At 40.3% G+C, this 263400-nt stretch overlaps 1 protein-coding gene and 2 long non-coding RNA genes across 5 annotated transcripts; all 3 read right to left on the bottom strand.

The window, feature by feature from the left end:
- Window positions 1–51183: 51183 nt before the first annotated feature.
- On the bottom strand, window positions 51184–86248 carry LOC132077710 (uncharacterized). The gene is made up of 4 exons (XR_009419100.1): window positions 86176–86248; window positions 85968–86057; window positions 61274–61400; window positions 51184–52021 (listed from the first exon to the last, which is right to left on the bottom strand). It is a non-coding gene; the product is annotated as an uncharacterized LOC132077710 (long non-coding RNA).
- A 20912-nt stretch (window positions 86249–107160) lies between these two features.
- NYAP2 (neuronal tyrosine-phosphorylated phosphoinositide-3-kinase adaptor 2) lies at window positions 107161–243021 on the bottom strand. The gene is made up of 8 exons (XM_059479577.1): window positions 242924–243021; window positions 242329–242824; window positions 235578–235820; window positions 181519–181817; window positions 160371–161468; window positions 142372–142581; window positions 134425–134528; window positions 107161–111116 (listed from the first exon to the last, which is right to left on the bottom strand). Exons 3-8 carry the CDS (start codon window positions 235781–235783, stop codon window positions 110889–110891), a joined length of 2145 nt encoding a protein of 714 aa, XP_059335560.1. The 5' UTR covers window positions 235784–235820; window positions 242329–242824; window positions 242924–243021; the 3' UTR covers window positions 107161–110888.
- Window positions 185772–233617, bottom strand: LOC132077729 (uncharacterized). Of its 3 annotated transcripts, none has more exons than XR_009419106.1 (4): window positions 233560–233617; window positions 231938–232131; window positions 231276–231517; window positions 185772–186920 (listed from the first exon to the last, which is right to left on the bottom strand). It is a non-coding gene; the product is annotated as an uncharacterized LOC132077729 (long non-coding RNA). The 3 variants fall into 3 exon arrangements; XR_009419105.1 differs by lacking the exon at window positions 185772–186920 and adding an exon at window positions 215793–217962; XR_009419107.1 differs by lacking the exon at window positions 185772–186920 and adding an exon at window positions 230204–230815.
- Window positions 243022–263400: the final 20379 nt, after the last annotated feature.

Below are 263400 nucleotides of genomic sequence, written 5' to 3' on the forward strand. Positions count from 1 at the left end.
TTGAAAGGTTTGTACTACAGCCTTGTTTAATAATATAATCCAGAGCTGGATGCTGGACATAGGTGTGAAACTGATGGCAGCAGCCACTGCCCAGGGAAGCGCCACAGTTCAGCAGAATCCTTAAGGAGCTGGGGATTGTCCCAACAGGAAAACCACCTCCTCCTATAGGGCAGAGCATTACAGAATGCCAGTTCTTGCATGAATTTCTGGATTAGCGGCACAGTGAAGCACTTTCTGCGTTCTAGAAAACTTAACATGCTGAGGATGTAAAAGGTCATTTAAGGACTGCCCCAGCATAGGCCCAGCCATATCTGCTTCATTTCAGATTGATGTTAGTCCAGTCTGCTGTTAAACCCTGGTGACAGAGCACCTCCATAGCTTCACAAAGGGCAAAGGGCTGGTTCTCAGCATTACAAAGATTTTCCTAATAATGTCCAGTACAATTCTTTCCCACTGCCAGTTATGCTGTTTTCACTTCTTTTCTGCCAAGCTAATGCCTTCATTTTATACCAGTCTTTACTGTATATGCAGACTGTTATCCCAAGTATCCCTTCTTCACACTAATTATCTCTAATTATTTAATCTTACCTTTTAAACTGTGTTTTCTAGATTATTGGTACTTCTCAGAGCTCCATCTAATAGCAATCTGTCCTGTCATTTAACAACTTTCTGGAATTCATGTGCTTAACCTGGACCGTGGTACTTTAGATGAGGTCTTACTCTGCTTATGGGCCACTGATGGTTCTTTCAGTCCCTCTTGCAGGGCTGCTTTCACCAGACATGCCAATGACTGCTTTCAACATTTAATTGTAAGTAGCTGAGGCTACTTATAATTAAATGAATTACTTGATATAATTAAATTAATTACTTGAGGCTGAACTGATGCTAAGAAAAGCCAGACACTCATCTGGCATAAAATTGATGCAGTGTCTCGATGCGTCTAAATAATACTGACTGACATGATGTGAGCACAGTGAGCAGGTTTACAAATGCCCTGGCATGACAACACCTGAGTCTCCTGAGCTGTTTCACTACAGGTGCTGCTTCTGCCAACTGCATCTGTGTCTCAATCTGAAGCTGCTTCACTGCTGTGATGGACATAAACCCCCAGTGCATGAATGATGCATGTTTGCATAATTAATACCAATTGTTTAACCAGAAGCATTTGCTGCATAAAGTGTTAAAATTATATTGCATCCACATACTGCTGTGTTTTTCTGGTTTATGGATGCTAGTGTTTAAAATGCTAATCAAAATATTATAATTAACTATATAAATTCTGTTAAAATGTACAAGCAGTGTGTTATATTCAAAATGCCATCAGCTCTGATCAACTCCAAAATTGAGAAACATGTTTGGCTGATTTAAGGCATCACAAAATGATCATAATGTTCTTGCAATTAACAATGTAATTAAGATTTACAGGTTGCATAATTCATTTCACATGTATAACAATTGAAGTTTAATTAATAAAACTTAAGTGTGCTAATTTTACCAGTATTTTCAGAATCAAAAATGTTTCAACAATGAAATTTGGATAATATCTTTTTCCTTTCTTACCATTCTTTGCTGGATTGTTATTCTGCTTCCACATTTTCAGATTTCCAGGTCTTCTTTTTGGTTGTACTTTACTGTAGGGGAAAAGAATGAAGTTTTTAAAAATTGCAGATCTTTTGCTGATAAACCATATTGTTCCATTTTAAATTGTTCCTCTTTTACCCACAGTGGCCATTGTATTTTCTGCTGCATGTTCTTATCTACACCTTGGTCGTATATTAATTTAAGTCATTGTATAGTAGAAAGAGCATGTTATATGCATGGATTTGTAAGATTGAACAGTTTTGGAGACTGCTGTAGTCTCATTTATGACTGTGTAACTTAGCTGGAGGCTCAGCTCAAGCTTTTCAAAATGGAATGGATCAGGCAATAATTCTTACTAGAGTATGTTTTACTAAAATCAGACAACACCCTTTTCTGTTACTATTACTGAACACATAGCAATAACATGAAGCAGTTGAGCTCCATTGTTTTAATGATTTTCCAGTCTTATTTAAGTGTATTGGTAGGTTCCCTACCTTGATGTTGTGATGAAAGAAGACAGCTTTGATAGATACTTACAAAGGAGATTAAAGGGCTTAAAATTTGGTCCCTGTCTGATAGGTGACAGGGTAGATCCTTCTATGTAATCAAAACAGATAAGAGATGCCAGTGATTATTGTAACTGCTCCATGGTCTCTCCTACTGCTGTGCCCAAAGTCCTTTAGTAGAATCACTCTTCTGAGCACTGTTACTGCTTTGCCCTGGCTTTGTTGCTAATACCCAATGCAAGAAAACAACACTGCAGGTGTCTTTCAATGTTGACATTTACTCATTGTCATGGAACTTCTGCAGGTCACGCCTCACTGTGTGAGTGGTCTGAGGAACTGCTGGAAAAATAGGTCTTTTTAGTTTCTTGTTGAAGGTGTCCTTAATGCATAAAAGGACACAGCTTACAGGACTGGGCTGTCAGACAGCAGCTCATGACTTGCATTATGTTATATTGACAATGTCTTGGCAAATAAGACGCTGACAAATTGTTTTGCAATGAAAGCATAAACTATACAGAATATTGTGCAAGGCAGACAATATAAGGAGACACCCTCCAGTCTCCAAGGACTTGCATTTTTTTTATTGCTTACCATATTTTTTCTAATATCTGTGCTGATGCAGTGTCTCATTTGGGAAGTGGGATTTTTTTTCCCTTTTGCCTCATGCAAAGCACCCATCAAGACTCTGAGCCCAACACCACTTGTGTTTGTCAGGTGATGCAAAGGGAGCCCAGACTGCTGTGTTACAGAGGCCAGGAGCTTTTGTGTGGGCTAACATCAGAGACTGAAACATTCTAGGTGTCCAAAGACGTAATGTCAAGGAAGATTCAGGTTAGACTTTAGGTCTCCAGAAGTGCAGGTGGATACATTTTGTCTGGATGTTATGGAATACCCATCCTGGTCTTAACAAAAACCTAAAATTAAGAATAATAAATAAAATAAAATATCCTACAAAACCCCAACCATCATTAAGTTAAAAGCAAAGGTAAAATGCAAATTTGATTCACTGCTGAGAATACAGATTGTCTCCTGCGGGCCCTTCCACTGCTGCTTTTGGGGTCAGATCTTGAACTGGTGCTGAAATCCCCACTTTCGGGTGGGCTCAGCATGATATTGATTTGTGTTTGCCTCCCTTTGGTAGGAGGGGGGATCTAACTACTTGACAGTCCTGATACTCAACAATGCTCTGTCAATCTTGTGTTTATCAAAATTTCCGACAAAATGATGTTTTCAAAATATGCTTAGAGATAGATTAAAATACTAATTATTAGATATGGCTGAGTTTCAGAGTTCAGCCATTCTGGAAAGATGTTTCTAAAGAGATTAGTTATGTGGCACCAGTTTACTGCATAGAGAAAGATGAATTTTTTGATTTCTGTCTTTCAAAAACAAGCAGAAAATGAGGAAAATATATTTTCTTTAGCTTGTTGAAATCTGTAATTAAATAAGCTTTCCACTAAGATGACATATGGAAAACAGTGATTCCAAAGAAAAAAATAAATCTAGAAAGGCCTGAATTAGTGAAAAGGGAGATAAAGATGAAAGTAGCCTATAAATAAATGTTATAATAGGAATCACAATAACATAACACTGTCCTTTCTGTCATATTTTTGTGCTCTAATGAAGCTCTATTACATATTTCTGTGGCCCCCTCTTTGATGAGCTCTTCAATATTTCCTGCTGCAATAAGCAGTCATCTGAAATACCTGTGGGACTGGTCTCTCCCAAGACACACAGTGTGGATTGTTCCCTAACTACTGATTTCTACCATTTCAATGGCACAAAGGATTCTGTGTTTTGACAGGGAAATCCTTATAACTCTAAAAATGAATTAAGTATTCAGCCAATCATAAAATGACATCATGAAAGCAGCTCTTTCGCTGATGTGGTGACTATAGAGTTGCTTGACATTATTCTGCTAACACAGTTTGACTGCATATATGTTTTGACATCCAAACAACAGAGACACTGATGGAACCTGATGGACTCAATGTCAAAAGAAGAAAAGCTGGCTGCAGGAGGACACCCAGAAAATTAATAGGTGGATTGCAAAAACCCCTTTCTTAAAGAGTAAAGTCAATAAAGAGAGGACTGAATAAACCCCCCCCAAAACTGAAAGAAAAGGCACAGACAAACCAATTACAATAAAAATAGCAAAGACATACAGAGGGGTGTTTTGGAGCTCAGTAGGTGCTGGCTGAGAAATAGTTAATTTTAACCTGAGAAGTTGACATTCAATTTTCATATTTTTGTTTCTGCCACAGCCTTCAAAAATAACTGTGTTGATACTGTAGAGAACCACCTTATTAAGCAACCTTTATCTTGTTCACACTTTTTGTCTTTTCCCTAATTTCCATCATAAATATGTTCCAGAATACTGTGAAAAAAATGCCATCCACAGGAGAACTAGCAATTTTAAACATTTTTTGGGGGACATTTCAATTTAGAAGCCAAGATCTTTTCTTCCATCAAGAGCCTTTGCAAGCAGCTCTGCTAGCACATTTATAAAGTGTATTTATATATAATATTCAAAATCTCCAAGATTAAAAAAAATCCAGTTTTGGAATCAGCCAGAAACATACTCCTTCACATATTTTGCCCATTCTGAACTGAGTATTTGTATCTATCATAGATTGGTCCCTTTTCCCTGTCATTGAGTGGCATATGTTATAGGTAAAGGACTTGTGACAGGGCTCAAGGCAGAACTGTGTTAAATAATGCAGTGCTAAAAATCCAGTATTTGCACAGTCAACAAACTCCTCTTCTCCAAGAAAATGATAACATTTACATTTTTGCCACCTGATGACATCATGTCTTCCTTGGCCCTGACTCCAGTATCAGACTATTTCTAAAGTCAGAAAGATTTTATTATTCTGACTTTTTTGAGTAGTCTTTGAAGTCTGTGACCAGCAGATTTTGGAAACTGTGAGATTGGTATACCTATTATATTTATATATTTACTGTTGTCTTAAACTCTTCTGTAGGTCTCCAGTGATGGCCACTGTTTGATACAGGACACACATTTGCAAAATGGACCTTTGACTTGCTCCAGAATGGCCATTCCTATTGTTCTGTGCAAAAAACCAAACCAAAACAACCCTACAAAGAAGGTTCAATCAAACAGTCATCCAAAATACTAAATAACAAGAAACAATTCTATTACCAAAATATGATTCTCAGATCAAAATACTGAAAATCAATAAAAAGGAAAAAATAAGTTTTGTGAGAGCGACTTGGCTTCATTTTCTGTAGTTCTTGGCTAGAACATCTCCATTGATAGAGTTGCTAAGTGCATTCTATTTACAAATATAAACACTTGATTTTGATCAGCAAAAATGCATCAGCACACTTGAACAGTGTCAATGATGACATAATTACACTCACAATTTCCTCTCTGTAATGATTTTTAAATGTCAGCAGTCATTTTTTGTCTAATTGTAGCCTGCATGTCAGCACTTCCTCTTAAAACAGCATGTTCCTCTCTGCTGGAATTTCACACCTCTCCACTCACTCACTCACTTCACCAGTGAAGATAATGAAGATGATAAAGGGCTCCAGGGTATTTTCACTCTTGTGCTGCTTTACCATTTAATATAAAGCAGGCAGAATGAGGACCTTTTTTTTTTTTTTTTAAAGTGGAGAGTTTGATCAGTTAAACTATAAATAATTATTTGATTTTAATGAAGAAATCAAAAAGCAGTTTTCATTTTTCAGACCCCCTGCTGGTGCTTTGCTAATGATCTGTTAAAAAGCCAGGGTTTGTGATAAAAACATTCTCACACATGGAGACCTGAACTTACTCACTGGAGCTGACCCTGCAGTGCCAGTCCTTGATCAGAGTTTAACACAGTGCAATGCAGGTGAGCTTGCTCTTCAAAGGCAGCCTGGTTAGAGATGTCATCACAACCATCTCTTGCTATAACCTAGAAAGTGACATTTCAAATGCTATTTTGCACGGCTCCAGGCCCCAGAGCCCATAGCATAACAAATAGGTGCTCCTCACAGCTCTCTTCCTCCTCCCACAGACCACATCAAGTGTATGGAAGTGGATCTCTTGTGCAATGAACTGGAAGCTCTGCACTGGGGTTAGCAGCAAACATTTTCCACTCATCTGAACATACCCTGGAATTGGAAACAGGGGCCAGGGAGGCCTCCTTCAGTCCAATTTGCTTACAACTCATCTTCAACTCTCTGATGATGCTTAACTCTAGGGTTAAGGAAATTAGGTTTATCATTTACTGGCCCATTTAGTATCAGAACAGGTGAAAAGCCAGAAAGAATTCACACTGTGAAATCAAATAAAGAAAAAAGGTTGAGATGTCTGATAAAAAAATAAAACGATTGTATATCTCTAATAACAAATACACTCATATAATGACATATCAGCTAGTTATTTGTCTGAATAGCTCCCTGAAAGCTAGAAGAATGAAAAATGAATAAATTGAATAAACACAGGTGAGGGTGGGAGTGTGTTTTCTACAGCCCATGATAACATTCATTATGTCCCTCTGTGGCATTGCCATCACATGTGACTCTTACATACCCAAATGTCTGTGTACACACAGGTGTGTGGGGACCAGGCACAGACATTTGTACAACACAAGTGCAGACCTGGGTCTCGTTGTGGTTTGTGCTGCATTTTGTGCCCTACACGTTGAACATTTTTTAGCTAAATTGGTGCCTCAGAAATCTTCTGGAGCTCTTGGAAAGGGCAGAGCTTTTTAACCTCCTGTGCACTTGTGAGATGTGTGAATGCATAGAGACAATCTGAAAAGAGATGGTTCCACACCCTACTGCAGAGGGATGTCCCCAAGGAAACAAAGCAAACCAAAGACACCAATAGCCAAGCAATCAAGAGCAAAAGAAACCAGTCTTTGAGTACTCCTAGCACTCTATGAGTGCTCAAGAGAGAGGAAAACCTGCCATGGGGAACACAGTGTGTGCAGCTAGCTTGCCTGTGCCCACTCCTGAGAGAGCAGGAGTCAAAATCTAAAAATACTAAAAGCTGAAAGACTATGTATAAGATGAACCTAGAACACAAAGGCACTAGAACTCTGCTCTAGAACTTTTTCTCCCCTGCCCCTTTCTTTCCCAATTTTATACCAAAGAGAAAAGTAGACAATATTGAAATTAGTTTTAAATTTGGTATAATATCTTGTAGGCAAGTCAGCTATACTGGAGTGTTACCACAAAGCTCCCTATGAGCAGGCTCCACTTCTGTGCACCACAGAAATGATCAACATGTCCTTGCCAGGTTGTTCAGCTAAAGGTAAATTGAGAAAAAAGTAAGAGCCATTTCTGGATTCTTCTGCAAATCCAGGTGGCAGGCTGTGAAAAGTCTTTTCTTAAAGCTAATAAGGTAAAATGGCTACTTTGAAGAGCAGGTTCTTCTGTTTCCATAGAAAAGCAAAAAACTACCTATACCAGTCAGTTTGCCTCTTTGGGATTTCCTGCAGAAGACAATCAAACCCCACAGAGCTGAGATGATGCTCAATTACCCTGGCCATGAGGTGGTTTTTTGTTTGTTTTGGGTTTGTTTGGTTTGGGTTTGTTTGGTTTGTTTATTTATTTTTGTTTGGGGGTTTGTTTGTTTTATTTTTTAGGTTGGGTTTTTTTTTTTTTTTTAGTTTATTGCTGAGTCTCTCTCTCAGCTGTAGCTGAAACTCCAGCTTTTTAATGAACTACCAAAGGCAAATTGCATATTACACCCTTCCACCCCCAACACTTGAACATGAGGAAATTTGCAAAGGGAAAGGGGAAATGGAGTTTTCTGTTTCAATGGACCAAAGGTATTGGGATATTGATGTTACACATGGGAATTGAGCTTATGTTTTACATTACAGTTAAGCATTCCTGTAGCTTCAGACAAATAAATAAAGGCTGCTGAGAGAATGACACACTGTTCAGTTAGTGTCTAACAGTGGTAGGTTCAGCCTGTAGCAGCACAGAAACATTCCCCATACCACCTGAAGCAGGTTTATAGCCTTGGAAAAGAACACTGTCATGGATTGTGCAGCTTGGCAGATTATTCATGACTCAGTCACTGCATACAGAGCATTGGCTTCTGCTGCATCTGAGGGTGCTTGACATCTCTGAAAGTCATGCCAAAAGTATTGCAAGTTGGCCTCTCAGAAAACAAGGCACATTAAGTTAGAGACCATGTCTGAAAACTTCAGTTGATTTGCTTCACATGAACTTGAATTGAACCTCAACCTTACAAAACAAGGCATATTAAAACATAAAGACAGCTGAATGGTAACCATGACAACACGACTTCCAAAAAACCCATAGGTATAGCCAACATTTATATATATATACTGCAAGGGATAATGCATTCTTTTGTACACTTATTAATACCAGTTCATGCTGTGTGCATGGCTTTTCCTCAGCAAAACTCTAAGTTACACAGGAATTTCCAGATATTAATTTACCTTTGATGTTCTTAGCTACTCTGATAAGGCCCATGCAAAATGAAATTAGTTAAAATGTTCCAAGTTTTAGGCTTGGGTGCAATATGGTCTCAAAATATTGCCTCGATTTTAAAAGTCTATCTTGTGGCAAAATCTGTGCTGTTACTATGTGTGGCATTCCACTGAGCCATAATACTAGTTATAACATTTTAATTTCTTTTATTTTTTAATTGTGACAAAAAGAGTGACTTTTTTCATTGCTGTATTTTAGGAAGATGAATACCAATTTTTGGAATAGATTATTATGTTAAATGAACCTTTATTCCATCTAGATGTCTGATATTTTTCAGTCTTTGAACTAAAGGATGATTCTTTAATTTGGGCTTTGTCAGCACTGATGTAAAGTGTTTTATGTCTCATTTTTATAACCCATTTCATCCCAAATGGTGTGCATTTTTAATCCCCTTTTCTCTGACTAAATAGAAGAATACAGCCCTTTCCATCAGTTTGGAGAGGAATATGTTTAGTTTATTTTGAAATACCCTGCCAAGAGACATTTTCCTAAATGAGTATTTTCTAATCTGTAATTAGTATCACAAATACTTTTGCTGCCTGCACATTCTTCCAGTGAAAGGTTGTATAGAGCAGTCACTGCATTCTGCACGTCCTGTGGGACTGTGTGAGGAGCTACACACTCCCCTTTCACACAGTGAACAAAAGCTAAATTCTTGCCTTCTTTTATTTCTTTCTTTTCCTTAGGTCTGAAATGCTAAAACTATAAGTGCAGTCCTGAGGGCTGAATACTGATGCTCAGACCTTCTTGGGTGGTATCAGGGTAAGACTTGATGCAGGTCTGTGATTCATCTGCCATCTCTTCTTTTGCAATTACATTGCTTTTCTGACCTGTTATATACTTACTTCATAGCATAGATACACTGTTTACTACTTCTTTGGGGACATAGTGAATTGTAAACACAATGTCCTTTCCCCCAGCAAGACAACAGCATAAATAGTTCAGTTGCTATCAATCAGGAGCACTACACATATGTAATCCTTGATTCATTTTTATATGTGTATGTATTTTTATAGATATAAAAGCTGTAGAACATTGACCACGTCCTAACTTAGCCCATTAACATGTTGGGCACATGTCTTTGGCATCAGCCACTTCTATTATACAGCACACAGAAGCAATAGCAAAGGCAGCCTTAGAGTGCAGAAGTCTTGTCTATTAATGCATGTCATTCTTAGCTCATCTGTGACAAGCTATGTTAAAGTTTTACTAACGAGAACTGCAACCATACCTTTTAATCCACTCTGTGCTTTGGAAATGAGACCTGGCTTGCATCTAGGCTGTCCTCAATAGCTGCACCTGCAGTCTCAGACAGTGGTTTCAGTGAGGTTTATCCATCCTGCAGGGAGAAACCTTAAATATAACCCAGTGTTTAATTTGTCTTGACTTTCCCTGTTGGCTTCTCCCAGGCTAAAGCCAGAGTGTAAGCTGACACATAAGGAGTATGGATAAAATGGGTGCCAGGATTTGACTGTAAACTGCTGCCCAAATTAGCACAATGGTATAGTTACTATTAAAACAAATTGCCCAGTGTTGTAAAGAGACCTCCAAAAGTTGAATTTGTAAAGCTCTAATGGTCTTAAGCACAGGGATCTACTTCTTGCTTTTTCAAAATACAGAGCTTGAAAATGAAAATGTTCATTGCCCTTTCCACTTGATTATTCCAGGGTTCATTTAGTTTAGATTTAATTAATTCTCAGATAAAAGGTCTGGTATTTAAGACCACTTATGAGTGACATCTGCAGTGATTGTGGCATCCACCTCCTATTGAGATTTTTTGGTCTAAACTTTCCTTAGTGTGTGGAACCTTGTTCTCCTCTAGGGGCAGCAGGAATATGTAATCCAAAACATCCCATCTCCATCTGAATGTTCCCCTCCTTTCTTCATCCAGCTCTTATTGCATGAATGCTACTGTAAATTCATGAGACAGTGCTAAGGGCACAAATGCAGCTCATTAATTGTTCTAGGAATGAGAAATGAAGGAGCAGTGACACCCTGGAAGCATTAAGGACAGAAGAATCATGGCATGAGCAACAAAATCTGTCAATCCTCTTGATGCAACCCTCCTCTGGCTTTTCATTCATCCTGGGTGCTGCTCTCAGGACATGAGCTCCCACCATGGCAGCAGCCCATGCCCACTGCTGGCACCATGGCCCCTGCCATCAGCTTCTGTGACCAATGGCCACTCAGGCTGCTGGGCAGGTAGAAGTTCAGCCTGGAATCAGCCATAGCACTGCTGCATCTTTGGGTGTCACCTGCACTAAATATAACAGTGAGCAAGGCCCCTTTCATAGCTATCCTGTGCCATCCTTTCTTCTTTAGTGCAGTTGGCCCAAGAAAACTTGACATTGAGAGCAAGGTTAGCTGGGACTGATGTTGCTGTGATGCTGTAAAAGCTTTAGTGAAATGGGGTTTGTAGCTGCTAATACTCACTCTCTCCTCCCAGGCAAGACAGCACCACCCACTGCAGAACTTGTGCTGAGGTACCAGTCCAGCTGTGTGGGGCACTGCCATGCAAGGCTCTGTGCTGGGCTGTGCTGCTCACAGTGCCGCACCAACCTGTCTGGGACTTGCTCTAGCTGGGCTTGTGCAAAAATCACAGCTCCCTGCAGTAAGATTTAAATTCTGATTTGTAGAGAATATGGAGGAATGTTCTGTCTCACAGTCTGCTGTGAAAAATTACTGCTTCCCCAAACGATTCAGGTCTTTAGAAGACAATCAACAAACTGACTTATTTCTCCTGTAAACAGGAAAAACACATCCTTTACTGCTGCAGAGGTTCCTAAATGAGGCACAGCTGGATGGCTGCCAGTAAAGCCTTAGTATAGTAGTTGGCTGAGGAACAAGGATGCCCTGGCAACCACATGTTTGTTAGTGAGGATGCTGCATAACTTTTAACAAATGGTTTGTGAGCTAAGGCTGGGGGTGGGGGTGTGGTGAGGAGGGAGGTCTGCTTCCCAGAGATTTACACAGGAGCTGCTGCAGAGAAGGTAAGCACTCTCCATGGAAAGCAGTGCTGGAACAATGGAACCTTAGATGTTTAAGGCTAAAGAGCCTTCATTTTGCAGGTGTATTTAACTCTTTCTTCTGTCTGCTTGAAGCTACAAATGTGACAAGGTGCTTCATCATCGCAGGACAGATCCAAGGGAAGATTACACAGGCTCCTTTTGAAAAAAACAAAAATTAAAGCTTGCAGAGAGAAAGGATGAAAAAGCTGGGTCATGGACTGTGACTGGTTTGGGCTGCACTAACATATCCTTGATCCCTGATTTACTTTTGTAGCTTCAATCTCTTCCCTTGTGCAAGTGCATCAGTACACTACTAGTTAAGGAATAGTTATAATTTTAACATAGGTACTGATGTTTTTTCTTGCTCTCCTAAAAAGCTAGGTCAGATCCCTTCTTGTATACTGAGAAAGGTAAGTTCTTTTCAGACAATTGCTACATATCATTTGTTGATCTCAGCCTGTGGCAAAGGTCTGCAGGGTAAAGGTTTTAATGCTTTCATAAATCTAAACTTCTGAGGAAGACAATGTGCAGAGACAAGTCTCTTAAAGAAATCTGCAGAGTACCATAACAGTTGCAGCTTTTAACTGAGGCCTTGCAAGTATTATCATTAATTCTGTCTACTAATGACAGCACAAAGTCTACAGCAGCTCTTTGTGAGGGCAGGTGAGTTCTGGTGACCTTGCACAACTATTCAGCAGGTGGTTTCTCTTCCAAACCTTTGGACAAGAGGAATAGTCACTGCTAAGGAGCAGATGTGTTTAATATCACAGAAAACTCCACTTCATTGAGCTAGGGAACAAACTCAGGGGCATATCTCATGTATTTCACAAAAATGGTGTAAATCTTATTATTTGATAGTATTGGGTAATATTTACAAAGTATTTTAAATTCCCAGAGAAATAATTATGAAGTTGTTGTAGACATTATTATTCCTATTAGTGTCAGGAACAATATTGAGTTTTATAATCTACACAAATGCTAATATTGTTTTGTTTCTTAAGAGTACTTATGTGCTTTATAGAATGTTGTGTATTGTTCTCTGTGTCCTCTGCTCCACGGTAACTTCGTAATGATATGAAACATTGACATTTGGGGATTGGTTTTTACTGGCTTTTTTTCATACAGACTTCCATGGAGGATTTGCTAATGGTATATGCGTGTGTTTGAATTAAACCCTTTAATGCTAGGGGAGGAGATCAGTTTGACATGGAATTCAACAGCTGTTGTTTCTTTAAAGAGAAAAGGCCTGCTGGATTTAAGTGTGTTTGAGTATATCTGGTTGACTGAACAGTTTCCTCAAGGAAGTATTCATTCAGTCAATGTCCTGAAGGGTTAAGAAAACAGAAACCCATAGTGTTACTGAGTTGTTGTTATGTACGTTGCCAAGGGAACTGTAGCTGGAATGTTTAAATGTGTTGTTTCTCCCCAAACCCACAGGAGTGGAGCTTGAGTGTCTTGGTGTGCCCTAATCCTCACAATTCGTTCCTGTGTGGTTCGGGGGGGGCTTATGGGGCTGATCACACTAAATACTTGTAGTGACACTGGGTAACAGTCCCACCATGCTGGACAGAGTGACTCTAACATCATACTCATCACTTAGGAGAATCACAACCAAATGCAGAAAAAAGGGGCATATTAAAAGTCTCCCTTTTTGCTTCTCCCTGAACCCTGTGGATTTCTTTTATGCATATTATAGAAATTAATGATCTCCATGGAGATCTCCTTAAGACTTTGGTAAGAGAAATCATGACATTGATTGATCTTGACTCAGATCTTTAGTATTGGTATTGTTTTGTCCCACATGGCATTTAATTTGCTTCACCAGTGTAAAGCAGGAGGAGTCTTTGTTGCAAATGACCATTTCAACAGAAGAGCCCAATTTTAACCTTGTTTCCATGTACAGGCCAGGCTCTTGCACTGCAACACATCAGTCTTCAGAAAGTCTATTCAAGTCCTTCTTATTGCCAGATAATTGCTGTTATAAAAATACCTAAATGTATCTGTAGAGATTAGCTGTGCCATAGATATTTCAAGAACCTGGAAACAACCCTTCCAAAGCCTTCCACTGGGCCACCACTCCCAAATGTTTAGCCTATTCTACCACCATGGCTTTTTCATAGCTGGTTGGCAGCACTCTATTGAGTCAAAAGTAGGTGAGCAGCATGCCATCTCTTGTTGAGTCAAACATTTTGCCAAGCACAAAGTGACCCACACTTTGGCTGATTTATGTATTTCTTCTGGTATGTGGCAGCATTTACATTTAAGGAAATATTTTCACTTTTTGCTTGTACCCCCTCCTACTCAACACAAGGTTTTTAATATGGTCCTAGATAATTCTGTCTTAATATTCTTTGAACCAAATCTAGTTGCAATACATGTGGAAAACACAGATTACCTTCTCCTTGCAGCTGCCCCTCAAGTGCAAAAGCTCAAGGCACATTTTCTGAACATCTGATAATTCTTATTGCCTCTTAAGCAGGACCTACATCCTGAGGTGCAGACATCCTGAGACAGAGGAAGGTCTCCAGCTGGTCACTGTTGGGGCAGATTACACACCTTTTATCCACAAAAGTCTTGTATACATATCTTGTTGTGATGGTTTTTTTTTTTTTGTTGTTCTTTTCTCAATATGAAACCACTGATCTACAGGCCAAGGGGCCTTTCTTTCTGCATCCAGATAAAACAGTGAGCTTAGGCTTTGTCATGTCCTGGGGCCCTCATCCTCCAGTTGTCCACACTAGGAGTCACCTGAACTGCAAAACATTGAGGAAGACTGGTTCACAATCAGGTCTTCTACCAGTTGGTTTCAAAACTTCTTTCAAGATCTTAGATTTATAAAAGTTAGGAAAATGGACACAGTGATAGTAGAATCCTGGGGAGTTAATTCTTTCCTCAGTGCTCAGAGGCCAAGTGTCCTGTTTCCACTAGGATTAGAATGAGAGAACAGTGCTAAAGCTTGGGAATGCTGACACCGCACATTTCCCAGCTGGGATGAAATCTTATGATTTAAAATAAAAGAACGAAGAAATAAAAGCCAAAGCTTGATAACTGATTTCTGTGTCTCTTTAACTCCACGACTTCTGATATTGTGATGCTAAGAGGGACAACTCACAAGCTTTTTTTTTTTTTTTTTGTTTATTCTACTATCTATTTTTTGCTTTCTGAACCTCCTGCACAGTTCTGAAACTTTTATGTAGGGCAGCACTGAGGTGCATTGGCAGGAGCTGAATGTGGTTTGCCTACAATCTTGTTGGCTCAGGTTTGTACTTCATCACCCAGATATGACTATGTTTTTATTTAAAATAGTCTCTTAGAAGTCTCTTTAGGTATTCTCAGGTCTTGTAAACTGAATGCAAAACAGAAGCTACGAGATGAGCTGAGTTCACTATGTAAAAGACAAAGAACCTTATTAAAGCCCTATAAAAAGCAATGTAACCAAAGCCCTGCACTCCTCAGAAGAGTTAATCCTGCAATGGGTGCTAAACTCCAGAGCTCTAATGATGGGGCACTCCTTACCTCTCTTCCTTTGCCATTTGCAACCACAAGGTGAGGATGAGCAAAAATCTGACTTTTCCCTTTTATTAGGTGCAGGAAACTTTTGTTTTGGCAGTGCTTCTTTTTGTCATTCATAGAGTTTGTTTTTTCTCTTGATTTTTTGGGCACTTTTTATTTCCTGTCAGAGTGTGGAGCTGTTTTAGTCTGTAAGTTATGCACCCCTTACCGTGCCCCTTAGTTACACAGCACCAGGAAAAGAGAAACAGAATCCATGGCACCATGCAGAAATGCTGCACTATATAGTTTGCCCTGGTTAAACATTTCCAGAAAGGGAATAACACAACGCTGTGGAGCTCCTGAATGTCTTCTGGCCCTTGTGCTGCAGAGGTGAAGGCATTTAGGGTTAAACTGAAATGGTGCTGGATTCTGGGCAAATTACTTTTCAGATCTGAGCTGCACAGATCAGAATTATTTCCTTTTCATATTACCATAATATTATCTCCTCCATACCTGAAATAAGTGGCAAATGGAGCCTTGAAAAGCAATACGCAACAGCTGTGTGAGAATTTGATATGGACACATGCCCCCATCTTCGGCCACCTTTTTTGATCTTTCTTCAAACAACTTATAATATCTACAAAATAATGCTGAAAGTCTTGTATGTAAAGATTTTTTTGGTAGTATATAAGTCTGTAACTTTTTGTCTTGTCTTCACCACATGCAGGGAGATGGCAAACTGGAAAAGAAAGAATGGTTATTTACATTTTTCAAAGCCTGCAAAAGGGAAGAGTTGCATTTTTGGATTACATTTGGGATGGTCTCACTTTCTCTTCAGCACTTATCTTGTAATTCACTTTATCTTGCTCTAAAATGTTTTGGTGAGGGAATGTGAGCACTGAATCTAATCAGCTCCTTAGAGCTGCTGGGGTTTTCTGAATTCTCCCTCAGTGCATTCATGGCACTGGTGCCTAATGACAGAATGGATCAAACCATTAGTCTTAAAAAGCAGCTTATATGAAATTTGAATATGCACCCGTAATTTGTGAATCTCGTGTCAGCTGCTTCTTCTTTGCTGCTAATATTTCAACCTTGCACATTCCCACATTCCTATGCATATGTTTTAAAGATGCAAGACCAAACCCTTTATCTGTTTATACTTATGCTTGTCCTTAAAGCATGTAGACTTTAAAGCTGCAAGGACCGCTCAAAGCTAACTTTGTCTATCAGAGGCTGAGTCCATGCAAAATGCTGGATGGTAGAGCAGGTTCTGGTTGTGCTCAAAATCAACTGCAAGTGGGAGACAACAGGATTTTAACAATGTAAACAAGAAAAAAAGAGTCTATCCATTAAAAGGGTACATTGGAATTACATGGTAGCTGAGAATAAGTTTCCACAGCAAATGTACTTTTAACAAACAGAAAAGCTCTTGCTGATTTGTAAATAATACTATTGTAAACTCTGAATTACGGCTCATCTGTTGTTCTACCTATTAATAATTTTCTATTATGTTCAATTAATTAGTTATTGGAAAAACACCGAGGCCAGCAGTTGTACAATGAATCAAACCTTTCAGCACAGTCAGATGCTGGGGACGCTGGCACACATCTGCCTTTTCTGCCAACAGAACAACAACAACCCCAGCAGAACCATTGTCTTTGGTTAGCCCCTGCATTTTTACACTAGGATTTGTTCAGTTGATATAAAATGGTAACTCAGGCAGTCCAAGTCAACACTACAGGGGGCCTCTATAAGGGAAAACACAGCCCCTAAACAGACTTCCAGTGTCCCCACCCTCAGGTTCCAAGAATGCAGTTTTAACCATCCCTAAGACAAACCCCCCACCAACTTTTACAGAGGCCACCCTCTGCTCACAAAACCTAGTCCCTTCCCTGAAGGCATTCAGGATCCTTTGAAATGGAAAATTTATGCTGTACTGAAATAGTTCATACTATAATAAACAACTAGTGCCATCATTCTGCTGGTATTCAGAGAGCAATTAAACCTGAACCTCATGTGAGGACTCCATTTGGGGTGGAAGGTAGTGCTGTGGGGAGGACAGGCTGATCACCCCAAGAGTCTTTACTACTGCAGCAGGTTTTACTGCTTGTCCTCCCCGCCCCTGCAGTGAACAGGCCCCTTCTCCCTCCCCACATTTACACGAGGCATGACGGCTTGTGGGGGATTATATAACTTACAGGTCAATTTGTTGTTTGGGCAGAAGAATGTGGTATGTTGGCTGAAGCTGTTTGTTTGCCTAAGTTCTCAGAGTTCAATGAGGTCATTTTCTCATCTTCCCTGTGTTTTCTGTATTTTCCACAGACCTGCCAGCCTCAAACAACACCCTCTTTCTTCGCATTAGAAATGGAAACACGTCCTCTGCAGGAATTTTCCACTTAATAGCTCCTGCTTTCCTACCGGGGGCCTCAGTGCACCACCACTGCAATGCTGTATTTCTTTCCACTGCAGTTTGACATTTTGCAGCCAGAACAACGAACGGCATTCACTCCATCCTGATTTTTGAAAAACATATCTCTATAGGCCCACAGAACACACCCAGTGCAGCAATCACCAGGGGAAAATGGCAAAGGTATTTAAACATCATTACATGTCACTGAGACTATGACATTGTCTGGTAAAAATGCTCTTTTATACAGTTGCTTTTCCTTACTCCCCATTCCTCCCCCCTCCAACCCTTTATAGACACACACACACACACAGACAGCAAACCTCTGCCCTGCTCTCCCACCCCCAGCCACTCTCTTGTTTTACACTCGGTTGTAATTGTTTGCCTTTGAGAATTATTTCCTTACATAATATTTGCAAACTGTGTATCAGGTCCTGACACTGTGAGGAGCAGAAAAGCACATTGCAGATAATCTGAGCAGTAAACGAGGAGCCTGCTTTAAAATGTGCCGAGCAACCTGTCTGAAGGCAGCAATATTTGCAGATTGTTTACTGCTGAGATGCAGTGATGTTGCTGAAATGCAGCAGCTTGAAGACTGGAGCAAAATGGGATCTCAGACACTCGGTCAAGCACAACCTGATATTTTTTTATTTATTGTTTGTCTTCTGCTTTTTTTAAAGTTAGAGCTGTATTACAAATTCTTAAAAGCTATTTTCAAAAAATCCCTTTGCTGTGTCTATGAAATAAAAAATATTTCCTTTACAGGGGGAGAAATGAATGGAAGTAAACATGTTTATTGCTAGAAGGAAGGTTTCCCCTGTCTGCGCAGTGGTAGAGTCTCAGACAGCAAGGTCCCAGTAGGTCAGACTGGCACATTGAATTGCGTATCAAATGAAACTGGTATTCTGGAAAAAGGGTGGAAAGAGGAAGAGGTGTTAGTGAGGAGGTTGCTCAGGCCAGGAGGGTGGGCCACTGAAAAACAACAAGTTAAAAAATAGGATTGATGATTTGCAGGACACCTAGGGTATTTCTTTCAGGGGGTATTACTTCCACTTTTAACCAGGAACAAGAGCTAGAAGAAAAAAAAGCGGCAGGAGCTGACAGCTTTGTGCTGATCAAAGGGACAGAGCATTGAATGCCTTCTTTTGCTAGCTATTTATTAGAGAGAGAGAAGGGCTCCTTTGCCATTCTACTTAGGAGAGAAGGGATTAAAGATCAAAAAAAAAAAGGAGGGGGACCGGCATGAGCTCTTTGTTCAGAAAATATTTCCCTTTTTCTTTTTATTTATGGTGTGCCATGCTGTCCGCTACAAGACAAAAACACCATTTCTTTTTATAGCACTACTCCCTTTCTTTTCTCACTGACCAAAATTTCTAGTGATAAACAATTCCAGTAGCTTTTTTTTTTTTTTTAATGTAAAGAAGGCCCCCTTTGGGAAACTTAGTTAACTGTCTTTTAGCTTGATTAACCTAGGAAATAAAGTTTAAATGCACTGCTGGGATTCTATTAGGATCATCAGTTCATACAGATAACAGCAAAAGGTGTTAAAATGCACTTCACTGGTGCAAGTGATCTCATGTTGTAAAAATGATTATCCCCAGCAGAAAAGGGAAGGATTAAGGGGCCATGTCTACATCTGGGAAACTCCATAAGTGTTTTATTAGCATTAGTACATGTATTAATCACACAGACACACAAAAAAGGCCCATCAGGATGGTGGCAAATGGCAGAGTGCATTAAACCTTCTCTCTTAAGTCAGTGGAATGTGAGCATCTTTATTCCTAGAATTGATATAAAGCTGTTAAGTAGCATGAATGAAGTTGGAGAAAGTCTGCTTGTATGACTGTGGATCATTGTGAATTATCTAAAAAGAGAGACTGCTTCTGAAGTAAGGCACTCCCATTGCAGAGCCTTTGAAGAAATGCGGGGTAAATTTGGTGTTCCAGCCTCTAATCAGTTGAACTACACTGTGGATATTTGATCACAGTGACCTAACTCCTCATTTATATTCTGATTTCTGTTACATAGATCAAAAAGGAAAAGTCTATCCATGTCCCATGCTTCTGCTCCATCCTCTGCTCCTTAGTTCAGGTTGCTGCTTCCCAGCATGAGTGAAAGTCAGGCTAAATGGCCGTGCAAGCAAGGCTGAGGTAACACCGATAAAAACAAATGCCGTTGACCAGACATGTGAATAATTCAGCAGATGATCACCACAGGGTTTGAGATGAGCAGCATTTTCCACACTTTCATTCCATTTCTATTTGCAGCCCCTAAATTTTGTTTCTTCTTGATAACAACCACAAATAAAAAATGAAGCATTGCCAAATAAGTGGTGATTTTACAGCCAGCTTTTTATAAGGCCTATTGCCAGCATTAGGTTAGCAAAACAGATACATGGTGATGATATTTAGGGTTCTCTTTGATCTCAAACCTTCACCACCATGAAAACAAATGTAAGTCCTTTAGTGGAGATTAGGAATGCAAGTATTTGAGAAAAAAAAGGGCTCATGGTTTTGCTGTAGTCTCCTTTCAGCTATACTATGTTGACTATCACCATACTAGAGCAGCATCTAGGGAAGTCTTGATAAAAACTACTTTAGTACCATGATGGATGTGATAGTGAGACATATTATTGACTTCATTGCTAAAAATATTATAGTTATACATGTTGAAATCTTGTCAAGAAGTTGCCTCTTTCATTCCAATATTAAACACTTCTCTTTCAGGGGATATTTGGAATATTGTATATGTCTGTCAGCACAGCAGTGACATTTGTTATTTTGTTCATCAAAATGTCACCTGCCTATCAAGACAGTTAAGATGAGTAGGACTGGGAAACTTTGTCGAATCATCATACACAGGCTTTTTTTCTGCCAGCAGATGTATTACATGAGACACTTACATTGACGTGGAATAGCAACAGAAGTCAGCTGCCTTCTCTGCAAAGTTAAAGAAATTATCATTTGCCTTACAATATATATTTTAGAAATTCCTTCACAGCATTAAGGGGACAGATGGATAATAAAACCAGTCAGACCCTGATAGTACAGAGTTCTTAGAGTACATAGAGTTACAAGGAACTTTGAGGAAGAAGGGGACTCTGTGAATATTAAGCATTTTAAGTGCCATAGTATTTTGAGCATGCTTAGCTAGCTTACTTGACTGCCCTCAAAACCTGAAAAAAAACTTAACTGAGGGCCTAGTAAGTAGCCAGGTGAAAAAAGAGACAGGAAATAGGATGCTAGAAAAGTGGAAATCAATTTCTAAACAGGGAAACAAAGAAGAAATTAAAAACCAAGCCCATAAAAACACAGAGAGTGTTTTAGAAGTGACACCACTCTGACAGAAGATCAACACTGTTTCAAATATACTGTATTTCTCCACCCACCCCTGAGTAGATCTTAAGTACCCTTCACTGCCTTGGAGTCAGATTTCAAGCCAAAATGTCTGTGTTACTAGTTTTGCAAGTGCTACCACTAATTGAAACCACATAATATTGCAGATCTGAAATAAGGCAGGCAGGGCATCCCTGCTGAAAAGCTACCCAGCAGGACAACCCCTTTGTTCTCTTTTAAAATAAACTAATTCAAGGGAAATGTTGTCTAAATCATTGCTTCTAAATGTATACAGAATTTCTTCCCTGCTCCTCCCCCCACCCCCCCTCCTTTTTCCTGATGAGCTATCAAAGTTTGCTATTATTGTAAACTGCAAAAATTGTTTTAATATGCACTTTTGTCATTTCTAGGTGTATAAATTTTTCCTTTGCAGGGATTTTACATGGCACATATTGTGATCACCTGTGGTTAGGGTAGTTAATTAGCAGTCCAGGTCCTATTTCATTTAATTTATACTGGAGCAATCTAAACTAGCAGAATGATTACAGCCACACTCAGTAATTTAACTCCCTCCTTTCAAAGCTGTTTTAGTAATTATACTTGGGTTGTAAGTTTTCAGAAAGCTTTTAAAGTACTTGTTTTCTGGCCATGTAAGCTCCCTCCCTTCTCAGCTCCCCTCAATCCTGGCTTTTGTCCTTCTGGGTACTGTTGGCTGCATTCCATTAAGAAATTAGAAAGGATGCAGCTGTCATTATTTTGTCAATCGTAAAATCTAAGACATGGAAAAAGTCTTAGGAAGGCAGGGGAGTCATGTAACTTCTATTGAGAAAACAGATTATTCCTCAATACTTCCAACAGTACTTTCACTTGACCTAAAATGAAAACTTTTATGTAGTGAACTTTTATGATCCAGGCTTGGATTTCCCAGTGGATCACTGAGATATGTGTACATAAACATCACTTTATACTTGGTTTAGAAATTCTCAAAAGCCACCCTCAGCACTCTTGGAGAAGAACTCATTTAATAATTCCATTTTGAGCCAATCATCATTAAAAGTTTTGGATCTATAGCAATAATTTATCTACCTATATTGACACCCATGGCATAGACAATATGCCTGCAGCCCAGACCAAACCAAAGCATGTTTCTTGTCACAGTGATTGGAAAAACAATAGCATGTAACTGGTAATGTGGATCTAAGCTTTTCACTTGCAGCTTGGCAGTGGAGGTCTTGCTCCCTGTGTGCCCTTTTAAAATTGATCCTATTTTACAGTGACCTTGAGATTTAGCAAGACTTTCGGGGATGGAAAGACTTTAAAAAATCCTGCTTTTGGTTTTCTCTCTGAATTGATAGAAGAAAAATAATTTCACTGTAATGTCAAGATTCCAGAAAAAAATTGCAGTTTTGTCATTGGAATTTTGATTGCAAAGTAGCAGACTAATAGGTTAGTGCTCTCAGTACTGTAAGAGAGCTGGCCTTTACAGATGCTGCTAGTATTGCCAGTTAACCATATTCTCATCAGACATGCATCCCAATTTGAAATGAAGTAATTTCATAAATTCCTATGAGTTTCTGTATGTCTGCTACAGATTACACACCAAAGATCAAACTTTTAACATCTCTTCATGCTGGAAAATATTTTTGTGTGTGTGTTTTCTTGGCTAAAAATTATTATTTAAGTATATCAAATAATTTGGTACTTATGAAAAATTCCTTCCTGACCAGTGTTCATCTTGTTTGTGTGTATGGAAGCACAAATCTCAACAGTTACATCACTTTTAACTTAAACAGCTGGTGGCAGTGCAATTATTTATTTTCTTGAGCCCATGGCCTTTGGAGACACAGATTTCCAGTCACTGGTTAGTTTCCAAGTAGTGGGAAACCTTTTGTAAAATATGGCACTTCAAGAGAAGGAGGGAGGGCTTTTCTTTAGAATTAGAAAAGTGTCTGTGGATTGTGTTTGAAGAGACAATGTATGATTAATGATTCTCTATTCACTGGAAAACAGCAACTCTTATTAAGTGAAATGAGAGTGCATCAGAGTAAAATGCAGCCTGACTGAAAAAAAAAGAACTGAGCCTAGGAAATCCAAGCATCAACCTATTTTTCTGTGCAGTGAAAAACAAAGTGCGGATGTATTAGGCTCATATTTTCAGTGAAGAAGCCAGATATATTTTGTTGCTTTCTCTCTACCTTATGGATTGGTCCTGAACTCTGCCAAGGGTTCCATGTTACTTGTCTGGGCTAATGAGTAAGTTATCAAAATATGAGATTTATGACAGCAGTCAAGGAATTAATGAGCAGAGTTCTGAGGGCTGAGGAAGCCTTTGCAAATCCCCAAAATAGAGAGAAATCTCTGCTTGAATCATCTTCTGTTGTGAGTTGGTATGGCATCTGCTGCTCCAAGTCTAAAAGCGGAATGAATAGACAAAGAGTTTCAGATGTACAAGCTATGCTTAATCACCAAATAATAACAAATAGGAACTCCCAACAGCCCTCTGTGAGATCACATTCAAATTAGCTACACATTCAAGTTTTAGAGCAACAATTTCCTCACTTCTATTCATGGGAAAACTGTAGTATATATACCAGCCACAGAACTTCAGTATGACATGACATGGATGATTTCCTAATTGACTCACTCTCTATATTGCTTCATGCATGGTCTTTTAGGAGCTTTTTTTCAATGAAGCTCACTGTAGAGCTCTTCTCAAGAGCACCTCCTGGCCATCTTTTAGATGCGAAGAACAAAAACATTTCAAGGTGCCTAAGAGAAATGTTTTGTCTGTGAGCCTTTGTACATTAGTCCCAGCTATATCTATTTGCTTCCTGTGTTTTCATGTCAAACTGTGTCAGATGATGCAGAGTAGAGTTTGATTTCTACATAGTGTTTTTCATACTGGAGTTATCCCACTAGACATAGGCAAGTTACGAGTATTATCAGAGGCTGTTAAGTCTGCTTAGTGGCTAAGCTGAATAGGGAAGTCAAGTTGTGGTTAATAATAATTCACACAAAACCCAGACAATGAGAACTCTTGTTTGAGTGGGAGAGTACAGAAATCTTGGCCATAGACTCAGAGTATATCACTGTATCCCTGATTTTTTTTCCTTTCATTCTTTCCTCCCTCACCAAAACTCCCTCTTGGTGTTTAAAACTCAGAGAGTAGCAATCCAAAGTTTACTTTTCATCTGCTCCTTAATGTGCCCTTTTCTCATTCTGGCAGCCATAAAATACTGCACTTTGATACTGCACTTTGCTGCATAAAGGATGAAGTGTTTTAGGAGTATATTTCAAAGGTATTAGACACCTCAACAATGCAGTTAGGATCACAGCAGGATTTTTCCAAGGTAAAAGCAGAAGTGGGAATTATGTGCCCTTTTGCTTTTTTAGCTGCCCAAAAAGTTAAAAAGAAGAAAAACAAACAAACAAAAAATCCTGCATTATTTCCTCTTGAGGGTCACTGGTCCAAGATCCACTTAGAGAGAAGCAGGGCTGAGTCATTAAGTTAAGAGGAAGCTAGAACAGCAATTGGAAATAGCAGAATTTTTAATATTGCAGAAATATTGGGCCCATTAGAGTTTGTGTGGTGTTCTAAAGAACAAGATGTGTCTGTCCCTTGTGATAGAACCTCCTCCAGCACATTTCCACAAGATTGTATCTTAGGCCCTCAGGTTGCATCCTGCTCATGACACACATTTACATTCTGGGTACTAATGAAAATAAAGCAACGCTCAAAAAAAACCTCACACCAGCATTTGAATCTATTAATTCAAATAATGTTATGTGAGTTGCTGTCTGAACTATCTCTGCCAGATGGTTTAACCCCATTCTATGGGTCTCTCTTGATGACACCAATCTATTTTGGATGAAGCTCTGCTTAATCAATGACATAAAAAGCATTTGCACATTTACCCAATGTGTAGAGCAACTGGGTGCCTTGCTGCTTATCACCTTCAAAGCTGGTGTGTAGTCAGGTATTGAATACAGAGCCCTGGCCAGAGACCCTGCCACCCAGAATCACCCATAATCTGATGTTAAAAGTTTCTCAAAAAGTAGAAGGCTTAAAGAGAGTTCTCTTACAACATGGGAAAGTGGTGTGGATGTTCCTGTTTTTTTCATTGCTGAAAAGAAGAAATTTTTTCCAGTTTCTTGCATGTATAAATCATGCCTTTGCATTTCTACTACTTGGCTTTAAACGAACACAAAAATAATACAAATTGATGCCTGAAAGGGAAAGAATATGCTTTTTAGAAGACTGAGTGAAAACAAATGTCAGTTTTGGGTCGACTGAAACATTTAATTCCACCCAAAACCAATTGGTCACACAAGGATAAATAAAAGGTGCTAGAACCAAGCTATAAAAGCTGTTGCCAGAAGCAGAGCTGAATGTGAGTTACTCAGTGCTCTGAGGCTGTCTGTCTAGCTGTGGTTCAGTCACTAGAGAAGAAATACATATATTTTCAATTGACAGATAGTAAAAACTTCCTTCCTTCCCCACCTTCACTGCAGGTGGCTTCTTCATCATACACTGTCCCACCCTCTCTCCCTGCTTTGAGCCACAATTAGCACATATTTTCAAAATAAAAATAAGCCTCTCCCCTCTGTCCTCCCAGCTGTGCTTCCCACCCAGATTTCCATTATGAATCAAGACAAGTACATGTGTTTAAAATAACAAAAAAATGTGTCTTTCTTCTCTCTCCAGGCTTGCTGTCTTTTTCTACCCATCATCTCAGCTTCACTGAACTGGAGGGCTCCACAGTTTCGGCTGAGCTGAAGGTACCTCAATGATCTGATTTCTCCTTCAGTGTTTTTAGAGCACCACACGACAACCATTGCCCAGCAAGACTGGGCAATAAGTCTCTGTCACACTTGTTTAAGACAGTCAGGCACCAAGGGACAAGGCAAACTGGATGGAGGCTCAAAGACCAGAGGGGTGAAAGCTCTACTTATCTCTGTGATTCCCCAGGGGTTCCACTGCAAAGTTAAGCTCACTGAGAAACAGGCCCTGCAGAAGCACTCTCAGTTTGAACATTAGCTGGGGTGCAGAGCATGGATCTACAGAGGGGTGGGAGAATACCTTTGCTGGGCAGATTCACATAGATTCTGCTAGATGGATTAAAAAATAGGTGCCAAGGAAACTTACCCATGCAGGAGTCCCCTTACTATTCTGGCAGAAAATAACAGGCTTTCCATAGGTTGACATGACACGTCCAGCAACCCTTCTCTAAGATGGAAGCATGTAGGTTGGTTGGAAAGATCATATTTTGACCATGATGAGGATAGTTATGTTCAACAGCCTTCTCCATGCGTCAGTTTTCCTCTGAAACACAATTGTATAAACACCTATTAAATACCTTAAAACACCCCAGAACAAGCTTATTTGTATTTAAAGGTTGTCAGTAAAAATACTCTACATATTTGAATAATGTATATTTTCTCAGAGAAGTTTTTATTCTGTTTTTGTTCAGTGTTGCATGTTTTCCACGCCAAACACTTGGTACCACCTCTTGAAATCCAATCCATATTTTTCCAAACCAAATCCTGCTTCATGATTCTCAGCCTCCAACATTTGAGCTTCCATTCAGTCTTCAGCTTACTGTTTCATGCAACCAACAAACTGAGTTTCTATCCTTAGGTCCCTCGTGTTCTAGTGGCACCCTTAGGTTCCTGTGTTCTAGTGTAACTCGGCTACAGATGAATAATGTTTGAGACAAGTTTGTTCCAAAGTCCAAAGCTGGCATTGCTCAGACACCTCCCTGTAAAATTTCCCCACAATGAAAACCACTGAGGATGTTCTCATTTCAAGCGACTTGCAAGAAGCTGCAAGGACCCTGGTTGCTTTAAATAAGCTTGGCAGACTAATGCAGAAAAAGTTATTTTTTGCCCTAGGATTGCATTCATAAGCAAGGGGCCATGGATGTTGGCTCAGTTTGCTACTGGTTGAAAGGGCATATTTTGTACAAAATGGCTAGAATTTCACATTCTACAGTTGTCTTATCCCAGTATCTTACATCCATACACAGAATTTCAGGCCTGGCTGATGAACATTCCAAAATGTCAAGTATGAGCCCTGTTGGCAGAGCAGAGCAGGTCCTGAACCCTGCCAATCTCTCTGAGCCCTCAGGGTGAGTGGCCAAAGCAAGGGCCAGCTAACAGCCACCATGCACATGCCAAAATCAGACCCTTAGCCCATGGGATGGGCACGTGCCTGGCTTGCTCTGCCCAAGTCGAGCACATGTACTCCAGGCAGGTGCATCAGCTTTTTCTTTTCCAGAAAACACAGCCTAACTCAAATACAAACATTCATAAAGGCATTATCCAGCAAGCAAGAGGGGACATTTAAATGGCAACTCCTAGTATGTATATCACAATTGCATTACTACTGCTCTGGAGTAATTTATTTATTCAGGCTTCTAAAGGCTGAAGAGGCCAGAACAATAAGCTAGCCATAGGTAGGCACCACCTCTGTATGCTGAACAATTTATGACTTGTTTCCCAGTTTTCCATTAAGGGATCTCGCATTCAGTGTACCAGATTTGATGCCTCCACATATACCAAAGAGTTCATAAGGAAGAGGACAGTTTTGGTCCTCAAAAAAAAGGACAATGGATGATTCTGCTACAGAACATTTCTTGCCTATGCTGATTCAGTATCCAGGGGAGTTAATTTGAGAATGTAGTTGTTCCCTTGAGGGCTTAGCCTCCTTCTCCAGCAGTCTTTGATGGAGAACAGCACACAGGTGTCTCCCCTGGCAGAGCTCTGCCTGGCACAGGCCATGGCCAGTTTCAGAGCCAAGCACTATGGATGAAATGCAGCCTCTTATCTTCTCATTAGCAGAGATCAGAACAGGTCTTCAACCCACAGCACGGTTGTAGTTTATCTTCATTGCCAATATGAGTTAAAACACATTTTTACTCTTCCCAAAGCAGCCTGGCTCCCCATGAGTGTCCCATCCTGGAGGATGAGCTGTCTCTATGGGGGTTGCCCCCCTTTCTGCTCTGGCTGCTGCCTGCCCTGGCCCTGCACATCGGCAGCTTGGAGACAGCTCTCAGCAGCAAACAGCAGCTGCTGCAGAGGGCAGCTTGACAAGGGACACGTGGCCAGTGCATGGGAGGCAAGATGGGCTTGGATGCAGAGGGGGAAGGGGTTTTGGCTGCCTGTGGCAGTACAGGTACCATATGCTCAGGGTCAAGCCTGAGCAGCCTGGGTGGTTTGGAGTGAGGCAGTTAATAGATCCTTGATTGCAGCCAGAATTCTGTACTATTTGTACCAGAGTCAAACAGGCCTTGATCTCCCACAGCTCCTTTGGAAGGAAACTCTGTCCTGACCCTCCTAGGTAAGCTACAAGGTGATGCCCTAAAAGTAGAATAAGTGTCTGCCCAAACTATCTTCACCCTGATCTTGATGCTGTGAAGAACCTTTGGTGGTAGGAGTGACCCATGACAGGGCAGGAGGAAGGATTGGTTGGGAGCAGGGAACCGAAAGTACTGCTGCCTTTCCTCTGGCTATCAGGCATGTCAGAATGCAAAGACTGCAGTAAATGCTTTGATAGTCCTGTAGACATGAGGCATGAACTGCACCAAAGGAACACAAGGAAAACCACACCTTGTTTATGCCATATTTATGCCCGGTGAAAACATCTGTCAAAGAAAACACTTTTCCCCCCCTTTTTTTTTGCTTAAGAGTAGGGTTTGCATGCATTAAAATAATTTTAGGCAGAGATTGTACCTTAGGAAGATAGAGTTTGGAGTAATAGATTTTTTTTAATGCTTGGTTTTAATTTATTGCGTGAGCAATGCTCAAAACATTTTAAATGCTGCACAAGCATGCCCAGGGGGAAAAAAAGTAAATTGAATCATTTACAGAGAACAGGATGGTGCAGACTTTCTGTTGGGGTAATCGGGCAGGGGAGAAAATATTAATATCTTTGCATTATTAAGTTTTGATGTGCTTGTCATAACCTTCCACTAGCTTTTGCATTCACTGACTAAAACCTGGCTACCAGATGGCATTATTTGGCTTTGCCTGTACTTCTGAGACACCCTAGTATCATCCTGTATTCTATCCAGAACCCCTTGGTGTGTTGTTATACAGTAAGAGTGAGTCTGGCACCTTTCATTAGCAAACCATGCAATAAATAGTATGAGATCCCCAGGAACAAGCTGGCGGCGCTGTTTTAATGCTCATTTAAGTCTAGTGTTTTTCTGGCCAGTCTTCTCTGGATTTTAATTTATATCATAATTTCATACTTCTATTTTTGTTTCTGAAAGCATCAGGAAAAGGAGGCATAAAAGCTTCAATCAATTAATTCCTCTGCCATTAGTTTTCTGTCTTTATAATTCTAATATCAGTATTGATTGGAGTTAACCCCTAAATTTACTGCTATGAATAAAAAGAAAATTGCCCCAAATATATTTCTCATCATCTTCCAAGTATTTATTTTCTACAGCAATTTTTGTTTCTCTGCCTCACTCCAGTGATGCCTATCAGTATTTTTGGCTTTTAACACACATTTTATGAAATTCTTCATTTCTTAAAATGAATTTTTCCCCCTATTAAAACTCTATGAAGATACTTATGAGGTTAAGGAGTTATGACATTTCATAATCAGTTGAGTAATCATCCTCACATATTACTGATAGCTAAATTTTAGTTCTATTAATATTTTTCTTATGGTTTCTATTCTCTGAAGTTTGGGGCAACCCTTTGTAGCATTGAGTGGTGCTGTGAGCTGTGTCTTTCATCTCCCAACTTGCTCAAGTGCTTGTGGTGGCTACCTCCAGCCTTAGGCACTGCAGAACTGTGTTTCATAGTTTATAGAGGCTTTGGGTCTTGTTTTTTTTCTTTTTTTCAAATCAGTTTAGAGAACAATCACATTAAAAGTTTCAAAGCTCTTTTAAAACAGGTGGTTAGCAAGCCCTTAACTATGAAGCTTTATCTGTCAATACTGAGACAAAAATCCCTACTTGCAAAAAGATGTTTGGCCCTTCAACCTCAGTTCTCTTAGGGAAACCATTACAGATCTTGCAAGATATGTGCCTCAGTATGGATTAACTGAAGGATTCCTTTAGACCTGATGTTCTCCTGAGCTGCTTCTGGCTGTGGCCATGTAGATAAACCTGGGCCCTGTGACCTCTCCTGTTTCTCCACACAAAACTAATTCCTTTGAAGTCAGACTGTGACCTTTCTGAACATTGGCTGCAATGACAAAGTGTGTGCATGGGGCATGGACTCTGAATTAGGAGAACCCCTCAGTAGGATTCAGTTAAGATTACATCACAACTGCTTGTTAGTATCCAATTTTAAAGGTGTAGAAGGAAAATTCATGGTCATTTACCCATATAAGTGATGAAGGAGAAGCCTGACATCCTGCTGCAATTAGGTAAGTTGTGTAGTACAGCTCTTCTGATAGGGCCTGGTGCAAACTGCAGAGTCACTGCCCTTGCATACACATCTGCCTCTGAGCTGAATTCTGTTTTCTGTAGCTAAAGCTCAAGGACCTCCAGGTACATTTACAAAATTTTAGGACTCCACGGTTCCCTTTGCCAATGCCTCCAAGTAATGGCTTTTGTTCTGTCAAGCTTGAAATGTCTTGCAGTTAAATTGCACATCGAAATCTGAAGACAAAGCATTGAATATAGTGAGTATCCACAACCATTCATTCACTGTATTTCCATAATGGAATTGCTTGCCCATGTGGTTAAATAACATATCTAAGCAAAATGCAACTCTTCAGGAATAATAATCTGCATATTAAAATAATATTTGTCACCTACTGATGGATTCCTCTAGTGATATTACAGTGAAGTGATATGAAGAATAGGAATAAACATTTTTAATTTGGTGACATGTTCTCAGCATTTCTATAGAACTGGGTCCTAACACAAAGACATCACCTGTGTTTGAACATTTGCTTCTTTTTCTCTTTTTGTAACCCAAAGTGGTACATAGGACAAAGGTAAATATTCTTCTGAGTACAGTATGAAGCTATTTCTTGTAAGAGGGAATCACAAATGCTGTCTACTTTTTTTCTTCTAACCAGATAGTTTAATACAACATTTTCTTTTGTTTAGAATCAGAATTGTCAAGGTTGGAAGAGACCTTTAAGATCACTAAAAACAACTATCAACTCAGCATTGTAACTGTAACCCCCCAAACCACATCACCCAGTATTGGACACCTCCTAAATGCTTCTGGGGATGGCAGCTCCGGATGGCAACAGCGGGGCCTGGTGGGACAGCCAGCATCCACCATGGAAATTAGCAGACGCATCTTCATGGAGGTCAACAAGGCCAAGTGCAGGACCCTGCACAAAGTCCTGCACATGGGTTGGAGCAATCCCAAGCACAAATACAGGCTGGGAGGTGAATGGGTTGGGAGCAGCACTGAGGAGAAGGACTTTGGGGTGCTGGTTGACAAGAAGCTTGTCATGAGCCAGCAATGAGCACTCACATCCCAGAGAGCTAAAAGTGTCCTGGGCTGCATCCCAAGGGGTGTGGGCAGCAGGTTAAGGGAGGGGATTCTGCCCCTCTGCTCTACACTGGTCAGATCCACCTGGATTCCTGCATGCAGCTCTGGAGCCTTCAGTATAACAAGGACATGGACCTGCTGGAGTGATCCCAGAGGAGAATCACCAGGATGATCAGGTGGCTGGAGCTCCTCTCCTATGAAGACAGGCTGAGAGAACTGGGGATGCTCAGCATGGAGAAGAAAAAGCTCTGGGGAGACCCTATAGCACCTAAAGGGGCCTACAAAAAAGCTGGAGAGGGACTTTCCATAAGAGTATGCAGGAATTGGACAAGGAGGAAGGGCTTTAAACTGAAAGAAGGTAGATTTAGATTAGCGGTAATGAAGAGATTCTTTAGTGTGTTGGGTGGTGAGGCACTGAAACAGGTTGTACAGAGTTGTGGAAGTGTTCAAGGGTTGGATATGCCCCTGAGCAACCTGGTCTAGTAGAAGGTGTCCTTAGCCATGGAGGGGGGTTGGAAGAAGATTATCTTTAAGGTTTCTTCTAACCCAAACCGTTCTATGAGTCTATTTCTTGTGTCTGAAGACCTTGCATTGGAGAAGAGGCTTCTGGTTGACCTATTCTCCATGCAAGAGAGGACAGGTTTGCATTCGTTTATAGGGTTTGTGAATTATTATCAATCAATATATCTGCCATCTAGGATCCCTCAGGAAATCATCAGAGTTGCATTAACTGCATTCTCCAAAAGCAGCGACCTTAGTAAAGACCTGATGAGACACTCCTACTATTGGTGAATGTTAATAACAAAAGCAGAGAGAAAGCTGTGTGGTCAGGCCCTAGGCTGGAGCCCATATGTGCTAAAATCTTCAGTGCAACAGTCCTCACACTTTGCTTCTCTTTAGAGGTCCCTGTGCCATCGCCTTTTAGTCCCCTTACTTAATTTACAGTGGGCAGTGTCTCTCATCATGCTGTCTTTGCAACACAGCTCTCCTTAGAGATGCAAAAGCCTGCTTTGCTGAAGACACTTATACAAACCCCTCATTTAGAGCTGAGGGCTAAGAACATTTTCTTTTGGTGAACTTAATGGAGGCTTTACCACTGATGTCAGTGAGGCGAGGTTCCCACCTCTTTTTCAAGCAAGACTAACACAAAGAGGCCAGGTGACTGGTAGGAATTATGCAAGAATTATAACTCCCAGGACAGAAAAACAGGAGGGTGTCATGTAAATCTTTGGTGTAACAGGATCAATGAGCATCAATGCAGTTTTATGAGTATACATTTATTTATATGTGTCAGTCTTTTGAGGCAGAGCTTACGTGTCCTTGGGAAGTGCTGCAAAGCTCCCACACCTCGTTATATAGGTGTATGTAAATATGTCATGCATAGTAAATACACTCATAAAGTTTTATTTTTGAAGCTGCCTTTTCAACCTCTACTAATGTTAGCTCTGAGCAAACAGGCAAACAAAAGCCTCACAACCACACAGGGAGAAACAAGTTGTGAATAGCATTTAAGCCACCTGTCTGGGAAATTGCTTTGGGCCCATGAGATGTGCCAGCAATTGAAAGGTCTGAATGAAGATGCTGGCAAATAGGAACAGAGGGTCTATCCTAGCACAGGGTACAGCTGTGTTCATATATTGACCATTTTACTGAGTCCTGAGACTGCTGCTTGTGTTGGAAATGGCAGAGAGCAGCTGTGCAGGTCCTTTCAGCAAGCTGACCTGGGGATGAGGGCCTGAGCAGCCATTTGTGCTACAGGGAGTCTGTAATGAACCTCTGATGAAGTGGCAGGAGCAAGGTGTGCTCAGCTTTTGGAGCAGAAAATGTGATGGCAGATGAAGCTGGAGGAGGACACTCATTCCAACAGCTCTGGTGGTCTCACAAAGCCACCCAGATGCACTTGGAGAGAGCACTGACTCCACACAGTGCCAGGAATCTGCACAAACAAGACAATCAAGTATGTGGCCAGGAGAGCCCACATTCAGGCAGCAAACAGGAGAGAAACCCAGGAATGTTCTGAGAAAGCTCTGATCTCATTTCTCATCTGGTGAGGAGTGGCATGTTCTAGCATATACCAGGATGAATGAATGGGTTAAGGTTTCCAGATAATTTCTAGAGAAAGGCTCCTCCTGAAGAATCCTGGACTGCCTTAAGTGGGAGGATGACATAACCATCCACGGCATGATACCTTTGCAGTAAAAATTTATGAATAAATCAGAGAGAGAACACACTAAGCAAGCAGATCACCAAAGATTAGAAGTCCTTCCCAATAAACAGACTATCCCCAGTGCTGAAGTAAAAGAAAAGGCCAAAAATTTTTGACTAAGTGCATTTCCTTAGATCAGTCTCCACTAAGAAAGCATAAAAATTTATGAAGCAGTACAAATTCAACAAGTTTATAATGTGAATATTCCTGTGGTGCAGATCCCTTCCAAACAGAGAGACAAAAGGGAAAAAAACAGACTCTAAAAAAATGTGATCTCCTCCCTCCTTCTCCAATATTTATTATAGACAAAACCAGAACTTCTGTTTTGTGATATTTTCCGAAGATCATATTTTGTGTGTTCTGGGGTGGAACAAAATGAATTTGAGACCTCTAAAGTTATCATAGAGTGGAATTGTTGTTCTAGGGCAAATTATTTAAGCAGACTTGAACTTATAAGAAATACCCTTAGAAATGAGAGATGCAAAGAAAAGGGCATAAGAGCTGAGAAATCTGACTCTACATTTAATTCAGGGAAAAATGGTAATTTCTTAGATTCCAAGGACAGTAGCATCTTAAGGACAAAACCTAAGATCTTTGGAACAGAATAATGTAGAACAAGTGAGGACACACCCAGAAAATATCTAATAATATCATAACAGAGAGATAGGGTAATTTTTTTAAAGTTGCCTTTATCTCTCTCCAAATAGCCTTGGAGATGCATAACCCAACCCAGGAACTTTGCAAATATTAACACTTGTAAATAGCTGATAAATTCTGCAAAAGCCAATGTCTCTCCTAGCCTTGCAATAAATAGAGGTCAGAATTTTTCAGATTAATAGTTAGAGTTTGGCTATGTAATGTTGAAAGCCAAAGATAAAAGAGTAAGATGGTCCCTTTCAAACATTTTTGTATTTCTGAAGAGAACTTGCATGTTGTTTCTGCACCTCATGAAATCATTATTTCTGGAGGAGCTATCATCACCTAGCTCACCAGCTGGCCAGCCTTTCAGTACTGGCTTCCCTTTAAAACAAGACATCAAAATCAGTGAAGAAAGTTGCAATGATTGTTGCTAGAATTTCCCAGCATAAAAACAAAGAATTAATCAGAATGCAGAGTTCTACAAAACAGAGTAGGACAGAAGACAGGCTGGCTGCCTTTCTTTCAATGCTTATCCTGAAGCCTCTATATCAGCTAGAGAAGCTGCAAACCCTTTGGGAGCCAGGCTGTCTCTTGCTAATGTCGGTAAAGTCCTTGTCACATTTTCAGCTCTGTGTTACTATTAAAGCCAAGTTGTAGATTCTAGTGTTGTACAGAAAATGAAATGTGTATTAAAAGGAAGCTCAAGCACAGTGCCTTATCTGCGTCATCCCATTGAGACAGCATGTCCTTGTGCCTTGTTTGTACAGTGTGGAAAAACCCTGATCTGCAGGTGAACAGCCCTTGCAAGTGCCCACATTGCAAAGGAAAGCATTTAGTGAACATTCTTTAGAGGAAACAAACAGGGAGGCCCTAAATACATGTTGTACTCTATTGAGAGATAGACGAAGATATGCAGTATGAATTTATTTTTGTTAACAGTCAGAGAAATAATGCTAGTTATTTTAACTCGCCCTTGGAGCTACTGCTCTGAAGGAATGTGCTAAATGCTATGCATTTCTCATGTGTCTATTTGAATATGAAGATTCAACAGCATGAGGCTACATCTGTTCTAAAAAAAAAGATCAGTGCTTGGCATCTTGGTGTGCGCTGTGTACAATTAATTTGATTCCTTGCAATGCAGCTAAGATCTACATTTTTAATATTGGCTAGCAGTGCCTCCAGTTTAGGGTTGTTAGCCTAAATTGCCTTGCAGATGTTGGATGTTCTGGGACTGAGTACTCTGTGCTGCTTTGAAAAGCCTTAAATGAAAAATCCAATATTATTTTGGGAGGCACTCAAGAATTATCAATTGCCTAAATACATGAATATTTCAAGTGCTCCTGAAGATAATAGTGCTTGAAAACCTCATGCAATAATACTCTGAGATGCTGTAGAGCTTACTTCTCATTATATCTCTTTGATCATTGATTAAATATTATTCACCACTCCTTCTACAATTCATGAGAGGCTCTACTAGACTTTAAAATATCTTGAATTTGGAGTTGCTTAGTCAGGTCAGAAGCCCTGTTGCTCCATTTGAATATTTATCAAGTTCAGATTTTTTCAAAGGCAAAAAAGCAACACAATGTTTTTTTTCCATGGCCTCAAATTTTGCAAGTCATTCCAATGCTTTTAGGTTATGATACTGAAATAGTGTAAACAAGCGCCTTAAGCAGTGCTTAGTATCACATAGAATTAGAGTGTACGCAGAAATAACTCAATTTGAACCTGAAAACATCACTTAATAAACAAACAAAAAAATCAAATTTCCTAAGAGATCCAATTTAACACAGAAAGAACCCAAACAAATAGAGCAACAAATACGGACAACTGTATCCATGTCAAGCTATAATTTTCATAACTAGCTTAATTTTTAGGCTGCAAGAGATGCAATAACCAACTAGTGCAACATCTGAGACTTTCACTGTTCAGCTACATTCAATTTCACCCAGTTTAAGTTATCCAAAAATGGCGTGTCTAAGCTGGGTATCTACACTGCCTCCCTAGTCACTGCAATGAGAGACTGATATATCCAGAGATGTCTGAGGGGGGATGCAATGAATAGGCATTTGGAGGTACTACAGCTGGAGATAAATGTCTCCCTAGATTTGCTTGCTAAAAAAATGGGATATAATTCAACTTTTAAAGACAAGCAGCCACTTGGGACGATCTGCATTTCTATCACAGTCTTACTGTTTCATTAGGTTGGTTCTGCAGGTGAACATTTCCATCTGGTAGAATCTGTGCTGCTGAACTGACCCCAACACGCACAATTCTTGACTTTTAGAAGTCATTTGTGTTCAACTGTTTATAAAACAGGAGTTTCAAAGCTGTATCACAGAGAATTTGTGGAAATAAGATTTTATCCAGCACATGTGAGGAGGAATTGCTTCATAAATGCTTGAATATGTAAAAAGGACTGTGTGACTTTTCTGATGAACAACAACTCAACAGCACAGCTTGACTTTCAAATATTCATAATCAATTCATTAAATAAAGAATGAATGGAAGAAAATTATGATCACAGATATTCCACAAACAAAAAAGAAAGTGAAATGACAGTTCTTATGTGTCCTCTGAATATTTTCATGAGGAAACTATATTAATATTTAATGCATGTATTACCTTTTTCAGCCAGCTCTAATTTAAGTGAATTTCATTCTCTGTGAAATGTCTGCTAATAGAATACTAATACCACTAATAGTTGCTTGCCATACTTGGCGAGGCGGGAGTTAATATTACCGACGTCTGTCTCTAAAGATGTTATTCTTAACACTGAATTAGAGAATGTTGTAACCATGTAAATTTATAAACTAGCACAATAGAAATGGAAGCAGTGTGTGAGAGAGCTATTTAATCTATCTACATAAATACATAACCTCACAGATGGCAAACAACCCCAGATTTGAGAAACAGACTGTGAGCAGTACTGATACTAGAAGAAAAGCATGTCTCTCAAATGGCAAAAGCTGGGGTGTCTAACAGCAAAATCAATACACCATGTTTCTAATTAGCCTGAATTGCCAAAGGCCTGCCTTGAACAGCCAGCTTCTCTTCCCAGGTCTGTGATCCTCTCTGTGGTGGAAGGTGCCCTTCCCTCCCTTGGGACACTCCAGGCTGTGTTCTCCATGGCTCCTGAGCAACACTGCCAAGGGTTTCCAGGCTATTGAGCAGAGCAGGGGAACCTTCCTCAGTGTGGGCTGTTCCTGAGGACACCCAGCTCTCCTCTTTTTCAGGGCTGGCACTCCTGAGGCCTTGCTTACTCACAGGTTTCCAGGATTGATGGTAGAACGTGACCCTAGAGGCTTCAGTGCTATCAACCATGTGCAACTCCCTCAGCATACAGCAGTGAGTCTCTCCTAGCTTCAACTGGCTTTCTGCTGGTAGGTTCAGTCCTTGAACTGGCAAGCAAAATCACAGTATGGCTGACCAACACCACAAAGTTGCCAGAATCTGCTCTAAAGCACAGAAAGGGGGTTTGGCAGTTGACATGATCTACCATTCTCCCAAACTTGTACATTTCAGGGGGGTGTATGGAGTCAGGCCGATGCTACATTTGGATTCCTTCATGTGGAAGAATATCCTAGGAAAGCAATAAACCCATCTCAGGAGCAATCATAAATGTTGCCTACACTGGAATACTGGAGGATATCAGAATTTTCTTAACTTTTTACCTCACTCTAATGCTATTCAAGCATGAGAATGTAAGAAGTCAATGCAGTGAGGGTTAATTCTGGTGCCTGAATATCAGATGGAATAACAGTACTAAACTTTCCTTTTACTGCTACGGACAATTGATCCTAAATCTGAAGAGGAACTGAATTGGATACCAAACCACTTTTGTTTACATCAGGTTAGATTTACAGAAGGCACCTGTACGAATTCTACAGAGCATCAGGAGATTCTCAAGGTGTTTCTTCTGTTCCTCAGTCTAAACACTAGAAAACTGCTTTAGAATTGAGAGGTGTATTTTTAGTGTTGTCCTGTTTAGCACACCCACTTCTGTTTTTCCAACTTCCCTATGGCAGGAACTTTCTGTGCATGGGCCAGTTCCTGCATCAGAGCACAACCACTCTGCCACGTAATAGGAAAGGTGGGACTGGAGTATCTCTCCAAAGATACAAGAGCTGGGACTGTTCAGCCTGAGAAGAGGAGGCTCAGATGATCTTCTGCATATCTGTAGGTATCTGAAGGGATGGTGCAAAGAAGGAAGAGCTGGGCTTTTTCAATGTCAACCACTGTCCATCTGGCCCAGGGTGGCCCTTCTTCGTCAGGGACTTGGACCGGATGATCTCTAGAGATCCCTGCTAACGCTAACTGCTCTGTGAGTATGTGGTGCTGGCACAACAACCAGCAGAACTGGGATTGCCTGAAAGGGGCCTGAGCAAATGCAGAAATATGAATCCCACTGCCAGACAGGGTTTCCATCACAGGGTTTGTCTCTGCAGCTTGGGAAGCTCCCAGCATTGGGGATGAGCTGCTGTCCACACCTGCCTGTCACCTTGGTAGGCCTTGCTTCCCCTGAGAAGACCCAAGTATTGGTGTTAAGATTATGGGGATCCATGTCTGACCCAGCAAGGGCAACTGAGCACAGGGTGAGCCTGCTCAGCACAACCATCGCCTCCCTGTGCCTTCTGCCTTTTAGACAGATGCAAAGATGGAAATCTCATGGGGATTTAGATGTGGAAATGCTGGCAAGTGGGAAATGGTTCTTTGGTACTTTCCAAATGCTTCCACTGAGCAGCATTCTCTCATCAGAGGTCTCAGGCTACACCAGGCATCAGGGTGGCCCTTTCTCTCTTCCCCAGCACTCTAGGGAAGCAGATGGCAGGATGTTCGCAAGCAGCTTGCTGGTACCTAGAGGAAGATCCAACCCTCACAGGACTTTTGGCAAAATCCTTCCTCGGCACAGCATCTGGCAAAGCTCTGACCCTCACCTGACATGCCAGCAATGAGATGGGAGTGGGCTCTTGTGAGATTCAGATTATTTGAGCCACGTGGTGCTTGTGGAACTGGGAGCCATTTCTGTGTTTTGTCCTATATCCCCCCCCAATATCACCTGTGCTGCTGGCACAGCATGACCCAGGCTGATGCTGCAGCTGTACTGCAGGGCAGTGTCAGCTCTTTCCCTATGAGTGCTGAGTAGCAGCCCATGCCTGGGTCAGAGGGGTATTTAGAGCCTGAATCAGTAATGGATCCTCACTGCAAAATTGGTGTTTAATGGCTTTGATCTCCTGCTTCTTGATTTTATCCCAGCTCCTTGCTGGAATCTCTCACGTGTAAGTGAGCCTTACTAATCCATCCTGTCCATACCCAGTGGGTGCTGGTGAGGGAAGGAGCACAAACGTGGATGGATAGCAGTGACAGATGTCCAGGCAGCGGTGTGGGCAGCTGGCTGCTTGTGAGGGATTAATGGGAATGGCTGCAAGGAGATCTGAGGGCTTGTCATACTCATAGCTGTAGGAAAGGCGAGGCTTTCTGCACAATGCTTTGGTGGATGACACAGAGCACTTCACAGTGTTAGGGCATTGCCCATAAGAGCTGAGCCTTTCTCTCCCCTCTTCTGGAGCACATGAAGTGCTCTGCTGTGAGCAGGAAAACAAATTAGGTCATTGACCTTTCCCATGACCTTGACACAAATTCCAGTTTCCATTGACCAGCAGAGTGCCTACTTGAATGGGACCTGTCCCATCCACTTTCTCACCATGCCTCACCCATTTCAAAGCAGCAGAAACAGAATAGAAAATCAAAGTTCAGATATAAAGAAAGATTTTTTAATAGCAGAACCCTCTTGGGGCTTCTCTGTCTTCCTAATTTAAGGAAACCAAGTTATTTCATTCTAATTCTGATATTTAGCAATGTTGACAGCTCTAATACATTGTAAATGTTTCAGATCATATTGTTAAACTGGCTCACTTTTACAATTTTATCTGAAAAAAGACAGATGCCATAAATTGTGAGGCTGATAGGTAATGACAATTGTGGCTGCATTTAAATGCAAAGTGCATTTCAATCCTTCTTCTGCTGCACTCTAGTAAGAGAGCACTCAAACATTTTCACAGCAAGGATTGTATCTTAACAGTTTGTTTTATGGGCCACCTCTTGTGTCATGGGAGACCAACACAGATAATTTCTCCTCCCTGTTGGTTAAATAGCAGCAGTACAACAGCTACAGTTGTTTATATTAAGTTCTTTATAACAAAAAAATGCATTTAAGTATACCTTCTAAAGTTTATGGCTGTGCATGTAAACAAGCATTCAAGTATGGCCACAGCTTTATAATAATTTAGACTGGGCCTGCAAGATCCAGAGCATAGGCAGCTGTGCAGGCAGAAGCTTTTTGGAAGCTGTAAGTCTTCTGCAACTAAGACATCTTCTGCTCCCCAACTAGCTCTAGTTCTAGGCTGGGAGTAGATAAATGTTTAGAGGGTTTTTCCCAGAAGCAGGTATAAAGCCAGTGCTAATGAGGGGATAAAACCCCTTTAGTTCCACTCCTTCCCCAATGAATCCATACTTTTGTAGGTTTCCCCAGACATCACACCAGTGATTGCTCCCTCACCAGGAAGAGAGCATGAAAGAAACTGGAAGTGTGGTGTAAAACCATTAATTGCTGGAAAAAAAAAAAAAAACGTAGCTAATCATGACAAAGTTTAATCAATGGAGGTGTATGGTCCAACCCCATGTGCACAGCCACAGTTTCAACACACTTTAGGCTACTAGTTGGTTTTGGATCACGATTTAAACGTGTGTGACAACCAAGAAAAGGTGTTTGCCAAAGCATTCATCATAAGCCTAATTTGGCCTCCTGTAAGTCAATAATGAATTCTTGAATTTCTGTCAAATGAAGCAAAGTTAAGCCAGTGCTAAACAGTTTTTAAAAACTCACCCAAAAATCTTACCTAGCGATTCAATTCCTGTTAAGGATCTGCTTGCATAAATTCACAAGTGATGCAGATACACAGTCTTAACATGGGACTGCTCTCTCCACACAAACAGGATGAAGTGGTTTATGAGCAGTTAGCAAAACTGACACATCCTTCATCCTTTTACAATTGGGTATTCAAGTGTGAACTCAAGTGAGTGCTCAGCACAGGTATAAGCCATTACCCACATATTTTTTGCAGAGGGAAAGCGGGTTAGAATAAACATTTTTTGTTGTTAGGTGACTTTTCTTGTTTATGAAGATGTCTTTCTCCTTCAGCTATACAACCTTAAAGACAAAAAATGGTTCTAGTTCACAGAAAAGCTATGTGCTTTGTTTAAGATTATTCTGAAAGTTACTCAGTGTTTTGTTGTTCTAAATAATTATGCCAGCTGCAAGCTATTAAGATTAAATATGTGATCCTATCCTAAGAGGAAGGCTAGTCTCCCACAAAGGGAGATGTGCCAAAGTCTACATCAGCTGAAATAGGGATTTTAGTTTTGCTCCTCAATTTTATAAGGGAAGTGTTCATGTACACTCCTGGCAGAAAGACAGACGGGTGAGGAAGGTTGATACATGCATGATCTGTCATGGGAATTTTGGATGAACTGCATGATTTCTCTTTTTTTTAAGTAACAGGAAAGAAAAAACTTGATTAGGAGGATGTTGGAAATCAGACAAGGAACTTTTTACAGAAAGGTTGAAGACTTTTCTAAATTACTTCAGTAGAAATCATCATAGCTATTAATAATCAATACCTAAGTGAGAGATCTTTAGCAATAAATAGAGAAAACAGAAGGAGGTACTTGTGTATTTAAAGCAGAAATTACTCACCTGTCTGTAAGGTGTCCCTGGGGACCTGTGCACTACTCCTGGGTGACCAACGTTTCATTTTCTTATCTGTGAATTTACCCTGACATTTTCACACCAAAGGAGAGCTGCATTTCTTGCTCAGTGTTTGAGCGCCTCCTCCCTCCTCGGCCCCAGGCTGGAGCTGCTTGTCAGGAGAGCACTGTGAGCTGGCTCTGCCTCACTGGCTCTCCACACATATCAGAAGTAGGGCTTTGGTTTTCAGTTCCCAGCCATTTTCAATAAGCAGCAGAAGTCTGCTGCCATTCAGCAAGAGTGCTTCCCTCAGCCTTCCCCTCTGCCACCACTGTGCCATGCATGCTCGTAACCATTTTCAATCATCATAGCTATAAAAAAGCAAAGCTTTATAGTAACAAAATACTTATTTGTCTCCTTAAGTGCTTGTCTGTAATTCAGTTTAATGATGCTGCACTTTCTTTTGGTCTTTCATTGCCTAGAGGGTACTTTGTATTGATTAAGTCATTGTGTAGGTCTCAGTAAAAAAACAACCACATAAAATGCAGACTGGAAGAGAAAAAACCTTCTTCAGGTGGAAAACCTAATATATCAGTATAATGAAACTTTTGATTTGGAGAAGCATTTAGAAAAACTATGAAAAGAAAGAAATGTAGAAAATAGAAACCTTCATGAAGAGGATAGGGAAATACACAATCAGTCTGAGGTTCTCTATCCTTTCTTAAACTGATCATTCCCATCACAGACCATGAAATACTTCTCTCTATGCACTGTGTTAGGTTCCAGTGAGAGACACAATTGTACTGGGTTTGCATGGCCAGGTTTTTGCAGCTTCCGCGAGAAGCGCTGGAAGCTTCCCCTGTGTCCAGCAGAGCCTTGGCAGCCAGCTCCAGGATGGACCTGCTGCTGGCCAAGGCCAAGCCAATCAGGAGTGATGGTGACACCTCTGTGATAGCACATTAGATATAATTGTGGACAGTGAAGATCAGAGTGATAGTATGTGAGAGAAACAACTCTGCAGACCTCAAGGTCTGTGCAGAAGGAGGGGCAGGAGATGCCCTGGTTTTGTTAGTAATAAATTCAGTTAATATCCCCAATTTTGGTATGTTTTGCCCTTGATGGTATTTGGTGAGTGATCTCTTCCAGCCCTTAACTCATGAACATTTGTCTCCCCTGTGATAAAGGGCAGTGATAAAGTGTCTTTGGTGGATGTCTGGCATCCAGACACAAGTCAACCCACTATAACAACACACATACACTTATCCAAATCCCAAAACAATGGGGTTTGCCCAGTTGTAGTTCTTAAAGAATTTTTTTTTCCAGAGAAAGTAAGTTATGCATGACCAAACCCCAACTGTTATGTGATATACGCCAAAAAGCAATCCAACTACTATTCTTATACATTTAATCAATGATCTGACAAATAGGATCTACCACTGATATTGCTATGGCTCAAAGTAAAATATTTAAGATCTCTGAATACTTCAGATTGGTAAGAGACAAGAAATTTCTTTTTCATTTATAATGAAAACTCAAGCCATTAGAATTTTTTCCCAGGGAACACATTTTCTAATGAGTTTAAATCTGCCATATAACAAAAAAGTAAAGAAGAAAATATGTAAAAAGTCTCATCAAAATGTGCAGGAACCATCACCAAAGAGCCCTTCAGGTTCCTTCCTCTCCACAGGGAGCATACCCCATGCCTGACTTCTGGGATCCCCACAGTGAGTGTGGGAGCTCAGGCAACTCCAGTGGGATTGGGATGCAGGATGCCTAGCAGGGAGCTGCCTTCACAGCCAGAAAGAAGAAACATAAGCAAAGAGACTGGGGAAAATTTGTGTTAAACTGCCTTTCAAGTCCTTTATAGGACAATGATCTCCAGTAAAAATCAGTGGCAACTTCAGCTTTCCCTTTTTTGATGGTGATTTCTTGAAACAAGCTGTGACAGACAAATAAAAATATTCTTTAGACCATGTTGTTCTCTTCTTATATCACTGTCAACCCATAACTTTCCAATTTTTGCAAGTTAGTGTAAAACATCAGCTTCTAGCAGTCTGTTTTTTTCCTTTCTGAAGCAGAAATTGTTTTGGAAGACACCACGCCCTATGTAGAAACTCAGGAACCGCTGAATTGTTTGTCTAAGAACTTCATCCTGCATAATGGCATCATGTGGGTCTTAAACCTGGGCTTTGGGGTCTCTACATTGAAATACCAATAAAAAGCTTCTCCCTGTCGCAGACATTTCTCCACAGAAATCCTTTTCTTTCATATTTCTGTGTCTTCGGGAGCCAGAGGCCCCCGAAGAGAAGGTAAACAATTATTATCAGCTGCTGTGGAATGCAATAGGATTCACCTTGATTGGCTCATTTTCTATGTTTATAATTAAGGGCCAATCATCAGTGCAAGCCAGGGGACTGAGTCCCTGGACACAACTTTGTTGTGGATTCTTTTCTATCTATTCTTAGCTTAGCTAGCAGCTCTGCAAACCTCTCTCTATATTCTTTTTAGTATAATTATAATGTATTATATCATATATTAATAAATTCAGCCTTCTGATCAAGATACAAGATTCACCGTCTCTCTCTCACCAGCAGCGACCCACTCAGGCCGCTGTAATATCTGGTGACCCCTCGTGTCAGAGCAAAAATTAATCTGATAAGACCAGAGGAGCAAAATTGCTGCACTGGGTAAAAATCCTGTATGTGTGGCATTTGAGGGTTGCTTTGAAGTGACCTCAGAAAGTGGATTCAAGCCAGGAGCTGAAGAACCGAAGATCCTGATTTGGACAGAGTTCACAGCCAAGGCTGACCACAAAGAGAATCTTTCTTCTGGAAAACCATCAGGAAAGATGATGGAAAAGAGCAGCAGACCTGTGGAGCTGGCCAGAGCAAGCTGGACTCTTTCAAAAGGTACTGTTCACTTTTCTATCCCTGATGAACCAGCCCTTCGTAGCTTGTGGCTGTTTGTATGGCAGACCCATGCCTTGCCAGAAGAGATTCAATTCTCCCATTCAGAGGAGAAAATAATAGCCCTCTGGAAACATTGGTGCAGGGAAGACGGTTTCCTTTTGTCAAAAACAGATATCTATGAATTCTTTCGATGGGCAAAGCTTTTTGGGTTCTTTACTGATATTCTGTATGCTTTGGATGTTTTTGTCTGGGAGTGCATGGACTCGATTATCCAGTGCGTCTACCTGGAGGGATGCGTGTTGCCTTCCATCTACTCAGCATTTATAAAGCTTTTCCCAGTCCTGAAGCGCAGAGCAGCTTGTTTTCAATGGATTTCTAACTGTTATGGCCAAGCTCCGTTTCCACCACCTTTGGCAGAATACGCGGTGGGGGAGGACATTTTTCTTCCCAGCCCCCCCTGCTTCACGGCGGGGGGGGGCGAAACTTCGCGGCGCGAAGAAGTTTTTTTTACTCTTGCTCCGGAGCATGCTCAGATGGAGTTTTCTCCTTCCCCCCCTTCTCTCTCTCCGGGGGGATGGGAGCGGCCGCTCAAGCCAGCGCCGGCCTCTCAGACTCCGCCTTCAGAAACAGGGGCGGCACCGGTCTCCGAGGTTTCCTCCACGGCCCTGCTAGAGCCGTCACTCCAGGAGATCCCGTCTCCGCCTCTCCAGGAGGTCCCGCCCGCGGTGGCACCGGTCTCCCTGCCCCCGCCAGAGCCTGTGTCGGAGAAGGCCGAAGAGACAGCACTTCCGCCGATTGACCTGTTGCTAAGCAACAGCGACGCTTCGCCGCTCCTCCCAGCTCCGCTGGTGCCCGTGCCGTGCCCGCCGCCGTTTTCAGAGCCCAAGGACGCAGCACCAGCGTGTTCCCGCATGTCCCCGCCGCCTCCACAGCAGACCCCAGAGTCAGCAGCAGAAAACGGAGTTGAGCCCGCGGGACCCTCGGAGCAGCCCGCGGCGGATCCCACGCTCAGCGCGGTTCCCCCCCCGGTTCCGGCTCCCTCCCCGATGCTTCCACCGGACGTCCCAGCAGTCGCTCCGGCGGGGGGTCTCTCCTTCCGTGGAGCTGGGGCTGCCCGCCAGCTCACTGTTGTGGCAGTCCGGCTGCCGGCTTTCAAGCTCGGCGGTTTGGGGGGTGGTTTTTCGGGGATTGTCCCATGGAGGCCGCCGCCTCTCTTGTGCCCTAGCGGCGAGGGGGAGGGGGCTCCCGAAAGTTTTGCATTTGGTCCCCAGCCCAGTGGGGGTGGTGCCGTGATGCTGTGGGAAACAAACATTCCCAGACCCGAGATCAAGATTCTCGGGGCAGCTTCTATTTCCCTGCTGCTGGCATGCCTCAGTGGTTTAGGGGAAAGGAAGCGTCTCACTGCCCGTGCTGCCATTGTGCTGGCAGAAAGGTTCAGGCCTGCAGCAGGAATGCAGAGCCTTCCTTATGGGTTTGGCCTGGGATGCTGGGCTCAGGAAATTCCTGGGCTGGGCCCGCTGCGAGGCCTCTTGATGTTTCTAGGGGTTCTGGTTTGTCCTACCGGTCCGGGTCCCCCTGTGTGAGCCAGTTTTGGGGTTCCTGGTCCAGTATGGGCCAGGGCCCCCAGGGCCTTTCCTTCTCTGGCATTGCTCTGCTCGGCTGCTGCTCTTTTGCTTTTCGATAAAAAAAAAAAAAAAAAAAAAAAAAAAAAAAAAAAAAAAAAAAAAATTAAAAATTAAATAAAAAAGATTGAAAATAGGCGGGCAGCAGCTCTGAAGTGCTGAAGCACTGAAGGGCCAGAAAAGGACATTCTAAAAATTGTTCAAATTGTTTCAAATTGTTTAAAATTGTGTTATGCTGTTTCAGGACCAAAAAGGACTCTCAGATGTCCAAAAGAAACAACTTCAGCTGATGGACTGTTCCTGAAACTCAGCTGCATGGACTTGAATTCTCTTTGCATTGTTTCTTGCAATTTTCTTATACTGTAGGATTGTTTTAGTGAATTATTAGTATTCTATATTTTATAGGTGAAGGAATTTCCTGTTCATTCCACATCAGCATTTTTCTTTTATTTTTATACAATTTAGAAAGGTGAGATGTCGCAGACATTTCTCCACAGAAATCCTTTTCTTTCATATTTCTGTGTCTTCGGGAGCCAGAGGCCCCCGAAGAGAAGGTAAACAATTATTATCAGCTGCTGTGGAATGCAATAGGATTCACCTTGATTGGCTCATTTTCTATGTTTATAATTAAGGGCCAATCATCAGTGCAAGCCAGGGGACTGAGTCCCTGGACACAACTTTGTTGTGGATTCTTTTCTATCTATTCTTAGCTTAGCTAGCAGCTCTGCAAACCTCTCTCTATATTCTTTTTAGTATAATTATAATGTATTATATCATATATTAATAAATTCAGCCTTCTGATCAAGATACAAGATTCACCGTCTCTCTCTCACCAGCAGCGACCCACTCAGGCCGCTGTAATATCTCCCCAAGTGAGTGCTGGTTCTCAAGTGAGAGCTAAAGCCTCCCTTTTCAATTCCATCTCTCTTCAATTTCCCTGTGTTTACACATTCTCGTGAGCAGTCTCAAAACAGTAATAACCAAGGGACTTCCTAAGTATTTCTCACTAGAAGATGGCATTTTCTGCTGTTTTACAGCTTTCATGCTATTAACCACCTGATTGGCACAAACTGAAAAATGGCATTTAGGGTTGCTTTTGGACAATGCCTAAGTTACTGATTCCTTAGGCACTAATGAGATGTATGTGCTTTTTGTGCAGCACACAGCTACAGACAAGCAAAGCTAATTTTTATGGCCATGCCATTTTATAACCAACATCCGTGTGCAACACTTATCATATGGTAATATTCATGAAGGACCAGAAAACGAGCAAAATAAGACCTACAATTTGAATGATGTTGGAAATAACTCCATAGATGGTTTCCCCAGAACAGCCATCTAGCACTAATTGCCTCAGCCATACAAGAGGAAATATAGTCTTGATTGGAGGCCTGGAATTCTCTTTTTCAGAAGATGCATAGGCCTGGAAACATATTTGTGTTCCTAACTGTAAGCATGAGAATAATCCCATTAGAGAGATTTTGTGACTGGTTTTATGCTTGAAGTTAGAATTGCAGTAAGTGTTTAGAGGATCTGTGCCTAAGGCAGACGTCAATATTGAAAGAAAAAAAAAGTGGTTAATACACATCAGCTTTTCTATTTTCTTTTTTCCCTAAGAATGATATAATTTTTTTACCTTATCTTTTGCTGCAAATTGAAGGAATGGAAAACTCAGTTTTGTTATTAATAAATAAATCATGATTCTTCTGATGTTTTATACTCTTTTTTATACTTTTTTTTTCCTATGAAATTGCTAGAACTGGGAATTTCTCCCCATGTATTTTTTGTCATTTTCACAGAGGCTTGATGAGGAGGAATAAGTGCTGTAAAAAAATTGTTGAAGGCTGTTATATAAAAAAAAATAGCAGACTTTGCTTCTTTGTCAGCCATTTACAGACATCTAAGTCAAACCTATTTATAGCACACAACTTAATCAATTAAATAGATTCCTTAAATAAAAATTACATTTGTTAGCGTTCTAGAATTTTTGACTTTTGTTTTTGAGAAGCATTGCTTGTATTCAAGCAACTAGAAATAAACATAATATTCATATAAAAATATCTCATGGAACATTAATACTACAGCACTGGTAATAGTGCTTGAAATAATTTATGGCAAATAAACAGCACTTCAAGCATTTTCTTTGGCAGTCTTTAATAAACCATGAACTCCAGGTTTACTACAAGTCCTCACAGCTGATGTATAATACTACATGGTGGTGTAGCTCATCCAGAAGAGAATAAAAAGGTTTCCCCACTCCAGTCTCTTGAGCTGAATCACTGACTCTGACCTACAGGGCTGCTCTCTGGTGTAGGTTTACTGAGGAATCAACAGCCATATAACCAAACAGTGTGTTTTCCAGGTTTTAAGAGTGTAACCCTCTGTAATTTCAAGCTAAGAATCACAACCAAGATTAACATTTCACTCCAAAGGAGACAGCATGGGTACATAAATTGACAAAAGAATTCAAATAATCTCACGTAACCTATGTAGACCATAGGTTAGAGACAGTAGACATAACTTCTCCGGTGACATTTTCTGTTCACACATAGGACTTGGATCCTGTGCAGTACAAGAAATGCCAGTTTCTTCACAGTGTCTGCCTCCTGTGCAGGATTCACAGACTAAGTAATTACATTTTGCTGCCTGCTGCACTGCCTGGTGGTGGTGGCTGCTGAAAACAGCACGTTATACTAAAAATATATCAGCCTGAGAGAGTAGCTACAGGATGTTTCCTAAAGCCTAGAGCAGAAATGTATCTACAAGTAGAGTCATTTGGAAGATTTTCTTCATTCAAGTCTTCCAAAGGAGATAATCACAGTGTAGCAGATGGAAACACAATGTTGCAGGAGTAAAAGGAGGGTAATAACTTAGGTAACTTGGTAGTTTCAACAACCCTAGAAAGAGAAGCAGCAATCCTATTACAAAAGAACAAAAGAGAAGCTGAAAATTTGCATGTCTGTCATGCAAATCCATGACAATCCTGGTTTCTAGTCCTAAGTAATCAAGCTTTTATTGCAAACAACAATTTCTCTTACCTACACTTCAAATAAATCCAGCCTCTAGGAACAAGTGATAAAGAAACACTGAGAACAACATAATCAGTTGGCCCAGAGTGATTATGTTAGATGGTATTGTCTGTCTACATTACAAACCCTTACTTTCTGTAAATCCTACCAGGAATCTGTTAAATACTCAGACCCCTCCCTTACATTCACAGGCACTGTGAAATCTGGAACTCAAACTATTCACAGAAATTAGTCTCTTCAGTCATTGAAAAATTATTTTGAAACCTTACACCACTTGCTGTATTGTCATCTGGGAATGCCAGGGCCCTCATCTTCAACCTACATGCTACAGGCTCTGCTCTTAAAGCAAGTCCACCTGAAGTGGCTGTAACTTGCACAGGCTGGGGTTGTAGTGGGTCACAGCAGCACTGGGCTCACAGCCCAGTTAATGATGTTTCCACTGTAAGATGTCTTACTTTTAATCGACAGGATTAACTGTGCTTTTTCCTGCCAAGAGTAAGCAAAATGTGGATTTCTGACACCAAGGAGCCATGGCTACTGCAGATGTATCCTTGACCTTGAAGGACAATCAGTGCTTCATCTGTGTGTCCCAGTCTACCCACACCCATGGTGCCCGATGATTCCAGCTTGTCTTTGACTTCAGTGAAAGCTGTCAAGAGAAGACGACCTAAAGCTGAAGACAGCTGATCCAAAGGGATTCCAAACCCTGTATGAAAAATTAGTATCTGCCTAAGTAATCTTCATTATAATGTTCCAGAAGAGTAGAGGAATCCATGATCCTTGACATGCCTTCTGTGATAGTGACAGGTCACACCTTTGCCTGCTCAGAACACCAAAGCAAGTTCTTCACACAGTGTGCAATAGAACACAGGTGAAGTTGACAAGGATTCCAGTATGAGAATAATCCACCATGGGCCATAAAATTAATTGGTGCTGCTGTGGCTCACGAAGTTCCCAGTCTGTTTCTGGAGGCTGGCAGAATGCATCATTGAAGCGTGCCTGCCTTGCTCTTAGTGTAGTTGTTGACCACTGTCAGAAACAGCAAATGAGCTAGGAGACACCTTTTGTCTGATTCAGTACAGTTATTCTGATGCTCTTGTTATAAAAAAGCCAATTTGAGTATGGTTTTAGAAGCAAAAATCATCAAAACTGTGTCTAAAATCAGTGGCAATCTGGGTGTTCATATCAACAAAAAAACCAAGCTCTAAGTACTTTATTTATTGAGACTAACAACCAATTTTGAAATTGGCAACCATTGTGAATATTAACACCGTATATGGCACAGCATTCTCCTGGCAAAGTTCTACTTTCCAGGAGCACCTTAGGAATATCCCATAATTTGTGTTCATAGGAAAGCTAAGTAAATGCAGGCTTAAGTAGCACCAGCAGCTCTTGTGATGTTATCACAAATCTGACAGTATTTCATGTTCTCTTCAATGTCTAAAATCCTAGACTTATTATGAGAATTACAGATTAGATGTTTGAAAAGGCAAGCTTCTGGTTCTGTCTGCAGAGAAAGCTTGAAAATCTGAATTTTAAACTCCATAATCACAAGACAGCCACTTCTGAAATCTTTCAAAAAAAAAAAATAAAAGGAAAAAACCCCTGCTATATACTGTTTGGGAACCTGATTCAGAAAGTGAATGCTTTGGTTGGGAATTAATGCTTAACTTCAGCTTTGCAAAACAGTCATGTTAATATCTAAATCTTGAAGTTTACCATATGAAATTGGCAGGCTTACACATAGTTTAGGAGCTTTAATTTCATGACTGATCAAAATGAGTTTGCAGAGGCCATAAACACAATTCTTTCCTCACACACTTTTTCTGGATTATGCCCCAGTTGTTGGATTTCCACATCTGAAGTGAAGGAGACAAACATTTCTATTTAGAGCACATTCATATTCAGAGCATGCTGAAACTGATGGGCCTCTATCAGCATTGCTGGACTTTTGTATCAGCACTGCATTGAGAGCTCTGGCATTGGGTCCAGAGCAACCTGCATCTGCAGCTTCTCTAACTGAGAAGGAAAGGTTTGGTTTCTTCCAGACTGAAATAAACTGTGGTTGACCCTTGCTGGCAGAAATGAGAAAAATGGATTTAGAAGGGAGAATAGAGAGATATAAACCTTGCTGAGTAGTTGCTATCTCAGGTTTTACTGCAGCTGCCCTGATGTTTGCTTTCAGCTTTCACTCCGTGGCTCCTTCTCAGCTAGCTATGGACAAGTGGCGAAGTTGTCCCAGGTCATGCACCTTCCTGACAGGTCCCTGGCATTGAATAACATCAGGAGCCTCTGTCCCAAGCCAGGCTTGCCTGATCTCCTGGGTTGGATTGATTCATAGTCCTCCTCAAGTCTGCATTCCTTGGCAGGATTGGCTGGTGGAGAGAGACAAGTACTGCAGGGTCTGCCCAGTAGTCACCACTGAGTTCAGAGTACAGACAGAAGTTTGTGGCTCACTTTTTGATGCTCTGCTAAGAGTTTCTTCTGCCTCCCCATCTGCAGAACTCCTGCAGAAACTTGATTTCCCTGGAGCTCCCCACCTTGCCCTGCCTTCCAGAGGCTGTGATGTTTAGTATTTGTGTTGCTGGGAGAGAAAGAGAAAAATTCCATGACCTGCTTTCTTGAGGTAAGAAGTAAGTATAACCAAGCACTTTTTCTTTGACACTGGCTTAAAGCTACAGCAGAAGGGATGACATGAATATATGATCCTCTGAGGACAGGAAAGGAGAGTGGAGCCTGGTGACCCTCAGGTATCTCATTTACCTGAAAAATTGTCTCTGGAAACAATGCTGTATGTTGTTTTCTCTGTCTGTTGAAAGCAGATGGCTTGCAAGGCTCTGTCACAGGGGATTTGGTTGTAGAGTTTAAGCAGCTACATCCATACTTTTTGCAGGTAACAGAAATACAGCCTCCAAAGAGTGAATAATAAAGAAGACTGAAAGTAAACCTGAGTGTTGTGTTTTACAGCTTGAGCTGTGACCAGAAAGAGTCACCCATGCTTGGTGCCTCTCTTGGAAGTGAGCAACAAGAGGCAGTTCCTGATCACTGCATGCCACCAGCTCCAGCTCTGAGCCACCACAACCCCTGGAAGCTGGCCAGGCAGGGCAGGGACTGTGCTGCCCTTCCCCACCTGCCCACGGGAGCACCACCATGGCCACAACTCTCAAACTTGCATATTCTTCATCCCAAACACAGATTCTTTAATAGACACAATCCAAAATTATTCTCACACCAGCATGCAAGTCTTTTTCCGACCTCCCCCATACACACAGAAATATTTCAATAGATACTAATGACATTTTGTCAGATTAAGAAAAGAGAAAGAAATGGCAGCATACTGTTGACACTCATCTCCAGCATGACTGAATGGTAGAATATTTAACTTTTGGTAACTGCTTATTAGTACATAAAAAGTGGCTTTCATCCAAAATATAGCCCTGTTTTATCCCCAGCAGAAAACTAATAGCCCATCTAATATTCACTTTTTTTTTTTCATGGAGAAAATGAAAAATCTGCACTAAACTTTTCTGTTTTAGGGAGACTGTAAAGCAGGACAGTGCAGTCTGCAGAAATAGTTTTGGTGTTTTGTCACCAAAAATTTGAGGGGTGGAGGAGAAGGAAAAGGGTGGAGGAGCCTCCTGATCCTCAAGCATTCCTAGATACCAGAAGTTCCTGACAAACCCTAAATGGAGCTTAGTAGGGAAGAACACAAAAAAGCCTCTGTAAATAAGTGTAATTCATATTTAAAAAAAAGAAAAATAAGAAACCTAGTAACTTCAATGTCATGCTTTCTGAGATGCACAATACATAGTGACCAAAAAATTGTATGTTTATCTGCACCCCAGCTAGCTAAAATTGGAATGAAGTGGGTTTGAAAAGAAAGGTTATGTAATAAAATAATTGAGAAATACCATTATAAGCAACATGCGGTATTTGCATGCACAAAAGAACCTTTGCTTTACCAGTCCCAGCCCCAACCACACTTCACACCAGCCCTTTCTTGTACATGAGGTTTACTTGCCTTTGGGGCTAGGGGAGAAATCTCCCAGCCTTACAGATAACTTCATCAAAACTCTGCAACAGGCCCATTGCTATGAACCAGTTAAGAAGGTAATTCTAGAAGCCCAAGTTTGTTTCCGTAGCTACATAACATTGCACAAACATTTTGGTTACAATTTTGTGGCAATGGTTTCACAGTTATTTGATTAAACTGCAGGGCTGTTCTGCTTGGAGCCTGGGAGTGTCTGATATCAGTGAAAGCTCTTTAGAAGTGCTACAATTTAAAATTATAGCTTACCCTGTTTGAAGGGATATTTTTAGTCTATTTATTCAGAGTACAAATATAGTTCTGTACATCACTGGTTTAATGTCTCTCTTGCACTGGTCAGAAAGACACTTTACCCAGCACCAGACAAAGGTCAACAAATGGGTATCTTTTTTTCACCCTTCCTTTCTTTTTTTGTAAAGCTGCATTAAGGGCTTTAGAAAGCAAAGCATCTTGTAAGCAGAAGCTGCACATCTAACCCCTTTACTGCAGTGACCTACTTATAGGAAATACTCCTATTGAAAGGGGCTTTTTCCAAGATCTAGCATTTCAAACAAAAACATACCTACAATTAGCTGGAAAGAGTTTAAGGGATCCCTGAGCAAAAATAATCGAAAGAATAAAAGGCGAGAGAAGGGAAATGGTGATGAATCACCACACAGTCAGGAGCAGTGATGTAGTGCATATTTCTATGAATGGCCATTCTCTGGCTTTATTATCTACAGCTCCACGAGTTTTTTATTTCTGATTATTTGTTTGGGTGTCAGGGGGACTTTTGTGCCTGAAAACCCCTGGAAACCAAAGTTTTATGTACATACAAAAGGCACAGTAGTGACAGTGCAGGCAGTCACATCTCTGCTCAGCTGCTGCCCTTGCCCTTGACCTAAAGGGACCCTCCTTTCCACACAACCACCCAGCAGCACATATTTGGTTTCTGTGTTAATGTAGCTCTGGGGTTTTCTTGAGCTGGGCTTGCCCATTGTGCTGAACTGTGACAAATTCTTCACAGAGCAGTAGGGTTGGGTTGATTTCAGGCTTGATGTGTGCTGGGGAAATGGGGGAAGAAGTAGAATTTCTTCTAATAATGGCCTCTCCTAAACATGTTGTCCTTCCAGCTAGAGTGTACCTATTACTGTAATTTACAGAACTGGGCACACAGAAAAGACCACAAAAGTAGACTATGAAGTTCACATCTCAGTGGAGTTCCCAGCAGAAAAAATCCACAAGAGCAGAATCACTTTTGTGTGGTGTTTCTCAGCATCTCATTTGGGTGGCACAAATTCTCAGCCTCTTTCATATCATGTGTGCAGGGGGCAATGCATGTAATGCCCTTTTGTGGAGTCAAGGAAGATAGTTAAGTTTTTTTGAGGTGAATACCAAGGAGCAAATGAGCTTGGCTGTGCAGGATCCAAGAAAAGGCAGTGAGATTTCTGCATATGTGGAAAAAGGCTTGGGACCAGGAGGCACGACAGAGGCACACAGATGTACACTGTCCTGAGAAACTTGTGTTGTTTCTAAGGACACATTTATCAAAGTACATAATAGCTATTTGGCCACAACCTATTTTTAACATCTTCTCAAGATGTAATTTTTGAGATAATTGATTTGTTGCTTACAAAAAGTAAGCGATTTGTCTGAGATGGAGCAATGTTTCAGTGAGGAATATTGTTCTCATGTTTCTTTCCAGTTTTCACCATATATTAGGAAGCTTTTCCCCAAAAATCATGCTCCAGAGAGGCAGGAGACTTTGGAAGACATTTCAGTCCTGTTCAGTAAGTCTGGGCATATGTTATGATCCTTGTATGTCTCGTGTTATTCACGAGAAGCATCTGCTGAATCTCCCAGTCTCATCTCTACAATCTGAGATTACACTCTTACAGATTACACTCTTAATCTACCACACAGACAGTAGTGTGACTAAACAGCACAACTACAAAAAAAAAAGTAATTAATTTAATCCTCACTTCATTACCTGACCTTTATTTTTTCTTCCTTTCTTTACTCTCACCATTTCAGAAAATGGAGATTTCAACTTTCTCGGGACGATTAAAATGCAAGGAAGGATGTGGAGCAGTGCTCTCCTCCCCAGGCTGCAGCGCAGGGCTGCGCTCAGCAGCCCCGCACTCGCCTGCTGTGTGGAATACATATCCACGCCAAGGGGAGCTCCTCCTGCAGAACAAAGGTGGAATGCGCAGGCGGGAGCGGCCGGGGCACCGCCGAAAAACGGGGGCTGCTCCTGTGCGGCAGATGAAAGATAGATCCAGTCTCCATTGCAGGCAGAAGAATGGAGTGGCGTAAGTGGTTTTCCTGCTGATTTTCATCCTACCCCAAAGAAACCTTTGGAAAAAATCCCCAAATGCTCAGCATACAGAATAAAGGTATTGGGGAATTTGCTTGAGACTCCAGTGAGGTACACTAGAGCCCCAGAACAGCCCAGTAACTTGTGTTGGGTGTGTGGTCTCTATCTCCTGAGCACTGTAGATACAATTTGCAGTGTCTGCAGGCTGGGACGGGACTCCCCCGAACACTGCAGGTCTCACTACACAAAACCTGCAAGCTTCAATGTGCAAACAGCCCTTTCTGAATTCTGCTCATGAAAGCTGGGTGGGTTTCACTGTAATCTCAGCCACCAGCTATCCTTTTCCATTTCTTTGTGAATTATTATGGACAAAATAACAAATATCTACTTTAATCTGGATTTTGACAAGTCTTTATGATCTACATTGTTTAGTTAGAGAAGTAAAACTTGTTAGCTCCTTCCCCAAGTTAATTTATATTTTTAATTGCTGCTAAATTAAACACAAATTATCCATGATTATTTTATATGCTTTGGAGTTTTAGGACTACATACAGTAATCATAGCCTACTGCCTCTAGAAAAATGCCATTTTCTATTCACGGGGCAGAAATACAATAGACAGACAGCAATGTGATTGCTGCATAACACATCACCTACCCCACAGCCATGACTGCACCTGGAAAATGTTTATTATAGCCAGAAAGACAGCCCTCCCTGTAGATATTTTAGATGTGAGTCATGATAATGACTAATAGAAAGTTACTTTACTCATAAATCTGCCTTGTCCTTAATCCATCTGTTATTCTTGTTCTTACAAAAGACAAAACAATTTAGCAGAATGTTTTTACACAGATATAATACATTTGCATGATTGACTCTCCATTGCTGCTGGAAAAGCAAGCCATTATATCATGAGAGTACAGTGTAGGAATTCCTTTCTGGATAACATTTTTGCAATGGCAGCTCCAGGTGAGCCATCTAGAGGCAAAACCAAGATTTTCTTAGGAATTCTCCAGACTAGCAGTGTAATGAATTCCTCTCAAATAAATATCCTCAAAAGCTTGAAGCATCACATGTACCAAGGGCTAAGATTGCCATCTGTTAAATTCATAAACCTCTTACATGCTTTAATTTCCTGCATGCTCATACCATGAGTTTAACAGTTTCCTGTGCTTTTAAAAATAATTTGTGAGAGTGGTTTGGATTGCTTTATGCTAATGTAGTATCAAGAAAAGCCTATTAATTATAATAAATAATATAGCAATTAAAGGAGGGATTGTAGAGTTCAAATAACTTGAAAACTCTTCTTGCTCTTGACTCAGTGTGACACTGGAAAATGCTCTTAACTGGAGTCAGTTTTACCACCCATAATGTACGGCTCATGATTTTACCAGCTTTGTAAAGCACTTTATCATCTTTGACTGAAATACTAAAACACTACAATAGAGATACATGCACAGTAAATACAATGCATGGCCACATTCTGCCTTTACTTCCCTCTTGCTTAATCCTATTAAAACCAGAACTGCATGGTGCATAAATCAGAGCAGAGCAAGCAGCCTTCTTTGCACTTAGCAGTAGCAGCATCACAACACAGCTTATGAAACAGGGATAAAAGTCACCAATCTAAAACACAGCTGGGCTTATCTTAGAATAGGGGTGCACCTGGTGCACCCTGTGGGAGAGTTTAGAGTGGGTAGTAATCAAAGGCTGATTTACTATTAAAATTGCTAAATTATTTTGAAAACGTTTCAATTCACAGAAATGTTCCCAGTACCATCTAACTCAACTAAAATATGAGATGTTTTTGACAACATTCTGGCCAAAGCAGTGCAGCCAAGAGCCTGACCTCCACCACAGGACCAGCACTGAAGCTGATTACAGGGTGCAGGCTCAGCAGGGCTGGCCAGACTATTGAGTGGGAGGTGCAGCTTCAGCCCCAGGGACTCAGAGTCCCAAATCAAACTGAAATTACCCTGATTTAGAAATTGCTGGTGTCCAGTGCAGCCACTACTACACCAGGTACTAAAAGTAGACACGCGTGCTCTGCCTTTGTACAGCAATTGCAATGGGAAGCAGAAGTAAAAAACCTCACTTAGCGGCTTTATTCCAAGCCCACATATGGGTATCTCCACTACCCAGAGTCACCCTTGGGGTCTGGAAGAGTCCTCTTTGGGCTACCAACAAGGCCTCAATGACTGTGTTAAAAAATCTGTATGAAGCCTGGGATGTAATCTGTCTATCATTGAACTTTTCCTGGTAGTACAAAACATGAAACCTACAGTATATGTCAGACTGGACACACTGCCTTGAGTGCTGCTGTGTGAGACTGGTCTCCCAAGGGTACAGGTTATCGCGGCTAGGAGCTTTGGGAAGCAAGGAAGGATGAGAATAAGGAACAGGCTGGTGATCTCTTCCTTCCCCAAGTTCTCAGGGCACAGTGGGATAGCTACTCCAGGAACACACTGTGTTCTTGTCAAAACAATAAACAAAGCAGATAGAGGCAAGGAGCCAGAGTAACGACTCCCACTGGGAGCTAGAATGAATCAGACAATGTCCTATACCCTGGAAACACAAGCTTTTCACGTGGCATGACACTAGGCATGGAAGGGAATGGTGAGGATGCATAGACAAAGGTGAAAGTCATTTTGTGAGAGCACATGGACTTCTGCCTGATTTTTTTCCTGCAAGAGCTGGTGTTTTACAGGGCCCTCTAGAGACAGAACTGACCAAGTTCACAACCTCAGTATCTTGGCTATTGGGGTGTGATTTGGATGAGGAGATTGACCCCATGCCTGAGCTTCTCTGTACCTCTGGATTTGGTGAGCTGTGGGCAGCCCATGCCCTGGTTCACACCATGCTCCGTGTGTGTGCTGCTCTCTTTTATGCAAGGGTTGGACTCCAGTCCACATTTGCTGCAGACAGCTGTGGTCTCCTGGGGCTTTCCTCTCTGACCCAACACCATAATTGAACAGTTCTTTCACCTCTCTCTTTCGGGAATTACAGAGGATTTTGTTAACCATTTAAATAGTGACAATAATTGCCTGTTATCAGCTTCATAATAATAAAAGAATTCACTGATTTTCCACAGGTATAAACAGGATAAGCCTCATGTATATATCACAAACACTTATTCAGACAGAATAAATAAATTCCATCCTACAGCTGTTTCCTAGGTAACTGAACCAGAACTACAGATACAGACTGTGCGCAGCTTAGAGTTGAAAAAACAAAATGCAGCATTTCTTTCTGTCTCCAAACTTTTGATTTTGTGGGACTGCAAATACAATGTAAATGTTTCAAAAATGAAATATGTAACTGGAAAATACGCACCTACTCTCATATAGCCAAAACATGCAATTCTGAGAGTCCTGCAATATATCACTTCTCTAAACCAGCCAGAACAATCTTATCTATCATTGGATTTCTGCCAGTGCCCAAAACCCCAGAAATGTTGTGGTTGTGTTTTTCAAACCTGAAATCCCATCATCTTAGGCAAATAGGTTTAATATGCAAGCTGAGAGGAAGTCAGCCCTGCACAAGGGACTGCTGAAATTTCTGGTGTCTTCCAGCAATCTAAGGGCTCCCTACCATTAACAAGGCAGAAAGTCCCAGTGGATAGTACCACCTTGCAAAGGTGTGAGCATCACACAGCAAAATGTGAGTAAAATTGCTCCTTAGAGAAACTGCATACCACAGATATGCTGCAGGAAAATGCAATCAGATCCTCTGAAGGCCTGTTCTGCCTTATTTTGTCCATGAGTTAGAAGGGTAAAAAAACCCCAACAAAACTAAACACCCACACTGTTTGTCAGGGAGAGCGGCAGGTGCAACTTTGCAGAGGTATTTCCCTTTTTACACAAAGCTATGGAACAGTATTTTTGCATTATGAATTAGCACATTTTTGTGGATGAGAATTACTCAAAATATCACTCTAATGACAACAGTCTGAACTGAACTGTTTTGTTGTCTCTAGGATCACAGAAGAGCAAATATATTTGATAATCATTAGAACTGAGGTGATCTAGTTTTCATCTCTTAAGGGAGTATGAAATACTCTGAAAAATCAACAAATGTAGTAATTTTAGTGTAAAAAATAAAATAAAAATAACTCCCTCTGTTCTATTAAATATTTTTTTTTAAAAGATGCAAAATGTGCATGCCAGTTTGGGGAAGGAAACTCTTTAAGGAGCAACACCAAGAAAAACTCCAATTCCTCTGTAAAAGGATCAGAAAATAATAAATACCAGTGGGCAAAAGCAAAGTCTTCTGTTTTCATGATGAGTTAAACGCAATTTTTGGAAAAGGGGTTAGACCATGTGCCTATCCACCTCACCCAGAAACTTGAGTTCATAGACTGGACTTCAGGAAACATGTTTTTTTGCTGAATTACATTTGTGGGGTCCTAATGAAGGCAGTGGGGCTATATGAGGTCAAAGTCCATACAAAAATGGACTCAGCCAGTCCCTCTAGGGGTGTATAGAACCCATAGGGCCAGAGTTTATCTCTTCAGCAGTGATTTGAATGTGTTATATTAAAGTCTATTGACTTCAGGGGATGAGCTGTTAATGTATGCCTATGTAAGTGTAGCTGGAGTTAGATCACCCACAGCTCTATCCATCCCTGCAGCTGTGAAGCAGAGTCAAATCCTGATGATATGGGTTCAGTGGTTCTGGTCCATTTCACTTCCACATGCAAATTCTTAATCTGCAGGGAAACAAATTCCCATCTTCTTTGCTTCCCATTTCAGCTCAACAACTCTAAAAATTGCTTAATCTGCCCTTTTGCTGTTCACTAGCAAAGAGGACTTGCGATAGTAACTGTTCATGTACAGCTCCCAGTAAACCAAAGAAAACAATTTTTCACCTGTACTTCAAACAGAACACCCTTAGATGACTGGAAAAAAGCTTACTTTTACTGTTAGTTGGCTGGTCAGAAGAATTAAAACTGAACAGCAAGCACACTTTATCATCAAAATTCAGAGATTCTGTTTCAAAGCCACACACATTTGTCAAGCAAGAAGGCATTTAGCTGCTGTAGTCCCTTGCCTGAACGTACCTATTTTAAAATTTGATCACCTACATAAAACTAAGAATAGGATCATATCATTTCATTGGCTGCAAGTCATAACCTTTCCAGCTTCTGTGAATACATCAGGCAGTAAAACCCTGATGTTCCCATATATCACCTAGCTAGACACAACAGTCTCCTGGGGTGAAGCTCTTTAGTAAGCATAGCAGGTCCAGGATTTTGCAGCCCAGCCAGTTCAGTTTTCCCCTGGGTAACAGGGAAGTGCTTGAGGGCCAGGCTAGGCACACAAATCACAGGAGTTTGGTGCTTTCTCTTTTGACATAGCTGGCCAGGCACCAGGACACAGCCTGCTGCTACCTGTTGCCCTGGCACTGCAGATGCAAGGGTGCTAGAGTTACTCTGACTGGTTAAAAGGCTAGGGATGCCTCTCCTGAATAGAATGTCATTTGCCATAGAGAATACCTGATGTGAACAGAAAGCTGCAGCCTGCCAGGATAGTGCAGATGATCTCCACATGGACATCTGCCTCTGACTTCAGTTTTGCTTCTTCCTGCTGGACAGTCTTACTTACAAAGAGCTCAAAAGCAACCTGCAGAATTAATACATCAGTGAATTACTAAATCTAGATAGTCTGAATGTGCAAATACAAAAGGGAATGTAAAAACAGACAAGAGAGCCCTGAGGAGTCAGAGTCAGTGCCATGCTGATAATGAACTCCAAGAGCAGAATCTATTAATACTGCCTGATGAGCTTGCTCATCCACTTTATTGGAACACACTGCTAAATGTATGAGAAAGCTGTACCAGAGCTAAGCTTTAGAACAGAGATAAGGCCACGATCACAAGTAGAGCTACATATACCCACCAAATTTTGTAATGCAAACTGCATACAGCTTACAGGGTACAAAATGAAGCATATCCATGACTTGGTGTTTATTTTCCACTTAACCTTATTTCTCGCACAGCTGTAATTAATGTTACACTGCAGCACAACCGTCTCCAACTTCTACCAGACTGCTCCTATCTCAGGATTCATACTGGGAGCAACCCTTGTTTGAAGAAATCCAAACCAAAGAAGCTCACTACTATCCAAAAGAGCTGTTGGAAGGATCAAAGGCAGCTTAACCCAACCTCTCCCTTTAACTAATACACACCCCTTGCAGAGGAAGATGTTTCCCATATTGTATACACTCTACTGTCTTTAGTACATCAGGATGTATTATAACATCAAGCTCAATGCAGAGTCAAAAAGCATATAAGGAATTAAGGTTCATTCATACTCTCTATCAGATCTGTGAACCTGACAGGATTTTTGTCCTCTTGCTTTTTGTTGCTTGTTAATTTGTTTCCATCATTCTCTCCTGGCTCTGTTCTAATCTAGCAGAATTTTTTCTATGCAGTCTGACAGTGAATTGAAAATATAAATCAGAAGGAAGGAGTTTAGCTTTGTTAAGTTCATAAGCTGCACCTTTTATGCACATAGAGAGCACAAAATGTACACCATATGAAAGGAAGCAAGCCCCAAGTAATTAACCTCAAATACTGTAATTATCAGTGTTGTTTTCTTTTTAATTTAGACTCTTAAGAAATCATTTCAATTACTGTTTTGTTATTATGGAAGCCACTTAATACAAAACACCTCAGGTTAGAAATGTTAATAGCAGATGAGCTTATGTGATCACAAAGTCTTGCAGTGATGGATCAATAGAGGGGTGGTGCAACTGGCAGGCAGCCATCAGCTCAGTTGTTCCTTCGTTATTTTAGAGCTATTTCTTGTAGAATATTCATATAAAACTAAATGAAAGATGGTTTCCTTAGGTTTACTCACTGAAGTTTTTCCTGACTGATATAAGACTGGTCACAAATACGGATAAGCTCAATTACCCACTGCATAGCTAAACCAAAATGTGCCCTTATTTCTCACTTCACCCTTTAACTTTGCAGGAATGACAGGCAGTTGGCACTACTTTAAGGTGACTGTGCTTCTCTTCTACTCCTTTCCTCATGATCTACTGCAAAGCCCACTATTAAGAAAAATTATACTTTAATGACCAGTGGTATTACCCAAACAGCCCTTACTTTGTTGAGAGTTCACTGAGCCAGGCTTTCACATCTCTCAAGGAAAATAGTGGGATTTAGATGCTTCAAGCTCAATATCAATATTTCTCATAAGAAAAGAATAGACACTGTTCTCTGGCTCCATGTTCACAGAGACATCAAGCCTTTTTGGCATGGATAGCTCAATACAATGAGCTATCTGTGCTTCTAGGACCACCTCAGAGCAGGTACTCTGCTGGACTTGCTGGTGTGTAGGCTTTTTAATTCAGTTATAACTGAAATATGAAATGAAAAATAATAGATAAACATTGGAGTCTGCTATAAGTACAGTTTGCTGGTAATACAGAACATTATACAGGCAGAACATGGTTGTTACACTCACATGAACCATAGTGTCCTAATTTTAACTCTGAAGTGTGAAAATAAGAAAAAAACACTCCATGTTTGCTTCAAAATGGCAAATCACACTTTGGCAGGACATGAATTACTTTTTCCTAGGCCAAATTTTTATTTTTTATGATACTCACAAGTATCTTCATGTTCTTATGGAGCTGAGCAAACATCCCATGCACTCTGTAATGTTGCCAAAACCTATTACTCCCTTTTACTGTTTGAAGATAGATGAGAATATATTCACACTATCTTGGCAAAGGAGGGAGTCTTCAGCAACCTCTCCATCCCTAGACACACGTGCCCCAGGACTAGAAATACCTTTTCCCCCTTACATTATATAATCATTAATAGCAATCATTTAATTGATTTATTATAATGACAAGCAACCCTGACATCCAACCCATCAGGGAACTGCACAAGCAATTAAAAATACAATCCTGCAGAAAGCATCGTGAAACTGATACCATAAAATGAAATAAGTTATTAAACTTCCACTTACAATTCTTATGAACCTATAAATATATAGTGAAGTACATTAAGTTTTTTCTCCCAAATGCAGATTCCTAGCACAGAAACATGTTGAAAAATAAGGTATATAGTGAGAAACAAGGGACACAGGCTTCACTTCAGAGGTCTGAATAACCCATTGCAAAATAAATTATGCAAAAATATCTCACATGCTAACAATAAATTCTTTGCTCTTAGGGATGAAAAAATCCCCGAGATTTAGGATGCGTGTTCTCACTTTAATTTTTTTTCAGAACCAGAGAGAATTGTATGGTAATTACTGATTCTGCAATATTGTTAACTGACTTTCCCCTCCCAGTTTCAGTTGGTAATACTGTAGTTTTTCCACCTCCAGGATTATATTACCTGCCAACACAACCCCAAATGGCTTGGAAAAGAAGGGAATTTTATTGCACTGCTTTAGGCCATGTCTACATTGGGTAGTTGTACCACTTTAACCATGGTTAGCTTACATTAAGGTAGCTGGTGTGTACATCAGACTGGTTTTCAAAGTGATTTAGTACCTCAGGCTACACTAAGCAGCCCTCCTTAGAGCAGACATTAATCCATTTTGCAGGAAGCCTGTTCCCTGTGGAGTTCATATGGCCCTAGCTGCTCTGCTGCCACAAGTCCTTTAATAACCCTGGGCTAAGATGCCTTGATATTTCTGTGTCATCAGTGTGTTGATGCTGCCTTTGCAAGATGCATTTTCTGTTTAATTATCAGTAGCCCTGCAGACATCAAAATATCAAGCTTATCTATTTGCTCTGGGACACACACACCCCTCTGGGTCCCTTCATGGATCTGTGCTTAGTTCTCAGACCTGAGTGCTCTTGCCAAAGACACTTAGCCTCACCACAGGAAGATATCCTGCAGTAGAGAGGTTTTCAGGGATTTGCTAGAGCAGAAAGGCAAAAGGCTGACCAAAGCTTCACTCAAGGCTGAGTTAAAGTACAGGACTCTGGTAAAAGTGCTGTAAACTAAAGGTCATCCATTCTCTTTCTCTCCATTTGGGACAAACAGGCCAAGTTTACATGGGATTTCTTGCACTCATAACTCAAGTAAAGCACTACCATCATTTCTACAGATGATAAGTCTGCTGACAGTCAGCAGCTATGCCCAGGAGGAACTGCTTCTATTTTCCCTAAAATTGACTACAGAATGTCTTCTGCAAGTCCCTGTGTAAAGCCAGCGAATGAGGGGACCCTGCAAGCCTGCCACACTGCAGTCTTGGGGGAAGCCACTTTTGCTGAGGTGAATGCAGGACCAGGAGCCACTATTTATGTTTTTATGGCTGAGAAACACAACAGACTTTGAGTTTAAACAGGGAAATAGCCTGCAAAGACAGGTGAGCTATCAATAGCCCTTATTAAAACTCTTGAATTCAGACTGCTTCAGTATTCAAATTTCAGAAACAGAGAAGGGCTCTTGCTTCTCACTTCAAATTCTATTTCAAGAGAAAAAACTCTTTTCCTTTCCAAATACAACAAAAGATAGTAAATTTTATTTGTTCCTACCTTTTGTATGAATAAAGGAGGGCTATGATTTCTAAATGAAAATAATATATCACTAGGTTGCCTTTGTACTCCTCTTTTATGTTCCAAGTTCTTTCCTTTACTCTTGAATTGGCTATGAGCAAAGGGAGTGAGGAGAGCTGCAAATATAATCTTGAGACCTCTGTATACAAAAGTATGAATCATGAGTGGTTCCTGGCTTATTTGCCTGTCTACAAGCATCTGATGCCAGCCACCTATGCAGAGTAGCCTGCTGGGCTCCACACAACTATTCCTGAAAGCTGCAGCTCTGTCTGAGGTCCTTCACTACACCTTCTCTATGATCCCCATCCTTAACACTCAAATGTTTCAAACTGCACTTGGTGTTTTCCTTTGTTCAAGAGACCTAAATCAAGCCTCTTGCTGACTTCCAATATTTTTAATTTCCAAGCCACAGTATAGGTAAATATGCAACACAGACTCATATTTAACATTGTACACGTGAAAAACTTGTTCTGAACCGTCACAAAGTACATCTAAACCCAGGTCACCTTAGTCCAAGAGGTTCTCACTTGTGCTGTACATTGTGGTCCACATTGTGAGACAGGAGTAAAAAAAAAAAAATCAGGGTCTGACTGCACATCATTAATACTGTCTTTGTGGGTATAAGAAAAGGAAAACCACTGATTTCACATAAGAACTCAATTAAGCATTGAGCCAGCTTGTGTCATGTTATTAAATGTGTTCCACATCTATCAATTCCACAGCACAGTACTGCTCCGACTAGGTATAAACTTCTGCAACCAAACATGGATCCCACTGAAATCAAGTGAGAAGACTGCCACTAGACTGCAGCAAGCCAGGGCCTTGCTTTAGAGGGATTGTTAGGACTGCAGTTTTTTTATTTTGTTTTCCTATGAGAATGAACTTTATGCAATCTTGTTTTGTGTATAAAGCATATCAGTCTACCCCAGTAACTTTGTACCTACTGGAAAATTTCAAGAGACAGTCCAAAGACATCAAGTTTCTATGAATTCAATGAGAATAAGAAAATGGGTGGCAGAGAAAGACCCTCTCAGTGCTCAGGAAAGGCCATGTGACAAAACAGCTCACAAATCTTTCCATCTCAGATAAGATAATTCACACAGAAGGCAAATATAGAACACCGGACTTTAGTCCTGCAACCCCTGGAGCAGCTCAATTTTGTTGCTTTTTTGAGAGTCTAAGCTCAAGATTCAGGATTAAGGTAATTCCAGGTTGGAGTTCTTTTTGTGTGGTTTTTATTTCATCAGAAGATAGAGAATGCCAGTGGCTGCACAATGAGCAGAGGTAACAAGAGTAAGCAGTGATCAAACACCATTCCTTCCATGACACCACCAGACTCTCAAATATCCTACCTGCAGAAATAAGAGGAAAGTGATTTGAAAGAACACCTTGATGAGCAGGGTACTGCAAAAGCTGAATGATCCTGCCTTTATCTCCTCTCTGATTCTTGTGTAGTCACAATCCATTACATTAAATCATTCTCATATTTGCATCTCAGGGATTTTCCATGATAAGTCAAGAAGAATTTCTTTCTTAAATACTGTCTTATGGATATTTTTTAGATAAACACAGCAGCCAGCTTCAGCTGTATTCCAGTGATAAAGACATATTCCTAGGGGAAGACTTGCCAGATTATAGCCATGACTGTAGGTTTTCTGCAGTTTTCTTTTAGGCTGAGATAACTACGGGGCTTCTTTTTGTCTCCTTGGGCCAAACTCACCATGGTTAAAAATCCCATGTAACTTAGGAATTCAGTACCAAGGAAAATTTAAATCTATTATTTTTTTGATAGACTAGAATTGTGTAAGACCCAGATGAATTATGACTACCCTAAAGCAGAAAGGTCTGTGACTTTTACTTTATTTTCTGCTGTGCATCACTCACACTCTAAGAGTCCATAATCTGTGTTCATGCAAATGGCCTCTTCTGGGCTATACTTGTGATTTTATTAGAAAAAGAGTATTCTAAAAGTGTTCATTTAAATTCATAGATACTAATAAATCACTAAAAAGCCTATTTTACACTGAAAAATTATGCCACACACATTTTTCTGAATAAAGGAGATGGTATTTTTTAGACAAATGGATAATTTATTCTGGATTGTACATGTGATAGGAGTGTTTTCAGAGTAATTTCTTTATGTCAGAATTGGTGGGTTTTTTCAGGCTATACTATAGTTTTAGGACACTTGCATATTGAGAATGAATCTTTGTTAGTGTGCCTAATCCAATAAATATAAGAAATATCTCTGAATGAGTGAGCCCAGATAAAACAATTAAATTCTTCAGTAACATTAAAAAATTCTGATTGTTTTGTACTATGACACAGTTTCTTGAAGATACTTCCTCATGTTGACAACTTCCACTGACTTCAGGTAAATTTATACGTAAATCAACGTACATGCACATATGTATTTGAGTGTGCACACCTGCACATATACAGCTTTGAAGTCTTTACTGCATTACAGTCTGAAGATTTTTGTTTTATCTCCAGTTGCTTCGAGATGTCTTTCCTCTTTAAGGATTCACTTTTAAATCTAAAGGCAGTTTTCCCTTATTTCTTCTACGATCCAGTGCTCTACTTCTGACAAACATTAAGCAGTTGCTAGTCTCAAGCAGAGTTATATCCTTAATATCTATAAAGGTGTCTTCTATTATTGTGAAGCAAGCAGTTTTCTTACTGGATTGTATAAAGTAATCCAGTATTTGAGAACAATATTACTTTCAAAAATGGAACAGCTATTTCCTGCCAGATGCCAGAAGAAGCAAGAAAAAAGGATATAGAAAATATATTATGAGCAGAGTTTGTCATTAAAGACTTGAAGCTAGATTTTAATCTTACTCTGGGAAGAAAAATTGTGATTACAACATATATATATATATAGAGTAATTTAAGCCATGTAATTCTAATAATCTTAAGTGAGAAGTTGCTGATATCACAACATGATCAACCAGGGTTATTAGGGAAAGTTCTGTAACAAGTTAAAATGCTACCAACAGAGCATCACTGTTTCTCAGCCTTCCAGAGACAATTTATATTGATTGCAACTGCCAGTCCTAAACACTCTCCATGTTCACTGTGAGGAAGGATAACAGTGAAACAGAAAAGATCTGGGTCATATGACAGATGTAGCAAGACACAAGATTCCCACAAGAAGGATTTTCAACCTTGTAGCTGAAATATTTTAACAGCACAGCAATAGCTGATCAAGGAGGCTTGCAGTGCTCATGGGTTCAGAGGGGATACTCAGGGTCCCTTATCATAATACACCAACAAGGATTCACAAGTACACTGTAGCCAACTTGGAGTTTAAATGAATTCCAGATCTTAAATTAGTACAACAACCAAGATTCTTACATTATTTAACTTTTTTCCCTTATACCCTGATAGTTCTTCATGCCTACTTGTTATGAAGAATGTGATTATATACTTTTTAAATTATAGTAAGTAGTTATAAACCACATAAGCATAGAGTACAATTATTATAAAATACTTGGCTTTGTGTGTATATAGAGTTTTGTATCATATAGAAATTATTGATAGTTGTAAGAAAGCATAAGAAAACGTTCAGCTCTCTTGAACAATGTCTCGGCACCCAAATTTCCAGGTGGATGGTCCAAGCATAGCAAGACAGCTTGATCAGTTGCTTCCAAACCCTTGTCCTCAGTAAAAGTATTTAACAGTCAAGGGCTCCAAACTAAGGTTATAAAAATACAACTTGATTTTTTTCTACTGGAAAAAAAAATTCTACAGGGAAATTATTGCAGGAACCATTACATAGATGATGCGACCATGTAGATCCCACACATGACACTGGAAGATTAAAGTTTCAAAGAACTGAGAGTCTTCTATGTCTGACTTTTATTGTGTTTCTTAACACAATACAGAGCTGAAAAAGCTCTTCCTTTCTAAAGGCTGGGGCTGTTAGGTTATTTCTAAAGATTTCAGCAGGGCCAGAGTTCCACACCACCTCTTACTCTAAAATAAACATGCAGCCTCCACCACAGGCAAGAGCAGTTGCAGTGATTTCTGTGATGTTGTGTCATGCTGTATGTCAGAGGCTACTCTAGACGGCCAGAGTGGACCCTTGTGGCCTTATGCAACAATCAGGATTCATATGCCAAAAACATCATCTGAACAAGACAAGACCTTTGCAAAATCAAATCTCCTGGATTTATGCACATACCTGAATACTCTGCAAAGTCCAGCTATTTTGCACTCTTATTTTAATATCAGATTGCCGTTGTCTGGAGTGCTTAGTAATTGTGCTGGTTGCTTGCTTTGTTACAAGAGTACGTGACAGCAATCAGGAACGCCATTTGAAGAATTCACTGTGCCCATTAGAAAAAACCAGTGTCATTAAAAACTTTGCACAAGGTTTTAGTGGAGCACTCCAGGGCCGTAGATTGGGAAGAGCAGCTCTCCCTAAAAAACGCTTACTCTTTTTCTTTTTACTCTCTTGCCTGGTTTAATATTACCACAGACCACGCCCTGCCCCAGGGGAGCATAACGAGCTGACAGGAGGTGTGGCACAAAACAAAGCTGGATTTTGCTCCACCACCCAAGACAAAGTGACACTGCGGTTACACAGCCCTGGGCTACCTCTGTGAAACTGTGGTGTTGGAGATGCTTGTGTAGGAAAAAGGCTTATTCTAAAAATCAGCTCAAGATAGGCTCTGAACAGTTCATATTCATTGACCAAGAACAATTTTTTCCCTTTGTCACTCAGCCATGAAGTAGGACTTTGCAGGAAGGAGGTGACAGTATATTTCTGGAACTGCTCCAGTACCTCCCCCTGTCCCACACTCAGAGGCCAGGTATCAGTGTGGTCTTAGCTCTGCCCTGCTTCTTGCATGAACCATAGGACTTGTGTGCTGTAACTACAGCTCCTTGCTCACAACTGGAGCTCTCTGTCCTTGGCAGGATCAAGAGCTCTGTTCTCACATGTATAAATGTGTGATGTATGACAATATGTTTAAGACTCAAAGGTAAAGTTGGCCCTAGAACTGCATTGCACACTGTTAACTGTTTGTGAACACAGAAGGCTCTAAGCTCCCCTCAATGATTTCACATGTAATTTTTGCATCATGCGCACAGGGACAATTTGGCAATGTATAAATTGTGGTTGCAAGATGCCTTTTTACTTTATTCACATGAGTGTTTTTTTTTTTTAATTAGTTTTCAGACCTTTGCCACAGAAGCATTTTACATAGAAACACAGCCATAATTCTGGGGCTTTGAATTTGCATTACTCCAATTAAAAATATGAAAACCAAAACCCCAACAAAACAATGAATAAAAAACCTCTTGCTTTGGGCTTCAATCATGGTAGGTCTAGGCTGTCTTCACTGAAGAACACAAAACCGAGCTCTGCTTTTCCTGTTGAAGCACATGGGATTTGTTCTTGCACAACTAATAGTGATTAACTGGTTGGCTTGCACAAGTGGGCACAAAATCTTTTGCATCACTCCAGACTATATTTTTGTTTTACTGGCACATAGCAGAATGTTTTACTGGCACATAGCAGAACAGGTAAAATGAATTTGTAAATTCTAGATAGAATAACAGTTATTTTACTTATGAAACTCTACTTCCACTCATGTTTGGGGTGTGCCCCCAGAAAATTTGAGGGATTTTAGTAGAAAATGCATCTTCAATCAGGCAACTGTTTCTAAGTTAAAGAGCCAAATATCATCCAGGAAAACCAAAATATGTGTAAGAGTGCAATCCAGACTGAAATAAAATCTTTCACTTGTCAGAAGGGAAAAAACTAAACAGTGCTAAATACAGCCATTATAAAGACGGTTAACATTTTACCAGCGTATATTTTCTGCTCAGGTACTCTAGGGCAGCTTGTTCACTCTCTTAGCCTTGTACTATTTCCTGTGGGGGCTGCCCTGAGAGCTTGTAACATTTAAGAGCAGACCTAGCAGACAGTTTTCATATGCCAAGTGCTACTTTCAAAGCAATCATTGCTGCTTTTAACTTGTAAATGCTGTCTACAAAGAGCTAGAGACTTCATTTGGAAAAGCAGGGGAGTAACGTTATGGATATATAAACAATGAAGGAGTATGAAGGAGTATCTTACACCTCTGTGCATGTAAGCAATTTCTGTTTGAATGGCAGTGTTCACCTTCAGCATGGCCATTCATCTTCCTATACTCTTCCTGATTAATTGGTTCTACTAAACCTTAGAAATTAGACCGTTAGCTTAAGAACTAAAATAAAACATTATTCAGCTCAAATATTTATTACATAGAGTATATATTAAGCACTGATTTATAAGTCTCAAGAAGACAATGCTCCAAAATATTTTCCCCAAAATAGAATGGCTTTAGAAGTTATAACTCTGCTGACAGAGGTTAATTTTTCTATTTAAAGGGAGTGTTTTCATCTTAGCACCAAAATTCACTTCAGTCTTGCCTGATTTACAAGCAGCTGCTGACAGAGTTATAAGTAAGCATGGGCTGAAACTGGAACTAATTTTTAAACCTAGATTGCTTGATAGTTAAATGGCTGTAACATGGCCCAAACAAAATGGACTATGCAACTGAAAATTTTGGTGCTGATGAGGTATTAGTTCAGGGGTTTTCCAAAATACCTTTTCAAGTTATTTGTAAAACATGTTTGATTAAAAAAATCCAGAGTGTACTTTGTTGTAATGTAGTTATTTAAAAATCTTCATAGTAAGGACCTCTTTGGTTTTCTCAGCATCTCAGACAGGAACTTTCACTTACATAAAACAACACCAAAAGAGGAAAATGCACAATTGTCTCAGCTGCACAAGTATAAAGCAAGAGTAGGGATGCTGACTGCAGTACATGAAGATAGGCATTTTCAAGTACATTAGAGGAAATGTTATGCCTGATAAGCTTAGACTTTACCTTTGAATTCATTAAGGGACCAAGTATGGCTCATAGAGGCTTAAGTGGTCAAAAGAGAGGCAGGGGGGGACTGCCAGAAGGGAAGTGTCTTATTCCTGCAAAGAGCATGCTTTCCCTTGGGACCCTGAGAGGGGCCAGCCAGGAAAATGCTTTCTCTACACTTGCTATCATAGGAGAGATTACTTTAATCCTTTAGAGTTGGAGAATGGAAGGAGAAGAGAAGGGCTGTGTGCCTTCTTTCCAGTTGAATGCTCAATAATAGACCTCAGCTGAGATTAAAAAAGTTTGAGTTGGCTTTATTGAAAATCATTTAGTTCCCAAGTACCAACACATCAACTTTACAAGGCAGGCTTCAGCTGGTATCTTATATGTTGAAGACATCATACTGTCTTTTAACTATTAAAGCTAATCACATCTTTTAATGAATCCTTCCATTATTTTCATCTCTTCTAGGGAGATTTTTTAATGTACTTGTTTAGGGACTCTTTTATGTACTTTGTATTTTATAGCGCCTGTTCCGGAATACTCCAGACCTGTGAAGTGAGCAGCATCACTAGTACCAGGCAACAAGAGCTACTGCAAACATTCCTCACTAACATTTGCAAAGCTGCACAGATAAGAGTAAATCTAGTCCTGGTTACTAGGCTAAGTATCTTGCTGAAGGACCTGGTCCACTGAGGCTGCAGAAAAATCCACGTTACAGACAGCATCAGTTTCCATTTAGAGATGGACTATCAAAGTTAACACAAAGAAACTGGTGTTTTTCAGCTTTTATGAAAGGATGAATCAACCATGTCTGTGTTTCTTAAGCAAGTCAGAATCACTTCTCAAGAAGAGCTGTATGCATGTCACAGCTCTGCTCTTCAATAAGCATTCTTGTTCTTAACCTAAAGTCACTTGCAGCCATTTTGATGGCCAAATTCAAGTAGATCAACTTACATCCTTAAAGCAACATACAAAAAGTCTCCTGGCTCATAAACATTCCTTCCAACAGGATTAAATTAGCAGGAAAATACAGAGCAGCTATAGATATTTTTATTTGCTTAATCAGATGTAATAAAACTTAACCAAGAGTCCACTCTATCATGGACATTGATTAGGCATTCAGTACTATGACTTTTGCTTTTTACAGTGCACAGATCATCCTGAGAGGAGAGAATTCAGCTGGGGTAGAGGCATATCCCAAACCCAGAGCTGGGTTCTTTCACATCATTCCATGCTCTGCACAAACTTTCATAAGGAGAGCAGCACATGCCAGGGCACTGTCCTGGCTCAGTCCTTTGGCAAAGCTGCTTGCTGCATCACACCTTGCTAGTGGTCAGGGGACTGTGTGCCACCAGCCTCTGACCTGCTGCCAAGTGCTTGTGGATCAGAAAAGAGCGCAACAAGGAAAGGAAGGGTGTTTTTGGGCCACAAATGCCAGCAGTTGGTGTCTGCACCCAGCCCTGCAGCAATGCTGTGCAGCCTGGCAGCAAAGAGCCATCACCCACTCGCAAATGCAACTATTTTCCCTCGAGTTCAATTGCATTGACTACAGCTTTGTTAGGGAGGCATCTTCCCCTGCCTAAAGCCACAGCTCAAATAAAGTTTTTCCCATTGCAAAATCTAGGATTAAAAGCAGATACTGCTATGTTTTCACCTTCACAAATCAAGACGATTAGCCGTTAGATTTCTTGTTTCACTACTAAATAAGATAAGATAGTTACAAGAAAACATTAACATGGGTAAGACTTTGATTACTTGCCAATTAATTTAACTGCTTAAGCTGTGTGCAGAAACCATGGAAAACTGACAGTGGGTAATACAATGCAGATGTATATGCTGGCAGACAAAGTAAAGATATTAGACCTTGATAAAGGTGATAACTTTCTAATTTCAGTCTTCATGGAGGTAAGAAACAAACAGAGCTCCATCTGCTGCAAATTCACTTCCTAGGAGCAAAATCACAAATTCCAAGTGATCACAGTGGAAATATTATTTTGCTGCTGGACATTTAACACTTAAAATGCCATGATCATTTTAGCAAGCCTTTTTACAGTGCTTTGACACAACATCTGAGTTTGCCTGTTAGACTTCAACATTAGCAAACTTATGCCATGAAAGAAATAAAGCAGAGCTATCTCTTAGCAAGCCAAAGGAAGAGTTACTTAAGGGTGAAGTTGAACATGTTGAATGGGAAACTGCTAAAAAATCCAAGGAAAAGAGAAACTGTTCCTAACAGTAACAAAAAACCTATCATATAATTTTTTAGTTCTATATGTAAGAAACTGTAATTACACATGCTGTCAAAGCATGACAACTCATATTCAGGAGATTAATAGAAACAATCATTCCTATACAAATAGAGTCATCACTAGACTCCATGTTCCTTCCTTCTAGTTGCCACTCTGAACATCAAGGCCTGCTGATGCACTGCTTGTCCCTTTGTCTGCACAGGGTATTGGTTCTCAGACAGACAATGTTCTCCTGTGTGGCTTGGGTAAGAGGTGTTTTTAAAGTGCTCCCCCTCACCTTAAACAAGAGTTAGTGTGCCAAAGCTGTAGCAAAGCCCACAGCTGAAGAGGGGGGGGGCAACAAAAGTTAGGTAAGAAAGATGGAAGTCCTCAAGACTCTTAGTTATGTTGTAAAACACAGAAGGGTAGATTCCTTTTTGCTGAATTACTGAGGCAAGATTTAATGTTTAAGTAGCATCAATGATATGACACCAACCTGTTTTTCCTCACCTGTTACCTAAATCCACACTACAGCCAAAACAAGTAGTAGGACATCAGTTTTCATGAATGTTCCAAAAAGGACCCAGAAATATTTAGAACAGGAGATTTAATCTTTGTTACATGTCCAAGTGGTTGAAACAACAATAAGGAACAAAATTAGTTTACATACTAATGTCATGTGCAAGAGTTGAGGGTGTTTTTTAAAGGGGTTATTACACTGCTCAAGTCTAAGAGTCACTGAGAGATCAAGGCCTCATCTAATGGTATTCTTGAAACTGCAAGAAGCATTAAGGGCTCTAAAAGAAACAGCTGCTAGAGGATCTATGCAAAATCCTCTCAGAAACTGAAATATTCAAGAGTAAGGAAAGTTACATAATAAAAGTGGAGGTATCAAACTGACTGAGAAATGTATACAATTTCATTATATCACATAAGCAAGAAAGCAGTAAGAAAAATTCAAAGTAGGATTGTATATGCAAGGAAAATAACCCTAATTCATTGTTGCTTAATTAGATATAACATGAAAAATACATTGGATTCTATATAAATAGTTATGTGGAAAGTGCATCTTGATGCTCAGCAGCACTCATGAAGGCAAAAAGATGTGAAAGCACAATGAGAAGTGTAATGAACCTAAACAGAAAATGCCATTGCATTGCTCTGTTAATCTATGTCCCCTTCATTAAGGAATAGAGAGAACAACCAAAACATAACTGATCAAAACACTGATTTTCACAGGGGTTTTGAATACAAGGAATCCAATCAAGAGTAACACTGTCTGATTTTGTCCTGAAGTCCTGACTGCTACATCCTCCATGAAAGTGACTGAAAGTATATTATTTATGTAGCTTCATTGATTAACAAAAATAGGCTATCTTCTCAATATTTTTCACTTCTGGGCTCTTCATTTTTTAATGATTTCAGAATAATTGACCTCTCCTGCAATCATTGTCAGCTGACCAATCTTTTTCATCCTACCCTCAAGTTTTATAACAATTTGTAAGAATGCTACTGTTTTTTATAGTTTTTGCTGCTAAGCAACAAATGCCTTCTATTATAGTAAGTCACCTGTACAAGCAATTTACATATCAGACTTTTGCTTTCCATTTCCAGTTTCTTCTCAACTGCTTCCTCTCCTGTGGGCCTATTCTCACAGTGTACTTTATGAGCTGGAAGCCTGATATTTGAACCAGCTATACTGATGTAGATGAATTGGAACATGACATCACCCTCCTTCTCAAAGTGTTTAATGGTATTTAATTTTTCCCCTGTGTTCAAATTTCCTTTAAAAGCAGACTCAAAAAATGAATGCAAGAATTAAGGTTTTTTTCTTTAAGTGTATTGTCTTTAAATTAATTTTCAATCTGTTTTACAGAATATGTTTGCCAGCTGTTCTTTTATTGTTTTCATACCTCTCTATATCCAACTTTCTAGTTAAATACTTACAGTTTGGCCCAAATTCTGCTCCCTAATGTGCATGATCGGAAGTCACAAGCATATCCAAGAGCTGGAATTGGCTCTAGCTATTCACCCACAGCCTATCATATTTTCAGTATTTTTTTACTATAACTGTTTCATTTTTCTTAAATGATCTAAGCCATTTTACTGAGGCTTAGATTTTAACAGACAAGTGTGTATAACTAACAGCACCTTCACTGAATTTTAAATTACCCAGATATTGTGTTTTAAAAATTAGTATGAAGCAGGTTATTTTAACACACTACTCCTGACAGTTGAACAGAATCCAGTTCTACTCACAAATTGGTGCAATCTTAAATATCACTTCAATTAGGAAGCCAGATCACATGAGCTATAGATTAAATTGGTTAGAAACCTTATCTGATACAATACTTATTTGACAAGTATTATAGCATATAGATGGTATTATTAAATTCCCCTCCTCTCACAGCTTTGTAATATATTTCCAGGCATTTCTAGCACCTCTATATAAACAAAAGATGGAAATCTTTTAGGCAAGCATGGAGTTGGCTTGCCTGTATATAACATAAGATACAGCTGCTATTTAATGAAACACAGAATTTTGAATCTTAATAGGAAAGTATTTTTACTTTAACATGAGAGGCAACTTTGCCATTGTTTTACCATTTATTTTAGAAGTTGACAATAATTAATTCAGAAAACAGAGTATTTTAAGTTTTCACACACTAAACCAGAGGTTAAGGGAGAATATAGTCTTAAAGAAACATTTCTTAGTTCAGATGATTTATATATGCAATTAAAAACTTACAGTAGGCTTTCAGCAAAGCCTACCATGTTCTACCAGCACCAAGCTTTTGCTTAGGCTTTGTTCCACACCTAGTTATAGCAAGCACCTGCTGCTTCAGAGCAAGGTTGAATCTCAGAGCCTGTAAGTTCAGGCCCTTGCAGTAAGTTTTAGACATGAAGTGGCTGTAAGGACCTGAGAATGAGTCAGTCACAGTGAGTTACTGCTGCTGTCACAACCATCCATCACTGTGTCTAAAGATTCCCATAGTTGGCTGTGAAACTTGTAGATACCTTGTAACATGAATGCTATTGCAGCTGTACTCACTTATATCAACAGATGTTTTAGCAGAGACAGGATGCTGAAAGAAAATATCCCAGATGGCTTAACTTCAACATGCAGAAAAATACTTGGACTCCTTAGAAATACTTAGATGATAACATGACATTTGACACGTCCACAATGGACGTTACAATGTAACAGAAGGGAATGGGTTGATTTGACATTATTTCTTTCAGATAACAGGTGCTGTGGGCAGAGGAGAAGCAGTAGATGTCATGCCCTGACTTTAGTAAGGATTTTGAAATGGTTTGAAAATCATATCCAGAGAGCAGCTGTCAGCTGCTCTCTGTCAGGAGAGAAGGGTGTCTCAAAGAAGAATTCTGCACTAGATCTGATACCACTCACTATGGATGTTGGGTGGTCAAAGTTAACTTGAATTCTAGACAAGAAAAAAAAAGTAAACCCATAGATACAAGTCAGTAGGTAAAGAGTATTTTTCTTCCAAAAAAAAAAAAAGATTTAACAGTATAGGATTGTGCACGTAGCTTATCCATAAAGCAGGATCAGGGAATTGCAGCCAATTGCAAGCACAAATTCCATAAAATAGTCACTTTGCTCTATTGATCTTTTATGTGTCACAGGGTAAGGGTTACCTCCTCTGTGGCCACCAGATTATAAGAATGATCAGCTGGAGTGGGGGAAAGAAATGGTTCTTGGTTTTCAGACAATATTTACATCCCATCCCAAAGAGTCAAAAGTTTACCCCTTCACCTTTTCAGAATTTTCAATGACAATTTTTTTCAGTTCATAGTGTATACCTGTTCAACTCTCAATTCATCTAAAGAACTGTGTTATTATAATTATATTTTTAAAGTGACAGCTTAAAACTTCATCTAATTCTCACCAAATTTCTACATAATAATAAAACCCCCTATCCTTCTCTGTCAAAAACCAGCTGCCTCATTCTCCTTCTGCAGAGATAAAACTAACATGCTGCCCTTGGCTTCAGTGACTGCAAGGCTGTGTTTCTAGAAATTGTTTCTTCAACTAGAAGGATTGCCTTTCTTTTCACTTCAATCCTCATTTTGTCAGATGCTAAAATAACCCATGAATTAGGTCTTTTAAGATGCTAAGCAAACTCATGAATTTAGATTTTTTTCTTTAAAGTGGGCACTGATCCCCATTATAACAGAATGATGACAGTAACAAAAGGTAATATAATTATCTGCTTGACAGCCATGTGGGAAGAGGAAAATCTAACTGTTCCTCTCCCCCCATCTCTCCAGAAAGCAGGTAAGGAAGTGACTGTGAACAGACTTATGGCACCAATAGGATCATATACCCACTAAGCACAATTTCTTCTTTAATAACTAATCATCATTAGTTATTTCTGATGTTATTTTTTCTTTAATAATGCTTTGCACCTTCATTCACTCTAACATTGCAAACCTGCCCTGTATGGCTGCACTGGATGTTGTAGAAACTCACTGCACGGAGTCATTTGTCCTCCAAATGTGTAATGCAACAATCAGCATTATTAAACACACTTGGGATAGAATATCTTCTGAGAACTATTGTACATTACACACAGATTTTTTTTCCATCTATAAGAATGAGTTTAATAAAAAAGTTATTAGAAAAAAAAAGCTGAATAATTGCTTGGTCTAGAAAGAGCACACTTATTCCAAATGTTCTATTTCCATCAAATTCCACAGCAATGCTTTGTTTGCCTCAGTCTGGTTTGTGTTTCTGAGCACTTGCCACTATGTGCAGGTAACTACTTTGGTTACGTGAAATAATATCAAACCCACATTAGCCAGCTTTTCAAACACAATTTCAATCCTTTGAGTTGTTAAAATTTTTGCAATGCTTTACCAGGATTTAAAAAGGAAGTAGGAGAGAAACTGCACTATTAAAGATGTTGTCAATGAAAACTTTAAGGGTGCCATGAGAGTATTTTAAGAGCACACAGCCACCTGGACATTGTTCTGACTTACTGATAATTTCCTTCCTAGGACAAAGGAGCTCATCCACAGTAAAATTACTTTTCTGACTGTCCCTATAGGCAATTTTAGCAAGTCAAACTACACCTTAGAATGCTGCCACAAGCCATGACTTGTAGCCTAGTGTAGGGTTTAGTAAAAGAGCTAATTAGGAAATCTGTCTTTTGCAACTCTGGTTTCCATTCTCAAAAGGCCACTTTCCATCATGGAATAAATGAGCCAACTGCAGCCCAGTCCAGGAATATTCTATGCTTTTCAATAAAAATGCCCTGGCCAACATTCTAACACTGCTGCAGGAACTGATCCCCATTCCTAAGCATTTCAAGAACATTTGAACACCATCTTTCAATGCAGTTATTGCTTCTAAATTAGTTACAGAAACTCCCACAATGGTTCTTAAAGGAAGTGAAAGAAAACTGTAGTAGGAATGCACTGAGAATTGGCTTTGAATAGATGTAAATTGTTCTCAGCTTTGAATGATATGAGCTTCAGAATACAGATTATCCTGAGGATTCATTTAGAAGTAAATTTTTACCCTTTTTTATAAAACCAAGTCAAGTAAGAAAGGGAACCATATTAGAGGCTACTTACACCTACAACAGTCAAGACAAGAGCAGTTCAAACACACCCTTGGGCTCTCACAGCCACAATGTACTGGTCAAAAACTACCACACACAACCACACCTTCCCACCCATGGTATTGGTGCTGCCCTTCTGGGTTTGTCCAGGATAGGATAAAGCTTTCCCCGCTCAGCAGTGCAAGCTGAGCACAATGCAGGCATTGGCAGGGACTCATCCAGCCCGTGCAGAGCTCCAGCAGCAAGGAAAGTCCTTGAGCCATCAAAAAAAGCCCTGCCTCACTCCTAACTTTATTTGTTCCCAGCCACGGCCCAAGGTACCAAGGCCTGTCCCTACTTGGGGACAGAAGGACTGTCAGAAGGACTGCAGAAGGACTCACAGCCAGCCCTCAGGACTGGGGCAAGCAGGGAGAACAGCAGTCACAAGTGGGCCTGGCAACCCCATTCCTGCCTCCTTTACTGCCCAGCCCTGGGCTCCGCCTTGCAGACACCACAGAAAAAAAGGAGCAAACCCTGACAGGGTCCAGGGCACTCACTAATATCACCCAGCTGAGAAGGGACAGCTGGCCCCACACCAGCTTTCCAGAAAAGTCAGTTCAAATCTACCTTTACAAAAACATGAACTGAGGCTGTTCTGTGTGACCGTCCTACAGATAGCTATTAAATACACAGCTAAGGTAGTCACAAATTAAACCAGAGCATATGACTCCTGCCAGGTAGGCTACAATAATTTTAGTGAAATACATATATATTTTCAGTGGAAGTTGGCAACAAGGATGTGTTGAATTACTAGGATTTAATGGATTTTCATAAGAATCTAGTCAGTTTTGAAATATGTTCTCAGATTTTACCATAGAGACAGTTCAACCTTGACAGATCCCAAGATAATAATCTTTTAAGGGCAATATGTACTTAGCTGACATAAATAGCATATTTTAATTACAGTTAATAAGAGTCAGATTTTGTTTTGAATTCCATGATGTCAAACCTGGCATGCTCCTATAGGGAGTCTGTACAAAGAGCACAATAGTTTTTTTTCCTGTAACTCATCTAGACTTTTGTTGCTCATGTCAGTTTGACCTTGAAGAGAACATGGTGTCCTTTGAGGTCCTTTTTTAAGGAAAAAGTCACACTCAGGGCCAACAATTCTTTCCCTAAAGAGACCTCTGTATCTTTAGCTGGTGAAAGCTGCTGGTCTACCACCAAGAGGCAGTACCCCTTGTCCTCTTTGTTTACAAAAAAATACAGCTACAACCGAGCTCTGATTCCAGAAGTGTTCACCATCAGTACAGGGACCTTTGTGCCAGCATTAAGAGTCTGCTGAGATAGGGTGTTAAATATACAGCAGACCTGTACAAGCTTATATAAGGTCTGATCTCTTACTTATTTAGGCAGGATAAGAAACAAGGCTTCTGCAAGTAACTAGACAATGTGAATAACCCAATTGATTGCAGTAAGCATATTTATATATCAACCATTATTAAAGTGTCTGTGAATTTGGGCTATTACTCCATCAATTGTAACTATGTCAGTAAATTTATTACATTTGCCTGCCTGTAACATCTGGTGTTTTCTACTGCTATCACAAGCTGTCCTTCAGATTCCATCAGCCTGTAATAGTTTTGCAGCTAGCTGTAAATATGCCAGCAGCCTTACTAGGATTTCACTAGATAGTTCAGTGGAATTAAGCAAACAAGGCTGATAACAGAGATTTTCCTACCATTACTGTTCTAATGGATTGGGATTGACTACAAGGAGGCATCTAGAAAATCCACAACACTAAGTTTTTCCTACTCACAGTGCCAGTCAAGTGCTTGTGGACAATAATTTCTTTGCCTGATCCATAAAGTGTGCTTACAAAACTCACCAAGCTCAATAGGGATGTACACTTAAGATGGATTTATACCTCCTAATAATCCTGCTGGCAGCTACTTTGTCAAAAAGTGTAAGGCAAAAAAGTACTGTTAAGAAACACAGTCTGGTCTCCTGCATAACACAGGCCAGTGAACCTCACCCAATAATTTATGCTTCAAGACCATAATTTGCTTTTGAGTTATAGCATCTCTTAAAGATGTTCATTCATACACTAAATGGAGGTGAAATTATTACATGTCTAGGTAAGCTGTTCCAGTGACGAATAACCCTTACTGATAAGAGACTGCCTTATCTCTGGTCTGAATTTACATAGCTTCACTTTTCACTATTAGATTCCTCTGTCTTTAACAGCCGAATAAAAGAGTGCTCTATAATTTCTCCCTACAAAGACACTTGACCACTGTTAAGTAGCATCTTAACCTTTACTTGGAGAAGTTAATGAACCAAGTAGACATCTTTCAATACACAGCATGTCCTTATAGCCTAATTAATTTTGTAGTTCTCTGCATTTACTCTCATTTTTAATGCATCCTTTCTGAAACTTCATACCGAAAGGGGCCATATAACTTTTACAACACCAAGATTCTTTCTTACTTTTGTATTTAGCGAGCAAACCCTCAGAACCCTGCATCCTCATGAAACCATTAAGAATTACTTATAGAGAAGTTTCATAACAGAGTAATTGAAAACACATAGGCAATTTAAGATGACTATAGAAATCTTAGAACATAATTCCCACTGACAAGATGAAAATACCTGATGCAATATAAATTTAATAGTGGATGTGACTCAGAATTCAGTTTGTTATCAAACAAAAATTTCTTGTAACAACCATTAAGTTAAAAGGAGCAAGACCGTCTTCAAGTATTTTTAGAACATCCAATTTTATCTAAACTTCATATTTGGGTGTGTCATTTTTAGCTTAATTCTGCCTTTTAGGCCTGAGAACATTAGAAAAAGCCCCTTAAAAACAAAACCATGAACTTTTGTAATTTTTTTAATCCACTCTTACAAAGTCAGTTTTGAGAGGAAAGAAGTTGTTTGCCAGTAAAGTCTGTATTGTTGGAAAATAAATAAATATAAACAAGTAATTAGTTCTACTTGATGCTGTTTAGAAGTGGCATACAGTTAAATAAGCCCTAAAACTTGTGAAAGCTTATGCGTGGGAACAAGCACTCCAAAGAGCACCCACTAACCCATTCCTTTGCTGGAGCCAGGGTTTCTTCTGTTTCTATGTCAAATTGTCTCCCAGGAAACTGAAGAAAGCAGTCCCTTCTCAACTCCCCACAGATTTGTGTACCCTATTTTTTCTTCTCTCTGGTTCTGTGGGGGAGCTCAGTGATTTCTCTTCAGCTGTTTATACAGTGTGTGCTATACTTGCAGTTATTTATATACACACATATATGTGGATGTATTCCAGCTGAGCTGGCTTTTGCTGTTTTAAATGGAGAGGATTGGCTATGCACAAAGTTTTCCTCTGGCCTGTGCATCCGTTCACTGCCTAGGCCAAGGCAGTTATTACACACAGCAACACTGCACGAGGCTCAGGGACCATTGAAAATTAGTTGCATGCATAAATCATTTCAGAGAAGTAGGGAGACAAATCAACTCAAATTTTATAAAATATTTATTCTGACTGATTAATAACTATTTGAGACTTAGCTCTTTTTCACAGTATGTAACGTAGACTTCAGGATCCAAGGTGACTGCATTGCATTTGAGAAAAAGACCAAAACAACTAGCACTAGAGGATCACTGAAGACAAAGACATTTTACAGATGTGACACACTTTCTGAATACCTTGGCTATGCAGATTCCAACTATGCACTGAAGAGCTCTATCTTTTTAACTGTTTTACAGTCTTCATACAATATTACATGCCAGATGCATGGCCACCCAAGATGGTTAGTGCTCCTATTGATAAGGCAATTACTAGAGCAAATGGGGTTAGGGGATTTCTGTTCTAAAACTGAAACAATATGAGATCAAGATCCAGGGCAACTAAGTTCAAGGCTGTCATTAAAAATCTGGATGATTTAATTACTAGCATTTACAGTTAGAAGCTAGACACTCTGTGAAGATGGTATGCCTAATGAAACCCATGCCTCAGGCACCCGAGTTGGCAAGGCACTTCTTCATATTTAATGCATTGCATAACTATCACAGGTTTTGGGTTTCTGCTGTGTACAGGGCACAGGGAAAACACCTGCTCTAGTAGGTGTCTCTGCCTTTCTCAAATACAGTTTCAGCAGTGCTACTGGCAGCCCATTAGACACCTAGGTGAGGCTGTGATGGACCAGAACAAAAGAGACCTGACTCTCCTCCCCTGCTGAGCAGACTCTCTCAACTCTGGGTGTAAAAACATAAGCATAAAAGTTACCCTGAAGGCCAGCAGAGTACTAGGAACTGTGATAACAGCTAAATCATTAGCTGTTAGAGATCTCCTTTCCACTTTTTTTCTGCTATACCGTTAATTTGTCCCCTATAATTTTGAGCTTCATTTAGCATTCACATTTCTCAGTCTCTTATTTATTCATGTGCAAAAATAAAGTACTGAAGCCATTCAAACCCCAATGCTTGTATGAGAATTTCCACACATTTTGAAATAAAAAGGCCAAACTCATCAGTACAATCTTGTTCTTGTGACTAGAAGAGCCCTAAACCTGTTAGCAAGAGCAAACTTGTAACTTGATTTCTTCTTCCAAAATTTCTGTGAAATTTCTTTTTCACAAAAAAGCTTGCCTCATTAATATGTACAGGGAGAAGCTATACAGAAGCAATTAGAAAAATGCAGTATTATGCTAAGCTGGAAAAAATTAAGTCACTTTTAGGACTTTCTACTGCTATAAATAATTAAGGCTTTACCTTAAAGTAATGCTTCCTCCAGATGCAATGGGGAAACCACCAGAAATCTGAGTCATTACTGTGAGTTATAAATCACAGATTAAGTCTTGATGAAAGGAGCCATGGAACAGCCTACTCAGCTGAGAGATATTTGATGATATAAACAGCCATAACATTAGCAATTCCCTTCAACTTGATCAACTGAATAAGAGCACCACTTTTGTGAATTACCATATAATACTTACATGGTCAAATAATGAAGGTTTCATTAGATTCATAGAATTATTTAGGTTGGAAAAAATCTTAGCATCATCAAGCCTAACTGTTAACATAGGACTGCCAAGTCCACCACTAAACCACATCCCAAAGTTCCACATGTCTTAAATACCTCCAGGGATAGGGGCTCCACCACATCCCTGGGCAGCCTATTCTAGGGCTTAACAACCCTTCCCAAAAGGAAAGGTTTCCTAATACCCAATCTAAACCTCCCCTGGTGCAATCTGAGGCCATTTCCTGTTGCTCTACCACTTGTTAAGGAGGAGAACAGACCAAACTCCATCTCACCTCTCTGGTAGCTGTAGACAGCTCCATGGTTCTCTTCTGCCCTCTATTTCTCCAGATCCCTCAGCTGATCCTCATCAGACTCATGCTCTAGACCCTTCCCCTGTTCCCTCACTTTTCTTTGGACATTCTCCTACAGACACAGATATGCTGCCCTCAGCTAACCTGTAGCAAGTCTGGTTCTATTTGAGACTTACAATCGCAGAGCTTATTTCTATTAATAATAAATAATTTTAAGGTTTCAGAGATTCTCTAATTTTTGAAAGACTATCAGAATGACCTTAGAGTAAGCTTGTTTTTCAATACTATTTTTTAAACTTTTTTCCTTTTCAAGAACAGTATTTTTAACTTTTTTTTACACCCGTAATGTATGTTGTTAAACGGACACACCACAACTGAGAACTAATAGCTTTAAAATCCTTTGAGTTCTGAACTAAGTAGGGAGGGATCCAAAGCAAAATAAGCCAGAAACACAAGAAATATACCAAAAAACCCCAACTCTGTGTCCTTCTGACAAGCACAGACAGTAATGATAAAATTTGTTTCCCTAGGAGACCTCCTTGTTACTGATACTCCAAGCAAAAGACATTAAGACATTTACTACATACGCCCCTCAATGAATACTAAATCTAAAGTATCGATACATGTAATACTGGCTTTTAGATAGGAAGACACCTTGAAAGGTCTCTGACTTACCTTTACTCACAGCTTTCCAGGTACTTTAAGACATGTCTCCTTTGTTCTGGAAATAGTTACTTGGTTCTCAGTCCACAACTGCTGCCCTCTCTAAAAGAGGAAAGAAAGACACCTTAGTAATGGATATTTTTAGCTTACCACATTTAAGAGAAACACACCTGTGATATTCTTCTAAGCTACACCACAAAACTTTGCCAACCCTCCTCACCTCCAAGGCACCCATGTTAGCTGCACTCTCACTCCAAGCCAAAAGCAGCCCCAGGTACTCCCTGAGCTCCTTTTGTGCAGTGCCTGGGTGAGGGGAACACTCCCAGAACAGCTGAACCTTATCACCCTTGACAAGCCTAACTCCAGGGCTCCTAAGTGGCCACAGGTGCTGAGGTTGGCACACACAGCTGGGTGTGGTTAATTTAAGTGGCAAGCTGTGGACACACTTAAAGAAATATTGCACATGACACAAAGCTTTTTACTTCATCATAGACAAAGCTGACTTTGACACTGATACATTCAGTTATACTTGGGAGACTTTTATCTGGCAGAACATTTCACAGGTGTAACATTTTACACTGTAATCAGCAGGATTGCATGACTCTTTGATAATTAGTGAGAGGTCTTTTAGCAGGCCCAAACAAGGACCCAGGAAAGGAATACCTTTCAAGAAACTTCTTATTAATCTCCTAAGGATTATATACCAGAGTGAGGAGTGGCTGACCATGAGCAGAAACACCTGGCAACTGCATTGCAAGGTTTCTGCAGAGCCAAATTAGACATACACAATTAAAGTTCATTTCATTAGATTTTGCTGTTCAGAAAAGAATCATATGGGAAAATGTACTGAATTAAGAAGAGGCAAATTATAAAAATAATACTATTTGTACTTTCCAGGCATACTTTGGATATTCATATAGTCATATTGAGAAGTTAAGAAATCGTTGTAATATGCACGTTGGTGTTTCTAGTAGGTATTGGTTAAACTGTTAGGAGTTTTAAGAAAAAGGTACTTCAAGTCATTACTTCTATAGCATTCTGTCGTTGTTCAGCTCCAGTATGAATGTGCAAGAAATTGATGGAGGGACCTGTTGTAAAACAACAACTAGTGTCAAGGAAAAGGGGAAAAACTCCCAAATCTGTCTAAAAGGTTTTCAAGCAGCTAAGGACTGTTCTAGCAAACCTCTCTAGGTCCATATTGCCCAATAACCTCATTCTTTCAATTACAGCCTCTGTTACCCTGCCGGGCCTTTGGCATGGGCAGAGCATACAGTGAGAAATCAATCCTGGACTTAGGAGGATAGAAACACACTCTTCCTCATTTCAAGATGGGCCACCTCCGACTTGTTCCACCTCAGGTTTGTGATGAAGCAATCCAGATCAGTTCAGTTTCTGCCACTGGCTGAAGGCTCAATATTATAGAGTCAGCATTTGCAGGAAGAGGTAATAGCCTTTATTAGAAGAACAGGGGGAAAAAAGAAAGCTGGTAAAAGCAAAGTAAATGGCAGGCACTCAACCTGTCAGCCCATGGCAGACCATGCAGAACACAATGTCATACATGAAGATGGGCTGAGTGCCTGGAAATATACCTTTTTCCAAGAATATCAATCTAATAAAAATGATTAATTCTGCCCACAGATCCTGCCTGTCTTATTCTTTTAGGCTATCATGGCTTCAGAAAAAATCCTACCAACATCTGGGAGCTGCTGCTGTCAGGGACGGGTGAGTTCCAGCAATGCTGTTCCCTGCCAGGCCACCCTCTCATTTCCCAGCCAAAAATAAAAAGATGTGCTCCCTGGAAGAGTACTCTGAAGGGAGGCTGGCCACCATGTTCACCACAATTAAAGAGCAGGCTTGTAAAAAGTATGCTCTGGGATTATAAAAAAACAACCTTGCTACATCTATGTCTCTAGTTCAAAGATGCCAATCTGCCTCCCTTTGCTGGAATAAGGCTGGTTTAGACCACAAGATACAGATTGTTACAGAAAAATTGCCAACTTCAGGACAAAGGGACAACAAAATATTGTGTTTAAAGAGGCAGGTAAAGCATTCAGAGAAATGAATCAACCTTTCCCATTCACCCCTGATCTTTTACAGTGTGTGAAAAGTCAGTCAATTAAAGAAAAAAAAATTTAAAAGGCAAAAAAACCCCAAAACCCCACTTTTTTTTTTTTTTTTTACTAAACACCACAGCTGGATTTACTAAAATTATAGTTGAGACCACTGGAAAATTGCTAGGGTGATAAAACAGCTTGTATCATAACCACCACTTTCATTCTGTTCTGTGGTTTAAAAATGAATCTGATTTACTGTCTAGCTTTTCTTGTCTGAAAAACGTAGCTGTACAATTCTTAGTGGTTAAAACTATGGCTGAGTCATTCTACTTTGCCACAGCTGACTTATCCTCCAGAAAGCTCCCACCACGCTGTCTGGAGAGTGATTGGACATGCTTTGGCTGCTGCACAACCGTCCATGGTTGGAGACCATGTATATTCCCAAAGCTTGAAACTGTACAGGGAGTTCTCTGGAAGCTAGAGATGAGAAAGGACTAAAAAATGTGTGCAAGGAGAGTCTAAACACAGTAATGGGAAATGTTGGGAATTTAGCTTCTAGAGACTGGAAAAATACAAAACCGTGGCTAATTCCAAGTTCTGCACCTGTTAGATAGCGTGTCCTTGGGCCTAGCTGTAGTAGGATAACAAATAGTGAAAGAGACATGAGAAAAGAGAGATGTAACCCCTAAGGAATGAGGAAGAGTTCATGGTATAGTTTAACCAATAGATTGCTTGGCTAACAGAATATTCATAAGTTTATTATTTGCTGTATAAGTGTTTGATGCTTTCTTCAATAAACTGGACCTGTGATGAACCATCTGGTGTCCTGGTCTCCTTCCTACGACAGGGGAATGCAGAAAATATTTACCAGTTGTTAGACTCTTCCCATCAGAGAGTGATCTGGACAACAGGCTGCTTCCTGCACACCTCAGCTCCTAAATTGCAGGCTCTCCTTGAGAGAGGATTCACTGGCTGATTTTTCATATGGGAAGGAAGAACAGACACAAGAGAGCAAGACTGGGAGAAAACAAGAAGTTAAGACAAGCTCAAAGGAAATGAAATGGGTTGGAGTAAGGTGGAGAGGCAGAAAGTCTGCCAAATAAACCCCTATGAGAAGAGCACTTTTAATTGTGTTCCACTTCTGCTTACCAATACTGCCTGGTCATCCCATGCAAATCAGGTAGACCCTGTTACTTCCTGTTTGTGTCAACACAAGAGAGAAAAATGCCACTGGTGTGGGAAGAATGTCCCAATAGACTCACCAGGTTTTCATTGTGTTTGCCAAACAAGAATGAAGATCCTGCTTTTCCCCCATGAGCAGGAATTTCTCCCTTCCCCAGCAATTTTTACCAGTCTGCCCCAAAACTCAGCATCCCCCTCATTAACTTCTTGGCACTAATTGGTTTATTATGGGAGAAGATGCTTTTGCCTGGTGATAGGCAAAAGAAAACCACCAAATCAAACTAAATATTTATTTAAAACAACCCTGTGATAAAGCCTATGCTTTGGCTTTTGCATCCCCAGAGTAATCATAGCAGATCTTACTGCCAGTAGAAGTTCAGATATGATACAGTCTTAAATAATCAGAGAAAAAAAAATCAGCAGGCTGTATTCTCAGCTCATAAAAACACTACATTAAATGTAACATATTTACTACAGCCCTCAAGGGTACATGGTAAAAAGCTATATTTTTTACTCTGCAAGACTTATCCCAAGTCTATTTCATTTCATTTGGGAGTATGGGTTTCGCTGGATTTAAGTGACTTCCTTCTGATCTGTGGTCAGTGAAAGAGGGAGTTAGAGCCTGTGCAAAAGAACAAGCCAGGTTTATTTATTTAGTAGCATGTTCTCACTGCATATTGGGATCTTAGAGTGCACATGGATAGACACTTCATGGCTGGGTAAAGCTACTCTCAGCAGGTGGATGTAGCTGATTCCAGGGGCTGGTAAAAGTAAAATTCCTGGAAGGTAAAATTCATGTAGCATATGAAAGGAAAGAAGCCCAGGACTCTGTGCTGGCACAGCAGCGGAACAGCACTAACAGCCAGGGTTTAAATGCAATTTAAACACAGCATCTTGTCCTGGGCCAAAATTGTGCAGAAGTGACTTGGAGAAAATTTTCAGTTCATGATTGCCCCTTGAACAATACAAGAGACAGAAGATGTAACCAAAAAGAACTGGTCCAAAATACTGATAATGCCTTAAACATTTGTCATCTCCAAATACAAAGCCCAACGTTTATCACAGCATAACTCTGTAGATCCTTTGCTAGCATAAAAATCAGAAGATAAGGTAAATTATTTTCCTAAGTAAATTTTTACCAACAGTTTAGCACCAGTATTTTAATTTCCAAGTGCAGGCAGAACCCGTGGTTACATTGGATATTTTGTGGCTAACCCTGGTAAATGCTACAGTTCTAATAGCAGGTTCCATAAACTGCACTCACAATTCTGAAAAACTTTCCTCACATATTTTTCTACGAGCACCTTTTTTTTATCCTGAAGTGCACAGGTGACTGCAACACTTTGCTTTTAGCTCCATGATGTAAGTGTTGGTCAAGGGCTGATAGGGAAAGTGCCAGGTAACCAACCTTGCCAGGGAGGGGCTTCTCTGTTATGCTCAGATTTTTCCCCTGGATTTTGAAAACTCTCAGAGTATGCAAGTCAAAACATGAAAATGTCAAATTATTAAAAAAAAAAAAAAACAACAAAACAGAGTTGTTTTCTATTCTAGATGTGTATTAGGCTGTCAGATATGAGCCCATAAGATATAATAACAGCACTACATGCAGTCTGTTATTACAATCTAAAGATTGTATTGTCATGACAATATGAAGGCAGCACATTTGGTTAAACACAAAATCTTAATGCTATCATTTCCTGATTTTTGACTGCATAACAATGCATTGAAATTTTCTTAATGCAGAATTTTTAGTTAGCATCTTTTTATGCCTTAGTATTCTATGGATGTGAAGTTATTCCAGCCTAACACTGATAATATTTTAGATTCTTTGAATTTATAAATATTCAGGCTTACACAGGTAAAGAAAAGACTAGCTCCTCACTTTTTCTCTTCCCTCATGTACTCTTCAAATACTTTATTAACAGCACATATAAGAATAGGCATTTATAATAGAAAAAACCCCAGCCTCGATAAAAGATAAGTGCAGCACAAGAGGAAACATTCAGTTAGTCCCTAAGGAACTGAATAGTTTCATCTACAATAAAAATTTTTCAGGAAAAACTTAACTCTATTTTCTTTGTTGCAGTTCATATTCAGTTTTGTTCCTGTGAGCCAGGTGGTACATAAAGATGCGAAAATCAGATTTTTCAAATAAACCACAAAACAATAGGGCCTGGCAGATGGATTATCACAAACCTAGGAAAAAGACTACTCAGAAAAAAAGATTCAGAACTAAACTGCTGATTATTTTTGAGATAGGATGCCAGGGTAATATTGGTATTCAACTAACCTCTGGTGCTGAGGAATCCTCTGTACCCTGGGATGGTAGAATGAAAAGCAAACTGTGGAAGGCATCCAAGGCAGGCTTCAGTTGCTACAGAGTTTGCTTGGACCAGATTTCAGCTCTGTACCCATCATCTTTATGCAGCTTCTACAAAAACTGTGATATCAAATCCATCTCAACATTTAATCTGTGGCAATTGAGTGCATACTAAAGCTTAAGCAAACAGGTGCAATGCCACCATTTTTCAGAAATTGAGACTTTGTAGTTCCACTTTTGCAGAGCAGGTTTAACAAAACTGCTAAGGGGAAGTGTAAGCAAAGGCAGTTCTTCACCATCTTTACACAAACACATACCCATCACAATTATACATGTATATATAAATATATACACAACTGGTTTTATGAGTCTGAGATCATTTAAGAAAACTTCAGTTTCTGAAGCAAGTCAGGACTCAGCCATCCATAAATAGCAATGACCAGACTAAACTGCCTGGAAAAGCCTCCAGATCAGCAAGCCTTCTCCTACCCTCAGCTTTTGTGGATTGCTAGGATTTAGGCACTGGTTCTGTTTCACCAACTAAAATTTCTGATGGTCAGGCTACATATTGCCGAGGACTGAAAATTAAATAAGAAAATGTCTCCCAGTTTTTGTTAACTGTTAAATTTGACACATATCTCATTTTCGTCATTTCCATTTGTATTTTTGATATTCCTGAGTCATTTAATAGGTGTTAGACTTAGAGTGATCTGGAAGATTTTGAGGAAGTAAACTCTTCTGTGACCCACACAGTAAATGTCACTGCATATAATTTTTGTCTCTCTTTTTTTTTATGTGTTATGTTCAACTTTAACAGAAAAATAATAAAACTCAAAGACTATTTATCCACTTTGTGAAGGCACACAAAACTGATCACTATTTAAAAATCATTATGTAGCGTTGTATTTTTCTTAAAATGTACCTTCATTGAGTAATAATATCTGCCTTACAACCTTAAATTATTTTACTGTAACTATTTAATGCATTTTATATAAAAATATAATTGTAACTACAGCCTTGTGGTTTCTGTAAAACTCAATGAGCTTAAGGAAAGGGATTGGTAGATTAAGTTTTATATTGATTTTTTTTTTTAAATTACACTGTTAAACTTGGTTTTTTTTTTCCTGAGGACGCATATAGTTCACTCAACTTGCCTTAGTTTACATCCACACATCCTCACATTTGCTGTGTTGCATAAAAAATAAATATATATATTTATGTGCCTTAAAGCCTACAAAGATAAGAAATTATTTTTGACCGATTCATGAACTTAAAGTATTGTTTAGAGTGATGCAATACTTGATTACCTATTTCTATATTAGATGTTGAAAATTCATTAAAAGATACAGAAGTAGTTATGCAATAGAGCATGAAGTTTCTTCACCTTTTTCCTAATTAACTAGAAGCTTCTAAAATGAAGCAGAAAATTTTACTTGAGCCATGTCTTAGCTCAAAATTGAATTTTTAAATGATTTTTTAATTTTAAATTGCAGTATCCTAAGACTCTGCTCCTAGTCATTCAGAGGAGAGTTTCCATTAGATCCAGGGCTGTATGAAAATTTTAAACCACAGTAGCGTAGGTAAAAGGAAATAATTTGGTGACTGAATTTCTGTTTAAAAGAGATTCATTCATTATTCCTTTTAACTGGAGATGAAAGTACTCTGCATTATAGGAATCAAATCTTCAAATCTCTGCTCTCAGGAATTCATCTATTACCCTCCCTTTCTTAATCCTTCAGTTTGTTAAAAAGAAAGAGAGAGGGGAGGTGAAATCACAAATCTGAAAATTAGATATAATGGAAAAAATACCCTTATAATAAGAGAAGAATAAAAATGAGGAGAGCACTACTAGTACGGGATATCTTTCACTGCAGGGACATAAAACCCCCTAAGTGAAAGAGAGAACATGAAAAGAGGTTGATATTGACAAAGAAAAGATGGTGGCATTGTATCACATATTTTGTCCCCTCTGAAACAGTGCCTTCCACGGGTATTTTCAGAGAAGACGTTGGTTGGTCACAGACTTCACTCAAGATGAGGTTTTCCAGTTCCTCCAAGAACACTGGGAAATCTTTCCCAATAAATACATAGTCAAGATTTGCTTAAGGCAGAATTTGCCCTTTCCAGAGAAAAATATTACAAAATTCAATGTAAAATAACTGCTTGATGTGAATCTCCAATCCAAATTCCACTCAAAAAAAAAAAAAATCATGACAATTGGATTCTGTCTTCCCAAAGATGCTCACCAGATCCAGAGTAGCTCCTGACATCCTTAGAGTGCTCCCCAGAGAGTAGAACCCAGTGGCTTTGTCCACAGCCTAGAGATAAGAGATGAGAACGATAGTCACATCTGAAGTCTCCATGAAATGAATGAAATGACACAATCAGAAATGTTCTGATTGTCATTTCTGTTTGGAAGCATCAGCCCAAGTGCTACTACAGAGAAAGGTGCAGGGGTGTTTTCTTAGCACAGAATTCCCATGACTCAATCACAGACTGTCCAGTAACCAGGCATGGACAAAGTGAAAACCAACAGGACAGCAACACTGGGTTGGTTTAGAGTGTTTGTTTGCATTTGAAACATTTCAGGAAGAATGAAAAATAATTTATTTTGGTAAGTTTAAATGAAAGTTTTCCAGGTGCTGAATGAAAAAGTAGAATGCCATCTTGTTATATCTTTGTGCCTAATAAAATTGGACAAAACATTCTGCTAAATATTGTATTGTAATCTGACAGCAAGTATAAAGGAAGTGAAAGGGTTTTGATTCAAACAATAGAATTTAAGCAAGCTCAACTTTAAATGCCTCCTTGTTAATACTTGAAACTACTCAACTCAAAGTACTTTTAGCAGATGGAACTCTATTTGATAGCAAAACCCAACATGATTAATCTTGAATTTAAATGTTATTTAACTCCAAAGTGTTCAAAATGCTGAAGTCAAATATTGTAACCATAGCAAATCTCAAAACAAATGAGAACATTGCAATATGGGTCAAGCCAAGGAGGAAAGCTGAATGTTAAACAACATCTGGGAGCAGAACAGTCATTTAAAGAAGCAGTTTTTCTAAAGGAGACTAGCTGGGCAAGATAAACTAATGTATTTACCTGTATTTACCTGGTGTGTCAAATACTGTAAGTGAGGGGCAAGAGACAAAATCCCCTTTAGAGCTGTTGATTTACAGTCAGATACAAATGTTGAAATGAGAATTAATGTTTCTTTCAAACTCTTGATGTCACCTTAGTGCGTCATGGGCTACATAAACTGCAATACTCTCTCTAAAAGTGTCTAAAAGCAGAATAAAGGATTGTCAGCTACACAGGTTTTTTTTTTTCCTCTTGTACAACCTGGATGGAAATAGATGTGTTTCCTTTTTCTCCTGATGGAAAAAGTTATCGCTACAAAATACCAATAAAATCTACTGAAATAGAAATAGTGCTCAGGAAATCATTATTTTAGTCAATCACCAAAAATTTTCATTTAAAATTGCAGGCAGATCAAGCTCATACCTGCTGGGCAGGAGAGCAGGCAGACTTAGACAAATGTGTACGTGCCATGATTTTTCCTGAATTTCTCAAGCAAAGTTTGAGCTGTTATTTGAGGTCCAAGGACTTATTATTCATTTGGAAAGTATCAGGTAAGCATCAGTTCCAATGAATCAATAAAATTCATCCCAGAACAGGGAGAAAATCAAAAAGACCGAAAAGGATCAAGACCCTGCAATCAAAGTATTTTAGATTTTAAAAAAGTACACATATTTATATTAATACCTTGCCATTCATGGAGAGAAGAGCATTTTTATTAAGATGGTGCATGCTGTTGTTGTAACTATCATTGGCAGAAACATTCAGGTTGTTCCATTTAATTTAATTATTTTTAATGTACCAGATGGAATGCTGGTGTCACTGTCTAGTTCTTTTTTTCTCTCATATCTTGACAGAATCTTTAGATATAATGAATGTTAAAAATACTGTTATCAGGAGGAAATGGGATTGAATATAACAAATGTCTTGTCCTCCCACCTCTGAGACGGAAATTTCTATGGAAAGAAAAGTAGGGGGGTGATACATAATGAGAAAGGTGACAGAAGTCAAGGGAAGATAAACCAGAAGAAAGATAAGCAGGGGAGAACAAGTGGAAAAACCCGGGATTGATTAACAAAAGTGGTTTCACTAGACAGCTGTCAGATTTGAAAACAATACTGATTGTGAAGTTTCACTAGAGACCAGAGCCCTTGTAGCCAGCCTCCTTCACCCTGAACCATTGACAATCCTATGTCCAGGGCCACTGGAAACTCAGGGTTGCACCTGCACTAGGTACAATGCTACATCTCACTCCCTGTGTGTTGCTTCAAAATCCCCACAGGATGTTGGACAAAAATCTAGTGAATGTCTTCAGTAGAATAGCTGAGAAAATAACATCCATTCTTTCAAAAGAGTAAAGAGTTCTGAAAGATTTCTTCCTTCTAGTAGGGGCAAAACTTAGAAATGTGGCGTTTTCTCCTTTATTGACAAGGAATTCTAGGAAAAAAATTGTTTTGGAAGAACAATAATGAATTTTCCTGCTGTCTACATGAAAGGATCTTGGGAATTTCACAGGAATGAAATTGACTTGAACACAGCCTAGGCTGACAGAAGGAATCCAAGTTCCCAGAAATTTTTGCCTCCCTTAGCTGACAGCTTCAATGGCAGTGAGACTGCAGAGTACTCAGCATCTTCATCCCCCTGTAAGATATTCACAGGAAAAGAGCTTCTCAGTTTCATTTTCCCTCTTCAGACAAAGTTTTCCTGAGGGAAAAATATTTTCTTTCCTGCAAAACCATATTTTTTGCATGGAAAAATAGGTTATTTCACCCAAAAAGGCATTTCATTTCAGAGAATTTCCATGACAGAAGAGACCCATATGATTTTATCATCTGATGAAATCGATTTCACAGTAAATTATTTTAAAATATTTCCTGGGAACAGATTATTAGCTCTTGAGAAATCACTCCACTGCTTTTCTATTCAGATCTTCAAAATTTACATTTTTAATAAATCTATCCTCTTCCAAAGAAATAACTCTTAAAAATAAGTTTCCTCTTTTTTCTAAGTTAGTGTTTCCCATCTCTAATGCTTCTTCCAATACCCCAGTACATAGGCATAGTAAAAAAAATCCTCCAGTTCATATGGTGAAATGCTCTCAGTGTCTTAAAATGCAGAGATATTTTGATTGTCCCTTGTGATTCCTGGGAAAGGTTCAAGCCATCAGCTGGCAGATTCAGTTACTGAGCACAGAGTCAGTGAAATCTCACATCTCAGGCATGACACAAGAACGGGGAAGGACAAAGTAATTTAAGATTAGATGGACCTCCACTCTTCAGAGGTTCACACGGTACAAGAAGCAGCATAGCCACATAAACCCCTTGTGCCCTCCTCACATCACGTGGTGAATCAAGTTCAAGATCCTTTTAACTTTAATAACTGCCTTCTTGCTCCATCTCACCAAATTGATCCTTTAATCTCCATGTGCCAAACCAAAGGCTTTGTTCTCACACAGTGCATCCCTTCCCAAAACCTGGCTGGAACCTCAGGGGCCCTGACTATTTTTTGAGACTCCCTGGTATTCACTGCAGTGATTTGTCCAGCACATTCAAGAACTACAAGGCCATAACCATTAACACATAAAACAAGCTTTGTGTCAGTGTTGGTTTGGGCCATTCATTCTCTCTTAGACCTGTTTTTGAAGAGGAAAAACATGAACATAAGAAGTCCAGTGCTGCCTTGTAAGAATTCTGGCAGAGAGGTGTTGTCGTAGGAAGGGGACCAGGACACCAGATGGTTCATCACAGGTCCAGTTTATTGAAGAAAGCATCAAAAACTTATACAGCAAATAATAAGCTTATGAATATTCTGTAAGCCAAGCAATCTATTGGTTAAACTATACCATGAACTCTTCCTCATTCCTTAGGGGTTACATCTCTCTTTTCTCATGTCTCTTTCACCACTTGTTATCATACTACAGCTAGGCCCAAGGACACACTATCTAGCAGGTGCAAAACTTGGAATTAACCACGGCTTTGTACTTTTCCAGTCTCTAGCCAGCTAAATTTCCCAACAAGGTGTGGGTTAAAGTCCTGATAACTAGAAACTCTCACACCCATAAGGATCGTCAAGGTACATAGAAGGCTTAGCTAACAATGCCTTTAAATATCAGCTTCATACAAACCATCAATTGAGCAACAGATCTCTGGATAAATGTGTACCTGGAAAATCTGAAGAACCCTTACAAGATGCATTTTGAAGCTGAAATTTGCTTTGAGGAGGAAACTTCATTCTCTAAGGTAAGGGGCTTTGCAGACCCAGCTCAGGTACTACAGACAGGACCAATTCAGTCTGTTCAAGTCAAAAATAATTGCTCCCACAGTATGTTCAGGAATTACTTGAGATAGTCACACAATAAATGGGGTGACCATGAATGTAGATCATTGGAATGTGATGCCAAGTGACTGTTGCTAGTTCTGGGACAATTTATGACACACTTAACCTGTCTCAGACCCAGAGGCCTGTAAACTCCCTGTAATGCTGGTTTCTGTATGACTTTTTGCAATAGCAGAGTGGGTGATGAGCGTTTGCTCATGTTTACAGCAGGACCTTCATCCATATTCTCATTCACATACACTTAGGGTAAATCTACAACATTCAACCTGGTACTCAAATACAGAGTTTTCCAGACTTAAGAAGCATTGGGTATGTAAAATGTAAATAAAACCAGCAGTATTTTTCTTTGTTATAGACTTCACTCCTTTTGAACTTCAATTGTACTTTTGTTATTTCAATTCTTTTTTTTTTCTTGCCACGAAACATAATTTTTTTGTTATAATTTTTGGAGATACTGTGTGTATATTGCATTTTAATTATAGTTTTAAGGTACTTGTTAACCTACAATGAGCATGGTGTTAAGCTGAAGGGCTGCCTTGGTTGGGTCCAAAATTTTCTCTAGTAATTTTCTCCTTATTCTCAGCTTTCTAAGCTCAAAGGCTCCAGATTGTTTGATTCCCATTTGGATTTTTAGCCCATCGTGAACTTGACACAGTTGCTAAGATACATATCAGTCTGCACCATGTTGATACAATATTATTTAAACACTTTAAAGGGCAGCCTAACAGTTCTCAGTAAACACAAAACTCCACCATAAACTGTTCTCTGCAGAAGCAAACAGCCTGACACAAAAATTAAATCCAGGGTATTTCAGAGATTACCGTGGAAGTGCTCATGAGCATCTGCCCACCACCACCACAGTTGTGGCCACCCTGGTCCAGCTTCAGTGAGCACATAGGTCCTTTGGCCAGTGCCTGCAGCAGGCACCCAGCCTCAGCTCCTGTCCCTGTGCCAGGCTCCCCTGCTGCTGCTGCTGTCATGGGTGTACAGGGAGTTTGATTTGATTTGATGGTGGCAGCCCAGGGCCAATGGCCATTTCTAGGCCTACCTCAGTACCCTGCCCAAAATCGATCTGACCAGGAGCCCTGCTCATGACCAAAGGCCTTGCCACAGTGCATAATGTTGAAATTAAAAAAAATAATAAAAAAATATAAGTTTACCCCTTTAGAAAGAAGGGCCAGAGAGTCACAGTTGGCAGAAAATACAGGCCGAAGTCGTGAGGCCTCTCCGGTAACTGATGTTTGTATTCCATGGTACCTTGTTAACTTGGACAACTGTCAAGAAAAAGGGTTAAAGACTTTCTCAGATGATGCTAAGAAGTCTTCCCTGGACCCCAAAGGAACCCTTTCCCAGAGCTAACCCTTGATTTTGATGTTTTCTCAGTGTTCTTTGGTGCTGGGCCTGTGAGCCGTGTGTCCCCTGTGGTGACGGCCAAGGCCGTTCCCCCTGAGGCGAGCCCGTGAGGGGAGCGTGTGACAGTGCCCTGCACCACTGTGACCACGGCACAGCCTCACACAACAGCTCCCTCCCAACAGCTGGGACACAACCTGGCATCTCCCACGACCATTTCCAACCCTCTGAAGAGAGTGAGGAGCATCTTATGCAAAATATCTCTGTCTGGGACCCAAGACCCAGAGATCATGTCTCATCCTGTGTGTTAACACCATTGCCCTTGTGCAATCATCCCCTGCACCATGTTTGCACTGGCAATAATGGACCAAGTTTCCAAAACCAGAAAAAACTTTCCCAAAACTCTATATTGTTTTCAGATTAAAAATATTTGTATCCACACTATCCCTTAACTCCACAATATCACAATCTTGAGTACAGTTTCACAAGGCCCATGGCACCAACGTGAGTGATGGAGGGGCTAAAAATTCTTTCTCACTTAGTTAATCCCTACTGGGTTTCATTTTTTACTAATTATTCTGAATATCCTTGGATGAGCCTTAAACTTTAACAATGTCTTTGGCTGTTTTCCTGTACCCCATTAAGTTCAACAGTAGTAAATGTTTATCTTCTCCCTTCTAGTTTTACTTCCTTCACTAAAGCATATTCAGTCTGTTCATTATTTCACATATTTTGGGTCAGGCTACAAACTTCTCAGTATCATGTCTTCTCTCTTCTATGGTGGTTCAAATTGCTGCATCAGCTTTTCTTCTACTGATTTTGTCCTTTTCTAAATATTCCTGTTAATCACCTCAAAAATTAAGTTTCCCATGATATGGTGAGTAAAAGGAGAACAGGAGGGGTGCAGGTAACAATTCCAATCACCAGCAAAGTCCAAAGCAACAGAGCTTTCTCTTGAAGAAAATTAATTTCAACCTTACAGAACAGACCATGACACACAGTATTTTTTTTCCTGCCTCAGTTTTTAGTCACATAATTTTGTGTGGTCACAGAGACAACCCCTTCTCATGAATCTGAGGGCTTGTTTTAGGGTTTTCTTGATATACATGTTGTCCTTGACACTATGCCCACAGGCAGCTCTTCTGAAAGGCCACACTGTGGCTGTCCTGGTGTTTATGGGCCAATGCCATGGATTGCTGCTTCAAAATCCTATCAGATATTTTTGTTGTGTGGATCATGTAATCATTTTTCAACTTGTTTCCAAAAAAACCAAAGTTTCTAGTGTTTCCTATTCCAAGGTCCTAAACTTGAGTAACAGCACCAAAAATGGTGATTTTTTTTTTCCTTGAGGTTTTTATTAATATGCTAAACTTGCTTAATGGTAAAAATCCATTTCAAAATGGAAAAAAAAAGACATTCCACTTGCAAAATTAATACTAGGGGACTCCAACATTCAAAAATGTCTTCATATTTTTAGTGAAAACAAGAATTTTAACATCTTTTTCTATTAAAATCAAAGTCTCTAGAAAAAAAGACTCCCATTTCAAATTTTCTAATGAACTGTACTTCCTGTTCTTTCATTTATCTTCCTGATATGTCCTGTCATTTATAATACACAAAAAAGTTTCGTCCTCTTTCTCCTGGGAAAATGGAAAGTGATCCAATTAATGTTTTCCCCAACCAGGCCTGAGTGTTGCAGTAATATGAGACCACAATTTGCCGTGCTACTGCTAATCCTGCCAGACCAGACAGATGTGAACATCCTTCCCTGCACAGCCATCAGAGACTACCAGCCTGAAAGTCACCCTCAAGCACACAGTGAGTGCTCTGGGCCACCAGAGGTCCAAGAGATGGAGTTGATTCCTACGCTCTCCACACGCTGAGCAGAAGAAGAGAGAACAGAAATTATTCCCTAGTCCTACTCCGATCCCATGAAATTCGGAAACTCAGGAAACTGAAGGCTTGTGAAGACACAAGATATTCCATTTAGCACATTCTAGGATCGGTGTCACACTATTTCATATTTACAAGTAAATATTTTCACCAATTTAAAAGAAAAATAAACTAAAACACAGGTTTAATATAGAGTCCTTGGGCTGACTGTTTTAAGGTCCATGCTTGGATGAATACTTCACTAAGCATACCTTTTTCACTCTGAATTCAGAACTGTTAAGTGTCCCCACCTGTTCTTTGGAAACAGTGACAGTCTCTAGTTAGGACTTATGAGGAGGGCTATAATGTAAGAAAAATCAATATTGTTATTTTAAAGTGTTCAGCCATGAAAGAACAATCAACGGTTGAAAAGACCAGGAACAATCGATTTCAATGAGCAGCTCATACTGGGTAACAAGGCAGCACAGATATAGATAAAGATTGACTGATAGGAAAGAATATTTAAAGCATTAATTAGATACACTAGAGCTTAATGCCCCTCAGAAGAGTTTTTAAAAGAAGACGCCATCTTAAAGTTTCACATTTCATTGCAGAATTACATCCATCAAATAGCACTTGACAACTGTGACATTGAAAACTATTTTCTTTTAAAACAATAATAATTTGTTAAGCTAAAGCTACTGCTGTTTGAATTCTGTGGGAGCATGTAATGTCATTTCTTGACTCTCTAGAGAAAAGTCACTCACATGTCTAAGTAAATAAGTGCCAAAAACTATGGTAAAGTAAATGACATCTTCAGATTGGGATTCCAAGCTGGAGCTGTCATAACATAGTATGAGACTTCCTTAATGTGAAGGCCCTGAATGCCAAATTGGCACATGACCCTGTTTTCTTGTTCTTCTATAGGAGCACTGGGAACCAGGCACCCATTTTAGTTTCAAGGTGTACATACATACATACATGAATAGATGTGTGATATGCCTATTCCTTGTCACAGAAAACTAATTTATCCTTTATTTCAAAGGTTTACGGGAGAGTCTCAGGAGAATAAAAACAAGACTTACAACCCCAAAACCCAGCACAAAAGACCCACAGCAAACTAGCTAATAGCAGGAATGTGGAGAGCATCTGTAAGGTGCACACTGTAGAAAATGGAACTAAATTAATTAATGGAGGTTGAGGTCTCCAGAATTTTTAAACGTTCTCTGAAATAGGGGGATAGGTTGACACCGATCTTTCATTAAAGCTTTGATTTACCTTTGATGGTATCAGACAGCCACTAACAGTCTACCCAAAGATAAATCAAAGGTGTATAAAGTATTTTTGGTCCAGAGTAATACTAAGAGTCTATTTGCCTATGCTACAACAGCACTAAATGTACCATGAATTATTCTTCTTGACTGTATTATCTAGTGTTCTTCAGTCAAGATAAAGTTTGAAGGACAAAGAACTTTGCCACAAGCAAAAATCTAAAGTCAGCATTTTTTCCAATTTCCTAATAATTTGTCATGGAAAAAGTATAAAACTTCCCTAAAACACGCCTTGAACTAGCAAAATATGTACATTAAGTGCTATATTTCACCACACTGAGACTCAACAATATTTCCCTTCCTTAAACCCACTAACCTCACTTGGCAGATCTGCCATTTATCTTGTGGACATACTGAGAAAGAAAAACCTGAGTGAAAAGCACTATGTATTCACTCTTTCTCAGAGCGAGAAGGACTGAAAGGTGATTTATATGTTTTAGAATCCTGTTAACATAAGCAATAGTTTCTCTGTGGAAATTAAATAGGCTGCAAGAAAACTTTCTTAGGGAAGTAAACAAAGCATGAACTCAAATTTGCTTTTCTATTGGATTAAAACTTGTCAGAATTGAAAATTTCTTCTGGTACTGATTTTCAAGAGATTATTTGTGCTTGAATTCCTGAAACAGATGGAAAATCAAGGAATATTAAAATTTGGCAAAAATAAAAATAAGAATCAGACATCTTACTTAGCTCATTTCAAACCCTGCTATTATGAAGGGCTTTTAGCATTTCTCTCAGCCATAGATTCAAAGTATTAATTCAGACAGTGTACTGGAGATTTGCACTTCTGTCTGTGTCTACAAAAATAGACATAAATGATGAAACAGAGGGGAGCTTCCCAGGATAAATGAAAAGCAGCAAAAGTACAAGGAAAAACTCATGATAACTGGTGAAATTCACAGTTCCTGTCAGTCCACAGCAGTAAATCCCTGGCACAAATGCTGGCAGGATCATTCCAGCACTGTCAGTGGTGACTGTGCAGTAGCTGTTTGCCAGGGCTCTCAGGGGTGTCCTGGTCACACCTGAAGGCTCACCCACACCACAGGGGTGGGCAGTGCCCGGGCTGCCCCGAGCTGCTGCTCGGATGAGAGGCCTGCCTGGGCTTTCCCTTCAAAGGTCACCACCTTTCTGCAGGGCTGCAAACCCAAGGGAGGGCTGCCAGGTGCACTGCAAGGGGCATTGAGTGGCGCAGGTGAGCTTAAATGACCCTTTCAGGTGCTGATTTTTAACCCTTTGACCCTGTGTGCAGTACTGCAGGTTTTCCCCTGCTGATTGCTGCTGCACAGAGTAGAAGTCTGGTTTTTATTGAGGCCAATGGCATTGCTTGCAGCCTTGAGTACCCTGAATAGGTTGGATCCTAATTAATTTCAAAATTTTTCCTCTTATTTGGATGTATCACCAAATAAGATGCCTTTTAGGAAGCTAGGCCAGATGTTCTGTCACCATGGCCAGGGACAGAGATGGCCAAAGCCTGGGGGAGAAGCCTTACGCATGGTGAGTGTGGAAATTGTAAGCGACACAGTTCAGAGGATGAAGGAACACTCTCAGATAGTGCCGAGTCATTGAAACACCCCAGGGAATAACTCATCCTGTCAGCTGATTCCATCTACAACATGTGCCATCACATCCCACACACTGAGTAAGAGCCAGGGAAAGAAGGTGTGGGCTTCTTGGATGGGCCTCATAGTTCAGCAGAAACTGAGACAAAATTCTCAAACGAGCGTAAAAGCCAGGCAGAAATTGAATGTCTTTGCCTGTTTGGCCAAGGACAACTTAGCCTCTCTAAACTTAATAAATAAACACACCAGCCATTCAGTTGTTGTGTTTACAAGAACAGTAAAAAAACCCTGGACAACCTGGGAAAGAATAGAGCTCTTTGGTAGGAGCTGGATTCCACAGGAGTTAATTTGAATTTCCCCAGCCAGCTGGAGCCTGGGGAAAGCTGATTTTCCATTGCCCCGCACCTTGTAGAATCATTTACACTTCTCAAGTGGATATAAAACCACGCTACAGACACTAACAACACCATTTAACACCCACTTTGCAGAGGTGTTAACGTCCAAAGAAAGTATAAGGTCACGGAGAGCAGGATTCAATCGGGAGCGCTGCTGAGGAAGTGCAGGCTGCTCTGTCCCCCGGGGCTGGCGCTCGGGCTGCTTTCCCTGCTTCCCGAACACGGCACACTGCGATGGTCACCAAGATCCTGCCACGGGAGGTTCCTCCTGGTGGTGTCACTTGTGCGAGGGAAAGGGACCCTGCCCGGCTCCCTGCAGGGTCGCTGTGACTGGCCCTGCTGCCCCAGGGACACCCTTGTGCCCGAGGCTGAAGCTCCCTGTTTCCCCACGTTCCTCTTTCCCCAGCCCTCTCTGAAACTTGCTGTGTATAAGCCAAGAACAGCGTTGATAAATCCTACCTTCTAAAATAAAATCAGTGGTGGTTCATCCTCCTGCTTTCCTCGTATGTTTTCATGAGGGCTAAGAGAGCACAGAGCTGGCTGAGAACAGACGAGGTAGAGAATATTAATGGGAAAAAAAAGATTATGGGAACTCTTGTACCTACAAATATATTTCCCAAAGCACATCATGAAAGGGAGGATGAGACAAAAAGAGAGAAGGAGGCAAAAGAAGATGAAAATACACGATAGGTGGGAAAAACACTGAAACCACCAACCACCCTGGTTCCAAAAATCTCAATTAAAAGGTGACAGATGTGTAACCTTGTTTTAAAGGAAAAGAAAAAGCACCGTAAAAGAGATGTTGGCAGGTTTAGAAAATAAATGCCAAATGTGTTCAGTCTTGCCTTTGAGCAGTGTTTCTTTTCAGTTGTCTTCTGGTTTTGTAAATTTTATTTGGTTTCCTGCAGTTCCCTTGCCAGCTCTGTGAGGGCTGGCCATAGATCTGAGAGATTTTGGCCCATCTTCCCTCTAAGGGCTGCTTGACTTCCCTGCTGTGCTCAGGGCAGGTTACTTGTTCCCCAGCAAGACAAGGCCCTCTGTGCTTTAATTGCTTCTCAGCCACTCTGGCACCAGCTGAGGTCACTCCGAGTGGCTGCAGGGAAGAAACAGCAGCAACTCCAGCCAGTGGTATTGTGATGGCTTTCAAAATGCAAAAGGAGCAGAGACCCAAGATAGAGGACTGCAGGCACCTTTCCACTTCTAAATAAACTTTGAGAAAATGCAAGTGTAAAACTCAACTGTTCCTTTTTATGGTCTTGTCTCCTTTTAATTTAAACCTCTTCTGTTTAAAAAACAATGGTATATAAAAAGTGTTTTTGCAGTGGCAAAGAAAGAGAATACACATATTTCAAAGAGGAAAATGTCTGATTTTGCCCCATACTTATGCTCCCTGATGCATTTGGCAATGCTTCTATTTAATTCCTTCTCTATTCAGGTGCTGTTATGTCTAGAAGTGGTCAGGCATGTCATGTGGGGTAAGGTGAATGCTAGAAGTCACCATGGCAATAATTTAGAAATGAGCTGAGACATGGGACTTTGTGAACTGTACCAGTGAAGAACGCAGACATGAATCTGACAAATGGACAAATTCTTTTTTTCTCTTTTAGGGCTGGAGAAATCCCTGTAAAACAGTGTTAATTTCTAGTCACACATATGGGGTCTTCATACAAAACATAGAGCCAGTGAGAAAAGGCTGGACTTTGCTTCAGAGATGGGTCACTCAGAACATCTGTGTCAGGGGCTGGGGAGGGGAAAAGGAGCATGAAGGGGTAGCAAAGCTCCTCATCCTATATATGGGCCCTGTCAGTGGGATTGCTGCTCAGGAGAGAGGCTGTGTCTTGGGGAAAGCAGGTGACCCCTGGGGCAGGAAAGCACTTGGGATGCACCTTCTGGATCATTTGCAGCCTGTCCCATAAGCAGGTACTGCTGAAGACAACCAAAAGCTTCACCCTCCCAGTGCACTCCTGCATGCAGATTTCTACAGACAAGGATAAGACCTTTTTTGTATATTGGAGGAAGCTTTTTTTGTCATGAAAGGAGAGAAATATGGTCTCAGTGCCACAGCAAGAGCTTTACTGTTTCTTACTGGCTTCTTTATTAACTACTTGCTTGCTTACTTGTTCTTGGAAACCTTTTAAAATTACAAAATGCCTTCTTAAAAATATTAGGGGGGGAGGTCTTAAAAAAGTTGTGGAATTCCTCTGTAAGGGCTGGGTTTTACATCCTAATGGGACTAAAGCTTTTGTCTGGAAACAGGAAGATTATGCTTACTTTTGAGCAGAGTTTTGAGAGCTTTATGGAGAGTGTGATAGCTCCCTCTCACATTTGAGGATATTCTGCAAATGGAGATCTTTGAAGGGAGGGTTCTTTGAAGTGAACATCTGCCATTCCAAACTGAAAGGTGCTTAGACAAAAATTTATCTGCTCTTCAGAGAAATCTTATCCTAAGGATTTAGTTGAGGATGGCACTCATGGCATTAGATGCAACGAGGCATGACTTGCAAATACTAAACTATTAAAGCAATTAATTCATTTCCTCCAACAAATGGTACGATTAAAAATGTGCCTAGGGAATACTATAAATATACATCTATGACTTGACTTTTCTTCCCAGGAATCTCTGGCTAATCCCTAGTGAATAACCTGTCTCTAAACTTAAACTATCAAATAAAAATGAAAAGCCAAATATTTTAAACTATTGCTTTTTATTATAATTACACTGGAGCACAAATAAATAAGCACTAAATTATTGTAAAATATTGTCAATGCACTATAAGAAAGCAGAATTGATCTTCAAACAACATCTTATTACTTCAGAAGTATCAAAGTACATTTAATTACATCTTACCTAAAAAAATCAAGTACAAAAATGAAAAGAAAATTAATATGTATTTATACTGTGTATATAGAAACGGCTAATAATATATGATTACAGTTAGCCTCTAGCTACTCCTTAATCCTACACAATCTCAGGCACATACCTGACAATTTCTAATGAAATATTAAAAAAAGCAACATGACATTCAGTTTCAAGATATTGGTAAATGTATTACATTGGAATGAACACAGAATGATTTCATTTTATTTAAAAACCCTGTCATTTAAAAACATAGTGCCAATGTCCACTTAAAAATAAACAACCCAAACCAAAAAAACCCATACTATCTTATACCATTTGCTTTAATTTGTCAAAAGGAGCGATAAAGTAGACATACATTGGCTAATATACGTAAACACATTTTTAGTGCAAGAATAACAAGACCTGTGACTTTACTGTGCTTTCTTGAAATCACAGTGCACCTTACACAAATTGCTACACTATAATGTTTAACTTCAGGAGTTTAAAGCAAAATAAGTGCATACCAAACAATTTCATATATACAGTCTCCATAAGTGTGTGTATATATGTGATCTGTATGTATATACAGATTGCATATTTATACAGACTACAGCTTTAATGACCGTGTGTAACTAAGCACTGTCATTCACGCTGTGACACAGAAGCTGCTGAGACAAGAGGTGATGTAGGAAATGTGTGACAGCATTGTGATGGCAGCTCTCGGCAGGACCATGTGCCTTTTACTCGAGCCATGGGGTGGGCCAGGTGGGTCAGGGGACAGGGCAGTGGCTCTGTCCCTGACCTTGGGAAACTACTCTGCCTGAGCCTCACGTCCCTCCTCAGTAAAACGGCTCTCGCAAGCATGAGGTTTACTTCACATTTCTAAAGTGCTTTGAAGATAAGTGCTAAGTTATATTTTACTTTTTCATGTTGTTGCACTTTAAAACAAAAAGCCATTGTTTCCATGGGATACAATGGAGGTCTGGAAGCACATGGGCAGTTATTTAGGAAGGACAACATAAACAGTGTTGAGCAATAAAAGCAAAACAAGGAGTTTGCAGCGGGCTAAGTGTACAAGCAAGTCTGCTCTAGGACAAGAACGCTTCAATTCCCTGATCATTATTCCTGTTACATGTCGATATGGAAAGGACACGATATGAACAAACACCAGCAAGGACAGAATCGTTCACACTGACACTGCCTTCCCCCGGCAGGTGTGCCCAGGGTCTGTGCTGCCAGCAACGTTCCTGGAGCTCCAGGAGGAAACCGGTGAGGACAAGGACTGGCAGAGCTGACTGAACGCCTGCTTGTGTTCTGTCACCAGTAACTTTGTGCAGCTGGGGGAAAGGGCTGAGCTAAGTGTTTCACACATGGATATGGGAAATTCTTCTCTTGCCACATTACAAGGAAGACAAACCACGAACACTTGCTGAATAATGAACCTGTTATCTCAACAGATTTCTTATGACCAACAAGTCTTCTTCTTTCCAGCAGAACTTTGTGAGATTTCTGGAGTTTTTCTTCTGCAATTTTCTTTCTTTAAAAAAGAGAGAATAAGCAGAATAAACAGATGGTGTCTTTCAGATGCAAGGTGTTCAAAGATTCCCTGACAGCCTCCGGGTTTTTTCATGTCTTCTGTCATTTTGGCTGTGAGGGGGTCTTCAAATCTGAATTTCAACTCTGTACCTATTCCAGCCTTTGTATATTCCTAACACACCAATATTTAACATATGCAGATATACGTATGCACACATCTATGGGTATATATAGATACATGCATATATACATGTATATGTGTGTACACATATGCATATATACATATACAGTAATGCTAATATACATACACACATATAAACACACACTTCATCTTTTACAGAAATCTCAGTTTGGACATCAAAATATACATTAGTTAATTAGTTATAAAATATTTAAAAACTTTATTTCAGAGGCTGAAAAGAAACTACTACTGATAAAACATTACTGAAACTCAAACTTTAGCAATATAGATTACAAAAACCTTCTAAAATTTGTTATTTTTGGTCTTTTTTGATCAGCAATTACAGCTGTGGCAATGCTGTCAATATAATTTTAAAGAAAAGCCAATATAACAAGAAGTTTCAAACAACACACCTTCTCTTCTTGGTGAATATAACATTAAAATGATTGTTTTAAAGAGGGAATTTTGTACTACCAAACTTCAGACACATAGATAGAAATTTTAATATACAAAATATATGCCATAGATCTTTTCTCCCCCCCTACTCCACCACAGTACAATTTTCCCTCGTCCTCAACAGATCCTTTTGGAAGATATTTCACCACACAGATTTCACCCTCATAATCAGTATAAGCCATCCCTTTCTCCCGTTAAAACCAGGAGGTCATAATTCTTTGGTCATGACATAATATTCTGTTAAAATGGATGTAATATAATACAGGATTGCAAGCCAATTCCAGAAGCAGCCAGGAGGAAGAAATGGCATAGCCGGGAGAATGCGTTACATGGGCTTCTGCTTCAAAACGGCATGAAACCAAGAGGGATTTCCCAACAGCCTTTCCAGGGGTCTGAAATCCAGCCCACAGAAACAACACGAGGAAATCTGACACAGCATAAGTAAGGATGTGCTGCTGGATTTAAAAATAATAAACATGTAAACATATTTTGTCGCCTTTATTTTCTGGACCGTCGGTAAATGTGGATGGGGACAGCGGCTGCAGTGGCACTGCCTTACCCCGCTGAGCCGCCGGCTCTCTCCGCCAAGGGCTGCACAATGCTTAGTCACAGTGAACCATGGTCTCTGCTAATCAATGGAACGTCTTCAGGGAAGAGATTCTGTCGCAGGCCGTGCTGCAGAAAATTTAGTTCCTTGGCCAAATCATTTTAGTGAATGGTTCATATAAAACCAAGGACAATTAATCTGGTTACCATTGTGGGAAAACAGATGCAGAACAATTAATATTTTAAATGCAACTTGGGCACCTGCACTGAGCACTTGTACTTTCAGTGCTTGCAGGTTTGCTGTTTCCCCCCAGAACTCTCTCCTTTGTCCATCCCACCCCCCTAGCTAAGGACATCTAACAAGTACGACTCTAGTTATCCTCTACAGCCCTAGCACCGAGTTGTTTTATACATTGTCCTCTCCAACAACACGTACAACCACATGCTTTTGTACAGAGGCCACATCTAGGCAGGTCAGAGAAATAAAATGGTGGCGGCGGGGGTGAACAGTAGAATAGAACATAGAAAATAGGTAATAAAACAGTATAACAGTAACATTATATAGTAAAATTCTCCATAAATTTTTGAATTTATATATATATATTTATATATTTAAACAGTGTATTAGTTTGGGTGTTTTCAATATATTGGTGAAATATTTACATTTTGATATCTTCTGGATCCAAAAAAATCCTGGATGAATATGTATGCCTTAATCCAGTCAGAAACTTAAATCTCTCTCTTGATTGACAGGTGAGCACTGTACTGGTGTGTTTTTTTCCTAGGAAGTCCACCACCTGCAGATAAGTCTTAGATTAGAGCCTTTGCCTTTTAAAGAAAGCAGGCTACCTGTGCTTGGTGCCACACAGCAGAGAGGGCATCCTCCACAGGCCTGTCAAATTGCAGTGTCCCAGAAAACAGTTTGCTGTTTGGAATAAGGAGGAGGGCTGTATTTCTTGGTCCCAGCATTCTTTTTCCAACTCGGCAAGATAGGCATGCTGTCCTGTTTGCAGAGTCCTTTCTCCGATTTCTGTCGAGCTTTGATTTCTTTGCAGAGGCAACGCTTTTTTTCAATCATGTCCAGCATCGTATGGTCCCCTTGCAACCACTGCATGCACGTCACCTATTGGGGGAGGTGGATGGAGAAAGAAAAAAAAAAGAGGGAAAAAACATAACTGTCTTGGTCATAGATTAAATATGCTTTTTCTTTGCAAAGTTAGCTTACTCTTATTCGAAACAGTCTAATTTTATGAATAAAAATCTCTATGCCAACAACAGAAACAGAGCTAGTCTTTACTTCTAAATACTTCTTTAAGAAAAGAAAGGGTAATAGAAGATCACAGTTTTAACTTCTCCAGAGCACTAAAATCTAAGATAAATGGTTTTGGCAATCTAACACTGGTTGGATTTTAAATGGTACAATAGATCTTAAAAAGGCACATGGATCTTAACAGCATCCTTAAGTTGTGGAAATAAAAAATTCTACACACTGAAACCCACGTTTTATATTGCTTTCCAAATCCAATCTGTCACATTAAAAGCAGGGTGTTAACATTTCTGAGTATCAAGCTAAATATAACTGTTAAATTTTGTTAAAATGATTTAATGAACTCCCTGCAAATTATATGGATTAACCTATCCTACTCTGTGATATTTCATTAACTGGAAGGCACAAGAGTTAAGAAACTCCGTGTTTTCATGCATGTGGAATACTGGAGAATGTGATCCTGATCCAAAAGGGAAGGTTAGCATATGTTTAGCTGTAAGTGCGTGTCACAGCCCCTCTGAAGCTGAGAATGTGACTTTATTTGAGTTCAGTGGGGAGTTCACAATTGAAAATGTGTCTTCAGAGGCTTTAGACTGGAACAGAAATCACTAATAGTAAATTTCTCTGAAAGGGCTCATTGGTTTTGGACATCACTGTATACCTGCAGCTCAGAAAACTTCCTCTGGACACTTACTTTGCCAATGTGAAGTGATGTCTTGAATGTCCCCACATTTTTTACCCAAGAGTTAAGGATTTGTGTGTAAGTAAATGCACACGGTACCTTCACAGGGGCTGTCCAGGTACATCTGTGCTTTTGACATGAAAATGAACATCTACAGCAATACTTTGGGAGAATTTGAGGTTCATGAAGGAATTGTATCTTTATTATTATGGTATTTTAATACATTTAATAATGTATATGCCTTTCATTCACAAGTCTTAGAATGCCAAGCACGGGCATACACCAAGACTCTAGAACTGGGGCCTGGTTTGCCTAAAATCCCCTATAGAATCCCTTATAGATCCAACTTCCTTGGATCTCAGTAGTTTTTGTGTTTAGCTTGAAGCCTATTTAGCCTTTATTGATAATAGATTAAGGAAAGGTTCAGATTCATAGCAGAAAACAAAGCAAAAGGAATAAATTTAGGAAAGCCTACCAGAAAAATGATAAAAAATTATGTACTCAAACAGAAAAATTATTAGAATACAGAAAAACCAATATTTTTTATTAAAAAAAAAGGGCAAAAGAGGCTAAAATACTTTTATCACAAAACTACTCTTACCTTATACACTAGATATTACTGTGAGAAAAACAAGTTTAAGCCATAATACGGATTTTGTCCTTGAATGTTCTTCTGAATTTTGAATTACACCGGTAACTTATCTGCAATGTGTCCTCCTGAGTGGCTGAGCCATTTTTTTCAGGAATTCTGCTGTGCCTGCTCTTTTAATTGGATACTTATCTTTCATTTCAGGCATGATCCAATGTTTACTGTGGTGCAGGTGGGCATGAGGCACAGCATCTGCCATGGCCGAGACTTTCTCTCTTTGAGTGCCCAGGCTTGGTCCAAAGCTCCCTGTCCAAACTGGAGATGCTCCCCTCCCACCCCTTGGCTCCTCTCCACAGATCTTTGGAGAGGCTCTGCCTGGCTCAGATTTGTGCCACTCTGCTCACCAGCGGTGGGTCAGTACTTACACAGCAGTGTCTTCAGCTTGGCTGGGTCCTCCTCCGTGGGGAAGGACAGGGACACAGTCTGCACACAATTCATTACACAAATATTCACCAGCACAGCGGCTTCTGCGCCAAGCTTGACGACACCAGCACTTGAGCACGGATTTCCTCTTGTGGGCACTGGGAAATACCTTCTCTTTTACAGCCCATCACGTCACAGGCAGAGCGTGTGCCAGTGCCAACCCGCAGCACGCGTGTGCTCCAGCCACCAAGTGTCACCAAGCAGCGCCCGTGAGAGCCCGTGACAGTGTCACAGCCGCGCCACCCTGCTCCCCGCCGTGCACACACAGTGCCGTGCCAACACGGTGCCTCCTGGACTGATCTCCTGCACTCCAGGAGGCACTCGAGGGGACACAAGCAGCACTTTGACATGCTGAGCTCTAAAATGCCAGTTGCAGCTTCCCAAAGATAGAAATGGAGTTGTAGAAAGTATCAGTTACACAGACACTCTACCACTCCCTGCAAAACAGCACCTAAAATATACCCAAGAGTAGGCAGCTCCAAAATCCTTTTTTCATACTGGCCATTGTATTTTCCTATGGTTTGTGAATCATTTACTGTGAAGAATTTGAATTTTCCCACTTTCCCAGATGCAGATTTTCAAGTCTGCTTGGGATTTTTTAAATGTTATTTTTGTTTGATGGCTAAGTCCTTCCTGTCAGCATCTTAGGTATACTCTCCACTGGGCACAATCCTCCCCTGGAACTGCACTGAATAATGATGTGTTCAGGGAGAACATGTAGAACTGGGATGGGCAAAGTCATTTGCTAAAATATACCTAGTTAACACATACCATGGTGAAAGCCCTGAGGGAGGGGGGAAACCTTTATATTAAAATAAGCCTAAATACTAATTTTTTTTTTTTATAGTTTTGCCCAGTTGTTTAGTTTATAAGTGCAACAAAATAAAAAATATTAGGAACAAAGTTTCACGGCCACTGGAAGCTGCAGGACAGACCTGAGAGGAAATCCCCACTGCGAATCAACAAACTACAGAAATGACAGTAACCATGTTGATATGAAGGCCCAGAGTGTTAAGTAAATTTTCAGTGTTTCCTTGACAAATAACAGGCACTGAAGCTCACAGGCCAGAACTCAACCCAGCTGTTAATCACAGTAAAAACCCGCGATGACTTCAGTAGGGCTACTAAGGTGTTTAAAGCCAATGTGTTTAACACTGGAGTCTTAGGCCTAATCCTCCCAGTGACTGAAATGATGGCACTCACACTTAGTTCTAGCACTAATTTTTCTGACCTCCTCCCTCCTTCTGGCTTTAGCCTGCTCCTCTGGCCATGCCCCAGGCTGTTAATATCCCCGCTACATCATAACACGGCATTTGTTTAGTGTGAGAGGCACAAAAAATAATGATGTTACAACCTGATTTATGGAAAAAGTAGAGCATTCAAAACATTTTACAGCTATACAGCTCTCCTGGGAAAGATCCCAGCGTGCTTGAGGAATGGTGCACATACTGCAGCCTGTCAGAGCTTGGCTGCACATGTGGATGTACACAGACAGGCACAAAATGCATCAGCACTGGAGGTAACAGCCAGCAAGACAGAGCACAGGAGAGGAAAACTTGGTTCTGACCAAAGAGTCTTGGCCCAAAGCCTGTTCTTACTGAAGTGGGAAGAAAGAGCTAGAAACAAAAGTTAGGATTGCAAGAAGGGACCTCCTGGAGATTCCAGGATGTGAATCAGGTACTACATCCCATAATATCCTTTGGATTACAAAATGTGCTGATTGCACATCAATTTTTAATTTGATGGAATTTTTACTCATTAGATTATTCAAGGTATAGGACACCTTTCATAGTTTTTTTTTTTTTTTTTTTTTTTAAATCAGAGCAAGTGAAGAAAAACACCAGGCAAAGGCCCAGAAGTTTGGACATTCACCAGGAAGGTGTTGGAGGTAGGCTCATCTCCTTGCTCCTAAGCAGGCAGTAAAAGCTGTGTGATGACTGGATGTGTAGGAAGCATACAGGAATATAGGGTGGTTGGATAAATTCTCTCACCTGAATTTGACTGAGTGCAAGAGTAAACCAGGATGTCTGACAAGTTCTTGGTAAACACACTCACCCTTAGATTAGTCATCAGTCTCTAGTTTTCCTTCAAAAATCTTCTTCAAAGCAAATCCTTGTACCAAACTTGAACAGCAACAACAAAAAGTAAGAAACTCCTTCCACTATACAAAGCTGAGCTTTTCCATACAGTTTTAATTACCAACTTCGCCATCTTTAGGAGAAACCAGTCTAAAGTTGCCTTACCTTACTTGTACTATTTTCTCTCAATTTTCTGCTATTTTTTATTCCCAAAACATTGGAAGTAAATTCTATTAAGGTCTTTTATGTACTCTTGTGTTGGTAGTGCCATGGAACAAGGAGTAATAAACCCATCTTCAACTAAGATAAAACAACTTTACATATCCTCAAAACAATGCAAAATTAAAATCCTTCAAAGTAAAAAAAAGATCCCTTCTGGTGGGTGTTTTAATGCTTTATGAAGGTCAAAGAAACAAGCTAGACAAAGAAGTTCTCTTCTCTGCAAAGTGAAAATGGTACATTTTTGTGTGTGCCTACATTAACAGTGGGCCTGATCTTGTATCTCATCAGTTTGAAATTTCATATTATTCCAGAAAGATAATTAGCAGTCCCAATGGTTTCCAAATACAAGTATTGCTTAAATTAGATTGCCCTGAGCTAGACCACAGAGCTGTCTTGGAGCAGAGGTTTGATGGGCAGAACGTGTCCAGTTCAATCGCTCTCAGAGACCAGGATTAGACGCCAAGGTCAGTACATGTCATAGCTCTCTGCCACATCAGAATTCACCGGGAAAAGCACATAATCCCAGGGAAAACAGAACAGGCTTTGGGGAACAGACAGTGACTCACACTGCCAGGAAGCCCCTGGTGTCACGGAGGACTATTTCTGTTTTCTATTGCCCAGCCCTGGGGACCCCCACCCCTTACTGCTGGACACTGCTGGCCCTCACTGTGTCATGACACACTGCACCAGCACTTCCACTAAAGGGCTCAAAACATGGGTGTTTGCAGCAAGAAAGAAAAATGTAAATGAACATGGTTCTTTCTTCGTAACCAAGCAGGATAGTTTGGTTGGGCAGAAAGAGTCATAGTTATAAATAGAAAAAGAATAAATATTATCCAATGATACAATTAAGCAGCTACTGATGGACACAACTTTACACACAGGTTAGCTGTGTTCACCAGCTGTAGAAAACATCTTGTATTTTTTGTGATGAATATCCACACTATGAGATCAGACTCTTGGGCTCTTCAGGAGCTGGACTATTGCTATAAAGGGGACTGGGCAAAGTGCATAAGGACAGACCCCAAGCAGGGCTGTGCAAGTTCCTGAGCACATGAAAAGGGCACTGAAAAAAGACATTGTGATACCTGTAAGTTACATACAAACCAAATGATCCCATGTACCATAGCCTTTCCAAATGAAAAACATGATGGCTGTGAAAAGAAAAATCCATGAGCAGAACTAAAAGTATAGAGTGAAAGATCCTCAGCACCAGGCCTGGAACTCCCTTAGCTGTGAAAAATTTTCTTATTCATGTGTTACATAAATAGCTACATAAATACATGGATGGATAATGCTCTCTCTTAGTAAAAAGACATTTTGTGCTACACAAGTCCCACACATATCCCCCTTGTCTCGAGCCAAGCCCTAGGTAACCTTAGCACTGAGCACTGGACAGGCAGGAGACAAGAGGAGAGCAAGTGCCAGGAGCAACTCTGTTGCTCCAAAGTCAGGCCACTGGGGTGAGGTGTGGTAGGAGGATAAAGCCATGCTAATTCCCAGTGCTAAGAGGTGATTCAGGAATCCTGCCATTGAAGGTGATTATAATTTTTCATGAGCGCCCGTGAAAATATGTGCTGCTAAAAATGCCACGTGGGAGAAGAAGTACCTGAAATATTGTACACAGGTCTGTTAGTAGTCACTAAGTTTGAAATTGTTGACAATTTTCATTAATTTTAAAGGAATCCTTTCAAATATTAGACGTGACCACATGATCATGCTCTGGACACATCTGTGAGCAGGGTGTTATTTTATAGTGTATGAACTTTTAATGACCTAAAAAAATTTCTTCCACTATAGTTTACATGAGGGCTTTAGACAACAGCATATACCCTTCAGCTGTTTCTCCTCATGACATCCTGCCTGGTAAATTCTTTGCTTGCCTTGTTTTAATGCCGTTGGCTTATTTGATGTGAAATCAGAGGCTCTGGGCAATAAGAGAGCCCCATGATTCTGTTGGGTTTTCATAATTTTTTCCCAGTTTTTCCCAGTGTAGGTTCCCAGTAATTGTGCTGAAATTCAATAGGTTATGGGCCTCAGGAAGATGCTGTTTGCCTCTGGCCCTTGTGAGCATCTCCCTCACAAGGAGGGATGAGAAGAGGGGCTGACTCTTGAAGAATGGGGGAAAACTGCATTACACATCATGGCTGTTGTATAAAAATATCCTTTTCTTTGTTAGAACTGCATAAAATAGATAAAATAAAAGCCCAATAGCTGAAGTGAGGCTATAGCAAAGTGATCTTAAGCTAACACAAAATACAATTAAATAAAAAAAAGGAAGCAGGAGGAGTCTCCTGGATCTATAAGCAAAGTGGTCTCTAACAGTGCAATCTGTGTGCAGTGCTACACATCATTCAGCAGAGCCAAGCATGCTGGTTTGTTCTGGCAGGCTGCAGAAAGTGAAGAAGAAAGGCTTTCTGAAAGCCACTTACCATCCTCTGGGAGGAAAAGGTACTCCCTCCCTCATGCCTGTTCTCAGACAGGAGTTTCCAAACTCTGTTTCCCACTGAACTCTTGACGGCACTTGCTCTGGTGCAGATGGCTCCCAGCCCTCTGGCCGGGAAGGCAATTCCTCTGGGAAGGTGTGAAATCCCACTCCTAGAAGGCAGTCCTGTGCCCCGGGGCAAGCGCTGGAGGGCTATGTTAGGCAGCAACAGTGACTTCGCTATCTGATACTCGGCTTGACGTGCAGGTCCTCTTAGCACATGTTCACAAAAGGGGAGTTGTCCAAAGCAGGAAGGAGTTCAGCCAGAATCAGGTTTCAGAAAATCTGAGCAGAGAGATCCTCACCCATTTGAAGCCAACAGGAATTTACTGTCTGACCTCATGGGTCCAAGAATTTGACTATAGTTTGCTTAAACAGACAGTAAAAATAACCTCAATAAAAACCATTTTTAAATACTTCAGAAGAGCACTAGGAAAATTATGTAGGACAAGATTTCCTTTGCTAACTGTGAGCTATAACCATTGCATTGCTGTTGAATGTTACTTCCAATGCCTGCAAAAGTCCATAAGTCAGCATGGAACTACAGGCTAAATTTGCAGTCACTCCTCTCTCTTTGAGAGAGGCATTCTGGAGGAATATTGCCATGAAAGACAGCATAATTTGGCCTAGGATAGTTACTTGTTCATACAGCTCTGTCCTGCTAACTCATTCTCCTGTTACTGTCAAATTCAAAACAACAGTTGATTATTAGTACAAAGGTGATTAAAAGTACCAGTCTGTTCAGGAGCACACAGGATGTGCAAGGTGGGCCGTGAAAGCAGACACTCTCATGCAGCTTGGAGTGCCTGGGAAGGCTCCCTGGGGACAGTGGGCACCAGAACTGCAAACTCCTCCCTAGGAGTGCCTCAAGTGCTTTCTAGAACCTTTCCTCTGATGCCAGCAGCCACATTAGAAGGATCCTGTGCATTTATGCAGTCGCATCACAAGTGTGCACACAAGGTGTTAAGCATTACACAATCTGCTCTTTCTAACCTTCCACAAATTCTTCTTTTCAAGGGACACAGGACCAATCTCTATTTTCCCTCTAAGAACATGGGAAAGAATTTCCCCATCACACTAATTTTTATTTCAACAAAATGTGTAGGAGTGAACACTTTGTAATCTTACCCTGTATATATTTAACATTAAAAGCATTCACTGGCACCTGCTATTTCAACCTATGAAACAGCATAAGCAACACATTTTAGGGCTCTTATAACATTTGTATTGCTGTGTTTAAGGTTTTGATTTACATTATTCTGAATATCTAAACTCCTGGAAATATGATTTATTTCAAATGATACTACTACAGGAAAAAAATGAAAACAAGTCCCTGCAAAAACTGTAAAACTAGAGTCCCTGGAAGAACTGCACTATCACTCAATGTAATTACATGATGCAGTACTGTAAAAAAACTCTGGGCACCTTTTTCAAACTTACAAATCACTAAAAAGACTTGACTACATTGTGTTGTGCTCTATAGCCTGACTAATCCACCACTTCAAAATGACTGACAAGATTATTTGGAATTCCAGGAACTCCCAAAGATTCAAGATTATGAGCAATTAATACTGATCCTAAAATTAAATTAACAAACTATTAGTAAATCTTCAGCACCTCTGGTTCCAGACCTCCAGTTTCATGATTCATTGCTTTCAATTACTAAATGTCACAGTTACTTTACTCAGAACCAGCCCTGCACATACTCCTATCCCTCAAGTTTTCCAGTAGCCCTTAGATTATTGCTGAGGCTAATAATAAAGCAAATTTTGGGTGACAAATTCACTGTTCTGCTTTCCATTTTCATACTGGCAGTCAGTCTAGCTACAGATCTTTCTGACCCTGCATTATTATCTCATTTGGAAAAATAATCTTTTCATCTAAGTTATTTTTTTAACACCAAACAACTGCCCAAAATGTACTGCTTGATCACACTCTGTAAATGCTTTCAAAAGAAGAGCCTGTAAATTAATGATATTGGGGATACTGTGAAAAGTAATTTCATGCATCTCAGTGGATCATCACAAAGTGCATTCCTATTGAGATCACTCATTAAAAATCAAAACTTCATCTATGCCTTTGCTAAGGAATAAATGCAGAACTCAAGCAACCCACCATTACACTTCCTGTTAATCACTGTAAAATAGAAAGGAAAATACAATATGGTATTAGGTCAGTCACAGGAGGGACAAAGGACACTTTGCTAGAGTTCGGTGATACAGAGATCTCCTGTGTACTGCATTTTGCAGTGCAGCAGCTGCAGGGTGACACTCTCATGTCCCAGATTCATTGGGGGTTACTAACCCATTCTCTCCAGCATTTCCCCTTGCTGGAAGGTGCTGCTCTGGGGCATGTGTGCCACAACAGCTCCCGAACCAGACTTCACACAGCAGGCTGGTTTGAGCTGTGACCCCAGTGGCCTCTGCAGCTGGCCCTGCCCATGGCTGGGTGGCCATGCCCACAGCACAACCCAGCTGCAGGTAGAGTTTCTTACTCTCAGTCATGGCAGCTTTGAAAAGCTGACAGATTCTAAATCCCATGCAGAGATGAACAGACCCCCACAGCACTGAGAGGTGGTGTGGAGCACTGAGAGCTGCTGCAGGCAAGGTCCTGTCCTCCTCTGCATCCACAGAGTCCCTGTGGACTGCAAAAGCTCTCATGCACAAGGAGCTAAAGGCAGCAGGGTGCATGCTCTGCACACTGCTTGGACCAAGAAGGGCCCAAAAAATGAGAAAGGAAGAATGAAAGTGAATGGAAACAAGACCATAGCTTTGGAAGACCTAGGAACTGCAAGAAAGAGGACGTTGAAACCTGTCCTAAAGTTATAAAAAATGTGACATGTAAAAATGTGACAAATGTCAAAAATTTCATTAGTTCCCCATTTTATTGGACCTCATTGTTTCCAAACTATAAAAAAGCACATGACCTTCAGCACTATTTTTACTGAAGTCAGTACTTGAACCCAAGATTTAGCTAACCTTTGTTGCTGCAACAGATGAAGAACTTCACCACACCAATTTACCAGCAAAGATCCTAAGTCCTTATATTTCTCTAGCACTTTCAGGAAAATGGCCAAAAAAGAATTTTAAAATTAAAGAAATATAAAATTAGCAAAATAATGTATGTAGGGAAATGCCTCAGTACTGAAAGCTGCTTTACTTTAAATTTCCTTTACTTACAAGAAATTTTGAAGTATGCTCTTACATTTCTCCATTTTTGATAGTGAAACGGAGTCAAGGATCATTTTCTTAGAGTAAATGCCATTTCTCAAATATTGTACTGATTGTATGGAGGGAAAAATGTTCAGGAAAACATGACTAAAAACCAACACCAAATGTTCAGAGATGATCATACTCTTGTAGGTAGTCACAAGTTCCTTTTAAAAATGTGTAAAAACATTATTAAAAGACTGGTATCTTCATTAATAATTTATTTCTAACTCCAATTTGAAGTGCAGTTAAACAACAGCTGCTGAAGTTACAAACCACACTGAGAGTTGCTGAAGAACACAAAGATGTAAGAGCCTGCCTCAGTATGAGATACCACATCTGATGTTACCTTGCAGCAACATCATGCAGTTTGATTTATATCAGGAATGGCTGAACTATACAGTAGCCAAATCTAATATAGACAGGATTTCCTGGCACACAGAATGGCTGAGATACAGCAAGAGACTCAGCCTGGTATCTGTGTGCTTTAGAAAATGGGATTCATTGGGTTCAGAGATTCCCTGAGCCTTGCTTCTGTTTTCTGTTTAAAAGGAATGAATCTCTGAAGGGATGGTGCTGGCTGACAGAGTGTGTGAATCAGCACTAACACAATAAACCAGAGCAGCAGCTCCTCAACCATGGAGTGACCTGGCAAACTCAGCCTAGCCTGTGCCAGCAGCATGGCTGTGCTCAAATTCAGGTCTCCAGAGCAGGAAGGAAATTTAAATATCCAGCTTAAAAGGAATGGCTAATGACAGTGCAGAACAAAGAAACATTGAGCTTCCTGTTAACCTATAGGTACATATCACCTGTAGCATAAGCAAACTCAAACAGTAAAAAAAGTGCTGCTTTTCTCTGATTGTGTTTTAAAGTTTGGTGCCAAGGACCATGATCTGACCAATGCTTATTTTAAAAGTGCATATTGCTGTTGTCTTTTCTCATTTTTATTTTTTCCTGTTGTGAATTATACAACTGTGATCAGAAACACCAGATAGCAAATGTGCTTTTCCAGACTGTAAAAAAAGAGAAGGCCAAGCAAATCCAAGAGTCCACTAACTGCCACTGACTTGTAAAGGCTTAAGATCAGGCCACTAGCCCATAAACTCCTGTCTCAATTAGTGGAATATGTCCTTTCTCCAGCCTTTGTTTTGTTGAGGAAAAGCATTCCTTGGACATTCTAGTTACAGCTTAGGAGTAAAACAGGAATTTCTGTTGATGTGTGTGATGTCAGAATTTAACCCTCTAACTTTGAATTAAAAATGAAAAGGATTTCCTATTATACAATTTTTGTTGGGGTGAAGGGTTTTCCTTACAGTGTATCCATCACCTACAAGGTTCTCAGTATTTCCTGCATAAAGATCCATTTTCTGAGATTATTCTGAGTAGCTGCTGCCAGGCTGCTGCAGCAACTTATTGCACACAGGGACTGGTCCAGCTGGACAAGTTAGTACAATGATAAAACTAACTGTAAAGGGAGAAAATTTATCACTCATAGGTCTCATAGAGAAACACAGATGATTATCTGCTTATTTAAGCTTCAATTCAATGGATAACCTAAACACATGCTCAACTGGAAAAAGTATATCAGTCATCCTCCTGACTAACAGAAATATTTTGCTGTTTAAGATAAGCCAGTGCTTTGCTGCCTCAAGGTGAGATAACTGAGCCTACATACAGTTATGTGGTGATTTATTTGACAAAGGGCTAATAAATGATAGTTTGCTGCTTTAATAAATGCCTAATCAATTGGCAATTATGTGTTACTGTGAACTGCAAAGGGTAAGAGGTCTGACAAATAGTCTGCAATGCTCCCATAAAATCCACTTATAAGGTTGGGTATTTTTATCCATTCCTAATGCTCACCTGAACTGGAGAAACTTTTCAGCCTAAGGCCCTTCTATATCCAGTATCTATTCATGTAAGGTGTTATGCATGTGAGTCATCCCTACACTGACAGCAATTCCCTCAGGTGAACAGAGCTGGGATCTGCAGCACAAGAGTCCAGCTGATTTAGGGCATTTCTAAACCTTGGAGCACTTGATCTGCATAAGATACAGACAGCAAAAACTACACAGACTGAGCTGTTTCCAAATATTATTCACCTACAGAAAACTGTCAGGAGAAACACCAATATATTCCCCATTTTGGATCTGAAAAACTGAATACCTTAAAAATTAGTAAAAAGAATAATCTTTTAAAGTTCTCATTTAAAATACATGATGTTTTTATTTTCATTGTTTTAACAAGACAAAATGAGAATAAAAGTAGGTTATCAAAAGTGGGTGCTGGCATTCATACTTTTTTTTTTAATTGACATACACATAATGTATATGAATAGCCACACATTTCTAGTGAAAGACTATGAACAAACACACGTACATATACAGAGATAGAGAAAGGTCCTATACATACATACATGAGTGAATATTCATATTTATGTGCATACAGTATACAGACAAGATACTATACAGGTACAGTCAGTGCAATATACTGTATAAGGCTACACAAACACCGAGAGAGGCTGGTGGGGTGGTGACAGCTATGGGAACAAAGCCTGGATGGTTGTGACTCAATGCAGACGTGGGGACAGCCTGGCTGCTGTGGGGTGTTCTATGCATCAGGCACACACAGTTCCAACAGAAACATGGTACAATACACTCAGCTCAGAAAGGAGGACAAGTGGGAGTGTGTGGAGGAAACTGAAATGTGTATGAGGGGACAAACAAGGTTGTTCTACCTAGGATACAGGATGTTTGGTTCATTTACAGAGAATGCCTATATATAAACCCATGCTTTCATGAATTCATGCCATTTTTTATTTCTATCTTTTCTTTTAAGAATATTACAAAATTCTTGCCCTGAGTTAAACATAAATACACACAGAAAAGGGGGTGGGGAAAAAGGAAATTGCATGCTTCTGGGTTTTTATAAATAAAATTTTAACCAAGGCACAATGTCTTCAAGAGTGGTTGCAAGACCATTTGAAATTAATTTAGCAAGTGCTATTGTTCTGGAACTGTGGCAAAACTAATTGTTTGCATACAAAAGTCTCAGAACAAGTTTTGAAGTGAATTTACAAGTTTTAGAAGAGAACAAGTAAATTTATTACATATGCCTTAAAGAGAGATTCCCTGAAGAGGAAGGAATGCTACCAATGCTACCAAATTAAATTATTTTATAGGCAACTTACTGATGTTTGGACTGAAATTATTTCACACAAACAACATTATATATTTGTTTAGCATTGGCTATTACCTATTTTTAGTAGAACCATGTACAGTGCTGTAAGAGCAGCTAAAAATGAGATTAAGAACTTCCAGATAATTTTCAGTTTCTGTGTTAGGCAGTAAACACAGTGGTCTCACTGATTCAGCAAGCTGCAAGAATCATAGCTCAGGCACAGCTGATCAAGGATGGCATGAGACTTTCAAGGCTGTATCTCTCTCCGTCACTGACCGGCATGAGTGTCTTACTGGAAATATTAGTTACTAGTTCCTGTGGATCCCCCTCTATACATCCATGCCCAAATCTGACTCTCAAAAGAAAGGGTGCAGAGGCCATGCTTGGCTCTTGCCCCCACATTCAAACGCTCAGACTGCAGAGACACACTTGGCATCAACTTCCAGGGGCTCTAGATGGTCCCTCAAATTCCAGGGAACAACCACCTGCATTGTGCTGCATTGGCTGCAACATCTGTCCCCATAAATCTCTCTGTTGAGCTGACTGTTTTTCAAAGTGTTGAAACCATCTCAACTCTACCAAAGCCAGGCACAACATAGCAACCCCCTGAAACCTCTGACCACACAGGTGAGATCTTCTCATGTCTGTCCTGTGCCTGTTCAAGAAACTGTAACTCCCAATCTGAGAAGCAACTAGGTAAGGAGAGTAAAAAAGTGTTGAGCATGAACGTGAAAACCTCATAAATGCCGTGTTATTTCATCCTTTGTCAGAATATCATTGCATTTGAAAGGTTTCAACAATTTCTGTCACTTAGCTCACCTCTTTCTGTTTTTTGCTGACAAGCTTACCAAGTTCGTGCAGGAATAAGATATAAGGGTAAAGGAATGAAATTCTCTTTCTTCTCTCTTCCATCCCACCTGGAATAGTGGCAGCCATGCAGGCACTTGACAGCAAGGCAGGATGACAGACTAGAGGTGTGCTGCTCACACCAGTGACTCTGTTCCCACACCTGACACCCTCTTGCTGTGGGGTTACTTTTTCTACAGCTGACCGCTTTCACCCATTACTTCCTCCCCTGACACACTTATTTTATGCCTAAATCCCATGCTATGACCCTTATGGAGAGGGAGAGTCACCAAAGCCATGTTGGGTTTTAGCACCTACGGTGACAGCAGGGCGTGCTCAGAGCCACCTGTACCTGCTGTCCCCTCGGCCGTGGGACAGAGGCTGCTCCAGCAATGTGGGGCCACACTTAAACCAGAGTCCTGGCAAAGCCATGCACTGGCCTGCTCCTGCTGCATGAACAACCCAGCTGAGTGAGGAAGAAAAGATGTTGGGACAGCAGTAGCAGGCTGGTCTGCCAGCAAAGGACAGCTTGGAGACATTTGCTTCTCATGCCAATCAGTCAGGTGTGCCTTGGAGGTGAGGGATAATGGATGTGGCAATTCCATCTACTTCAAAGTTTGCATTTTATTTTCCTTTTTCAGAAATTTTATTTTACTTTTTAAATAAGCCTTCTCTATTTGCAATTTGCATATTTAGAAACCATTTGCACTGCTCTGGACCCATGCACTGATTAGGTAAGGCCAGATTCAAGCTGAAACTCAACACAATGCAATGTGGAGCCTTCCCAAAGCATTAACATTCTTGTTGTTGCTCTCATCCAAAATGTTGACAGCATATTTTGCTGCACTGTCGACAGCAGAATTTTGCTTTCATGGGTGCAACAGATTTGTTTTAGCAGGAAAAACCCGGAACTGTGGAAAGTAATCCAAGCACTCCCTCTTGTGGGCACAGGGTTCTGCTGCACTTTAGAAAGGCACAAATCGCATAAATCCAGAATCCGACAGATTCTTACAGTGCAAAGTCCCCAGAGGGCTGTGTGACATTGTGTGACACTGCCGGACACAGTTCATGCCTCATGCCCTGGCACTTCCTTCAAGGTGGCAGCAGTCAGGGTGACAGATCCCTGGCTCTCATCAACATTCTGTCTGAACAAGAAAGTAAAATCCTATAGCTCTGGATTCAGGCTTCTAAATACTCCCAGGACACACACACTGGTCAAATGCAGACATCATCTCAAGGTAAAATTGGCCCCTGTTCTATCAGTGGAGTGTCTGTGCCACAGGCTTCTCTCTGTACCCCGTTGTGGGTTCTTCCATGCCTGTCCATCCTCCCAGGTAGCACCCAGAGGATTTCCTTTCTCCCTGCCATTTGCAAAACCAGCATCCACAAGATTTGGTCTACACCTACGTTCCTTTTTCTTTGCGTACACAGACACTAAAGATTTCTCCATGACAGGCCCATTTGAGAGAGAGACATAATTTTTAAAGTGTTCTGAGTAAAATATACCTGGTTTTTCACTTTTACACATTCAAATGCATTTAATTGTATCATTGACACATAAACAATGTAAAGTCATTGTCACAGATACAGCAGATTGCACCCCAAATATTTTTTTTGCACTTCCTAATTTCACAAAAACCAAACCTTAAGCAATTTCTTAATTGAGAGTCATACCCTTACTAATCTACTTCCATCTGCAACCTCTTACTTTCTCACCTATTACACTGAATTTATGAATCCTTGGGGCAGGACAGCCTTTGTTCCATGCATACTGTCTACCAGCCAATAACTGTGACTCTTGGACACCACCACAGTCAATATTGTGGTGGATCCTAGTGGCCAACATTAAACAGGTTCTGTATCCAGTGACAATCCCAAGCCTTAATAAATGTGATGGCTAAACATAAGGAGTAATTAAGTTCCTTTAAGTGAATATCTTCTCAGGCAAAAATAGAAGCTACCATCCAATGTAATAAATAGTGTATAGAAAGTTCAGACCAAAGCCCCATGGGGTTCTGATTACAGAGCAAGCAGCATGGGACTGTTCCCACACTGTGGACACATATTTTGGATGAAGAAAAAGATCAAGTATCAAAAAGGAGCAACTGTAACCTTGGCTCCAGGAGCAGAGAGACAGACATCTCAGAGGCACTCACTGGCTCAAGAGGAACACTTGGCATGTACATAGAGGGCGAGGAAAAGGGTTGCCACTATCCCATGAATTTTTTAGTATGTTTTGCTATTCTATGTCCAAAATACACAACAGACTTTCAGAACTTTTGAAAATTAGAGGAGAAAAGAGGGACAGAGAAAATTCTAAGAGTGGCAATTAGCACAGTAGTTAGATATTCCCTCTGAATAGAAATCTGTGAGTGTGTGTCCCCTGAGATCTTTAACCAGCAGCTCATGGGGATAATTTTTCCCTTGGGTCCAGAGGGCAAGGATGACAGAAGTTGATTTTTTCTTTGCAAATCCTGGCTCATGATAAGAGCCAAAACAGCAGAATCACCGGAGTCTGATGCTAGCTCTAGGTTGAGATTCATCAAGGAGTGCATGTAGCACAGATTGACAGTACTGAGAGCTCACATGGGTCTGTGCTGTGTAACACACACAAATTCCCTTGTTAGCACAATTTATTTTTTTCCTAACATTTCCCTGGTAATCAAAGTGGATGAAGGACTACTTCAGTCCACAGAGTTCTCCATCTACCTGCAATGACTCTATTTCTTTCATATAGTGGAAGGTAAAAGAAAGACTGCTGTGATCAGATATGTTACAGTGGATCTTGATTTATAGGTTCTCATTTCTCAACAGCAAAATTCACCAACTGCAGAATCAGGAACCCAGCTCTGCTACTGTGCCCCACAACTGCAGGGTTTTTGCTGACTCCTTGAACTCTTGTACACTACTGCTGGGAAAAAATGGCAACTTTAAGCTGAGAATAATAGAAGAACATAATAGAATAGAATAATAGAATAGTTTATGGTCACAGAGTATTCACTTTCAGATGCACATTTACCAACTAAAGCATTATAATGTCAATTCATTGGGGAAGTACTGTGTCTAGGTGCCTTCAAAAATAATTATAGCCATAATGGTAACAATTTGCATTCCCAGCATTCACTAATTACAGGGTAACCACAATGTTTACAAGGCATACAAAGACTATAACATGTTTTGTATTCACAACTAAAGCTAGAGATATTACAAGCTGGGCTTGTGATTTTTAACTGACTCAGTACAGAGGGAACTTAGGCATGAGACAAATATGTAGCTGTGCTGCTGAAGAGTACTCAGCACTTGTCAAAATTCAATTCCAAATAATTAGCTTAAAGTTTTTTGCATTTTTATGATGGGCTTTTACTGCACTTAAACAGCAAGGTATTGCTCTACTCATGCATATTGCTCTACTCAAATATGTCTCAGCTTCTTTGTGGTACTTCCCTTCCATCATGATTTTGTTTTAAGGTGGAACCATTAGAATAGGTGTTTGGGATTTTTTAGCTTTTCCTAATCCCATGAACACAAGGAAAAACCCTGCGTATTCAAAGTAGAAAATTTGCTTCTTACTTCTCTACCCACATTGCTATGTTGGAAAACTGTGCTGGAACACTCCTGGTCTCTGCTCCCTGGCTCTGTGAGCCTTGGATTTCCATGTCTGTACCACAGCTCCCTCAGCCTGCCAGCGCCAGGCACGAGCCTCCCCCAGCACTTGGTTATTCTACAAGTCTTTTTTATTTTCCTACCTAGATATGAATTTCAAGAGCCAACTTGTATCTAAAATTCTTGTCTATCAAAGACACATTCTCATTGATGGCTTCACTTCATTTGGTGCAAGACAATGGTCAAGTCCACTCTTGGGAGTCCCTTTCCCTTTGCTGTATTATAAAATAAGTGAGAGCTGTCCTGAATTCTGGAGGGTAATGGTTGTTTGTCCATCTTGTGCCTTCTGTTGTGTTTACCAATGTGGTCACGTGGGGAAAGTAAAATGCTGCCTCAGCTTGCAGAGAACTCAGGCAGATACCAGGCAAGTGATGAAGTGAGCTGCAATTTTTCTAAAATCAGACACAAAAAGTTTCAGTGTTGATGCTGATATATTTTCTAGCTTTTTCTTCATTCCTTCCATGCATGTTGAGACTCCTTAATTCATAACCGTCAATGGATTTTCATTCCCTCCTCTGAGTTATTCCTTCTAATCTCAGCATGGCTTCTGAATTTTACTTTGATCATCTCTGTAAAGTTTAAATCTTCTTTCCTTGCTTAAATTGGAGCTAGATATCACTGCCTGGTCCCCCACAAAAATGCCCCAAACCTTAAGAGGCATACAAACCCTCAGAATTAAGATAACATACCTTGAGGTGGCAACAGGAAAGGACAGTGCTGTCTGGCCACTGAAAAGCAAGAAACTAACAGGCACCATGAAGAGAGGCTGCACATTTGCAGATAAGGAACACACTTTTGTGAAAATCTATCTGAAAATAGGCTCTGCTTTGCAGGGAAGCTAAAATATGAAACTCTAGCTATCAGTAGTTTTGTTTTCAAAAGTGTGGTTTTCTTCAGACCATCTATCTTAAAAACATGTGCTGCTGTGCTGCTATGCAGCCTAGTACGTGGAATTTTCCAATCACTGTCTCCAAATTAATGAAAACAAATCTCACTTTGCAAAGGTCATTAGCAGAAAAAAAATCCCAAGGTGTTCATATGATCTCTTTTTTTCTTAAAATGGAAATTAGTGGGATTTTTCTGTGCTGAAGAATGTTTCAGAGAGGCATGGCAGTGATACAGAGAGGATTTTATGTACATTAAAACTCTGGGTGCAAGATGTTCTGCTCTCCAGCAGAGGGACTTCTACAGTCTGCTTGAAACGTTTTCTTCTTTTGTGCCAGATATGCTCAGTGCACACCTAGCCTGTATGCCACAGGGATATCTGAGCTCATCGATGGAACGCAATCCTTTGTTACCCCGAGGTGAAGATGTGGAGAACGATGGGATGGCAGGGAAGCATCATTGCACAGCAGTGATACCTGTGACTCCAAATCCTGCTTGCTTTACACAAATGAACAGCTTTGTTCACTGTGGCTGTGCTGTGGCAGGACTGAGCATTTTCCACTGCAGGGTGAAACCTCTGACCATGCCTGCTGCAGAAATCTCAGGTGCCAGCACAGAGGTTCCAGCAAAATGGGTGAGGAGTTATTTACTGGGGCAACTGTGGACCCTGTTTATTGTACTTTATAAACCCCTCAAAGTGGTTAAATTCCACTGTTCTCAGTCTACTTAGATGGCTACAAAAGACAGTTACTTGTTTTCATTTCCACATAAAGGCCAAACACGGACTTTTACTATCTCTAAAGTTATTCACACACTTCTTTTCTCTAAGATACAACTTGCTTTACTTTCTACAACATTTCTCCATTCCCTGTAACATTTTGTGAACAATGTCATACCTTTATAGAATGAGAATCACTTAGGCTGAAAAAGGCCTTTAACCCAGCACTGAAAAACATGTCCCCAGATGCCACATCTACACATCTTTTAAACATCTCCAAGGATGGTAGAATGGACTCCTCCACTTCCCAGGGCAGCCTGTTGCTTGACAACTCTTTCTGTGAAGAAATTTTTTCTAATATAAACAGATTATATCCTACAGTGTGTGTCTGAGTGTTAAAGCAGTCACTGACCATTACCCTGTGGATTATGGGGCCTTCATTCTGCTCCCTGTGTCCATCTTCCAGCTCAGGGGTGGTACCTGGAGAACAGCTGGTCCTGCTTTTGAACACCGAGGCAAAGAAGGCATTAAGTAGCTCAGCCTTTTCCGCACCTTTTGTCGTTATGTTCTCTCTGCCATCCAAAAAGAGGATGGAGATTCTTCTTAGATTTCCTTTTGCATAGAAACATTTTTTATTGTCTTTTATTACAGTAGACAGATTAAGTGCTAGTCAGGATTTGGCCCTTCTAATTTTCTCCCTCCATAATCTCATGACTCCCTTGTCCTCCTGAGTTGCTTGTCCCTTCTTACAACTTTCAGAAATTCTCTCTTTTCCTGAGTCCCAGCAAAAACTCTATTCAGACAGTCTGGTCGTCTTCCCTGCTGGTTTGTGTTTTGGCACTTGAGGATGGCCTGCTTCTGCATGCTTAATATTTCCTTCTTTCCTTTCTTTACAAGACAATTCATCCTATCTAGAATACTTCTCTGCTATTTATACCCATCTCTGTAGGATATTTTTATTTAGATATGCATTTAGGAAATACAGCTATGTGGCACTTTTGTTGCTCAAAAATATTCTACGCTCCTGCCATTATTATAGTTCCAAGCCCCCCACCTACCTCCTCTGCTACTTCCTTAATTTCTTAAACTTTGTCCTTTCACAATCAATAACTTCAGTTCCAGGATAAACTTATGTTTATCTTTCAGTTTAAATTGAGATAATTCATTACTTTATCCAAGGTTGCTTTGTGCAACCAACACTTTCCAAATGCCCTCATCATTTCCCAGAACTAAGGACAGAAGGCAGGCTCTCAACCTGGCTCAGCATTTTGGTAAATGCTGGCTGTCCCTACACTACAGAATTTTTAGTATTCTCCATCAGAGACCAGCCATATAATTAATTTCTGCTCATAAGCCATTTCTTCTTATTTTTAGGTGGTCCCTCCTGTGCTTCCCATCAATATACTATAGATATATTCTGTGAATACTAGCTGATTAATCCTCACCATTCCTACATCAATAACCAAACAAGAAATAAGAAAATAAGGCATAGGGGAGTTAAATTACAATAGTTACATAATTATCTAATATATGATTGGAATTATAATTTAGGTTTCCTTAGAGCAGATCAATTTTGAATTACTAAGCATAGTCACCACTTCTTTGAACAATTGCATTAAAAATTATGGGTTTTGAGAACTCAGTTGCAAATTTGTCCTTTTTTTCCCAAATTAAGCATTTTGAAAATCACAAGTCTGGGATCCATGAAGATTTGAGAAAACCAATTAACAGTAATCTGTCCTTTCCCAGATCTTATATTCCTTTTGAATGTTAGCTGTGCCTATCTGATCAACAAAGAGGGGAATAACACAATACATCTTAATCTTTTGGAAAGTCTAATTTGCTCATTATGATATTGTTAAGGAAAGCAGTATCAATACAATCAATAGCCACAGCACACAAAAATAGATACCCTGTATGCCACAACCCAGCAGACTGAGAATGGGCTAACAGCCCAGCTGTTGGAAACACATTTCACCCATCATCCATTATTTGCACATTAAGATAGAACAGGTGTTGAAAGAACAATCAATGTTTGTATCTGCCACGGAGATAAGATTTTTGTCATTCCTCTGAAATCAGGGTCAAATCCACACCTTTAAAAGTTATGCTATCATAGCAAATGGCAACATAATAGATGGACAGTAAGAGATTGTCAGCTGGAAGGGAAGACTTAGGGAGAGAAAGCTTGTACTAGATTTTCTTGTTTTTCATGAAGTCATGACCGTACCACACATTATTCAATTAACAAGATCACCCTTCCACAGTCACTTGAAAATTCCTCTTATCATCTTTGTTCCTTTCTTCTGTATGAATTGAGGTGGATTTTTCCCTCCACAGTTTCAGTGAACCCTGGCTACAGCTTCTAAGAGGCTCATTATCTCTTCTATCACATCAGCTTCTGCTTTCAAGGCTTATTGTTTAGTTCTTAGTATAAACTGACAGGCTAAAACCCCTTCAAAACACCCAAGGTGCCTTTGCCACTGAATAAACAGCAAAGCATCAGGAGTGCTGTAAAACCCATTTAATCAAAAATATATACTACATGAACACTGGGACACTGAAAACCTTTGGAAGTACAATTACCCTAATTTCTTCCTTAGATGAAGGAACACTTCATGTGTTATTTAAATGGGCCATCATTTTGAATCTCCATTATAGATTTGATTTGCTTATGTAAAATATGCTTTAGAAATGTGCAGGGTTCTCTCAGTCTTCATGTCTGGCAGCACTCAGAAGTAATACAATCATATCAGTTCATACAGGTTACAGACCTGTAACCTGTACAGACTTGGCTACCCAAATATGACCTTCCTAACAAGTTGCTGGCTGTCTGGAGTGAGTAAATCAACTTAGTCTTGTGGTCTTTGCTTTGGTCAAGACATTATTGGAGCGACTCACCAAGATAGAAACACAAATATGTGATTATTGCAAAGCAGTCCTCAGGGAGATTTCCACTCAAACTTCAGTGGCATTCAATAGTATTTTGGGGACTAACTCCCTGAAAGCCAGACAAAAATTCTCCATCAAAATAAGGGTGCCTGTGTGTGCATACACATATGCATGTGCACCTAAATCCATCTGTGCTCCTGTCTCCTTGTGCACACACACCCCACACGTACACACCAGTGATGCAGTGCCACAGTGCTTTGACAGAAGCCATTCACATGATGTTTAAGCAAAACCTCTTCTTTCAATTGCTACTCTCAGCTAGTTCTGTCAAACTAATAATACAGGTCTGTGCAACAAAATGTTACAATATCAGTATTAGCATATAAAATAAAGGTAAGTATAGGTTTCCCATGTCTTTATTTCTTTTCCATTTTCTCTCTATTGGAGAAATTTGCCAACCCAAACACTTTCATTTTTTCCTATGTGGCAGTTTTGTTTCTGATGATGATAAAAAAAATTATCTCTGTTTAAGGTAAAAGGAGATGTTGCTCCTTTGATTTGGGTTGTTTTTTTTTTTTTATTCCTAAAAATGTACAATAAGTATAACTACAGTGGACTATTTAATAGTCCTGTAAGCATTACATGGTCTATAGCTGAAGAGAGTCTAGCTGCCTCAACTAAACCAAATCACTTGCTGTAAGAGCAGTTTTTAGGACAGTGATAAATCACAGTGTAATACAATCATGCATTAAGCTCCAACCAGATGTGACTGGCACAAATATTAAAGTACAACTGGGCAGAAGTCAAGTACGTACAAGTCATTGACAACATTGGTGTAAGTGCTCTAGACAAGACATTTAAAAGAAATTTACATAAAAACATAGATTAAATTTATCAAAGTTTGATAAATTTTAAGACAGTAAAAAAGTACAGAAAGCATGAAAAAAATAAAAAACCCAGCCAGTTCATACTGTACAGTTTTACTACATTTATATTACAGAATGAAGACAGAAAAAGATACAAGGAATTAAGAGCAAAGAAAATTCTGCTGGCTGTGGCCAGCGGAATTTCACTGCCAATGAGAGATGCGCACACACAGATGCACGCACACGCACAGAAAACAAAGACACAAAGCAAAAGAACCATTTACTGTAACAAATGACAGACAGAGAGGTGGGACATTTGGCATGTTGCAGCACATGGAGTCATTCCCGATTGGCTAACGATGGTACCTGGCTCGGCTGGAGCTCGCCGGGCTGCCGGAGCGGCGCCACCGACGCTGGAGGCACTCCTGACGTGGATGCGGAGCGGCCCAGCCGGCAACTCGACTTGGACTCTGCAAGGGAGAGAGAGAAACACCCGTGAGCAGGAGCAGGGGACTGCTGCAGCCAGCTGAACGTTGTGCATCCAGGATTCCCTTGAAATGGAGACTCTAGCCTCGGTAACGAGTTAAAGTCTTGGACATACGGCTGAATCATGAGCAGAAGTTGAGATCAGAAGAGGGATTCAGGCAGGACTCATGCCATGTCCTGGCCTCTTTGCTCTGGCATTTCTGAAGGACAGAGCATAAAACAGCAGACAGGAAGAATAAAAAAGAAGCATTTCTGTTTCCCCACTCCCCTGCTCCCTAGCACCTTTTCTACTCCTCATGTAATACAGCAGTGATTAAGGGAGTTACAGAGGCTTCTGGTTTTACCTCTCCATCCCAGAGCTGAGGGACATGACAGCCCGAAGACTGGCTGTGCTGAAGGAAAGCATGAAATGCCAAAAAATAAAGGAGAAGGTATGTAAAAGTGGTGAGGATACTGTCACACTTGGGGATTTGGAATGACACCAAAAATACTTGGGAATCTCATGTCAGTAGCAATGAATTGAGAGATATAAAGTAGGAAGAAGAGACAAATCAAGACATTGGCAGTGGCAAAGTCAGTTGCCCAGAATCAAGATGATAACAGAAGCAATGGTTGCCTTGAGAGAAAGCTCCATTTCAGAGAAGAACTTCACAAAAATGACGGAGTTATTTGATTTTCCTTCTACTGCTTTATATGGAGTAATTTCTGAGAAGGTTCCCCATTGATTTCCATCCAGGTTACTATTGTACACACTGACACACGGTGACCATGCAGTTCAGGAGGCCTGGATGAAAGTTTTTATATCTAAGCCATGCTGACACCCATGTACTACCCCAATGTTCAGCTGGTCTGGGGGAAACTGCCCTTTCCTGAAAAAGAGATCTGCCTGTTTCTGCCCAAGAAATTTTTTTGTCCTTACATTTCCTTTATATGGCTGAGGAAGCACCTCTCAGCCTATGACTCTGCTCAGATCAATTCATTCTCCTCATGTTTCATAAACCTTCTTCCCAACCCTGCACCTGCTTTTTTGTATTTAGTGGGCAAGCACTGAAAACATTGGACTCACCAGACAGATTTGGTACAATAATAGAGTCTCACTTTTCACATTGACAGTGCTCCTTTACCATGAATAACAAGTAACTTCAATACCATTCTTCATTACAGTTTAAAGAATTTTGAGGTTTTTTTAAAAGGTTTGAAGAATTCCTCCTATTCAATTCTATGTTTTCAAGAAGAAAGGAAGGGCCTATGCCTCGTGCAGTTGTGGTTTAGCAAGTTTGTCTCTGAAGCACATATTTTGCCTGTGTCTGTCTGAAATTTATTTTGTCATGCCTCATGTATACAGCTGCTTTGTCCGTGTTTGTTTTACACTGATTTCTCTATTTCCTGTGCGGATCTCTAGTATCACCACTGGCCACTGGTTGGGCCACAGCTTGAAAGGAAGAAGATGCCTATTGCCAGCATGACCTTAAAGTCACTTGGCACACTTTGGAAACTTGAGGACAGCTGGCACATTACTCCACATACCAACAACATGCTGAAATGGATTCTTCCACTCTCACTGATGCTTTCTCATTGTCACCTTCAATGCTTATTTTCTTCAGATATTTCAGAATTCAATAGGGCATGGAGAAGAGCTATCCACTTATGCTGGAGCACTTAGACCAATGAAAGCATCTGTATGGGTGAATATTCATCAACTAAATATTAATAGGTTAGTTAACATCCAGCTGGCTGAGCAGCAAAAATATTTATGCTGCTTGCCGAATGCATTATTCAATTCACTCTCCAAGTCAGTCTGTAAACACACCACGAGTCAACACAGCCACAGGCACACAGAAAGGAGCAGACTGGCCTCCTCCATAACCTTGCTTTTGTACACAGTCTGATGGTTTGCTTTTTTTGGACTTGGGCAGTTACTCTGAAGGTTGATTAGGTTTGTTTTTGTTCTGATTTCACACTGTCTGTGTGCCAGATTTCTGACTGTTCCTTTCAGAAATATAGATACAATAATGGATCTCATTATTATATCTCATCTCTCATCTCCTGGAATTCTGTGGGGGTTTCAGAAAGGACAAAAATTGTGCTTTTTTCAGTTGTTTTTCTTTACTGCTAAGTAAAGATTCTGTTTCTGCTGTGACAAGCAGAATCAGACATTCAGCGCATAAAAAACTCCAAGACACTGTCTGAGTATGCTTCTGAATTATTTTCTTTGCTTTAGGAAAGCAGAAAGAAGTGTCATAATTTCCAATTTGTATCTATGAGCAAGAGATTACCATTTCCTTGCCAAAGAGACTCCTTTCATCTAGCATCAAAGAAATAAAACCTATCACACACAGATGAAGTATTAGTTCCTTTATCTCCCTGTAATATATGTTCCAGTATTAAGGAAACTATTGTGATTTCCATGGTGATCCTCACCAAAAGGTGCTTCAAACATGGCTCCATCTAGCTTTTTTTGTCTCAGTGGCTATATTTTTGGACCAAATAAATACTGTATTCTACTGTAATTAGTGGTCTCAGTAACAGCACATCACTTGGGGGAAAAATAGTCCATAAAAGGTCTATTCTTTAATTGCTGCACAACTCACTGCTCTGTATTCTGCAGCATGTTATTTTTCAGCTATGGGCAGTTTATTCACTCTGCTGGGGCTATCTGGGTTTTCCTATTCAATGCCAAGAATCTTAAAGGAAAAACTACTGCTAGTAAATATCAGGGATGCTTTCTAGCATTTAGAAATTATGTTTATCTCTTGTGGATGATACTGAGACAGCTCAGTATTAACATCTGAAATGAGTAGTCTTGGACATCTTGAGAAGTCCCTCAGTTACAGAATTTCGTGGTGTGGAGCTGAGTTCTATCAGCCATCCTGAGAGGCACACAGGGAAGGTTCTGTAGGCCAGGGGATGCAGGGCATGTGAGCAGCCTTTAGAGATGCTCTTTGCAATCAATGGGCAGCATGAGGTCTGAATTCAGCAGATTCTTGGGGGTAGCCAGATGGCTGTGAAATATTATGCACAAAAATGTTCATAAAATTCACCTGGTGTATGTGGAAATTTAGTGGTGTTATTTTGCACAGCTTCCAATGTCACATCTCTCACAGTGACATGGTTTGAAAAATGCACTGCAGGTCTCTGGGAGCCAGGTGCATTGTTAGGGGGGCACAGTGGGTCTCAGTCTCTTCCCATGGCAACCCCAGTGGCCACAACACTCTGGAGTGGGACCACAGCCCCCTGACACCAAACCCACAGACAAAATCAGCTGCAGTGGGCTGAGCACCACTGCACTCTTGGGTTTAAACTCAGTCTTGACAGCACCAGGAGGGTTACACGTGGAACCACACAAGCATTTAGCTCCAAAGGGCAGCATTAAGGATGAGAATTTTAAGAGAGACTGTGCAACACAGAAATACAAGCTTTCCAAGCACAAATAGGATTGCCTTAAAGTTGTGTATTTAATTATGTGTCTAAGCACTCATATAAATGGCTGGTTTTCCCAAACTGCAGGGGCTGCCAGCATGACTAAAGATGTAGAGGCTTGGCTGATTGTATTTGGGACATGGGGTGTTGTAGGATTTTCTTCAATAATGCACAGTGATGAAATGCCACAAGATTTTATGGAAATATTTTCAATCAGTTTTATACCAACGTGCTATGGCTTTCTATATTCTCCAGAAGTACAAAAACCCTGCACAATTTTTATTTTTGGATCTTAATGGGAAGAGTTCTTTATCCATCCAAGGAAGCCTTCATTCTGCCTATCCTAATCTTAATTCAAAAAAATGCTCTGGCTGTCACTTACGTTGGAGAAGCTTCTTATCCTGTCACAGTCTCTTCTTTGCACATGAAAAGAGAAATATTGCTTATTTGCTACAGCTGCCAAGAAATGCATTTTGAATTAAACAAGGCAATGTGACAGGCTGGGAGCAATCACATAAAAAAAAAAAAGAAGAAGAAGAAAAAGAAAGCATGTATGCTGGAAAAATACATCACACCAAGTGTCTTAATACTGGCCTAAAAAGAGATGAGTAAGCTGAAATACAACTTGAAGTTATGAAACGTTATGGTGCAATAAACTATATAGTATTATGCTATCTAAAAAAAGCATTTAGTATTTTGCTATTGGCAGAATCCAGTTAGTGCTAAAATATCACAGCAGCACATCAAACTGAACAGTTTTCACAAGGGAAGCACTGAACCTGTAGAACTCAATGTAACCAGACATCCATAGGTCAAAAGTTTAGCAAGTCTCAAACCCAAGTCAGGTAATGATCAAAACCATGTCTGAAAAGGAACCCCCTGTTTGGGTTTAGGGGATATTTTGCCCAAAAGGAAAAGCTGATAGTGGAATATACTTTGTGTCCTGAAATATGGGTGTTTATTTTCTTTGTAAAGCTTTTGTTGTAGGATTTGTGTTTGTTTGCTATTTCCTGGCTTCTTTGAAATACAAGTAAGTGTTTTGTCTCTTTGTTCAGGTTTTTTGTGTGTGTTTTTCTTACACCTAGGCAATATTTTTACTCCAGCAGAATTGGTGTGATCCCACATCCTGGAGGTCTCACAGCAGGACCATGGGCATTGGTGGGATGTCCTCAGTGTGCAGCTCCCATACAGCTCATCTCATTACAGGTGACAGGCTCTGCTTAGGAGAGCCTGTGAGCAGAGAACATGAATGACAGGTGCAGGCAAGATCTGAGCCTCCTGGGCAGTAATATAAAACTCCAGCATTAAGTTCCTTTCATGTGAAGAATCCTTGTGGGTTTAGGAGCACAGTGATACTGCCTGTGAGGAGAAAATGTAGGGGTTTGTGGCACAGACCTGGCTGGCATGAACTTTTTGCTGCTATTCCCTTCTTACAACAATGGAAGCATCTTGTGCCTTGGGCTTTTCAGGCTTTGTCCCATTCCCAAATAGATGAACTTAAAATATTCATTGCTTTTGGAAATCGACAATGATGGCCAGTAATTGCAGTGAAGGGTGGGTATTTCCTCCCTTCCTGATTACCTACAATCTTTTCAGATGGAATATGTATGGCTGGCTGAGTGACAAGCTGGTGGCAATTCAAAACCAGGATGCAAGAGAGTTTCTGAGATTTTAAAGGCAGGGCAGTGCCTGTCTCCAGCAGCAGGTGGCAATGCAAAATGCTTCTTTGTTGCTGTTAGGAAAAAAGCAGCAACATTCCAGAAAATACTCTTCAAGTCTCCTGGAGTGAAGTTATACAGATTCTGTATTACAGATTGTGTTTGGCTGTTCATGATAATTGCACTGACTTTCCTAAAAGTCAGCATGCCCTCAAATCACACTGCTTTCCATAAGAAATTATAGGATGCCAAGAAACAGAAAGTGTCCTTGACAAATTCTGTCATAGAACAATCAGGCACTAGAGACAGTGATAACTGTGTGCAGCTGACAGCCCAGGCTCTTTGAACAAAATGGACAGAAAGTTCAAGATTCTGTTTAGAGATGGCTCATTCTCCCTTGGATCTTACTAGCAGTTTCAGAGTTGGGGAGAATCCACTAAAAGCCACGGTTCTCACTCAGGTATTTGGCCAGGCCACCTCAGTTCCCAGCTGGAGCAGAGCTGCCTGATGAGTGCCTGTGGGAAATCCATTCACACCCTTTTTCTTTTGCAGCAGAGCAATTCAACTCCATAAAAAAAATTATTTCAATATTGCCCTAATAAATGCCTGTACCAGTGTGAACTAGGAGGTAGGTACCAAGCTGCAGTGTTTCAAGGACATGTCTACACCAAAAAAAAAAAAAAAAAAAAAAAAAAGTAGCTTTTTTTTTCCTGTTATCTATGATGTTGCAAAGAGAGTAGCAGCAGTGATGACTGTACTGGGGACTGGCTAGATTTTATTTGAGGCAAATCTAAGTTCTATTTCCTAGTGCAGAATTACTTTATCTCCTTGACTCCAGAAAGCATTTGTATTCATATGAAAGTATTAAATCTCTCTTCTTGCATTCTGTTACAGTTTTAATTTAATTGCAGAGAATGAGCTGTTACAGTTCATGTACAAGTTCATTGAGGAGAGCTGTGTAGAGCATTCTCAATGCAGTGCCCCACCAAGCAAAGGTAAAACGTGTTGCTCAGGCAACAGCAAGAGACACGAGGGGAAAAAATATTCAGGGCAGATGAGAGGCAATATTCATCAAATGAAATATCATAAATCTGCAGGGAAAGAAAAGTTATAATCAGCTCTCATATTTTAATCATTGAAAGGAATCAAAATTCAGCCAAGAAAATAAAATTTTCCTTTGACAGTCCTAGCAGTGTAAGACAAAGTCATAGTTAACTAAATCAAGGCATGATTCAACAACTATTACAGTTTGCTGATGCCAAATGGAGACTGAGGCCAACATGTTTTGTCTGCTTTTGGAGATCAGCCAACTCTTTAAAATAAAACTGCTGCAGAAATGTTGGACAGTAGTGTTATATTTTGCTAAGAGCTTACTCTTCAGTTTTAACTTCTTTACTACTCTGGTCCATAGTGTCATCTTGCAGAACTGAAAAGGTTGGTACACATCTTTGGTCTAATTTTCATATGTCCCAGTACTTTGATGTGGTAGCTTAAACCCATCCTTTAACCTGCATTAGCACAGATGATGGTCTAAGACACTGGGGACAGAATTTTTACCAAAAGCTATGAGCTTATCTGGAAAATTCCCACCTTCCAGGAAACTTTGTAAGAAGAGACAAGTAAGGAAATGGCAGTAGCACAAAAAAGACCTGTGCTAGAGTCATAAGTTTTTGCAGAAAAGTCACTTTCACTGCACCAGGAAGGACTGTTTGGGGGGTCTGTAGCAAGCAAAGCTGGACTACATGATTGCTGCAAATGACATTTCATATCAGCAAAGACTCTTCAACTTATACACTGAGTTTCAGGTGTCATTTTCAGCAATTCAGGGACAATGTGAGTCCCATTATCACCCAGGGAAGCGATGTTCTGGGTGAGCTGTGAGCATCTCTGCTCACTCAGCAGTGTAAACACTCCTTGCTGCCACTCACTGCCCAGCAGATCTCTCAGGCAGGAATGATTTCTTGTCTGAGCAGCTCATTCCTGCTCTTATACTTACTGAACACTGACCATGAGGCATCAGCACTACACATGCCAGCTGTCCTTAAAGGGGATATTTCTCACAGTCCAACTAATAAGCAATGAAGTTACTCTTTTATGAGAGCTGTCAAATCTCAAAAGCACCAATACAGTACTGGTGCAAGGGCCATAAATATCTCTTTATAGATATCTATTCATTTATCAGTTCCATTTGTCTTGGTCAATTTGTAAACAAGACTGCATTATAATGCCATAGTTTATGGCAATTTACTATTTAACATGTTAATGTTTTTGAATAATAAAATGAATAGGTGTTTATCTGAGACTTCTGAAATCCATAGTCACTCTTCTAGAAATTTATGTACAAGCAGAAAACAAAGGCTGCCTGTGTCCTGTCACTGTGCCCCTCAGTAAGACGGCCTTGCTTTTGCAAAGTGTATTTTTGTTACTTCATGTGATACATGAACTTATGAACTTCCTGAGGTGCCATCCTAGGAGTGTCTTTGCCTTTTCAATGTCAGGTGGAATCCTTTACTTCTTTTGAAGTAGATGGCTAACGTGCTTACGTGCTGCTATTCCATGCCACCATCCCAGCTGTTCCAGCACAAGCACAGCACAAGCCTTTTTAGTGCAGCACTCAATGGGCAGGGCCAAATCTAGAAGATATTTGGAAATCTAAAGAATCTGGATGCTTACTGCATCAGTGTATCTTTAGAGACTCTTCAGCTCACAAGGAGATTGATGAGATCTCCCTGTGCCGTGCTTGACGTACCTGAGCTGTTGCCTCCAGCCAGCATGGTTGGGCTGACAGAGGATCTCCCCAGCCTGCTGGACACCATGGGGGGGCCTGGTGTTCCATCCCATTCCTGAGCTTTCCCTGGCTCCCTGCAGGAAGCTGTCCCATGATGTCCTCTCTCTTTGTTTTCCAGCTTTGGTAGTGGTTCAGTGCTGTGGCTTCTGATCTTCAGCTCATCTAGTGGTTCTACAAAATACATAAATGCACATTTCATTATAGAGTAACTGCTAATCATCCACATCATGCAATAATCTTTTGCAAAATACTCCATGTATATCAATGATAAATCCTTTAAGGGCAGTTTATAGCATGGTTTTACCATCTAGGCCAAAACCCTGTAGTTTACATAGGTTTCAGTACACTTTTTAATTATTTAAAAGCACACACCATGAAGCAGATGGATAAAATGTAACATTTCTGTTACAACTTTCATATGCCAGGAAAATAATTTGGAAAATGGTTCCCTACCAAATTGTGGTTTATTAAAAATTTATACAAATATTTGAAATCTTTTCAGCTGTCATTTCATTAGGAACAAGTTCTTCTTCAGGCACTTTCTAAGGAAGCTCTCTCCTAAGGCAATATTGTGCAAGCAACATATCTGTACTTCTCATAAGCTCTAATAAAAGCACACAATCCACAGAACAAAACAGCACAAATCCATTTTGGGTGTGCCCAGCACCATAACCTATGGAATGAAATTGCAGTTGGTTGGAAAAGCCTTGGAGCCAGAAAATTACTTTCTGTTTGAAACACCACAAGTCAATGAAAAGAGGAGCAATTCTAAACACAGTTGAATGACTTTTTCAAGTGACGCAGTGATGTCTGCTTTCTTCATGGCTGGTGATTTTCTGTTCTTTTCTCAAGACCCCAATTTCTTGTCTTGCAGGTTGAGCAATGCATGGAGAAAGAATTAATTCCTGCTCTTTCCCATCTGTAGCTATGAAAAATTCACATGAAAAACTAGATACAGAAGAAACATTAGATTGCTCTTTAGTTGTAGGAGCTAATTACTGTGCTACTCAGTTATTCAAAGCTGCTGTTCACCTCATTTTGAAAAAAAGATCAGTTTGGAATTTTAGATCTCAAACCAAAAGAGATTCTTACACCAGTTCTAGTCACAGAGATTTACTAATCCACCCCCTGATGTACTTTAATTTCTGTATGTATCTACAGTCTTGGAATCCATATTTGACAAAGATAACAATCTTCCCTTGAATTCTATGTCAAAAACTTTTAGTGGCTTCAAGGGCCTTTGGAAGATTTGAGGGAGCCAAGCAAAGAGAAAACGCCAGGAGCCATTGAGAGGCAGGCGATGCCAGCAGTTCCCTGAGAGGCTGTGCTGAATGGCAGGACAGGATTTATAGTCTGAGCTGCCACTTCCTCTCCCAGTCACCCCCATGGCCAAGAACTGGGACTGTTCAACCACTCAGATGATAAAGTCCCAGAAAAGGACTACATTCAAAGCACTTTGATTTTCCCGTGGCTCAATGCCCCACAGACTGTTTCCTGTGGTACAGCACACAGGGGAAGATGCACTGCTAGACAGCTGTGATGGGCAGAGACCCCTCCTATGCATAACAGTATCAAAATCTCTCCTTGTTTTGGGTTCTTTGACATTCCAGTGTGCAGATGACCTTAATGAGCAACAACCCAGCCAGCCTGGGGTTTCCTCAATGAAACATCATACAGAAGACATGTAAAAATATCTAACTGGATATGTGGTGCAAGATGTACTCATTAGTGTATTTTGTTAATTACAATTGGTTAATAGTAAAATTAAATATTGAAGATATCTTACCACAGCCTGCAAGTAGTAACACTGCATGAAAAAATGATTAAACAATCCCGGGCTGGGGTGAACCGTAAAATTTACGGATTCTGTAAAATTCATGTGACAAAGACCTTCAAAACTCAAACTTCTTCCATGAACTTTTAAGTCATCTACCTGCTTTAGTCTATGAAAAAGACACTGCAGTGAAAATCCAGGGTTTGTTTTTCCCAATTGGTAACCCCAGTGGGGTACAAGGTTAAATAACAGTCTATATCAATGTAACATGACATCTGCCTTTCAGGGACCTTTGCTAGGAGGTGTCTGTGACACAGATCTGTCTGGGACTGCACAGAAAGACCTGCTAATACAAAGAGATGTGCAAAGAGAGGGAGAGCCCAAATTATTACCAGGATTAGAACTGTTTCAGTTGACAGCATCGAGCTATCAAAAATACTGATGTGTTTTCTCACATAACAGATGCATGCAATCATATGTGATTTTTTTTTCTTCACACCAATAACATTCACTTCTTTAAGATACTACTTATTTGAGAAAAGGAAAGATAAAAACAAGTTTCAAAATTCTTTGGAAATGCACACAATCTTCTTTCCCACTAGTACAGGACTGTGCCTAGATTGCAGTTTATTCTTCACAGTAAAATGAAGAGAAAGCCAGAAGACTAGAATATGTTTTTATAAAGTAAGAATTGGGCCCTCCAAGTGCCCTACCAAATTAATGCATCATTCAATAGAGTTGATTTACTATGTCATCCAGCTGCTCCTGGAAATGCTGTGACTACCTTAGTGAGAACCTTCTCTGTGTGTGCCTCACTGACACTACTTGAACACCTCCCCTTGAAATTTCACACACATGCAGTCAGCCCTTGTCACAGTGGAAATGCTAAGAGTGTGTAGCTAAGGATTTATCTACTTCAGTTTACTTAACAGAGAAACATTTGTACTTGCAGCCTTATAAAAAATATCTGTGCATTCTTAGTTTTTACTGTCAGCTGAATCAAAGCACAGCTTTTGCAACCAGCTGGAAACTATGGAACTATTCAGACTAAATAAAGATTTGGTTTATAGTCTAATTTTTATAAGGTGTAGAAAATCAGTTTTCAGCTGGCTGTCTAGACTTTGTAAATTTACATTCCACTATCCTTTCTTAGGGATTTTCAGTTCACAGTTTATCTTAAAAGTAATATATCCTAAAAATGAAAAGCAGATTGAAACAGATTATAATGTCATGTAGCCCATCACAGGGCCTGAGTCATTATTATTTGGTGATCCTTATCAGTAACAATGATACACAGACAGAAGACAACATGTCAGTGTTTTCTGTAGTTTTCTGTAATATTACTTTCCAGGTCACTTGCAAATACAGAAAAAAAAAATGAAAAAGGAAATTATTGCCTCACTTTCACTCAAATATTTTGGGGAGAAGTTTAGAATAATTTCAGTTTCTTTAATAAATGTCAATGGGAATCATACTCAAACTCAGTTAAAATAAATTAAAAAATCACTCTGCTACTTCTTGGACAATTAAAAGAGCACTTCAGTTCCAATGTGCCCAGGACAGCTCCAGAAATGCAGAATGCTCCCCTGCCAGCTCTCAGCCCATCCCTGGCCCATTTGTTGACTGTGCCAGCCACTTGGATGTTTTTTATCTTGTCACCTACTCCTTGCTGCAAATGTAGCTGCACAGAGCAAGCCAAGTGGCACAAACGATTGTGTCTCACAGGAGCACATTCCCTGCTCCATGCTTTGGCTCCTGCAGCCTGGCACAAGGCAGTGGCAGAGGGCAGAGCACACCTGCAGTTACCTGTGGGGTGGGGATCTTATCAACCCCTGAAAAGCAAACCAGGACATTTTACACAGAGTAACCCTTTATAAAAGCTTCAGCAGGACTTAAATGGCCACTTTATCCGTATTGATCCCATCCTGAAAACAGGAACTCTTAGCAGTCAGATTTATCTGTGTGTACAGAGACACAGCTGAAAGGTAACAGCAGCTGCTGCACAGCTCTTTAAAATATTTTTTATTTGGGAAGTGCAGAAACATAGGTTGGATCTAGGTTATCTTGTGCTGTTAAAACCTGAATGGTGGGAAATACCAAAGCTCAGTATTATGCTGGGAGCTCACTGAGTCATATGGTGACCACCAGAAAATCATTTTGCAGTCAAGTGCTGCTTTTTGAAAAGCTGAAATTATTATGGAAAACATCTTTATTGTTCAATAATTCTTCCACCAAAGTGGTATATAAAAATGTAAATTTCAAGAAATAATTCACTGCTTTAAATATTTATGGACACAGTTGGTTAAACTGCCAACTGCCATAAAGGTACTCAAATGTTTCAAGCACTTTCAGCTGTCATGGTATTTCAATATGTAAAGATATGCATTTTTGTATTTATTTCACCTGAATCTCAGACTTTTCCATTTAAAGTATGAGATGCTTAAAATCTCCTATAAACTATATATTTTACAGATAATTGGCATGTACAATCTCCCCTTTAGGAAAGGTGCCCTAATAGCTGTGCGCTAGGCAAGGCTGGCACGTGAGCTGCGGTACAAGAAAACTTGGGAATGCTACAGGAAGTGAGAAACAGAGTCAGTTGTAACTTGGATCTAAGAAAACTGAAATTACAGCTACAGAAAACATCTTAATAAAAAAGCTATCATTCAAATAAGTATGACTCTGTGGCCAGTCTGCCGCTCTGTTCTTAAACACAAATTAATTTCAGGTCCAGGTGGCCTCTTAGTGCAATGCTAAGTGGTAAATGGCAGAACCTTTATTATTGCTTGGGGTTTGGGGGAAGAAAGAAAAGCCACTGTCTTAAGGAACTTAAAATGAGGATTGCTCTCTGCCATCTCTCTCAGCTCTGAGCTGAAATGTATAAGCTAATCCATACATTATTAATTTATTCCTTTTTTTCCTTTGTGTTTGTTATAAACCTAAGTAAATAATATATCACTCTAGGCAGAACTCACATACTGGGGGAGAAAATGGTCTAAAATTCAGCAGTCACATGCAGGTGCAAACAAAGTCATTCAGGATGGGGTTTAGATGTGAGCCAGAGCTCCTATCTCCTCCAGCCTCAACAGATCAGCACTCACCTTGTCTGGCCACAGGGCAGGCACGGCCCTGGCTGAGGGAGCAGCAGCACAGAGCACCCCAAGGGCACAGCTGGAGGGGGGCGGGCGCAGGATGGGACTGCAGCTAGCGCCTGTGTGAGGGTCAGTGCTACCTGAGACATGGCCAGGCACAGTGTCCCTCCTGCCACTGCTGGCACCAGGGCAGCCTGTGCCTGACTGACCCCTTCCACAGGCACTGCAAGTACAGCAATACTGGGCCTTCCAGAGAGCCCCAGAGTTTCTTCTGTCTGCACCCCAGGGCTTTTTATTTACCTTTACTGCGCATTTAAAAATTAGAGCTGCCTTTTAATGGATTTCCTGATGTCCAGTGCTTTGTCTGATCTGCACCGGTGTAAATTTATCCCAACCTCTCCCAAAGAAAAATAACCAGCTATTAATACCACATGCAAGAAGCATGGATAATGCTCAGTGTTTCAACCATTAAAAAAAAAAAAAAGAGCATATTATACTGTCAATGAAACCCATATCCTCATCTTTATTAACTATAGTGGTTTGTCAATTCTGACTTCATCCGCTTGCTAATTAAGCAGAAGTTTGCTTTGCATATCAATTTTTAATACCCCTTTTTTACAGTTAAGTGAGAGTTGCAGCAGCCAGCTTGTTCAATTAAAAGCAGCTCTGACCTAGTTCCATGCAAAATCAATAGAAAGCCTGAAATTCTCACAAAACTTCTAATATTTAGGGAAGACATGGCTGAACTTCTTCTTAGTGTTCATGGAGCATGTTTCTGTGAACAGTGTAGGGCTTTTTTCTTTTTTTTAATGTGGTGAAATCCACAGAAGATCACAGTGGTCTGCTACAAACAGCCAAGGGAGGGGAAGAGGGATTGATGAGGAAAATGCATTTAGTTGATTTTCTGTGGCTGTCCCAAACCTGCTAAGTGTGCAATACTGCTTAGGAAAACAAGACAGGAAAAGAAAAAGTAATGATACAACTAACTGAAGACTAATGAAAGAAGGGATAGATTTATAGAAAAACATTTATAGCATAGATTTATCAATCAAGGCTTCAGAACAAAAATATTCAATGAAAATGATGGAATTTATAATCTGGTTGAAAAAATAGAATGGAATTCTTTAAGTTCCAATAAACTTCAGCTGTTGGCATTAGTCCCTTTAAAGACAAATTTTTAAAAATTCACCATTATAAGACACATTCAACATTATTTGATGCCATATAGTTAGAGGAAAAATCCTCATGTATATTGATTGAAATAAAGGAAAACTTGTAAACTTGTTTTTACTATTAAATAAGGAGAGATTTTTTATCCCTAGAAGTGTTCAAAAAATGTGTGGATATGGCACTTGAGGACATGATTGAATGTTGAATATGGTGGTGGTGCTGGGCTGACAGCTGTAACTCTCTTAGAGGTCTCTTCCACCCTTAATTCTGTGATTCTATGATTGATCCAAGATGATCATATTTTGGCATTTATTACAGAAATTATGACAATCACCTGTTTCAAACAAGGCCATCATTATTTCTTAATAATTCACTCTGTGCTTGATCTTTTAATTGCGCCTGTTCTGCTGCAAATCATATCACAGCTCCATCATGTGACCAAAGAGGCCACATCTGGAAGATATGCACTGTAGAGATGTGCTACTAAAGCAAATAAAAGCTGTGTCCTGGGACTCAACATTACATCAAATGGCAATCTATTAACAAGTTTTATACTTAATTCACACTACTCACAATTACATAATTAGGCAGAACACTTTATTATGTGACATTCACTGCTCTAATCTTTTTTATAATTTTCCTTTCTGACCTTAGAATGCTGTAAATTCCTGACTTGAATCTAGGAAAACCTTAACAGAAGCCTTTGTCTTCTGGTACCTTTTCGGGCAAAAAACCTAATTACAACAAGTCAAAGGGAATTCTGTTATTGCCTTCAACAGAGCAAGGGTTTTCCTTGCAGCAGTTATTGGCCCATTCATGTGAATGTATGGAATAGCTGATTATGGGGAGCTGCAAACATTTCTCTTACAAGTTTGTGAACTCAGATCGGCTGATAATCCAGGCTGTGCTTTCAATTAAAAAACTAAATGTGTGCACAAACATTTCATACCCACAGGTGGGTATGAACAAGGTCTATGACTGTTTGCAGCAGATAGGATTTAAGTAGGAGAAGGAAGGAGCCTGAAGAGTCTGACTGTGGCAGGCTTGTGAAACTTTGGTTTCACTGCCATGAGCCTTGGGCTAATTAGCAACACACATTGCACATAAGCACAGACTGTCATGCCCACCCTAAACTCCATAATGATCAAAGAAAACTCTGTTAATGAAACCTGTAATGAAAGGTGGCCCAACAGTTACCTGGCACTTGATTTGAAAGGATGGTGCCTACTCTCACTTAAAGGCTTTCCTTCTCAGCCCCATTCATTTCCCCTCTCACTCATTCTGTTATTCAAGTTATTGAAATACACCCTTGATCTTTGAATGAGGACACAATGGTTTTATGGGTCCTGCACACAACCCAGCACAGTATGGCAAGAAATCATAAGGCAAGAGTGAGCCAAAAGAGCTTAAGTATAGAGACATTTCAAGAAAAATGTTCTGTAGAAAGTTCATGACCTTATGTTTCAAAGCTTCACTTCAAAAACATCAATCTTTCATGGAAGTCCTGACTATATTAAACTTGTCAACACACTTCTGTCAACTTTTCTGCTGAAAAACAGCCTTTGAACTCTTTCAGGAGTTTGAATGTAAGGTTTTTCCATTTTCTGAACACTTTAATTTCTTCTAAAGAGTATGTTTTTATCCAGGTTCAGTAGTAAATGTTAGTCAGAAAATGAAGATATAGTAAAGGATATAGATTGTGGAAACTGGGGACAGAAACTCCCCCTTTTGTATGTGCACATAAAGATATCAATTTCAAAGTTGAAGTGAAAATGAATTGTTTCCTGGCTATTTTGTCTAGGGTTTAACTAGCTGTATGAAAAATATTTTCATTAATGCATTTCTCTTTATTTTCTTCATTGATGAATTTAAAAATGTGCCTTTCATTATTAGAGCAGACATGCCAATTGCAGAGCTCTCCTTTCATCTATTATGTTACCTATAAGAGAGGATCTTGACACTTCCTGAACACTGACCTCACCTGAATTTTGCTCTCTCTTACAGAGCCAGGCACAAGCACCTAATGCTGCTGTGCAGCCTCTGTGCCTGGCTCTAGGTCAGGATCCCAAGAAATTTTTGCTCTGCAAGTAAATGCTTAAGATTCCTCTCAGTTTCAGAATGAAACCTTTGTGTCATTCTGGCTTTCTATGTATTTTATCAGAATTAATTATTTTAGGCCCTCCCCACTATCTAATTAGAGGTTTGATTTTGTGAACTGGTTTTATTTTTGCTAGAAAAGCAACTGTGGAGCCATGCCAGCACAGACTTCCGATATTGAGGAAATAAGTAGAATTGCAGATGGTCTTGTAACAGCTCTGGCTGATGTCTGTGCTTGCAAGGCCTCACAATTATTGCCTTCACAAGTGTGCAGAGCAGCTACTGTGGCTGGCACAATGCTGTGTCTGTGTTACAGCACATGCAAACTACACACAAATCACACAAACATTGCTGGAGCAGTAAACTAGCTACAGATTTCCTGGAAGAAGGTATTTTTTGAATCATGAATTCAAATTCACACACAAAAATAAAGTAATTGCCATCTTCAGTAAAATTAAACACACAGCTTCTCTCTTTCAGATGAGCAGTTACAAGAACAATGGTTCTCCTTACTCATTCTTCAATGCCAGATAAAGTGCTAATTGCATGTTACTGTTTTAACAATAAAATAATTATTAGGAATGGATAATTCTATTCAAAAGAGTGAAAGGAACGTGAACCTTCACATCAAATTGAATGTAAAGGAACCTGATTCTTTAATATGCATGATTATCCTTACAATTATTTCCTCAGTGTTCCTGTACTTTTCACCTTATCTATACCTAGCATGTTTGTACACCCCAGCAATTTCGTCATTTGATATTTGAATCACTTACATGTATAACCTAAATAAAACCATTTCTAACACTTATATTTTTCTTATTACTGATAGTCTTGGAAGGTTGAGAGAAAATTTCAGGGGAAGCACATCTACCTCTCCTCATTAAGAGCCCAAGACCCTTTATCAGAATATTATCTCTTCCCCCAGGCAACTAATGAAAGCAAATGAGGAAATGGCCTCAAACTGGACCAGGGGAACTTTGGGTGGACATCAGGAAGAACTTTTTCATTGAGAGAGTTGCCAAGCATTGGAACAGACTGCCCAGAGAAGTGAGGGAGTCACCATCCCTGGAAGAGCTCAATAAATGACAGTCTATGGTTTGTATAGCAAGGTGGTGTTTGGTCACAGGTTGGACCCCATCTTGAAGGTCTTTCCCAACCTCAGTGATTCTATGGGTAGATTAGAGAATACACTGACAAAAATGTGCAACATAACGTGCTCATTCACTACTCAATGTTTATATTATTCACTGCAATATTCTAGAAGCCAAAGTACAGAGTGGAATTGCAAGGAACAGCAGCCTGGGACAAAGAGAGGACTCTCTTGTCATAATTTATAATGGGATCCCCTGAAGTAGATCTTCAGGGACCTTTGGATTGGGTCTTTAAGGATGGGGTTTAAAAAATGAACTTTTTCAAGCAGGAACCAAATCAGTCGTGCCAAAAAAGTGTGTCCTTTTAAAATGGATATAAAACCACTCAGGCCCAGATATTGCCAGTGTTTGTTACACAGTTTAGTAAGGTAAAATAATTTTAAGAAATATAGAGAGGAGAAATAACAGTCAGATATATCAGATTTTACTCCCCAAAAAGTTCCCACCATCTTCTCTTAAATCACAGAAGTTCTACAGCTGTGTCACTGTAAGAACAGATAAAGCATTTAATTAAAACTTTTCCCTTGTAAAGATGCAATAACAGCAGCTCAAGAAACCATTGAATCAGTTTTCAGATAATATGCTGGTGTGCAAGAGTATTTAATTTAACAGCGACCTCAAGCAGCTCCTCTAGCTATGATGCAGATATTCCAGTTAATGAAGAAAAAAATAATGCAAGTTTTGTTCGCAAAACTGTTTTTTTCTCTTGGGATTAATTTTGAGGAAAGTGTTATTATCTGCTCTTTGAAACTTGTACAGTATTTCACCATCCTAAAGTTGACAGCCTTTGGTTTGTTGATTGTGGTGTTGTTTGGGTGGTTTTGATTACTTTTCCTAAACAACACTGCGATCTCTTTCCCTGTAATTTGCTTTTTTTGTAACTATCTCTCTGCACTTGCCTGTGGAAAATGTTAAATAGGGTTCAAAGTGCTTTATGAACACTGTGCTTTACACTAAACACAGACCTTCCTACTAATAATCACTAGTTTTACTTTTAAGACTTAACAACCAAAAATGCACTTGAATCCTAATGCAAAGAAAATCTGACTCTTAATTCAGGAAAAGATTTCCAGGCCCAATGTTTGGTTGTAAAGAGAAGTTCTGAAATAGCTGGCAGCTCATGTTCTCAGGTCACTGGCACTGCCAGCCCATCCGATGTGTCTTAGCCAACTTCCTGAGTGGAGGAAACATAAATAACCCTGCACCATTCTATTCAATCAAAGCACTTCCATTCCTATCCTCCTTTTTTTTGCCTTAGTTCTTTCACAATAGGACCTGATACCCTGCACTGACACACCATCCCCTGAAAAAACTGCAGCAGGAAATTTTAACAAAACATATTTAGCAGTTTTGTTGAAGCCAATATATGCTTATGGAAAACATGACCAAATTAAGCATTTCTTGCAATTAAGATTGAGCACCCATAAATTGGTCATAAATTGTGTGGTCCTGCTTGAAACAGAAAGGCAATAAACTCTCCAATTCAGCATCCTGCGGTACCACTGCACCATTTTGAATACAAGCTGTTCTAGTCACAAAGGACACATTTATTTTCTTGAAGCCAGAGACACAGATGGTATAAACTGGAGTACCTCTCCCGATTTCAAATAAAAAGCAGTGATTTATAAGTGCTGAGGATTTGGTCTAAAGGTCAAGATATTTCTCTGGCTTAGAAAGCTCTGTTCAGGGGAGTGGGGAAAATCAATGGCACTTAAAACTGAGAACCTATTATCATTATACACATCCTTAAGTGCAGCACGTGTTCCTCTGCTTATTTACAATATAGTGAACTGGGTGCCAGTAAGTGAATTCAAGGCATTTTTCACCCTCTATTTTTGACAACTTTCAGACATCTCACGTCTTACTGTACGTTAAACCTAAAGAGAAAGTGTTTTTCATTTCTTTACCTGAAACCATCTTTTACTTGAAATATAACATAGAGAGAATAACTTTATCTCTTTTTGACCCCTTACAAGTTTATTTCTTCTTCAGAAAAATAAATTTTATCAAGCAGTCAAGTAATGTAAACAGAAGGAATAAATAAACCTGTATGCATCAATCAGAGACAGCAGCTGTTTCCAGAAAAACCTGAGCAATTATTTATGAAATTATGTCTTCTTGAATGCTTCTGCATACCCTCAGAATCCCGGGAGGGCCTGATTTCCTGATGAGCCTAAATTGCTGAATTAGAAGATGAGACAATGTCATGGTACCAATTAACAAAAGTATTGCATATTGTCTCAAAATGTTTGTTTTCTTTTTTAATAATTGCATCTAACAAAGACATTCCTTCATCCTAAGCATGGAGGAACATCCCACTATCAGTGACTTGGATGATTAAATGCCCTTAAAATGGCCATACTCACTTTTGTGTGAGAGCAGCAAGACAGTAAACACATGGCATGTATTTCAATCAAGGAATGGGTGTCCATTGATTTATCCATTAGAAACAAGTTCTTAAACCTGACATTACCCTTGGTGCTGACGAAGAATAGAATCACTGTCCTGCAATGCAAAATGGGGCAGCGATGGTGGAGCTGTTGGATGGAATTATCATGCTGGGATGTGCAAGGTGCCTCAGGGCTGCCATGGGTGCCTCCACACATTTGCCCTTTGCACCTTTGCTTTGCAGCTCACTGCTTTCTCTTTAGATTAAACAAGCCCAGGTGAAATTATGTTTTCCTGCCTTTTGTGGGCTTAGCTGAAAGACCTTACTGATACATCAAGATTTTTCTTTCCAATTATTATCTGTGATTGCTAATTGTTAGCTTCAACAAGAGTAACGCTAACATGTTAGCTTCAACAAGAGTATCCAGATGGCTGGATTAGCTGATCAAGCCCAAAATACTTAGTCCAGTACACTACTTCCTTTGCTGGGGATCTCAGGACTACTGTGGAAGCACAACAGCAGTCATGGCTGAAGCAGCACTCAAGACCACTGAACTGCAAAGTGAATATTGTTTTACCCCGTATCTGGTCATCCCCATGTGTACACTTCAGGCATTTTCAGTGCTGTCCCACAGCCTGGCAGCACAGCCCCCAACAGACCTGTCCCTCAGGGGAGGACAGAGCTCCCCTAGGTGACCCTGGCAGATCACCACCTTTGTGGGTGCAGGGGTCTTGCCCCAAATTGCACTCACAAGGAGCACCTGCAGAAAGTGTTTCTGATGCTGCAACTCCTTGGCTTGCTGATATTTTGGTAGGTTGGAATAGATGCAGCAAGGTAGGCCTCTTGGGGTTTGACTAAATGGAATTAACTGAAGTAAGATCATACCCTTCCAGGGGTGGTCAAATGTCATTCTCTTCAAAGCTGGTGTTCTCTTTGCCTTTTCCTCTGGCACTTTCCCATGAAGTGTTTGCTTTCAGACCTACTTTCAGGACTGTCAAATGAGAAGTGACTGTTTTGATCACCTCATTTAATCCCACACATATCATGGCTCATCAGATTAAAAAATCTTACTATTATGGAAATGGATGCTTCTTCAGTGATGGAGAAATGAGTACACCTCTGGCTCAAAGGTTCAGGAATAGCTGAAAAGCTGTAGCTGTCTCGTTAGACTGAATATAGCATTCATACTGCATGGAATCAATTGCTACATTGCAGAAAAAAGAACAGAGAATTAGGCTGATATCCCTTTGGATAAAGGTATGGAAAAATATTAACCTAGAGGTTAGAAATGAGGTAGGCATTCAAATAGTCTCTAATGCTAAAAGTAGTGTAGCAGTGCAGCTGTGCAGTAGTTGAGCAATGGATGTAATGAAGTATCTATAATGTTTTTTATGGCCAGCCTCATCTTGCAGGCAAACTTTCCTCTTCAGGACAACAGAGGCTGAGCAGGCATACAAATGAGAAGGCATGCACACAATTCCATCCCAATCCCACCTTGCTTTGGCCAGTGTTTCTTATCCTAACTCTGTTAGAAATACATCAACTGAAAACCTGCCCTGTGCCCCTCATTCCAGACTTAATGTATGAAGATAAAGGTTAATTCACCCATGTGGGGTGAATTTTCACTTGCTGCATCTCCCAAACTCTCTTCTCCATCACACTGTTCTATCTAACAAAGAACCCAAAGCTGACTGAGAAACACAGAATGACCTGGATTTAAAGGACCTTAAAAATCATTTAGTTTCAACCTCCCTGCCACAGGCAGGGATGCCATTCACTAGATCACATTGCTCAGGGCCCCATCCAATCTGGCCTTGGACACTTCCAGGGATGGGACATCCAATACTTCTCTGGGATTTCTAGCTTCCTGGAAAGCAGCAGCTTAAAAAAAAGTATTCTACTCTAAGTCTCAGCTGCCTGAAGTCAGCCTAAAGTCATTTTCAACAACTGAGCTACTTCAGACTCCCTCCTCTCCTCACACTATTTGATATGTTTAGATTCTTAATTCAGTACCAGCCAGGAACAGGAAATGTTAATAATTACCCCAATTTTCAATCACTACACCTGATTTTTCAAAGTAGCACGTTCACGAATTTCCTCCCTTTGTGTGACTAGAAGCTGAAGAGTGAAACTCCACGTGGGCAAACACCAAAGCAGCTCTGAAGCCCTGCAGAGCAGCTCAGGAAAACAAAAACCTGAGCTGCATCACTTGCTCTGATCTCACGCCTCGTGCTCATCCAGAGTCAGAGCACACAGCTGAGGTCACTGCTCTCCTGTGCAGTTCATTAGGGTGAATGTTTGCAATAACCACTCCAAACTGGCACGAAACTCCCAGGAAACTATGAGGAAACAGAACCCTTAACAAATGGGAACAATCAATATAGAGAAAGGCTAGTCCTGACAAGGATTTACAGGACCATCTCACAAAGAAAGCCTTGGAGCCACACACAGCCTGAAAGACAATGCAGAAGCACAGCACCCTCTGCCCTGCTCTGTAGGATGTGGGGATGCCTTCAGGCACATGACTCCAGTGCTAGTTCCTCATGGAGTACAGACTGTTTCTGTGGTGCAGAAATGACAGAAGCAGCAAATACAGCTCCAGAAAAGCTTCAGAGCATTCCCTTCCTCTCCCTCCATAAATCCCTCTTTACTGAAGGACGACACAGGTGACACAGACACACAGGGTGCACAGTGACAATGAAGGGACTGTGTGGTTCCATACAGCTGGATTGAGTGGCTGTCCTTCAACACCTTCCAGTTCCTTCAGAAAAGGGCACAGTGTGGCAGCCCAAGTGCTGGTACCCTTTAAATAGTTTCCCTCTAACCTCTGAGGATTGACATTGTATTTCACAGGGGTCTGCCAAGTGTTAAGGCACACTGCCATGTTATCCCACACAAACACAGAAAGGATTAAGGAACAGTCAGTGACAATTAGTAATGTTTATCTTTTCCACTGTTTCACATTTTTCACGTTCTACATCTTTCTTCAGTTTTCTGTAGGGCTGTCTCCACTTTTTTGCAGGGTTTTTTTTTTTTTTTTTTTTGCATAATGTTCTACCAATATTTTTTTCATTTCTGATTTGGCCTTACAATTTAATTTTCTTTGTTATTTCCTCCCCACTTTCATAATTGTCTGTAATTCATATTTAAAATGTTAAAAGCATGCAAAACGGTTTTTAGAAAACAGGACAATAAGGACCAAGGTTTCCTTACCATATCAGATGAGTAGCCCAGCCTCCCCCGTCTATCACCATGTAAATCATGACACGTAAATGTGGCAGTCTGGTCAAATGCCATGTTCAAATCTCCCAATTTAGATTCTTTATGGTGGATCATTTCAATGTAGAATTGAAAGACATAAAATGCCAGACCTGTATGTGTTTTCTATAAATCTTAGAGTGTCTTCTACCTCTGTAATATCTGAACACAAACCTGATTCTTGCTCAGGGCAGTAATCCCACAGGATTAAGTCATACTGTAAATACCAGACAAATTACAATCAGATTAGATGGGCAGTCTGTTCATTTACTCAACACAACTGTACTCCAGTCTTTTCACCACTGGTGTCTATTTATAACATGAATGTGTTTTTCTTAAATAAATGAACACAAGTTCAATTTCATATCTTTCTTGTTCTTACTATTTGTGGCCAATAAGGAACAGATTTCTATTTCCTAAGGAGCAATGAGAGAGTGCTCCTTGAGAGGCCAACAAGGCTGCTCTTGGTACAGATCTGCAGGACAAGATTTAGTTTAAATTTATCAGTGAAAAGTCTTTTGAAAATTTTGCATTCAATTTCAGTCAAGCAGAATTTCAGAATATAGCAAATATATTCTGGAGATAGGTTTGAGACAGCAGCACAGACATGCTGAAATTACCCAGATTTGCAATATTCACGGCAGGAATTTCTCCAGGTTCCAAACTTGCTTACACTGGTGAGAATACAAACCTCACTGAGTAGAACTAGTGTAGCTTGGGATTTACAGGGGATTTCGGCTTGCTTATGAAAAGGAAGTATATTTAATAATGTTTGGTATTACCTGCCAAAATCTTCCTAGCATTTCACTGAAATTATTTATAAATGTCACATCACATCCTTCATAATTGTTCCCAATTACAAGAATCATCTTGCCTTTTAGATACAAACTTGCTTCCATCCAGCACACAAATCCGGTGTTACTGTAGTTTTACTACTGCAATCAATTAATGAAACCCTACTAAAACATGAAGCTGAGACTTCCATAAAACAGGATTAATGACTACAGGCCATGAAAATACTAAAGATAAATTAAGCAAACTGCTGCACCAACTAGTATCCTCTTGCTAACTCTATTCTCACCTTCACCTTCTGATTGCAGAGTTCTTATTCCTGATGTGCACAGAGATAAATAAGAATAACACTGAGGCTGGAGAAGTGGAGCCAGTGAGTCAGGAGGGATGAGTTGTAGGCCAGCCTAACCCATTGCTACCAAGCTTCTCCATTCTTACAGACAGGCATGTCCTCACTCAGCTTCAGAGGTGAGGCAGACAACTCTGCCTGTGGAAACCCAGAGGGGGTGTCCTGCTGAGCACCCTGAGCATGCCCTGTGACCACACTGTGATGGGCGACACAACAGAGTGGCACAAACACAACCAAAAACACAGTGTGGTATTCACTTCTCTTCCACAGTGATACAGTAGCCTGGAAACCAGAACACCCTCTTTTATCAGGAATAAACCAGTGCAGTTTATCATACATAGAGCTGTCAATAGCTATAAAATAGTACCTACACAAACATGAGATCAGCTGCTCTCCAAAGACAGCTTTTTCATTAGGCAGGTGTCAACAATTCAAAGTCAAAAACAGATTTTACTGAAGTGGAGGAGAAAGCATCCCAAGTCTGCTTTGCACTGAGACAGGAGGTGTTAGAATGACCTTCTACTGCAGGACACCCACTGAACAGGAACATTTTTGCAACAGAAATACTGGTGCCGGGTTCTGCTTTCACACATGTGACTCCCATTGATTTCAAAAGGAGTTTCCATATTTCACTAGCTCAGAAGTAGATGGTGTACATGGTGCAAACCTGAATGCATACAGAACATTGATTTTATGACACAGCATATGACAAGTGAATATTGGCTTAAGGTTTTCCTGCACAGCCTCCCTCTGTGCATTCCTTCCTGTGCGGGTTTATAGGTTATGTGCATTACAGGTTTGATGGTTTTCAGATCAATTCACAGCACAACCTTCCAACCAGTCACACCAGCCCAGCTGAAAGAGATAGTTCACAGCACAGCATGGAAGGACAGGAATGGTTTACACAGAATCACAGAATCATTCAGGTTGGAAAAGCCCTCCAATATCATCAGACTTAACCTTTGCCCCAGGCTTAACCAAGGTTAAGCTGGTACCTTTTGTTGTCATCATATTTTCTAGGATTTCTGGCCAAGTTAAGGGCAGTCAGTGGATCTCTGCAAATAACCCTCAACAGTTATTGTTTGGTTATTTTGCTACAAGCTGCTTAGCATCCATCAAGAAAGGAAGGATGTGACAAGGGTGGAAGATTCCCAATTCACATGGTACCTTTACAGCTGTAGAAAAATTAATGAGAACTGACTCTTTTTGCAAGACCAAGCCATGAATTGTACTTCTAAGTGCAGTATGGATACTTAAAAACTTTAGAAATATAAGAATATGAAAACTAAAATGTTGAAAGCGAAGGGAGATGACCCATCTTTGTTGATCAGCATCGACTCCAATTTATTGATCAAATCAGTCACCCTTTATAATAGTGTTAATTAACTTCATGCATATTGCAAAATCCGAGCTCACAATAGGTTACAGAGTAAACTCTAACCCCTCCTTTTGTCCACAATACCCGTGGTTGTTTATTGAAACCAAAATTAGTGTTCTCACTGTGATATGAAAAGTTTTCAAAACCTTCATATCTGTTCCCAGAGCAGCCAAGGACTGTTATGAGAAGACTGTCTGAGAATCCTGCTGTTTATAAAAAAGGTGCCTGAGAACCTAGTTATTTACAAAATCAAGCCTGGAAACTGCTGCTTTACAGCTGCCTTTTACTTTCCCATCAGCTGTATACCTTCATGGCCTCTTTCTTTAAGCCATGCTTGAACCAGGCTCTCCACACTAAAGCAATAATAATTTTTCTTTTCATTACAGGAAATTTCCCTAAGGAATTCAGAATTCTGAGTTATTTAATTTTTGCAAGCATTTGATTTAGAAAAGTAGAGTAGCAGATATTATTACACAAAAATGAGCAAAAATGACATCAAGGACTTACTTTCTGCAGGTTCCTTAGATCTTCTGCCACTGGAGGATTTCCTCAGGAGACTTCTTCCTGAGGTGAAGAGGCTGGTTAGCTCCTCCAGAGGACTGGTGGGTGTCCGAGAGCGGGAGCTGCTCTGAGATGATGACCCGTAGGTGCTGACTGACACACTGACCATCTTCCCTCCTTCTTGCAATGTGTTTCTGGCTGTAGAATGAGGCACTGATGGAGAGCTTCTTGAGAGACTTCCTGAATGTACAGAGTCATAAGGTGGAGGTCTTTTGAGGCTTAAGGGGGTAAGAGACCTACCCATACTGACAGGAGAAGGTGAGGCAGAGTGACTTTTAGGATAACCATGTGGAGACTGCGTTCTGTATAAGGTAGAAGGATGAGGAGGTGAGGAGGTGTGCCCAGGGGTGCTAGTTCCATGAGATACTGTCTGGTCTTTCTCCAGTTTTTGATGGCCTGGTGTATGAGGTGGCAGTGAAGATGGAGAAGCTCCAGCTTGCTGTTTGATGTAAGACACATTTTCTAGGACGGGAAGTTTTGTGACCTCTAGTGGAGTTAGAGGAGACTCGTCAGAATTCGGGGAACACTGCACTGGCGCTGGTGGGAACACCAGCAGTGGAGGTCTGTGAGAGAGCAGGTTTGGAAATGGCGGGGGTATGTCACAAAGCAAGCCCTTGGGAGTAGATGGCACTGGAGACTTGGTGAAATCTAGGTCAGGCACTGTGGGAGTAGCACACTGAGAAGAACAAGTGTGATGGTCATATTCACATTGACATTTTGAGTCTTGGCCTACATCATCAAATATAGGGTATTTCATCTCCTCATAGACTGCTTCGCTTTGGTCATCCTCATCTTTTTTGAAGTCTCTGAGAATATTCCCAACCATTTCAATATAAACAGGCTCCTCTTCCTCTGTGTCTGGAGCAGGACTGCTGACCTGCGAGAGCGAGGCATCCCTAGTGAGGGTTGCCTTCATAGGGCCATGCTTTTTGATATATGTTTCATCAAAAGATGTGCTTAGCTGAGTGTTTGGGTTTCGTTTCGGCTTAGGAGGTGGAATCTTCTTTGTGTACTCATCACTGTGAGGTCTTGGTTTGGCTGACACTGAAAACAGAAAAGAACACAAACTCATCAGAAGCTGTAACACACCTTGTCAACCATAGGGTCTCTGTTACAGTGCCATAATTCTGGAATGGATTTTCTGGGACCAGCTTATTGCTGGTTATCTCTGGTATTACATCAATAGAACACTATAAAAATAACGCTCAATTCAAAACACTCCTAGACTTCCCCCAGAATGCTTTGACACTCCAGGATTAAGTAAGTAGTGAGCACTTCCCTTCCTCCGAGACATCTGTTCTTTCCCAAACTCTTTGGGACAGGGGACTTTCCATTTTTAAATATTCTGCTTTTCAAATATCACTGTGGGATTTTAAAGACCCAAAGAGTTCCAAACAACATAATGCTAAATATCAAAGTGAACTCCTTTTGACTCCGAGAGAACACTTAAGGTCCTGGACAGTCATACTGGAATGACAGTGAGGTAACTCTGCAGTGACAAAGTGATGAATCAAGACCTTTTTATTCATAGTAACTTCTTGCATAAAGCACCACAATTGTCTCAGTACAAACAGAGAAGCAAAATACTCATACACAAACTGTAAAATCTGCTGTTGGGATAATTCTAGTGATTTATCTGGACTCTATTATGTTAGAATCTCATGAATCTCTTAATGAGATTTCTGTGAAGTCAAGGAATAACAAAGTATCTCACAGATTTGGATCCTTTCTACACTGGTTACTTACAGAAAAACCTTGTCTTTGAAATTCTAAATCAAAACATTGTGATGAAATTCATTTGAAATGAGAGGTCAAGGGTTTCTTGGAAATTATCCTTTATGAATTAAACAATAAGAAAACTCATGCAAACTGCATTTTGTTCACTTTGCATAAAGAGCTAATAAAACACCTCATTAAATGTTAGGGTTAATAAAATGCCTCATTAAATGTTTAAGTGGAGTCAGCTTTTATCCTAAGCAGACTCAACAAACTTGTTCAGAAATGAATTTATCACATACACTAAACCTAGCTTATGTTTCTAGAAGGCAATTGATACCTCACTGCTAAGTTCCCCAGTTCAAACAAACACAGAGACCTAAACTTGTGGCCAGGTTAGAATGGCAGCTTTCCTGCCTTTCCAAATTTTGCTGCTCCTTGTAATTCACTACTGCATATCTGCCAGTTTGAGCTCAATGCTCAGAGAAATCTCCAGACACCTTCTGCTGACCCATCAGCAAACAGCCAGCAAATATCGATGCTAACCCAGGCAGGCAGCACTCACAGAGCTGAAGCCTCTCCTTTTGAAACAGCCATGAACACATTCCTAAAGCCAGCAGTGAGGAAATGCTCTGCCAGCTCAAAGACTGAATTTTGAGTCTGCAGGATGCTGGCTCAGAGCTGGATTAAAGCACCTGCATTAAAGTACCTTACTATCGTGGTTTGGTCACTATCAGAGGAAGATTCAAACAGTGTTATCACTTTGTCAAACTCTTGCTTTGATCTGCTAAATAACTTCTGTTCAATTCCCACAAGGTGTAGCAGTAAAGGCAGATGATAAACAAGTTTTGTTCAGGAATAAGGAGCTGTGAATGTGTACATGTACAAAGTGAGACTACTCTTTGTTAGTTGCATTTGTTTTAGCTTAACACATAACTAAGGTACAACAAAGCAAAAAGGAAATGAAATCTTGCCAGAACTAAAAGGAACAAAAAAGACTCAAAAAATTATATTATACTTTCATGATGGTTCCAATTAATGTGTTCCACTTTGCAGCAGGCTAGGGACATGCAAAAGCTACCACAGATAAGAGTGTTTGGTAGCTTGATAGTTTTTCACCATGTGGATATATCCTAATGCATTTTAAATTTGTCTTTTTAATTAACCCAAATTAATTTTCTTGAATGCATTAGGCTAGACTTTTGGGAATAAGATGTAGGCTACCAGAATCATTTGGGCTTTGCAGAAAATATTACTTGTGATGTATTTGACAATACTGGCAGATTTTTCTTGCCTGCTTCCAGCTAAATCACTATTTCATTTCTGTTTAGTGTCTTATTTGTATATTATGTTTTTATATATTCTATTAGCATAAACTTGATCTCAGTCCTCTCTCCAACCTCTGCTAATCTGATTTACCACCCTGTCAAAAGCAATCTTATTCAGATTGCTGTCATTAAAATGAAGAGACAGCCAATGAAACTGGCACAAACTGCCCTGATCATTTGTGAACATGTTGTACATGACCTGAACTCTACTTCAGCTACATTTGAAAATTCTGTTTTGTAAACACAGGCTTCTAACAGTCTTCAGTTCCCTGTGCATCACACTGCCATCACCAATGGGTAGCTGAGAAAGGAACATTTCCTGCTCCTCTGCTTCCTCAGATCCCTGTTCCCAGTGCTGCCTTTTACATTTTCTGTGCCACAGGTGTCATGCTGAGAATGGCTCTGTCATACAGCCACAGCCCCACTCTTTGATGTCTTTATCAGGATGGATGTTAATGATCACAAAATAATCAAAAGCTGAGTTACTCTTGTGCTGTGGTCATTCAAGGCTAACTGATATTTTTTCTAAAACCTGTCAAAAGTCATCAAAAGTACTGTGGCTTTAAATTGCTAGAAAAAACGTATTCTCCTCTTCCCTCATTCCATTTTCACAATTTTTATCCAGCTGAAGAGGTTCTACTACACTGTCTAAACCTGTCCTTGGCTGTTGGAGTTCCTATATACAACATCCACAGCTTATTACATTACAAATGAGGAAATGAGAAATGTCAAGGAAAAACGATTGTCATTCTGCCATCCAGTCTTGTATTTTTGCATGGGTTGAAATTAAGTACCACAATGACACACAGAGCCTCATCTGCCATTGCATGATATGTAGCACTAGCCTAGAATATATTGGTGACATTATCAACAAAAAGGTCAAATGACCCAGTTCTGCTGTATGAGACAGGGTAAAACATGACAAGGTGATTTACTTTCTATTTGCTATTTAAAGCATTTTTCTTCTGCTGTAGTTTTTTTACAAAACCATCTATTTTCAGGGTGTGTTACTGAGATCTTTTCCCCTTCAAGACAAATTGGGCTTTTCAAACTAAAATTTTAAACTAAATTGTTTAAATATTTTACAAACCTTAAAAGTTACCTCCTATATGGTCCTCAGAGCATGAACATCTGTTGCTATAAGACTCACTAGAGAAAGTACACTAGAGAAAGTACACTAGAGAAAGTACACTAGAGAAAGTACACTAGAGAAAGGTAAATGGATAGACTTAATAACAAAGAAAGCTTTTTTGTCATTACTAGGAACAGAGGAATTGTTCAAACCCACTAGAAACTCCCTCAGGTGCAGGAGGACATTCAGGAGGCAAACTGAATTATCTTTAAGAAGTCTGTGGTGCAAGACACTTAAATTTATTTAACAATGGTTTCTACTCTGAAACACAGCTCCCTGGCAAGGGCTGAACTCTATAGCACACCTGTTAATGGAATATGAACCATGAACTACTGCTCCAGCCCAGAACAACAGAGAAAAGTAGCAGGAATCCTGCAGCTAAACAGAGCTGTGCAAAGCCAATGAAAGGAGCAGGAGTTTCCGGTGTTACCAGCATTTGGCAGGGATAGATGTTCATGAATGCAGAAGCCCTGGCAGGATCCCAAACCCAATGAAAGGAAATTATTTGGCAATCTCCAGAGAGGAACAGGCAGGGTTGCTTAAAGTACTTGACATTTATCAGGAAGAAGAAGCATTCAGCGCCTGCTGGGAACATAAACTTCTATGAAAAGTGAACCATGCTGCCATGTCGGTGATACACATGCTGCCATGTTGTCTGCTCTAAACATGGAGTAATTAAGTGCTTTCCAACATGAATTACTATATCCTTGATGAACCTGTTGCCTGTAACTTGTGTTGAGACTCTGCCACTTGTATGTGTCAGAGCACACGAGTCCTGATCCAAAGCCAAGTGGAAGAAATCAAAGTGGGAATTGTTTCTTTCCCCACCAGGTGCAGCTTTCCTCAAACATCCATCTCAGAGGGCACCACAAACCTCTTGTGCGTGCTTCTATTACAGACACACAAGCACAAGAGAGCACCAGGCCTGTGGGGAGGTTGAGCACAGGGGATGTGCTCAGGGGGTGATGCTCAGCACCTGCTCCATGGGCCTCTGTCCCCACTGGAGCCACCCTGGGAGCTCTGAATGCTGTGCCAGCACCTCCTTGTTTGCATCAGAGCCACCCAAAATACCACAGCTGATAACCTGGAGGTACAACAACCCTTGCAAACAATCCTGCTGCTTGAGCAGGAACTCTGTGTGCTCTGTAGGGCACTATCCAAGCAGCTATCTGGCTCCAACAAGCTTTAAGGGAAACAAGAGATGCAGCTCTGGTAACTCCAGGTCTCATCTGGAAGCAAGAAGCACAGTGCTTAAAATAGCCTCATGGAAGCCCTACTGTATAAGGAGAACATGACATTTTTGAAATGAGATATTTGTAGTGCAAAGGTTATGCATAACTTTCAGACATACACAGATAATCTCCCTTTCATAGTTAATTTGAGAAATACAGAATGATTCTCTTATTATCCTTCTAAAGTATATTTTTATTCTTTAAGGAGATACTGAAATATGAAAATATGTTGTTAGATTGTTGTTTATTATTTGCTCACTGTATAAGGAATGAGTGAAAACATCTAAAATTTAAAATTTGTCATTTTATATTGTCTTTTGTGTATTTTCCAGCTTTTGCATTCCACAGACCACTCCAGTGAATTTTTCTGTTCACTGTAACAAACAGAATTAAACCACAAACAGGAAAATTGTTCCCTTTCAATTTCTCCAAGAAGTTATAGATTCAATGAAGGAATGATTTGGAGCCTAAAAGTGCTTCTATTGGTTTAGATTTCATTATCTCTGTAGATGAAGTTTGAATAGTCTTAGTGAAACTGATTTTTAAAAGACACAGTTGTCTGAACTGTGCAAAAGATTGACACTCAGGAGACCTAAGTCTAAATCATCTCTTTTCACCTATCATTTTACCTCCTAATGCCACCTTTTAATATTTCTCTTCTGCCTTCTTATACTTCTCTTATGTTAGGCTCTAAGGTATTTTACACAAGGTTTTTATTTTAATTTATTTGTTTATATCAAAACTTGCACATAAATTCCTATCATTGGAAAACAACAGTAGAAAGCAAAATTTTAATGCAGTTATTGGAGACATGCAGTGATGAACATGCATCTTTTCTTCTCCAAGAAATATTTGAAGGCAAATATTCCTACACCGTGAACAGCCATAAAATATACACACAAAGATGCATCTTAGCAAGTGATTATTGAAACATCATCAACAGTTTGCAGTAACATCAGAGAATGCATTTCTCTCAAGAAAAATCTGGTTCTCAAAATAGCATTGTCCTCATGGACACGAGGCCCTTCCCTGCAGGTTACCTCCTCTTTTCCTAAAAGATGCTCTAAAGGAAGGGAAGCACATGGGAGGAATAAAAGAACCATCTGATTAATTCAAACAGACAATAGGTGGTTTCAGCACAATGGTTTCAAACAGCACCTACTTCTTCCCCCTCCTGAATTTATTAGCTCTTACTGGAAATTATTTGGGCATTTAAAGAGAACAAAACTATACTGAAAATGGAAGGACTAAAAGTCAGTGTCAAAAAATAATGCTGATGTGCTACTTGTATGTCTCAAGGCTATGATTAAAGACATTTCCTCAAAAGTATTCAGGTCCCTTTATTTTGGCTACAACTTCTTTTGACTTTTAAAATGATTGATTTCTGCTCTAATTGAAAGTCGTGGAGAGCCTGTGGCTCTGGGAGTGATAGTCCAGAATTAAACATCTGTACAAAAGAGAGCCGAATCAGGGCCTGCAGCTAAAGCCAGTCCTGCACTGCTCCAGCACTACAATCCCTGTTGCAGCTGTCTCCAGCCTTGGTGCCTGTCATTCTGCTCTCAGGGACAGCTCAGGGCCACAGAACTGACCAGCCCCAGCACCACAGACTGTGCCCATGCCCAGGCTGCCATACCTTCCTGGGGCTCACAAAAGCCAGCCCAGGGCACCAGTGCCTTGCTGCCAGAGCTCCTCCCAGCACAGCAGGGCCTGCCTGCCCTTTGCTCTGCAGCATCAGGACAAGGGCAGACCCAGAGGTGCCAGGATATGCCAAAACCTTTGTAGTGGCAGCATGGTGCAGAGATTCCCTACCTAAATTGCCACATTCCAGAGCAGACTGGTTTTCCCCTTCACAGCTCTCACTTCTCTGTACCTCCACCTGGCCAATTAGCCTTTCCTAGAGTGCAAAGGTCTCCAAAAACTTATGAAAAATTACAAAGTGAATGTCTTCCTCCTGAATGCCCAGACTTCTGCTCTCCTATATTTTGAATTTCACAATCTTGTCTTTTAAAATAATGAGTAATTGATGTCCTCTGTTTTTCCAGATGACATTGAATAGGCAAAGAAAAAAAGAAACTGGTATTTGGGAAATAATGACAAATTATTTGCAATCAAGCAGTTCTGTACTATTCAGTGAGGCTAAAAGTTATTGTCAGATGGCACAGGCTGGTAAGGCAGAAAACTAAGACTTTGGATGATTAAGGAAAGAATAGTCAATTTGAATCACTCTCCTTTTACAGGAAAACTGATGTGCTGAGTGCAAGTGGATGTAAATGAAAATCTCACAGTAACTTCTTTCAGGTGACTCTCTGAGTACCCTCTGACAGATACATTCTGGTACCCATATAGAAAAATATCCTTCAACTAATATGACCAGACACAAAAGGCCAGATCTTGGAAATGCATGGGTTTATGTTATAGAAGTTCCAGAAGAGGCTCTGAGGACAGAGAGGTGGGAGGATTACTGGGGAAAGATCCTCACGCTGCCCACACACGCAATGAGTATTTTCGAAGTTCTGGTTCATTCTGAACTCTGCAATATGCAAAACAGGTTTTGCAACCAGTGTTACAGTGACAATAAAAATTTCTGTAACTCTATATAGTCTGGACAAATTCTAGAGAAAGGCAGTTGGCATTGAAATCTCTCTATCACAAGCATCATTAGTGAAGAATGTGGAAACAGAACTAGTGAATCATGCATGCAGACAAATTAATTTACAAAGTCTATGTGCCTGTTTGTTGGTGTCTCTCATGCAGGAGCCTGTACAGAGCTGGAGTACTGAAGTGTTAAGCATGTTCACAGCAGAGTACAGCAAGACAGTAAAACAGCCACAGAGCAGAAACATTAGTAAAGTCCTTCTAAGTTTATAGCACTATTTATGGAGTCACGACTGTCATTGTGAAAATGAAACCTGAAGAGTTTGCTGGTTTACTGTGAATTAACTGCTACTGCTCTATTCTTATAGCTCCCCACAAACTGACTGCACTTCACATGGAGAACAATGGGTGACACCAGCCTTCCCCAGCCCCCAAATCAGCATTTTTATTTTCGTACAGTTCTCATGGAGCTGTCACCCTGCACTAGCTGCCCCTTCTCTCTCTCTGCAACTACCCTGTATCCTTAATTATCTTATTCCTTAAGTATCAGATTCCCTGACTACCACACCGAAGATGGTGATGCTCTGAGCTTCTACAGGCTGAGCCATGGGATGGCTCAAGTGCAGCAGCACTTCTGTTTGCCTTAGAAAGAAAAGATCTCTCCTCTGTCCATAAAGGGAAGTTTCTGGTGGTGTGTGAAGAGCTAAGTCCCATCAGGACATGCCTTATCTCACATGAGCTTGGTGTGTAGAGGACACCACAACAGCAGTGACCCTTTGAGGGCTGAGCTGCTTCCTCCTGCTCCCTGCTGCCCAAAGGCACTGAAGCCTCTGTGGAATTATCTGTTGGTGCTCCTGGTAACAGAGGCAGACCCCAGGCTGATTGCAGCTTCCCAGGAACAACGCTGCTATCCATTGCTGCCTGTGACAGCTGAGGGCAACAATGTAGGAAATAATTTGCTGAACTTTCATGAACTTCTTGGAGAACGAAACTGCACACAGGCTCAATGACCCAGTGCACACTGAGACACTGAAAGAAACAAATCTCTGCAAAACTTCCTGGCTCTGGGGGATTTCTAAAACCAGGACACGCACCCAAATAGTGGACTCCAACATTATTTAATGAAAAATGGTAAAAAAGAAAATCAAGCTAGATTTAGATAAATGCTAAATGAAACAGGAAGTTTTACTCACCTACTCTATTTATCTAGAAAAACAGCCTTATTCGCTCACTTGATTTGTTGTTTTGGTTCACAAACAACCAGACCAGAAGTCTAGCAATTACTATATGCAATGACTTGAATAATTTATCCAGAGATATGAGACTCCTCATTTTTCAGATCCACAGCAATGCCTATCTTCTATTTACAGCTAACATAAGTAGGTCAAATGCATTATTTGCTTATATAAGTAACAATCTGTTTGCCGAGCTTCTAAAATAATTGCAGTCCATTAAATCAAACTGGCAGACCTACCAAGGTGGTATTGTACAGAATACTGGGCTCTTGGGGACTTCAACATGAGATGTGCTGTGTCCAACTATTCCACAGGCACAGCAGCACCACAGAGGCTCCTGTGCTTCCTTGGTTCCTGCACCAGGGACAAGGAACCAGCAGATTTCAGCAACCCCCTGTCACCCAGAAGTCCAGTGGACTCTGCACAGTTCTTTCCTTGAGGCACTTGTACAAAGCTGCACTGACTGACACATCCAGCAGGTCCTTCTGCCACCACTGAGCTCACATCTCAAAACAAAGCACAAGGTTGATGGCCAGGGTCAGATGAGTCACCACAGCAGGAGCAGCAGAAAGCAAATGAGCCACAATGAACAAGAGGTCAGTGAAAGGGGCACTCTTTCCTTTATCAAAAGGCCACAAGGTGACCCTGCAGAAGCAGTTCCTGTAAGTTGTCACTGAACATTTTTGGGTGAATATTATGACAGCTGAAGTGGAAGAACACTGAGCAGCTCATAGGCAGGCAGCAGTGCCTGGAAATGTAACAGCAACAGCACTATGGTCAGAGGCTGAGTGGTATGAAATACCCACTGTAATCTGCTTGAGGAAAAATGCCTCCCAGCTATTAATTTTAATTCCATCTCCATAGGGGTGACTCCTCTCTCCTCAGCTCTAAATAAAGTGTTGACAAAATTACAGACAGGCCACACGTTATCAGCTGCCTCACACTCAGGGCTTCTCTGTGTGACTGGCATCTATCATTCCATCCTGCATTTATTTGAAAATAGTGTAGTGAAACTAGTAGAGCCTGTAATAGTGTTGATCTACAAGGGTCAAGCAGCTGGGCCTAATCCCCATAAATTCAGCTGGTATGACTGCAGTGGACAGTGTCATTCTGACAGAGTTTTGGGCAGTTCCAAACAAGCTTTAGGAGAAGCATCTCCTGTTTCAAATGTCAGGCTTGACCTCATTGTTCCAGCTGAGAAGCAAGATGGAGGATAAAAAGACAAAGATGGAGCAGAAAAAGGAAGGGGAAAGCAGAAATTACTGCTATAACCTAGCGTTCACAGCCTGTTTCATTGTGTTGTTTATCAGAAGTGAAGCTCTTTGCAGGAATTCACCTCCACCACCAAGACACAGTCTATGGCAGAGCACAGCTCAGAACAGCCTGAGCTCTGTGGGGGTTGTTACACACCATCTCCTGGGACTGCCTGTTCTGTAAGCCCCTGGCATTCAGCATTTCTGAGCTGCACCATAAAGGCAGCTCAGATTTTGCCATCCTTATTCACACTCTGCAGCATCAGTGATACCCACAGGAGGCTGGGAAAGGGAACTGGAGCAGTTCCTACACTGAGTGGCTGCTTGGACTCTTGCCTTCCACAGTGACTGTCCTGAGTTCACAAACTAAACCCTGCCAGGTGTGTGGAATTCCACATTAGCAAGGACAGTGTTTTTCACATATTCCCTTCACTCAAAGTCTTCTTTCTACAGTGCTGCTCACAAAAGCAGTGTCCCATCAGCTCAAGCTTTCAATGTGAGAGCAAACATTCTCATCATAAACTGATTGCAAATTACCTCTCGAAACAAAGCTTTTATCACTATCTGTGTGTTACAAGGAAGGAATCTGTGACACTGAGGGACAAGTGAAATGCTCAAGGTCATGTGAGCCAGTGGCTGTTCCTCCACTTACACCCCTGGGAGACAATGCTTAGTATTATTTTACAGAAGTCTCCATTTGGCTTAACACTTACTGACATGCAAGCATGCATTTGCAGAACTGGGATCATATGGCAATGAGTCACTGCAGATATTTGGCCACACCACCAGTATAAATTATTTCACCTTTAACAGAAAATAAATTCAGAATCATAGAACATTTTGAGTTTTCATGCCTTTGCTTACAAACACTCATAATTAAGAAAATAAGTAGGCTAGACATATTATCAAGCTTTTGCATCCACACTAGTCCTTTAGCTTCAAGTTTGTGCTTGGCATACTTTGGTATCTTTGCTTTTGTGGTTGTGGATTTTTTTTTTTTTAATCAAAAGATTGCTTACCATCCTATTCACCAAAATTCAAATGTTAATATAATCAAATGTTTATAACAAATGTTTTGTTATAAACAAAATCCTAACCTTATTATAACTGAGACTTCTGGCACCACCTCAATGATTCTAAGGCAAGGTTTATATCCAGTCCATCCTTTGGTATTCTACCCAGAGGAAATAGGAGAGAGCTCCATTTGCAGTCATGCATGAAGGGGAGAATGCCAGAAGTCTCCTTAATCCCACAAGGCACTAGTAGGGCCAAGAACCCAAAGGCAATACTGCTGGCTTTCCAGGCATGTTTATACTCTGAGAGTCCTGTACTTATAGTATTGGTTTTACCACTAAGAATAAGGGGAGCTGTAAGTCTTTAATCATTATATGCAGGAGGGTTGTGAATTTGAAGGTAGAGTACTCTTTATGAACATCTCAGAGAAATTATAGGAACCATGGCAAATATTATACCACTGTACTGGAAAGGGATATTAAGCTCTTGGTGATGTCAAGTACCCCATGCTGCAGCTTTTTACTGCCTGCTTCTAAGCCTTTCCCCACCCTGAACTAGGAGCCAGCTACAAACCATCTCAGACTTTGGGATATGCACTTCTCATTTGACATGCCAGCAGTTTAAAGTTACAGCCACTAAAATCAGTACTAAAGTTATGTGTGCATCATTTTATATTTTCCCCTACTGCATCTGTGAGAAGCCCAGGCTGGTACACTGTGACCTCCAGGCAAGCTGATGGCAGTGCAAGGAGGGAGCTGTGCTCTGTGGAGCTGTCAGGGCCATGCACATTACCCCAGCACAGCAGCGTTCACACACGGACAGACAGACGGACAAGCATGACGTGCCAAACACACTTGCAGCATGTCAGGCATATGTTGCCTGATGTCATCCAGCATTAAGGCAAGTGGAAAGGATGAAAGCAGCAAAGCAGTGCACCAATCAGGACTCCTATATTCAAACAGTCATTAGAAAGAAAGCACCAATGGAACAGAGGCTGGCCATGACAGGATCTCACCTGGAGCTAGACTTTAATCTCTTGAGATGTGATTCTGTAAGCACTGTGCATTCCCAGTAAAGCCAATGTGAGTGCAGGAGACACAAAATGTTTTAAGAGCTCAGTCATGCTTCACTCCATAAGGATTTGTCTCATTTGGTTGTTAAAGTGAGAAGAGAATTAGGGCACCAGTTAAAAATAAGGTAACACAGAGGTGGAAATACAATGTAATTGCTGTATAATAAAAAGTGCAGTTGTTTTGTGGCATTTGTCTTTAGTTCCAAATTAATTTTGCTAGACACATCTATTACCACAGACCAGCTCTGAGAGTAAACAGGGGCTTTAGGATTTCAGTCTGATCCCTCAAACCCTTACTTATTTGTCCACAATGCCTTTAACAGAAAACATGCCAAAACCACTATGCAAAACAGAAGTGTAGTAGGAGTATTCTCAGATTGTTATTTTTGCAGTTTCAGAGGCATTTCATTTTACTTAACAATTTGTGATGTGCTGTCAAAACAAGGCAAGAGAATTAACCTGGATTTCTCCTCCTCCCCTCTCCTGGCCTTGACTTCAGAGCTATTCAGTGAAGCAAAATAATGGAAGAGTCTAATATTTCATAGTATTTCAGCTCATAATATTTCAGTATTATGGTCCCCTGAGGTATAAACAAAACAAAAAACGAAATAAAGTTACAAATATGATGACTTACAGTGACCTGCTGACAATGAACTGGTTTATCGATATTTTAACCTTACAGTTACATAGGGTCTGTCTATTGAGGCTGCAAATTAACCATGCAGTGAACAAGACCACCCACATTTTAGCTTTCTTCAGAGACTCCCTCTTCAGTCTGCTCCTCCTGGCAGAGATTATTGATTCGGACACCTCAAAGAGCACATGTGAAGTACTTCCAGGAGTGGGTTGGCTCTAAAAACAACCCAGTGACTTTCATATGATGTGAAACCCACGCTAATACTCTGTCCTAGATCCCAGATAACTGCATGAATGAGGGGCTCACGTTTCCTTGCCTTGTTGGCTCTAAAAACAACCCAGTGACTTTCATATGATGTGAAACCCACGCTAATACTCTGTCCTAGATCCCAGATAACTGCATGAATGAGGGGCTCACGTTTCCTTGCCTTGTTGGCATGTCCAGGGGCTACAGTGACCTGTACAGTCAGAGGAGAGCAGCCTGAGAAAATCTCCCATACACTGTGCCTGCATTATGCCCAACACTGCTCTTAGGTCTGAGGTGGTCCAGTTAATTTCAGGGCAGAATGATTTGAATTCACCAGCAATTTGGACCTGGGCTTATGACCAGGCTTATAAACTCCCCTGAGCCCTGGAGCACTGGGGCTCTGCACTGAGAGTGCAGAAAAGCCCACATGCTCACAGCAGGAGTCACAAATGTTTAGCAGAGCTTGCTGGCCTCAGCTGAGGGCCGGCAGCTCCTCCTGGACTGACTGCATTTGCAGTTAATCTGGTAAATCAGCACAACACTCCCTGAACTCACATTATTAAGGCATTTCCATTATCAAGAACATCAGAGCTTCCATCACTCTTGAGAGCAGAGCAATAGCTGTACTGCAGGGGAGCTGCATGCTTCATTTTGGGATTTTTTAACTCTGGTGCAGAGTCTCAGCAAATGAGCAACATCCTATCGTGAAAAGAGCAAGGAGGAATTCATAAAGCAACTTTGTTAAATTAAGAAGAATTAAAAATCATCACTAAGTACACAGGCTAGACTAGCAGAACAGAGCTAAAGTACCAGCTGCCAAGTCCTGGGCACTGTGTGATTCCCAAGTGGGTAACAGAGCTTTGTGTCTTTTACCACTGCCTGGTCTATTTTCTGTTCAATGCTTGCAGCTTCCATTAACATTAATGAGCCTGCATATGTGCCTTGAGGGTGAGAACATATTCCCTCTGTGGCTTCAAAACTTGTTTATAAATCCCTCCCAAAATCACATTGTGTTCATTGCTCTGCACAGAAAGCTATTATAATAGCTATGAGAGCTGCTCTGTTCATTCCCTTCCTTCCCCTTGCTTCTCTGAGGGATGAGGAAACAGACCTGGAAAGATGAAGGGCTGCAGAAGGTGATGCAGGGAGGTAAAGCAGCTCTGGAACCTGCAATCTGAAAACTGACTTGCTGCAGGGAGGGGCAAACTGAAGTCTCAGCAAAAGCAGAGCAAACCAAATCCCAAAGCACTGAAAAACTACTCCCACCACCACCACCCAAAAAGCAAAGCCTTTGAAAGTCTCTAAGCTATTAAATACTAGAGAACAGAATAAAATCTTTGCCATGTTCTAGCTGCTTGAATGCAGGTCAGTGGGAACAAGCTCCTGGGCAGAATCCCAACACAGTCAGGCCAGTGCTGCCCTCCACCCTTCCAATCCCTGGGGCAGCAAGGAGGCTGGGAGGGGCAGGGCAGAGCAAAGGGAAAGACATGCCAGGGTTCCATTAGGGGCTGCATGGCTCTAACACTGCTCAAGACACCATACTCATCCCCATGCCAGCTGGAAACACAGGGCACACACTTCTCTGGAGTCAGGCATGGCAGCTGAAAGCCAACTCCACCTCACTCTACTGACAACAAGGCCTGTGATTTCTGACTTTTCTGCCCTTGACTTTCCCCTTCGTCAGTGCCAGCCCTTCTCCCAGTGTGCACAGATTGACGTTAAGCTCTCTCAAGCCTCACAGGCTGCAAGAGATACAGTGCAGCATACAAACAATTATGGGAAACACAGCACTGAGATCAAGAATCAGATTAAGATATGTGAAGGAAAACACCTTGCTCTACACATGGCTGCTCAACAGCAGCTCATGTTATACCTATATAGCTAATGTGAACCAAGCTGCAGCTTCCCACAGGGAAAAACTGTGCTCAAATTGTGCAGGCTGTAGAAAAGAGGAAATGAGCTGTAAAATATACAGTGCACAGTATGCAAGCACTGAGGCCTTTCAGCACAATGACCCACTGCAGCTCAGACAGCACCTGGCTGAGGAGCCCCTGCCCAGGGAGGATGCCCTGGAGCTGGAGTTCAGGAGGCAGCGCACCCTTGTGCTGCTCTGCCATGCTGCCCTTTCTGCTCCCAGGCCACATCCCAGCACTGCAGCCACAGTGACAAGTGGCCCAGGCTGTGAGGGAGCTGATGGCAGGAGCCATGACACAAATCTGGTGCTCCCTGCACAGGGCTCTGACAGGCTGCACTGCGGGATGCTGCTCCCCAGGCTTGCCTGCTCACTCCTCTCCCACAGCTCCTGTCACAGGGTGCAGCAGCACTCACTCCTCAAAACCGTCCCTAAAACACGGCACTGCGCTGTGTCAGCAGGAGCACCTTAAACTGCCCACAGGTCAACTCACCAGAACCCATCTGTCAGTCCCTTTAGACTGGTTAGGCCTGACTAGGGCTCATTAAAGACATTTCTTCCTTTGGTAGGCATGGATGAAAAGATCTGGGAATAAGATCTGGCTATAAGGAATGACATGTCATGGTTACCACAGAGGACACTATTTCTAAGTTCAGGTTAAATACATTATTCACTAAGGTAGGAAATAAAAGGAAACCAGCTCTATGCAAAACCAGCAAAAGTGCTAAATCCCTTTAACCCAAACTCTGCTTAATGAGAGCAGCAAAAGTTCAAATTCACAATGAAGAGCCATCAGTCTAGCTGACAGAAAACTGGATTTATGAGAGAGACCAACCAGACTGCAAGCCCAGTTACAGTTACTGTAATTGCTTTGCTCCTGAGAAAAATTTTCCTTTCAAGCTGCCCACCTTAGAAATTGCTGAGCTCACTGCAAGGGCTTAGAAGGCAGCAGCAAGGAGGATATCTTCTTTCCCAAGACACTTGGAAGGAAAACACTAAACAAATTGAGTGGGTTCAAGAGGTGGGTCTCCTGCAAGCATTTTATCACATCAGTGGTAAATTTTCCTTTGCTCTAGCAGCAGCAGCAGAATTACAACCATGAATAGCATTGTGAAAATGTTATTCTGAGTTTTAACAGGTATCAGTGTGCATGTTTGGATGTACATGCAAGTAAGTATATAGAACCTGCTTTCTCATTACACATGCATTATGCAGACATAAATTAAATTTTATAATCAAATTATGTATTTAATGTGTATTTTTATATAATGTAGTACTCCATATGACTAAGCAGAATTTAATAACAAAAAATGAACTTTCAAAATGCAGTTTACTTATATCTTTTCATTTTTATTTGCACTGCAGCAGATCTGTAAACCTTTCCTGTAGACATGAAGTGATCATATCAAAAACCCTGCTTGAGGCTGGTTACATCAGCCAATTATACTGCTTTATTACTTCCTTTATCTGTGAGACTGGGCACTGAAAACAAATCAATTAATTATACTCCTGTATTTCTGCAATAAAGAGCCTTTCAGGATGAAGATTAGATATGCCTTCTATGCTGAAATGTTATTTTAAATTACCCTTTTCAGTTCACTTCTCACTTCCAATGTGTGATGCATGGGGCACAGCTCCATTTGTTTGCTGTTCCTACCAGAGTTTGAAAACCCTGAAGAAAAGACAACCCACATTTTTAAAAAAATCTTTCTAGAAATCTGTCACAGAAGAGAAATGCATTGGGTGGAAGGCGTTCAGTGGGTGCATATGAGAGGCAGCCTGAAGAGTGAAAAATGGAATTTTAAAGCACAAGAGAGGATATAAAGTGTGGAAACACACCAACAAAGCTAAAGTCAAAGAGAAGTATGCCTTCAGGCCGGAGAGGGCTCTTCCAGGCAGAGCCAAGGTAGGCTGGGATGAACAAAACAAACCCAGTGCTGCTGCACAAGACGGGGCCAATGTGTGTCACTGCAGCTTCAGGGAAGATTCTCACTCTCCCACAAATATGGGAGCCAGAGCACTTACAGGAGAAGTGCACAGAACCAGTGGGGGTGCTATTGCTGCTATTTGTGCTCAGGAGGAAAAGGTCATTCAAGCTCATGACCAAATTTATTCTGCCCCTTCTGCAGTGAAGTCAGACACATTCAAACCAATCTATTGTCATGGCAGATATTACCATGGGATAATATTCAATATTTGATTTCACCATGATCAAAAAGAGTATCAAAGTTACTATCAGTTACTGCTTTTGTTTGTACAAACAGGATCACTATCAAAAAGCAAAAAGTAAACATGTTTAATAAAAATGAGTGATGAGGCTGTCCCTGGTTGTCTAGAAAATGTAGCAAATTCCTTTTCAGGAGTAGCTACCAGGTCAGACAATAGACATTATAGTCTGAATTATTCTGCACAGCCATAAAAATTTAGGCTGAGAACAATTTTGACTAATCCTTTGTAGAGATTCCATGGCAGTTGATGGAGAAACAAGAGGGGTTTTCATCATTATCTCCCATAGTTCCTGGAAAAGGCTCTAGTCATTTAGCCTGCCAATACCACAATTACATGCAAATGCGTGAGACACATGCATATAAAAACATTTGGGTACAATATAGACAACAGTGACTGAAAGTTAAACCTGCCTGTTCTTGGACCTGAGCTTTCAAAGACATCCAAAAGAAAACATGAATATTGTATCCTACAGAATTTCTCATCTGAAATTAGGAAGAAGCAGGCTTACAAAATCTCAAATTCAAAGTTTGCTACTAGAATGAGAATTGTTACATAGGTAAAGACATAAGTAATGACCTACAAAAAATAAGACTAGTAGAATCAGAATTTCACAGGATTCTCTGAGTAAAATTTCATATACTAAATTTGCTGGGAATTTATTTTTGAGCAACAATCATAATTTCGTATTCAGTGACAAAGCTTGTCTAATGTTTGTATCAATCAATACTGCAGGTAATGAACTTTGGCTTCCATCTGTTCTGCACCTCTTTAGAGGCTCTAATCAATGTATGGCCATAGATTTTATATAAACATTCCTGTATTAGCCAGATTACTGTGAAAATTCATCCAAAAAAGTTACCTTGGAGTGCACAGCTGATAACAAAGCCTCTCCTAGTGAGAGTAAAACATCTTAGAAATCCAGTCTGTTCATCTAAACACCATATTGTACCACCCCTGAATATATCTGTGCTAAAAAATTGACTGCTGCCTTATAAAAAACCCAATCCAAACCAAAAAACCTACAATCTGATATTTCTATGTATTAAATTCTTTGGTGAAACCCCAGTATACATAGAAGCAGGGCAAGCATTCTGAACACACAAAACCAACAAAGTTTAAAGGGTTCTGTCAATTGAAAACCTCCAGGAACAACTTCATTTTAGCCTGAAAGTGTCCAATGCTGCTCTACTTGCAAAGCGGCAGAACGAGCATAATACGTGTCATAAATTAAACATCAGAAAGATTCTTAATGTTCCATGAAGGCATTTATTCACACTGAAAAGTAACATTTAGGTATTATCTTTTATGCTGGTGATGGAGTATTACTCATTCATCAGTTTTTTTCAGAGAGTTGCTATGAATATTCAGCTCTTGATGACAATAGTGAGAATCAAGGTGCTCTGCAATCCTTGGACTCTGGTATGGCACCATTGTCATGCAGAGGAACCAGAGTGAACAAGGCTGCAGCACCACACATGTCACTCATAACTCATGTGATGGGATAGATCAAGCTCAACCTGCACAGAGTGGAGGAGGAAAAGTGTCTTTGGAAACAGAAATGTCAACCAAGTTTGAACTTTGAAATCTGTCAGAAGGGACATGACTACATATTCCTTTCTTCAATTCAAATTTCAGATGGCAGATGATGATGAGGGAAAGGAAACAAAATTGTCAGAACCTTCCAGAATGACAATAATGCTGAAGAAAATCTAGTTCTGTGAGGACAAAAGCTGTATAAGGGGTCTGCCATGACTTCTGTGAGGCTGGCAAAATACTTGGATGTATTTCAGTTATCACTGTTATTATTGCTACTTCAAATCTGTCAAGTTCTCTTGGTTCTCAGCAAATGAGGAAAAGGGCTGGGATATGGATGTAAAACAGACTCCATTCCTAATCATCCTAGAGATGGTGCTGAGGTCAGCTGCTCTGAACAGCACCATGTACTGTGTGACTCAATTCACACTTGCAGGAAGAGTCATTATACAAATTATAATACATTAAACCCTTTCCTACTACCCTGTCTGCCAAACAAACTTCATCTAGTCTTGGTGATTCTGGTTGGACAGATTCAGGGAAAAAGAGTACTAAGAGACATATTGAAGAATTATAAAAATACTTTAAAATGTTGTATTTTTAAAAAGAGGTTTAGAGTAATGTAAGAGCTCCTGCCTTTCACCTCAGAGCATATCAGACCAAGTTTTTGCCTCTTTTGATAGTAAACTAAAATTTGAAAGACTTTCCGATGAGAAAATTTAAATATCAAAGTTAAATTGTTTCTGTGTAGGCTTTGGTCCAGTAAAATTGTGGAAAACTGCTTTTGTTAAGGACAGTCACTTAATGCTTGCATTTGTCATGTTAGTCTGCATGGAGTTGATGTCATGGTTGCTGAATAAGACAAGATATGGAAGTCACAAAAAATGTCATAAGCACAATAACTACCAAGACCATAAATAAATCCACAGCTTTGCTCAGCACTTGTGTTCAACTTCACAATCATACACATATGTGCCACCATGATTTACACATTCATTGGCATCTTTGTTATCAGTGACAACTTTTTAAAATCAGATTTGCTTAAAGGGAGTCATAGCATGAATGTAGCTAACAAGTATTTCTGGCCACAGCACCAAGCAAAGGGATACACACTATGAGGACAATGTGCTGCATCAGATGTCAAACTGATATGTAACACAGCAGTGGGAGACACCAGCACTGATCAAAACAATTTGTTCTCATGGGTTCCTTCCTATAGTTCACACTGCGAAGCAGAGTCATCCTGATCTCTCTAGGAGAGAGTACAGCTGGTCCTACTGCTGCACAGAATGTATTTACAGCATGGAATAAAGAAAGGAGATGACCCCTACAGTGTTAGCTCATCTTTAGCAGTGCAGAGTAAGGAAGCAATGTCTTTACTAAAACTATTTGTTAATTCTCTGGCTGAAATGTAACTGGGAGGAATGGGAAGAGAAAATGTAGACACGGACACAAACAGAAGCTTTGGGCTATCCATAATATCATCCTGGCTAAAATTTTTACTGTTGGATGATATTTCCTGATGAGGAGTTTCAGGGCCATGAAGTATTCTTTTTATTAATTTCTGTTCTTCACTCCTTTGTTGACAAGAGCCCTTTCCAGAGCTGTGGTTTGCACCATGCTAATTGTATGGTCAGTGGTCCTTGGCTGGTGGGCAGATAACATTGGCCTAACATTCTAACTGACAACAATCTCTTCCCCCTTCATTTGGAATAAATTCAACTCATTCTCCAGTATACATACAGACCATGTAAGTGGTGCAGTTCTGCGATAAATGTCAAAGGCAAAACTATCCAGAACAGTTGGATAGTTGGTCCAACATTTAGACATGAGCAGTCTAGGATACCTGTGTTGACACTGTTACACAAATAGAGAAACATACAGCTAATTCTTAAATGCAACAGGAAAATCTTAAGACTGGCTCATCAACCCCCTTTTTCTCAAAGAATTTCAGTGTTACCTTCAGTCCTGTCTGGTAGTTTCCCACTTTTGCTTGTTGTTCCAGTGTTGACAGTTTCAGACGAGGTGCTCAGTTTGGTGTTGGGGTCTCGCTTCGGTTTTGGAGGCGGCTGCTTTCGAGAGCTGCTGCTTTCATCATCAGTTCCTCCAACTGAATGAAGAGACTGGGATCTGACAGTGAAGCCACTGGAGCAGGGGTGTGGCAGTCTGTCCTGAGGAGCAGGCATTGTCATAAATCCCATGCGGAAATGTTTCCCCACGTAGCTACCTTCATTTCCTCTTGCTACTTCTCCACCTATGCTGTAAGAGAAAATACAAATATAAGCAAAAGGTCCTCCTTTGCCTGAACCATATCTGGAACCAGGGTCTCATTTCTGCCTGTGACAAGCAGACCATGTTTTTGAATTTGAAAACAAGAAATGCTCTTCTCTGGAAAGAAAATGACTACTAGAAAAGTCTATTTTTCAGTATAAGCTGCCAACAACTGATATATAGATACACTGCTAAGCCGTCAGAATTTTACAAAAAGAAATCAAGACAAGCTTTTGTCAGGTTTCATAGTATTCTAAATAGAAATTTTCTACAGAACAAATTTCAAACATTGAAAGTCAGAACTGAGTTTTCAGGAAAACAGGAGACTGTGAGTAGGGCAAAGAATAACACTTTAGAAATACAACAGGGGGTATTGATCCACACCCTCTGACACATCTTTGACTACAGATGCTCATGTAGCTTGGGAAACAAGGCTCATGGCATCCAATCAATCTTTTCCCTTGAGACAAAAGAATGGTAGAGAAGAAATATTCTAAAAATTACTTGTCTATAGGAAACTCAACATCACATCAAATCCACGTAAATCTGCAACACAAGCAGCTTCAGACTAGTAAATTACAAGTGTAGGAGATGAAAAGGCCATGGACACCAGGTGGGACACCAGGAAGAAAATAACCTCCAGCCATTTAGAAACACATGTAAAGAAGAAGGAAAGTTAAGTTGAAACAAGTGCTACCATACCAATCACTGCATTTTTCTGAGGGTGGCATGACTGAGAACTTGATATTATTCCTGTTCCACTCATGCTTATCAGTTCTGAAAAACAGCTCTTACTGGTGTTTATACTGCAAACCAACAGCACATTTCAATTCAGGCAAGTCAGTGACTATGCAAAGAAACTCAGCAACACACACAGGTCAATGTGGGCCTGTTTGCAAGGAGGTTTGAAATGGTACCACTGTGGGCACACAGAAATGTCAGCACAGGAACTGTGAAGCATCAGAGAGCTCTAATTAGCTCCTGTTCCCCCTTCACACAGAGTAAAACTCTAATTTGGGTAAATCCTTCTCTGAAAGTTTCTTACTTGATCTTGCCTTGGTCTGGTGAAGTTTATTTGGTGCTGGTACACATTTCCTTTTTTTAAAAGAGAAGAACATGTCTCAGAAGTGTGAAGAGTAAGCAAGGCCACCTCATTTCCACCCCATCTTCACTGTAGGTAAAACACAAGCTGTATCTAATTGTCCTAAAGGCATCAGACTGGCAATGAGCAAGTCTGTATATATACAGCTTAAATATATATATATATATATATATATATATATATATAAGCTTTGTACCTGATAAAGCAGAACCTTTGTTTGCTTATTACTCTCCCTGCATTTTTATCCCATTTACTCTCCACTTTCAAAACTGGTTAACAACAGAACAGGTCTAACTGACCGTGTGCCACTTTCCAGGGACACTGACACCTACCCACAAATGTAAACGTGTGCACGCATGCCTGCCACACATATGCACACACTGGTCCATGCTCATAGCCAAGTTGTTACTAAATCCTAATTGGCATCAATTCTGAAGGGATTTGCAGCCAGAAAGATCAAGAGGTAGAACTCATTCATTTGAATATTCTAAAAAACCTGTAGTTAGTTCGAATGATTAACTATGCCTCCACTAATCTTTCATAAATTGTTCTGAAAATAATATAATCCTCTGACACTGGACTACAGAAAGAGCCTGTCATATTATTTAAAGAAGATTACTATCCAAACATGATGAAGAATGCAGGTGGGGAGTCTGCTTCCTTTCTTAAATCTATTGGATAATCATGTTTAGCAAAGAAAATTTCAGTTTGCCATGTCTCCAATATTACAATTCTTAATAGTTTACATTATTTAATTACTGCATTTACTTCACTGCTGTGAGAAGGTGTTTGGACTATCCACAAAAACCAGGTTTTATGCCAAGCTGGGTGGACTTGCACAAATCCCTCTAAGGTGATATAATTCACCCTTTTCCTAAGAACACACAGAACTGCATTTATATGAAGTGTGGGGGTGTTTTTTTGCCAAACTGCTGCATCTTGTATTTCAGAAATTAAAACTTACAAAACGTACTCCTGGTGTCTAAATGCATTATATAATTAAATAATTAAATCAAATCCTTCCCCCCACCTTAATTTTTCTTTCTTTACTTTATTTCAACATAGATGAAACCCTCACCTGCTTCCTACACTTCCTCCAGAGCAAAGAGCCTAGAGCCAGGTGAGAGAGAGGTTGTGGCTACAGATGGGAACAGAACTTGCTGCTGTGCAGCATCACAGCTGGAATAGATCTCGTCTTGCTTTCCTACATCCTCTGCTCAGCTACCAGGGAAAACCAGCACAGCACCATTTTCCTGTTTTCAGCCACATTCAAAGGAGTATTCATTTGTATTTGAATGCAGGAGCCAACACTCAGCTGCTGGTGAAGCTCTGTAAGCCAAAAACTGAAGAAGACTGCCCTCCAATCTTTGGTCCTGGGCCCTGGTCATTAACCAGGATCATAATAGACTTAGGTTTGTTCCCTACACTGGTAGCAATTCCCAGGATAGGGCAGTGGGTGTTTCCCAGCTGGCTCTGACCAGTTCACACCACCACAACACACAGTGGGATGCCAAGTTCACACCTCAGCAATGCAGACCAAAATCTCCTGTGTGTAAAGAGAAAGGAAGAACTCCAGAGTCGCATCAAGAGCACAAAATCAAAAGCAAGATGTCAGATTTCAAATGTAGCATCCCCTGCCCTCAGGTAGCAGCATCCTGAAGGTCCATTTAGACTTGTGCAATGCACGGTCTTGCTGTTGTTACATCATGAACCCCGACAGAATGAAAGGACTTATTTATGCACTCCTCCTGCTCACAGCCACAGGAATTGGCTGGGCCTAGCACGTGTCCCACTTCAGCACAACAAGCTGACAAAGAGTTACACACAACTTGCTGTGCAGCAGTGACTACAAAGACACTGAGAGAGAAAGGAACTGTGTAGGTCTCACTCCATTATTTCTGACAGGTAACACTCTGTGCTCTTCATTGTACTGATAATGAGTTCTATCTCATTTCAAAACTGTATTATGTGAGTTGCTGCCAGTATATATGGAAATGCAGATTTGGATTATTCTTCTGAGAAGTTTAAATTTGAACTTGGCCAGGATCAAATGCTTCTCTGACAAAGAATTACATACAGCATTAAATAACTGTTAAAAATGCAAGACATTTGTCTGCAAAGAGAGCCATGATTATATAACAACAAAATCAATCATGATAGCTTGCGTTAAACACATCAAAGCTGACTTGGTGCTGAAAATGCACTTCAGTGTTTGCCCAGGTCTAGTGAATGATGTGCCACAGGTGGAGAAAAGGGCAATGCCAAGTGTCAGACACCTTTAAGAAGATTGTTGTTTACCATCTCTCCCTTCAGAACCACATTACAGCTCCAACCCCAGCTCAGCAGGCCCATGCAAACCATTGAGTGCTACCAGGTTACACACTCTCTCTTTGGGGGCACTGCAAGGGAAGCAAGACCCCATCCCATCCCTCTCCCACACAGTGATGGAAATAAATCATTACAGAAAACACCAAAACTGTCAGATCAGTCTTAAACCAGTAACAGCAGATTTCAGCTTTCATTTCTAAAATATGAACAAGAGATCTGACTGATGGAGCCAATGAGTCTCATTAGATCTCCACACAGGTTTTGTCTGTCAGCTGAGATTTTTGAGGTCAGAACTGGGCTAGCATCAAACCACACTGGCCTGGCTGCTCCTGCAGCAGTGTCAGCCTGCTGGCACATAGGCTGTGGTCATGGCAAGGCTGCACACTTCACAGCTCACTTCTGGTGCTCTGCCTGCTCTTTTCCACAGGGCAGATACTGGAGTACTGATGTAACTACAGAAGAGAATAATGGAATAATATCTTTGAAGAACTACAGAGGAGAAAGTCTTTTATATTATTAATTTCACTACATATCACAAGAGTGGAAGTTACAGAGAAAGACTAAACATTAGAAATGAACACAGAAAGCAGTTTAAATGTAAACAGCATGGGGAAGGTCATGTCCACCTTGCTTTGCCATGAGTCATAATGTTCCTGCTGACTCTGAACATTTTTTCAAGTTGTTAAGTTAGAAAACTATGGCAAATAAATTTTAATCACATTGAAGAAAAATATATGGCAAACAATAAGTATCCAGAGGCTGTGTGCATCAATCAGTGTGGTCTTTTTATTTTGCATTGTTCCTATTTAATATTGCAAAGAACAATTTTAATTTGCTGTGCTGTTTTCATTACTTAGTCCAGATAGAAACAGAATTAATTCCTGGAAAAAAAAATAATAGTTGTATGAAAACTTTTGTTTTACTTGGTGTCACTGTTTAACTATAAACAAAATAGAATTAAATTATTAAATTCCTCAGTGCAGCTGTAAGGAGTAGAAATCTTGGACTGAGACCATAAAGTCAGAATACCCTGGAGATGGATTTTCTTCCTAACTATCTATCAACTCTTGTTCTTGGTTTTCATGCAAAAATTCTCCCATCAGTTTAAATTTACACTGGATTATTTTCATCCCTCAGGCACTAAGAACCATTTCATAGTTCTCCTCATCTTTGCATGGTTTCCTTTTTTCTTCCTTTGCTGCTTTACATTGGATTTTCTGCTTTTTTGGCACAAGTTCAAAAAGGGAGCTACACCTGATTAGGAGATTTGACCTCCAAAGCAGGAAGAAGGGGGATTTGCTCTGCTGGGTATGTGTCATCTTTGAAGGCATTTTCATTTCTTTGCTGTGATGCATTCCAGTCAGGGACCACAGAAGGTCACCATCCTTCTAAGTGTTGGAATTCCAGGTAGCCAAGAGAAACCATTTCAAGAGCAGCTGCTTCTCCTCTTGTACTTGAAGAAGATTCACCACAGACAGTGGTTCATTTGCTGGCAGAAGCTGAGCTGGGAGTCTCTGCAGGCTCCTCTGTGGAATGGGGAGGGCTGGGAGTTCCAGGGCAAGTGAAGCACATGGATGGCCAGGCTCCTTCCCTCCGGGGAGCTGCAAGCCCACGCTGAGCTAATCCCCCCTGACACGCTTCTAATCCACCAGGGAAGCCATCTGAGTCAGAGACAGAAGTCACTAAAAAATTAACTGATAACATAGGAAGAATTTTCTGCAGAAATGACTAATCATCAGCAAAACAAAAGGAATAAAAATACCTAACTCAAGGATCTTGTACAAGCTGGCTTGACTGTGCAAACAACAGTTTATCCCATGGTGTATTTATATTTTCTGGGTTAAGACAGTAGCTACTGCTGTTTTAACCACTTCCTTGCTCTTCCACAAGAGAACACCCAGCTGCCCTGCTCATATCAAATGTTCTGCATATGAAGGGCTGAAATGGCTTTGAAATGTCTATTCCCCATCAGAATAAATTATGCACACATATACTAAGGATGACACATTTTACTTTGTATCTGAGAAGCACTTTCAAGATTAGCATAAATTATATTTGTAAATTAGAGGTTGGATGCCAAAACAACAGAAGATATACTATTTTTATCCCCCTAAACATGATTTCAACAGACCATGAAATGTAATACTGAAGAAATAAGGACAGGATCACAATCATGGATTCAGGAACTACACTGTAGGTATGGTTTTGCACAAATCTATAGCATTTTTATCACAAAAATTAAAACATGCAAATTACACACATTTATCTCTAATTTTTTATAACACTTCAGAGTTCCCCCTTCTTATTCCCAAAGAACGTACACACTTTTTTTTCTGCATTACTTTTCTGAAATACTCAAACGACTCACCATGATCTCAAATCAAGATCCAGAGGGTAATACTACCATCCTTTTAGATATAGGCTAAAGCACGAATGAGTTGTGACAAAGGTCAGATTTAGAGCCATTTTGTGCACCTGGAGGACTGCCTAAAATGAGCGGCCAATATGTCTATGCACATCAAATTTCTTCCCCCTACCATATGCCTCTGCTTTTGAGGTAGGAGATCAGGTGCTGCTTAAGAAGTCAGTCCTCTCAGGATACACAGAATACATTACTGCTACAAAACAAAATTTATTCTTTTATCCCACCTGTCAAACCCACAGGCCCAGGGTTTGATCCTGCAGACATGCAGTGACAATCCTGCTCTGAGTACCCAAATTATTGCACTGAAACACCCAGGAAGCTTTGGGGAAATTGCTTGTGCCTCATGAATCTCTTGTAAGCAACACCACTCACAGATATGTATCCACTGCCTACTTTGACACTGGGTTATTTCTTTAAGCCCTTTGTGCTCTTCTTGACAGTCTGCCATCCCCAACAGGACTCACAGAAGATTCTCCAGAAGAAACTGAACTGCCACACCACATGTTGTGGCTGCACTGTAAGATTAACTGAATCCCTGGGGAGCAACCAAAAGACAGCTGTAATCCCTCTGCAGTGCACAGTGGATAATAAAAGCAAAACTAACCAAGACTGTCCACCGCAGGTTTTCCATATGATGCCAGAAAATCTGATTTCAAATGATGATCTGGTATGCTCTGCAGTGAACTACTTTTATAACACAAAACATCGAAAATTCTAGCAAGAGATGGAATTTCAGGGAAAAAAGAAAAAAAAAAGAGCAAAATCAAAACAATCCCAAAACACTTTATGAGAAACTCTGATAAATTTATAACTTTGTTTGCTATTTTTAGAATAAATCTAACATAAGCCGGACAGTTTGGAAAGGAGTAACTGAGGAGTAAGGACCTTTCAGATCCACAGAGAGCTCAACAAAATGATTTCATGAGTCTGAACAGAAGTGCAGGTACGAGTTCTATTTTCCACTGGCACTGCTGCTATTTATAGCAAACTAAGGATGCCTGCATTGGGCTGAGCATCCCCAAAGGCCTGGCACTGCTCTCTCAGCAGGAACAACTGTCCCTGCTGTACCTGGGTACAGGGACCCCAGTGCTGCAGCCCACCTGTGCCTGGTGACCAGCTGATGCACGTGGGGACATCTGTGGGCTCTGAATACACAACACTGGAGAGGCTGGAGTGAAAAGTGCTCTGCTGCTTTATGGATACAGTTATTTTTAATTTTGCATTGGGGGATGCACACCTAAAAGCCAGCAAATGAAAGCTCATATGTTCAGAGTCACCTAGAATTAGACATGGAGCATATGCAATGTTTAAACTGAGTGCAAATGCATGTTCACATTAATGGAGTGGGGTTTTGCATCCTGTCAAAAACAGGTGGAGCTCGACCAAGGCTGTGTTTTTATCACATTCACTGGAAAACCACATGGCTCAGACTCCATTCTGCCTGAGCAACTGCAGCTAAGTAAATATTTCAATGAGATATGGGAATAAATTAAAATGCAGAATAATACTTGGGCATTTCTGGAAGAAAATGTTTCTTCAGTTTTGACTCAAAGTTTCAATGGAAAAAAGAAATCTTTACGGAGTAAAAAACCCTTTTTGCGGATCAGATGCCGTGAAAAGTTAAAACCTGAAGAAACTAATGAAATGTGGTGAAACTCTAAGACAGAGACCTGTAAACCAAATGCTCTGTGTGGGCTGAGATGTTACACTGGGTCTAACCTTTCCCAATTCAGGCTTATTTCAAACACTGATTGTACAGATGCTCTTCTCAGTCCCTCAAGCAAATGTGGCACTACTTTTTTTTTTTTTTTTAATCTGAGCTTACATTAAGTTGACAAGGAAATTATAGTTTTTAAAAATGCTTCCTATGGTATCCAGTTCCAAAGAGAAAGGACTCTGAAAGTACTCTTCAATCCTGAGTGGCAGTGAACAGGAGGAGCAGCATTTCAATTCAGAGGACAACCCCTGAAACACTGCACTTTAACATAATCTATGGCAAAACATACAGATTATTTTTTACACACCTGGTCACCTGATGGTCTAGTTATTCCAACATTCTTCTTGTAGTATAGTCATTCACAATTTGCAGTTCAAAATGCATTTCCTGAGCTTATCTGGCTCTTCATTTCCTTTTCTAAGTGCCCTGTGAGTAGGTAGGAAGGGGAGAGGCACTTCCTGGCACACTGGGAGAAGGTCTCAGTAGCACAGGTACAGCAGGGATGTGACAGGGATCCAGGTCACACTGAAGGGACAGTTTTATGCAACAGCCACCACTCCAGATCTGTCATATTCATATGGGGCAATTTTGCCTCCAGACATCTCAGCACACGACAAAATTTGGAAGTTTACATTCTCTTGATCAGGCATTTATCTGATTACAATTTCAGGCACTGTTTTTATTGACATTCAGGGTCTGTTGGTAGTTAATAAAAAAGCATCTAGACATTAGCAATATAAATAAAATTTAACCTACAAATTCTATGTTAAAATTTTCATTTTAGGGGAATGCACACTTACAAGGACTCTGGGTGCTGGACTGGTCTTTGTACAGAAAACAAAAAAAAAAAAAACAAACATTTTACTGCAGTTTACCCAGCCTAGCTACATAAATGTTCTGCTGGATACTTCACTGCTATCATAGGTTGTGGAACCCATAGAAGTCTTCATCAGAAAATCCTTTTTTACCTGGAAGAGCCCTGCCTGGGCCCATCACCTTGACTTTACAGCTAGAATTAACTATCCTTGTGCTATTAGGTATCACTATCTCTGTTCCTTCTGATGTCTGAAGGAAAGGTTTCAGCTCTTTTGTTAATCACTACTCTGTATTTTAAGTGGACAGCAGTGACAATCTCTGCTTTGCAAAACGAAACAGACTCAAAAAACTAAGTGAAATATTTTTGATAAGTGTAATAAACCCAGGAAACAGGAAAGGAAATCATTCCACAGATGTGTACATTGGTGTCCCTTCCTCCCAGGACAGTCTCAACCTGCTAAATAAAGCTACATTAAATCCTGTATATCAGTATCAACTGTTCCCCTCAGAGCCTGGAGAGGTTTTTTCACTAAGATACAAAATTCTCATGAAGATCTCCCTGCTTATGTCACTTCTCTATGTGTAACAAAGTGATCATTATTGCCACAACAGAATATTAATGTGCTTCACATCTAAATTTAGAAATAATACTATTAAAAACTCTTTCCTTGTCTTGATGGATGTCAGTTTCTTAGCCAGGGTTGTCAGAAGCTACTTATTTGTTCATAGAAATAAATTTAAAAGGACATTTTATTTTCAGAAACACAGTTAATTTAATATTGCACATCAGAGCATGTGACAAGCAAGTGTAGCAGGCACAGAGGTGGTCAGGACCCAGTAGTTTGAGTCAGGACACTGACAGAGGCCAGCCAGCAAACACATGTCTGTCCCCACTCATGCATGTACTCAGCACAACCCTGAACCCTTTCCACACTGAGGTTTTCCAAAACATTCATTGCATCTCCATTCCCTTTAGAAATCAAGGTGAATTGTCCAAATGCAAAGCACAGAAACTCTTTTCTCCTCTGTATCCATGAACAGATCTAATGGGCCAGACCCAGGAACACCAGCAGACTATTAAAAGGTCTTTATGTACACAGGAATTTAACACCAGAGACAACTGGCTACAATAAAAGCTGCCAATAAACCTCCAAAGCTGCCAGAAATTGGCACATGCTGATTTTCATCACTCACAGAATTACTTTTGCAAATGGGATGATCAGATAATTTTGGGAACTGCTGTGTTGTGCTTTTTTTTTCCCCTTCAAGAGTAGCTTTTTGCCAAATTTTTGAGCAAAAAATCTATGTCCAACAAGCTCTGACAGCAAAGGAAGATAGTGCTTAAATGCTCCTTTAGGGACATCTACTTACATTGCCCAAAGGGTCATCACTACAACCTATGAAGCTGCAGTGAAATGCAATTTTGCTGAAGCAACAGCTTGTTTTCCAAGCTGTGAAAGTCTGTGTGAGGATTTGTTAGAGAGCTAAAACATCTAAACAAAGAGCAACACCCTTGTAACCTGCATTTAATGGTGTAATGGTAAATTAAATGGGGAATGTACTAGTTTAGTTCCCTGCATGAGAGGTGATCAGCTCTGTGCTGTTCACACTGAAAGCGTGTAAATTCCCTTTATTCCTCAGGCAACTCTTCAGAGCTGTCATTTACTGAATGTTATGTTTCAAGTGTCTCAGCTTGAAGAAATAATGCTGTGTGTGCACTGAGGTTGTGAGCTGTGGCAACCAGGGTCACACAAAGTCTGGACCTGATTTTATGTAAAGATGACAAACCACAAATAGTGTGCTGTCGCTTTCCTTTGCTATAGGAATTATAGTTAAAATCTGCAAAGCTGCTGGTAATAAGTTGTAGCAAATATACATTTCTAGGTTGCTTAAACTCCTTTGAAAATCTTCTATCTAGGAACAATAACCCTGACATCATATGAAGCGGATTTGCCTCTCCCAAAGGTACATTGCAGGCAGCAGCCCACTTTAAAACAACTGAAAGGGGAAGAAGCTCAGAGACAATATTTGTGTGAGGTCCCAGCACTAAAGTCCAAATCAGTTATCTGCACACCAGGCTTCACACAGGGGCTGTTTCTGTCACTCAGAAGAGCAATTCAACTAGGCTTTTTAATTGTTTATGTATTTTTAAACCCAAGAAAATGGTGTTCTCTGCTCCAGAATATGTGATACCCCTTTCCCTGCCCTGTGCCACAGTGCCCACACAGGACCCAGCAGCCTGTTGTCCTGTCCTTACTGCACCAGCCAGCCCAGAGTTTGCAATTCTCACATGCTAAGACAAAAAAATTCCTTCAAGGTGGTCTCATGATAAAAATCTGAAACCAGAGCAGCCTCAATTCAAACATTTTGGGTCATTATGTGCAAGACTGGAACAGTAGACTTTCAAATCCTACAGAGAAGTCGTGACAATGTATTTTTTAATAGGCACTTTCACCCACTTATTAAATGGTGATGCCCTACTGAGCTTTAAGAAATAGCATCTCTGAATCATGGAAGTTGGAAAATATTTTAAAGATCATCAAATACAACCATCAATCCAGCACCACCACCATGTTCACCACTAAACCATGTCCTCAGTGCTAGAAGGATGAACCTTACTGGGCTTTGCACACACACTTCTGTGAATTGGCATGTGAAATGATTTTGTACCCTACCTAGAATTGCATACAGAAATGTTAATGTTCCTGGTGGTGAGCAGCTCATTATCCTGGTTTCTAGAATCTCCATTTTATTTTTACCTCAATAGAAAGTGAAATATAACAATTGTTAAATAAGAGCTAGCAGCACCTAGTTATTTAACCAGTGGATACATTGCTTTACAACAAAAGTAGATGATTACAGGTAAGAAAAGAGATGCAGCACAACTACATTATTGCAGCTCGAAAGTGCCTTCTAGAAACTTTGTGGAGGGAAAGGGTAAAATCAGCATATTTCCCATGGTGGGTTTTGAGTTAAAGAGCTAAATATGACTTTTCATATTTTCAAGTTTTGGCTTATATCCACAACATAGTTAAAATGAGAACCAAGGCTGTTTCATAGTCCTGCTGTTGGATTCTGGAATGGAAAACTAAATGCAATCTAAGGTTGTAGACACAAAGCTTGGGAAGTCAAAACTATGGAGTTTCACAGATGTTTGTGAGTGATCCAAGCTGACACTTTTAATCCACACTCAGATATTAGAAAAGGGATATTTCATAGGTGTATCCAGTAAAATTAGGATAGCTTTGATTCAAGACCCAGAACAGCATCAAAAGAGCTCACAAAATAATAGTATCAAGGAAAGAAATATCTCCTAAGGAGAGATTCCATTCTGTGACAGTGACAAAACTGGGTCATCTCCTAGATGCTAGCATCTATAATTCTTAAAATGCAGATAAAAATACATACAAAGTATAAACTTTCACAATACATTGGAGTTATTTATGCATATACTTACCAATCTGTGTTTACTGCCCTTCAAGCTGCATAGAGAAACAATTAGATGCCTTTTCAGAAGGGGTAGTATGGAGCATGCAGATCTATAGCTTTGATTTAAAGAGTATGACAGGCAATCAGTGTGTGTCAGAGGAAGCCCACATCAGCAAAGAGACATGTTAAAGCCACATTTAAATTTTCTTTTTTAGGACTGAACAGATGAGTGTTTCCTTCATGTTCTGAACACAGTGAGATTGGGAAAAATTCTGAATTTCAGGCTAGGAGAAAATGGATTGCTTCAAATTATAGGAAAATGAACAGCACAGATTTTATTCCTCACTTTCAGCAAAACTGAGTAGTGCATAGCAGAAAAAGAAAAGCCAGATGCATTCCTAAGTCTGTTATATATTTCCACCAGAAGCACATAACAACTAGAAATTAACTATTTCACTACATTTTTCAGTCTCATGAGATAAACATTAAATTCAGCTAATGAACTGGAAAGAAAAAAAGTCTACGGATTAATATTTTTTTTAATTATTAAATGAAACAGGAATACAGGCAGGAAATTAAAGGCTGTATTCCTGTATTAATACTGATGTACAACTAGAGCAGCTAAAGATCCCTTTAAAAAAGACATCAATATCACTTCCAATGTAAAAAAGGTTTACATTGCTTGTTAGAATATGAACTGAAGCTATTTCAGCTTAGAAGAGTCTGATTGCAAAGCCAGAAAACTGTTAAAATGCAGACTAGCAGAAAGAAGACAGCTAAGCTTAGCAAATGGGTTGCATTTTGTTTTTGAAACCAGAGACTCAAACCATCATATATTAAGTTTGAAAGAAGGCACTACAAAATTGAGAAACCTGAGCAGGACCCCCAGTCCCTTCTGTCCCATTTCCATGGACAGTCTCCTCACATCCTTTGTCAAAGCCAGGCTCAGATCTGTCCCTCTGTGCTCTGTCAGGACTACAGAGCCAGAGAGATTATAAACAAACTGCTCTGTTTCCTATGCAAATATACCAAGGTCAGCTTTTTCCTCCCAAGTGAAGTCACTCAGTGACCACAGTGAATGTGGATGGCTGGACAAGTGTCTCAGAGTGTCCCTGCAGAGGAGCTCTCTGTGCCCTGTGCTTCCTGTGGCCAGGAAGAATGTGAGCCAGACAAGTCTCTGTCCTGCTTTTTAACTGCAAAGTGCAAGGCAATTGAGAGTCAAAACAGAGCCTAAATCACCCAGAAACCAAAGTTCTCGAGATTAAAGCTCCCCAAAACTTCCTTTAGAGACAGTTATACACACATGTACCACTCACACCATCTCATGCAGAAAGCTTCAATCTCAGCTAGTGCTGCTCCCAATGACAATGTTCCAATATGTGGCTTAATAGTTCCATTGGTATTCTTTGAGAATAATGACTGTTCTTGTTCCTTTTTGTTTTGCTGCACTTTTTGTCATTTTGCTAGCTTCCATCCCTAATGTGTTATATTATTATGCAGGTCCTTGCCCAGTCTATCTGTTACCTGCTCATTAGAACTCCCGTGGTAGAAAATGTTCCTGCAGGAACCTAATTCTAGTGCATTCCAATTTATTTTCAAGCTGAGTGAGTCTGAAAACTCAGATTATTAAAGTGAGTTTGCAGTGATGTATTTGATAGACTGTGTTTTGTTTTGTTTGGGCAAAGGGAAATTCAGCTATAGAGTTTCAACTTTATACTTATAAAGCTAAACAAAAAAATAAGTAAATCTAGATCCTCAAAGAAGCCTGCATCCACTGGGGCTTAAAAGTGACTAGGAGATCAATGGGCAAAACAATTCAAGGCATTTCTTTGTAAGCTATGTGAGAGGGATATATGGCAATTAGCGATACAAGTTTGTTCTGATGACACTTTCACTGTGCAAACCTACTTTGGAATTCTCCAAAATGGCTTGGAAATTTCCAAACAGGTGTTTTTAGTTTAAATTGCTAATAAAACCACTGAGTGGATCAGTGAGTTGAACTTACAACAAGATCCAGCAGCACAAAATTTTTATGTGCAATTTTAGGGCTGAGCTCCCTACAGAATGACCATAGAGCTCTTACTGCACTGCAGCAATGGCTATAAAATATTAGCAGTGTTAAGTAAATTACAATACATTATATGAGAAAGGCCTTCCACCAGGTAACATCTGGGCCTCCAAACTATTCAGTACAAGCCTCATTACTTGTCTCCAACTTATTTTAAAATCATTTATATACTAAGACTTAATTTAAAGCAAAAGGAAAAAGAAAAATAAATTCTAAGAGTTTCATCATAGCTAAAAGGCTTACAGCATGCACATTTTCTTAATTTATTATTATAAACAGCAGCAAAAATTGACTGTGGTATTGAAAGGGCAAGAGAAAATTAAGCAATGCCTCATCTAATACTTCCAACTCAATTTTAAGCACTCTGGGCCTTTTCATATAAATGGCAATTTTATTGCTGGCATTAGAGAAGTAGTTATCCTACTCTCTGAAAATGCCTACCACTTTCTGAGCAAGTCTGTGGAATATGTGTAAATGATTAACCACAGGCCAGGTCAGCTGAGACAGAGCAATTACAGACTGGTGCAGAGCCCTGGAAAACTTAAAAGCCACAGGCCAGCAGAGGCTCCTGATTGAGAGATGCACACTAAGCCACTGGCCAGCCACTGCTGCCAGAACAAGGTGGTGTCAACAGCCTCTTTCCTGTTCCCCTGCACTGATTTTTTTCTCATTTCCTGAGGCAAGCCTAGTGTGCACACACCCAGCAGGCATCACAGCCACCCCCAGGAGGCTCTGCTCTCCACAAGAGCTGTAACAGCCCAGGAGCATTTGTCAGACCAGCCAGCCTGAGCAGAGGGGGCCTGGCTCTAGCCCAGTCATGCCTTAATGAGACTATCATCTCCCTTATTACAAAAGACACCAAATGAAACTGGGTATTGAGGACTCATACTGTCATGAGAGGGAAAACTGCTACTAAATATTAGCTTATCACTAGGTATCCAACCAATTTCACAGAAGACTAGCAGCATCTCGTTAGGTTTATATATATAAACTGTCATCTGTTCAGTCCATTTATAAAATGTTGGAAGGCAGCAGGAAACCTAAGGATTCATGAAGAGTTCTTGGAGAGAAACATCCACTGCTCTCTTTGTCATTTCTCTTAGCCTTTGATTTTAGCCTCATCTTTTCACAGTTCTTTGTCCTCCTTTCTGCATGCCCCCTGCTCCAGCAGGGCCACTAGTCACCCTGGGTGCTCCATGTTAGACACAGAGAGCTTCTGTGCAAATGTTCAGCACCAGCACCACTGTGTGCAGGCTCTGACATTTTACACCGCTTGCTCTTAATCTAGGGACGAAGGCAAAGGATGGCATGAGGTGCACAGGGGAAAGCAGAAGCCACCCTACAAAGCTTGTTGTGACAAAGCAGAACTGGGCCCACAAGTGGAGCTGCAGGTCAGCAAGAGGGCAAGGACTTCAGAAACCCCACTGAGTACACAGGATCCAGCTAGGGGCAATCCTGCACAGTGATATAGTCTCAGGGACTTGCTCTACTTTAGCCTTTCCTGATCATTTCCTCTTGGAGAGCTGCTGTTGCTCCATTTCAAAATTTGATAGATGATGCAGAACAATCAGCTGAGCCAAAACCTGAATTCACATGCCATGGTTCCCAAGCAGCAACCTCAAACCCAGAACCACCCTTTGCACGCTTCTGCTTTTTTCTGTGTGCTTTGAGTTTCACCTCTGAAATACACAGAAACACTGGTCTGAACAGAGCTTCAGAGCCCTCAGAGAGAGGGGAACCACAAGGTACCACACATCAACTCAGGAAGGAAATGTTGAGGCTATGATGACCCCTCCAATACACTCTTATTTACACAAGTGAAAATGGCAGTTTCTCAGAAGATGACCAAGTCTTTGGCCTGAGAGCACAAAAGGGGTTTGCAGTGAGGCCACAGACCTGGAAAGCAAAGCAGTATATGTTCTTGGCTTATCTACAGCTGCTATCTCATTATTTCCCACCTTGCTGTCCAAAGTTCCCCAGCACACTAGCAGGAGAAGCAAGTCCGTAAAATACAATATAAATACAAAAAAATGATAAAATACCTCATGTTGTCAATGCGATTTAGCCCTTGGCCAGCAACCTGTGAACAGATTTGAGTAATTGGACAATCTGTTCATAACAAAAGACATGACAGACAGGAATGCAGGAGTGTGTCCAGTAAACATGGTGAAGTGCCAAGGCTAAGGGGATCAGTAACAAATGGAGAAAAACAAGTTATTTTGTTTTCCACAAGCCAGAGAAACAGGAAGGGGAAGATGAGGAAGAAAGGGAGAAGTCCTGCCCTGATCATAGTAGATTCTTCATGGATGGCTGCATATTTGCTGCACTGCAGGTACACTTCCACATAATAAACCTGAATTCATTAATACTAAATATTTACACTCAGCTTGTAACTCATCCAAAAAAGCAATTATTATACATCACATTGATGGAGAGAATAAAATCATTAAAATTTGGATCACTCACACAAGATACTGTGTCAATGCACAGTTAACAGTAAAATCCCTAGTAGAGTACATTCAGTGGGAATAGTCCAATGCTTTCTAATAAAGCAATGCAAAATCTGTTTTGCTGTAACAGTGCCCCGGTTCCAGGTGGGATGGAGCTAATTTCTTCTCAGTAGCTACGGCAAAGCTGTGTTTTGGATTTGGAATTAGAATGGTGTTAATAATACAGTGATGTTTTGGTTATTTGCTAAGTTGTGTTTAACCTAATTCAAGGACTTTTTTCTTATCTCATGCTCTGCCAGTGAGGAGGTACACAAAAAGCAAACAAAAATGAACAAAACCCCAAAAACAAATTTAGCATAGCTTAAACTAAGAAGCAGCTCTTGGGACTGAACTTTGTAATATTTTCCCAGCAGCCCTGACATGTTACAGGTGTCATTTGTGGGGGACTAAAAACACAGAGGTGAGCTGGTAGCAGCAGCACCTTTCACCTCATCATGACAGGTGAGAAGAAGCTATACAAGAAGAGACTCTCAGTGCCCATCCTCAGCCTGTTTCCAGTCCACTTGAATATCTTTGAGAAAGGGCTAAACAACAGAAACTCCTTGGCTGGAAATGAAGAGCAGAGCAATCAAAAGTCATACCCTGAGATGTGACAGTCAGAGTCCTCTCTTTCTCAAATAGCACTTGTCAGAGATTAACCATGTGGCCTTTTAAAAGGCAGCACATTCCCTGCAGAAGTCACTGTCCATGCTGGATATGGCTTCCAGACAGCACAGAGGCCTTGGAATCAAAGCCTGGTTGGAGATTGTAGGTCTGTCTTGGAATTACCATTAGCTACTTAAAAGATATGTAGGCTAAAGCACAGTCCAAACACACTGGAGGGACTCTGATACAAGCCGATGACAGACACAGGTTTTAGGGGAAGTGGCTGTCCAGTTTGGCACTGGGAATACATCACTACAACATGACCTACACAAGTTGTGGGTGTCCCTTTGGATAACCCTGTATGGAAACACATGGTGCCAGTGGTAAAACATCAGCTGGCAGGATAAACTGTAAAAGACATAGAATTAAATCAGGCATTTGCAGGGCTCAGGTCCAAAGATACTAATCCTTTCATCAGGATTCAAACTGGCAATATTCCATGTAGGAAGACATTTGTTCTCTCTCTGGACTGGATATAAAATTTTTCCGTTCTAGAGAGCAAACCTTCTTCTATTCTACTCCCAACTCCACTTCTGAGGAAAGGCATAAAGCCTTGTTTGCCTTCTGTGTGTCTCAGAGAGTGACCACGAGTGCAGTGACAAGGCAATGACACTATTTGGGGAGGTGTAATGCTCAGATATGACTTTGCGTTGTGTTTCACAAAGCCCAGCAATGGTACAGGAGCGTGCAACATGTTTGACCCACACTAGGATCAAATATCCTCACTCACTGTGTTCTGATACAGGCCCACCTTAGTACATGACTTGATCAGAACCTTAAGTTCACAAACAAATCCAAAGTTTGTATTTTGATCTGCTGACATGGGTCTCTGTGACCGTGTTCACAGGGGTCTTAGGATGAGGGAAGAGATGAGGATCTGACTCCACGTGTCAGAAGGCTTGAGTTATTATTTTATGTTATATATTACATTAAAACTATACTAAAAGAATAGAAGAAAAGATTTAATCAGAAGGCTAGCTAAGAATAGAAAAAGAAAGAATGATAACAAAGGCTTGTGGCTCAGACTCTTTGTCTGAGCCAGTTCACTGTGATTGGCCCTAAATTAGAAACATCTAACATGGGCCGATCAAAGATCCACCTGTTGCACTCTACAGCAGCAGATAACCATTGTTAAAATGTTGCTCCTGAGGCCTGTCAGTTTCTCAGGAGGAAAAATCCTAAGGAAAGGATTTTCCATAAAAGATGTCTGTGACAGGTCTCAATGCTGGCACAACAATGGTATTCAAAATTTCTTTGTTTGGAAATAATTCCAGCATTCTAGATACCACATCATGAAACTGCTGACTTTTTTGTAGCGACGGCCATTCCCTCACAAAACTCAACTGCAACAAGCAGTTCTCCAAAACTAAAATTGCCATTCTGATAGAGAAAGATGATCTGAAAATTTAAGCCAGACAGTAAGTAAAACCAGTTTGAACTACTTCAGAATATTCAGTGTGTGATCATTCCCTTGAGTCTGTTTTGCCATTTTGTTTATTCTTAGGCTGAGCCTGAGAACTTATATCCGTGCTTAGACCAAATTGTGTCTTGCTAGATTGGGCAACCACATATAGGAAATATCACCATATGTATAAACAATAAAGATGTCTTATAAATTTCTCTGCTCAGTTCCTATGCACTAGGATATTTACAAGGTGGGCAGAGCCAAATAAGTCATCATTTTCTGTGGTAGCAATAAAAGCATGATCATTACCTTGAAGGTTCTATTTCACTGTAATACCATGGGACAGGAGTGGGATACTACCACTGAAAATAAACAGGTTTATTATTTATGGAAGTGCTGCATTGATCCAAACACAAATCACAGTTCAGGTTTACCCTGCTATAGAAAGCCCAAGGAAGTATTAAATGAAAGGTTAAAATAATGCCTGTGTTATCTCTCAGGCAATTTAATTAATTATTGCAAAGAAATTTCTCCAATTCTGTGTTGGCCATCATATATGGTAAGTGAAAAACCTCAGCCTGTGGATTTCTATATGTTTAAGCAGAGCATTTTCAAGGTCAAGTTTTTTCTACTAGTATGTGTTAATGCATCTTATAATGTGTGAAATACAGTTCAGGCAACTCAGTCTGAAAATCAAATCACTTTTGCTATACATACTCCCCAGGCCAAGATGGTAAGTTTTTGGATAATAACTATGCTTTAAAAATAGATTTCTATAATTTAAAAATAAAACCAAGGCTTGATAAACTGTGTTTTACCAAAAGGAGAAAACTACTTGTTTTCTAAGGAGAAAACTACTTGTGAAAGCATGATGTAAAGTATTACTTAGCAGAAACCATCAAACAACTGTCTATTTCCCCGATGTTATATAAAGCACTTTTGTGCACAATACATAAAATGGCATATTTAGCATTAACATCATTATTGGAACTTATGGTCCTAGGATAGTGTAATAAGCATCAAAATCCACGGCCTTAAATAACTTTTTATCCATTCATTTCAGTTCAAAAAAGTGTCATGGAATCATGATAAAACATGTTTACTCTTTTTTCAAAGTCAAGTAATCCCTGTCTTTTCAGTTTTTTCTTGTGTTGCTCCTAGATGGAGTTACCCTGTCAAAGTGTCATAATATTTTTTGAAAGTATTTGAAAATAATTTCTAGATATGTTCTTTTAGGATAGATTACAGCACAATAAGCCATTCCATTGCCTTTGTAAAATTATAGCAAACTGTTGTAAAGCCTAGCATATCAATGAGGCCTGATTGCACACTGCAGCAATTAGCAAGGGGATACATCTCATTTAGCCATCTCCAACAGGAAGGTGAGGAGGATGGGTGAAATAACTCACTCAAGCCTCCAAACATAACCCACAAGCTCTCACCTTGTTTTTGGACAATCGAGACCCTTTCCTGCCAGTCTGCACCATACAAGCCCCAGAAGAAATAAATGGCCAGGGGGAAATGTCAGTGAGACAAGCCAAATAGAGCACAGATCTTCACAGAATAACAAAAGCACTTGTTCCATATGAGCAATTCTATTTTGCTAGTTTAAGTGGCCTGAAGGAAGGGGAGCTGGTCAGGGAGTGGAGTTCAGTGCAGCCTGGGAAAGGCAGGGAAAGTGATGAAACTAAAGGGCCTGCAAAACTGGTGCAGTAGTGCATGAGGCTGTCTCTGGGAAGGGAAAGGCTGATAGCATCCTTACCCTCTTTACTCAGGTGTAGAAATGTCCCCCTAGAATGGAAATTTTGCTTTATGACTGAAGGAAACCCCTCTGGATCTGTGAACTGCCAACTGCCACCAGCTTTCTGGGGTGCAGCAATACAGCTCTGAGCCTTGCCTCCTGCCCAGTCTGAGGTCCTTGGGCAATCAAGCCCCACAGGTGAGGTGATGACCTACTTGAGGAGTTGGATCTTCTCATGAAATAGGAGCTTCCTGTCGGGAATTTCCTAGTTTTGTCTCCCCAAACCAACCTGCAGTGAAATTATGTGCCTAATTTCTGATTTTTTAAACACTTTAACTCCCTTGTCCTTCATAAAATATCTCTGACCGATGTATAACCTTGGGTAATTAGGTAGATTTCTAGATGACAAATGCCCAAGATTTATCTTCAATCTCAAGGAAAAGAATAGTGACAGAGCTTTTTAAAGATTTTCAGGTAATTCATAGAGACGTTACATCCCTCATTACAGTCATCTTAAATGCAGCAGAACTGACTGACTTGGAGTTCCTGGAATGAGATACAACCTAAAGCATGCTGAACAGCCCTTTCCTAAGCATCTCCCATTTCCTACTCAGCCTCCTCAGACAGGTGATAAATGCAATCTCTCCATTTATTGGGTCATATTTCATCAAACACAAATGTGTGTGTCACTGTACATCTGTGAGTGCCCTGCATGGCCTCTCCAGACTGTGCTAATGGGGCTGCAGCACAACAGAACCTGCTCAAGCCTCTCTGTTAAGCACAACTCGGGGCAGCAAGGCATGCTGACACAGGGAAACAGTTTAATCTGGCATTTAATTCAGGGTCTATGCAGAAAGATAAATGATCCACTTCTTCAGAAGACCTCTCTAATTTAATTCTCAGCTAAACAGGAGAGCAGTTTCTATTCTTTTCTGATCTCAGAGATCCTGGCGTGAGCAAATCCCTGAATCAATATCAGCGGTAACTCACCCCAGTCTGGTATCAGTTCAGACCTGGTTCAGGGCTAAACATTAGAAAATACTCCCAGACAGCAAGATTCCAGCTGGGATGGTCATACCAGACATCCAATACATTGTGTTGCTAAATCAAGCAAGCTAAAGTCACTTTTATTTCTATACTGCTGCAATTACTCTTAAAGGTCCTGACACCCATCCTACAGGCCATGAAAAAGCAAGAACCCAGAGCTAGTCAAGAACACAGCAAATCACCTACTGAGAGCCTCTGAATTCTAAATCAAAAATCTCAAAATTAAAAGTAAATAGCTTATGAACTATTTAGCAGCTCAAAGATTAGCCACAGAATTATCCAAACAGTTATAACAAATTTATAAATCTATGAATAAAATCATAAGCCCCCCTTAAGCAATTTATAAAGCAGAAAAACAACATGTCAATTATTTGCTGCAAAAACTGTTTTCTACTTTAGCTTCTACTTAAGTAGCTGCAAAAATAAATAGCTTAACAGCCTCCAACCATGTTAGTTTGGCACAACAGCATTTAAATTTAACTCTTAACAAAAAGAATTTATGATTTAGATTCACTTTCATTTGAGAAAAACAAAAGAATATACTTTTTTTCCTGTCTTTACATTTATAAAGTAGAGGGCATGGACCTTACAGAGAACAGCCTACAGCATGCAGATCTGGACTGAGGAATTTGCAGAAATGGCCCAGTAGTCCCAGGCTGATCACTGGGAATCAGTGAGAGTCAGCTCAGGATTCAAAAACTACTGCCTATCAAGGATGAGATGTTCATTGGATGTGACCTATTTCAAAGTTCAGCAAGGTTCAGATACAAATCCAAACTTTGTCTCAATTGTGAAAACAGAGTAAAATACTAAACCCAAACTCATTTCACATCTGGTTAAATGTAAGTTTTGGGCCCGCCCATCAAAAGAAACCTCTTGGGACAGAAGTACAAAGCAGAGGCAATAATGCAGGACTGGGTGTTCTGATGAACAGAAAAATTGTGAAAATAGATAGGAAGCAATGAGGAATTACATCAAGAAGTAGCTGAGCTTCACTTAAGAAAAAACAGCTGATTTCAAAGAGAAAAATAACAGCAAAATGAGCTATGTGGGCAAACCTGAGAGAAGCTTGATAACTTTCAACACTTGTAACATGGTATTCCTATTGGACGGATCAGCTCTACTACTTTTGCCTTACAAACTGAACAACTCCAGCTATAAAAATGAATCAGTTTATTATACATGCATATTTGTATGTAAAATAGGTAAGAATATGTAGTTATTTTTCAGAATATGGTCAGATCTATGGTTCTGGAATTGAATAGCTGATAATATTTCTATGCTTTAGATATGCAGCAGAAAACATGTGGACTGATTTTACTTAATCAAACAATTTAAAGTTTGAACTGCTTTCTCATTTAGCAAACAGCATATAATAACCATTAGAACGTGCCATAAAGTTATCCTCTTATTTGCATGAATACCATACTAGAGGAAATGAAAGCATTCCAGATTTACACAGCCATTGAGAGGAAGATCAAGTCCACAGTGTATAAACATTAAAAAGACCCTAATTAGAATCAAGTTTTTTTGACAATTTTATTTCCAGCTAATTAGCACTGATGTTTTAGTACTAGGACCTGACTGCACTGTGTTCTGCAATAACAATGATTCATACCTACATTCAAATAAATAATTCAGCAAAGAAAGATGCATAGAAGTGCTTTTGTTTATAGTGCTGTCAAAATGAAATACTTGGGGAAAAAAAATAAATGTTAATTGTCATCCACTTTGAACAGGTTGAGACTAGACTAAGTGCTATTTACAGGGAATCAGCTGCCCTGCAGACTGGGAATAATTAGACACCAGAGCAGGTTCCTTGCAACCTGACATGTAAAGGCCAATTTCTACTGTGTCCACACACTCCCACGCTTGCAAGCACTCTGTGTACAGCTGGGACACTGCAGCTACAACTGTGGCATAATGTGACATATTTGGGTGGCAGCCTAGCCCAAAACTCTCTTACAGGGAGAGGAGGTTCTGCTGGCAGTATGGGGGAGAGCCCTGCCCCATATCCTGTGGGAGAACAGGGTGATGCACTTGCACAATCCAGCACCCAAAACCAGAGTCAAGTGCCAGGGCTGTGCTCCACCCTGGGGCTTCTGCCAATGCTCCCATGCAGGGAATTTTTCTGCCAGAATACCCCACACCTGCTGTAAGACTGCAAAGATACATGGAATTTTCAGGTAGAAACACAACAAAATAGGATCACTGTGTTTGGAAATGGATATTTTCACATCCAAAATCTTCTGTACACATGCAAAACTGTAAAGGTTACACATACAAGCCTTAATATTCAATGTAGAATCTGTAGGTGAAGCAGCCTGGAAGTACATTAACCACAGAGAGAGACACTTCACAGCTAAACCTCAGAAATACATTGACAGTAGGAGGCAGGGAATCCTAAATCACACTCGTGCACAAAAGAGTTACTACATCTAAGGTCATTTTAAGAAAGAAACGATCTCTAGGCATGGCTGGTATCAGAAATGGCACAGAGAAAAAAAATAAAACATCAGAATAGTGTAAGATTGCTATGAAGGAGGGGACAGGCTATTCAAAATATGGAAGACCTTCCTTCATCTCTTTGCTTCACCACACACACTGCCTAAGATTGACTTAATCCTTCATATCATCCTTTACAAAAGCATTCATCCTTTGGCTCCTGTCCTTCCACAGCAGGTGCCCAGGCCATTCAAATGTGTAGTTCTGGACATTCAAGCCATGGGACTAAAATGGGATGGGTCATGGAGGGGCTGCCCCCTTTTGCAGCTACAGTGTTGGCATCAGGGGCACTGTGGATCAGAAGTTGCTCCAAGCAGCAGCATTCTGGTACTTATACATCCTCAGGAGAGTGGGGCACTGTGGTTTCCATTGGTCCTGTTTGCTAACAAAACCAGTGTAACAGGTAATCAGCAGCTGCTGCAAAATGGAAGCATATTTTTTACTCCAACTCTCTATCACTGTGTATAAACCATCTCAATGAGTACACACAATTGTAATGTCTTGTTTTGCTCCTCTGTAAGTTGCAGTGCACTGACTTCAGCTAGAGTAACAATCCAACATGTGAATACCTTGGAGGTTTCTCTTCCCTTCTCCCAGCCCTGCTTTGTGCCAGATTCCCAGCAGATGTAGGCTAGAGAACTTCACAGGACTAAAAGAATGATGCTGATGCTTATGGCAGCTAAGGATTACTGCTCTGTTAAGTATGAGGAGGAGGAAAAGGAAAATTTATTAGTGCAGTTACTTTAAAAGGCCAATTACAATTTTATTAGAGGAAAAGCTTCAGCAGTTTTAGTTATTTACAATTTAACAACCATGCTATGAATTTAATGGATATAAACTTCCCCCCCCCCCCAAAATAATTAACACTATAAACAATAAAAATGAATTGAGTATGGATCAAGACAGTTTGGAGTAGACTTGGTGGTATTTTCCATTTAGTGAAGCCTTTATTATTACCACTTTAATGACCTGAGCTTACATATTCTGCTTCCTTTTACCATATGTCATTTTTATTCTGGCCCTTTGGATACACATTTGGAAAAAGCACGTCTGATATATACTGGAAAAATAAAGTCATTCAATTAATTAAAGCCTGTGTTTTTACATTGCTATCATTCATGAAGTGGGAAATAAAAAATAGATGCTAAACAAATAGTAAAGAATCAACAGCATTAATTGGACCTTTAATAATGAGTGACAGTAATAACCCCAGAGAATAAATTCTATTTTAACCGTGTTAGATAAAAGCTGATGCAATAAACTTGTGGTTTTGGTTCACTAGTAGAGATTGATGTACCTCACCTGGTATCTCACCTGAGGACAGTAAACTCCCTGCTGAAGTCTCAGACAAGGTACCAGATTTACATGCAGTGGCTGATTCTGTTGGATTAAAGCATTTCAGTTCCTTCCTTATTCCCAGAGAGCTGACATGAGTAGCCAGAGTCTGATTTCACACCAGTTTAACACATCAGTAACATTTCAGTAGTATAATTCAATCACAAACTATGCCTTCACTTACACAGATAGCCAGCCAAGGTGAAAAATCAGGCCAAAAAGACAATTCCAGAAGCAAGGTTGCTATTGCCTGGAGACAGGCACATACCTCCCACAGATCTGTGCTCCACAGAGAGATTCCTTTCATCCATTCACCCAGAACAAGCAAACCCACAAATAGAAGAAATGAAGCATTCTGCTTCAGGCTTGGATCCACAGCATAGCTGAGCTAAGGTGCATCCCCTCTGCCATGGACCTATCAGCAAGCAGCTCCTACTGCCTCAGGGGAATAGGGAAAGCGGGGCTAAGACAGCTCCACCACACCCTCACCTACCTGCTGCACCAGCAGGACAGGCAGGACCAGGGCACAGCAGGACTGGAGCCAAGACATGAATTGGTTCTGCTCTATCCACCAGCTAAACTACTTCTCCTTCCCCTGACTTATTTCTGTAGCTGTTATCTAAGCTGCTAGCCCAGGCTTGTGTTTTGGTAACTCCATCATGGATTAGGAAGGAAGTGAAGGCATCTCAGCCTTGTGAGATGCAGTTCTCCCCCAAGCAGAGCCCTTCGCCAAGCTTCCCCTGGCAGTGCTGCACAAAGCAGCTTAATCCCTGAAGGGAAGAAGAGCTTCCAATCCCCAGCTCTGAAGCAAAGGCACATTTATTTTGAGCAGGCTCCAAACACTGCAGAGCTCCATCCTTTTTTTGCAAGATCCAGTCAGTCGTTAAAACTGACTGGTCCTGGCTGCTGGATTCTGCTTGCTTGCATTTTACAAAGCAGCCATGGCAGCTCCTCATGTGCTCCTCTGTGCAAATGTTAGCAATTACAGCTCACACAGACATGAAATGTAGGTATGCAGGCTTAATTAGAGCTAAAAAGATTTAAAGACAAATATTTCCCTTAGAGAAAACCCATCTGAAACCATACTTCAGACACTTGCTTGGACAGGTTCTTTGTGCTACAAAGAGTTATCCACACTGCACTGTGCTGGAAATCTTTAAGAAGAATAAAAGAATCAAGAGCTCAGAGCAAGCTTTAATTCCAAATGCATCACTGATGTCTATATTCCTGTGATCCCTTGACAGGTTTCTTTAACCAGCCAGCTGGGATTGCAGCCAGGCCAGAAACATTTAGTTCCAGACTGAAGGAAAAGCTCTTTGCATGTTCAGCCCCCTGCTGTAGATCAGCAGCACTAATAGTTATGGCTATGTTATATATAACAATGAATTAGAGCTGAAACATTAACGAGCTTTTAGCAGATGCATTCATTAGACCCTGCTGCAGTGAGTCTGAACCCAAGCAAAATGCTGAGCTGCCTGCTGCAGTTCTGTACAGTCTGCCGTCATTTCAATAATAGGAGAGATATTTTTGAACACCTTTGATCAGGCTTTTTTTTTACTTTTTGCAGAAATAGCTGAAAATAAGGAGCGTCTAGGTGCCATGTCATCCTTTCCCCTCACCTACAACTTGCACTGACTGATTCCAGAGAAGAAATTCCTTGGCTGACGGCAGAAATCCTGTCACTTCATCAAAGCTGGTGGCACAATCTGAGTTTACACACTCGAAAATTTAACTCAGTAAGGATTCACCTACCATAGCAAAATGTGGTCCTGGATAGCAATTTGCTTCCTCTAGCTAAATTAAAAATCCAAAATCAAATTTGTTTAAAACATAAAAGCAGAAAATTTATTTTCTTGAACAGACCCCATGTGGAAACTTCAGAAATCTGAATTTTCATAAGTAGATTAACTTTGGCATCTCCCACCATGAAACAAGAATATTTAAATCTAAAAATAGTATACTAAAGCTGTTTTAAGTTGGATAATTCAGCCAGAGGTGGCTTTCATTTCATCTAGCTCTACCTAATTTGCTACAGCTAAAACCTATTTGAGACATGCTGAGCGAAACAGACAAGCAAAGCATTCCCTTGTCACAGCTCAAAACTCCACTTTAAATCTTGCAAGTCACTGCACGCATCCTGTCCTATATTTAAAAGGTCACATTTGACCAAGCTATAATTAATCATACATCCTCACAATTTAATCAATTGGTAGATAGATTATACTGTTAGCTTTCTGTAGCAGCTTGAAAATCTTTTTGCCTTAGTTCAGCTTCTTTCCAACAAAGCAAGTCAGTTTACAGCAGAAATGTAAAAAGCTAATGCTCATCTGTTGGAGGAGACAAACGCAGGAGATGCCTCTTCCTTTTGTTTTCCTACTTAGAGATCAAGGAGAATGTACATCGGTATGGGGAGCCTGGTGTTTAATTATACAATAGCTATGGAGAGATAACAATCTCTTTGAAGTGCTTTAACTTCTGTGCCACTTTCTCAAATGCAAAAGGAAGGAAGATACTTATCACTTCGAATGATGCCAGCTTGGATGTGGGGGAGGAGACAAGGAGGAAGAAAGTCACACTAAGGAAAATATATATTCAAATTGATTAATAAATGTAAACACATCATTAGATTAAATACCAGGTTAGTTTCCTGACAGGTAGGTTGTCAGAAGGAGAGAAAAGAAAGAGAAGGAAGATCACAAAACCCAAACAGGTGCTAAAATAGTGGAGCTATTTGGAGCTTGATTCTGTTTCTATTTGTGTGGATGAGAATCTTTCCATCAACTGGATGCAGCAGGAGTGAGCCATGGGTTGTTTTCTGCAGTTCTTTGGGTCAGTATCAATTAACCATTTCCTACTTTATTCAGCTTATACACAATTAAAATCTAGATTTAAGCCACAAGGCGATTCATCTCTATCCAGGATTAGGTCTGAAGTCCTTTTTTGAGGGATTTCTTGTTTCAAGGAGGATATTCTGGTCAGGAATAGGCAAGGATACCTTTGCACTACCTGCAGAAATATTCTATTTTCAGCTACCAAAAGAGTAGGAGTAATCAAGAGGGAAAATTCTCTAAGTGCCTTGAACTGATCAAATCTGGCAAAATAAAAAGGGATAGATTTTAGATTAATAATTTTAGATTTTAGATTATTGAACAGGGAAGGCACACTACAATGAAAGTTTCTCCTTCCACTACCATCCTTTATAAATGGGTACTCTTAGTAGGTAGACTATAAAATCTAAAACAAAGCTTTAGCAAAGAGAAAATCTATACCAAGAAAACAAAGACGAAATAAAATTATTTCCATTCTCTGTTATTTACTGAGGGATCAGAAGTGTTCAGCTGTGAATTTCTCTGTTCAAAAACTCATAATTTTTTAGACATAAGGACAGCAGAATTTAATAAAAAAAGACAGACTGATAACCTAGGCAATGAAAGTGTTGCCAATTAAATTACACAGTTGATTAGTACCCATTAAAGCAGAGGGAGAGGGGAAGTATGGTAATTTAAGCATAGTGTGTGAGAAGACCTATAAACTGGTTCCCTTTTTGAGGGCTCCAGATCTGATCACATAATCTCCTGCTATTTCTTAGAGAATTTTGGCCCTCTCCATGACACATATTTATTTAATCTTACGTACCAGATGTATGATATACAGGTAAGCCCATACATATTTTAAAATTAACTGTTGCTTAATCTAAAATAAGTTTTTTTATTAAATAATATATAATTTCCATATGGCATGTGACACACATGGTTTGATTATCATAACAGTAACTTCCACTTCTCTCTGTGTACTTGCAAATACTCCCTAGAGACCAATAAAAGGACATATGGCTTAATGGCATCTCTTCAACTGTAATCATTATTACTGGTACATATTAAAGTATTAAAAGTGAACTGAGGGCTTGTCAAAGATCAGCTGTTCAATACAGACATTTGCGTTTCCTTTCAGACAAAAAGCCTTTCAGTTGGGCTCATGTTACAGTTTGGGTTTAAAACAACTCTTTTATTTGGAGGCACAACAGAAATTTCTTCTCTAAACATACACAGACAAGTGTACTCAGTTCCAAAAGCAAACCTTCCAAGGTAGGAACAATCTCATCCCATTCCAGCAGAACAACTGGTAACCTGCTATTTGGAAAACACAGCTTTATTTCTGTGGCTGAGAGACAGGCAAAGCATGTAACAGGCAGTGAAAATTGAATCCAGAATTAGAGCTTCAGTTCAATTTTTCCAAATTCTTGAGAGCTGTCTGGATCCAGAGAGTTATGACTGTAGGCCAAACATTAAGGTTCAGTGCCTAAACTCACATATGGAATATGCTTTTAATTTAGAAACTGGGCCAACATCCAATGATGGCAGCGAGGACACTCAGTTCTACTCTTCTTCCCAGGGAAGAACCAGTGGGTGTAAATGAGGGAACTGTTTGTACTACAACAATTGCTGTCTGATGCAATGATGGTAAGAGGTCACCAGCTTGTGTCTGATACCAAGTAGGGATTTTCATACCAAAATTACAGCTTTACTTGATAGCTGAGTCTCCAGCTCTCATCCTAGCAGGTCAGAGGCATCCAGACCCGCTGAACAAATCATCCAGACTCTCCTCCCAACACCAAAAATCCACCCAGAAACAGACCCTGCCTGAGGATTGCAGCTTGAACATTACATATCTCATGTGTGATCTTCAACTTAATTCTAGCAACCAAATAAAAGCTCAAACAGTCCGTTCCTCATATTTTCTCTGCAGCTGCACTCAATACCCAGGCCTTCAGAAATGGCATTCAAGTGTGAAGCACAAGGTTGGTTTAATCTTCCTCAGAGCTTCTGGATGGTGCAGTTGTACAAATATCAGACAACATTATTATTTATTGTTTTCCAAACAGGAATAATTAGGATGTGTGTGAGTGTTTTTCTCATCAAGATGCACATTAGTAATTCTGGGACTCCACCACATTTACCTTTGTGCATACACAAAACAGTGGAGTTGGCTTATCACTCCAGATGTCTGGTGCAAAAGACATCTGATCCCAACAATAACCAAAGACCTGGGACATTAAACACACAGTTTTAAACCATATTCTACTGCCCCTCCAAACAAACCAGCTCAGTATCACTTTGAATCACACTAGAATTAACAAACTGTCAAACCCAAGCTACTGACAAAAAGGCCTTTTTCATCAAAATTTACATCTCCACAGCTGCTTAAGGAGTACCTTATTAACTCTTTTCATAGCTCATCTCTCTGTCTCTAATGAAAACTGAAAACTTGGTTCCTGTTGTTTCCCTACAGGTAATGAAATTATATGGCTTCTGAACTTTAGCCTGAGAATCTGCAATTAAGGAATGCTACCTTCATTCTATACATAGAGATTTTTCCATTATTAAAAATTGAAAATCAGTCTGAGACTCCTAACAGGATCAGCAACCTCTGACCCAGCAGCTTTCAGCTTAAGGTGATGAAGAATAGAAGCAAGCAGCCTCATCAGGAGGTGCAGAGGATACGCCCCACTGCTCCCAAGGAGGCTGAGGGAAGGTCTGCAGGCAGGACACTCCAGTGCTGCTGCCCCAGCATCCCTCACCCACCTCCATGGCCCCATCATGGCACAGCCACAATGAGACACGGTCACTCCTGCTAGGAGCTCATAGTCTGGAGATAAGAAGCAGGCAAAGCAAGGGGGGAAGCAAAGGAAAACAGGTTTAGTGACTTTGTTCAGGTTTCATTTTCTAACAGCAGAGAGAAAAGAAAATTCTTCTCTCCAAAGCCCTACTTTGCTAACTTTTTGTCCTCCAAAGTGCTGCTTATGGCAGGGGAGTTCAAACGAGTCTCTCCATCCTTCTTCCTCTGGACAACAGGATATCCCCCTTTAAGCTCTTGTCTGAATTATGAGGAGCTGAGAATTTATTTACATCAGTTCAAGTCCTCTTGCTGGAGACTTTTGAAACATATAATTTTCAGATCTTTTTTACTGCTTGCATCTCCTACTCCTCACCCTTTCTCCCTTCCTCAATATCCACCTCTCCTGCAAATCAGAAGACTTGCAATTTTCACAAAAAGGAAAGCAGCAAAGAAGCACATGCAAAAATTCTGTTGCAGGGAGAAAATAAAAAAGCAAGCAAACAAAAACCACAAACAGGAGGAAGAAAAGACAGAGTTACGAAGAAAAACATTTTCCAAGAAAACCCTTGCAGAACCAGACAACACTTGGTGTTTGGACTTTCAGTTTTAAGCCCAACTGAACCACCTCTCTGTGGCCTTCTGCTTGAAGATGTAAACAGCTCCGGCCACAACAATGCTTTTGTGTAAAAATCAGCACTGGCAAAGCATATCAAATATTTTTTGTCTCACACAGGAAAGGATTCCATTTGCTTTGGGAACAATTCAATGTTATCTACTACCATCCAACTTAAAAGTTTTGTATAGTATGAAAATAAAACCAAACACCACGCTCACACACAAAGAATAACAAGCACAAAACAACTCACGGGTACTCTATAGGCTGAAATTAGTTTGCACAAATTATTCAGTGAGCCCTTATGAATAATGAATGCATTGTGGAAGCCACGACTAGCTTATGAATTATTTATTAACTGAAATATGGGCTGAATTTGTCAGATAACCTTATTTTCCACAAATCATTCAACCATCTCCTACATTAAATGGTACCAACTGGTCTCCAAACAGCCCTACCTGCAAAATATAATCTTTGTTTTCTGTGGCAGGAGAGGAGCTTTTAAAATCAAATTTCTGGAGACCTTCCATAATATTGTCTGTCAAAGCTTTGCTCAAAAAACAAGTAATTATCCAGAACCAATATTAATGCCATCCTATATTTTAATTACCAAAGGCTATAATGTGACAGCTTGGCACCTATCCTATCAATCCCAAGTCTGAAAAGAGAATATGGGTGGAAATTACCTACCACATAATACTTTAGGAATAGTCCTGCCAATCACAGTGCCTTTAAAAGGAGTCATTATTTTTGAGTTGTCTGGGAGAGAGAATAACTAAAACACCCCAGTAAGTGAATGAACATGACCAGAAATTTAAAATATTTAATTTTGAAATGTTTAAAAATGCTTGGGAAATTAATTCAAACTTGACATTTTATAATATAGCCTCTTTTTGTGAAGATGTTGCTCTATAGCCTATTTAACCAAGGACTCTGAAAGTAATTTATCAGTATATGTAAAAATCTTCCACATGGGAGGTACTATTGGTACATGGAAATCGTCCTACTGGGTTGGACCTGAAGTCTCTTTGATGGCACCCAAACTTTACAGAATCTTGCAAGAAACCTGCAGCAAGCAGCCAGCTCTCCATCACACTCACAAACATCACAAGAGCAAGCTGCCGCTCTTGACCCAATTCCTGCTGGGTGCCAGAGGCACAGGGAGGCGTTATCACTGCATCCCTCCAGATGCAGGCACCGCGCATCCCTGTTCCTCCCGCAGCACTCACGAGGCACAAGGAAGCTCCTCTCCGTGCCCTCATTTCCCGAGCGTCCCAGAGCCAGATGGAACTTGACCGAGCGTGAAGGAGGGACCATCCCCTCGAACAGCTCGGTGCTGTTACAGGTGACCTCTGCAAGGCCAGTGTGTGACGCAGCCCTGCCGTGCCGAGCGCTCCTCGCCGTGCTGGCGCCGCTCCACCGTCGCACGCGATGGCAGCAGCGCCGGCCGGGGCTGCCCCTCCCCGGCCTGTCACACCTTCCAGGACAGCCGGGGCTGCCCCTCCCCGGCCTGTCACACCTTCCAGGACAGCCGGGGCTGCCCCTCCCCGGCCTGTCACACCTTCCAGGACAGCCGGGGCTGCCCCTCCCCGGCCTGTCACACCTTCCAGGACAGCCGGGGCTGCCCCTCCCCGGCCTGTCACACCTTCCAGGACAGCCACGGAGAGCATCGCAGGCCAGGGATGCTTGTACCCAGCTTGTCACGTCTTCCAAGGGTGGCCACCGCGAGCAGCGCCGGGGATGCTCGTCCCCAGCCTGTCACACCTTCCAGGACAGCCGGGGCTCCTCGTCCCCAGCCTGTCACACCTTCCAGGATAGGCACAGAGTGCAGCTGCCGCCTGCATCAGCCGAAGGAGCAGCTCAGGTGGGATTCCATCCCCCCTGGGCTGGAGCAGCCCCACACGGCAGAACGCCGCTAATGATGGCGGTACCGGGCTGAGGAAGGCGCTGATTGCGCCGTAATTGTTGCTCGCTTAAGCAATTGTAAGGAAGGATTGCTGCAACAGTGCCAAAAATCCTGGGGTGCTCGTGACCTTTTGTTGTGCTTGCTGCGGTCTCTGGCAGCTTCAGCAGCGCGATGGCTCACGGCAAGCCGCAGCTACTCAAGTATTTGTTCGGGGTACAAATGAATAATGAACAGGACATGAATCAGGACCCCCTACATCAGCATTCTTACCCTAAAAATGTCAAAATGCAACAGGCTACTCACAAACAAACATGCAGAGATGAAAAAAATAGCATTTCCCCAGTGGTTTATTGCAAATCCAGTTCAGGAATGAGTTCATCCCAAATGTTTTTCTGGTAAATAAAGGAAGTTGAGCTAGATTTATGTCAGCTTTCACTGCCTCAGGACAAATTGTGAACTTGGGAAAAGTGGGAAAATATACTAATTAAAGATCTATTTATTAATAGATCCAATTGGAAACTATTTCTAGTTTCTCATCTGGACAAATACAATGAAATGAAAGAATGAAGAAAATGTACCATTTTCTGCAGTTGTGGGTGCTTCATTCTCTTTTTCTTTATAGCTACTATGACAATTCAACAAGTATTCTACCATAGCTGAGATGTGGTTATTGCCATAGGATGTGTTATCAGCATAGCCAGGAAATGATTCACTTGAGGCAATTAGAACTGACATACAAGCCTTCACTACAATTACAAAACTGGGAGGGTTTATGACCACACAGGCTTTTTTCCTGTGTGGATATAGTGTGACCTGACCACAGAGTCACCACACATTCCCATTAAAAATCAACAAAAAACAAATCAAAAGCATCAGTCTCCAAGAAAGAGGATAAAGACTAAACTGTCTTAACAGTTTCCTCCATGAATAGACATAAAGGCCCTAAAACAATAGCAACACAGATGTTACAAGTGGAAATCCCATTTTATGAAAAACAGTTACAGCCTGTCCCTTGTTGAGAAGACCTCTCTCCTTCTGATGCTTTGAGACACTTCATAAATAAAAAGAAAATAAAATTTTAATAAAAATTCAGAGGCTGAGAACTCTACTTCCAAAATTAATTCCTTTAGGCTGAAAATTAAATATTTAATCATGTATGCAATGAGATTCTAAAACTGCAGTGGGAGAAAACTGGCTAATTTTAGGATTAGGATAAATTTGCTCCTGGATGCTTCACCAGATTATGAGAGACATTTGTTCTAAAAAATGCATCACTGCATCTCCTGTTCCCCTTCTGTGCTCAGGTGAGTGGGCTCAGAGTGCATCCTGTAAAAGCCTTACCCACCACAGGCTCAAAATGCTTGGATTAGGGTGTTCCACTGTTTCCTATCCACACAGAGAAAAAGATGAAGAGGGCTGGGAAAAGAGATTTGCATCTCTTTCAGCAGAAAATATTGCAAAGAGACAAACAAGGACACAGCAGTGAAAGCAAAGCAACTACAAAGCTTTAGGTGAGGCAATCAGAGTATGAATCATCTGAGGAACTTGGCCACTGCTTGTCAAACAAATTATTCATCAAATTACATCTGCTGGTCTTTGACTGGTTCTAATAAATATCCCAAGCTTTAAAAAGCACAGTAGTAAACCAGCAAGATTATATATCTTTTTATCATGTGGTCTCACAAACACAATGAAGAAAGTGGAAATTGTTGCAAATTGAAGATGCCACTGAGAAGGCTAAGAATCAATTTTGATTAAACAACCTGAAATTTATTTTAGTTCAAACTAAAAATAGATCAATGCTTTGACTTCACAGAGAAGAGGAGAAAAATAGCAGGCAATGCATTTCTTTGTCAAGCTGTCATTTCATGTTCACCCTTCTAAACAAGTTCCACTCACCTCAGCTACCTTAAGGCTACTGCAGACTTTTAAACCAACAGCTTTGGCAGGTCTGCACCATATGGGCACTGCATCCCCTTGTAAATTCTAAGTTACTCACAGCCATACAGTAAATATTCAGGCAATCCTGCTCATCCAGGCACCTTCTGCTACAACTTTAACACCTGGGTCATATTGGTAGAGACATCTACATTGGGGCATAGTGCAAAATTTGATCTGAAAATGGCTGAATCTGAGCCCCATCTGCTCATGGACACAGCTGTGGTTTGCAAAGCTAAAAGATCCCCAACTCAATGAACCCAAAGGTGACTGCTGTGTGCTGTGAAACCTTGTCCTCACCAGAACTGCAGTGCTCAATACACACATAAAACTGCCAACACAACAACCAGTTCATCTAAACATTGCAGCCTGCAAGTCTCCTGAAGCACTGGGATTGTACAAAACCAGTCTGTCTAGGAAAGGCTACTTTAGCAAACAAGCATCTCAATTTTTTTCATGCGTACATCTGCTCTCCTGTGTTGATCTACATGATTAAAAAATGAGAAAAATATAAATTCAGGTATGCAAACAGTTATGTTAACAGTCCTGGACTTAGGTCAGGAACCAAGGCAAAGAACCAAAAATTAAATGTTTTAATAAAACAAAGTTCAATTTTCTCTTTCCATGAAATTTAAAGGCCTTCCTCAATGCACAGCTCAGCACTATAACTTGCTAAAGAGAGATTAATCTTAGATCTTCCTAGAGATCTTACACTTCTTTTTATTTTTTGTTTTCCTGATAATTGACAGAAGGTTTCCATATGCTACAGAGTACACAGGAGAAATGATTTCCAGTTCCCAAACCAAGAAGTGGAAAGGCTGAATTTTGGGACTGCAGCTTGCTAACAACACACACAACTAATCACCCTGGTTCGTTTTGGCAGAAAACAACTGAGAATTCCAATTCCTCTGCTGCCTCTCTCTGTTCTCCTGTTTCTGCTTCAATGCCTCTGGTCATGGAGAGATTCTTCTAGCAGGTTGACAAGCACTGTGGAACAAATGGCACCTTAAATCACTGATGGTTCACAAAGCACATTGAAATAAACATGGATCGACCACTTTGGCCTTCAGATGATCTCAGTCTGTGAGGTGTCTCTTCACTCAGAGCAGAGACACTCACCCCCTTTTACTGCCCTGAGACTGTTCCTCATGCACTTCACTGAAAGCCAACACTGGCACATTTTCCTGCTGTCATCAGCACAGAAAGCACAGCAAAGCCACAGGACAGAACACACACAAAGGATCTGGAGGTCACAGCCTTGCAGGGACACCAGACATGGGTGAGTATTTTAAGGAAGCAGGCTTAATGTTTCCAGTAGGTTGGTTGGTTTGGTTGGGTTTTGGTTTTTTTTTCCATCCCACTCCTACATTTTACCATATTTAATCTGGAATCTCACCTTATGTGAGAAGATGATGAAAGATGTTGCTGAAAGCCAGGCCATCTGCAGCCTGTGCCACTTTTGGTAGTGTTTTAGGTCAAGAAACAACTTAGAAGTGAGAATATCCATTGAATCCATATTCAGCGGTCACATTTGAAGTTTTTAATATGTACATGTTTCAACATGAAGTGACCTTTAATTTCAGTATTTTAAAAATATATATCAAAAGAAAAAATTTGGACTTGGCCTTTTAAATTCATTTCACAGGAAAAAAAAAAAAAAACAACCAACCAAAACCAAACAACTCTGATTCTGGTTTTAGTTGGAAAGTAAAATTCAAAAAATGCAGAATTTCCTACAAAACAGAATTTTAAAAGTCTACATAATGCTTTTTCAGTTCCTCAAAATTATTTTGTAGGAGGAAAACATAACTGGGAAGCAGAGAAAAAAAATTTCTCATGGCATACATAGTTATTACTTAATGATCTGTAGAGCAAAAAGGCACAAAGACAATAGGTGCTGCATTATTATTTGATGCATTTGGAGGTATTAGATCAGGAGAATTCTAAACACTTGGAATATTTTTACTTTTGCATGATTTATCTTCTGTGCCTTGTTTTGATCTCATCTTCTGACCACCATTCTTGAGTTCAGTAAACAGGGAAAATTGTGAGGATCTCTACCCACAGATTTCAAAGCAGGCAGCTTCTCACTCTCAGCATGTTCTTGCCTGCTGCTCAGATTAGAAATGGAAAAAGCAACATTATGCAATATTTCTGCTAGAGTACACACAGGCCTAATATGCTCTTTAGGTGTTATAAGAAAGCAGGAGATAGACTGACAAATTTCTAGGGAAGGTAATTGTTTGAACAAACAAGAAACTAAGATGGGAAGAGAAAAATTATTCCAGCCTTAAATTTTTCCCCGATATTTCATCCTCTATCAATAGGAGGAAATAAAATAATCTCCAGATGCTAATATGGGTGTACCAGCTCTTTACTAAAAATGCAAATATGAATTTCCTTTCCTTTTACATGGCAGCTCCAAAGTTTTGAAGGCTAATATGCTGAGAGCTATCATATTTTATATAGTAAAGATCATTGCATAAACACTACTGTAAGTAGTCAAAGCTGTGCTCCAATCACCCAAAAACCCTTCTGATTCTTGTACCAAGTATATTCCCTTAGTTTAAACAGAACCTAGTAGCCTCCAACAGACACCTGAACTCATCTGCAATGCTTGTTCTATACAGAGTGAATACGGATTGAAAGAAAGCTCCTGTAGTTGTATTTTTATTTGTACAAATGCCTTTCCTCAGGAGCTGCAGGCCCATGCCAGGTGGCAGCAGCTCTCTTCTGGAGCACAGGGCAAAGCTTGGCCCCAACACTGAGAAAAGCCACCCTGCCTTGTGCCCCAGGCTCGTGCTGTGATGGGACCTGCAGCTGCCAGAGGACCCCAGCTCTGGAGCTTTCCACCCAGGCCACCTCCTGGGTCACTGTCCCCCAGCCTCTGCAGTCCCTGCTGTGTGGCTCAGGGAGCAGGAAGCACCACAGCCCTATTTACATGCACACCAGCCCCTGCATAGCAGTAAACCCCAGTTCTGAGCAACTGCTGGTTATTCTGCCCCATAAAACACATCCAGGACAATGACTGACAGGGACAGAGAGCACTGAGGCTGGAGCTCAGGTGAACGCCCCTGCTGGTCATGTGGAATTTGACCTCACACCATAGAAACCCTCCAGGCAGTTTTACTACAGCTTTGTGATATCAAACAGACACACTCAAGTACCAAAAAAACACAACAAATGTGTCAAGCATGCTAAAGGCCAGCAGGCATACTGACATATTTTTCCACCAAAAGCAGAAGAATTTTATTCTGTCTTAATGCAAGACATAATTTTATAAGCCAACATATGGAAGGATAAAATACTTCCTAAAAATTATTCAAAAAATACTGGCAAAGTGTTGTTTATTTTCACACAGAGGCTGAACTATAAGCCATTTAATCATGGAATTGACCTTGCAGTTGGAGGTTTAGTGAGACTGTACAGCAGGAGATGTGCTAGAAAAAACAATGCTTGCTATGCACTACCTCAGGAACTGGACTACTGTGGTTAATGTGCGTGTGTAAACTAGCTGTTACACACAGGCTCTGAACAATTTCTTTAATTAATAAAAAACACAAACAGCCATATATTTCATTAAAACAAATTGTAAGGTCTCTTTTTCAAGTAGTATCAATTAAAACTAGTAAACAGCATCACCTTGCGTCAATAACAGCACTAGAGCGTGCATTCCAGTCATTTACAAGGCACTTGATGATAGAAGGTCTACAATAAATATGCAGTTCTGATGGCCTTGCCATTAAAGACTGAAAAAAGCTTTTTCCATCCCCTTATTTACATGAAATGGACAAAAAAAGGTTAGAAATAACCAACCTCCCTTTCTATTTTGCTGTCACTGCATTTCACTTGCTCCCAAATGCTCAAGCATTTCACTTGCTCTCAAAGAACACCCCAAAGTAATTCTGAAAAATTAAAGGAAAAACAATATAGAAAAAAGTTATGAGATTCTGTACAAAGAGGAGGGAGAAATTTACTGATTCAATTATTTTCCATCTCAACAGTTCGGCACCCAGAAATTAAAATGTATAAAGGAATATAGTTTTTCTTACCCTATTTTTCCTGACTCTTCATTTATTTTGAAGTAGAACAAAAGTTGTCAAATGAAAACAAACCAGAAAGTTTGCAGCAAACCCCTTCATGGCATGGCATTTCCTTACATTAAGGACTTCTGCAGCAAGACAGATCCCTTGAGGTGTCAGTGTGGTCACAAGAGATCACAGGGGATCACAGACTTCACCCCCTCTCTTTAGGCAGTGCCTTGGTGTCACACGTGGGAGCCAATTGCAGATCCCTGGGACCCCGTGGAGAGAAGAAGCAACCTCCAGAAAGCCCTTGCTGAGCTCCCATGGCCTGAGACAGCCTTTCAGAGCAGTCAGAAGGTGGCAGAAGGAAAACTGGGACTTCATCCTTTAGCTACTCAATAAAGTCTTCTGCTGCTGAATTTCCACCTCTGGAAATTAAAATAGCCCGTAACCCAGGCCAGTGTGCCTGCAGTCTTCTTGCTTCTGATGCAGACTTTAAAACATGGATTTCATCAGAACTAAACCAAAACTACTACTGCAGCCACAAGGATCAGAGAATGAGCCAGAGTGACGCTGAGGGGCCAAAGCTGTCTCCCTAAAACTCCTGTGCTTCCCAAAAGAGCTGGCTCAGAAGGTAGAGGCCATCAGCCTCCACAAGGAAGGGCCAGATAAAGTTGCTCTGGGACAATTTTACTGGGGCAGCGACCTGCAGTTTGGCTTTGCTAAGCTTGGTAAAACCATCTACATTCATACATCCCAATGAATTTCAGCAAACAGGAAGATTCCCAGCTCCTGCTGGGGTGAGGTGCAGAGGCCAAAGATCACAATCCAGGACAGTCTGTCTCAACCTTTCCAGAGTAACATCCCACAAAAACATTAATGCACCTGTATGGACTTCAGCACTACACTCTCAGAGATCCTGATTTGAGCTCACTATTGGGCTGATGAGAACTGCTTATTCCTTTAGTATTGTGGGAGTTCTTCAATTTTACAGTTAGGGTTTCACATTGGCTAAAAATATTTTTTTTCATTAAAGAAAGAGCAATGGAAGAAGTTACTATTCTGAATACAGGGGAGAAACCTCTGCTTCTCTCTGTTTACTGCCATATTTAATTTACCAGATGCATGCCTTAAAAAACAAGAAATTTAATAGCTTAGGATGGCATAAATCTTATATAGCCATTGTGACACCAAGAAATGAAAACTTCATTGTGGCACAAACTACGTTTTCACCCAATGTTAATTGCAGTATTTATCTCAAAGTGCAAACCAACACAAAACATTTTAGAGAAAAAGACCTAAGAAGAGTAAACAACACATGCTGGTCAACCTTACATTAACATCAGCATACATTAATAATGGCATCATAACACAGGAACACTGAATGCTGCTACTTTTAAAGAATGGATCATTTTCAAGCAAGCACAGTTGTTAATTCCCTTACTAGAAAAGCCACATATTTCTATACATTTCTTTTTTCAGGGTTTTTTTTTGTATTCTCAGTTAAAATGAATATTTGGAGAGTGAGAGGGAAATGACAATAACGGATGTTAGACATTTAGGAAGAAACCAGAGGTCAAAGCTCTCCTGTCACTTCCAAATGCCCTTAAAACTGCATTTGACAAGAAAATGCATTCAGCTTATTTTGTGCATAGCTTAGAATTCAGGGCAGCCCACAGCTCTCCCCCTTCCAAGTGCTTGGGAATGGTAAACAAATTGGCAGATAATTACATTCCGTCTCTTAGCAACCCTAAATGTCTTGCAATGAAGTTGTTGGGCTTTTTTTCTGATGTGTAGTTGTAATGACATTATTTCCACAAATTTTAGACCCATTCCAACAAACCCACTTCATACAGAACCTCCTATATCAGCATTCAGTTTAATGGTAGCAAAGATCAGCTAGTGAAAGCTACCATCTTGTTTGTAATCTCTTGGGAAGACAATTCACAATAAATACATACTGAGAACAAACAAATGACTAAGTAGGAAGAGGCTAGTCAAAATATTTTGTCATGAGCCTAAATAGCCTTTTCCACTGCCATAACTGCAAACAAACAATACAGAAACCTGTGGTTTAAACTCAAACCTTTAGACAGCAAAGTTCATTAATTTACTGAATTAATGAAATTTGAAATTTTACAATAGAAGAGAGGTTTGGGTCAGTTTCTCAGGAAAAGAATTGAATGTGGTAATCTTTTCTGAAAATGCAATTGTACTTGTAGGTATGAAGGAATTCTAAAAAGCCAGTTCATGAAAGGGGAAATATTGCTGCCACTCCTCCCCTTCTGCAGACACAGCACAACAGAGCAGCAGCAGACTGCTGGGAGCAGTTGTCAAAATCTTTACTACATTTTAGTGGAGTGGAGAGGGCCTTTGTTCAGTGCCTTCCCTGGAAAGACAATCTCTAAGTTTCCTTTCCCTCCTAATAATACATCAGAACAGATATCAATAACAAAAAAGATGCTGAAAAATCAGTACTGTCATATAAATACAATAAAAAACAGTAACCTAGAATACCTTATTCTGCCAAAACAGTTTTACTACACATTCCCTTACATGTCTCCTTATTTAAAAGTTGATTTTGTATTAGAATCAGTGTACAATCACTGGCAGAGATGTATGGATACACAATTTGTCACTGTGTCCCTAGTAACAAAGATAATATTGCCTCTCTGTTTAGTGGCTGATTTAGGTACAAGTATCTCTCTAAATTAATTCCCAAAGCAGGTTATTGTTCCCTTACCATAGATCTTCCCCAAAATGGTAACCAAATAATAAACTCATCTGAAGCAGGAAGAAAAAGCAGTCTCTCACTGAATAGTGTTAATTATCAGTATTTGTACCCTAACTGATTACTTAGGAAATGAAGATAAAAATCTGACAGTCTGGAACTGGACACTGAAAATAGATTTTCCTCAAGTGCAAGAGCAACACCATAAATCACAAAAATTAACTTCAGCACAGGGACTTAGGAGTTGGTCTCTCTATAATGCTTGATAAATTACATCTGCATAGCAGACAGGAGCCTAAATAACTTCAAGGGGTTTTGGCAATAACTAAGACAAATGAAGTATTTCACAGTGTTTTGTTGCTGTACAGTGTTCTCCATTTCAGTCAGGCACCTGGTGGTGTTGCTGGGCTCACCACAAAGCTCTTGACACAAAAATCTCAGCTTCCAACTAGATGAGAAACAAAAACTGCATCGCTTTAGTCAGGCATCTGACAGAGGAGAGGCAAAGAGAAGAAGAAAGTGATTCCTTTCCATTTTTTTAGCAAAGACCAGTTTTTCAGGAGCTCCTTTCCAAGTACAAGCTGTGCCAGTGGGCAGACACTGACAACAGCATATGCTGCACCTGCCCTACAGCAAAGGAGCCAGGGCAGATCTGCATTGCCCACCACCACCCACTCCTGGGAGACTGCAACCCTCCAGATTTCCTGATCAAATGCCACACATAACTCCTTTTAAACAAGCTAAGTCAGGGAAAACTTGTATCAGTCTATGTTTTGCTGGGGAAGCAGTCAGATCAATGCCATTGTCATCATCACCAGGTCTAAGAGGAAGTCTAAAGGAAGAAAGGTGGTTTTGGAATGCTTTGTTGATAATGGAATGGACCTGTGTTGGTTTTGATTTTTTTTGCTCTGTCCTCATTTACTCTTCTGAAATCTAACAGAATCTAGGAGGTGACAGCAACAAAGGTTTCCAGGAAAAAAATATATTCAGTGTAGTTCACTCAACTGCAATGGGCTCCTTAATATCTAATTTAAAAAGCCATACTTAAAAACCCCACTACTTTATCTTCCCACATAGATTTTTTTTTTCCATTGAAAGACAGAAGGAAGGATAAAGAAAAAGCTATGAGCTAAGCTTTTTCAACCTTCATCCATTTTTTTTAAATGCTCAAAACAGCATCTAAGAGGAGAAGCAACACAGGCAAGATGATGCAGGTGAAAGCAGCGATGCTCAGAGCCAGTGTCCCTTTAAGGAGCTGCCTGGGCTGGAGCAGTCACATGGGCACTGGTGTGTGTGGCTCTGCTCAGTAAGCCATGCAGCTCTTGGCTGCACCAGCCAAGTGTGTCATGTGAGCCAGGGGTTGCCATGGCGAGCACGAATGCGGCTCCCATCCGCTACAGTGCCGAGGCAGCGCAATTCAGATCAGCAATGCACAAATGTGATTTCCTAGGGGAAAAAAACCTGCACTTTGCTTTGCCTAACAGTTTGGATATAAAGATGAAACAATTAAAATTATCTCTGAAATTTATTTATGATAAACTGCTGAAAAACGTTTTAATTTCAGAACAATAGCTATGTAACAAACACTAGCAGTTCAAACTTTGATAGCAGCTGCATTTTGGCATAAACTGCAGTACATGAATTTCAGAATATTTTTCCATTTAAATACCAAGAATGTTGAATTTCTTCAGAAAAGAAGTGGAGATGGCTGTTCCAGTGAAATAAAAATCATGGCATATCAACTCTAAAATTCACTCTGCATTTCTTAATGTGGTAATCCACACGCAGGCTGACATTCAACGCAGGAAATTTCTGTGAAAGATGTTCCTGACACTGAGGTAGCGTTTTATCATCAGAGTCCTAACATCTGCTACCAAAATTAAGCAGCTTGCTAATACAGCAGGCTAATGAAGACCTGCATCATATGGGCTGCCATTGCTGACTTGGTGATGGAATGCAGCTGGAGCTACTTGCAACCCAAAGGCAAGTTTATTGAGGCATTCTGTTTCTGTGGGGGCAGCCATAGGACTGCCAGCTTGAGGTGAATTCCCGCAAGGCCCTTTCAGGAACCTCACTATAACACAAGGATCTAACATAAAGTGTTCAGAGACCTCTGGCATACCATGGCCTTGAGTGTTTAATACACATACAGGGGATATTCCTGTGTGCTACTGGTTTCAGAGAAAAGATATTCAAGTCTTGAAATAATCTGAGATAGAGACTCTACACAATAATTTATAAGGAGCCTAACCATAAAAAGTGAGTGCCCAAGCCACTGAGAAATTCTGTAAAAGCAGACAACCTCAAAGTAATTGAAATTTTTAATGAAAGTCAGCCCTTTGTCTCCATGTTTGTAGAAGTGCCTGAAAAGGGATAACTTGTATTGAAAAAGAATTCATTATCTCAGTATTTCCTTCCCACAAGAAGCCAAATAAAAATTCCATTTTATTTAAAGCCAGATAGACTCACCATACCCCTAACTCTGCCCATCACTTATAAGGGGCTGCTCTTAAGCCTTACAGCTCCATTCAGCCTGTAATTGCTACCAGCTCAGGGCACATGGAAATGCACAGCTCTTTCAGCACAGGAAGACCATGGTGTTGTCTTTGTTCTTTCCCCTCATTAGAAGATATTCTGTTGGGGCTTCATGGGTTAATTTCAGATTCTTCTCTTTTTTAACCTTATGCTTTTTACTGCACCCTTACAGATGTCGCTTGCAGCAGATACTATAGGGTTTTTTCCAATAGCAATAAAATCCATTGCAAATCACTTGCTGATTTAAAGAAATCAGACTACTAAAGCACAAAGTGATGCTCCAGGATTTCCTCTCCATTAGAGTGAAGAGCATTTAGCATCAATTGCTATTATTTTTAATCGGATGTCCAAAAAACTGAAGATCTACATCACTCCTGATCCAATCAAGATGCTGCTCCCAAAATAAAATTACATAACAGATTACATGAATTTTTACTGAATCTACCTTGAATCTCTCTGCCTACAGCAGATGAATATAAAAATCTAACTACTAAAATACTGGATGTAGTCTCAGGATGAAAATAATTGATTTTGTTGTGCTACTGAGTTTTCTTAATGACAAAATTGTTAATATCTCACTCAAATTCATCTCATCACCAAAAATTACGAAAATGAGATCACCAGTCAGACTCCTACTAATGTGCTTTTGGTGTTAGCAGACTGTTCTTAATTAGCCTCTCTTGGTTTACTTATTGTGGATGCCTGCAGGATTGTCTCACATCAGAGTCACAAAACTGAGCATAAGATAACTAACTTCTCACACTCCTCAATATCTCTCCTTCAGCCCTGAGCATTCTGTAAACAGCAGGAATTTGCTACCCTATAGCTGCACACAGAGAAGCAAAACAAACTTTGTGTTTAATTATAGAAGATTATTCTCTAGATGGGCTACATTTTTAAACAATCCCTTTTTGCAGTAGTAAAGGCCTCAGCAGTTTCCTTTTGTCTTTAAAGATTCAATTAAAAGTATGTTTCCGAAATTAAATTACAGCATGAAATTAGCTAAGGGTATGAAATACGGCATTTGCCCTGGCATTCAGGGGAAGGCTGTTCAAAGCAATTCACTTAATGGCTCCAACATGTGATCTCAACTTAATAACTAAAGTGCCCTCAGCTCACAGAGGATCTACTGGTGAGATGCACCCTGTATAATCCACCAAAAAGAGAAATGGATTAAACCCAGGTAAAGCTTATTAATTTATGGAAAACCCTGCAGTTACTCTCATTTTTGATCTTTTAAAATGTTACTATTTTGTCAAGAAACGCACTTGTTGGCAGGAATATTTCTGTGGGTTGTAGCTGGCTTTGGCCTTCTCAATCCTGACACATTCCAGAAACATCTGCTGGAGTCCATTGGAAGCATTTGCTCCTCTGCAGCTTTCAGAGAGAAGTGCTGGATGTAATTCATCACAACCACTGGGGACACACTGCAGTTTATTCTGCATTCCACTAATATAAGGAAGGAAATGAGCAGTCCCCTAACTCCTCAGGTTCCCCTTTAGTCACCTGTTGGGTGCAATTTCAGCTCATGCTGTGAGCTGTCTTTGCTCTGCATGCACTGGGTAGTGTTTCAGAGCAATTTCCATTTGGGGTCCTTGGGTACTGTGCAATAAAAAGGGAAATGAAAACAAATTCCACTGACACTCAGCTTCTGTGGGACCACAGCAGCTCTCTCTGCTCATTTCCAGGCTCCTGGCAGCTCACAGGGGGCTGCAGCACCTGCCCCAGCCCAGCAGGGCTCTACTCTTCCTGAAGGGAGCCCTGAGCTCAGGACACACCACACAAAAGCCTTTTTTAGTCGGTTGGTGTCATGGGGGACTTTTTGTATTGAGGGCTTTGTGCATTTATTTGCTTTTATATATATTTTTAACTGACTTTACTTATGATTGCAACTTAAATTAGGGTAGAAAGCCAGAAGGAAAAATAAAAGCATTCTCAAATTAACTATAAAACTCACAGCTAATAATGTCTCTGCAATCCATTTCTTCTCTAATCTCTTCTTGCTCCTATTTTAATCCAATCACACGAAACTCTAATAAGGGCACATACATATTCCTCCTTTCATATAAATTTTAGCCACTGATACAGCATAACTGGACAACAAGATGCCCTTCATCTGATGCTTCTGTTACATTCTCTTTTTCCAGGGACACACCCAAGAACAGACTCTCTACTTCTGGCTAAGGAAATAAACATCCCAATTAAATAATCAAGTATCATGCATATTTCCCTCTGAAAGCATAGAAATAAATAAATAAATAAAAGTCTGCATAGCCTGTCAGGAGGGTGCTGAGGAGAACATGCAAAGGGCACAGATGCCTGCCAGCTGGATGGGGCTTAAAGCAATCTTTATTAATATTAAATCCAGCCAAATACAGCTGTGATTCACAGCCCTGAAAAGAGCAATGAACTGAGCTATTTTGCTCAAAGGAAACATTTGTTTTTCTTCAACTTTATGAACAGTTATTGTTTAATGATGGATTTTCCTGAAGATGCAGAAAGATTCACTTTTACTCCTCTAATGCTGGCACAAGGCATCAGCTCTGCTGGGTTCTCAGACTGGGGGTGTGTGTTCCCCGTGTCTATGAACATAGCTAGCTGCAATTTTGCTACAATGGGCTGTAAGATTTCTTTTTACATGTTTTTTGTTCAAGTATCTGTCCTCCAGGTTGCAACATGCGCTCTAAATTTGGGTCACAGGCAATTACAAACTTTGTCAGGGGTTAATGAACTTCAACATGGAGCACTTTTTGTAACTAGAAAACTTGAGACAGATCTATGCTTTTTGTTTGCATGTCAATTGTGCTGTATTACTGAATGTATTCCTCCATTAATGAAGTCCATCCTGAAACAGTTAGAAAAAATTCATCCGAGCATGCTTGAAAACAGTCTTCCTTATTTTTTATCCAGTCTTCATAACAACAGTTTAAAATTCTGCTTCACTCTGCAATTTTGTAACCTACTTGAAGATATTTTCCAAACAAATGCAAACCTTTGATTCCATATAATGGCACCACCAAAACTCTACAGGATCATGCAAAATATGTCTATTTCTACAGCTCTACATGCATCTCTCCTGCTGAGAGGCCTTTTGGGTTAGCGGAAATGCAGGATAATTTTAACTACATCCTGTAGTTGATGAGTAATCAAAAGATAGTGAGAGAAGAGACTGGAAATAGAAGTGGGAACAAATGGCTACAAGCTGTCCATTAATATCCACAGAGTCCCAGGCTCTCAGCAGCAGTGAGCCAAGGGCTGTGTCCAGCAGTACAGCACACCTCCCGGGTGACTCAGCCTGATGGGAGCACACACCCAGGTGGGCTCAGAGCCAGGCCAGGTGCTCAGGCAGCCCTGTGAGTACCAACAGCTTCCAGACACTTCCACTGGGTTTTAACAAGAATAGGGGACTGGAATCCCTTTAGAAGCCTTCCAGGCTCTCTATGACCCCACACTCCTAACGTGCTTTTTAAACAGAGCAGATGAATCCTGAGAGAAAAAAAATGCACCCACCATAGTGGATCAGTTTGAGCAATTAGTGGAACAGTGAAGGGAAGGAGACCATGTAAACTTCCTGAGAAGTAAAAGTTGTAGGAAGAAGCCCTAAAAGGGAAGAGTTTGTGAAAATAACATCAAGATTTAGATAGGAAACTGATAATGATTTCTGCTTTATTTCCTTGGTCTTTTGGATTGTGAGGCTGGATATCAGCCTCTATGGTAAATTTTAAATGGCATTAATCACATGACTGTTCTAAAATAAAACTTCTCAGAATAACAGCAATATAAAATAGTTTGCATTGTGTCTGTTGTTTATTTTGTGTGGCAATAACACAGGCAGCCATATGGATATGAGCATTTGGAAGGGAGGATTTGTTGGCTAGATCATCACATCTGTTTACTTATAAAAGCAACAAAAATACATTTGGAGGTCACTCACTTCACAACCATTTTTCTTACTCTTCATGAAAAAAAAACTATTAATGTTACCCTTTCTACATTGAACCAATTACAAAAGATACCCCAGGATATTTTCACAAGAAAAAGGTTTTAAAATCATAGAAAAATTAGTCTCTATCACACCTCATCAGCCATTTCCACCATAAAAGTGGTATCAGAGCAATAACTTAATCTAGGATGAAATGAGCATGCAACATGTCCAGGAGGAAGATAAAACAACAGTGCCCCAGTTAAGCTTCCTCATAGCACAAACCTTTTGATCAAAGGAGCACGTACCACTGACCTCATCTCCAGAAATTACATTCACCAAGTGAACTCAGATTTGAATTTAAAACAAAAACAAATAGAAAAGCCTCAAAACAAACAAACCCAAACAAACAAAAAACGCAAAAAAAAACCCCTCCACAATTTACATCAACACAATGAGACAAAAACAATGGGTTAACAAGTTTGTAATGTATAATATCTCAACAATTTGTTTACAGGTATTTCAGCTGAGGCTCTCACCATGACCCATAATATTTAATGCACTTCCTTCATCATTTTTTTGAGGTCAGGCTATAAGCATACTGTAATCTAGCAAGCATAATTATTCCTGCAAATTTAGAAAGGCGCAGTTTACTACCCAGAATTTCAACTACAGACAGATGTTCAGAAAAAAAGAAAATACTTTCACCTAAAGTATTGTTCTGATTTCAAGACAAAATAATAAAAATTAATTCCATAATGAAATTATTTTCGGTTATTTTTTATTCTGGTAAAAATACTTTGGTAAAAGCTCTTCAGCATGTCCATATAGTTTAAGATTACACACATTTTCTCAGCTGAACAGAGCTTTTGGCAGTGAATAATCCCATGCATCTTTTTATATTTTCTTGCTGTCACCCACACTTGATAACACAACTTTTAGCTAAAGGACACATAATTTACATCTTGTTCACAAGGGAAACTAAGGATAGGAATGACAGAAAACTACAGAAAGACAATACCTGAATTCAATTACTTCCATGATCATTTCAAAGCAGAAAAAAAGCAAGAGAAAAATATGATCTTACTTTTGCTGATGGGTCAGTCTTCAGTACTCGGTTTCCCAAAGAAAGGAGAGGTTATGTTGACAGCTGTTCATTACAATTCCTTCTTTACTACAAGAGCTTAACTCTGCCACTGGCTGGCTGGCCCATTTCTGCTAGCTTTAGCACACAACAGTGCCCCTAAAAGCTCCTCCTCTTGACAGCATCTGTCTGGATACAAGCACAAGCAAGGCTTTCCATAGAGCCATTTAGGTCCTGGGAACAAGCTACAAGTAAGGGAAACCATTAGAAGTAAATATTTTGATGACTAAGTCCAGGATTTGGCAGGCAGAAATTCATGCCCACTGTTACCACCAGCTTTATAGTAGAGAAGTCACATCTTCACAGTGTTACAAGTGAAAATTACTTCCCTGACAATAACTTGAATGATGCACAAAAAATAGAAGCCAGACCTTTGAAAGCATGCACTCTGATTTATTCAACATGTCCGAGCCTTCAGAGAAGGAGGGTTCATTATTTGTTTCTTACCAAGCTTTTGTATTTGTGCAAGTAAAAAGCGGAAACATTGGTGAAGTATCCACACAAAACATTATTAACGTATCTAAATATGTGCATGTCAGTTATGGATGAGTCAGAAAGCAATTGATAATTCCAACAGATGCCCTGTATAAACTCCAAATACTCACCTTTTTTCTGGCATCCATGATAGCTGAGGCAAATCTACCTTCTGTTGCCAGAAATGCTGCCTGCAGCTGATACTGTATCATGTCAAATGTATGTCCCGTGCCAGTGAAAATGATACTGCTCCATAACTTTATTTGCAATTTATAGGCTCTGTGGGCAATATGCCAGTACCTTCTCTTAATCTGGACACAGCTCCCTGAATAGACAATGATCATGTAATTAGACCAGATGAATAAAAGATGGAAGAAAAATCATCTATATGTTAGGTCCTATATACCTACATATTTATTGTGCCTTACTCTCAGCTACTAATCAGCACATTAACCTTGTTTTCTCCGCATGAGCGCTAAGAACCATACTAAAATTAGGTCAGAAATTCAGATCAGATCAGCTGACTCAGCCCAGCAAGATTAAACAAAGACTAGTTGCTGTTATTTTTCCCAATCCAATACGCTGTGTTTATCCTGCAATGTACAATGGATCCATACATTTTTCCCCACAATTAACCTATCAGAGCCAGACACCATGAGACAGCAATCACACTGAAGGTACATCAGTACTACTGAAGAAACACAGCCCAATGTGTCCTTTGGGAAGCAAAGTGTACAACCAAGCAATTTTTTTAAGGTCATTTTTCAGTTCTTGTTTCAAACTGCTCAGACTAATGCACTTCAATGAACTTTAGTCATTCAGCATAGTTATGAGATGATTTAGGTAAATAACAGCTGCTTCTAAATAGTGTTGTGTGTGAATACCATCACTTTATTAGACAAAGTATTACTCATTATTATCTTGTTAATATACACAAACAGCCTTCTTCTAATAGAGGCCATCTGAACACTAAAATTGAATAGCTTCTAAATAATTCAATAATTGGACAAGCAGGTAATTCTCTGCAGGTGCCAAAGGCTTCTGGCTGCTTTATTTTGATTCTCACATGCAAAAGAAGAGTATTTGTGGGAAGCCCCTCTCCTTCCCAAAAATCTACCTGCAGTTAATCACAGGGGATGGCTCCCTTGTTGCTAAGGAGATTGTTCTCAGCTACTGGGAGTCTCCAGACTGGTAGCAGTTACCACTGCACATGTGCACCACTTGCTATCTAGGCCACGCTCTCAGGAATTAGGGATAATATAAATACCCACCAAGACAAGAAAAAGACATAAAGAATATAGTACAGAACAAAGAAGAAATCAGTGATCCTACTTTCCCTTTCCTGACTGCTGCATTTCAATAGACAACACGGTCTTGGATGAATCCCTGGAGGTTACTAGAGGGAGCCAACTCAATTGCAATCAGCCTAAGTGACTTCAGACCTGAAGGGACAATACCTGATTTGACTAAAGGAACCATGGTTTGCCATTGCTTTTAGTTTTTCCAACCAAAGGTTGATCTCAAGTATCTTTTTCTACTTCTCCAAGTTTACAAGGAAGAAAGAAAAAAGACTTAAAGAAAGTGCTTTTCTAGATTTCCTGAGGTGTTTTCCTACATTGTTTCCTCAAGCAGACCTTATTCCCCCCTTCAGCATTATTGAGATAATGCCCCCGTGGAGATGACCATGACACAGAGCCTCATCACACAATTTCAGAAAGCTTTAAGAATTCTCCCATACACAGTAACACCATACCTCATCAGAAGGCTTCAGGCTTCTGCCCACACAGAGTAACATCAGGCCACTTCAGAAGGCTGCAAGTAACTGCCCTTCTCATTCTTTAGCCCAGCCTTTTATCCCCTGCTGTTGATGCATTGCACCTGTGCGCTCCTCACTGTTAATGCACTGCCCCTGTGTGCCCCTCATGGTTCATGCATTGCACCTGTGTGCCCTCTGCTCCCTTTGGTGGTTGCTCAGTGCCCCTGGGCACTCCCTGGCTCATTGCTGTCAGTGCTGCTCACCTGCTGCTCACAGCTGCACCCACTGGGGATGAGGCTCAGTCCAGCGCCATCCCAATCACCACAAACTGAGTGCCTACAGGGAGGGATCAGAGGGGATCACTGCAAACAGTTTCCCACAGAAGAGCACTGTACTGAGGAAATATTATCTCCAAACCACATACAAATGCATGCTGTTCCTCTAATAAGCCCACTCTGTTGGTAGGTCCTCTACCTCCTGTCTTCTGGCTCTGTGACTGAGGATAAATATTCTGTTCTCATTGATCTCAGTTGAGTGTGGGCAAGAATTTGATGGTTTGGTTCAGCCCTAAATCATCTGTACTTCTCCAGAGCTCTTCATCAAATTGCTTTGCCAGGGTCAATGAAAAAAACCACACAAACCAGCCACATTGTAGGAAATACTGTCACTACTATTCAAATGATGTAGAGAAGCTCAGCTAGAGGACTATAAAGAAACAGGTTGGTCCACATGTTACTCTCTCATGTCCCAAGAAACCTATTCATAACAAAATCTGTTCTGGTACTTAGTAACCTTTATGGTCACACGTATAAAAGTACATGGAAGCAGATTAGCCAGAGTACAGCCTAATTGGCTGTATTCACCTTAATTTCACATTATTCTTATAACTCCAATGAAATTACTGACAATCCAAATAGTTCCACTTCCTGGAACATAAAGTAGCCATATTTTTGCTTTAAATTCCTTCATCTATCTCCTCTCTCAAACTGTGTGTGCTGGTCTTTTCCTTTTAATGTTCCATCAAAATTATCAGACTACCGAGGCGTTGCTCAAGCATTCACAGCACAGCATGTCTGTTATACCTGGGTGTACAGTACCCAAGACATAGCATAAAATTTAATCACTTAAACTGAAATACAGAAGATTCATGCTGGGGGAAAAAATTCAAAGGACCTCCTATGATTTTATGCTCAAGCCATCCATTCACATATAAATGTTAAGGATTTGGATGGAGGATTTACTGCTATTACAGAATTTTACCTTCACCTCTATTAAAACAATTTTTTGTACTGGCAAATGTGTATGCAATAAATATTTATATCTATTCCATTCAACCTAATTTCCTCTCCAAGAGGCTACAGAGATTTCATTGATATCCGTTGGCACAAGTGGCCAGGTCATGCAAGTGCTCCTCTCATTAACTGTCAATTAAAATCAATGGAATTGTTCAAGAAGAGCTGTTATAGGGTTCTGCCCATCAGGGGCTTGATCCATTTTCCTGTAAGTGATTGCAATATTGTTACTGACTTCAGAGATCACAGAATTGAAAGGGAAATGTAAATAATAGACAGTTTTTTGAAAGAAACCTCAGACACCAATTAGAAGGCTTTGAAAATTTACCAGATTTAAAACATCAGCTCAAGAAGAGTCTATTTTGACCTGTGAGACTGCCCCTGTCTTGCTCACACACAAATACATTTTTGCACAAATTATAAACTGTTCATCTAAAAGCACTAAGAGGATGACAACCCATTTGTCACTAGATCTACATCTATTTCAAGCTCCCAAAATTTTTGTTAGAAATCACACCTGCTCAAGACGCCACACATGCTGCTCAAGCTATGTCTACACAATGTAAATCACATGTGTTAGAGGCCTGACAGAGGCCAATGGTCTGTACTGCTTTTGCCAGCAAGCTTCTTTAAAATCAACTGCTCTACACTTATTTACCATATCTGAATCTCTTGTTTTTCATTACTCTGCCAGACCACTCATCTTTTTATCAAAATATTTACCGTTTTATTGCTTCTTCTTGTTTTCGGCGTTTTTCACTCTTTTCTTTCAAGTAAGCCAGGTTTGTTTCATTCCTCATGCGATCATTCTCTCGAGCAATGTCTGATGCATTCTGTATAACCAAGCCATCATAGGCCTTCATCCCCATATCTTCAATATACTGGAGAAAAGCGCCCAAAGTGACCTCCTCCTGATTAGAACTCATCATCTTGCAGGAGATAATGAACAAAGGAAAGCAACGTTTCCTGCAGGTTGAAAAACACATAATACCTTAATCAGTAGGAAAATAGCTTATGGTTTATGACAGCAAGATCATGTCAGTTGTAATTAACATCTCCATAAGAGACAATTTTTCAGACTTTCCCATTTAAAGGGTAATAAACAAAGCAATTCAGAGGACACAACAACATTACTTGAGACAAGAGGAGACAAAACCAAGAATCTCTTCTTTCAGGCGATGAAGATCAAAAAAATTACACTGTTTAAATCCCAAAAACATTTCCTTCCACCCCTTCCCATTTCCTAGTACCCAACAGTTGCATAAACACTGCCATCCTGAATCTCCGTTTGAATTGAACTGAGAAGGTTCCATCACAGGACAAGAGGTCCTCTTTTACAGTTTAGATAAGGCTGCAACAGAGCAGATTACCAGAAAATAAAATCCTATTCTGACTACCAGAAAAAGTTCCTAATATCTGCAGGATATTCTAAAGTTCAGGTGAAAAGCATTCTTCCATTTTTTGAAACAAATGTTAAAAGCATTCTTCAGGCTCAAAATTTAGAAAGAAATATTGTGAAATATTTTCCTGTATTTCTTATTAATGTAACATGAACCCATGAGCCGTGGTCATTTGTTGCCCAACATCTTGAAGCTCTAAGAATGGACATGAATGTCCAGCTGAGCTGGGACCTTCAGAACAGACCCAGAATCTGTATTCCAGAGGTATGACAGCCACTGGGGTGTAGCATCCCCAGCTAAACACCTTGGAGCAGAAATACTTTAGACCCTTGGGTCATTCCTGGGTCTGTGGCAGGCAGCCTAAAAACTCTTCAGAAAGGCCCCAAAGGTTTTCCATTCATCAACAGAACTCCTGGGAGTTGCAAGAGCTCTAGTGTATAGACTAGTAAATACTACAGGAGACTAAAGGCAAGGTAAAATTTCAAGAGACAGACTATCTCTAAAGTCTGTGCTAGATAGGACTGGATAAAACTTATTAAACTAGTAAAATAGAAGTTAAAAAAATAGGACTGTTCCATCTTATTTTAAATACTGATTATTGTAAGGTCCAGAAGCATTACAAGCTTGAGTGGCATTACCTGCACACAGCCCCTTGAGAAGCCCTCATCCCCCAGGCAGGGATTTGGTGCAGGAGTCTCTGAGTGCCTTGCTGGCAGAGCTGGCAGCTGAACTCAGCTCTCTAAGGCACCTTTGCTTATTCACTGCTACAGCATTCCTCCCTTCCCTGAAGAAGGATGGCGTGGCTTCTCGGAATCAGCCTCAGAACATGCCAACACTACAGCTAGAAAGGATCTTATTGAATAGGCAATAAGAATCCTGTCTGCACACAGATTTTAGGGGCAGGGTTCCTGTGGAATCAGTGACAAAAATCTTTCCCTTATTTCTTAGTACAAGGTTATATTTCTAATAATCATTAGATAACCGGAGAAGTAAAATTCTGATCTAGGCTGGCACTGGTTAAAAAAAAATATTAAACAATGTTAAGGATTCTATAAATCCACTTGGGGCCTTCAGATCTGGGCTCTGACTCTGAAAATACAAGGGATGAAAAGAGTAGAGAAATATATTTCTGCCCTTGAATGTTTTCCCCCTGTTTTGATCGGGGGGAACTTTTGAAGTGACAATGGCAAGAACAAGCAGCTAGTTTCAGGCACTAAATACTTTAAAAGCACACTGATATTCTCCCTTTTTTCTATCGTGCCTGCATATCAAAGTTATTTCTGTACAATGGTAACACAACTTTTAAAATCATAAAGACTCAGAGGATGCAAAGGGTCTTCTCCTATTACCTCTCCTGCCTTCCAAGAACAACCTTTTCTATCAACTAAGCCTGAACATGAAAATAAGGCTGATGTTGAGGGTCACTGAAGTGATCTTTAAGCATTTTCAAGCATGGATATAAGCATCTCCTACAAATCCCTGCAGGGTAAATGCAGTGAAGGAGGTCTTAGTGCAGCCCAATGTGCCTGCATGCCATTTCACACAGCTCTGACACCGGAGCTGGCTGGAACTCTGCTGGGCTGGAATATGCATTCAGCCATTCTATATGTTCACCATAAGTAGCACACTGTCTGCACAGGAGGATGTTGGAAGGCTGGCAGTGAGCTGAATAGACTCCATGAATGTTATGATTCTTCAGCAGACATAATTTCAGACTAATTCCTAACCCTGGTGATCAAGAAAAGTAAGGCCAGATATCAAAGCCCCTTCCTGAGTCTCTCTCTACAGCATGAAGGCCACAAGATTAAAAGCAATGCTAACAGCACAGACAGCTCTAACTCTCCTTTCTCTAAACTCCTCAAATGAGATCTGCTTTTTGATGGTTAAAATATGGGTTGTTTCCCCAGTAGATAGTTATTTTATTGTGTATTTCATTTTTGACTTCTAGTAAAACCTTTTTTCAGTATATGTTGAATTAAATTCAAATAAACCTGCACAACAGAGAAATCTCACCCTAGTGACCTGAATGCCAGTATTGTCATTAATTTCTGCAGTGACCATGCTTTATTTCTGAAATATAATAGGAAATTTTATACTGAAGATAACTTTAATAGGGTCTCAATAAATGCAGTTCTCATCCATTTTTCCCCAAGACACATGATATGCTTTACATTGCCTTTTGTGACTATACTGCATTTCTTCCCCTCATATTTTCCTTTATTTTTAGAGGTCAGAAATGAACTGAGAATTAAGGATTTGCTGAATGTCCTTGTGTTATGATGTTTATTTTTTGAACAGGAGGATGAGGTCAGTCCAGTTGCAAAAGAATTAAATAAAAAACCCTTTTTCTGCTTCATGAACTGAGGAGAGAACTTTATATTCTGGTTTGCTAGAGATTTTTTTTATTACTAAACATGCAAAAATTTACTATTTACTAAATAGATCAAGATCTCTTCTTTGTCTTGGCAGGGGCCCAATCTCACAGCAGTACTGAGCAACTGAACTCCTCCTGTGACTGTTGATCCTCGTGTGCTTGTGACAGCAAATTCAGTTTGGGGTACTCCTGGGGATAGCAGGGGACACACTGATATTTCAGAACCTTGAACCTGCTCTTATGGCACTAACTCTAAAAAGCTTCTGTGCAAGCAGCAAGCATCTTCTGATTCAAACACCTTGTACCTCCTGTATATATGGTATTTTACAGTCTCACTATGTGTACTAATAGTGAACAGTTGTGCATGCTACACTTAAGCAGGGATTAAAAATGCAAACAGCAGGAGCAAAAAGCTTAATTAATTACTGTAAACATTTTTATAGTCTTAGTATTCCTTGGGCAGCACGCCAGGACCAATTTTACTTACAGGTATTAATGCCACTTCAGAAAATATGTTACCTTGATAAAAGTGTTCAGTAGCTACAACAGGCTGCAATCAACACATACGGCCCCTGGAGTCCCATGCAGTGCCTGCCTGTCCCCTCCTTGGAAAATGGCTGGACAGCACTGATCAGCTTTTGAGCAAAGGTTCTGATAAACAGTAAACTCAGGCAGTGAGCAATTCCTAACCATTTGCCAGGGCAGACAGAGGCACAAGCAAGGGTTCTATTTGAGTACATTCATATTTTATTAGAACTGTGCAATGAAAATGGCTAAATAAGTCATGTAAGCTGAGGCCCCATAGTCCTGGTATCCCTGACATGAACACTGTAGTCAGGGACATTGTTAGCCAGTAACAAGGACTATATGCAGTCACCTATATATTTGTAATCAAAGCTGATTTCAATGCATTTTATTTTCTGAAATCAAGCAGTCTTGGAAAATTCTAACTGACAGTTGTGGCACTTGAGAAATTCTTTAGACACTCCTTTCTTTTCCCCATCTCATTGTGAAGGAACAAAAGGAGACAACAGGGCAGAGGAAAAGCCTTGGAGTTCAGCTATTGAAGCTAACATACTGAGAGGTCAACAAAAATTGTTTGGAGGAACTTGATTCTGACTGTTCACTGAGCATCTTTGAAAATCCATCTGAGCACAAGGACACAAAGAAGGAGTTCTCCATCAGGTACACTTTGCTCCTTAAAGACTAGCACTATGTGAAACCTCACTGAGAAAAAGCCACAATCACACCCATCTTGCTCACTGACACCTGCCCCTTCAGGTATGCCCAGACCAGAGCTCGCACTGGCACAGCTCGTACATTCAGCTGTCAGTATGGGAGGAGTAAAGCAAGAAAGTTTTTTTTTTTTCTTTTCCTGCCAATGCATCTGGTTTACTGGGAAGGGCAAGCAGTCCCCTTCCTGGTTTGCCTAAAAATATTTGCATAACTAAATTCAAGATCATTGTATTGATTCAGGTACAATTTCTGTGAGAGCAGAGTGCATTGTGTTTCACAGGACATTTGCATACCTTACTTCTAATCTAACCCTTTGCTCTGATGCCTCACACACAGCATTTTGGATCAAACCACCTCCTTTTCACATGATCAGTGTGCAAAAATAATGATTTCAGAATATGAGTAATCAGCTGAATATCACAGTATCCAAGCAGTGCTACATATGAAGATTCTGACATGCCATTCTCTCTTATTCACATCAGGATCCCCAAAATATCGTTGCTTTTCAGTTTGCTTGACAGCCATAAGCTGCAGCTGTGCTGCATTGAAAATTGGCAATGCTGACATTAAACTGAAGGAGCTTTTTAAAGTAATGACAAAGGCACTGATTGCCTTCTTCCAAACCAGAGAGATTTTTTAAAAAAAAATTTAGCATAGAAGAAGAGACCATGGAAAAACAAGTGTGGGCTTGCCCAAAGTCCTGAGTCCAATCTCAAATGTATAAAGGCCTACTACACACCTCTCCAGTACTGCCTGATTCCCTCCCAAACACTGCCTCCTCTCTTTGAAAGAACATCTGCTTTCTCATTACCTTTTAACTCCCTCCACTAAATTCATTACATCAGAAGGATTCTGCACAAACAGGGATAACCAGCCTTTCAACCCTCGAGTCTGAGCTGTTGTATTCTAGCTTCTTGCAAGAATAAAAGCAGACAGGCCAGCCGTATCCAGTTTTTACAAACTGCTGACCACAGCAGCACTAATAAGGACCTAATGGTATTGGGTGTAAAAAAAAATACTTTCAGTGAATCAAGAAAAAATTAATGAGAGAAAAATATACAAGAGACTACTTTGCAGAACTCTGTCTCCTATTATAACTGTGCTTTATATCAAGTGATATTTTAAATACCCAAACAAGTGAATGTGATGAGACAAGTTGCTAAGAAATGCATTTTAGAGATGTATTCCCTGCTCATTCTTAACAATAAAATGACATTTCTGTTTTCACATACAGTGATGCCAGAAACTATAATGTCAAAGAGGAAGACGTTCTGAAATAGGTTGCAACTTTCCTACTACATATCATTTGACAACTACATATGCAGCTATTTAAAGAAAAACAATCAAGGAATCACTACTGTCATTTGAAAGTAAAAAATACACTTCGTATTCTGGCTAGGATTGCAGATTATATACCTGGTGCTCATTGTATTGCACAGCATGAGCTCTAGCACCTGGGTGAAATCACTACAGCTAAGTGGTGCTGAGCCCTTCACTTAAAGAGGTTAAAAGTGTCTCCTTCAGTAGACTGAAATTGCTACTGCATGGGTTTAAAGGAATAGTCAATTTCTGCAGATGTCCTACCCTTCATAGGGGAAAGCTGTGTTCCCCATAGTTTTAAGAACTAAAAAAATTAGCCTGGGCCTTGAACTTTGGCCCTCTTTCAGGTGCCTTCTGAAAAGGAAAAAGGTCTTTGTTAACAATGACTCCTCTATGACTCCAGGATGTATAAGCTGTTGTTTACTTTGCAATAAAGCACTTCTATCACTTTTATTCCCAGAGGAAAATAAGGCTTCCTCCTAAACATGTGGATGCTGGACAATTGCAAACCAAACCTAGATTCCGAATGGCCAGCACTAAAGTGCAATTATGACTTTTTATCATCCCATTTTTATGCAGACTACTTATAAATTACAACAAGAAATAAAACCACACAATAAGCAGACATATACACACATTGTCTATGCAAATAGGAGTGTATTTGGACTCAGAAGAAATCATGAGCTTGTTGCTGGACTTATTTTTTTCCTCCTCTTTAAGAAAATGAAATGGAGATTTCACTACCAGCAGCATCATGTTAAGATGCTGTAAAATATTAATGTTGCAGTGGGTCTGATAAGTGACTATCATAGATGTTAGAAATTATTTCAATTAATTCATCAGAAAATACAAAAAGAATGGTTTTAATTATTTAACAGTGCTTTTTACAAAAAAAAAAAAAAATCAGCTGCACAATGTCTTTATTGCAAGCACAATCAACATGTGAAGTACACAAAACCAGTCAAATAGACTTCAGCTTTTAGTTTAGCAATGGCTTGATTAATAACTTCTAAAAATACATGCAACCTCATCACTATGCATTCTGACAACTCATTATTTCATTTTGTAATGTTATTTTTTTTCATTCTAATTAGCACCATATTTTATTAGCATGCTCATATGATGTATTAAAACAAGTACGTACCAAAATTCAAGTCCACGGGGACCACTAAGTGCAATAATCAAAGGTGACTTTTGCCTGTAAAAGCCCTTTCCTGTGGTTATCTCAGTGCAGTCGGAAGGGATATTTCAGCACCATAAGAAACAGATTTTCAGTTAGGCTCAGTTTTTTCTTCAGTTAAAGTGCATTAAATCTTGTTGGCAGAATTGCCCAGATTGTAGAACTCGACATTACTGTAAGTCAATGTGTTATGTTACAGATCTTCTTAACATACGATTAAAATGGCATGGAAAGTTTGGCTTTAAAAATGAAGTGGAAAGAAAAGACAGGTGCTTGCTTCTTCAAATCCACATTCAGAGAGGAGAGGGTACGGATAATGGGAGGGTATAAACAACACCCTGCGTTGAGGTCCAGCAGAGAAGAAACTGGATGATTTTTACCCACTTTACAACACAGACGATTACAGCACCCTCATATGTACTAACACAGAGATTTCTAAGGTGCCTCATTTGAATATGTTCTGTGGAGACAAAAAGAAAGGAATATAAGGAACAGCAAATATCCTATCCAAATGGCTTCTTGCAGCAGGAAAGATGCTTGCTCGCTCATTGCCACTTACAGAAGGTCTGAAACAGTCTGGCTCGTGGCATCGTCTCTGTCTCTCCCCCGTGACTACAGGCAGGCTTGCTCTCTCCAGCTGCCCGGGTCCGTGGATGCTGCTGCTGATTAATCAGGGATTCTCAAACAAAGAGCAAGCCTACCTTCGGGTGCCAGCAGGACTGTGGGGCTCCTCTCCCGCTGCAATCCGGCTGCAACCAGCATCCTAGCACCTCGGACAGCTCCGCCGCGCCGGGCCCATGGACACGCGGCACGCCGGAGCTGGGGCGCGCCGGAGCCGGCGCGGCAGCCGCGTCGCTCCCGCCGCCGAGGCTCGGGCGCCGGCACAGCCTCCTAGCTAGGCAACAGTCTCGCCCTTATCGCCACTGCACTGAAGTCTGATTAGCAAATAATCCAGTGGGGGGGAGAGGGGAGGAATCTGCATGAGCAGCACTGTACATCACATGGAGTCTATAGGTAGGAAAGAATATGAAACAACGCCCTTTCCCCCTCCTTCTCCCTTCCCCCAAAAAAAAAGAGAAATTGTTCTTCCACGGAGAATATATTAGTTAACCTTTAGCCCATATTATGGCTCAAGGAAATGAGTAGCCACTTAAAAGCAACACCTAAGCCTCGGTTTGATACCTCACATTGATGTATCTTTTGCACTCACCCTCACTGAAAAGCAGTGCAAGGCACACAATTACTGCTGACGCAGATGAGAATGCTGCTTGGGGAAGGAGGGGAGGAGCTTCTCAGCCCATCAAAACAACCTCCCACCACCTGCTCCCATTGCACGAGAACAAAACTACGCAGCTCGGACAGACTGAGCGTGACATTTATGCCATTTGCCTTATATTGACATGCACACTCTGGAAAGAAGCATTCTGTTTGAAAAGCATTCAGGGTGAAACTACACAGTTTTATGCTCATCCAGAATTTGTGTAATGGTTTGGAAGAAAACATTTCCTTTCTTCTGAACCGGATCAATCGGTGTTATAGCTCCTCCTTGCAGAGTATGTGCAGTTTTGCTTTCTCTCCCCCAAACCTGCAGCCTGGACACAAAGCAAAAGCGTTCACTCCCTGCGCCAAAGCCAGGGAAAGGAGCGATGGCTGAATGTGCAGAGATTGCATTATCCCATTGTCAAATGACATTTCATTCTTTCTTCTTTGAGTTACAGGCATATTTTTCTCTAGCATAAATCTTGATTCTGATGTTACAGTAACAGTTGAATTTATTCCTAGAACTAATAATAGAAATTATGGTCATGGAATGAAATCCTTTCAAAGTAATGCATGTTCACATGAAAAACTCTGCTGGTACATAAATAAGACCTCACCTTCAGAGCACAGGAGAACTCTGCAGATTTACTACCCCAAAACTGGAATATCAACATCACCCCACGTTCAACAGCATTCAAGATAGCCAACTAGACAGATTGAAAAACACAGTGAGCACCTTCATGCATTGGAATCACATCCTGAAGAAAGCCTGGTGCTACAATTGTCTCTCACATTCACTGGTAATACATTTCATGCGTTTCACTGTAGTAATAGTGCATGTCCCAGTATACCTCTTGCAACCCCATGAAACAGGGAAGTGAATTTTCTTCATGACATGCCCAAGAGACCATTTCAAAAGCAAGGGCTACAAAGCCACAAGAACAGGGTTTGAAGATACGGAGGGCATTTCTTTCTGTTAAGGAAAAAGATCTGGAAGGGAAGTACCTACAGCGTAGAACTGGAGGCAGTCCTGTTAAGAGAACTCCTTCCCTAGCCCAGAGGCTAGCCCCCAGCTCTGCTTCTGATTTTTTACTTCTTTCAAGGATACCTTAAGAGCAGCTGTGGCCATATGGTAATTGGGAAACTTTTTAATTTTCATCAGCTGGAGATTCCTGTCACATAATAGCCTCTTATTCCCAATAATTTTCCAGCATTAAAAACCTTCTCTATCTCTGCCCTAAGTCACGCACTGAAAACAGAGAAATTGCACAGTCAAGCTTCTTTCCAAATTACTTTAACAAGGCTATCACTAAAGGCCTTACAATTTCATAAGCAACTTGAAGCACTACTACTCTTAAAGTGTGAAACACTTGCCTATGTCTTCACTGCATGGTTCATCCCAGTAACTGGATTCCCTCAGATACAATCCTGACTACCTATGTTATTGCATCTTTTGGCAATTTCCATATCTTCTCATTCTTGCATCTGGGAATCATGGGTTCCTAGGAATCATGTGTCCATCTGCTGTGGAAAGAAACATCCTTTTTTCTTTCCAGTAGAATTGTGGGAAGGGCACTGGAGTTACAACATCTGCAAGGCTGGCAGTTCCATTCCTGGTATTGCACATAAAAGTTTATGATTTAGTGCACAATCCATGAAAAAAAGCACCTACAGACTTGAACATGGCATTTCCTGCATCAATGACAGAGGGGCTGGATCAAAGTTCAGGTAACATGTTTTGTGTTGATCATTGATTTTTCCACAGGTTTCTGCAGAACAGTGCTACTCACCTTTAAACATCTTTAACAACAACCCTAATGAACCCACAAATGACTTTCACTCCTTGGTTATAAAAGAAGTCTAGTCAGCACAAATATATGCACCTCCACAAATTACTGCCTGTGTTCTCATGCTGCAGAGGCCAACACCTGCCTTCCTGAGCTCCAAAAGCCAGCAGTAGAGAACCATGCATTCCCCACAGTAACTGCCAATCCTCTCTTCCTATCTCCTTTGCTCCACATCCTTCCCAGAGTTTACAACCACTCAATTCCAGCAGATTCCACTTGCATTTTCTTTAAATTTCTGAAGAACATGTGCAAGGCTTCATCACATACCTGAAAGATTGACCCATTTTATTTCTGTATGTGTACGCACATGCTCACACATATATAACAAATACATATACAGAGAGATGTGGCTTGACCTGTGGTTGACATTTGCAAACCAGGAAAAGAGAACATGCAAAACGTGCTGTGGAACTGCTCATTGGCAACTACTCAAAATTGTTGTGGGACACCCCAGTCTCTGCCTGGCCATGCTGGCAGTGGGCTGGAGCACAGAATATGTAATGAGGAGACAGAAACCTCTGCAGGAGGCTCCTTTGTCCAGGGCATGACAAGTCCTTTCAGCCTCAGTGACAGGTTGAGGATTTGCAAGGCCTGAAGATTGCAGGCAGCACAGAGACAAAGGGCTTTCAGGAGGAGGAGTATACTCATTTAAGATCCTAACTACCACTTAGTGACTGAGAGAGACAGTCTGCCTGTCCCTGAAGTAAGAGAAGCTTGAGGACAAATAGATTAGCATCAGTGCCAGTGATTTAGTCTCTGCTTGACTGGTGAATGGAGGAGAAAGGTTCTCCAAAAAAAGCAAATCCCAGGGCTGTTTCCAGGCCTAAACCTGATAACACCTGAGTTGATACACAGACTGTTATGTAATTATTTACATTTAGGAGGGTCAAAAGGTGCTTAGATTTTTATTTGGATTAAAACAGAGTTAATAAATATTTTTGAATGGAAATGGGTTAATTTGGTAAGCCCAGAGCTTACCATAACTTGGACCTTAAACAACCATCTCTTTCGTTTGTTCATGCTCTCAGTAGCCACCTACCATGCTAAGCAAAGGGAAAACTTAAAGATCTATTTGCAATTAGTTTTCAACCTGACACGCTGAAATACTAAATGGAGCCTTCAAGGCTGCTTTTCCCAAATTGTTTCATTCTATGCCCCAGATAAGCTTTAACATTCATGCTTTTCCCCCTCAAGCATTCTCATAAACCATTGAAGTTCTGCAGTTGCTCCCTCTCCCACCCTTTTGCCCTTCTCTCACTCCTCACACACACACTGCTGCCATGGCAAGTAAAACTACTCACACAATGAGAGAAATGGAAGCTCTCAGTGCTCCCTTGCAGCATTTGTTTCAGCTATTTCCCATCCCTCTGTAGCATTCTTTCACTTCCCTGGAGCACACTAGCTCTATCCCTCCCAGCACCAGACTATCCACCACCACCATGCACATTTCTCTCCTCAGAGTTCTGAGAGGATTCTTCTAAAGGTAAAACAGTAGAGGGGTCCCTACTCATGTAAAAAGCCAATTAAAGTTAAATGCTTAACTGCCATCTGTGCCTTTAAGAAAAATCTCTTAATTTTCCCCAGTGATCAGGTTTTTTCACATGGGACCAATTTTGCTGTTATTGCTTAGGCAAAATTCCCATTGAAGTCCACAGGGAACTTTGCCTGAATACAAAATATGGAGCAAAACCTTGTGCTTATTTGCATAGACCACAAATCACAAAGATCACATCCTGATGCAAGTGATTTATCCTACATGACAGCTAGCACAACTAGGCTATTTTTAACCATGATTTTTTGTAAAATATTTCATGATATTTACCATTCAAAAAAGAGTCAATTGATTCTTTTTTCTTAAACTGGATTAGATGGAAAGATTCTGGCTGCTTTCCAAACCCCTTAATTACTAAATGGTACATTTTCCACAGAAATGTTAAGCTATAAGTAGTTCTTCTGGAGCCAGTTAGCTCCTAGCTAAAATCAATTAAAGCTGGTAAAGATACATTCTATGGTCAGGTCCCAAATACAGACATCTGTATTTATAGCACAGTGGTTGCTGCTAAAATCCCCCAACAGAGATGCAGTTGCACTGGCAAAACCGTGCTTTCACTGTTCAGCTCATACAGGGGGCAGTAGGTGGGTTTATTACTCCAGGATAATCCCAGCTGTGCCAGTAGAGCTGTACTCACATGATGCTCTATTTCTGCTCTGGTAGCCTCAGTTTTCTATCCCCAAAGAAGCATTCTTTTTCCTATGGAGTACAAAGGCCAGGCAGTTTAAGCTTGTTTGTCACCTCCCCACCCTGCTGTTCATTCCCACTTGTGAGGGCTTGCAGGGAACTGGGTCATGGAAATGATCCAGAACAGAACTAATTTTGGGTGAGAATGAGGGAGAATCTGAAAAAAACAAAAGGATGGTGTTCCTTTCAACCAAATCACTTCCTTGCACTCCACAATGCAGAGGGCACTTCGCGGCGTGAGAATGGTACCCCTGCCAAGGTGATTCGTGACTTTTACTGGAGTGAAAATTCCCCATGCTACAAACACTGCTTTGCTGGGAATGAGTCCAGTGGCCAGGCACTGATGCACTTGGACTCAGCCTGCTGAAGATAATCCTGCAGGCAGCCAGGTAATGCTCCCTGTCCCAGAAACCAGAACTCTGGTGAGTTTATGCAACCACCCAGCTGCCTTAAGGCAGAAAAGGGTATGTACACAGCACACAAATGTGATCCTGCATGTAAGTTGCAAAGTGCCGTACCAGACACTTGACAATCTCTGGGAAGACCAAATCTGTATAAACCAGCACTGCAGCCTAAAAAACAGAACCAAGAATGGAGCTCTGCTTCCCTGCCACCCTCAGCTCTTCCTTTGGCCTTATTCTGGCACAAATGTCACTTGGCCGTGTGGTGAAGCAGATTGGGAAGCTGATCAAGCTGAGAACTAGCCTGGGATTTTGGCACCGCATGGATGTTGTTATTTGTGAGAGGACCACCCTGCCTATGCAATCAGTGGGCAACAGAGACTCGGTACATACCAGCAGATGGAAGGCAGACCAGTTGGGTCTCATTCATGAACATCCAACTTCTTGCTTTCATCCAAGCTGGGGAGACACTCAGCTGTGAGCAAGGAGCTTTAGTGAGCTACAAAACGTCCTGAACTCTGAAACAACTGATGATGAAATCTAGAGCAAGAGGTCTTGGAATCAGAGATGAGAAATTCTCCAAAAACTTGAAGTCTCCTATCTGCACTTATTGATATAATCTGCAGGGTTTTTTCCCAGTACTACAGAAAAAGCAGTCCCATAAATCCATTAAGAAATGGGCAAAGATGGGGAAAGTCAGCTTTATTCACGTTCACAAAAAAGGCATCTGGAGCGCTAAATAAAATCCCAGTAAAGATCTGAAGACTGGAAAGACTCAAAGAAGAAATTGCAGTTTATACTTTAGGACTGACAAAGTGGCAAAGTCATCTATTAAAACATAGATTTGCTATGTACATTAAGATGGTATTTATGAGTAAATTGCTGCTGTTGGTTAAATTCTTTAAGGCGCTAACTGCAAAGAAACTGAAAGATGCTATTTGTTCAATGAAATATACTTTGTACCTATAAGACACACAACTATATAATGTATTTTTAAATGTGTTTTCCTTCAGTACTTAATAAAAATCCACATGAAAGGTTTCTTGCTATATACTTCAGAGCAAGACAGGAGGGCAAGTGAAATATGAATGAAAAAGCTGTTAGACCTCTAGAGAAAACATGCACAGCTCAGTGAGCACTAGGGAAACCAGAACTGAGGAGATATGATTTAAAAAAAAAAAAAAAAAAAAAAAAAAAAGAGAGAAATTAGAGAACATTGGGAAGACGATGACTTTGAGCCAAAGAAGAAATGGCCACAGCAGAAGACACAGAGGGCATGTGCTTGTTTCTTTGTTTGCTTTTCCTAATGAGACAAAGATGGTCTCAGTAACTCCTGAGATGAAGAAAATGGCCTCAAAGAGGTTTTCAGGCAGGAAGGCTTCATAGAGGGGCTGTAAGTGGTGAGGAGGGCTGGGTACCTCACCCTGCTCACATCGCCCAAACCAGCGAGTCCCACTCGGAGAGGCAGCAGCAGTGTAAGGAGCTGCACAGGCTCAGAGCTTCCTGAGGGGCTGTGGGCAGCAGGGTGGGGAGGTGCTCAGGCCCTGGAGCCCAACCCAAGCATGGAGAGCTGCAGGTGGGTGATGGAGATGGGCTGTCATGTAGGCAGAAGGCACTGCTGGCAGTTTGCCCTGGTGGCTCACGGCCAGGCTCCCCCAGCCCTCCTTAGTTGTTGCTGACCTAAACCCTGCACAATGATCCAAGCTTAACCAGCACCAGGGGAAGATCTTATTGTCAGAACAGGCTGGTGACAAGGTGAGAGGTAATGGGGTAGCCTGTTGCCATCAGCTGACCAGTTCCCCTGGTCATTGACCAACCAAGATCCTTTGAGGTCAACAGGGAGCAAAAGCCCAATTTTGTTCCCATCACCTCAGGGAGATAAGCCTCACTTTAGGTGTCTGAGGGACTAGACAAGGGCTATGTTAACAGTAACTATTCTCTTACATTCAGAAAGTCCTATCTCCAGAGAAAAAGGCTGAGGTTTGCAACATGTAAGTCACAGTAAACACTTTGACGATTTGAGCTATTTTTTCATGCCAAGATATAAAACAAAATTTTAAAAAATCAAATTCTTCTAATTACTAATGAAAGAGTAATTTCCTGCTGGCACTCCCTTAATAAATTCTTAGGAAAATCAGTTTTTTCCTCAGCTATGGCTGGATAATCATCATATGTCAGTTAATATATTTCTGGTTTTCCCTCCTGCATATTTTCTTAGAGAAAATATTATGATCCTTCATATTCTCTCAGTATGAAAACCATTCCTATCACTGGATGAGCTCAAATTGCCACCACTCAGGAAGATAGGAATGTAAATGAGGAATACCAATTAACCCCTTTACAATTAAAAATATCTCTCTCTATTATATCACCCATTAGTGATACTCTAGTTAATGGTCTGTCGACATTTCCATTAGACCTTTTCCCCCTGCTCCCACACAGAACTAAATCCTGGCTAATCACCTTGACTATACCTCTATGGATTTACACAATACATAGACATGGCTGCAACGAGGCAAAATATAGATTTCACTGTTATCTTGAGCCATTAGATTCTCCCAAGTACCTGTTTTCTAATGTATCATGCTTAATACTCTGTACTCCAAATACACTGAATAATTTTGCAGGATTTTTTTTCCAGTGTTATAAACACTTTATGTGCCAAAAGCTCAAAGTAATTGCACAGACCTGTACTAAATATACACCATGAAAATTGTGGACTGAAGCTCAGTTCACAGCAGACTACTTTTGCCCAGTATACTTCACATTATACCACGGGTTTTTTTGCACTAGATGTGAGACAGTGTGTTACATTTGGTGCCACACACTGTAATACCTAGAAATGACAGGGTGAATTAAGGACAAAGCTCCAGCCTTAATAGCTTAAGATCCCCTGGCATCCTTATGGTCAAAACACATTCTCCACACTTCTGTAATGTATTTCTCTGTGTGTGTGTCAAATTAATTACAAAAGTATCACGTTCATATATATTGCATTTGTTAGTCCTTTCAACTCTCAAAATACACTGAAGCATTTTATAGTGTGCTCATGATCAACCATACTCAGTTCAAGAGCTGGCATACTGAAGAGAATAAGAACTCTGTGCCTGATAGGCAGATGGAAGAAGGGAGAGGTATACAGTGTGAATCCAAAGCTAGAGTTTAACCCTTGTTTTCACATGAGATTTCTCAGTACATTTATGAAGGTATTGTTTGGTGTCTATACGCATCTTGGCACTATTTTTAGTCATGAGCTTGCACACAGCAATCCAGCTCTGCCAGATTTTCCTGGCTTGTTTTTAATCCCCAAATAGAGGATCCATAGCTCTGATGAAAACTAATTAAATACCTCTTGTATACAGACTACCCTTCAGAAACAAAACCTGCACTCTTGCTCACCACAGTTAAGTGTTTAATACAGTGTGACTGGTTTTGTTTGGAATTACTGTTTGCAAACTCTAATTAGACTAAATGAAAATTACTCATATTTTATATATTACAGCTGATAAAATACTGGTTGAAAAAACTGTGTGTATAAGCATGCAAACCAATGCCACCACACACAAGTGCCAGAAATACTGATCCCTGGCAGCCAGGGAAAGAGATCCTTTATTTAAGAGACTATTTGAATTTACAATACCCTGGATTCATGAGGCTACTTAAGATCAGACCATTTGTACATATATAATACCAATTTTGTTTAATCTATATTTAAAAAAAAAATCAATTTCTTGCAACATATATGGAACATTAAATTGTTTATCCTCTAAACTGGACCAAGTATTTGCTAAACTAATCTCATCCAGAAAACAATAAGCAAACGTGCAATCGACGTTGCAGTTCACATCTTCAGTGTAAAACTCCTGTAAAACAATGCCCTCGTTCCTGGAAAATGGGCCTGGCACTGCTGAAGGCCAAGCACAGAATTACATCTTTCTGTGACAAAATTACCTGTCTGTAGAACAGCCCTGAAACCAACTTTTTTGCCTGGTCATATGGATGAGAAAAATAAATGCTTTTTTTTTCATAAATACTCAGCATACACATAATATCAAGAATGATGTGTTCTGCATTGGTGCAGGGTAAATGAAAGAAATAAACAGGAATAGCCTTGACTGCCTTAAGTTTATATGTTTAAGGGCCAGTTACTCTGTCATTGTAAATATCTAGAACTAAAAACCTACCAAGCAAGTAAAACACAGGCTGGGGAAGATGGAAGGATGGGCAGAAGAACTAAAAAAGAAAAATATTTGTCTTGGCACAATCATGCACATAGCCAGCAATAAACTCTGAAGGTGATTGAGACTTTTTCTCCTGCTATCAGTGTAATTTTATTTTCTGTGAGAGTGGATGAATAAACCACAGGTGGTATTAAGAATAAAACTTTGATGCAAGTGCTGTTACCTACCCTGGTATGAAGAAACTGCAGCTCCACCTTCCTGCTGAGAACAATGCCAAGGGTAGGTGATTGTTAAGGGTGCACCAATCAGAACCAGTGAGAAATTCCATGTGAGAAAGTTCTTCAGTGGGAAACGGTCTCAACCCTTTATTTCTAAATTAAAAAAAAAAAAAAAAAACAGACATCAACATTTCCAGGAAGAGTGTTAGCAGACAGAAAATGAAATGCAGGCTTGACTCAGTTTCTCAATCTTTCTTTAAATTAAAATTAAAACAGGAAAGAGAAAATGAAGCTTCTTCCCTAAAGGGGAGAGGAGAGGGCTGAGAAAGGACAATTGGGAGTATTTGTTGACTTGAGAAAGAGCAGAGCCCATAGCAAAAGAGATCTTGTCACCTAGAGACATTTTAAAGAATACATATTAACTTGAAATAATTAATCCTTTCTGAATTAATCCCTGGGAAAGAGGATCAAAAGGAAACATTTGGAGTAAACTTGCGGTTTGCCTGAACTTATTTCAAAAATTTCTGAGATATAAAATAGAATCTTTTTTGAAAGCCAGACAGCCACCACAATGAAAGAAATTACAAATCAGCTCATTTCCCCAAGATGTTTTGGATGTTTTGGCTTCCATGGATCAACATTTTCTGATTGAAAAAGCATTCAATTAAAATGACAACCAGATCCAACTTAAATGAGGCATAGGAGGTCAGGAATATCTCTTGAGCATGAGATGTCTTGCTCTTGTCCAAGGAACATCTTTCTCTATCAATAAAGCCAATTACTGGGGACCAGTGGGCAGAAGTTAAAGAAATGTAATGATACTTCTTTTTCCTTCATTATCGGGAGAATTCCATATCACTGATATTTCAAGACTTACTAGTGGCAAAAGCTTGAGCAAAAACTTTTTCTGCCAGTAACAAAGAAAAAAAGGAGGAGGGAAGAGGGGAAAGCAGAAAATTTGCTTCTACTCTAACCCAAGAACAGCAACAATGGCATATCTCCTAAAAACATTCCATTACATAGGTGTCCTATATTCCAGTTACTCAAACTGTAACATGCAGTCACAATCAGCTCTGCAAACAAAGTGGCAGCAGGCACTAAATTTGCCTTTGTCTGAGTTTCTGTGCCCTACCCTAGTGTTAAGCAGACCTAATACCTCTGTATTTCTCTCACTGCATCCCTGTCCACTGTGACTTACACAAACTTGCCCCTTCAGCACACTACACAAATATTCAATAGAATTTTTATTCCTGCTCTCCAGATTGTTAAAAGCAATGCTAAGTAAATAGCACAAAATTAATGTGCTATTCACAGTATTGCATATTCATGTTGCATATTCACAGTATTGGCAATTTTCAGTGACAAAAAGGAGAGAGATCCATACAAAAGTAGAGAAAGAGATCCACCGAGTTCCACAGCTCTGAGATGTTCTTTGCAGGTGGAAAAATACACAAGCTAAGAAAGCTTCAAGGAAAGTCTTCAGATCTCTGCAATATCATGCTCATTGTTCACTAAACTTTATTTTTTATATTTTTACAAAAGTGCATTATCCATTAACACAGAATTGTCCCAGGCTAATATTTGGGAAGAAAAAAAAAAGAAGACAGCTTATAATGTTGTGTCAGCTCTATTCACACACTGCTCAAAATGGGCAAATCCAAGAAAAAAAGCACAAGCATGTCTCCTCTTTCCTTCATCCACACACTTCTCTAAGCTGAAGTGCATTAGCAATCTCAGATAGCTAATTCTTAATCTTCAGCAAAAAAGGCCTTGAAGTTTTTCATTTCCATAATTTAAACAAATCTGAGGACTCTTCTCTGGCAGGATTTTTTCCCCCCTTAATCATTGCTATGACTCATAAATAGGATACAAAACTGTAAAAGGTGCTGTGAACTCCTTGCCAGAATAGGCACTCCAGAATGAAGTGGCATTACTGCTTCTTATCTTGTGCTTCTCATTATTCATCTGTTTCATGCCTCTTCATTGCCAAGATAGTCTAACATTTCTGGTGCTTCACATTTCACTGAGGTTTAATTGCAAATAGCTTCAAGGAGGAAGAAAGGCAATAAAGACAGACATGAGCTAAGGGATTTTGGCTTAAAGAGTAAATGTTGTCACTGTACAATTTAGACAAATTAACTGGGAGGGTGACACAAAGGATTGAAAACAGACCTGACTGTAGGGATATACATGGAACAGACAGACTGACTTTCACATTAAATAAGATAGAGCCAGTGAATACATTTCCATCTGGTAAAGTGGAAGGGTTTTATAAATATAAATGAGAATGTAAGAGGGTTCCTCAACAATGGTCTCAACAAATGAAGGGAGGAACACAGTAAAATATCTAGATTGAACTTGAGCAGTGGGAATTATCGGGAAGTTCCATTATGGATTCATACAGAAATTCTAGCAGCCAACTCAAGAAAGCCCCTTCTTTTGTACCACTGGTCAGTATGATGCACTCAAATACTACTCTTGGCCTCTTAAAAAGCAGTACATTGGATGAGGCCCAGACAGTGGTGTTTGAGCTGAAGTTACTGCCACTCTCTGCCCTATAAGCACAGGAAGCAGTCTGCAGTCTAACAGGACTGGCCCAAATCAGCTCATATAGATCATGATACCACTGGCTCACTGAAGAGCACAGAAACTCCTTCCCTGATATGGATTTCCCACAAAGCTTGCACCTCTCTGAACAATAATGTACAATTTGGACATTCATTATAACCTATTGAACTCCCTTACAGACATACAGGCTTATAAAATCATCCTGCAGGATCCTGACAGGGATGTGATGTACCACCTCACACTCAAGCACCCAGCAAAGACTCTTTTATTATGTGCAAATTCCTGGGAACCATACCTCAAGAGATTTTTGTTTCTGATCAGCCTGACCACCTTGTCCAGCACTCAGAAAGGCTCAATCGCTGCCTTAACTGCCTGTTCCATAAGGAGTAGCACTGTGTATATTGGAATATAAGTCTGTATGTGACCCTCCACTGCTGATCTTCCAGGAAACCTCTTGAGTTTCTCCTTTATATACACAGTAAACCAAAATCTCAGGAACAGTGAGACATTCCTAGCAATGACAAACTTCCTGGAGATTTCTCATCCTTGCTGTGGAAGAGATTACACAGTCTTAGAAGCAAAGGAAAGTGAAGATGGGAGCATGTCTGCTGGACCCAGGTTTTGGTCACGTTTCTTGTGAAAGACAGTGTAGGAAGAACACAATCAAGGAAACTGACATCAAAAAAGATGAGGCTGCTGAACGCAGTGCTACACCTTGTGCAGAGTAAAACACTCACAGTGAAGGGTAGAATGATCACTGCGAACACTAGGACTACAACAATTCCTGTAGAACTTGATCTGCTCTGAGTTTGTCACACCAGACAGCTGCTTTAGTGGATTCAAGAAAGGCCCTTCAGAATGACAACTTGCCATTGCAGAAACAAGACCTTAGCTGTGGGACAAAATTATCCCAAATCCCTGTCTGCACCCAAGGGGTTTTAGATTCCTTGGACGAACAGGATTTCATTATTTGGAATAGGGTTGTTCAGAGGGCATCTAGTCTAATTATCTGTGGAACTTCAAGTATATGCAGCACAGTCCCTAACCTGTGATAACATCTGCAATGGCAGCTTTTGTTTAAGTCATCTTCTGTTGTCTCAGCAGCAGAACCCAGTATTTTCCATTTCATTTTTATATATTCAGGAATTGTACATGGCTTCTGCAGCTGCAGTTTTTGAGTAACCAGAATAGATCAAAATGTCTGGTGGCTGAATTAATTTACAAATATTAAACACTACCAATATTTGAACAGTCAAAATATTTTGTGTCTACTCATCTATAATTCTGCTATTCATTAATATTTCAAACATTACTTGAGTTTTCTGTAGGTCAGATATCTGACTTTGTACTAAGTGTTTCTGCCAGTCAGGTGTCAGACACAAACTTAGACTGAACTTTTTATTCATTTATTGGGCAAGTAGCATCTGTGAGTACAGAAAAGTGCTGGAAATCTCTGCTGGCTATTGCTGCTGTGTGAGACAACAGGGATAAGTTAAGAACTAAGAAAAAGTGAAAACTCTGTGCTTACTTAAAAGTTATTTCAAAATTGAACTATTTTAAATAACCTTTTATCTACTTGAAGCAGAAATCTAAAGCAGTTAGGCCTATTTCTTTCCTAATATTTCTCAGGGTGGTGAATCATCCCTGTACTGAAGAACAGGAATCAGATCTTGCATGTCTTCACACAGATTTAGAAATTTTACAATAAACCTTAATCCGTTTTTCACTCTCCAAATCTTCCTTCAGAGCATCTGGCATTACTGTAATATATAACTGCTCTAAAAATATAGTGCTGTAGGCAGCAACTTTGACAGTGAAGACCTGATGGAACGCCACCAGTCCAGCCCCCACCACGTCTCATTTCTGCTCATGCCTCCTTTGCTCCCTACAGCAATGAGAGTAAGGTAGGTAGAGCTACAGCCACCCACAGCCTTCCCTAGATACACAGGGACTTGCCAAAATGGTATTTAGTCTCACATGTCACAAAAGTTCATAGCACTCCTAGGCAAATAGGGCAAAAGAAGAAGGTTGTAAAAAAACCTGAAAGACTTCACAGGGGTACACCAATCAATAATCCATGGCAATTTTAATTTACATCATGGAGTTTTCTTACCACATTTTGAATTTCAAACGCCAGCAGTTTGGTCCTTCAGATTGCATTATTAGTCTCGAGACAGGAAGGAGAGACAAGTTTCTGTCAATAGCAAAGTCACCCTGAAAGCAAGTCCAGGCTAGGAACACACAAAACCCAGCTCAACTTCATCTCCAAACTGAGATAGAGATAGGAAAAGGGAAACAGGCCTGACTGGAGTGAACTGTAACTGCTTCAGCTTTCTCACATAGCTGAGAGAAACTCAAACATGCCCATTTCCATCAAGGGTCTTTTGAACCAAGATGGTAGAAAGAAAACAGCAGGTTCCATTTAGGCACTATCCACATCACTGGATACCTGACAGACACATTTTCCAAAGTTGCATTATCAGTGGCACCAACTGAAGACTAGGGTAGCATCAATCACTGTCTTCAAATGTGTGTCCTGACTATTAAAACTAGAAAGCACAGGAAATATTAAAAGGAAATTTTTCCACCAGAGCAGGAGGGTGTCAATGCAGTAACAATACAATGGTTGCTCTTTTATGTATCAGATGAAAAACACTGAATAACTGCAGGAAATTTCTTAGATTGCTCCAGGAGCTGGCTGGGCTTCTGTAGGGCTTTCATATGTCTCCACCATACTTGTCAGTTTTTGGTGACATCTGCTTATCTACACACAAGTTTTCCCAAACTGTTGCTCATTTTTCACAACAGGATTCCAGGCAACAAGGACATCATCACTACAGACAAAGTTTAAAGATTTTCAGTATCAGCAAAATTTCATACAACAGCAGCGTTATCAGGAAAAGCTGAGACGTGTTCAAAAGGTTGCTAAAAATATCCCAGTCCATGGGCAGAGCTTCAAGAAAGCAAACAAACCTGCCAGACTTCAGGTTAGGACATCTGGCAAAAACCTGACCTTGTATCTGATTTGGGGCTAGAACCAATAAGCACTAAAATTTCCTTAACCACATTTTTGCTCAACTTTGATCTACTGAAAAATATGCAAAGCAAGTTCAAATTTACCACTGCAAAAGCAATAGAGAAGACAGTCTGGCTAACCAACAAAGGACTACAGCTAAGTGTATTTAAGAGACATATGTATAGCTGAATATTTTATTTTTATTTCAAATGCCAATATTCAGCCATCTGGCTTTCCTTGAGGCTTTTCATTTGTGGCTTTTTTTTTAATGGCCAATTTTCAATAGTGAGGATTAAAAACATAAAAGAAAAGAAAACCAAGTTCTTTAATGCAAACCACTGCAGGCTACCAATCACCACTACATTGTTAAACCTACATGAAAAATAATATCAAGGAAGTTGCTATTTTCTAAAACAGTCCTTTATTATCTAAAATATTCATTCCCTCTATATCCAACTACATGTTAGTCTTAATGGCCATATGGCCAGTCATTTATAATTAGCAGCTTTTATCTAAATAAATACAGTGCTTTGAATATTTAAAAGATTTGTTCATTAAGAACCCTCAACAAAAGGTGGAAAAGGCTCTTCTCACAAAAAAGAAGAGAAGGATATAAACCCCATGAGGTTCCTGCAGGCAGGAAGCAGCATATCAAGTGTGGTATTGACCATTACCACTGAACAACCACCACATGCCTGCACAGAAACTTCAGTGTGAAGCAGATAAAACACCAGATTAATTAAAAGGAGGTCTGGGGGCCAAAAAGCCACATACACACAGCTTGTACAGTGCAAAGGGTCTGATAGCTTGGATTAGCCTTGCACCAGAACTTTCCTCTACAGCACAGCACTGAGAGACCTCAGTTTTTTTCTGACTTACAATCTAATCACGTGCTTTCTGGTTTTTCTATAAGAAGTGTGAAATGCAAAGAATTACATTAATTCCTCCAAACTGCTCATCCTGGCACAGCATTGTGGTTGTTTCCAGTGGGACGGTGCATGTTAGTGCTGCCTCATCATGGCAGGGGCTCTCAGTTTTTTCTGTCCATACTGCCACAATGTTTTGTGCTGTACTAACAACCAAATTCTTGTTGGACTTCCACATCCACTAATTATTTCCTTTCCTTGTTTATATAAATTGCCATGGCTTGTTATTTGTCAGGATTCATATCTGTGAATTTAATGGAACTGCATTTCTCAAAATCACCCACACTGTCAACAGCTCTAATTTGTTTATGTCAAATCAGTTCCCCCCACCCCCCTCCCCATTTACCCTTCTGTTTCATACCATTTATATTAGCTTGTCAGCTGGGATTTTATTTATTTATTTGCTTTGGAAGGTTTGCTTCTGTGAAACCCTCATGGCAGAACCACACAACTCAAGGGACAAGTAATCAGATATAAATAGTTTCCAAACCAAGCTGTTACTTCCCTTTCAGTTCTGGTCAAGTGCAAAAGAAGTCCTGAGCAGTTTTTTGCATTTTCTAGAAACACAGATATGAGATGGTTTGGGATTTTTCTTCTTCAGTTTTTGTCATTTTTTAAAATTACTGTTGTTCAGATTTTTTTAGCTCTGCAGATTGTCCTATTTTACTAACCAACACCTTAGAAAGTTACTAAGAAACACCAAGTGAAAATTTAGATACTTAAAGATTTAATTAACTCTTCCAAACAGCAGCATTGTAATAGCAGAGAAGTCTTACAAGGCACCTGATCTTTCACAGTAATTTAAGCACCAGGACTGCACCTCTTCTCCAAAAGGTACCATGTAGGACAAAGAATAGAAATAGTCTTTCAGTAGATCATTCCATACAGGACTTCACAATGAGGTTACGTCTAAGACATTAAAGCAAGTATAAGTTTTAATATGTACTGATAAAAAATTAAAAACACTGGTGAGGTATTATATAAAGTGTCTGCATGGTGCTTGGTGCTGCAGAAACCCAAAGTCACAGTGGACCTTGAGCGTTTAGAAAGGACTGAAATAATCTGCAACACAGCAAGACAAAACTCATTGCATGAAAAACTAGATGAATACTCAAACAGGATTTCTTTTTGTTCAGATTTAACATGACTCTCTGCAAATATCTAAGGCTTTGATGACTTAGAAGAAATTGGGATACAAGGGAAGAACTTGAGTATTTTGCTCTGCTAGATCCCTGATCCTTAAAACCAAATCATTGACCCAGAAGGTGTTCTGCTGGTTGTGCAGTGTTCAGTATTCCCAAGGGGAAAATCCATCCAAATCAAGGCATGCTTTTGAAGGGGCTTGGTCATCACACCTCCTCCTACTCCACAGAGCAGCAGAAGCTGCAGCACTCCTGTGCTGTGGCCTTGCCCCATCTCCAGCCTGTACAAAAATGTGCTGGCAGCACTCTGTGACAAAGGCACAGAGCATCTGGGCTCTACAGGCAGCCACAAAACCTTGCTCTCTCCTCTCCACCCATTTTTGTGCTGCACCAGTTTAATCAAGCAGCAAGCTACTTCTGTCAGGGCTCTTAGCAGCAGCCTGGCACACCACCTCATTTGCTGGCCAATCTGCTTTTTAGACCTTTAACAATAGCTCAGCATTATGAATGCTCAACACATCATATATAGCTATTGTGGTGTTTCTGATTTCCATTTTATTTTGGGGACTTTTTCCAGTGTATATAGTGTGGCACTATTTACAAGCTGGCAAAGCCTGAAAAAAATTATTAATAGGAAGTATTTCTGAATGTTATGGCAGAGCTGTGTTTTAAAAGGGAACAGACCTTCTATATTTCAGTTATTATGCTGAAAGCAACAAACTCCCTTTATTTCTATTTAAACATTTTCTGGAATTTGCATATTTTTATTTTCTGTAAATTTTATCCTAAAAAAACCCCTTAGACTACACAGCAACAATATTAGTGCAACTACTGTGTCATCAATGCCAGAAAAAGTTGCTATTTTAGGAGTTCATAGATCTCTTTTCAGCTTGAAAAAAAATAAAAATGCCTTGGGCTAAATTTAGCTTTCAAGATTTCAGCATTTATGTAGGGGAAGGGACTTTGAAATTCTGGAATGTCCCAAGTCAGTGTCCTTGCTTTCCAGATTATAGCAAGACAGGGTTTATGCTCATATTTGCTAAGTTGAAAAAAAACCTGCCATAAAGATAACAACAAATATGTAGGATCAACAGCATGCACTAATTTTACAAACAATTTGAAACTAATTCAATCTCTGAATTATAAATATTCCAAGTACCTCAACAAGAGTTGCAATCATCATTACTCTCCTTGCAGCACACTGGGATGGGACTGATCCCATCTGCTCACCCAAAAAAGCCAGAAATCAAAGTTGAAATCAAGGATCCAAACTTTGGGACAAAACCCGGAGTGTTTCTTGATTTTCCAGTCTTCTTTAATAAAGTTATAGGTATAACTTTATTGAAAACCTGCATAAACAATTCAACTAGACATTGATATCATCACTTTAAAATATTCCATATGCTACATGATTCACTGAAAATAAACCTAGAAAAGCTGTGTCATCCACTGCCCTGCTCCAAGTCAAGAGAGAGATACATAATCCAACCCACACAGGTGCAATTAACCTGTCAATAAAGGCTTCCAGTGATGGAAAACAGACCATCTTCTTGTGAAACCTTTTCCAGCCTGAAAATGCAGCTAACAACCCCTTACTCTGCCCTCAGTGGGAGACAGAGAACATCAGTTCACCTTTGTGTTCACAACAAACTTTCACATGCTCTAAATTAATCATCTGAAATTCTCCTCATAGCTTGTGTTATCTAAGAGAACAAGGATAAAGCAGAGAGCTGCACGTTTTGTCTATATCATTCTCAAAACATGGCCCCTAAAAGACAACCTCCAGAGCTGTAATAATGTCTTACATGGTATGAGTCTATTCATTCACCCAAGAGCAAGTTCATTGCTTTTTTCAAGCAGCAGCAGAAGCTTTATGCTCAGTTTGTGGTCTTCTAGCAAGTATTTTCAGTGGTACTGCTGCCTACCCACTTTTTCCTCATTTTATATTTGATGATTAATCTGCCATTTCCTTCTTACACAGCATCACCTGGGCGAACTTGGGTGAATCTGGAGGATGTGTCATCATTACTCACTGGTTCCCTTTAAGTATTGTGTGGGAAATTGCCATTCTTGTAAATAGGTCTTTTATACAAATAGCCTAACTTCTGTCAGAAGCCAGTGCTCCAGACAACAAGAGCAATGATAGCTGTTGCCACAGTATCTTTACTACTAATTCACTTTAGTCTTAGTAATGACTTTTCCTTTGTTATCACTGTTTGATTAATATTAAGCACCAATTATGCCTCAGTTCTTCAACAACAAAACCCTGAACAGATGGTGAGGACACATTGCAGTGATAAGGCCAGAGCTGGCAGTTCTAAAACTACAAACCATATCCTGGGATAATCACTAAAAAGGAAATAGTACATTCATTTTTTTTTATCATTTCTGCTCATCAGAAGGAAGTAGCCCTGCGCATTCACTGTTCCAATTGAGATGAAAGACCTTTGGAGTCAATTAATTGCGTTTGTATATACAACAGGACTAGCTAAGTCAACAAACTGGCATCTATGCAGATGCCTCAAACATATTAAGGACTTTTATTTATCCACTGGGCAAGACCCAGAAGCATAATACATGAGAAAAAACTTGCCTCATTCACACTGCCTTGATAGTGCTGCAGTGGAGTCCTGAAGACCATGAACTGCAAGGGGATGAAAGTAACAGCCCAGAGGTGAGAGCTGAAACCTCACACTAAAATCCTTCTCCTTTCAACCCAAGGAAGGCCTTTCAAGACAGAAACTCAAAAGTTACTGAAAATGATGCTTCACTCACTTCTCCCAGTTACAGGCCGTACACAGACATCACATCACTTCAGAAGGCTGCAAGCATCTGCCCTTCTTGTTCTTTACCCCAGCCTTTTATCCCCTCCTGTTGATGCCCTGCACCTGTGTGCCCTCTGCTCCCTTTGGTGGTTGCTCAGTGCCCCTGGGCACTCCATGGCTCAGTGCTGTCAGTGCTGCTCACAGCTGTCCCAATTACTGCAGTTTAACCTGCAGTTAAATACTGCTTCCTAATTGTGTATTTAATTGTTTGTTTTACAAGAATATGCTGACCCAAAATACTCAAGTTCATTTCTATTCTCACAAACACCAACATAGCAACAGTCAGGTTTTTGGTTATCTTGCTGCTCTGTGAACTTTTATAACTAGATTTACAATCATGGTTTAGACTCAAACATCCTCCACAGTTATCCCAGGAACTTTATTCACTTATGGTGTAGGACCATTGAGAAGAA

This window comes from Ammospiza nelsoni, chromosome 10 (genome assembly GCF_027579445.1).
Source record: "Ammospiza nelsoni isolate bAmmNel1 chromosome 10, bAmmNel1.pri, whole genome shotgun sequence".
NCBI classification, from domain to species: Eukaryota; Metazoa; Chordata; class Aves; order Passeriformes; family Passerellidae; genus Ammospiza; species Ammospiza nelsoni.

Coding starts and splice junctions, on each gene's coding strand:
- NYAP2 (XM_059479577.1), bottom strand. CDS start 235,783: ATGATGAGTTCTAATCAGGAGGAGGTCACTTTGGGCGCTTTTCTCCAG. Junction 181,818..235,577: donor CAAGAAGAAGCAATAAAACG/GTAAATATTTTG, acceptor TTTCTCTTACAG/CATAGGTGGAGAAGTAGCAA. Junction 134,529..142,371: donor GGCTGGAGGCAACAGCTCAG/GTACGTCAAGCA, acceptor TCTCCCTTGCAG/AGTCCAAGTCGAGTTGCCGG.